Raw genomic sequence first — 261,705 nt, forward strand, 5'->3', positions numbered from 1 at the left:
GGAGGGGCAGGGGAAGAAAAGGTTTCGTTTTGTCCCTGTGCAGCTCTCCCTGCTTGATCTGGCGCAGGAGACCATCTCGCAGACACCTTTATTTCATCTTAAGGAGGGTTTTAGTGCGGATTTTTTCAAGGACGGGGGTGCGGCGTCACTGCCAGCGCTCAGCCAGCGCCGTGCCCCGGTGCAAGCAACAGGCGGCAGCAGGACATCCTTGCGCTGTGCCTGCGGCCCCGGTCCCAGAAAGCACCCGAGAGCCGGGGCAATGCCACCGCCGCTTGCCGGTGTCGCACCGCAGGGAGACGCGCTTTTTGGGCCACGAGTATCCGTGGCGAGGGTGATGCCAGGAATCCCATTTCCTCCCCTCTGCCAAAATGAGGCTGTCTACCTTATTTTTCTACCTGATTAATCATTACCAAAGGCCTTTAAGATCCTCTGATAAACTGTTCCTGAAGTCCAAAGTAATATTATTAACTATGAATCTTCTCCTATAAATAATTTCCAGAAGTAGATCAATGCTACAACTGAGTCAATGGATTCACTGGAATCATTTCTTCCTGTTACTCCTGGATTTTTTTTCCCTGTCGCCACTAATCAATTATGATGATAAAACTACCCTGGAACACCCCCAAAATAAAGATAAACAGTGTGTATTATCAGAGGCTGGGGATGTGCGCAGCATTGAAGATGCGTTACCTTCTCTGTGGCACATTTGTTTTCCCCTGCAGACAGTTAAGGGGAAAAAAAAAAGGAGGCAGAGTAAATGAATGGTCTGGATGTAACACAGCATTAATTCCCTGACCTTCTGCAGTGAGTGACTAAGAGTCTCAATCTCAATTATTCCTTTCATGATGGAATCTAAAATAGACACAGCAAGTCCTCACATTCTTGCTCAAAACCAAGAGAGGTGGAATGAGAGGAGCCAGCCCGATCAGTCGGTATGAAACCACATTCATTATCAGTTCCATGTCATTCAAAAAAATTGACTGCAGGAGAAAGCGAGAGCACCCAAGGAGAATTACTGTAAAACGTGCACTGGCAGTCTCTGTATAAATATATGCATATTCACTTAAAATTCACGAGTCTGGAGCTGAATCAGGGGTAGGAAAAACGAGTCGCTCCCTAGAGGGCATCAGCGCTATAAATTTCCAACAGGCAGATCAAAATTGATGAAAACACCCTGAAAGGCCGATAAGCAAAGAAACGCTTTGTGGGTGGTGGGGATCCTCGCAATTGTGCGACTTCACCCCCACTGAACCGGACAATCTGGGGGACCCCGTTATGAGATCTGGACACACCGTGCCACCCGGCGAGGCTCAAGGACGGGAGACCATATGTGATGAGGCCCAAGGAGGTAAAGGGACCCCACAGGGTGAATGGCTCTGCGGAGCACCTCTGTTGCACAGGTATGTCCCAAAGCATCTCATTCAGTGGCTGATCCAGTGGTGAGAACAGAGGGCTTTTCAGATTTGCCTGGCTGTCGGGAGCGCGGGGAGGACACGTCCCACCCTGTGCCCTCACCCGGAGGAGAGGCACCGCAGTGGCCGCTACTCTCCGTCTGGAGTATTTTGCCCCTTTAGCCGTCTAAGCCAGACGTTCCTCTGGCCAATGGTCCCATTTTGAAGTTTTGGCATTCCTGCACTTGTGGCAGTCTGGAAATGGCGAAAGCACTGACTTCTGGTGTTTCCCCACTGACTTCAGAGAGTTAACTAGTTTATTTACTTCTCTCCAGGTAATCACATAATTCTTATTGCTGATATGGCAAATTCTGTGACCATTAAGTTCACGTCAAAGGAGACACGAGCAAGAAAGCTTCCGTGGAGCTTTAGACTGTCTCAGCCCAGATCTTCCAGGGGTATAAAATTGTCACAGTTCCCCTGGCAGTGGGTATTGGCTAAAGACCAACTGCTCACGCCTGCACCTTTGAAGGTATTTTCCTGCAGCTGAAGAGTGAGGATAAAAATGCCCCAGACCCTCTCCACGTGAGGGACCGCGTTCTCAGCTGCTGTCGGCCCCGGCGCAGCGTCGCGGTACGGCACTGCCTAGGCAGGAGCCTTGCTCATGGAACACAGCGGCTATTCCCAAGGCTCCTTGGTTCCCCCATCCTGGAATTACCTTTAACGCAATTCACTGGCGTTCCAGCGGCAGATGTGAATCGGACTCCTCGGTTTTTCTTTCCGGCCAGGGCTTGGCAGAGCACGTGGGAAGGCTGCAGCAAGCCTGGGAGACAAGAAGCCATGTGCAGCCTCTGGCCGTATCTTAAATTCCAGCATTGTACGTCAGGAAGAAGCGTGCCTGGTAAATGTAGCTGTAACTACATTAAAACACCATAATTTAATTCTAACCACATCATTACGGAGGCGCAGATCAGATAAGCACGAAGCGCTCAGGAGAGACGAAGCCACGGCTGTGCCGGGCTCGCGGGAGCCGTGCCCCGCTGACACCCGGCCCAACCCCGCACACCGCCGCACCCGCGAGACCGAGCAGATCTCGGGCTTGGAGAGCATCGCCCTTCCTCCTGGTGGGACGTCGCACGCATTTAAACTGCAAACCCACCACCACCAAAGGCATCCTCCGCTCCCTCCCTCTGCTCCCACCCGCCGCCCGCCGGAACTGCCGCACCAAGCCGGGCAGATCCCTGCACCCCTCACCCCGGAGGGGGTTTTGATCCACATCATTGACCTTTACCAATCACACGCAGTCCGGCTCACGTGCGAGAGGCTTCGTCAGCGCCCTCGTGCCGGGGGCGATGGTGGCAGTGCTTGCTGAGCCCGGGCAGCGCTGGCAGCCCATCGCTGAGCTGCTGCCCCCTGACAGCCCACCGTGCTCTCCGGCCCTTCACCGCTGCCCTGGGATCTCCAGCATCCCAGCCCAGACCCCAGAGAGGGGATGTGAGTGAGGAGGAGTCGCTGGGCCCCCATGGCAGCCTCCTCTGGACCTGTCCATCCTCACACGCTGCCGCCCCAATGTCATCCTCCCTCAGGGCACCAGTACCTTGGCCAAAATCATGCCAGGCCACCACATCTGGCCACGGACCAAAAAACAACCTTTGAGTTATTACCGAGAAATGTCCTCCTTCCAGGGAGCGTTCTTTTCCCATATTTAAGAAATTCCTCATCTTTAAGCGTCCTCTCCCCTTAGATTTAAACCACCGATGCGCCGACTGTCAAGGTCCTGGATTCCTGGTCTGACCTTTGGGCAGCCATGAGATTAACTCTTTTGTTCCAAATCATCTTAAGCAGAGGTTAATGCTGAACTTGTGCTTGTGCCTGTGCTGAATCAGGGCTTTGCCGCCTCCCTGCTTTATTTATTTGGCTTTCTGCGATTGCTGAGCCGAGATGGCAAGGATCCTACCTTGAACCTCCCCCGGGACTTCTGGTGATAAAAAGCAAAGGCTGCAAACACTGTGGAGTCTGCTGCATTAGGAGAGTAGTTTCATGAAGATTCATGTCTTTCATATTGTTCTATGAAATTAAAGGGCAGAGGAAAATCACTTTCGAGGAAGTGAAGATCTACTGCAGCAATTTAGATGTAAACATAATTAAGCAACTGGTCCTGACATACTTGTCCCTTCTTGGCCAAAGTTCAACTGGAGTTTTCTTCAATGTTAAGATCAAGCTATGCGAATAATTTGAACAGGCTTCGTCGGGAAAGTCAGATCCAAAAGAGATTTGGGGTGACGAGATATATAAGAATGCTCTCCTCCGTCCTTCTGAGCCAGATCCAGATCTTTGGGTCCTTCATTCCTCTCCCCGCATCATCCACCTGCCACATGGCATCTTAATATTCACACTTCAACATGTGTAAAAGCCCGTGCAAGCCACAGCTGACGACACAGCAAACCTGGCTTTCAGACTCCAGACACCAAATCGAGAAATGCTGCCATCACCTGTGGAGCACTACCCTGGGATAAAGTCACTCTGCCACTTCGTGCTTATTCCAATTACTCTGATGGGTTAATTTCATACTGAAGGCTGTCGGCTGGATCGGGCATCGTCTCTCTCCCTCTAACTTAACGCCAGATGAAGTATCACGTGTCGTCCTGGAGGTGGCCACAGCCAGGTTAGGCCGGCGTAGATGCCCTGCCGTGCATTCTGGCTGAACACGACCGCCCTGAGATGACGTCCCCCCATCCCACCCGGAGGGGTGTGCCTTACGGCGTGACGGGGTGCAGAGCCTGGGCCCCGGCTACTACGCCCCAGGAGATGGAGATTTTGAAAACTTACCTTAAATCAGTTCAGCTGCAATTGTGGGAGCCAGGCTGAGAGCTCCCGGCCTTGGGTCAGAAACGCTACAGCCCTGTGCCTCAAAAAACCAAACCAGTACAAAATCCACTCTGCCCAGTTACGGTTCATTCGAAGCGCTGTGTACGCGTGAGTGTGTCTCGGCAGATGTTGTGCCAGATTAGGTGCAACCTTTTTCTTCCACAGCCTGGGCACGATTAACGCACACCCTAACTAATTCCTCCGGAACGGGACTGTGTATTTCTGCGATGCGGATGACGTCCCTCCTGCCCGCCGGCCCCGCAGCACGCGGAGCCCCCGCGAGGCGCTGGAGAATCAGCTTCAGGTCAGGTCTGCCGAACTGCTGAGGCGAAAGTGACTCAAACCCGGGTCAGCCGTGGGATTTTCTGCGCGAGCTTTTCTGAACCAGTTTAAACCTGGCTGGCGCAGGGTTAGCTGTACATTGAACTGACTGAAATAAGAACTGGGGGTTCAACACTTGGGTTTGGTAACTTGTTTTTGGACGGGCGCAACTATGAATGTGCAATTTGTAAGTGTAAATACACTTATGAACTGGTAATAGCTAAGTAAGATCAAGCTGCTCTTAAGCAGAGTTGGGAGTATCGAGCTTTGGCAGTGATATTTAGAGCTTTCCAGAGTCCCTGAGTGTGGAGTGGTTTTCTAAAATTGCCGGGTTTTTCTCTTTTGTTTTAGTTTAAAGTAAATGTGTAGTCTTTGAAGCTCCAAGGGAAGAACTTGAAAAATGTGACCTTTAGAGCTTTGATACTAGATGACAAATAAAAAGAATCCAAAGGACAATGCCTTTAAAACAAACGTGGCTATTACTTAGCGAGCAGAGAAAAGAAATAAGCATGACGTGTTTTGCTTGGAGGCCAAGATTGACAGCAGCCTCATGTTATCCTTAAGATGTTGCTGGGATAACGTGGTACTGGCACATCTCTGCTGTATGCGACGTTGCCTGCCCGATTTGGTGGGCCCAGGTGCTCTCTGGCTTCGGGGCTCGCCGGGCCGAGCCACCAGCCCTGCGCAGAGCCGAGGCCACAGCGGTTCCAGCAGAGCTGGTGCGAAGTCGCTTGAGGAGGCGGAGGCTAACGGCGCGGCGGCACTCCAGAAGGTGACATTTTCTAAGCTGGCGCTTGAGAGCGTTTCAGCCTCACCTTTCCAGATCAAAATCTCCGCGTCGTTGGGGAACCACACCTGGAGGTCCACCAGGATCCTCAGCAGCGACTTGTTACGCTATTTCTTATCAGGATGCTCTTTCAAGAAAAACTTGGAAAATTTGGGCAATACCTAGCTGGAGTGGACAGAGTATCCTGGACTTGTTCTTTCTGACTGAGGCCATTTTGGAGTAATACATCATTAAAGCTCTGTCGCTCTCATGATGTATTAGTGTAATGCATCATCAGAGCAGCATTGCTCCAGTGATGCATTGCTCGTCACATAGCGTTAGCCTCTCACCACCCGAACATCCACCACAAGAACGCGTTCAGGACAGCCAGTACATTTTAATTTATTATTTTCAAAAACTTTTGGAAACTTGCACTGTTTATTTTGAAACTCAGGTTTATTTCCTTTTGGGTACCCAGCTGGGACCAGAGGTGCCATTTTTGGGTCTCTGGAGAACAACTGCTGTTCCTGGAGAATACCCCACAGGCTTTACCGTGCCATGCTACTAAGGTGAAAACAATTTTTGGAACAAACTGAAGCCAACGGAAGCCCCCTAGGGTTTGTTCACGTGTTACATTGCGTATGGTGGCAGCTCGGGTGAGTTATGTCTGCAGTTTATCCAAAGAACAAAGGATTGCAGCCCCACAAACTTCCTCGGACCCCCGAGCTGCCAAAAGCAGGTTGAAGCCAAGATTTAGACAAAATTACAAGCCTAAGGTTAATTTATACCCGGATTCCCCGCCTAGACACCAGACTCCTCGTGCCGTGTTTCCCACACACCATCTCAAAGCCTTCGGTGGTACTTAGCTGGTGGGAAACGCTGTACACAAAGGACCGGGGAGGAGTTTGGTTTGCATTGCCTGAGCCCACGTGCCTCGGTTTTGATTTTTGAGCCCAGTGGGCTCCCGCTCAAGAATCCCAGCGTTGTTGTCTGGAATATCCCAACAGCCAGAGCTCGGATACAGCGGAATATTTAAGCTCACGACTGTCCACGTGAATAGGACAGAGGACTGAGAGAGCCTAGCGCCGTGTCTGAACGTCACCTCGTCCACACCAGCAGGTCTGCCCCGACCTGGGAGGTCCCCACCAGCCGCCAACGCCACCCGCCCAGCCTGACCCCCCCGCAGCCCCGCCGCAGCCCGGCGCAGGCAGCACGGGCAGGAGAGCCCCCGGGCAGAGGGGACACCGCGGATGGGAAGGGAGAGCATCACCCCAGTGCCTTCTCCCTCACCAGGGCTTTGCTCCTCTCCCCTCTTCCCCCGGTGCAGAGGCATCGCTGGAGCTCACACCCAGCGGTGGTGGGGCTGGTCCGGGGACGGCCCCGCGGAGCTGCACTCTGTTGTGCATCTGCTTTTAAAGACACCAAATAAGCACCATCCGCACGGGACTGACCCCCTGCCCGCTGCGGGTCTCTCTTTGGGAGCAAACCCTGGCGTGACGCTGTCTCGCTGGAGAGATCCTCCTTGCCTCCGCACGCTTCCAGGTGTCTGTGGGATTTCTCATAAAACCATCATCCAGGTAAACAGGCAACAACAAAGCTACTCAGCAGACTGCTTTAAATATAATCTGATGAAGAAATCCGACTTGAAAGATTAGTCACAGCAGCCCATCATGCTGTTTTGGAGACAAATTTCTGAACCTTTCCCTTCAAACGCACTCCTCCTGCGGTGCGTATCGCGCGTCGGTGCAGCTATCGGATCAGCAAAGTGCACAAAGTCTTTTGCCAGAAAAGAGTGAGGGGTGGCTTACTGGATTTGAGTCACCTCCTCGGTGCCCAGAGGGATAAATACAGCAAGACTAAATGTCTTCAAAAGCTAAAGACAGCGTTGTTTCCAAGTTCTTTGATTTTCAATCCATTTTGCTTTCATTTTAGCACAGTGCGTCCCTAAGACCCGTTGCAGACGGTGCCCCCCATCACACGGGGGGATGGACCAGAGTGAAAGGAGAAATGCAGGAACTGCCACCGCAGATGAGGACACCGACCCACAGGGCTCGCTGTCCCGTCTGGGGACCATGGCAGGACCGATTGCCCCAGCAGGCAGCGGCGGAGTAATGTTGTCCATAGAGGTCCAAAATTCCTTACCTTAGGGGAGAAAGCCCTGAAGCCTTAGTGCTCACATCCCTCTCAGGTCTCTGCCTTTGTTTTTTAACCCTGGTTGCAACTGTCCAAATACCCTGCTTCCCCTGAGACTTTCTCATCCTCCTCTGAAATTCCAGCCCAGCACAGGGAGTTACTGGAGACTGAAAAAAAGTGGGGATTTTGGCATATGCGTGCCAATCCATTTCTCTATGCATCGATTTTCCCACAGCCGGAGCACACAGCACACGTTGGCTGCAATGGTGCCGGTGGTGCCTGAGCTGATGGATGGTACCCAGCCTGCCGTAAGCCAGAAAGCCATCTGATAGGTAATGGACCCTTCAACATACCTTGAATATGTGGTGGATCAGAATGTGCTTGTGTGTGAGCACTTTGTATTCAGATTTACTGTATTGTCGCAACGGGGCTGAAGAAAAAGTTGTGTAAATACCACATGAAGGTGAGGAACTTGTAAGTGTCAGGAGACCTGAGGGAAGTCACATTTTACCTTGCTGACTCCCTTCCTTCCTCATTCCTCCAGTTCCCTGCAGCGGGGCTGCCCCTCAGCGTGCAGCCGAGCCGCTCGGGCGGCAAAGGGCTTCTGTACCACCACGAGGACCCCCGCGTGGCCCTGCCCTGTCGGGCATCCCCGCGTGACAGCCCCCGGCATCTGTTGGACACAGGTATGATTACAATCCCACCATTCATGCAAATCACTTGAAGGAGCAGGTGATGGGCAGCAGCAATTACCAAAGCTTTACCTCTTTTAAAGTCTTTTCTTTTTTAAAAATGCATGGAAGTTTTGAAAAACCTTTTACGGTTTCTACTTTCCCCTTTTTGCTCACCTTCCCGTATTGCTGCGGTTTACCGTAGATATAACATGGCTGGTTCGAGCCAATACCGAGCCAATGTTTAGCTGTTCCGTACCAACGACAACAAAATAAAATTAAAACCAACACAAACTTAGCTGAGAAAGTAATAAGACGGCAAACTCAATTACTGTTTCGTCTGGCATTATTGTAGCTTTGCTGCTCTTTGTCAGGGACTTCTTCCTGGCAAAATTGGAGAGATTATCTTGTCTGGATGTTATGAAGCAGCTAATCCCTTCCGCAAGTGGAGGAGAGCCAAATGCTTCACATTGGGCCAGTAGAGGTGTAAATACGGTGACAAAGTGCTGCCACCGGCTCCCTGCCTGACCCTGCCCTCGCCTCCAAGGGCAGCCTCTCGCCAGGGCTGTGCGCCGTCCACATCTTTGCGAGATACCAAGATTTCTCCAAGATAGCCCAAAAGATTTCCCTTTTCCCCACGGCCCCGGCACAGCCCTCGATGGCGAGCGCCAGCCGCACACCCTGCCCGCTTCACCCCCAGCCCGGTCACACCAGCAGTTTGACAAGACCGGCATAACTGCCGTTCAGACACAACCGGCACCATGATGGGGAGAGGGGCCGGGGCCGGCAGCAAGCGAGGAAGAGCTTGCCCAGCCCCGAAAAGGCGACTCGGGGTGAGGAATGTGGAGTGGGGGCCACTCGCGTGACCCACCAACGATAACCACAGCACGAACGGCTTTGGCAAGCGCAACTCAGCGCAGAGAGGGACAGCGAGGTGTTTGGGGACTGAGCCCCGGGCAGGGACGGGGAGAGGTGTTTGGGGACTGAGCCCCGGGCAGGGACGGGGAGAGGTGTTTGGGGACTGAGCCCCGGGCAGGGACGGGGCTTTGGCAGCGGGTGAGTAAATCCCCCTGGAGCCGGCGGATTTGGCGTGCTGTCTCCTCTGCTGTTTGTGGGGAGTAGGAGGGGAAAAGGTATTTTTAGAAAAGAGAAAGGCCGCTGTTCAATGTCACTGTGCTAAATGAGTTAGCTCCGTTCCAGCTCTGCCGGCGGCAGACGTCCCCGCCGGGCAGCGAGCGCGGCTGCTGGGAGCAAACTGCTGGTGGGAGGCAGGGGCTCCCCTCCGCCGGCACCCGGGAACGTCACCGGGACTGGAGCAACACCACTCTTCAGGGTAAGCTTCCCGGTGAAGAGCAGAGGTTCAGCCCTGCTGCGGTGGGACGGGAGGCGGAAGCCCTGCCGCTCCTGCACCGCGTTGCTGCCGACCGAGCAGACCCGTCCCTGCCGAAGGCGCGCTGCCGCCTTCCCCACGGCGTTGCCCTCATCCCAGCCCGGACCACGGCCACCGCAAAGGGCTCGTCCCCTGCGTTGCCATCAGTCTGCGCGAGGAAGGCGGCGGGGCGCGAGGACGAGGTGTGCCCCGCGAGCTCAGCGATCGGCCCCAGCGGACTGCAGCGGCTCCTTCTCCTCCTCCAGCAGAGCTGAGGATGAGGATGTTCCTGCCTTCCTCCACCCAACAGCTACAAGACACCCCGCGGCAGGGCATGGAGTAGAGACCGCAGAAAGCAACACTGGGGAAAAAGCCCACCCTTTACTCACTAGATGTTATATGGCATATAAAAAAAAACCCACCGGGGCCATTATTTCCAGTAAAGACAAAGTTTTATTTTCATGTAAGAATGGCTATTTTTTTGTCACTTCATGTCTAACGTATCCAGGGTAAGTTTGCCTTAAACAGAAATTCATAAAGGTCTAATCTTTAATCACACTGTCCATTAACCCAGAGCAACATATTTATGTAAACAGCACTGACGCAACCAACACCTTTCGGCTCAGTGAGAGATCTCTATTACAGCCCTGAGAAAAAGAAAATCACGAGCCCTCATACATCACCATCTCCGGGAGGAAGCCCGCTTGCCCTCCCTCCCCCATAATGATAACAGAGAGACAAAACAATCTCTCACCTGCCCGTCCACCCCCCGCGCCCCTCCGAAACCCAGAAGCTCAGGTAAAACGTATTTGCAAAGCCGGGGAAATGCAAAAGGTTGCTCGGCTGGAAAAACTGACCGGCCACGGCACGGCATGTATGGATGTGTCTGTGCGTATACACACATGTATATATTTAATGATAATTACTTCTTTTCAGCAGCGAGCAATGTGCCTGTTACAACCAAAAACGATTTTGCTATTTCAACGTCGGGAAATCTGCAAGTCAAAGGTGAGGGAACGACTGCACCGAGCAGCCAATATTAAAAAATCACAATCTGGCAGCCAGCAGCAGCCTGCGATTTCTGGGAGAGCTGGATTGCCAATCATTTTTATACCTCTGCGCTTTAAATAGCAATAATGTGTTGAATGTGAAATTGCCTGTGCTGATGTGGTTTGCTTCACGCTATTAAAATACAAGCATTGGGACACATATTACACATTTGTGATTCTTCTGAGACATTGTTGGGGGAGAAATACAAACTCCAGTAGAAATTTGGGGGAGGGGGGGACCCAGGAGGTGAAGGGGGAGGGAGAAGCGGACAATCAGGTCTCTGAAGGATCATAAGTATGCAAAAGGAAACAGGGAGAACACTGTTTAGCGCATCTGGATGTGCCCAGGAAATAACCAATTATTTTCAAGTCATTGGAGTACATTAAGCGAAGGAGACTATTTCCTACAACATTTATTCCCTACTCGATTTCCATTTGTTTTGCTCTGGTTTGGCCCATTCCAGATCAGGACTTGGCCCAGCACCTGAGCCCCGGGTTGGAGCTCGGCTGCTGCTGTGCTCTCCTACGGCATTTTTCTCTTTATGGGGACAAAACCGCTGGGAAAGGCACCTGCTGCCGTTGCACCCAGAGGCACAGAGCGGCGAAGCGATTCACCTGCGAGCCCGGCAGCACGGCCACGGGGGAGGTGAGGGCAGAAACCTGCTCCAGCACTTTCTTAGTGGAGATACCCTTTTTCTCCAGCAAGCCGACCAGCTTCCCGTGTTACGTGCTGGTTGGCATTAACCTCCCGAGGAGCCTCCGAAGGACCGGAGGTGCCGCCCGCACCGCAGCATCCCTCCATGCCAAGGCTGTTGCAGCTCTGTCTCCGTACAGGTAATTCCAGCTGGGTCCATGCGAGCGCTGCCATCTCACCACGCAGGCGCCCGCTTCCACGGAGCCGGTTAGCCGGTTCAGGAGTAAAACCGAAGGTAGGATGAAACACTCGATCCTGCACAGGTAACCTGTCTCCCAACTGAATTTGGGGTCCGTAGGACTTGTCCTACCTGTGCCTGACCCAGCACCAGGGAAGGGAGCAAAGACTCCTGCAGGACGCTGGGCAGCGGCTTAAAATTGTCCTCTCAGCATTTGGGTTGACCACCCAAATCCCACCCTCAAATCGTAGAACGGTTCCCATTACACACCCTCCCACGAGCCACCGGGCAGCTTTGCCAGGACTTTCCAAGACTGTCAGTAACGCTCCGGCAGCTTTGCCTGGGCAAGGACGCGGAGCGCTGGATTCTTACCAAACACGCTGCTGCGCATCTTCCTGGGAGCGTTTTTCCTCTCGAATCAGGTAGTCATTATGCACTCTGACAGCCACATAACTCTTTCTGGCTGAATAAATCACTTAATCTGCGATTTTACAGCCTTACTTATATACAACTATCCACATTTAATGCATATCTGTATAAAAAAGTACACAAGCCATCTCTGCACAAACAGCTGTACCCCTGTAAGAGGAAAAACCTATGATGTACGCACAGTGTTATTTCCCTCCATCTGAGAAGTTGTTGCGTGATTCATTAATCTCCACCCTGCTCTCTGCGCTCTACCAACTCCCCTCTTCTCTGTCAGCAGATAAAGAGCCATTTCTCAGCCACACCTTCCAGGTGCCAAACTTCTGCAAAAACCTTTCAAGAAGAGGGCATTCCTAGCTCACATGTGTAAAGACCATGGGTTGAGGGTGAATAAAATAAAAACCCCACACGCTTTAATAATCTCAGGATTAGTTTTGCTGGAGCATCATCCGGCGCCCTGGGCTGGGTGGCGGGAGCTGTACGGAGGAGCTGTGGGATGGGGGGTCCTGTCGTCAGGAGCTGTGGGATGGGGGGTCCTGCCATCGGGAGCTGCGGGATGGGGCAGGCGAGAGATGGGAGTGGGAGGTGGAGAACCGGGATGCACATTTTACAGACGGGGAACAAAGCAAAGAGATTTAAGGTCCTGTCATACTCGAGAGTTTTATTAGTCCATCTGCAGCAGATATAGGACTAGTTTTTTTATTAATATTTTTTAAGAGAATAGGCATACCGGTAAAGTCCTAGTAATAAAAGCTGCCAGAACGGAATAAAAACTGAAGTATCGCTGTTCATCATACTCATGGACCCCGTGCTCTTTAAACAAGGTCACACAAAACCAGTTATGGAACCCGTATTTCTCCAGCCCCTTCCCTGCCTGTGCACGGGGCCGGTACTGCTCAGCACAGCACAGCTCCTCTCCTCCCCGGCTGCTAACTCCGCTGGGGCTCGTCACCAGCAGCGTCTTCACCTTGAATGGCAACATCCTCCATCCGTCCTGCGGCACATCGCTGCCCGCCTGCTCGGGACGAGCGGCAGCACGGACGGACCTCAAACCCTGAGCGCACAACATAATCAAAACAAAAAGGCTGAGAAAATTAACTTTAAAATGTTAAATGAGAAGAACAAAGGCTTTAGACGCGAGCTGGAAGATGGTTTGTGCTCAGAGGAGAAAACAGCCCGGGCGGTTAGGTGCAAAGGTGCTGTGTTTACAGCGGTTGCGACGCAGAGGAGATGGCAAGTGAGATATTGATTTGATAAGCAGATGAGCCGAAATTCTGAACGCATTGGAGATGCTGATAGGAAAAAAAAAAGGAGGTAGATGGAGAGACAGGGGAACGCAAGAGAAACAGCTGTGTACACTGAGATGCATGAGATGTTATGGAAAATAGAAGGTCATCACGATCCATGAAATTCTCCAAAGAAATGGAGGAGTGGAGATCGCAGGGAGACAGCAGATGTTTTCATGCCAAGACAATGATGGAACCGTAATTACAGCGAGATAGAGCATCCTGCATAGTCACAGCAACAAAGAAACAAAGCAAAACCCCAAACCAGACACGCTTGATTGGCAACTGGAAGAGGCTACAAAAAAGTAATAAGCATTTAGCCCTTCTATTACACAGGAGTCAGACAAGTGGAGGAAAGAGAGCACCTCTTCAGCGCGGAGCAGGAACACTGCCCAAGAGGTCAAGCTGCCAACAAAAATCCATGTATTTATATGGGTCTCACACAGGATAAAGCCGGGGGCTCAGAAGTAGGTTTTTCTCCCCATTTTCAACAAGGGGGGCTCCGGGCACGTAAGGCCCGAGGCTGGGATGTTCAGCAGACAAGGAGCCACGCACTTTCTCACCGCTCCTGGGCAAACCCACCCCCGCTGCATTGCTCAAGGGCAAAACCCGAGGGAGCAGAGGGGCCAGGCACAGCGGGGGCCGGGAGCCCGCGCGCCCCGGGGCTCTCATCCCATGGCAGATGCTGCTGGCAAGCCTCCCAGGGGGCCAGAGGAGGACGAGCACGGTCTGAATCTGGGGTCGGGGCTTGTGTGCTTGGTAGCTCAGCTCTCCTTGGAAACTGCCAGCCCCGCGGTGCCGTGACAGCCCCGCGAGTGGCAGCGACAGCACTGGGACACCGAGGGGACGGTCACCTGCGAGACCTAGAGAAGCCAAAGCTCTTCAGCCGGGGGACCTCTGGGCATGTCCATCATGCGCCGTGAGCCCCCATCCCAGAGGTTTCAAAAGCATCACCGGGAACACGACAGCCCGGGTATCGAGTTTGCATTAAGCAAAAAAAAGGAGGAAAATTAGAAACTCACGGGGAGCAGAGCAGCATAGAGCACTACCAGAGGCAACAAGAGCCCTCAGATACGTGTGTCTGCACAAACATCACCACAGGTTCCCAGTTTCTGACTCAGATCTGCACAAGGGCCAGACTTCTTTTGCAAGACAATTTATCCTCCAGTTAGCCACACTCTGCGCCTCTTAACGCAAAGCTCAAGGTCTGTCCGAGCGGAGTACATGGCACCGGCTGCCTTTGGGAGGAGGAAGAAAAGGACATGGAAAGTGCCCTGGGATCACGCTATTTTTAGCAGGTGCCAAGATACACTTCCAAATTCAAAAGTGACCACTGTTCCAGTAAATATGCACCATGCGTTTACAACCCTGGGCTGAGGCTGCGGCCAGGACAAGCCAGCACGGCACCGCTGACTTCCTTTGCTCCACACAACTTTATACCGGCGATGCCTGAGCCTTCGCGTGTGTGACGGGTCTCTCGGGGACGGCTCTCCCTCTGCTTCCCCGGGGCAGCGGCGTGCCGACTCGCAGGCAGCATTGCCGCCCTGCCTGGCTCCCGGCGCTGCTCCCTCAGCACGGGGCTCAGGAAAACTGGGAGAGGCAGAACTTGGTCCCGGTGAGCCCTTACCTCCTTCTCCCTCTGTGCTGAGAACAGGTTTGAATTATCTTCGTTGGGTCTTAAAAAACAAGGTGGGATTACAGTTGTGATATATGACCTCCTTCGCCTACCAAAATGCTCCTGAAAGTGATGGTTTTGTCTATGTCAGACTAATGATATCCATTCAGATTGTGATCTGTCTCTAAAATACACATGGGCTTGGAAATATGAGAATAAGGTTTTACTTTATTGCTAATTAAACAAAATAAAAACACCTTCGCGCACTATATTTGCAGCATCTCTACAAGAACATTTTTTCCCGGCTCATTCGTACTTGTCAGGCTGTCGCCCCTTTTTAAAAAGCACACTGAACTGTGGTTTTCAGTAACCACATCTACAAGTCAATTTTTCAGTGTGAGCACAATGAGCTCACTTCATTTTTGGCTGGGGGGGGGGGAATTATCTGAGTTGAAAAAAAATAAAGTCTTGCTTCTGTGCAGTGGGGCAGCTCCGCGCGGAAAGGCACACCACAATCACAGAAAAAATCCCTAGCAAATTAGGGGTCAGGCTCTGCAAGTGAAAAGTAACACTTTTTCTTTATCATCTCAAGTCCAGACACTGTGTAAGGACAAATCAGCACAAGCAGAGATACAATCTGGACCTGCGAGCAGAGAGGAACATCCAAAGCATGTAAATCAAGGTCCTATAGACGCATCTTATGGCTCAAGATTATACGTCTTCCTTCAAGGACTGAGAGCCCGAATAGCGACGCTTCTCTTGCACTAGTCAAGCAAAAATAATTGAGGCTGGCTGATGGGCTCCCGGCGGCGCGGTGCTCCGATGATGCTCGAGTGCCATCTGCTGCTCTCCCCTCGCTCCCAGCGCCGCCGGGACGGGACGCGCACGGAGGGACACGCGTGGCTCACCCCAACTTCGCCTGGAGCTGAGCCATCCGTTTCCACGCTTGGTATTGGCACCCAATGCTGGTGGTCTCCTGGGGAAGGAACGGGACCCGGTGGGGGGGTGAAGGCGACAGGGCACGTACAAAAAAAAACCACCCCCAAGCCAACTTTTCTCCGCTGCGATTCTTTCCTCACTCGTTTGTGGTTGTTTTTCAGCCCTCAGCAAGTGTCTGGGGGCAGGACTGGGCCCCTGCAGCACAGAGATGATGAGGGGACCGGAGCATCTCTCTTACGAGGAAAGGCTGAGGGATGTGGGGCTGTTCGGTCTGGAGAAGACTGAGGGGGGATCTCATCAACGCTTATAAATCCTCAAAGGGCGGGTGCCGGGGGGGGGGGAACAGTCTCCTTTCAGTGGTGCCCGGTGACAGGACAAGAGGGAACGGGCACAAACGTGACCATAGGAAGTTCCACCTCAACCTGAGGAGGGACTTCTCTCCTGTGGGGGCGGCAGAGCACTGGCACAGCTGCCCAGAGAGGGGGGGAGTCTCCCCCTCTGGAGCCATTCCAAACCCACCTGGATGTGATCTGTGCCACTGCTGGAGGTGCCCCTGCTCTGGCGGGGGGTGGTGCTGGGGGAGCTCCAGAGGGCCCTTCCAGCCCCCACCAGTCTGGGATGCTGTGGGAACGTGATATAACCAAGAGATGCTTATGTTGCTATATGCTGCTACAAATAAAAGAACATTTCTTGAGAGGGCCAGAAAAGCAGTTTAGGTGCACTCAGAGAGAGAGACAAACACTCTCGACCCAGACAACGCACAGCAGAGAAGCCCAGATCCACAAATTACTTTGCAAGTGCTGTTTTCCAGAAATGAGGGCACCTCACTTGAAATGATATGAAACGTCTCATCAGCATTCTCGAATCCCAACTGAGGAGTTCAGGTACAAAAAAAGAACATCACACACACACACAAGACATAGTTACGAAGCTGGGACACGAAGTGCACAAACCAGTGAGTCCCTCTGATCCCACCTCCCTCTCCCAGGGGCAGGCTGAAGCCTCAGTGCCGTCACGGCTACAGCACAACTCCTGTCATCTCCTCCTGCTCTCCGCGGGGATGGAGAATACCGTCATAAACATCCAACCTCCTTTTTAGGCACCAAAACACACACCTAGGGATCTGCAGCAGCTCTTCTATGTTCTCGATTCAGCAAAAGGAGGAAAGCTTCTGGCACACGATCAACTCAGAAAAGGCACTATAGGGCTAGGGAAGGTCCAGGGCCGGGTCAAGGAGGACGTATGGTACCCACCAGCTCCCACGTAAGGAGCTAAATAGACCTCGGACTCTTCCACCTGGAGCAGAGACAGGTGAGAGAAACGAAGTCTATAAGCTCACAGGCAGTACAGACCAGACATAGCAAGGGCCATTACTCACCCTTCCGCGGGATCAGGATGATGGATTAGCCAGGGATGCTTTCAGGCACTTTAGAAAATAAACAGGAAGCACTTTTTTCACCCACACGTAATTAAGTTGTGGGAGATATTGCCACAGGATGTTGTGAAGGTCAGAAGGACAAATGGACTCAAAAATGCCATTACACAAATTCACCAGAGGTAGTTTATATGTCTATTAAGTGCAACACCGCGTGCAGCATTTGGCTTAGAAGTCCCTGCGCTGCTGGCAGCCGGAAACTGGGACCGTGTTGGGGCAAAACCGCTCTTTTATACCTGTTGCCCGAATTACCTGGACTGCTAGAGTGGGTGTGGGCCAGACAGACCTTCAGTCTCATCGTTGCGATGACCGGTCTCACACAGCAGAGCCCCATCACCCGCCACTTCTGCATTACAAGAACCCTTCACGTTTTCCCGGGCAAGAAGCCCGAGCCCCGACACTCTCCCCCAAGTGCCATCGTCCCTCCTGTTGCTCAATGCAGCCAGAATTTTTTCCTCTTGCTTTGCAGTGTTGCTGGTTTTTCTTTTGAAGGGGCTGGGGAAGGAGGGGGAGAGGAAGCAGAGGTGACTGAAGCCAAAACACAGTCCCTGAGGCAACAGAGTAAATGCAAGACACGTGTTCTTGAATTCTGGCTCAGCAGCCTCCGACAGGCAGGAGGGACAGTGCCGGGACAGCACCGGATAGATTTGTGTGACGTGGTAGAAGGAAAATAAAAATAAAGTTTGCATCTGGTTTTTATTATTTTTTTTTCTTTTTAGGAAAAAAACACTGCCAGAGAGGTTTCCGCCGCGGAAGGGCAGAGCCAGGCTCCCTGCCGCCCCACGAGCGGGCTGCACCCGCGGCGGCGAGAGGTGAGGAGCTGAACGGCTCCTGCGTCACTGCTCCGAGTGCCAGCGTCAGACAGGGGCACCATTATTCTCCATCTGCTCCAAAAACACCCTCTTCGCTCCTCCCCTCCTCCCTCACTAAGGAGCCTTTGAGTCGATGCGCCACAGGAAAATCATCTCAGGGCTTTGCCTCAGGACCGGCCCTGGTGCTCAGGGGGGCCTGGCAGGAAGGTGCCGCTTGCCGCGGGGACACGCTCCCAGGGCCGCCCGGGGCAGGAGGACGAGGGGCAGAGGCCGTGGGGCGAGGAAGCCTCGGAGGAAGCACCCCTCGTCCTAGGATGGCGCCCGAAGAGGGGAGGCCTGGGCGTCCGGGGGCTGCTTGGCGGGGGAATGCCGCAGCGTGGCTCGCGGCCCGCAGGAAGTTATAAATTAGGCATCTCCGGAGACCTCATTCATTTTACCCGTAATAAAATTACCACTTTTCAAAGGGGAAAGCCCCTTTGAATGGCTTCAGTCAAACCAACCCCACGGGACGGCTTAGCTCAGATCCGCGCGTGCTCAACCCCGGGTCTGCAGCCAAGAATTACACGGCCGCCGGTGTTACGGGCAGCGCAACCCCTTCAAAACCCAGCACAGCCCCGTTCCTGAGGTCTGACGGGGCACGAAGCACCACCACTGCCTCTCGCAAGGGAAGATGCAAATACAACTCACTTGTTTCAGCCTCCCCTGTTCCTTTTTTGACCTGTGCCTTTCCCCCTGCTCTTTTCCAAGCAGCCCATATTCAACTCCTCCCATCTCAGCAAAGCCATTCACCCTTGTCCGTGATGTAAAAAAAACCCAGAAAAGCCCCCCATGCCCTTGGGGTACTACTGAAGCTATTAATACATCTATACAGGCTGAGATTTATTTTAAAGAAAGAAGGATGCCTATTTGTTACTTGCCAACACCTCTTTATTTTTGTTAATCTCACCCTACAATGTTCTACTTACTACAGCTTAAAATAATAGGCAGCTTACAACAGAAATAAGGAACAGGGAATGATTCTACAAACAGGGAATGGTTCTATGAACGGGCTGTTTTTCCCTATTGCAGAGCCGGAGGAAAACACAGGACACAGAGCAGCCGCTGGCAGAGCTCCCCACACCAACCACCAGCAGTCACTGCAGGTTCCGGACGGACACAGCCCTCAAAGCCACGAAAAACACCAGCGTTGAGTTAAACTTTGTCACGAGCACTAAGTAACACATTCGTCCCCATGGGGGCAGACTAAGTCGTCCATGTACTTTAAGCTCCTAAGGAAAAAGCCCCACCACTTCCAAACGAACATGCTTTATTTTGAGTCTGATGACTGCGGACTGTATCTTGAAGCTCTCTGGAGTGTGGGAAGAGAGCTGAGGGTGACCCATTTGCTCCCAAACCTAGAACGCAGAGTCAGCATTCCCTTGGGATGGTGCTACCACCTTGGGGCTGTCAGTCTGAACTACAGTCACAGAATCACAGAAGGGTCCGGGTTGGAAGGGACCTCTGGAGATCACTTAGTCCAACCCCCCCCCGCCAGAGCAGGGGCACCTACAGCAAGTTGCACAGGACGGTGTCCAGGCATCTATGGGGCCTGATGGGATGGATGCACCCGTGAGTGCTGAGGTAGCTGGGGGAAGTCATTGCTGGGCCACTCTCCATCATCTTTGAAAGGTCCTGGAGAACAGGTGAGGTGCCTGAGGACTGGAGGAAAGCCAATGTCACCCCAGTCTTCAAAGAGGGCAAGAAGGATTACCCAGGAAACTACAGGCCGGTCAGCCTCACCTCCATCCCTGGAAAGATGATGGAACAGCTTGTTCTGGGTGTCATCTCAAAGCACCTGGAAGAAAAGGAGGTTATCAGAAGTAGTCAACACAGATTCACCAAGGGGAAGTCATGTCTGACTAATGTGATAGCCTTCTACGGTGGGGTGACTGGATGGGTGGATGAGGGGAGGGCAGTGGATGTTGTCTACCTTGACTTCGGCAAGGCTTTCCACACTGTCTCCCACATCATCCTCATAGGCAAGCTTAGGAAGTGTGGGTTAGATGAATGGCCAGCGGGGTGGATTGAGGACTGGCTTCCTCTTCCACTTCTGCATTTGGTGAGCAAAGCCTCCTGCACGGCAGCCGCCCTGCTCCCGCATCCCTCAGAGATGACAACAGCCCCAGTCCACCTGTTCAGCAAGGCTCCAGCACGGGGACTGGCTTCGGAGGAGAAAAAGCTCGTACACAACCAGTCAGAAAGCAGTGGTGTGAGGCAGAGAAGGGTTAAGGCAGTACCAGGCTGGGGAGGGACTGTCGCCTGCCCCACGCGGAGCTGTACCGTCTCTGGAAGCAGCTCCCCGCAGCGGAGCCCAGCCCAGCCCCTTCCACCCTTCCCTCACTTTATACTCCCACGCTCTGGCAAGGTCACAGCTGCAGAAAGCAGCGACGATTCTCTCCTCCTCACACAACCACCCACAGTTTGTAGCTCTCTGCCCCAAGGTGAATCTAGACCCTGGGGATAAAGCCTCCCTGGGCAAAGAAAAAGCCCCAGAGACAAATTTGGAAGAAACGCAAGCGAACTCCTCTGGGCACTGCGCTCACCTGCATCAGACTGACCCCGGAGCGCAGGGCTCTCTGTTCTCTCTTGACCGTTCATCTCCAGCCTGTCCACCCCACCAGATGCTGGCAGGAGAGCGCTATCAGGCAGCGCCGTAAGGCCGAAAGGCAAACCCTCCACAAGGGGCTGGCTCCTGCCCAACAGAACTGCTCTAATTAGGAGAGACCCCCCCTAGCAGGGCAGGTACCCAGCAAGGCACCGCTGGACCGCTCAAGTCACAGAGCTGAAGGACAGACAACCTCCTTCACAGCTGCACCACAGCTTCTTCCTCCTCTTGGCCAGAAACTCTGTCGAGGGAGAGAGGCATCTGGCAGGTGATTTGAAACAGCAAACTCCCACAGCCTGCCTGCAGCGGCCGCAGAGAGCTGCTGAGCACGCACAGCTCCCCATGGCTCCCAGGGGGCCAAGAAGGCCTTAACCACCCACTCTCCACCCGGGGCATCATCTCTGATGGGGAAAGCCAGCCCTCAGCAGGTACCAGAGGCTAGCAGGGATTGAGAAACCCTCTGAAATGAAACCGCCTTCCTGGGGCGAGAAGCACAAAGAAAGGGCGTTGTCAAACTCTGCTAACTTCCACCCTCGCTACTCCCCCCCCGAAAAATCCCCGAGTTTTATTTTTCACCTACCACCTGCCTAAGCAGCACTGAGTTGCAGTCTAGAGCACCTACAGGTCATGTGTATATTCTGCAATGAACCTTAAGTTTCATTGAACCTTAAGACTGGTATCAGGAACCCTGAACAGCGGTGTGTGCACACGTACACACCTACAGACCACAAAGGCAGTACTTTAACACCGTTTGTCCCGGGCAGTCCCAGCGCAGTCAGCCCATCCCACACCTTTGCTTCTTTTCCACGCGGAGAGCGTGAATACATCCTACTGACTTTCCCAGTCGCACGGTGTTCCAATACCAGGGGGTACGGGCAAACTGTTCACTGGGACGCCAATTCACATCATCACACGGGTCGGCTTGAACAAGAAACCTGTCAACATTTTAAAGAGGGGATTTTATAGCCTGCACAATAGAAACAGACTCCCAAGTTTCACTTTTCAACACTGAAGTGTGATAAAAGGGATGTCCCCGAGTTAATTAATTCCACAAATATACAGCAGTTTCAACAGCCTTGAGTACCAGTGCTCAGACTACAGCCTTCTAGTAATTCTTCATAAAAAGAAACCCAGTTTTCAGCCGGAAGTAAAAGGAACCCCAGGAGATCTGCATCGGTTTGAAAAGCCATCAGGATCTTATCTCACCTGCTTACCCCATCGAGCTCCCTTCCCAACCCTACATCGCAAGAGGTCAGGAAATGAAGGCTCTCAGTCATCAGTTTAAGACAGCTTAAAATTCGAGCTTTAATTGAAATGGAAAGAAACATTCCAAGAGGATATATGTTTTATAGATTTAACTGAGTTACCAAATTTAGTTTTCATTGGATGTTACTGCAAACATAAACATTAAATCATAAGCGCCGAATAGGAGAGAACTCAAAACAAGGATATAACCATATCGTATCAGAAGGGATTGGACCAAATGCTTTTGTAGGCAACTATCCATACGTGTGATGCACTGACATGTTAGCTTATAGGATGTAAGGACATCCTTGAATTCACCTGAAAAAACTTCTGAGGACTGACTACATCAACATTTTCCTGGCAAGTACCTTCTCTGCCAGCAATAAATCCCAGCTCAATACATATCTAAAATGATATACATTAGAGGGCATCTGTTTAAGAGTATTAAGTCAGCTTAAATTACTTGAGCAAAATTTTAAATAAGTGATAGAAATCTAAAAAGGAGCGAAAAAATAATTGAGAACACCACTGCAATATTAATGCCAAGTTGTTACATATTTTTTTTTTAAACAGATCTGTACAGCAACATAGCAGAGAATGCAGTGATCACAATTCAAACCAGACAGCAATCTAAGGGAATGCTAATCCTGTATACAGCAGAGCTGAAACACTTCCGACATTCAGATGCTCCAAATATGTCAGCTATCCTAACGCACTCCAAACCAGTTCTACCTACATAGGACATTTTGGTGTGAAAAAGTTTCTGTAAAGTTCCCTTTGTTTCCAGTGATTTTCTTGTACAAAATATTACAATGGTTTTTTTTATATATATTTACATACTTGCACAGCTAGAAAAATATAAACTACAATTGGGCTTGGCAATCAGTTCTTCTCTTTAAATATATGACATTTCTGAGCAAAAATTGTAGTGGTAACATATCCTGCACTTCAAGCATCTGCACAGAGAAACCTTCTTCCTTAAGCATATCAAGCCTAAAAACCATGACTGCAGTGAGACATGTGCCACAGCAAGTGCAACGAATGCAATTCATCTACCTCCTGGCATAAGGAAGACACAAGATGAATGTTGTTTGTGCAGGTTAGTGGCACAACATAGAGAAATCCATAACCGAACATTAAATTCCTTAATAACATTCATTAATTTCATAGGCAGCGCCTGTTAAAAAAGGACAACCGATATAATTTTAGGAAAAGCAGACACTAAGTTCATAGGGCATCGCACATCTTGAACGAAAATGCAACCGCAGTTAATGTTTCAGGGGCATTTGCCCGCTTCAGGCAAGCCCCAAGGTTTTAAGGTTTTTTTTTCATTCAACTTTCGAGTAGAGGCCAGGGAGGATTTTTTGCTTTAAAGCTACAGTATCTGTCATTATGGCTTTTAACACCCCGCCTTTCACTGGGATGAGGTATGTGTTTCTAGTGAAATGGTAACAGTTGAGCAAAACGAGTTTCAATGGACCACAAAACTCCGCACACTGGTGTAAACAGGTCTTCTTATGAGAGGTTGCCAAACCGAATTGTAACAGTGCAAAACAAGATATATTCTTTTGTTTTTCTCTGCAGAAAGAGTTGTCGAGGCATCTAGGGCATTGCTAGTAGTCAAGCCACTGCGCAAATCCTCTTTCCACCAGAGTTCTGTTTATTGACAGGACCTAAAAGGAGATAAAGGAAAAAAAAAAAAAGTAGAAGGGTGGAAAAAAAAAAAAAATCCACTAGCAAACGTCAGCAAGTTCCTAATTATCAACAAAAAATCTGCATAAACTCAAACAGCATTAAAAAAAATAGTATGTCAACATACACACCTCATCTCCCATCAAGTTCCAGAGCTGTATCAGTGGCAGACCTGTCGCGCTATCATAATTTGTGACCTGGAAACACAGAAAAACGTCGGTGTGCAGCAATTCTGGCCTGAGCCACGGAGGACGCAAGGCTAGCATCGTTCCCTGCCCGTCAGACACTTCATACTTAAACCTACGTGTCGGCTAGAGGAATCGCACCCACTGCCACCAGGCAGCTGGGACACGCTGCTGGCAAGTTGCTCCAGTCACTCAAACCCGAGCCCTTGCTAGAATCAGTGGTGCATTCGAGCACCGCCTTAAACCAAGGGAAGCTACGAGACTGAGCACCACAAATGCTGTCAGCTTCCCGTTCGTCCCAATTAACTTGCATGGACTGCTACAGCCACTATTCGAAGCCCTTCAAAAGAGGCAAGTGCCCCCTTCGCTGGGATCAGGGGCTGTGTGCCGAAGCCTTTGGGACACTGCCAGCAGCCTTCCTTCTCCCTCTGGCCGGCCAGCGGCTGGATCCCAACGTCAGCGTGGCCAAGACTGGCAGAGCAGTGCAGACCCAGCTGAATCCTTGGTCCGCTGGACAACAAGCCACTGTGTGCCCTGTAAAACCCCCCCAGGTGCCCTTCCTCCCTGCCCACACCAGTAACAAGAGGGAATACTCCACCCTTCCCGGCCAGACAGCCCTGAGCGGTGCCGGTGCTACACAAGGAAGTTCTCGGCACCAAGACTGCCCAACAAGAACCCTGCCCAGCAGCCGGGCGTACGGGCTCTGCCTTCGGTTTTGATTTTAGCACACACAGTACACTATGGGCAGAGGGGAGAACAGCAGCCGTCAGACCAGCAAGGAGGTTTTCCCAGACAGCTCTCGCGTACCTGCGCCACTAGGACTGCGCCTCTGGTCATCTCGCTAACAGCGGCGTCCGCTTCGGATGAAAAGTGATCCTCATCTTTGGAAAGAAAAGAGCAGCAGAAAACAAATGAGATATTCACAGGCTTTAAAGGCCAGAAGGGACTGCTAAGCTAACCTTGTCTGACCTCCCACATCAGTTCGGCCAGAGAATCCTCACCTACTGCTGCTGCAGGCATTCGCTGAAACTGGTCTATTAAGCTGGAGAGGACACGAGTATTACGCCTGTTGTGCTGCTGAGGGGAACGGATGAAGTGCCTTCTAAAGCCACCAGCTAAGTTAATGCCAACATAAGTGGCAGATGAATTAGGAGGCTTCAAAGACAGAAGAGTATACTTCTGCAGTACCTTTGAGCTGCCATTAGTATTTTGATCCTTAATAAACTAACCTCAGGACTTTACTGACCCCACAGAGGGCGACAGTGTAACCGGGAACTCAAAAGCACTGACGCTACGGGCTGGCCGGCACCTCGGCAGCGCCAAACGCTCTTCGCAGGCGCTGGCGGCTCAGCTCCCGCAGCCTGCGCCGCTTGCGTGGGCACTGCTGCTACTCCGCACTAACGCGGCGGGAAACCCTCCTGTCCCAGGCAACACAGGCCGTGCTCTAGACCGGACATAAGGGGTTTTCATTTTGGAGGAAAGTCGCTTATTTCCTACCGAATCGCTGCAAATAAAGTTTCTCCTTCGCGCTCCCCACTCCGAGACCATCTCCAGCAGCAAGTGACCTCCTCCCAACCCCACCAATACTGAAGGAGCCGATTACCTCAGGGAACACACCAACCACTGACTTCTGCTAGAAGCAGCTTAAACCTTGCCATCCCTCTACAGCCTTGGCAGGGCCTCTGCCTCCTGCGGTCCTGCCAGCCACAAACCCCAGCGGTGAAACCCGGCCTGACCCCGAGCTCCCACTGCCGCCCCTTCCGCGCCCAGAAGGGCGCCGGTACCGCACGCATCTCTAACACCCCTAGAAAAGAGGGGGTGGGAAAAAAAAGGCAAAACAGAAAGTACTTCTAGGCGGTGACTGCCATTCTTCCAGTGTTTGGAGGGTAGTCCTTTGAACACAGAACTATACACATCAGTCATTTCAACAGGAAAATGCCAGACACTTGTCTGGCAGACTAAAAACTAAGTTTGCGTTTACAGCTGCTCTATGACAGAAGGCGGCAGAGTAGTTACAGCTACTTCACCCATACCCTGCCAGTCCTGCCAACTCGCTGTGTAGGAGAGTAATTCATTCTCTCCTCCATGCAGGAAAAAAAAAAAATAAATGGACATTTATCTTCTTTCCCCTGGAGTCTGACAGGTTATGCCACGCTAGCGCATTTAGAAGAATAAAACACAATTTTTCCAGTCCTTGCTCTAGTCACATCAGCGGCTGCACTTGCAATAGGAGGGAGAAGGTTTAGACAGATCATTGCTTGTACGCAGTTGGCATCCATTTAAACCTGCAGGAGGAGCGCCAACAGTATGTCTCGAGAGCTCCATTACCTGGAAGCGGCACCACGTTGTCTAGTAAAACTTCTGCTCCTTGGAAAGGTAGTGATAAAAAATCAGACCTTAAAGAGAATCAATCAGAATAAGAACATAGCTTTAAGTTACTCCTGTACTCTTTAAGGCGACATTGATTAATCAATTCCTCTAACAGGAATTCAGTTTAAAATTGATGACAGTCAAAAAAAAACAAACAAAAAAACCCCACAAACCAGAAAAGAGACTGTTCTCCCAGCAATCTAAGCAGCAGCAATAAATTGCCTGATTAGCACGGCAAGTTGGACCGGGCTCCAAGCAAAAACCACCTCCATAACAGAGGCTGTACTGCTTTTCCCCCAGCTCTGGGGCACAATCGAGTATTTAATGGGCTTGCGTAAGAAAACCCTCATCCAATACAGCTCTCCCCACCAACAGGGCTGGGGCACAGACAGTCCAAATCTTATTCCTAGCTAATCAATTAACTACACTTTGGGGCCTCCTGAGGGCATCAGCTTCCACACTCAAGTGGCAGAAGTTGCAATTTCCTCTCACGTCCCCTTCAAAAAAGCCTTGCAAGAGCTTACTGTGCTCCCAAGGAATCCACACCCACTGCTGAGACAAACCCTTCTACCATTTCTCACTTCAGCTGTGGAAAAACCTATACGCAATTCAAACGATATGGACGCTGACGATGAAAATTCAAGCCATGGCCTCAGGCCATGGAAGAGGAGCTACAGACCTGATTTGTCTGAGCGTGTCAACCTTCACTTTGTCATATCCTCCGTAGTCCACATATCTGAGCTCCACTTCACTGGTTTCTTCAAAGTAGCTAATAACTTGAGCCCGTAACCATGCCCCATCCAGGCCTGGAGCCGCGCAGATAATACCAACTGCAAAACATAAGAGTACAGAGAAGAAAGGCTCGGTATAAGTGGATTTCCAGAAATCAGCACTTTAGGCATTAGTAGTGCTGCACAGTTATCTACTGAGAATCAACAGCATTTCTTATGCTGCTTCCATCTTCTTTCAACATCGCCCACAGCCCCATCAGACCAGGGCTGTGGCCGGGACACAGGAGAGGTGCCTTTTACTCTCCGGTCTGTCTGCCACTACCACGCTGTCCAGCTCCCTTCCAGCCTTTGGTCACTAACAGCGGGGTCTGTCTCTAGAAAGGAAAGTAAGCGCCAATAATCCCTTTCCACGTGATGCACCCTCCACCTTACACTGTGACAGTGACACTATGAAGATTTGGGAGCGGTTCCACACTTTGTCAGCAAAAATACACCAGATGCCAAGTTGATCAGAAATAACCCAAGACAGACTTTATCTCATTCTGAATTTCAACATGCAGGTAAGTGGCTGGGGAGGTACTCCAGGGGTGAGCAGGGTATGGAAGAGTAGAGCAACATCTGTACTCTGGCAGCGGCTTAAAAAAAGATAAAATGACAAGTGAGCTATCACACATTCTCACCCACTGGGAAGCTTCCCAAGCCTAACTCAGGGGCATCAAGCTTTCGCATGACCCTGGATTTCTCAGCTGAACAACTGATGAGCCACCAAGTTACTTGCCTTCTACTGGAGTTGGCAGGGTTGGAATTTCAGGCTGAGAATAGCAGGCATACATCTGCTGGTCGAGGCTACGCAGGACGTGGAAAGTGGGGTGTGTGTGCTGCTGTAGAAACATGTGTCCTGCATCGACTTGGTTCGCCACGACCACCTCTACAGTCACTCCATCTGGGAGGAACAGCTGTCATGCGGAGGGAAGAAATGTTCGTTAGTGCTCACTGCAACACGAGCCTCACTCCATGTTCCCCTAGCAGCTCCTGAGGCTCACAGCCACAGCTGGAAAAGCCCCGGCACTCCGGTATTTCATTTCCAAAGGCTGTTTGGACCAGGAGCTGAAAGCTACTCCCTGTTACTCCACGCTGCTCTAAAGGAAATCAGACTTGGGGCAGGGCCCATCTTGTACACAAAAGGGACGATCGGCATAGAGCGGCTGTAGGACTTATTTACCCAAGAGATCAGTGAGCAGAGTCAGAAGTGATACAGGTCAAGTCACGCTGCACTATCAACACAGCGCAACTTGCAAGGGTTCCCTGCCCACGGGGGTGTTTAAACACCAAGGTAGTCTTCACAAGGATTGTCCAAGTTTTGTCGCAGAGGCCTCACTTTCAGACTAATTTGCCCTGGCTGCTAGAGAGCCGCTGTGTCGGGCGGCTTGCGAGCATCACTGTGCTCGGAATACATTTAAAACACCTTTAATTCCCCAGCATAAATTCAATTATTCAGAACAAAGCCTGTCTTCACATCCACGAAGACAGTTGTGTGCACAGTTACTTTACAGATCCTCGATGCCCAGTGTGAGCAAAGAAGTGTTTTTAAGTATCCATACAGCAAGAGAAGCACAAAAACTCTTCTGGGAAACACTGACGTGAAAACTTTCTTTAAGGGTTATTAAATACCGTAAGGAAGTAAAACACTGAGAAGACCAGCTTTAGGATTTGGGGACGATACCAGTAATGGCAATGGATCGGTGTGGCATTTTGACCTGACGGCAAGTGGCCCGCAAGCAGAGGGGGCAGACAATCAACTCAGCTCGAGACTGAAGTGTTATTTCCTTTGGCAAACATCTCGTCTGTAGGTAAAAGCCTACCGGGCCAGATGTGCAACTCCATGAGATTCACCAGAGCCCGGTGAAACATTCTGCTACAGTCTGAGAGCAAGACAGACAGGCTTCGGGGCTTAGGACAACTGGTTAAGGCATCAGGAGCACAAGTAGTGTTCTCCCCCACCCTTCCAGTTGCAGGGAAAGGTAAGGAAAGATGAGGAAAGAAACAGGACAACCCAGCAGATCAATACCTGGCTCTGAGCCTGGTGTCGCTGGCAGAAGATTGGGGGTTTTGATTGTGGGTTGGTCTACATGACATGAGGCCTGCTGGCAACAGATGGGGTACACCTGCCTAAAGGGGGAAAAGGATCTTTGTGCAGGATTTAAGTCTCATCAAAAGAGCTTTAAACTAGATTTGAAGGGGGAAGAGAAAGCCAGGCTTGCTGGAGATAAGCCTGCAGGTGGCACGCCAATGTTTAAGGGACAGTGTGCTAGCGAGGTCCTTTGGTCTGCCATATCACTGGAGGAAGGGGATGGAGATCCACGCGACAGCAAAGACACAAGGGTTATTGACATGTTAGAAACCATGGAAGCGCCAGAGAACGGTCATGTAGGAATTAGGGCTTCCCACCCCAAAAAGGTGGCGAGCAGGACTGGGGCAGTGATTGTCTCCTTGTACTCGGCACTGGTGAGGCCCCACCTTGTGGTGAGAGGCCCAAAATTGAACACAGTACTCAAGAAGGACATTGAGGAACTGTAGCGTGTCCAGAGAAGGGCAACCGAGCTGGTGAAGGGTTTGGAACTCTCATGAGGATCAGTTGAGGGAACTGGGGTTCTTCAGCCTGGAGAAAAGGAGGCCGAGGGAGACCTTATTGCTCTCTACAACTACCTGATAGGAGGTTGTAGAGAGGTGGGGGTCAGTCTTTTCTCCCAAGTAACAAATGACAGGATGAGAGGAAACAGCCTCAAGTTGCCCTAGGAAAGGTTTAGATTGGATATTAGGAAAAATTTCTTCACTGAAAGAGTTATTAAACTTTGAAACAGGCTGCCCGGGGAAGCGGTGGAGTCACCATCCCTGGAGGTATTTCGAAGATGGGTAGATATGGCACTTAGGGACACGGTTTAGTGGTGGACTTGGCAGTGGTAGGTTAAGGGTTGGACTTGCGATCCTAAGGGTCTTTTACAACCTAAACAATTCCTACATTTCTCATGTCAGGCAGAACAGAAGCAGCAGTGGAAGAGCAGGCGGAGAGCTCCGGCCTGTGACGGTTACGTAAGCAAACGTCCGTTAGCTTATGTAAAGTCATTTACATAACAGATAACCACTCAGACTCAAACCAGGTTTGAAGGCCCCTGTGAGCCAGCCACAGGGCCACCACAGGCTGCTGCAGGGCCACCAGCCACAGCCTCCCACCCTGCACCAGCACGGCCAGCAAGCCGGGACCTACCCAGGCAGTCATAAGGAGGGAATGAAGCGTCAGTGGTGTTGGTGGAGGTAGAGCGTAGATGTTGGTGAGACACAGCTCTTTGAACTTCTTGCCAATCAGGCTCAATACTTTTTCTACTTGATGCGTGGAGCCTGGAAGACAAAAATCCGCAGAGTCTGTAGCGCAGATATGCTGAGGACACCCCCACCCCTGCCACATGAAGCAACATAGCTACCAGAAGCCGCCTGCGCTACATCAACAATTTCAGTTTTAATAGATTGGCCATGTAACCTGGTATCAGACCAACATGAGCAACTCGGACCGCCAGGCCCCAGTTTCAACAGCTTTAGCCTCCAGCATGAACCCAATTCACTGGCAGATATTTTTCAGCCACAATTAATCTAACACCTTCCACAGTCAAGAATGAATTTGCTGATACACATCCCATAGCTGCTCCTTCAAGCCTGAAGTGATCCTGCAAAAGGTGTTGGTTAATCTACAGGAGCCAAAGATGCTAAAATGCATTCTCCCCTCTAGAGCAGAGGGTTCACGTGCCAAGGCACAGCGACTTGGCATGCACCTCTACTGTAACAGCACCGAGCAGAAAAGTTTTGTAAAGCACTGGAGTCGCAAAGCCACTAAATCTGTTTAAATTCCTTGCCCATCTAATTAAGGCCCCCAAGCTACATATTAGACCATGAATAAAGAGACAGTCCACTTACCTTCGATGTGACAGACTTGGGAGTCATGGAAATAAGGTAGTGTTGAGACATAAATTTTGGCACCAGACGCTTGCCTCAAGAAGCTCATAAATCTTCCTTGTTTGCCGATCAAGCGGCCAACTAATTCCTTTACGAAAGGGACAAGAAAGCAGCAGTCAGGAAGAGAAATGTAGACCAAACAAGACACAGAGAACACTGCTATTTCATCCACATTCCCAGTTCCTGTAGCGTAGGGCCAGGCAGGACAAATATAAGGCCATGATGGACCAGCGCAGAGTTCAGCTGGTCTATGGTGAGTCAAGGTAGATAGAGGTCAGTAAGCACAGCTTATTCCGATAGATCCATCTTCATATCTTGTAGAATGACACAGAGACATGATGGGGCAACACCAGGGGTCTGGTAAAGGCTACTGTCTTCCAACAGTCAAGTAAAGTCACATCATCTCCCAGTTTCCAACCACTTTTTTTTTTTTTAAGCATGCTATAAGCATTTTTCATTCAAATACAAAATACTAAATTTTAGCAATTTTTATACAAGCTATTTAGATTAGAAAGGGAGTAGACAAATTCACAGGAGAGTAAAGCAGGCTATCACGCCCGTTAGGCTACAGAGCCCCTGGCCAGCTGTGCAGGGCGATGAAGAGGTGTCTGTGCAAGCCCTGGCACTTCTACCCTTCCACTGGCACCCACCTCCACTCACTGTCAGAGAGCAGAACAGAAGCGTTGGGCCCCAGTCAGTATGGGTAATCCTAGACAACGCAAAGTTACCTACTTTAAGAAAACGACAGCCTGTCTTCACTAACCACCGAAACGTATTTTTCTGCTGTAGAACTGCTTCCTCAGCCTGGGTTTTACTGATCCACTAAAATGCACGTTACACGACTTCACTGGGCTCACAGCACCCAAGCGCTCCAGGCAGCAGGCTTATCCTGCCGGGAGCTGCTGTCTCACGTTACTGGCTGTCAATATTTGGGGCTACTGAGAAGCATAGCATTGCTCTTGCAGTTCTGCAGGACAGCCACCAGTGATTTTGCACATACAAAGCAGGGAAGAAGGTATGAACATCATCCTAGAAAACACAATCTCTCTCTCAACCCAAAAGAAAGCTCACTATAAAGACAGAGACACAGCAGCTCCACAAATAGCTCAGATGAGCATCCAGCTTGTGAGGAAGGGTTTGGACAGGCAGTTGAAACGTAACCCTCCTACACAGTGGAAAGCAAAAAAAGAATTCATCACCTGCTCTTAATAACTGTGTACCCTCAAAGCCTTCTGAATGCTTTCAAAGCATCAGACTAACAGACTGGGGTGAAAGATAACAGGGAATATGAGTCCGACAGCCAACGTTACCCTGGGCGTAGCCCTGACATGCCTCTTGCTTACAGTTGTGTACTGGCTCTTCACTCCTGCCGAGTCCTAATGGGAGCTAAATGCTTAAATCCTCCTCGATTTGTTGTTGATCTCCCTGGGATGGCACTGAGCCAGTACCAGACTGGAAGAACCAGAAGTCGGCTATGCAGGGCAGGGCAGGATGCGCGAGCAGGCCAGCGGCTGGTTACCTTTGGGACCTCTATTTCCCAGATAACGAAGTCGGACTTGCTGGATTCTCCTCCTAGCTTAGAGTTCTGGCGAGTCACTGTCTTCCTCAGGGCACAGCCACTGTCCACAAAATCCACGTTATTTACATCCGAACCTACAAGACATGCACACGTGTCAGCACTCAGACAACCCACACAATCCCGCTACCAGACACAAGGCCATGAGAATACATCGTTTCATAGATGGGTTACACTGAGCTCCTCCTTTGCATTCAGTTGGGATGTTTCCGTGTCAGGTTCTCCAGTATTGCAGAAAGGGTTAAGTCCTGTCGCACATAGCCTACTGGAAGTTTCCCTTTATTCCTGCAGAAAAAACCTGTACACCTCTGGGAATGCGAGAGAAGGAGGCCCAAGTTCAGCAGGAGTCCTTCAAACATGGTGACACCTTACACAGCAGCAGAGACACTCAAAGTCAAGGCTACCAGCTGGACGAGAGCTATGCTAACATCAACACTGAGCTGCTGCACCAAGGTATTCTGCACTTTCCCCATGGTTTAAAGAGGGCTTTTCACAGGGAGTTCAGTGTGCAGGGAGGGACACACAACCTATCCATCTGCTCTTCGCACTGACATTACATTCCAGCCCCAACAGGGATTGGGGGTCCAGTGCCAGGCATGCCCCCTACTAGCTGTGGTAGGGGACTGCTCCTTGCCCAAACTTGTCATATGCTTGAAGAAACAAGGTGCCAGAGCCGAGCTGTGTTTTGTTCCCAAATCATCAGCCGATACCAGTAACATTTCTACTTGAGAAGAGGACAAACTCCAACAGCTTCCTCCTGGTCAGATCCCAGATACAGTCAGTGTAACACAAGGTTGATCCTTCTTCCAGATCAACGAGCAGAAGCATGAAGAGCCTCATGGGCTTACAAGTATTCAGACCATCCAGTGCAAGACCAAAGAGAAAAATAAACCCAACAGCTGCTTCACATTTGCAAAATCTTCACTAGTAACACAGCACAGATGCCTACAAAGTCAATGGCAAACACTGCAGATGCTTGCCTAGACAAGGACAAAGATTCAAGTTCTCACAGCCTGGGTCAGCTGTAGGAACTCTTACCCAACATAGCCACGTTATCAACTTTACCTGCTATACCCCCCTCTCCCTACCCTTCAGCTCTCAGTGCAGAGCTTTCAGCCCTTGTCACCACCAGGTTCCACAACACACTCATGTAGCTTCTTGTCACACCAGCATTCACAAGGCAAAAACATTTTCTTCCTATGGCTACTCCCACTAGTGAAAATGTTTTGTGGGTTTAATCCTTAATTGATAGCAAACTCAATCCCCATGTCTTACAACAAGCAGCGCTCCAACAACTGTGTAGCAATTACAAAAGACATCCTATCATTAAGGGCTGTTGGCACCACAGGGTCCTATAAAGGGTTTTAACATCCATCCCCAAGGTCACACGGGTTAACATTTGCTCAGACAGCTTTGTACTCTGCCAGGCACACATCATCCAGGATCTGCAAGGCAAAAGCAACACAGAGACAGATGGGGGAACTCCATGAACATCGCTCCCTGTTGGGATTTCTTGGCATGCACCTACCCTTCCGAACAAAAAGGCTTCGGGATAATTGGTCTGCAACCAACTGATTTTATCACAATTCATCAGAGCCCTTCCCTGGTTCATCCAGCAGCACCTCAGGAACTTGCCTTACAGCTTCCTCTCAGCAGCAGCCCATGAACACAGATAAGAACCCAGTGCTTACTAGAGGTTGCCTGGACTGAAGAAGCAGCCATTCATATTAGCAGGTCTCAAACCAGCAAGTTGTTCAAAGCCTGGCCTCCATCCAGACGTGGTCCATTTCACCGGGCTACTCAAGCACGTGCTTAGCTTTAGACAATAAGCTTTGGGCTGAAAGGGGACCAGCCCGTGCACCCCTTTGCAGTACACCCCGAGATAACCCAGCTAACACTGCGTCCTACAGGGACGGGAATTCCGAGAGCAAATGCATGCCCACCTGCACATGAGGGCTAAACATTCACCTACTGGGGAAGTTAAACATGAAGAGGATTTATCCGAATACATTCTGAAGCAGAAGGGTTACAGCACATAAAACGCTTGTTCACATTTTTGTAGAGGATTTTCAAATCCCTTACCTGCTGAGTGTTCTCCGTCCATCCCTGCTGCCCTGCTACACTCATGGTGCAAGTCTGGACCATCCTCTTTCAGTATCCCATTACTGTATGGCACTTTGCTGTCTCCAGGTAGCTTCAGAGTAGGAGATTTTTCACTTGGTACTGAGCTCTGCTCAGCAGACGTGTCTTGGGTTGCAGATATGCTCAGCGAGTCCGAATGCTGGCCTGATGTGATAGACAGCATTGTGTTTTGCAATGGGTCCTCCACACTCGTCCCACCTTCAGATGCGTATGTGCTGCACCCAGAGTCCTCCATAACCAAATGTGACCTTTCCAGTGACCCTCCACGGTTTTCCACAGGAGTCCGATCAGGTCCTTGGGACTCACTGCACATACGGCTCTTCATCCGACAGTCTCTTGTGTCGCCCTGAACTGGGCCAGTTAAACGGTCGTGTGTTAAACAGCTGGAACCTGTCACACACTGACCCCGTTCCTCGGTCTGCAGGGATGTCAGCACCGCAGCATCACTCTTTGCAGCAATGTTCTTATCCGCTCCTGTAGCTTCCTCCGCAAGCATCTGACCAGAGGAGACAATGCTTGCTGTCTCCAGAGGTCTCTCAACTTGGCTGGCAGCAGTCTGAGAGATCCAAGTGGACACGTCACTTGCAGAACCAGACAGCACTTCCTCAGTTGCTGCCAAAATGACCTTGGAAATGATCTGTATTGCTACTTGCTCGATTTTCTCAACTTCTTTGTCCAAACTTACTCCTCCAGTCTTCTCTCTTTCCAATTCATCTCCTTTTGGCTGTGTGTCCTCCTCCTGACACACAGGTACAGTAGTGGCAATTGACTCGGACATCTCTTCTTCCCTGGACTGCTCCAAACAGGCAGACTCCAAACTGTCTGGTAACACGCTCGCTGCAGAATCCTTGTGACTTGATACAACTTCAACTTCATTATTGAGAAAGGCTTCTGGGGTATTGGCTTCCTTCTCCAACCCCAAGCAAAGGGCTGTCACGGGGCCAGTATCCGATAGCACAATTTCTGGCATCTGGCTTTCCTTCGGGGGCTTAAACAAAGAATCATCTGACTGCTCTGCATTGCTGGTCTCCTCCGTGACTCCCAAAGGCTCTTGTGTCAGAGTCATTGATGCTGATCGCCACTGATCTGGCTTTGCGCTAGAGCTCGAACCCTGCGTAAGGCTCACCGCAGCACTGCCGTGACACTCTGTGCTCCTTGAGATCAGAGGGGGAGGAACACAAGCAGGGACGCCGCTTTCATCTCGAGATCCTACTGTTTCTAGTTTTTCACTGTCGTCCTCAAGGGTGCTGGGCTGAACCGTCGTTACTGACGGGTCTGGAAGGCCCCGTGAGAGATCTAGCCTCTCGGGAGTTTGACACAGCAGAGAGGGCGTCGTCGACCCTGCTGACAGCAGGGAGGTCGTGGCTTCATTCTCTGGGCATTCCTCTTCCGATGAGAGAGGCAGTCTTCGAGGAACACATGCTTCTGTTTTGGGTGATGAATCATCCTCTGGCACTTCTTCCTGCCGCTCTTCTTCAATTGCTATTGCTTGTTTGTCATGATAGCTTGCATGCTTTTTTCTGTGGGAATAGATCCACCAGCAGCCAACAAGCGCCAGCACTCCAGGTATGGCATACAGGGTGAAACTGCGGAAGCATAAAGCCATTTTGCAGAGCCTCAGCAACTGTATCTAGATGGAGAAACAGAGACCATGTTAAAATAGTCACAGGGAAGGTAACAGAAAGGCTAAAGTTTCATAAATGCCTCGAGGTCTATTAGCATGAAGAGGCTTGTTTTCCAGCCGCTCTTTAAACCCGCGTATCTGCTTCACCAGCAGACCACAGAACAAGATCCTTACCTAAGACTAGGGCTAGCCGGACACTTCTCACCACTATACTCATCAGTTTCACCTTACCTCACCGTTACACTCAAACCATTGCACCTTTGCAGGTGAGTACTGCACACAAGGACAGCATCCAGCACCCCATCTCTCCAGCATCAGCCCGGGTTCACAACGCAGCTGTGCCACACGCGTTTCCCAGGCACAGACCCGATGCGCTGCACCTCTCCCCTGTTCTCCGCTTGAAAGGCAGCATCGCGTTCCCGAGGGTTTCACAGGTTGACAACGCACACTTCTCTAAAACATAACAACTCGCTGCAGGTGAAGTGCTTCGCAAACGCTCTCACCCACGGCACCGCAGGCGGCTGGCGTGCGGGCACACCACACGACTCCACGGTTCGGTAGGAGCTGAACAGCACCACGCAGCTGCTCCATTTACCTCTCCGCACACAGCGTAGGAATTCCTAAACAAAGTGCGACTACAGCCTGATGAAGCACGTGCCTCCCGATAACCAGGAGTCGCTCTAAAAGGTTTCACAGCAGTGAAGATGGGAAATACGCTGTAACACCCTTACAACAGCAGTATTTGTCTAGCGAAAGCAGCCTCGAGAGAGACACTACAGCTAAGGAACTCTGCTCCAAAGTTTGTTCTACTTCTAAGTTTCCTACGTCGTCAGCTGCTGCTCCTCTGACTTTCTAGAGCTGGAACCTGTCTCTTCTGCTCCAGACTGTGTGTGTGAACCCTTCCCCACCCGGACACCGCTGAGACTCACGTCCTGGTCGTGCTCCGCTATTTACAAACCTCACCTGGGTTACCCGAGGCAGGGCTGACATGCCTTTCCTTTGCCTTAAGGAAAGCCTCCAGCTGGAACACGAAGCTCAACAGTCACCCACATCCCCAAAACAGCTTTGCTGCAAAGCACTTACAGTTTATGTTTTCACTGAGCAGGAATTAAAGCAGAGCACCACGTGTCTGACAATGCTTACACAGGACAGGCTTTTCTCCAAACAGACCTCAAGACTTTTGCCAACGAGCAATAAAAATAAAGATTGTTTTCAGGAGATAGCAAAGTCCTAGAAATGGGAACCACCCACTGGAAGAGAGTATTATCTAGTTCCTCTTTAGAAGCTTAATATTTCTTAGACAAGAGAAGACAATCAAGTCTGTCTCGCAACTATGCTTAGTCTGTCTCAACCGGAAAAAACCTTTTGTTATCAGAGCAAGTGTTCTGACCGCCGCTTCCAAACACAACCCTCCTCTGGGGCCTCGATTTTCGCAAGGACCTGATTACATCCTAGCTGAGGGACAAAAACATGCCTCCCTCAGGCTCCAGCTGAGCATCCAAGCCTCAGAGAATTTAATATTTACTCCAGATTTCTCACCTCCTCCAGCTACACCCTCCCACCCCACAGCAGCAAACACACACGGCTTTGTCCGAGCTCGGACGCCAGCCTTGCTCCCCTACTGTTCCCTGCAGAGTCCTAACGACTGAGGCAAGTAAATAAACGAATGGCAAAACCAGGGACTAGCAAGTTTCCTGCTCAATCCCAAATCAAAGGTTAGTTGCAGACAAGATTTAAGAAATCCAGTAACACCTCCAGTATATCACAAATGAGGTATTCACGCTGGTCTACATGGGAAACTTGAGTCTGCGTTCACTGGACATTCATATCTGGTATCTTCTAAATCAAAGTTAGGTCCAGCTGGCTTTATACAGTCAGGCAGCAGAGCTCACTGCTGAGGATAAACTTTCAGTTAATAGCAACATCAAAGATTTGGAATTAAAAGAAAACAACAAACCTATGCAATAATTTGGATGTTTGGTTTTTGGAACTTGGTAAATGGAGAGGGTGAAGCCTGTACATTCCCGAGACAAAAGGTTCACATTTATGCTCTACAGCACAATGGCACATTGTGAGCCACCGCAAGTGCTCATCTGCTGCCCGTTTAAGTTGCTTTAATTAATGCAGAACCACCCTACAAGCTGTCTCACAGGCGCACCACAAACTCAAATTAAAGTAGCTCACATAGTCCATTCCCAGCAAGCTTTCCTGATTAAACAGACAGCCCTATTATTACCCGATTCCCTATTAAGTTGCACCAACTGTACAAACAATAGTCCCACACAGTTCTGCAGCGCAGGAAGACAGGAGCAGGATGCTCCACAGAGGGACAGGCCCGTCCCTAAGCCTGGCAGACAACACAGTTCTAAGAGTAATTTTGAACATTAATATCATTTAAGACAAAAGATCTTCACTCTTCTGTGATATTTAGATCAGTGGGGACCGGTGGACTAGCTGACTGCTCCTTGCCAAGCTCATTTAATTCCATGTTTTTAATTTGACTAGTTTTAGCAAGAGTTGCATTATACTATCTGTAATCGTGTTAAATGGGAATTCCACATCCTTCCATCAACTAGGAAGGGATAAAAGGCAGTGGCTCCGCACAAGACGCCAGCAGACATCCCAAGGCACGGGGCTGGCTTAGGGGACAGCTGACACCAACAAACAACTCCTTACACCAACGTGACAGGAAGATTTTGGTGGCCTGACTTCGATATGCTGGTCACAACGTCGCCTTTTATGTGATGCCTAGAAGATGGCTGATTTTTAACCTGCTCGAGTCAGTAAGATGCAGCACGTACTTCTCTTTCCTTTCCTCCACAGGAGAGCTCCTAAAGCCCACATTTGTTTTCCAGCACATTTAAGAGCGACAAAACCCTCTCTCCGTTGCCAACTTGACAGCCAGTTCAGGACCGCAGGGGCAATGGGATCATTTAAACACATGGGGGGAAGAAAGCCTGGGATTTTCCTGCCAGCAGCAGAAGAGAAAATGGCAACTTGTCAAATCACATGGCTTTAGACGCTGCCAAACTGGAGGGAGCCTGGCCCGACAGTCCTCGCACTCCCCAGGCAGGAGGAGCCAGCTGGGGACGCCCGGCAGCTCCACAGGCTTTGGACCGGAGACGATCAGCTTGCAAAAGCCAGAGCGACGCGCTGGATGCCCCAGTGCCGCTTCCCAACGCGCAGGGCCCCGTGCAGTCCCGCACCAAAAATAGAGCTGAGCTAACGCGGAGCTCACACACTGTACGCGCTCGCCCCGCGCCACCCGCCACTTCCACTTCCTTCTGGCACGTCAGGAATCCGGTCTAAATGTCACACCTTATATCAAGGCACGGCCGGAGAGCTGCAGCTAGGGCGTGCTAAATAATCCCTGCAGTAGGTCAGGATGGGATTAAGACACCAAGGGGAGAGGTAGGGGTCAGTCAGATCTCCAAATCTGTATTCTGACTTGATTTATGGAAAACTCCTGGTAAAGATCAGGGAGATGAGGACAAGAATGAACGCACACGCTTGCCTACCTTAAAAAAAGCCAAGGACAGTCAACTTATTCTACTTGTTCGCAGGAGGGCCCGAGCAGTTTTAAGCCACCTTGTTTCTCTAGCCAGGACAAACAGCCCTTCAGTATACACAGCCTTATAAGGTTAGAAATGTTTGCAGCACGAGGTTCACAGAGAAGCCAGATAATTCATTCTCAAGGTCCGAGAGGAGAGTTCAGCAAGCACTCGCTCCAATTTTCAGCGTTTTCTACGCACAAGGAGGTCTGTTCTGGGGGCAAACTGCTTCAAGCCTCTACAAGAGGAGAGACAAGGACAACTCCCAAGTGACGGAGCCCCCAGGCTCTGCAGGGACATACCCTACGGTGCCACCAGTCCCTGCCTCCTCCGCTTCCCTCCTGCCCCAGCACTCGAGGGGTCACGCTTCCAGACCCCGAAAGCAGTGGGAATTGAGGCTGGAATTAAGGACCGTCTGAAGGATCACAGAGCAAACAAGCAGGCAGCTTAATTGGAAATGTAGCTTCAATAGCCAGGCCCCGATGCCTCCCTACAAACCCTATAGTTAGTGATACAGCACTCGGGAAATAAATACTATCTGGGTGAAAGAGAACTGGACAAGGCTGGCACAGTGAAAACTAAATGGGACCACGTGGGCTCTTAAAATTTTCCATGCTAAAAATAACTGGTAGCACATGCTCTGCCTTATAGGAGGCATAAGAACAGGAATTGACAGAAATCTGAAGAACTGGAGGCACTACCATTAAGGTTAATCAAAAGCAGCGTGGCCAGCAGGGCGAGGGGGCATTCTGCCCCTCTGCTGCGCTCTGCTCTGGGGAGACCCCCCCGTAGTGCCGCCTCCGGCTCAGGGGGTGCCAACAGTAGAAGGACACGGAGCTGTTGGAGCGGGGCCAGAGGAGGCCCCAGAGATGCTGGGAGGGCTGGAAAAGGTGGTGGTGGGGGTCAGCCTGGAGAAGAGAAGGCTCCGGGGAGACCTCGGAGCCCCTTCCAGTGCCTAAAGGGGCTCCAGGAGAGCTGGGGAGGGACTCTGGATCAGGGACAAGGTGATAGGACAAGGCAGAATGGTTCTAAACTGAGAGAGGGGAGATTTAGATTAGATATTGGGAAGAAATTCTCGGCGGTGCGGGCGGTGAGCCCCTGGCGCAGGGTGCCCCGAGGAGCTGTGGCTGCCCCATCCCCGGAGGTGTTCAAGGCCGGGTTGGACGGGGCTGGGAGCAACCTGGGCTGGGGGGAGGTGTCCCTGCCCAGGGCAGGGGGGTGGCACTGGATGCTCTTTAAGGTCCCTCCCAACCCAAACCATTCTGTGATTAAAACAAGAGGAATCACTTCACAGAAACAGACATAAAGACTCACTTGACCTGCCCTTGCATACAGCACGTTTTCACTGCAAACTGAATCAGCACGTGGCACTGCAATATCTAAATGGCAGCTTCTTTGTTTTTCATACGAAGGAGACAGGCAGTCCACAATGCAGGGACCACCCACCTGCCTCTTCCAGGTCGTGCTGGAAAGCCCCCTTGGAACCTAGTTCGAACCGGAGAGCAAGGAGGTTTTGTAGCCACAGGGGTTAGCATCACAGAGGCTGACCTTACAAGATGAATCTGAGAGATCGGTGGCCTCCCATGCCACTGGGCTGCAAGCCCTTGCATCACACCCTCCTCATCACCAGGGTATCATTCAGCCACAAGATTTTGCAGCCTTTCCTACACTCTTCTCCCAGGCCAGCCTGGTGTACCACCATTAAAACCAACATCACCAAGAGGTGAGAACTCAGAAAACATGACTCAGTAGCTACAAACATCCAAAGACAGGCAGGAGCCAGGCAAGCAAGATCTCAAACTGGATGTCACTTCTTTTAAAAATAAGTGAACAGCTACACCTCTCTACACTTAAATAATTAACAGCAAGTGTTCTGCAGCAATGTCTGCTGCAAACACCAGTACTAAAAGCCAAGAACAGCAAGAGATACCCCTTCAGCAATACCACCTTTCCACAGCCCAGTTAACACGGGCTACAGAGCTCAAGAAACAGGTTCCTCTGTGAATGAAAACTACTAATGAAGCCACTTAACCTTAAAATAATTAAGAACCAACAGTCCTATTTGCAGAGGGATAAATTACGACAGAAGTAAACAGCTGAAAAAGCTGGTTGTTGTAGAGCTGAACTAGAGCTCTGGAACGAGAGACATCACCAACACCAGGCTGCCTTCTATCTCCAAGTTAAAAACTGCTTTCAGTGTAATCAGCTTCACTGACGTTCCAACAAGAGCTCACTCCTCTCCTTTGCAGCCGAAGCTGCTACCCTGATGGCCCAAGGCTTTACTGGTACTTCACTTCACAGTTGCTGCTTCTGTGTATTTTCTCCCACTCAGGAGCCAGAGAGTGGCCCAGCACAGCTCCAGCAGCGGCACGTCTAGGCAAAGCGGACCCAAACCAGTTTCTGTTTACACACTCGAAAGCAGAGGTTTACGATAAAAGTATCAGTCTAGCCAAACCGTAGGGGTTTTTTTTACAGATGTTTTGGAAATCACCAAGAAGCTCTACATATGCAACCACCGACCGCCAGCAACCCTCACCACCCGCACTGCCTAATGGATTAACTGCTATGCAGTAAGTCACAGGTTACACTTTGTAATTAACATTAACCCTATCAGATTATCAAGCTCCTTACTGCACTTTATATCTTATTACCTTTCTGCTCCAATCGTTTCATTATTTATAGTTTCCTCAACCAAGCTCCTGTCTCCCTGTGAATCCTCTACGACAGAGGAAGGCAAGACCAATTTTTCACCGCTTTGCCAGAAAGGTATCTGAGATACAGAAGCAAGCTTCAGAAACTGCTTCTGCACCACTTTACCGATACCCCCTTTATATTTCTTGGCTACTCCTCAAAATTTGGTGGAGGAGAGTTTTTTTTGCCAGTTTTGGAGTCCACTCCAGAAACGGAGCCAGACCAAATTGTTCTGCCTCTTCAGGCTAGCCAAAAGAGTTTAGCACAGAAGCCAGAGGCCACACCACCCTTCTATTATCATCCTGCCCTAAACTGCAGAAAAAGTCCTCCGATGCAGGCTAACCCCCTCTGCGCACGGGTGTCCCTCACCAGGGAACGAACACCACTTCGCACAGCCAAGAGGGCAAGACATGAGTTGTGGGGATCCTTTCTGAGCAGCCACCTGCTCCACACACCCACCAGTCCAGATTCAACTTTTAAAAGCATTTTTCATAGAAGACTAAAGAGAATCAGTCCTCCATGGTACAGGCAAAGCAGCTTTTATTACCTTTATAGCCTACCGACACATTACAAAAAAATTTCCCCAAATCCAGATTTTATCATCTTTCCTTCTTTCTGCATTTTCACCCAGGTTGCAGAATACAGCAAATTATTTTCCAGAATTTCAGAAAAAATACACCCAATACTTAGCATTTTGTGTTTGCTTCTACACCAATGAAGCTAATCCAGCCCTTGCTGTGGGCAACGTAGCGCAGTGTCACTACAGGTGCAGCTTACAGATTACAATTTAAAAGCAGCCAGCTAAGCCAAGTGCCTGGCATCTATAACAATTTCCACACAAGAGGCATGCACAACACCCAGGAGAAGAGACTAAACCAAAGGCTTCCAATATACTCTGCACACAAGACAAAAAAAAAAAAAAAAAAAAAAAAAAGACTTGAATTTTCAAGGAGACAGAACAGAGAGGTTCACATCACAACACACTGATACCGCTGTGTGAGACAGCGAGAAGGGAGGCAGCGCCGAGACAAAACAGGTATCTGGAGAACAGCACCAAGACCTGCTCGCTGGGAGGGTTAGACCTTGATAAACAGCTTCTCAAAACAAAAGCTGGACTAGACTTAAACAGCAAAGTAAAAAGCCGCATTGCTCGGCTGGAAGCCTTGTGCCCTGAGCTTGCCTTGCCGAGAACGAGCCACAGCAGCGCCCAGAACACTGGTGGAGAAGGCGCTCTGTATTTCTCTACGCTTGGAAGCAAAGGTTTCACGAGGAGTCGTTTAGACTGAACAAGCAGGAAGATAACTTGTACGCATTACCAAGCCTGCTACAAGAAGTTACACAACATACTTGAGACCTAGACCTAATCAGAGAGAGACGTGTTTCACTTTGATCGGTAATTACAGTAGCACCTACAAGCCCTCGCCCAAATCACACTGGGGGCTGTCCTACACAGAAAGGCTTCCCCCAAAGACTGCCTCCTTTCCTCAGCTTTGGCAGTCCTTTTTTTTTTTTTTTTTAAAAAGCAGAGACAAGACAGATTAAGTGACTTTCCTACAGTCACACTGAGCTGGAGGAAACACAAGGAATAGAAAATCGGTACGCCAACTCGAGAGAAGAGAGCCCGTTCTCTTTACCTGGCAAACTGAACACTGTACTCCATTCAACTGGAAATATTTTAGGAAAGTGATGCACAAATTTCTTTCCTGCACCCCTGAACACCGAAAAAATCTACCTAACCCTGCATTTCAAGAAGAACTGGAATACAAGTCCAAGCTCATAACAGAGGCTCCTCTGGAAGGAAGGGGAAACTGCAGGGTCACAGCCCCAAGTTCTATGGGGTTACACACTCCAATTCTTATTCCAGAGACTTCAACTTCCCAATTCACAGATCCATCCCTATGCAAAGCTAATGCCCCCGGTACAAGAGACACATGCAGGTCATGAGCTTTTGCCAGGAACTGCTGCTATTTATACGCAGGAGTCAAAAATCAGCTGTAGCACATGGTACGTTTTTCATCCTCATTGCCAGGTGGCAGCAGAGGTCAAAGGCAATCAGGACCTCTTCAGGTCTACAAGCAGTGATTTGTTTGCTGAAGAATGATTTTAAAGGATCTTTTATGAAATATTCAACTCTGCTACTAGTAACACACAGGGCCCATAAATTCAGAGGCAGCTTCCAGCCAGGGTACAAAATGCAGGAGCAGTAAAGTTAAACAGAATCCAGCAGTGGACAATAAAAAAAAAAAAAAAAAAACACAAAAACACAAACCCAACCCACAACAGTAAAACAACTTAAGACAGATAATTTGCAAAGTTATCACCTTCATCAGTCCCCACAAGAAGCAAACTCAATATTTCCTGGAAATTAAGGCTGTTAAGTGCCTGCTGAATAAAACAGCTTCTTCCAAGTATCTGAAAGTGGCTGCCTGAAGTTAATCATCACTTCATGAAGTTTAACCAGCCATTTTCATTAAGCGTTTCACAGAAGCACTGTAGCTAGAGATGAGGATTTAAAAAAGGCTAGTCATTAGATCTGACACATTAAAAAAAAAAATCAAAAGTAATTAATGTTTTAATTAATGTTTTTTACTACTTCTAGACGTTGCTAAGGGCATCTGGGACACCAGCCCTGATCTTATTACAGTCTCCCTGGACACTAGAAATACCTTAAATAATTTTTTCACATCAGTTAAGTGCACAGGAAAGATGACAGCAATAGATCAGTGGGGTATGTTGCTTTTAAAGCATTATGCCCTTCAGATAACTCTACTACTGCAACAGTATACTTGCTCTGAAATACCCCCAAAGTCAGCCTGCAACGTTTTCAAAATGAACGCAAGAGTCTCAATGCAGCAATCAACTGCTTCTGGCTCTGCACAGCTTTGGCTGCAATCCTCAAACAAACTCCTGTCATAGTCAACTCCCGAGAGAATTTGCAGGAACTGGGAACACACGCACCGTGGTGGATCTGAACTGCAGGTACCTTCGTCTCGCACCCTGGGTGGCGAGGGGAATTCCTGTTGTCTAGTTGCAGGCACTGTGGAATGCCTAGGTCAAAGCCAAGGCTTTCTAGGCATTTGATGTTTTTCCGTATTAGTATCTCAAAGCGTCTCCAGAGATCTTTAAGAAGGAATCCAGTTCCTAGGACGGGTATCTAAACTCAGTGTGACCAAGGAGAGCACACCTAAGTAAGAAGCAGCCACCAGAGCACACAACGACTGGGTCCCCGCAGCACCGTCCGTGCAGACCCTCCAAACCTCACAATACCACCTGTGGCACATCTGAGCGCAAAGGGCCTGCAGCCCCGATGTACAAGACACTGTTACAGCCACGGTGAGAGTCACCTGCCTAAATCCCACCAGCACTGGTGTCCCATGAGAGCTTTTAAAAGTCCTTCAAGAGCTCAACGAAACACTGAAACAGAAGCTGAGGGACTGTCAGAGGAGCGGTACCAGGACAGCAGGCGATGCAGTAAGAAAGTGGGTTCTAGCAAGCTTCAAGCACAGCTCAAGTTCTACATGCTTCTTGCTCCTTTTAACTTACTAAAAGGTTGTAGCTTCCTTCAGTGCACTAGGCAGCACATGCAAGCAAACCAAGTAATCAAGAATGAAACCGTGCCATCGAGATACATGCAGAAAATCTGTACTATCCTTTTTCACAATCACAGGACCATTGAGATTACCAGACAACATGTACAGTAGCTCAGCAAATGCCTGCGCAGTATTTCACCCTTTCCACAGGAAGCTCGTTAAAGGGTGAGGTGGTTAAGTGACTTGAGCTGGTCGCACACCGCGACCCCCGGCAGAGCAGCAAGCTCACCTCAGTTGCTCCGACAGCTCTGGTCCATGTGCTACCAAGAAAAAGCCATACCTCCCTCACGAGTGGCGGGTGCCGCACTCCAGCATGCCGCGCGCTCTTCCTTGGCGGTACCGTGCACACACGCAGGGCTGTACCTCAGTAGATCATTCACAGGCACAAAGCAAACAGGAGAAAAGTAAAGTTACCATCTCCTGCTACTACTTTCCCCAGCAACGAGCCATTTCCTTTCACCTGAGACAAAGTCCACAGAGGCTCAGATAACGCTCAGCAGGTGCTAGCACAACCGCCGACCCGAGCACGGCAGCACATGACCCTGCAAACACAGAAAGCCAGAATTACTGCAGCCCCTTACGCTCTCGGAACAGACGGACTGTGGTCGAACGCAGCTTTTGTTGCCGTTTCCTACTATTACAGATAACTTCCATGAAAAGGATGCCCTTACTGGAGATGCCTATTCGTTTTGCGTCCCCTGCTTCGTGGTAGAGCTGACCAGACTGCGATAAAGAACTTTGCCAGACACAGATCAAGTTGCCCAATTCTGGAACGCAAGTAACTTAGATCTTGAAGGAGGGGGAAGAAGAAGAAGAAGAAGAAAAAAATAGTCAAACAAGGATTCTTCCAGGAGAGCAAGGCTACCGAAATTGTATTGCCGCTGAGGAAGCAATGCTTAATTCCTTTGCTCCTGATTACAGCCCACGCCGGCTCACGAGCAAGTAGAAGTCACTGCAGCACATGAGAAGTTCGCTAATGACAGTTTTTATGGGCTCTTACCGTAGCACAGGCAAGCCCTGCCGTACCAGGCACACGAGAGACAGACAGCACACGGCGCCCTTCGCCCTCCCGACCGGCCCCGCAGGGCCGACGCCGCCGCTCGGGGTCGTCTCTCGGCAGCCGCAGCGCCGTTCGCAGCGGGAATGAATCACTCCTCGGCCCGCGCGGCTCTTTCGCTCACCACCGCGCTTCGCTGATGCCGCGCGGCCAATAAGTAGTAAAAACAACACAGAAACGCGCCGAAAGACGCAGAACCGCCGCCAACCCCGCCGAGCCCGCCCGCGGCACCCCGAGCCCGCCGCAGCCCACCGGGGCCACACGGCGACCTCCGCTCCCCGGCGGGCACCGCCACAGCCCGCGGCCACCGCCGCGCCCGCGGGCAGCCCCGCACCCGGACCGGCAGCGCGGTACGGCCCCACCGAGGGCCGGGGTGACCTCCGGGCCGGGGGCCGAGCGCGGCGGCGCTGACCTTGGCCGTAGCCGGGCCACTGCAGGACCGCTCCCGTTGCGGCCGCGGCCTAAGGAGCAGCGACGGCGGCCCGCAAGGGAGGGCGGTGCGGCCGGTGCCCCCCGCGCCGCGCTGAGGAGGGGGGAGCCGGCCGGCTGACAGCCCGGGGCAGCGGGCCCCGCCGCTCCCCGAGGGGCCGGCCGACGGCCCGCTGCGGTACTTACGGAAGGTGCGGCGCGGCGCCGCCCTCCTCGCGCCGGTGACCCGGAGCAGGTCCCGGTGCCGCTGCCCGGTGCCCGCCCAGCCGCCCCCCGCCCGCGCCGAGCCCACGTGCAGCCCGGCCGGGCCGCCGGGCTGGGACATGCAGCGGCCGCCGCCGCCCCGCCCGCCCGCCACGCCCCTCTCGCCCGCCACGCCCCTCTCGCGAGACCGCCGCGTCCCGCCAGAGCCCGCCTCTCCCGGCGCGGCGCCTGCGCACTGCTCCGCTCCGCCCCGCCCCACCGCCCCGCCGCCATTACCTGAGGGGAAGGGTCTGGCGCGGCGCGGCTTGGTTGCTTTTGGGGCTGTGTTCGCTCTTGTTGCCAGAACTCGGGGGAGGGGGTTCAGTCTGATGCCGCTGCGGCGCCTCCTCTCCTCTCGTCCCTCCTCTCTGGGTACTCGCGGGGATTGGGTGTAGAGGACGCCCCGCTCCGCGTGAGGCGAGCGGAGAGGAGAGGTGCCGCTGAGGCCTGCTGAGGCCTGGTCAGCCCTGGCGGCGGCGGCTGGGCCGGCTCCTGTGGTGTGCCTCTTCCCCAGGCGGCAGGCTGGGCCCCCGCCAGCTGCTATAATGGAGGGTTTCCCCCATGCTGGCGCGGCGCGGCCCCGCCGCTCCCCCCCCGCCCCCCAGCCCGGCGGCCTGGCCAGCGCTTCCTGCCCCGTGGCCGCCGCCCGGTCGCGGCGCTTTGCCCCCGGGCTCCTGCGAGGTGGCGAGCTGCCTCCTCACTTTACTGGCAGGACCTGCTGCGGCTTCCGCTTCGGCCGGTCCTTGGGCATCTGATTCACCTCTTCAAAGGGCTAGGAACGGCCCGGTGCGTCTCTTTCCTTTCATGGTGCTTAAAGGCTGCATCCGAGCACCCTCATCCGCTCCAACTGCTCAACCCTGTTCCCTGCTGGGATCATCAGGCTCATCTCGGCCCCGGAGCCAAAGCTCTTGATTGTCTCCACAGCCAGACACTGCTAGCTTCAAACAAGTAAACAGAGGTGAATCTGTGCTTTATACAAAGCGTTATAAAAACGCTGCAAATGCTTAATTGATGACGAAACAGACAGTAAGCAAATGTATTACCTAGCAGCTACAGCAGTGTGGGATTGGAGCTGCTGTCTGCCAAGGCTGAACCAGAATGAGAAATGAAAATCTGTGTTCAGGCAAAGTTACTACTTAGCTGCAGTAGCACGAAGTTGGGATGAATGGGGACTTTTGTTTTCATTTTATTGTGAAACACTTGCAACACTTTTCCCTAGAGCTTTGTGTATGCTTAAAGAAAATAAGGTGTGTAAATGATTTCTGTGTCCCAAGGAATGTCTGAGGGTTTGGGGAGAGGATACACAGTAGAAAAGTGTGGCTTCTTGTTGCTGGTGCTGGAGCGGTCTTTGGGGCATAGGGGCCTATTTGACGGTAGCTTTCAGGACAGCTCTGGGCAAGTCACTCGGAGAAGACTGTGGGAAACGGTTGTAGTTATTCTAAGGAGCTTGGGAGTTTGCACACCAGACTGGTATGAAAGAGGAAAAGGATATGGGGTGTGGCTGGAGCAATCTGAGAAGCGGCCATGCCTTGGGAAAAATTCTGTGCCGACCTTTATGGGGATCATTGTTAATTTCTGTGTTAATAACACAGTAACACCCGGCAGGGGAGGAGTCTGGCCTTCACGCTGGGTCTGTGTGGGAAGAGCAGTTTGGGAGTGGTGTATCCTCTCTCCAAATAGTCCAGCACAGTTGCCTGGAAAGGCACAGGGGCACAGGAATCAGCTTTTTCTGGGTGCTTCTCCTTCCTGTGCAGCCTGGCACTGTGGTCGCTTCTGCTGCAAATCAGAGGGCACCTGCTGCATCAGGGCACTGGGGTGGCCCCTGCGGCACTGCTGTGCCTGCACATTCAGGATTTGGTTCTGTGTTGTGCTCAACAAAGAGGAAACTGTTCTTGGTTTGTCACTGGACCTGTCTTTATAGTAACAGAGATGGCTCTGGATTTCCCAACGGAACAACTTAGGCTGCTTTCAGGAAACGGAGAGGCAAAATCAGAGGGAAATAGGCCAGGGAGAGATGGCTCATGTAGGTGTGCTTTGGGGAGAGAAAAGGTAGCAGGGAACAGCAGAGCAAGGAGAAGTGAGAATATAAACCAGAGTAACTCCTGGTGGTAACCAGTGGGAACTGCAGCAGTGTAGGAAAGCATCCGTCTCCTTACAGCCTGTGTACCTGTGAAAGCCTGATCTTTCTTTTCATCTAGAAGTAATAGATTACTCCAAAATTAGTCTCCTACCTTATGCCATTAACCAAGTTTTTCATTCTGTAGAGCCTTTTCCACTCCTATGAGCTTGCCTGGCTGTGAAAAGCGTGCTCTACGCTATGTAATGATGCAGGAAATCTGTTGTAAACACCTCAACAGCAGGACACCAGGGTTGTTTTATTGGCCTGACTAACCAGGCTGGCGGGAGTTAAACTGGCTGGGTTGTTTATTTACATATGTGTGTAGCAAGGAGTTAGTACCTTAGAGGGTGTAAATGAGTAACTCAGAAATACCAGAATCATGTTTGAGCAGAATCGTCCTACCTAAATTACTAATTTGTGTGAGTATTTTTCTGTTAAAAGTTCCTGATTTGCCTCAATCTTTTTGTTTAGAGCAGCCAGAAATTAATAATATCTGCTCAGAAATTACTAATAAATACCTGCTTAAAGACTACAAATTGTGCCACACATGAAGCGGAAAAAATGCAACAATGCTAAGACTTTGCCCTTTTAATGTCTTTAATCTCAAGATCTCAGAAGTTTGTCTGTTAAGAATTCCACCAACTGACGGCCATCCTTGAATGTTACAGTTGGGCAATTCAGGTGTTTATGATGCCTGATTGTAAGATGTTAAGAGATTTATCGAAGGTCACAAAGACAGCCTGTGTCAGACACACATGGTGACCATAGACATTTTAAGTTCTTGGGACAAAACCGGTATGTTGCTCTGTGTGCAGCGCATAGCTGAGCTCTTACAGCAGTCAAAGTCCATATGCTTTACTACAGTGAAAAGAAAAATATATTCTATCGAGTAATAATAAAATTATACTGATGTCAAGTAAAACAAATACTGCTAACAGAATGATGAACTGCTTCTGTGTCTGACAAGTCACGTTCTTCTTACAGAAACTGAATTTCTTACAGTCTCTGAATTTTTCATGAGTGGGAAACAGCTTTCCAGCCTGCTAGTTCAATTTTCCTGATGATTTAAAAAGCAAACAAATGTTTCTAGCAAGAAAAATTTGCACTGTACAAAGTAAAAGGATTACTGAAAATGAGGAAAGAACAGTATGTCAGCATCCTCAAGGCCAATTTATTCTTGCCTTTTTTTATCTGTGCCTTTGTTGTAAATTACAGGTATACCCATTAACATCTCAAACAGAACTGGAAAATTAAGGCCAACAGAGGTGTACTTGGTGAATTGCGTTGCAGGGTGTTTGATCCAGTCCTCAGAGTGCCACAGCAGGTTCCTTGTGCTCAGCGCGAGCCTGGCTTCATCTCTTAACTGCTCTCTTCTGTTGCTTTTGTCAGCAGAAGGGGGTGCGTCGTGGTGCCAAACGCGGCAGTGCTGCCAGCGTCCCGCTCCTCAGCCGGGCAGAGCCCTCCTCACCCAACAGTAGGCAGGGAGCTCTGCTGGGTGAGAGGCTGGGTCGCTACTGGGAGCCGTGCCTGACTCCGTGCTGGACTTCCTCAGAGCAGCACAGCTCTGCACTGTAGCTGATGGAGGGAGTAGCAGTAATTTTTTGCTCTTTCAGAACGACGTGAGACCAGACCAGGAGTTAAAAACAAGGATGGGCCTGGCTGGGAGAGCAGAGGAGAGTCAGCCCTGGAGAAGAAGATCCAGTGCAGCCTTCAGAAGGACAGAGTACACAGAGCTGGTGATATCTCCTCCTCTTTCCATGAGCATCTCTTCACGTGAGTAACTTGACGCACAGCAGGATTCAGCAGCACAGAGGCAGCCTTTGCTCTTTGATCCCTACTGCACAGAGACTTAGATGCCAAGTGTTTTGGGCAAATGCAGAAATTCCTTCTCTTGTTTTGTTGCACTGCCTCAACCACCCCAGGGGCCTCATTGTGTTTGTATTGTGGGGCCTTTAAGCCTTTGTATATTTTGCATTGCTCTGAACCAGCCTCTTCTTTGGCTCAGAGCCGCTGTTTCTGCGCTGTCTCTGGCCCATGTTCAGTCACGCCTGTTTATGGACAGTTGGGTGGGTCGCTCTCACACTACGCAGAACTTTTCATTGCACCCTCTTTGCATGTGCTACCGCTGCTCAGAGAGCTGAAAGCCTCCTCTTTTACTTGCCCGATACTGTACTAAATGTGCTCCAGGCCTGTCAGAAATGAGAACGGCTGTCTCGTAGTGAGCTCCAGGAGGGGTGGGGACAGTTAGTAAAGGGAAAGGGAATCACCAAGAAAGGGGGGAACCTCCCACCCCATGGCTGATACTGCAGGGAGCTGGGGAGCACAGCCAGCAAGTGGAGGAACTTCATAGTAAGTAAATAAGGGCAAAGGGAATGGAGGCCAGAACAGATGAGGCCTGGCATCTTTCATCTTAAACATAAGTAGCCTCAGGAAGCAGAGTTGATAAGCTGGAGCTTGGAAAACTCACTCCCAGTCAGGCCTGTCCCTGAGCCATCTCTTCTGGACCCGTCTTCATTTACCCATGTCTTCACAGGCCGTGGAGGAGGCCCAGATGACCAGTTCTTCTTTGGTATATGCAATGTGTTTTATTGAGTGCCTGGATCTCCTGGGCAGACCTCATTCTCTAAGTACGCTAACTGGGGGTAGAAGCAGCAGAACAGATATTTCTAGTTTTTCTGAAGGACAGTATGCTATAAGAAAAAAAAACAAAATAAACCAAAACAATTTAATAGTTCAGTGGGATTTTCTTGAACATGTAGTTACTCATTGCTATTTATAGCACTATCATTTGAATATCCCTGAAGATGCAGTCATCAGACTTTTTTTTTACATTACTGCTTTGAAGAACAAACCCGTACATGTTTTAACAAGTCACATCATGGGAGATGTTATTCTATACTCTCCACCCACACAGCCCCGGGGATTTATTTTCATTTGAGAACTTGTTAAACATAGCAGCAGTCAACTGAAGAAACCAATGTTTCAAGACACAAAGGATTCACACCTATAAATCATGATTTTTAGAGGTGGGAAAGGAGCATTGTTGCTTTGAAATGGAACAGTCAGTAGCACTCTTCATAGCTACAAGAGGTTGGCTTTAGTTTTTAGTTCCATGACACTAAGTGACTAATCACGTTATATCTATTTAGGTTCATGTGTTCTCTGTCCACCGTTCCTACACAGCTGGGCCTAAGGCGAGGGTAGAAAAATAAAAAGCATTTGACAATGGCAGAAGTGACCAACTTGCAGTAGAATGCAAGCCTATGGTATGACAGATTTCACCCCATCTCATGCATGGGGGTGTTTGTGTCGCTGTAGCAGCAGTTAACCCATGACAGCGTGTGGTCACCTTCACAGATGGTGCAGGCTGTTCTGGGGTCAGCCGGCTGCAGCACAGACCCGGCCGTGCACGCTGCCCACCCTGGCAGCACCTCACTGCGGCAGACGGGGCAGCTATGTCCCTTGGCATCTGATGCATTTTCTTAAGCGAGCTGCTCGCAGCCCGAGATGAGGCTAATCCTAGCGGTGACGTTGACATTCAGAGGTATCGAATTAATCACAACATTTGTGCCATGCTTTCCCCTAGTGGCAGCATCCCACCAGCACTGGGAAAGGGCTTTTAATTTTTATGTATGTGCACGTTTTTGCAGTTTTACAGTGTGCTTAAGAAAGTCTCCTATTAAGGGAATTAGAAGTTTGGTATGAAACTTCTGGGATATCTAAAATATGAATACTGCGAAGAGTTTTTATTCCAAGTCAGAGGTATTTGGAAATATTTATGCCAGTCGGAGAGACAGCTTAATATTTAGGAATTAGCCACTCACATTATGGGTCAGTCTTATTGCCAGGGACTAACAACTCCACTTCTCTTCCCCCTTTTAAGTTTTGCTCTACTTAGCTCTAGAACAGGATTTATACCCCCACATCAAGAAAGTTCTGAATTTTTACTTGCTTTTTTTTTTTCCTTTGTAAAGTATTTTAGCAGCATCAGCTGGGCAGGGATTTTGAAGCTGTTTCCCAAGACAGAACTGCTTGCTCCAAGCGTGCAATTTTTTCCCTAAATATAGTTTTTCCAACTGCATAGACATAACTAAAATAAAATTATTTCTCCCTTCATTCCCTTACTGTGGCTACAGTGTATGTTGTGATCTCAAGTAGCAGGGAAGCTCAACTGTCCAAAAGAAGAACTTCAAAGATGTTTTTAGCAGCAGTGATTTAGTATGTGTTGTTCGAGACACATCTGTATCTCTCCCCACTATAGTCAGTGCTGCTATTTCCGATTTAGGATTAATGAACATTTCCTCTAAAGAAAATGTGCTCCCGAAATGTAACAATTCAGAAAGTGCTGCTCTTCCATTCACGCAATCCCTCCTGGCAGCAGGAGCAATGCTGCGAGTCACCTGGTCCGTATGCCCACATGTCTGTCTGTCAGTCTGTCTGTTTTCAACTGAGCAGGCCTATGGTGCGTTCAGTATGTAGGAACAATGAGATGTCTCAGAAGAAGTCAATGCAGTCACGCTTTAATGTGTTTTTACATCCTTGTACGATTCACAAAGCCAGGACATAAGTACTTACACATTTTTAATAGGAAAGTAATATATTCCCCTGAAAGAAAAATATATTTGATTAATCATTTGTCATAAAAGTTGCCTGACAGCTGAAACTTCAAGCTTCTAAGCTAGAAAAGCTCAAATAGACAAATTATACTGAAATGTTCTTTAAAGACCAAGCAGCTGTTTTATTAAAATATTAAATTTACATTTTAAAAAGAAATATTCTGATTTATTATTCAATTATGATAATCTTATTGAAGTGACATGGAATTCATGACAATGGGCTTTATTCTTTCCAAATTCTGTCCTCATTTATCCACAGGCAATCGGTTTTGCCATTATTTAGAACTGTGCAAGATCACACACACACAGAGAAGCACCATTCAGGAAGGACATATCCGAGACACTGGATTTCACCTCGATTCTAATTTTCCCCAGAGAAAGTGGGTTTTCAGGTCGGGGACTAGGGCTGGATTCAGCGCCTGCTGCAATGGGGCCCCTGGTTCAGACCCGAAGGACCCATCCAAATCTCACTGTCACAAGAAACAGAAGGATTTCAGAATACACCAACTTTGTCCCGCAGCACAAGTGAATGACCTTCAAACAACTCGGAGCAGGTTGAATTTACATTTTACTTCAAAAAAAAAAAAAAAAAAGGGGAAAGTACATACATGAGGGGAAAATGGGGTGAGCAACAATAATCTGAAACCAGGTTTCTACCATTTTTACCTACAGTTACCAACCGCGTTTGAGGCAGCAGGGCTCTTGCCAGCGGTCGCACACTTGCTTACAATATGAACAGGACTGTGGATCAAGAAAATTTTCAAAGTTGAGGCCCAAATGGAAATAGTAAGATATCATACACAGTGTAAGTTTATAGTACACAGCATTGTTTTTTTTTTAAATGACAGAACGCAACAGCAGGAAGGAGTAGTAGTAGTTAACAGTTACTAACACTAGAATAATCAAATTTGTATGTTATACATATACAGCAACTAACTGCTTTACAAAAAAAGCAAAATAATACAATATATTGTCACATGTATTTACAGTGTAGTAAATATACTTTTCTGTCAAATTTTACACAAAAACTATTTACAGGTGAATATACTGCATTTAAAAAAAAATTGCGGGACCAACACTAAAAGTGACTTTCTGTGGTAAGTTTGTTGCATAACAATAAGACGTGCTTCATTACATTTGAAAAAAAAATTAACCTTAATGAAACAGAAAAAGCCCTAAAACCTACAACCCAGTTAGGAATAGAGCACTGGAATGCTCCCAGGTGCTCAGTCCACAATACTTATTTGAAATGTTTCCTGTTCTTGGAAACCTCATGCACATTAAAGCAGAAACATTGGCATAATTAACAGGTAGGTTATGCACTATTCAAATACTACTGAATTATTTTTAAGTCAGGGAAAATACAAACACAAACAAAATGTTAATTTATCTTTACAGTACTTAACTGTAGTTAGTGCGTAATGGATAACGTGTTCTAAAACAGGGGTGTCAAACATACAGTCCCCATGATGTAGTTATATGGTCCACGTGTTAAAATCAGATTTTTCTGAATTTAGGTTTTCATTTCAAAGTACACAGACTCCACGGCTGCAGTAGCCCACGCAGCAGCGACTGCCCGGTAGTCTGCAGGCTGCCTGAAACAGCGACTCGAAGGTCGTAACTCTTTGCTCTGTCTCCTGCTCGTCAGCTCAGGCTTCAAACCCACATCGTCACCAGCACCGAACTGCTGCTCACTACGAGCATCAAGGGAGTAATGGGATGAGGAGAGAAGGGACACAGGCTGGACTGGGAACCAACAGTGGCGCTCAGAGGAACCAAACAGAGCAGGTGGAGAATAGGCAAAATACTCAAAACAGGAGAAGAGAACAAATAGAAGGGAGGATGCGAGAAAGAAAACCAAAAGGCAAAATAACAGCACTGGCTGTTGCAGGGAGCAGGCCAAGTGATGAATGTGACAGTAAGGCACTGAACGACTCATTACTAATACAAGTTTAATCATTAAAGAAAGGCTGTGTTTTCCCCCTTGATCTAAGCACAAGCTCCCCAGGTACTGGGAGATAACGTTCCTCTGTATGGGGCTGCACGTGACCCTCAATTAAACCTTGGCCCTCAACTGTAATTATACCCAAATCCGGCCCCCAGTATCTCACGCGTTTGACACCCCTGCTCTAAGAAAGTGTGGGTCCTCTCACCGAACCACGCAGTGAAAACATCAAATGACTCTCCCTCCTTCCAGGAAATAGAATCATTAAATTTTGACTGACTTTATGAAGATACCAGTTTTTTTCAGCTGGGACTGAGAGCCCGGAGTAGTTCCCGTTCTCACGTGGTAGGAAATTTTAATCACTGTCCGTTTTGAGTTCACATTATATGTATTTCAAATAACTCTAATTTAGGGACACTTTTTTTTTTATGCAGGCAATGCAAAATATTGGAAGAGTTGCTCTCAAATGCACCCAGTCCAAACAAAACTGATTTGGTAGTTCATCTGGAATTACTATTCCTGGTTAAAGAAAATCTGCTCGTAGGAGAAGCAGCTGAAAGCTGTGTTTTCTAACAGCACGTTACCTTTACAAGAGATTCTTCTTCCCTCCTACCTACAAATCTTCAGGCTTCTACAATTCATTGTCTTCAGCAAAACAGAAAGGGCTGGAATTCATTATAACTTCATTCAGTATAACCAAGTGCAAACTGGCAGTGACGCTGAAGGTGGCTCTTCGCAATTTGATGTATGAGATGAGAACGGTTTTAAATGAGTGACTCCCGAAGTTTTCCAGGCACAGCAGCTTCGGACACGGCACGGGTCACTGCTCTGTGCCTACAGGCAGTTCGAGCCATACAGTCAGGTCAGTAACCACATTTCTACTGCAGCTCTTACTTGACCAAGAGTAAAAAAATTTGGTTAATTGCACGAGTCTTCGTATTTTCCAACGTATCTATTTCAAGACTGCTAATTCTAAATTTTTCTCTTGTTTTGGCAATCTATTTGCATATTAAGTTTGTGTTCATAGTTTTTCCAGGACTGTAAACAAATTAAAGAGATTAAATTGTTATTTTATGAATCAATACAATAAAGGTATTTTTATTTACATAAATGTTACATTGTTACTGTGTGGATACATGTGAATTATGTGCTATATCAATAAAATCTGAACACTTAGTTGTACCATTCTCTAATAATTTAGCTGTGGAGTTTAATTTACTGAAAGCCACTAACAAAATTGCACTAGAGGATTTTATTTGATAGAGTGGATCTACTTTTTTTTTTTTCCTTTAAAGCCACTTACAGACTGTTAATTTCTAACATACAACAGGGATGTGAAAGGGGGAAGTTGAGACGTTCTGCAGCAGGAGATCTGCTCAGCCCTCAAGCGAGCGCCCGGGTGCCAGGCCCGTCTCTCAGCCTTGCTGCTCGCCGCCCAGCTCCTGCTCTGCGCGTGTTCAGCCGCAGCACTAGCGCCGCACCTTCACCCTCACCAACATAGCAGCATGTCCTCACAGTCGTCCATCGCTGACACACGACTGTAGCTGGCAAGTCTTTCACAGTGACAGCAATTTCAGTTTTGTGTAACCCCCACGCATGAACCCTTACGAACTAAAACCCTCTGGAAGTTCTGCAAGACACGTTTGCCTGCAGATGTCTGTACTGATACCAGGAATTGCACTGCAAATGTTCAGACGTAACCTGGATTTGACACAGTGTCAGTTATTTTTAAATTCATGTACCTTAAGCAAACATTACTGTTTTTATACCACTGCTTGGGCAGCACAAAAGCAGCTTTGCCAAACACCAGCTCCCCGTGCTGGAAATGAATTCATTCATTTTCCCCTCCATATCCCAACGGTTATCCTGCCAGGAATTTCTCGAAGGTGCATATTGTTGGGAAGGGCAAAACTAAAGTATATACTAAATGGAAGAAAGAAGCAATAAATTTTCAACACTGCTACAACAACAGCATAATAGTCAGTTCTCGATGATTTTCTTTCCACTATACAACCTTTTTAGTGCAGTTAAAGTACAGCAAAAAAAAAAAAAAAATTGCTTTGGAAAAAAAGCCAGTTTGTCCAGTCTGGTCCATATAAAGTCCAAGTATGTGAAGTTATGGTCTGGGGAATGACAGAGACTCATGCAGCCTCCTTGTCCTCTCAAATTTATTGCTAATCACTAGAAATTTAATCTAATCCACCACTTCTGGTTAAGCTCATTGTACTGTGGCTATCATAAGTTTCTTTTAAGTATGGTAAAAAAAAGTCCACAGCTAAAATCTTACAGGTTTGAATTAAAATCAGGATTAGAGTAACTTCCCCCGGCTCATAAAGCCACTACCTTGAAAAGTGCGCAAACAGGATTAAGGATTAACACTTTCCTTTAGAGAAGACACAAACAAGGCAGATAACAGAAGTAAGGTAGAACTGTCTACGGGAAATGGCTTTCGTGTTTGGACAAGATACGGTTCTGCAGTGTTAAAGAACTCCACACCTCCTTCGGCTACAAAGTCCGTCAGGATCTATGTGAGCGGTTCTGAAACACTGGCTTAAATCAAGAACAGAAGGAAAAGAAATGAAGGCATTAAATTTCAGGCAATGTTTCAAGAGTTGATCATCTGGCAACACAGCTGACAGGATGGGAACTTTAAAAATTAAGTGCAGCATCACAACCGGTGGGGGCCCTTCGCGAGAGGCCCGCGAATGTCAGTCAGTCTCCGAAAAAAAAAAAAAAAGATTAAAAAGAAATAGTCACACAATCTTTTTGATGCTGTGACGTTTGAAACTGCCAGCACTTCGCTGCTTTTGCACTTGGCTTGCAGAGCCGTGGCGCATCCTCCCGCTGTTGGAGTGTCCGGCGGTGGGCGAGAGCTCCACGTTCTCCTTGTCGATCCCTGGGGAAACACAAGGATGGAGGTTAACCTCACTGCTTTGCCCGTCCTCTAACTCAGCGCTTCAAGGAGGGCTTTTTCTGCAGGCACGCAGGGCAGCGCACCAGAGCCTGCACGGGACAACGGCAGGAAAAAACAATGGTGCCTTTGGGCCAGGGAGGTGTCAGAGAGTTCTGCCCGCCGGGCAGTGGGGCCGGGGAGCCGCAGGGGACCTGCCCATCTGGACAGAGAGGGGAGGTCGTGGTCCAAACACTACTGATTTCTGCCATGCTGACAAGTGGCGGGTCATTCAAAACAGCCTGTGGCAACACAAACCAGCAGCAGTGCTGCCTGCCTGGGAAAGCGCTGCAGAACATGGTCATGGTGTATTTAAAAAAAAACACAAATATTTGCCCCAGTAGGCAGGTAAGCACCACACAGCCGCTCGCTCATCGCACCCCGCCCCCAGTGGGGCAGGAGAGGAGAGGAAAAGCGGAAAGCAAGAAAACTTGGGTGTAGAGATTAAAAAAATGGCCTAGTAACTGAGGGATCAGTGGAAGAAGAAAAGAAGAAAAAAAGCAAAACCCAAATAAGTGATGCAAAGACAATCACTCAGCATCCCCGTGGGGCAGCCCAGTGCTCAGCCAGGTGCCAGGCGATGGCCAACCGCCCCAGTGCCTCTTTCCCCGACACCGCTGAGCATCACACTGCCCGGCACAGAACTGCCCCTGGTGAGCCGGGGTCACCCGCCCGGCTGGGCCCCTCCATACTCCACTGTAGTATGAAAAATAATGTTTTCAGGATCAGATGTATGACCCCGTGCTCAGTGAAAGCCGGACTTTGACCAGATAAAACACCTCCACATGCTAAAGTGCGATGCCCGCTCACACAGATCTATGCACTCACCTGCGCAGAGCTTATCACGTTTCGGCATGACTCGTTCAAATAATCTTTCTTCCCCCCCTAAAGTTGCAGATTGAATTTGATGTTAATCTGTCTCCAACAATAAAAGACAAAATACTTTGGCCTAGGGGCACTGCCTGATCCGTTTCCATCTACGCTACTTTCCTACAACTGTACGGAAATAGAGAGGGGTACGAACTGTTCACCCATTTCACCTGCTCAGCTCTTAAAACTGAACAGGAATTTTGTTTAATGTGGGAAGTAGCACACACAACCGTTCACAGGGCAGATGAAGGTTCCCCTCCATGCACAAAGCATTCGTACCAGTAGCTGTACCCACTGAAACATAAAATGAAAGTCTTCCAAGCCACAAAGCCCTTTCTGGCTCTTGCTTTGAGAGGACTGAGCAAATGAAAGAGTTTGACCCAAGTCTCTTCTGGCTTTTGCGTTCTCTAGGAGGAAGAACTGACAGAATATCAAATCTGTGGCTTTCTTCCAGCCAAAAATCAATGACTGCCATTAAAGAGGGGAGTGAGGAAGGTTCATTTCTGAACCTGCAGAATTCTGCTGCAACGGCAGAGGCTGATTCTTGCTACCAGAGAAGATTCATCTGTATTCAGGTACCTAAAACTGCCCTCAACACTGAATCTTGGCTCACAAATAAAGGGCAGTAAAACTACATAACGTACAAATCAATGTTTGGAGGAATCTCTCATGGCCGGGAGGAATAGAAGGCTCCACTGGCTTATTTTGCATGCAGCAGGAACTGATGCAGGCATCCACTTGAAGAGCTAAGTGTCAAAATGCGGACACCAACTATAATGAGTTAAACCCTGGCAAATTCATAGTTAAAAAAAGAATAATCAATTAACTTTTAACAAGGACAGCTGCAAAGTAAAATTACTGAACAGAAAATTGGTTCTGTTTTACCTCAAACCAGGACAACAACTAATGGAACAGTTTTCCAAGCAGGGCATTACCCGGACACACACACAGAGCTGAGCTGGAAATCTTTACAAGAACTGCTGTTGCCCAAGTTCAGCTCCACCAAGGGCAGGAGGCGGCTGACAGGACAGGAGGAGGATGAAGCCAGACAGGCTCTACCCCAAGTGCATGTACTTTTCTGAGAAGCTTTGGATGTTCTCTGCAGGACAAGGTAACTCTATTATGTTTTGCTAAAAGAATAACATCAAACAAACCTCAAAAATGAACTGGTTGAGTGTAAACTTCACGCTGACAGCACATAAAAGCTTTGGGTTATGAGCCGTGACTCTGACAGCTTTGGACACAGTGACTTGAAGATACAAAAGCAGAGACTTCTCTTTAATGCAGACATGCTTCCAATCAATTATTACTATTATGCTGATGCTACTGTGAGTTAATCGTTCCTACAGCAACATCTTAGTGCAGCTGTCACATTATTGCTGCAACGAAATGAGTATGTTTGATGTGCGTTCAGCAACACTCTCAACACTTACGGTACAAGTGCAGCATTGGAATGGATAGCGGGAAGGGTGTTTTTATGCAAGAGGCTAAAAGTATCATCGTCAGCAAAAATCAGGATTTCTGACAGTGAAAAACAAGGTTAGAACAAAATCCTACTTCTGTTAATGACATCTTCCACAGTTACGACCCATTCCTGTAAGAAATTGATTCTGATTGGCCTTAGCGAGAATAAAGCATACCCTCCGCATTTCACACACGTGTAGGGACAATTTCTAATCTCCAGCCAGAAGGTGGCTGCAGGCTACAGCGTCCTCCCTCTCCCCGCTGGGCTGAGCTTGCAAACCCACAGCCTACGACGAGGAAGCAATCCGCGGCTGTGAGCAAAAACCCGCTGCTGCTGCTTTTTCTTATTGCTCCGTACAGAAGCAGAAATCCCGTGGTGTTGAGTACCCACTTCTCTGAGCTGCCGTCTGCCACAGTTTAGTCCAAAGAACTCGTGCCTATTTTCTGGTGGCGTGTAACTGAAGGTAAAGCTGAGTTCCTGTGAATCTGCAGAGCTCACATGAAATAGTTCTTCATTTTAGCTTAATGCCTGCAGCAGAGTAATGTCACATGCCGTTCACTTCTCTATTACCAAATTTATCTTATTCCAAAGGATGTGATTGACTTTCTTTGCCTGCTCTATCATCAGATATTATTAGCATCACTCAAGAAAAGCAACAGCTTAGCACTTACACTGAAGCCATTCCCGTGTCAAAAGGATCAGTAAACCACTCCTCATGCCACAAGCCCAACCCTAAAGCAGATCAAGCAGTATTTCGTGCAAATATGATGAAAGTAGAGTGTACCTGGATGAGGAAGCTGCATGAAAACTGCCGATTTAGAGCAAGGCAGAGAAGCTTCACCGACACAGAATGAAAGAGAAAATGTAAGTGAATAATGTCCATGACAAGGGGAAGGGGAGGGGAAGGAGAAGAGACGGTGACAGACAAAACATTTATAAACAATGATCTCGCCTAGTTGTTTCCAGATGCAAGAAAAGAATTTTTCATGTATCTGCAACTTAACATATTTGTAACCATAATAAAAAACTCACTTGGCTGAAACTGTTTCTTTAACTCAGTGTGATGAAGTGCCTCAGCACTGCTACAGACTTGATTTTCTTGTTCAGTAGCTCTCAAATCAGAGTAAGTGCACAATAGATCTGCATCCCTTATTAGTCCCAGAGCTCCGCTGCTGTTTCAATAAATTCTGTGGCCCACCTTCATATTCTATAGTTCGTTCACCAATGATTTTTATCCTGGCAGGTACTGGGTCTTTCACTGCATCCTCCCTCACTCTTGTCTCCAGAGTGCAAACGTGCACAGCGATGACAACGCCATCACACCCCTCTAGGCGCAGCTGAGGAGGATGCAAAATTCACATATGCGGCTATGGAGCGGTATAAAGTGCCAAAAGACCGATTAAATTTCTAATACAATTAAACAGCTTAAAAAGCAAAGCACGTTTTATGCAAAGTTGCACTGGTTAACATGCCTGTTTAAACTAGTGAAATTGTGTTGATGAAAGCGGAGCAATGTAATAAACGTGGGATGAAGGAGCAAAATGAAAAGCTCTATGTCATGACCTGGTCCACCATTCGAGACAGCTGGAGATCCCCTGATCAAACCCCACATCTTCGTATACAAATTGCTAGAATGAAGTGAGAATGCTCACGGAAATAGGCAAGACACCAATAAATCATAGGAGATGATGGGAAAGTACTACCTCGATTAGACATTAAGCACGAGGCTTTCATAAAGTAGCAACCGCTTCAGGCTGTTTCACAGCAGCCGAAACACCTACTAGGGCTGATTCCTCACAAAGATGCCTCCAGCCTGGTTACACAAAAATGGAACCATTAGTGATCTTCTGGCCTTCATACCCGTCTTTGAAAATTTAATTTCCAAGCAAACCATGCACCAAGTGTCAAAAATGCATTAGTACAGACTCCTTAGTATCCTCAACAGGTTCACTGGTTCCCAGCTCCGTTTGTGGAGACAGGTTTTAACCAGCGGTGGGTAACAACCATCTGTTTGCAGAACACTTGAAAGAAATTTTTGATGAGCTGGATTAATTCCTTCCTCTTAGCTAACAATGGCAGGAGCAATAGGAAGTGAGGCGTAAGGAAGGCAGACGTTACCATAGCAAAATGTTTTTTTTTTCACTATTAGAGGGCCTAATCCTGCATCATCACTTCATCCTCGCAAAAAGAGCTGTTGGAGTTGCCACCGACGCTAAAATGGAAAGATGCTGCCCATAATATCCCTACTTTCACACTGATGGCACAGTCTGTTTTTTTTCCCTTTATCTTTCTTCCTGTTCTAATATTACAGATAATTCTTAGCTGTATATTAAACAAGAAAGTTTCTCTCGAACCACTTTCCTTTTCCATAACCTTGGCTGTTATCTGCACCTGGAGGCAATTAGGAGGTTTTTATACAGAAGTATTTCTATACACAGGACGAATCGCCTGACAATATACTACAGTGGCTGCATTATACATTCATAACACATAACGGACATTGTAAAACGTTAAGTAAAACAGCAGTCTCTAAAACATCTTCAAACTCAACTTTTTCCTGTTCTTATCATGGGATTCCGGGACGGCAGCAGCGTGTCCCTTTCAGGCCGACGGTCTCGTGCTCATTCTCGGGCAGGAACACAGAAGAAGGGAACGGCAACAACTGCCTCCTTTAGGCTACAAGTGCTATGAATAAAGGATCAGAGAGGGGGGTAACAACTATGGAAAGAGTGCTTCGCACCTTCTCTTCTCACTTGGGACATTATTTAGTGTAATAAATGACCCTGAATTGGCAGGAAACTGGAAAGCAAATCCTGTTTTGAGCCTATTTAGACTGAGAGGCACCTTGGAATAGAACTCTAGAACACAGCATTGGTATTTCAAGAAGGTGATCTCCCCAAATGTAAACAACTGAAGTTGGCTTCTCATACTGGAAAAAAGCAAGCTGCAATCCTTTTTACTGTGTGAAATAAGAGATCACAATTGCCAAATTACTCAAACACAGAGCACTGTCTCACCTCTCTGCACACCCTTGCCCCTGCAGGACTCACCGCACCGAACAAAAGCACACACGGCACCTGTGAGCCGAGCGATGCGCTGGAAGACCAGATTTCTCGCACAGAGCTATGTGCAGGTGAGCAGAGCTCACTGCAGGGCCAGCACAAACCAGTAAACAAGAGAGAGAAAAAACCCAAACCACTTCTGTAAATACTATATACCTAAATACAAGTGGGTTCCAGCCTTCCACCGAGGTTAGAAACAAAGCAGAAATAAGAGGTTGATTGACTTCAGTGTTCAGAACTGCAACAGTTAAATAATCATTTAAGAAATATCACACAGGATAATTTTTATGACAAAGAGGAGTAAAGAAATTCCTCAATATATGAGACACTAATCCGAAATCACTTCAGGAAGAGTCTTTGTGCAGATTTCTCTGACATAAATTCCATTTCCTTCCAATATTTAATTTCCTCTAGCTTATGCTTCATCGGCAGTACTGAATAGTTTTCACTCTCTTTTTCCATTTTTCATCCTGAAAACCTACATTGTTAAATTTAACCTCTGCATCTCCCTGTGCCTCCCCTCTCGCCAGGCCAGAAGGAATTTAGTGGTTTTACCCGTTTACTGCTTTTGGTGACTCTTCTTTTCTTGAACACCTCCATTTCACCACCAGCACATTCCTGGCAATACAGCGCTCTGGACTGACCCGGTATTCCACACGTGTCTACGTGAATACTTTTCTTCTTCCCGGCAGAGCGTGGCCTCTGTACGACGCTGCCTGTGTAAGCACTGACCTTAAATCCCTTGACACCGAGCCAGCCCAGACACGCTCTCCAACAGCGCAGTTCTGCATTATTTTTCCTAACACGCGCTACCTTGTAGCGCCCAGACATGTATTATTCTCCTTGCAAACACCACCGTATATTTGTATTTATTAATTTTCAAGGCTCCGCTGTTGCATATGTTCCACGTTAAGATGCAGCTGTTACTCGTTCTGAGGCACTCGATGCTGTTTCCTTCGTGTATAATGACTTGGAAGACAGCTTTTGTGCTGGACAAAATCCAGCATCCGAAATACCGCTGTAATAGCTTAGTAAACAGTTTAATATTCATTTGACTCAAGAACGCAATGATGTTTGGTGCATAAACACACCCGAAGAGACAACGAGGCTGAGTATTTGGCTACAAAAGCAGTGAATTCAATACATTTCCCTCACCTGCGCGGTACCAGAGCAGGTACTGACCTGGGGAGTGCTGGGAAGTCGCGAGCGAGGTCATGGAATTGGACAGGTTGAGGTTAGCAGTAATGCTGAGTTGGCTCTGCACGGCCGGGGGATATGGAGATGTGGGTGTCAGGAGAGATTCTTCGCTGGTTTCCTCATCAATTCCGGGCAAATACGTGTCAATCAAGGCATCAAGGAACTTCACTATGAGCTCAGCATAGTCTGGGATTTGTGTTTGCTGTGGGGGGTGGGGGGGGAAAAATAAATCAATTACAAAATTTGTTTCTTTTCTTTCTACTTTTCTGTCAGTATGAGCTTTGCCCCAGAACTCACTCCAATACCACACTGGTTTTGCCTGAAAGTCTTAAAAAGCATTTGATGGGAGTATGTGTAAAAACTGATTTGTGGTCTTTTCCAGACGAGTCTAAAAGCAGCCGTTAAGGACCGCTCGCGGGGGCCATTTCAGCAGCGCACGGAAGCACCGAGTCAGGAGTGAGGGGCCGTTTCCCACGAGGTGAGCTGCCGCGGCTGCCTGCAGCCAGGCTGTTATTAAAACCCTTGCCGTGCCCCGCAGCCGAACACCCGGCACGCTGCCGGCGCTGCTCCCCGAGCTCTCGTCGCGATGACTGGAGGGAGCACACGGCAGTACAGACGGGCAGCGCTCCATCTATTTGTGCTGCTGTAACAGAATTTATCCTTACGGAATTACCACTCTTACCACCTTAATCCCTTGCACTGTAAGACGCGCACAGTGAACGAAAGACTTGCTGAATCACCCTGTGCGTCCGAGGCCCTTCGAGAACCGGGGAGCAGTAAAAAGGCGCATTTACACACCTGACTGCTTTCACCCAACTTTGGGAATTTGACCTTCCTGAGTCTATCAAAACATGTGCCGTGGGCTCACACCCTGTTTGGCTACAGAAGTGAGCCTTATACCACTAACTTGCTCCTATAAATTCTATGTCTTGTCATTTATCTGCACACAGGCGCACCAATGTGCTTTGTACAGAAAATGAAGGCAAAACACTTGTGAACTTATATAAAGCGTACCGTTCTCACCTTAGAAAACGGGCCAGCAAACCTCCACAACCCGTTAAATCCAAAACCTACAACAACAAATTGAATGTTACCACAGAAGCACAGTTCTCCACTGACCAAGAACAACCAGAAATTACAAAAGCTCATCTCTTGGAATTACTTAGGCATGGAAATGAAATATTTTGATTTGGAGATGCAACACTAAATTTTGTCCGAACCATGTATAACAAATTATGTCATTTTGATATGTATATGAAATACATAAGTTGTAGAAACCTCAAAATCTCAGAACCGTCATACAAGAAAATCTTGATGACATTTTAAAAGGTGAATTTAACACGTGAATACGCATCTCAATTTAAAAATTACATCAACATTTAAGTTTCTCTCTGCTGTTGTCTGTTTCTTAAGGATCTTGCTGGAGTATTTTATTAAGAACCTTAAAAAAATATTTAGCTTTTAAGTGGTCAAGTGTCACATGAAAGCAGAGCTTGGGCACTGAAACCCAAACATTACTCCACGGAATTTACCAAGAATGAAATCAACCCCTAACTTACAAAGTTAACTGAAACCACATCATTTATCACCACCATTCATGTTTTGTATTTCTTCAAATTGGCTCATGGAAACAGAACACTGCGTTTCAACTTCTTTTTACTCATGTAGACAGTGTAATACTTTTAATATTTGGTGCACAACTGCGGCAAGCAGTTTTAATACTCATGTCAGTGGGGTGTTTTTAATATGCGAACTCTTATTTTTACTCGGATATATGAAGTTGGAGAAATTCCGCACAAGACTGACTATTCTATTAGGGCTGCAATAATACAGAAACACTTTCAGTAGTAAATCCAACTTAAAATACAGCAGTTTTCAAAAAAATGGAAAAATATTTACTCTGTAGATAGGAGGTTTGGTATTGGGGCGGAGACTCTTCATGGTAGACGACACTCTGAACAATCCCATGAATTGGATTCAACAAATTTGGATCCTGGCACAGCGATAAAAGGGTATTGATCTTGGAATCCAATAAATTATGCCTGAAGAAAACAGAAGCGGCTTATTTTTTGTTCATTAAATCTGCAGTTCCCAACTGACTTTAGCAAACAGCAGTTAGGGTGGGATTTTTAAAACCTCAGTGATTTCAGAAGTAGAAAACCATTCCTGGATCCGTTCAGTGAGGACTCTCACAACGCCCAACGCCTGCAAAAAATTGCCCTCACAATATAACCCGCTGAAGCACTTACCTAACACTTTAAATTGCAAATATTTTAATTATTTTCAACCAAAAAATTATTCACTGGATTCGTGTACATGTCAGAGCTGGAATTTCAAAGGAGTTTTTAAAATTTGTGGGGGGTACTGTCTCATTTGGGCTCCCTTGCAGAACTCGTGCGTGGGCCTTTTTTAATAGAAATGGCAGTTCCTCACCATTGGGGTTCCAGCAACTCACGGAACTCGTCTGTACTTTGAGCATTACTTTCCAACCGCGGCAGTATTTCTGAACCACGCACAGGCCGGCTTTAAAAGTCTACTCCTGTTAATTTCTGACAGTTTCCCTTACATATATTGACTCCAGGGAATACTACTTTTAACTGACATCTGAAGAAAAATATCCAAAGGGTATCTTGAATGACGCCTTAAATCAATTTGGACATGCACTTGGGGTACTAATTAAAAACCCCGAGTCTGACTGGGGTGAAAATAATATTTCAGAGACAGTATGTATTGACTTGTACAGAAAGGGACGCGCGCATACGAAAATGCAATTCGATTCTCGGCAGTGTGAAAGAAGCGAGGGAGCCGTGCGAAGTCACCCCACCAGAGAAATGGCAGCAATGACGCTGAAAGCTCTGGGAAGAAGCCGCTGGCTCTACAGACCGGCTCCCTCGCAACAGCGGAGCAGAGCGGAGCGGAGCTCGCCCACGCTCCGCCGACCTGCCGGGAAATCTGCGGCTGAAGAGTGCTTCTGAGGACCATCTGTAGCGGTGGTGGGTGACTGAGGGTGCCTGTTCTCGTAAGAACATTATACTCATTTAGCACAGGGAAAAAGGACAATTCTCAAACTGCTGTGGACATTTGTCTTGACGAGCCACGGACAGATCGCAGCTACGAACCTAAACTGAGTAAGTGCCCTGTCCGTGCTTGTCCTGTCCAGAGAGCTTTTAAAGGATGGGCCAAGCCCAGAGCCATCACAAACAGAGATTTAGATACTTACACAACGGGAAAGACCTTTGGGAAGACAACGCTGGCTTCTGCTAAATACTCATACAGAATCCGCTGGTCAAACTCATCAGTAGTGTACTTCACTAATGTCGCCTGTCATAATGTAAAGAATTAAATTAGCGTGCTTCAAATTTAATTGGAGTAGTCACAGGCTTTTGTTGTAGCTTAAGGTTTTATGATTTCTGCAGAAAGCAGTGCTACAAAGATTAATTTATGTCCTCTTTGGAAGTGGAATAAAGTTATTTTATGTATATGAGGGAAACAATAAAAACAGTTGGTAATAAACAGCTTCTAGTTTGGCAAAAAACATTTAGCCAGTCAGTTTTTGCCAAAACTGAGCAAGTGAGTCTTTTCGAATTATATCAGGGAAGGAAACTGTATTGGCAGATCTGAAGAAAGCACTATCATACTGTACCTATAGTACCAGTTAGGCAACTTCGAAACTGAATTATGCTGTGATTCCAACAGTTTTCACTACTAAACTTTTTAAGTAGAATATATAATATCATTTTATTATATAAAATTAGTTTGTGATAAAAATCTGGCAGGAAAAAGGGAAAACTGTTGGATATGTTCTGCAAAACAATACAGGATAGTGAAAATTCAGTATTTGATGTCAAAGAACATTTAAATAGATTTCAAAAAGCAATTTCTAGGAAGTTTGAAGAAGGGCAACAAAAGAATTGACTTGCGCAGCACAGTGATTCTGATCCATACGAATTTCGAAACACCGCTAGGAACAGGTATGGTTCTTTGGAAGATAAAAGAATATCAGGCAATAACAGACAATACACAGAAAGAGGGCTTACAAGAACTGTAAGCAGCAGTGCTTGAATTTTGGGGTCAGTTAGAACTTCTTCATCTAGGAGGACATTTGACTCAGAAACAGAGACTTTTCGAAGATGTGGGTGTTGCTGCGGTGATATTCGCTGGGTTTCTGCCAGATAAAAAAAGAACAACTCATCCAAAGCAAAATACACCCAAACCAAAATAGAATTCACTCTTGCACACCAAATTCAGTCATACGCAAACTTCAGAGTTCACCAGCCTTTTCGTAAAGTATAAAAGCAACAGCTATGCCGTAATACTAGCAGCGCTAGACCACTACATGGGATGTATTACCAAATGGTAAACAATAGCCCCAATTTCCTCTTTGGAGAAATACAGGCCCAGGGGTGGCAGGTACCGTACTGAGGGTCAGGCAGCAGGCTGACAGCAGATACAGCAGAAGAACCCTGGTCTTGCATTGCAATTGGGGATGGGGGCACGGGAAGCAGATGTGGGAGAAGATGAAGAGAGGCATTCTAGGCACCGGGTCACGTTCCATCTCCTGCAGAAATTTGCAGCTAGGGCTTATTAACTTACAAAAAGCCAAATTTTATTTATTTCATTTCACTCCTGTATGCAGTACTTTATAGCTGCCGCTCATCCTGTATCTGCAAACTGAGCAACTCTAATTCTGACCTCAGTTGCCAGTGATACGGAAGACTGCGCTCTCCAGAAGCTGCTGCTAAGAAAGATATTTCTCCCTTACCTTGCAGTAACCTAAGCAAATAAACACTGAATTTAGAAATAATCCTTTGTATTTATATACAAAGCATTCATAATTAGCATTATTCTTAAAATATTAGTCCTGTTTCTCACCCATTTCATAATCATTTTCGGCTACTCTCCTCATTTTGGGAGGCGTTGTGATTCCAGATTCCATGTCTTGCCTTTTAGGAGCCTTTGTGTCCGATATCAAATGGTCAAAACTTTTCCTTGTACCTAAAAACAATTTATCAGGAAATTAAAAACATTACACCTAAATCCATATGCTAAGTATTTCTGTTTTTCTGGCCAAGCTACTCTCCTATCTACAACATATTGACAGGAATCTGGGGACATTTTCACCATTTTCAGGGATGGTAGAAAAAATACGATCACACCATGCCGCTCTCCATCGCGGTTTCCAAAATGCTTCACCATACACATGAGGAAAGCATGCAACTTATTCAAATAGGTAAGCTGTGGGCATGCTATGGTTTCCTGGTCAACACATCACATCGAATAAACATGCCAAAATGTGATTACTGAAAAGGAAGCAGTAATAGGATTGTAATGAAAGAAACGTCCCTCTTCTTCCACATAGATCGGATAATGTAAGAGGGTAACCACAAGTTATGCAAAGCAACTCATCTTGTCTCTCTGATATTAAGACTTTGCTTGTAAACATGATGCACTGAGAAGCCATGGATAAAAATCAGATTGCTTCCAAAACATCTAAAATGTTTTGGGACCATCTTTTCTAGCACAAGACAGAGTATTCACTGTAGCGGCTGAGCTCCGGTAGCCAGCCGCTCCGCTCCGCTCCGCTCCGCTGAAAGGGGGCCGGTGGCGGAAAATTGGCACTATGAATCTTTGGTATCTGGAATATCTTTGTTTCTTCCTTTCAACACGCACATTCTGAGTGCCACTCTTGCTTCCCCCTCTTCGTGATCAGAAGAATTGAGTTAGTCCTCTTTAGCTATACAGGGTTCTCTATTCTATATTTTGTAGCAACTACATATATTCCTCTGAATCGGGAATAAGCACCTAACGTCAGAATAAATACAAGTATAATTTTTCTCCAGTAACGCTTCCTGGGGTATTCTGCAGACAAATTAGTAAATTAGTTATCTTAATAACCTAGAAGCTTTTTAGTGTTCGCTTGTGAAGGCTGCCCCATATCCAAACTCATGGATTTTCGTGTTCGAGGGCTTATCTGTCCCACTGTCGGGTAACTGGCAGCCAGATGTCTGTCTGACCCCTTTGGTGATGACCATGGTTGATTTTCCTTTAGTGTCCTGAAAGTGCAGAGAAATTAAATTAAGAAAATCTTTACAACTGTGCACATTTAGGCATAAATTTTTCAACTAGCCAAACTATCCTTTATTAAACCCATCTTCGCTAACAGCTCAACCTCCCAAAAACATATATTAAGAAATAGTAATTACTTTGCTTGCAAAAATGTCTGAGCTAGTGAAAACTAACAATCTGATATGCATGTAATGATCAAGAGAGAAAAAATAAAGCAATGAAAAGAACACAAGCAAATCAGCCTATGCGGCAAGATGAAAGACATTTCAATAACCGACTACTCCATACTGGATGCTAAAAAGACAGATACTGAGTAAAGCGCTCCCTATAAAGGGAAACTGGCTCTCCGCCTCACTTCCAGGCTGATTTCCAATCTCTGTGGCTGCTTATAGACGGGCTCTAAGGTGTCGAGATTTTCCAATGAGACGGACCAAGCGATTATTTAATACACGACTTGAAGCTCTTAAAAGGACAAACAAAACTTTCTTCTCAAGTATACATGAAAAATGAGGCGAAATTAGGTCTTGTGGAAAGGGGTTAGCAAAGAGTTTAAGAACCTCCAAAGCAGTTCAGCTCTGAAATAGCTTTATGGATCTCAAAATTAAACCTACAGGAGTTCAATACTCAAATTTCTCTGTGACTCTTGAACACAGTACCAGTAGCATATTGGTCTGGAACCAATAACAGAACATTAACTTTGCTTTACCAAGGTGGGTTTCAGTGTTCAGTATACCACAGGTTACCTTTAGATAACTTAACTAAAGTAAACAGTCATTGAAATTTGGATAACTTATCTAAAAGTTAGACAACCAACCTATAGCTAGTGTCACTGTGATGTATGGGATATGTATCCATAGGAACATTTTCCATTGAAACGTCTGTCAACAAGAGAGACTTCCTATGTTTTAGGCTGCAGCGACTTCGAACTTCCTCAGATACTGTCAGCAAAGCTAAAAATTCAAAGAAAGCTAACATAAGTTTCCCACAGTAGGAATACATTGAAGAATGTAAGCAATATTCCATTAATTTAATTTTTTTACTTAGTATAAAGATGACCACGGAGATGTAATTACATCTTATTGAAATGTACTGATTAAAAGTAGGTCATTCAAAAAGAATGATACTCCCCATCCAGTTACACGATTTGAACATTTGCCCTCACATGGTCACAATTTCTATTTCTGGACCACCAGAAATTTGCACGTTCTAAGGCACACACTTAAACCAAGAAAGCTTCAGCCTCCTGAAGTACTTCCGAAGTTGCACAGTAGGCCCTGTGCTGGCAAACCTTCCCTCCCCAGAAAGCCGTAACTGGCGCGCCCCAGCCTAGCCCAGACTCCTCCATCCCCAGTTACACCTTTCCTTTACGTTGGTACAATTTTATCAACCTAAAACCGTACGAATCCCCACAATAATTCATTCCTTTTCAGTTAGCACAAATTTAAGAGAATGCTTGTTGGTTTAACTTTACCTGCTAGGTAAGCCACGCTCTGGGTGTTCACCTCAAACTTGTCACAGTTCCTGTGTTTGTTAACCAGAGCTAGTAGTGTATGTAAAATCCGTACTGTTCTTGCTACAGTGGTAGGAGAAGGATGCCTGTACCCTAAGAAAGGAGGTTAAGAAACCAAGTATTTTATTTAATTTTAATGTGTATTTATGAAGCATTAATATTTTGAGAAGATTTTTAGATATTTTTCAGCACGGTCTCAGGAAACTTCATGCAAATGGTAAGGGCGCACAACACCAACCGAAATCACGTGTTCAAGACTAATGTTTTCTGTCCCTCCCTCCAAAAATCACATCATTTCAAGAGTCTGTGCATATATTATATCTATCGTCTCACAAATCATTCTTCTAAAAGAAACAGTGCGCCTGAACACAGGCAAACACGCAGAGAGAGACAGCGTAACAGGAGGAAGTAGTAAAGAACATGTCTATGGGAAACGTGGCAAAGTCCTTTAGTCAAAGAACATTTAATTCTGTATCTACTCCGTGATCCAAGTTACTTAAAATCCACCACCTATTTTTTCCCCTTTATCCTTGGACTTGTTTTTATTTCTGAATTAAGAGTGTTCATCTGAAATGAACAGCAAGATGCATTCTCACCTTTCAGGAGGTGTCCCACTAGTGCGAAGTTAAAGTTGGAGTTGAAATTTAGTCCAACAAAGTGATCCATCTGCTTGCAGTGCCACTCGAGTGGTCTCCTGATCTCCATAAACACCTCTTCTGGGCTCTGACCCCGAAAAAATAAAACACAGGAGTACCTCATCGAAAGTTACTCATCATACTGCAAGCTTTTTTTTTAAGCGACAAAACAGTAATTTTAAGAGTTTACACAACAATAGCAAACACACCCTTGATTAGAACACATCTATATATTTCTGTTCCAGTTTAGAACAAAATAAGAGCTTCGTGTCTACAGCTTAGTTTTACTGTTGCTACTGAGCACATGAAACAATTTCTAATGCAAATTTCAGTTTTAGATGCTTAACTACTGTCCCAGAGGTCAAGGACATTTTCTTCCTTTTTAACAGATCTATCTGCTTGCATACACTCAGGGTTAGTCACAGCTGGTTGCTCCCAGCGTACCTTGTCGTTGAACACTCGAAGGCTATCCAAGGTGTGCAGGTTCTGCTCGAGCAGCGCCGTACCTGCCGAGTAGAGGTTCACCTCGTCCAGCTGCAGCACTGCCATGGCGACCCAGAAGAGGGCCTTGTGCATAGGGGAGTCCTGCACGGAAAATGGAAGAGCCACAACGTCACTGTCAAGGCAGCGGCTGCAAGTCAAAGACACCTAAGGCTGACATGCGGGTTTGCACGCGCATCGCCGTCCCTCCTGCAGCACCCCTCCCGTCAGCACGGAGGGACGGACGAACCTCTTGTCTTAATGCACTTAACAGCTGAACAGTAGACAGCAAATGCTTCTCAAGCCTTTCACGCCCCCCTGAAGCCGTCCCTTCTCTCTCATATTCCCTCCCTCGCTCATGAAAACGTCAGACACAGATTGCCCTACACCAGGCTGAGCAGAAACGTGTCTTGTTATCAACTGGAGCGCACACGTCGAAAACGGATTGCAATTCTGCACCTAACTGCCCAGGCAATTTCTTCTCCAAATCAAAAAAGCATGCAGGAAGAATTGGCATTCAACAGATTCTCGGTCTCTTAAGCAGCAGATTTTTCTAGGAACAGGTTTTATTTACTAATAGTAAATATAGGTGGCTCTTCATTAACGGCATGCCCATTGGTACGCTGATCAAATAACAACCATGCAAGCAACACACAGATGGCGAACTGATACCGAATCAGGTAAGACTAACGTTTATTACAAGCCACCATCTAAAAAGCATATATCAGCAATCAGACATTTGAAAGCCAAGACTGAAAATCTTTCAGAAAGAATTACGACAGGCAGTGGCACGGCCTTCCGCTTGCGGAGCCTTTGCACAGGTCCCCCACGCAAATATCTGCCGTTTCCCACGTGGAGCGCTTGGAGCATGAGTCATAGCAGTGAAATGTGAACTTCAGATACCACAACACTTACTTATATTTTTGAGATTATAGCCATAATTGTAATTTTCATTTACCAAATAGGCGCTCTGTTTACTCTAAACCCCAGTTGTTTACCTTATTAAGAAGAGGCTGCAGCTTGGTGAGTGCTATGACTGTAGCTTCTATTAGAACTTGGCTATTGTAATTATCAGGGCCTTTCAAACAGCTCTCAAGTCCCTTTTTGTAGGAAAAAAAGGGTAATTAAAAATACAACCATAATTAGATTTTGCTTTGTAAAAAGAAGATCAAAGCTCTAAAGAATAATTGTTGCTGTCAATTAGTCTACAAAGCTTGAGCTCATTTTAAACCAATTCTCAAGGACTTTTACAAATGGAGATTTACACAGAAGTGACATACGTATTCCCGAAAGCAACTGCACAACGGGTATTAAAAAAGTAAGGGTGCAGGACAGGGTGCAAGAATTAGAGAATAGCTCTTTTACAATTCAGAAGCTCTTCAGTTAAAGTTTATGTCCATAAAACTCTAATAAAATGCTTACAGGAAACATTATTCAGCACGCTGTTACTTGCTATGGAGCACAACCTTCTTTAGAAAGTATGGAACGTCATTGCCAAGCCAGGCACTCTGTTTCAAAGTTTTCTTATACGAATGCCCTGCTCTTTACTGCATTTACTTAAAACACACCAGATTACTGACTTCCTTTAATAAAAGGAAGTTGTGAATCATGCACATGCAGCTAAATGCCTTAACGGAAAATTTCACTTTTATTTAAATACCGACTTCTGTATCAATCTCAGTGGCTCAAATTTTAAACCCAGTATTGAAAACTGTTGTTACTCTAGAAGTCGCAGCACCGATGAAACGTATTGCCACCAAATCAAATTAGGGTACGTGGGTCTATTACCTTGCTAAGAATTCGGATTATTTGTTTTATTTGTCCATGAGACACACGTTTACTTATACAGCCGAAGACAACAAGTGCTCTTGGCTGCAGGGACGGGTTATACTGGAATGCAAACCTGCGAAGAAACAGAGTACGCTATAGTAAACAAATATACAACAAACGGGCTGCGTAGCAAGCTGAGAATTCTCAATATACTACACAGGCAGGCAGGGGTTATGTTTGAGATCGCCGACATACTTTTGAGCTAGTTCTGTCCACTGGTCCAGCCACTTGCACGTCGGAATATCCCTCATACAAGCCTAAAAAGAATTATATGGTTGAATACATGTAACGTTAAGAAAAAGTCTTTTTCAAATTCAGAATGTGCAGTTATTTTAGTTCTCAGAATTCAGCTACTTAACTATTGATTATGTCACGGGAGGTACGCGCCACTACACCGCTTGCCTGCAGGCAGCGTAAGCAGTGCCATTTCCCCGTACGGATAATTTCTTTTGTGTTGAACGCATACCTCCATGATCTCCAACAAGGCTTCGGTAACGGTTTCCAACGAAGTCAGTGCAAAGGTCTCCCGCTCATAGGAACCAGGCGAAAACGACCGGTCTCGATAGCTGGATCGGAACGCTATGACTGCGGCCGATTTCACTTTGCTGATTCCAAACAGCAAATAAAATTTGGGCAGAGAGAACTCAGTCAAGCTCAGCCTTAAAACTTGCTTGGTCTCCTCTGTCGAATAAATTTTTTACATATTAGGTTTAAACCACTGAAATTCAATCCACATTTTAAAGACTCTGAGGCTCACCCTCCCACGAATACAAAAGCAGACAATCGTCCTACACGTCACTCCGCACATTCCGGCACCGTTTCCTTTGCTATTCTCCCCCAGTACACCACAGCACCTGTGCTCCGCCGCACAGACTGCTGGAATCAGCCTCCAGGAAGATGCATTCTAAAAACAGGTAGACAGAAACTTGTTTAAAGGTGCGGTTCTGTCAGACTTCTCACATGGATTCAGAAAATGGAAACCTGGAGGGTTCCTGCTGTGAAATACCAGCAGTGCTGTACGTTCAAACTGCAATCAAATTCTGCTTTTGGCTCTGGCACTAAGATGAAAAAAGCCACTTAAATCAGAAGAAAATGATGGCCCTGCTACTAGCACTGAATATTTTTGCAATTCTTAACTTTCAGTGCCTTTCAGTGTACTTCAAATTCCTTGTTTAAACAGGAAGGTTTGCCTTTCTCTCTGTGCGTCAAAGCGAAGCTTTTCTTTATACGTATAATGTATGTGTGTGTGTGTGTATTCACTCACTCAGTCTGTCGATATATATAGATATAAAATGAGCTTTCAGCTACTTTAAAAGAAAGACAAGATTACATAAACTTTTAATTTTTTTCTGCACAAAACCCAGCCCGGTTTTATACTGTACTTCTGTGGTAAGAAGCGACAGCTACATATTTGCTAATACCAATTATTTTAGGACTGCTAAAATACAGCAGTATGCAAAATACCTGTTTTAACAGTATAGGTTCACAATCCCTTATGTAATTGATATTTTTGTTACCACATTACATAACCACTCAAACGATGCACACGAGCCAGTTTTAGCACAGACATATTTTCTCCCTTCTCTGCACTAGAGGAACTTTCTGGCACTTACTTTCTTCTCTTTTTCTAAAACCCATTATACAAAAAATTTACATTATGCACCTGCTCTCAACCAGACATTAATTTTTTAATTCCACACTCATTTGTTGTAGATCATATCTCGTTCTGATCTGAACACAAGCTGAATTACAACAGGGTATTTTCAAACTCTCGGAACAGTTTAAAGAGAGCAGGACAACTCAAATATTTCTTAAACAACCCAAGGAGCAATCAGCTTAATTGAAAATCTGAAAAAAACCTTACCGCTAAAGTGAAGCTGTGAACAAGTGCAAAGAGAATGGATGATGTTGATGACGAGACCGTGAGTGGAAGCTCTGAGAGAAAGGGGACCAGTGGCCACCAACAGGGTGACGACATGGAAGAGGTAGGGGAGATGGGCGGCCACGTCCAGGGAGTTGTTGAAGGAGAGCATCAGCATGTAACGGGCGAGAATGGCAATATCATCCCACATCAGGTGCTGCTCCAGCGTGGGAGTGGGAGACAGACAAGTCTTGTCGATTATTTTACACATCCTCCCAATCACCTGAAAGACAACCACCACTTCGTTTCACTCAAACGAAGAGCACAGCTCAAAATTTCAGTAAAAACCACTGCAATTATTCTATTGCTTGGGACCTAATTTATCATGGTTTTGCCTGTACTGAGTTATCAGAAAGCATCTCAGTGTCACACTGTTATACAAGTTGAAATTACTATATAAAAGGAAATTAAGGCAAAGAGGGAACTCACTTTGCTTGAAACCAATTTCACGTTTCCAGAAGCAAGCGCAACAGCTGTGTCGGCCATAACCTCAGCTTTTATGGATCCTAAGCCCCCGGTGGCACTAGTTTTGATGAAACTGTCCAGCACTACATCAAGGAGGTCTGTTATCTATTAGAGAAAAAAAATTTCTTTTTTATCAGTCAGATTAACTTTATTTTTCCACAGTAAACCACCTTTTAAATAAGCAATCATTCATTTTTTCAGTTGAAGATGCATAACTACCACGAACCGAAGCATCAGTTTTAGTGATTTGTTATCCTTTTGGAAAATAGTCTACTGTAAATATTAGAAGTATAAAGATTAATTGTATCAGGTCGTACTCCAGAACTGTGAAGAAACGAGGATTTCATTTGTACGATTTTTATTTTATTTTCCATTTTAAAGTATAACTATACATAAAATGCTGAACCTAATACGAAGAAACTGGATTTGAAGCAGGGGGGAAAAACATAATTCCAAGAAATAAGCAGGGTCTCGTCTGTCACACACTGTGCTTAGAGCACTAGCCGCGCGTGAACACAGCTACAAGAAAAACACGTTTCTTCTCATGTACAAAAACAACAACAAGGACATTTAATATATGGAGGTAAGAATCAAATCTGTCAAAGTGCGCAGAGAACTCTAAGTGTAACACGCGGGCTAATGCTATTTCAGTATTGGTTCAAATTCAGCTGTCATTACATGATGAAAATTGTTTGAAATTCTGGGTCAGCTAAGCCAATGACAAAATTTCCAATGACTGTTGTGGAATATTTAATCTTTTAATTTTGTCTTCTCCATATTTACCTGTTAACAGACTTTCATACCGGACATCACAGTCATATTGCTCTTAATGTGATTTACGCTTTAAAGTTATATTGATTTTTTTTTTTTTCATTTTGCTTTTGTCTAGTCGGACCAAGCAAGAAAATGCACTCGTGCATCCACCTGACAGTGCTTCCGCACTCTCCAAGAGCAGCTTTGTGATGCTGGGCTGCATCAGTTTGGATGACAGTTAACAAAAATAAAAATAGTACAACAATGAGGAAGCTGATACAAAGCTTGTGAGCAAGCCCAGCCCCGGCAAGGAAAGCTGGTCTCGTTTGTCTCGACACCTCCTTCACGAGTGGCGTATACGTCAGCTTTATTTTTTTCATTTTCTTTACTTTGCGGGGAGGATGAAGACAGAACGTTAAGCTAATGATCAACAGGAGGACTGATATTCTATTAATTGCAGTCAAAATGGTTCTGTTTTAAAAGGGCAAACAGAAAAAGAAAAGAAAGAGTTCTTTCAATTCCACGTGCCCAAGGCACCTCTGAATGCCAGTGCTTTGTTCTTGCCATGCCGTACCCACATAGTCAGGGCGGCTGATGAAGTAATTACTACTAATACCAAAGATTTTAAATTTTAAATTCTCAGTGGGGGCCAGGAACATATTCCTACAAGTCAGAGTTCATCAATGGTTTTACAAAGTATTTTATAGAATGGAAACGGCAGAAGGACTTGCGTACTGCTCTGCATACAGCTAATGTACCTAGGTCACGTCGAGATTAATTTTATATTTATGCATTGACATTTAAGTGGTTAAAAACTCTATAATCTGCTTATAAACAAACCGCAATACATTATGCAGAATTTGTACCTGTCCAAGACTTCCCCATATCTTAGCTTGAATGGAAGGATACATCTGTTTTTCATTTATTGTCATTGTTATAAGCTTATCAAGAATAGCAGTGACTCGCTGGCGCTTGGCATCATCATTGTGTTTACAGAATCGGACCAGATTGGACAGCCAGGGAGTCATATACTCCAGACAAAGATGTTTCAGTTCAATACCTGAAATAAAAATTCACTTTGTAACACAGAATCAGCACTGGTCTCTATTTATAAGTAAATAATTATTTGTGAGCGCTTTTCCCTTCAGTCTTATTGTCTAAAATAATAACAGAGCCGAGCAAATAATACTGGGCAAACAGATAAGCTTCAAAAAGAAACATACTCCAATAATGACATCCAAGAAATGTCTGTAGGAATCTGGCAAGGAGATGTTGACATTTTAATGTCTTATTAAGAGATGTGACATAAAGATGTGTACATTCAGTATTCGGTAGGACTACTGAAGATAATTTCTTTTAATCTTGAGAATGCATTCTAAACAGCTTCCAACAGTAAAGCCAGAGCTGTATTATGTCTGGAAGAAAAGGATGACAAAAGTAGTGCAGCAGAACCAGATTTACAATTGAGAGAGAGAATCAATCTGAAAAGATTAATTCTGATACGACTAAAGAAGCCGGTAACTCTTCCATGTACATGTCTTCTAGAGTTCAAAACTTCACTACCATGGACCTCAAATTTTGATTTTTGTTCTGCAATATTCTCTACTTCTGGTGAATTAACAACAGCCGGATAGCCATCTATCCAAAGTACTCGCTGTACAAAAATATCGACAGTGATATGAAACGACCGATTCGTATTGTGATCTCTCTGAATGGACTTAATCCTTTAAACAAATGAGATGTCTAATAAAAATTGGTTTAACATTCATTTCAAATTTGAAAAGGCAGTTGCTTTTTTTGGTTTTGTTTTTTTTGTTTTGTTTTGTTTTAATTTATTTCATGAGAAAGGAAAGAGCACGTTCAAACGTACAAAGCGATGGTTTTGCTCCAACAGATGCCATTCCAGTCTGTGAAACTGCCTGGCTTCGGGGGATTACGCAGCTCGATTATTAAGAAACAGATATAAATGGATAATCTTGAAAACAGCTAAAACAGCCCTTCAGAAGCACTTGCAATTTAAACTTATTGTGACTCAGTAACATGAGGAAGCTTAATGGACTAAGCTAGACAGCTGCCAACTGAAATCTTTTCAAACTCATGGTTAGCATTAAGGAATACCAGCGTTACTTACTAGATTTGCTAAATCCAGAAATACACTCCTCCAAGAACTCTAAGGTAAGGTGTGGTTCGTTAGCTGCAAGAGTCTTACTAATAGATACAATAAATAGTGTGTTGTTGGCAGGAATACACAGACCTGAAGTTTCCAGTAACTGGCCCTCAATCTTTAAATTAAAGGTACAGGTTAAGGCACAGAGAAGATTATAGGCAGCAGACCTGTAACAAAGCAAGCAGTGTGACTTGTAATAGCTTTCTTGTACATTTTAAAATACACACATTACACCAAGGCATCACAGTAGTAGTACTGACATTTAAAAAGTCAAATCAATACTGCTCTCTAAGAGATTACATTTAAATCCTGAACTGTTTCCCTGCACCAGTTAAGATTCAGAGACAACAACATGTGCCTTGGAGAAATGAAAATTACTCCTCTACTTGCTTTAAACAATTTCTGGTGAGGTTAAAGAGTATGCTTGAAGGACTCTGTACTGGACGTCTCGGAGAGGCCCTCAGTTCCAGGAAATTCTGAATATTTCCCGGTGCCGGGAGAGACGGCCGAGGGCCGCCCCTGCACCAGCACCTGGCCCGAGGCAGGACCCGGGAGCCCGCTCGCGGTGGCACCGCTCCCAGCACCATGTACGCCAGACGGACCTAATGAACATACGTCGCAAAGCAGTATTTCTCCTTGTAAAGAGAAATTAAGCTTCCCATAGGCCTTCAGTTACCCTGACAGTAAGTATGTCTTTCTTCACCTATAGAAAACCCCAACTTAATATTAAAAAGTACATTTGATGGAGCTGTGGTGAAAGAAAAACTGTTTTGTTCAAGAGAGATTTGCTCACACTAAGAAAACCTTGGAAAGAATCCACGTTTTTGACTGACGTTCATATAAATTCAAAAGATCCGTACCGCAGACTGGGGTCTGAGCTTCCCAGGTTGAGCAGCGCTATGTTCAGTAGTGTTCCAGGGACATCCTTCGGGCGAATTTTAGTGTGCTGTGGGATGGAGTCGGGTTGTGACAGCTCCCACCGTGTCCGTATGTGAATAATGGACCTAACGATGGCTTCACACTCCTGATGCATGAAGGTGAGCGGCGTGCCTTGGTTGGCAATGGTTAAGGTAAACTGGTTCTCATCAACGAGACATATTTCCTCAATTTCAGAGGCATAGTATATATCATTCAAAAACACTGTTTGTCCCAGGACTCTTGTCCGTTCCGCTGACGTCACCTGCACAGCGGTTGACCCAACCTTAGAAAGAGAACAGAAAAACGGTTCAGCACCTAGTGCTAGCAATACAGAGGGAAAAGTCTGACATTTTTAATTTCATAAAGATAAGTGTATGAAATGTTATACTTCCTGACGAGGCATACTAAGAAGTTGCGATTTCTCCTCAAGACAGGAGAGGAGAATTAAGAGACCGTAAAATCATATTCAAATCCTTATAAAAATATAACAATTCACTAGGAACAGCATTGAAAGGACTTACTTTAATAGAAACTTTGGTGTCTTTATGAGCCAGTTTGAGAGCATTGTGAAATACTTTCAAGTCCTCCTCCAAGGCCAAGGTAGCCGCTGGGAGCTTCTGCTGGTCGTGTTCGATGTGCTCGGCCAGTTTCCCTGGCGAGTCTATGAAAATAAGCCTTTTGCTTCCTTTCAAACCTGTCAAGAGCCTTTCATGGTATTTGGTGTATTCTCTGACCCAAGAGTTACAGTTATAAATAAAAACTGCTGAGACATTTTCATAAGCAAAGCCTGGAAAAACTACAAACCATTTAGAAAGAAAGTCTGTTTTAAAGCGGTTACTGGGGCCAGCGTGTGTGAGGTCCACTACAATTTCATATGGCTTTGCATAGTATGGCTTCAGAGTTAGCAGCACGTGGTATATCAATAAATCTCCGTTGATCTGACCAGTCTTGAATCTGTAAGAAAACAAGACAGACGTTGTCGGGTTTGCATTTTAGACCCACATTACGAACGTTTGAGTGGTGTATTACACATATTCCTGCTGCACTAAACCAGACTGATCCTTCAGGTAGTTCTAAAACACCACCGATCCAAAGCAGCGGTGCTGGAGCGGCGGCTGCAGCCTGAAGGCATCTGCTGCTGCTGCTGTGTCCTGGCTCACACGCCAACCGAGTTCAGTGCCCGGTACGAAGAAGCTTGACTTCAGCCTGCAGTGCCACGCAACCTGGCACAGCCAAGGAGCCTCCAGACAGACAGGAGGTTTATTCAACTAAAAGGAAAAGTGAAATCCGTGCTGGAGAGCAACAGTGCATCAGTTGGATTACATGAAAAGACCTCAAAGTTTCTTTTAAAATAAAAGTAAAGTATAAGTGCCTCAAACTAACTTTTTAACCTCTCTAGAGATTCAAATTATATCTACTTTTATAGGTGGAATACTAGATGTATTTCAGAAGTCACAATTAAGACTAATTAAGTACCCACATACCAACTTTTTCAAAGGGTCTCACGCTCATTTCTTTTGCTATATACTGCAGCACCTGGTGGAACGTTTCTAGGAATGGTCAGTCCTCTGAGGATCTGTCTACAAAACAACTCTTTCCAAAAAAAGATTCAGATAATATATAAATATTAAGAACCTTTTATTCTTGTTTAACGGTTCTCTGAATTCTATGAGACTAGACAGCGATCTGCCTAAACCAAGTCTCCAGAGTTAGCACGGCAGACAGAATTCTACTCGGAAGAATTAATTAAAAATCAAACTCAACAGTAGCTCGTGAACACCTAAGGTACTTTTCCGTCTCTGTCACTGATTCAAGCTAGCACTAACCCAACTCTTTCAAGGCAAATCAACCGTCTACGGAAAGAGGTAATAAATACCGTAAGCACATACGCAGCTTTGAGTGTACCGGGACACCGCTCCCGGTAACACCCGAGGCAAAGCCCCTGCGCGTAGGGTAACTGCGGGGATCAGCTTCATAAGCGTAGAATATTTGTCTGCTGAAGAGATTTTTTTTTTCCCTTGTGCTACTTCCTGTTGTTCTGAGAGCTAATTTGGGTAAGTTGGTGTTTTTCCCCCCTAACGTGTCATGGTATAGTTGTTACAAAAAGGAAGTGTGTCATCTCTGTGGTTTTAGTTCTCCACTTAGAGTAAACGACATATAATTTCAGTTACAGATTTGCTTAAGAAACAGCAGCATTGTCTAAATCTACTTGCTTTACGTTAATGGTCCTTCACATCCTAAAAGCAAATACATGCACAAAGAAATTTCATTGTTAAAAGGACTAAACACCTGAAACACCAAATTTCTTTTGACTACATCTTGGCAAGGTAAGTACACGTTTTCCTTCTCCTCTTTTAAGTTCCACTTCAAAGTTTCTTAGATTTTGTAGAAAATTATACACAAAAGTATTTTTAAAGAAACTCAAGTAACCGAAAAATAGTAATGGTCTGTAAAAATATTATCTCCAACTGAATTAAGGAAGCTGATATAACTGTATTTTTAGTAATGTTAAAGGCTATTCATAATCAGACTCCAAAGATTTAACAGTGACAGTCGCTACTCAGCTCTGTTGCCCCTGTGCATTCCTGTGAGCTCATGGAAGACCCTAAGCCCGTGCTCATGGACGCCTAGGCAAAGGCTTGAACTAAAAAAAAGATAAATCAGTTCTTTAATGACCAGTTCCTTTGCTCTCGTGATTTTAAGCAAAGCCCTTAACACCACTAACACCGGACTCGCTGCGCTCCTGGCGGGAGCGGCAGAAGGACAGTAGCAGCTCCCGGACAGGAATGTTAACTGTTGGAGCATCTCTGTGGCGGCAAATGCATCTCGGTTCTGCATGCAGAAACTTTATGTGAAATGTTGTTGTGTTTCAAAAAAAAAAAAACCAAAAAAAGGCTTCACTGTTTTTGCTTTTTTTCCTTTTTAAAATACACTACAAGGCATCATCCAGGCAACATTTACCAGATAAAGCCAAATTCTACCTGGGCTGTAGCTGATTACTAAGATGGTTTCTAGTTCAAACTTAACAGATTCATCTCAGAATGAGGTTTAGTTTTACGTTATGGGTGAACTGCAAAGTAAAAGATACACATATCTTTTGCTGCTCCTTTGTCACATAAGGAGAGACGCCCATCGCCTGTTCCCTGGTTACACTCCAGGCGTATCACTGCTTTCGTTCTCCTGGAGGACTTGAGCAACACGAAGGGCTGCCGTTTGGATACCGCGAGATGGGCAAGTCCACCCCTTGGATTTTTGGAAGTGAATATATCAAGCTCTTTGGCAGGCACGCTAACTTTTGGCTATAATAAAAGAAACACTGTCTGGAACATTTCAAAGTTACCTGACCTTACAAACGTACAGCTACGCTTCGCTGCCTTTAAAGTAGAGCTTCAAGAACAAAGGTATTTATCAAAACAGCACTGGTACTTTCGGTCATTCTCTACAGTATTTATATTTGAACCAAATGTAGACTGTAACATTCAAAGGAAAAATTTTGTTCTGTTAATAGAGACGGTGACAGAGAGCCCTGGGGTGGGATAACAAGCCTTGAGCTCTGACGGCGTCCCCCACGCGCAGCCCGGCCCGAGCAGCAGCAGCACTGGAGCGCTTCACGGCTCGTCTGGTTTGTCACTATTATTTGAGGTCATTACCTCAGTACCAGACTGACCTAAGGATCGGTTTCCCGCCCTCCAGACAAATCCAACAGGTGCAAATTTGAATCCTACACAAATGTGAAACAGAACATACTAACGGCAGTATCATTTGCATAATTATCGCAGGCACTTTAAAGAAAATGTCACAATCTGTAACATGTTTGTCAGAAAAATGTGATAAGTACATTTGTGATAAATAGCCTTTTGAGCAACAAAGCAGAAAAATTAGAGAACCAAGATTTCCCTAGGCAGTCACGAAACGCTCCAGAGAGCTGTGCTGCGCTCCAGCCCGCCGGCACTCCCTTTCAGATGAACCTCCTTCACTTGAGCATCTTGACAAGCACGGTTCCACTTCCCGCATTCGGGGGAACACAGGAAAGTCAGAAGCAGTAACCTGTAAACTTTACCTGGGTTTCTCCTTTCTCTGTGCAAAAGCAGAAGTGACGAACTTACAGTCAGTGGTAGTGCGGGCAGCTTTAAAGAGGAGGAACTGCCACCGAGGAGGAACTACCACCCAGCCCGCCTCTGCACCAGTGGTTAGCAGGAAACACTTTCTCTCTTTGCTCCATGTACTTCTTTAACCTCCGTGTATTTTCTATAAACCTCAAACTGTCAGAAGTTTGAGACAACCTCTTCTTTCAGAATACCACATACTTGAACTCGTCCTCCTACATCCACTAAAACCGAGGTCAAGTTACACACTTTCTCACCAAAAAGGCTGCTGCCTGCTATTCCCCGAGAAGTCCGATTCGAGCCTCGAGAACTAGCAATAGCTAAACTAATACCGTAATTTGTATTTTTGCAGGTGACAAAATAGGAAGATGAAGACAAAGAGACACAGTAAGCCACACTTTGTCTTCCCTGCTGTGATAATCTTTTCTTTGTGTTTGCAAACAAGCGCAAACCATACCCGTTACCCCTGGGTACGTGAAACGTGGATTCCCATCAGCCAGAACCTAAGTGGAAGCCAGAACCTAACAGAAACCAATACAAATTCCCCTCTGAGCACCAATTTCAGCAGCAAAGCGACTACTTTTGAAATGCAGACTAATACCCTGCAATCCTTATCCTCCACAATGGCCCAAAACTCAACATCTTCCCCTGCCAGAAATGCCGTTTCTACCACTGGAGGACCAAGGAACACCAGCAAACCCAAGAGTACACTGACAAAAGAAACATGTGAAGACAATAAGTCTCTTATACTGATTTGTTTCATTATAATAGCAGTACTCGTGCTTATCTGCACCTTCTTGTTTCTGTCGACAGTCGTAATAGCAAACAAAATGTCCTATCTCAAAAAAACTCAGCAAGGAAAACGCAGGCCCAGGAGCAATGGCGATATTCTGGCGACCAACAGCTTATGGCCCACTGCGGCAGGAACGTGGCAGAGGATGCCTAAGGAGACAACGGGAACTGGACTGATAATGCAAGACTTAATAGCAGGGAGAGACGCTGCGATGCAAAGGAAAACCGGAGATGAAACTACTGAGAAACTCACTAAAGAAACAGATCACGAACAGGAAAACAACGAACCGTCAAAGTCACACAAACCCATTTTAACCAATTTTGTAGTTGAGATTTAATTCATGCTCAGGTAAAAACTCATCTTTTGCCTTTTTTACGTCATTAATATGAGTCAAATACTTAGCTTTCGAGTAACAACATGAATTTTAACACAGGAAAGCAGATCTCTGGGTTTTTGCTTTTACGATAGTGGGAACGCTGTAGCAACTTGTAGGCCTAGAAGGGAATAAGATTGTGTTAAATAACTTTTTATGAACAGCGACAAGACTGGTTTTAGTCCTTTGACCAGAAATCACGACCGAACGAGATAAAACGAAAGGCCAGAAGTTTGCCCGTTCTCAAGGATCATTAGGAGGACAAAGGAAAGGACTGTTAGTCTAATAAATACATCACACCGCGAGGTGCTGCGCAGGCACATCCAGGCTGCGACTTTAAGAAAACCATAACTCAATCACAACTTTGATGCAATTACTGAATTAGGAACTGGTCACTCTCAAAATGCCCTTTCAGGTTTTTCCATCAAGGACTTCCTAAACCAGCTTAATAGCTTTTGAACCAGATTGAGATTTGAATCGTATTTATGGTGTTTCGACTTTGTGTATGAATATATGATGTTTGTATGATATGTTACACTATGAGAACTATTTCACTTTGTTATCTCCAATAAACCACCAACATCAGCTTTTAAAGAACTTGACTTATGTGATACTATTTCTCTAACTCAAAATATTACTGAAAAAAAATCACAGAAAGCATTTTGGAATATTATATTCCTACAACATTTGCTGAAGGTCAGTGAAGGTCTTCTCTGACGACTACCTGTGATTTCTTGCGTCACAGAAACATCCGTACGGAAACACACTCCACTTTGTCCTGACACAACCAATTAGAACACGCCAAAAATTTCTTCAAGAACCACCACAACTTTTAGTTTCTTTATGCCCACAGAGACCCCATTTTTCCCATATTTGTGGGGAGATGTCTCTATCTGGTCTCACTGCAGCAGAGCTTTGTTATTTTAAGGCAACACAAGAAGTTCTTCACAAGCTACTTGGGCTTAAAGAAGATCTGCTGCACCATGGTTACAAGTGGTAAAACTGCACAGGGAGAAAGCTCTAAACATCCCGTGCATCTGTAGTAAACATTTTTGACACAAGAGATGGTGGTATGAGTTTGAAAGAATCAGGATGTAAGACTGAATCCTCCATTCACCTTCCATTGCGTCACCCGTACGCTTGGCTGGAGGGGCAGGTAAAGAAGCGACAGAAAAGCAAAGCGAAGACAGCGCTCAAGGGAGCCAGGAGAGCGCAGGATGTCACGAAAAATGCCCCTGCCTGTGTCAGAGGTGGTTTGCGTAGTGAGGAAGATAAAGTTGGAAGGAGTTTGCAAGCTGAGCCCAGAACTGGGAGTCTTTAGAAAATAAGTTCAGTGGAGACAGAAAAAAAAACACCCCAAAACACAACTACAGGGCAAATTCCAACGAATCTGCCATAAACCACATATTCAGACGTATCGGAGCTCAAAGGGAGGAGGTGCAACACAACACACAGGGAGAAGGGGAGGACAGGGCGCTGTGTCAGGCATTTTAAAACATGAGGAGAAAGGCCAGAAGAAGAATAAGGCCAAACGGTGACAGACGGGTGATGACAACCCAGGACTTGAGGAGATAACTGAGAACATGTCCCCTGGGTGACAGAAAGAGAGGGAAAGGGCAGGGTTGGGGGGTGCTGCGTTACAGTTACCTTCGCCTTCCCCAAAATGACCACAAGCGCGGGAGGCAACAGCAGAGGCTGTGCAAGTACTAAAAACCAGAATCTGAGATAGCAAACATGAGAATCTAACCTGGTGTAACACTGCTCCCAGGTCGGAAGGTAACGGAGCCCGAACAGGAGGATGAACCCCTCCGTTAGCCAGCCTGCCTGCAGCAACACAGCAAGCTGTGAGAGGCAGCAGATTAACGGGGTAAACCAGCAGTGTCATGAAAAAAGCAGGCAGAAAGGGAAAAGAATCACGATCATATTAGTGGAAGGAAGGAAGGAAGGAAGGGAGGAAGGGAGGGAGGGAGGAAAAACAGGAAGGAAAAAGAACTGTCATTGAGGTGGGAACTGTGGCAAAAGACAGGTGGAATTATGAAGGTTGAAGAGAATGGGGATGAGATGAAGGAATCAGACAAGAAACCTAGAGTATGGGATCAGGATTTGTGTTTGCTGCAGGAGCAGGAAGAGTCTGAAAAAGAGAACTAGTGTAACCAGAAGAGAGGGCCAACAGGAGAAGCAGGAGGAGATGAAGAAGCTGCAGAAGGATCTGGCGGTAGCTACTTGGCACTGGCAGAATACACTTGCAAAATGCCACGAGGACATATTTGTGCGGGTTTCCTTTTGCCAGGCAGCCTTTCTAGGCAAAAATGCTCAAGGAGACAAAAGAAAGTAGTTTGGGTTACATTAAATAGTATGCAGAGAGTGGGAAAAGGGCTGCCCAGAGAGCACAGCCCCCCATCAACAATGGCAGCAGGGACCAGAGATGTCCAGAGAGAAAAAAAACATGCGGGGGGGGGGGGGGGGGGGGGAGAAGAAGGGTGAACTCTGTAGTTATCTGCCTTTTAATGCAACTACACCAATGAAGATGCATAAGCAAGCCAGCATCCTGTAATCAGCCAGCCTCCGATGACTCACTGGAACGAACCGAAGGTTGTTTTTCCACCAATAATCATGACAGCACACCAAACCACCACTGAAATTCAATCAGTAAAATTCAAATCCAGTCCAAACTTGCACAATTTTTGACTCACACAGAAGTAACTGTAACTATTTTCCACAAAGACAGGCAGACAAGCATTCATGAATTTCTACACAATATGCACATAGAGGACGAAAGCCGCAAACCTTTAGATATTTGAATTTCATAAAAACTACAGAGCTGAAAAGTTTGCTGGTAAAGCATGCAAACTCTGCCATGAGGCTGTTAGCAATCTCCCGACTCTTGACACTTCCTGCAGCGAGTGTTGGTAAACTTCCTCTTGAGCTGCAGAAACCTACTTCAACGTGGAAGGAGCCATTTTCAGCCGCCTGACTTTCAGCGCTCAGCCTGTCTTCCTAAGGCTTCAAAGAAAAAAGTAAGACGGCGCTTGCTTGAGAGAAGATAAATGTGCAGGTAAGAATCAGCTGCAAGACGGAACGTCTTAATATTTGTATTATTGGGTTTGAAATGGAACCGCGTACAGCACTGTGTACGTCCTGACTTCAGGGTGTATTCAAAGCTCTTGTGAATGCCTGCATCTTAAAAGTATTAGGGCTTCAAACACACACTCTTTGCTGTTGTTCCTATGAACTACCATGAACTCTACACGTAAGTATTATTTGATCCTATTTTGAAGAGGGGGGAGCAGAATAAAAATTAAATTGAATCACTTTTACCTATTTTAAACCTTACAGAGTTTAGATCATAATGTTCTCAAGAAGCATTAATTTACTACTCAATAGGTGTTTACACTGTTACATCGGAAATTTAATTTTGCATATTTGTAAACCCACAGAGATTTACGCATATTAAAGTCCCAGAAACAGCTTCACATGACTGCCATTACAGTAACTGATAAATTAGCTCAAATTGCATGAAAGTAACTTCAGATAGAAAAATGCTATGCAGTGGATGTATTTTATATCATTTATTTCATATAGCGACACTCAGAGATCTCTAACTCTAAACAGTACAGGAAAAGAAAAAAGAAATATGTTTCATGCCAACAACTTGATTTTAACACAATCTCCTCCATTGCAAAAAGTGTTCCCCGTGCAGGAATTTATTTATGAAAACAGTTTAACATTAGAATGCTGTTCCATTACAGCATCAGTATTTGGAAACTTTTCAAAAATTATTACGCTCTGCCCTTAACTGCTGAAGAAAGGCAAGAACAGGAAATAAAAGTTTAAGAGAACTGCGAAGAGCCTTTTACTTAGGTCTCGGCTTATACCCATCAAAACAAGACAATTGTCTTTACTTGTGACAGTCCTGTTTGTCAACACTGCTGCGAGTGTTCCCAATCTCGTTCCAGGTCCATAACCGTTTACATGACTGATAAATGTTGTTATTTTGAAACACTGTTAGGACTTCTTTGCTGATGCCTTTTTCTGATAAGGCGAAAAAAGTTAATAATAACCAAGATGTTCTCTTCAAAAAAGTCTCTTAATTAGAATGATCATACATGTTGAAAATCTGCTTGTTGTTTGTAACGTCAGCAACAAACCTCCTGATTATGCAAAAGGGAACAAGCATGAAATTTTAAACATAATCTCCAATATTATTTTCACTACTGGAGTATTAAAATAAAGTTATCTTGTGTCAATAAAGTGCAACAATACAACAAACGCAGTTTTCAAGTGACTACGTTTGATTTCATTCCTGCTACAGGAGAGGACATATCTAAAGGGGCTGCAGGAAAATGGCCAACAACCAGCTAATCCTGGTGCTCTTCTGTGGGGAACTGTGGAAATCACTTTCTACAGCAATACCTCAAAACGTTTCCACGAACAAAAGAAACTCATACACCATTATCAGGAGTCCCAGAGCAGACAAAGCTCCTCTATATCCACTGCAAGCAACCGGGCTCCGTCCACACAAATCTGGAAGAGCACTGACTGTCACGACATCGCCTCAGTTCCCCAAAGCGTACGCAGAACCTAGCGATGGAAGCTGGATAGCAGCACTGCTAATTGGCATCATTTTGATTAGTATGATAATGGCTATTATTATAATTCTTCTCTGGAAATGCTGCAAGAGGCCAGTTCTAGTAGATTCAAATTGGGCAGGTCGTTCTCCATTTGCGGATGGAGACACACCAGATGTCTTTATGGACTCTGACCAGGCTACCAAACGTTCATCAGTGTTATTTATGTTGCCTTGGAAATGGAAACAAGACACAAACTCACAGCAGGATCCCGCTGCATCAGAGAACCCCTCCCGCTGCACCACCAGCAACGAGAACAGCCAGGCGGCTCCACCAGTGGCAGACTGCTCCGTAGACAGCGCTTCCAACACGGATCCAACTCCAGCCCTCCCCGTTTCCAACACGGATGGGTCTCCGGCTCTCCCCATTTCCAACACGGATGGGTTTCCAGCCCCCCTCATTTCCAACACGGATGGGGCTCCAGCTCTCCCCATTTCCAACACGGATGGGGCTCTGCCCCCCCCCGCTGAAGCAGTAAGCCCTGCACGCACCTCCTGTCCTCACCCAACGGCTTCACCCGACTTCCCAGATCTGCCCCCTCCACCTGACTGGCTCAGGGAACCGGCTGAGGACCACAGTTCGGATCACAGCAAGTACCAGGGATTTCCCTCAGAAACAGAGGAACAGTTGCCCCCGCCACCCGAGTCGCTTATTCAAGAGATCCACGCACCGCTGCCCCAGCAGCCGCAGCCAGGGGACCCTCTGCAGACCGCCAGAATTGATTTCCAGCACACTTCACATTTTTCTTAAATGAAGTATTCTTCAAATAACCGAAAAAAGGAGAAGTCGACGCAGGCGGAACAGTGAGACCACAGCACGGGCACTTCCCCAGCGTTTCTTAACTTCAGCTTTCACAAAAGGGAACCACCTGCTTCTGCCTGAAGGAAATAATTTCAAAATACAATATGGACTGTGCCCACTAGATACTGTTCCTAGTGAGTCCAGATTTTGGAGACTACAGAAAACACAGCAGACGCACAGACCTGTGTGTGCCCGTACAGACAGACCGTAACAGAGGTGTAGACGTGGAGCTTTCAAGAAACGGTACAGCTTTAGAGGTGCTCTGAGCTTCTCTAAATTGTTTGTCCTACTAGGCTGTATGAGAGGATGCAATGAATTCAAGTTAATTTTAATAAAGCTTTCTGATTCAAAGATGTTTTGGTCACTTAAAGCATACTTGCTTAGATACAAAGCTCTGAATTCAAACCAAAGTCCGTGTCCCTCGACACACACACGTGCCGCCTTTCACACACAGGCCATCTTCTGCACGTGATGGGGTAACAACGGATTCCAGGTGTCTGACACAAATCCTCCTAACAGCCATCGGCTGTTCTTCACTAATCGCAACGAGATTTCCTTCAGACCAAATATTGCCAAAAAGTTGAGTGTGAAGTGACTGGAGGTTTTACGCCAGTACTGATTGGTAAAGCAGAGAACGGTGCGAGTAACAGTTCATACAGTGGTCACTGAACAGCTGAAATGGCTCCAAACACTTGAAGAACAAGTACAAAAAGGCTTTCTTTTACCTAAATACTTTTGATTTTCATGGATAAAATAGAAAGAGTTTGCAGAACACCTGGGCAAATGATCAGCAGAACTCGTTGTGCACATTCACTAGTTCCTTCCTCTGAAGTAGTATTTTCAGAATGCACTCAATATTACTACTATAAACTTTAAAAATTCATTTAATGTTGCATGGATGTCAGATTCCTTTTACCTCAAGTGCTTTACACGTCCCTTTCTGGGCGCTGAGGACAAGCGCAGCTCACCGCACTGGCCAGAGCTGCGCGTTCCGATAAGCTAACTTTTGGGGGAGAAGTAGGAGGGTGGTCTTAGAGGTAAACTGATATTATTTTTTTATCAGTACTGAATGTTTAGATTTCTAGAAAGAAGCTGCTATACGCTGAAGCTACCCTGCCGGGACCGCTCCGCAAAACTGCAGTTTGTAGTTTTGTGTTCGCCTGGGGAGGGAATGTATCTGTGGATGTTGCACAGAGCACGTTCGCGCATATTCTAACAATAAACTCCAAAATTTTTAAATTACCACCAAAAATTAACATCCTAAATTATGCAAGTGCAATTCTAGGCGGCTGTGCATACAAGGGACATAGGAAAAGAGATTTACAAAGTTTTCTTACCGTTTATATAAGCTGTACGATTGTGCTTGCCTAAAGAATAGCACTCCAATTACCCAAAGACTTCTTTAAGGCTTGTTGCATTACGCCATGTTAAAATTAACAGCATTATAAAGTATACCCACTCTTACCATATTGCTTGGACAAATTCAGATATAGATTTCCTATAGGAATCTGTAAAATCCTACCAGCTGAGCTATATTATACCCTACAAAACAGTGATAGCCCGATCTGAGGAGCAGAAAACGGAAGATTTTAAAATGATGAAAAGATATTCTGCAGCGTAGCTTAAAAAAGCTTAAGATAGGAAGCCTAAATTAAGATTAACCTTTATTACAGGAGGAGAGGTTAATCGAAGGTAAAAAGGAACACAAGTTAACATGACTTTGTAAATAGGAACATTGAAATGGGATCACAGCTTAAGCTAGAATAGCCTCGGTGCCGTTTACGTAGGCAGTCTTACGTGTTATGTTGCGATGCATTAACAGAGCCTAAAATACAGACACGGAGAAGTTAACCGGTCCGAATTACAAAAGCCAACTATTGTAGTGAATATGCTTGCTGTGCAACGAACGGGAGCCAGCAGCAGGGCCAGCTCTGCAGTCTCCGTGTAGTCAGATCAGGTGCTGCGGAGCCCCAGCCAGCAGCAATACGATGCAGCTGAAGAGGGAAGCACAACCCCCCGGCAGCAACTGGAGCTACTCCCCAGAACGAGACGACCTCTAAGCTTCGATCTGCCACAGAAATGATGTGCTGATATCGCGGAAGAGATTACGGTAAGTTTGTGGGGTTTTTTGTTTTTCATCACAAAAACCTGCTACAAAATTAGAGACGGCAACAAGAGGGAAATGGTTAGTCGATGACAGATGCTTGCACCAGAAATTTGCTGCAGTGTCAGAGATTTCTTACTAACATTTATTCAGCTTTCAAACATGTGTTACCAGCTCTGAGAATGCAATTAGCAGTATAATAAGGAAAAATAACAATGTGCATGTTAGTATGAATGTGGAATTGGGGTTTCAAACTAAATTCGTAACAATTTAAGATGTATTTGAACCAATTCTACTTCAGCAAATAGCATGCGTGTACGGGGGGGACTGCTACATTACTGCAGAGATTTGTAAAGCAGATCCAGTTGACAGCCATTTTTTCATCCTGTATAAAAGAACACATTATTCCAAACATAATATAGGCTTGAAATCACTAAAAACAAGAAGCAGACATTGTATAACATTTGGAAGAGACTTGCATTTTCGGAAGAAAGCCCTCATTTGAGCTTGAGGGGGAAAGGGAGATGAAAAAACAAGTCTCATTCTGCCAGACAACATGACAGTCTGAAGGGATGCTTTGTAAAGTCTCTCTTGAACAATTCTAAAAAGGACCGTGCCACAAAGGGGTTTATTGATATTTTTACTTAATTTCTCCTGCAAGTGGTCGTTGCAAAGACAGCCCTTATAAAGAAATAAAATATATCGCATGGATTTAAAGGGTGTCATTTTGGTATATTTATTTTCAGGCAACGATGGAGTACCAGACACTGACTACATCTACCTGTCTGCTGGTCCTTCTGTTTTTCATGCCCACTGTTTTGGGTATCTGCCCTTCTAACTGTACATGCTCAGGAAACGACAGGAATGTGGACTGTTCAGGCAGAAACTTAACTATACTGCCACACGGACTTCAAGACAACATTACATATTTAAATCTGTCCTTTAACCAGTTCGTAGATCTCGATCATCAGCTAACGAGATTCACCAATTTGAGGACCCTTGATATTTCAAATAATTGGCTCAAGAATGTTCCTGCCCATCTGCCCAAGTCCTTATGGGAATTATACGCCATAAACAACAACATTAAAGTTCTTCAGAAGCTTGATACGGCTTACCAGTGGAATCTTAAAGTGCTCGATGTTTCCAGGAATATGGTGGAAAGAGCTGTTCTGATCAACAACACACTGAGCAGTCTCAAGTTTCTCAATCTCAGCAGCAACAAACTTTGGACAGTTCCAACCAACATGCCCTACAACATAGAGACGGTGGACCTATCCAGCAACTTCTTGTCCCAGATACTCCCGGGAACGCTGGTGAGACTACAGCACCTTACGAGCCTCTACCTGCACAACAACAAGTTCACCTACATTCCCGACAAAGCTTTCGACCAGCTCTTCCAGCTGCGAGTAGTAACCCTATACAACAACCCGTGGTCCTGCAGTGACAAACAAAATATCCCGTATCTGCTTAAATGGGTGCAGGGCACAGCTGCCAGCGTCATAGGGGCTCCCTGTGCTAACCAGTCCGGGCTCTGGATGAGTGCCACCCCGACCTCGGCGGCTCCCACCGCCACGGACTCCAGCCTCACGATGAAAGGAATGAAGGCAGCAGACAAAGCTCCTTCTCCAGTGGCAACGGAACCCACCAAAATGACAAAAATGCATAAACAATTTAAAGCTAAAGAAGTCACCAGCTTGGCCACCTTAAGCCAAACTGTCCTGTTGACGAGCACAGACCGACCGCTCCTCCTCTATCCGGAAGATCCCACCGCCAGGAAGGTCAGCTCCCAAGAAGCAGCAGCCACACACACCATCTACATCAAAGATTCCGCCGAGGCGAACTCAAGCCTGACTCGTTCAACAGGATCCCCCACCACCCCCATGACTTTAAGTATCACCAGTGGAATGCCAACAAACTACTCCAAAATGCCCCAAAGCACAACCGCGACCTTAAGGAAAGAGGAATCCACTACAAGTATTTTGAATACTCACGTGCCCTCCAAAGCAAGTATCTGTGAGATATATTTGGTTTATGTCGTAATGCTTAATGCAGTGGCAGCGTTTATTGGCTAAAGGCTTGTGTCTTGTGAAAATTATTGAGTTTATTCCTGTGATACACAGCCGGAGTTAAGACATCCAGGTCAAAGAAGGAAGCAAAGTACGAGAAACTCAAAGTTCTGACTCTGATCTAAAGAAAATAACAGTTCTTCATCAAAGAAGTGCACACTAATGTCTTGATACTAAGCTGCTACTTATTTTAATATGTCTTAATTGAGTAAAATTAACCTATGATTTTGTTTTTAAAATGTGCTTATTTTGTATTTAAATTTTTAATTTTACTTGCACAGAATAAACCATCAGAATTTTAAGTACTGGTTTTATGTATGATTCTGTCATTAAACAACTGGAAACAAACAGAAGGCCTGTATCATATCCGCATTGTCTTGCTTGACTTGCCGGTGAGCAATTCTTGTAATATAGCAGCACAGATTCTTTGTAAGTTATGACAACGTGCAAAAGGAAGGGAAAAAATAAAGGAACTAAACCTAGCTGTTTCACTAATCAGAAGTTATTCCTGAGAAAAATCGCTAGCATGTGTATCTATGTTTGCTTCATATGTATTAGGATATTTTAAATAAGAAGAACAACAGTTTTGAATTTAGGAATTAAATATGACAATGCCATGACGTCTGCTAAGAGCGTGTAAACCGAGAAGGCGGCGTGGTCCGCCTTCAGCATGGGAAAAGTGGCAGGGGCCGATATCTCTTTTTGCTCTTGACTTAGAGACTGCAGGCAAGTTATTTCTCACTTTCCATATTAAAAAAAAAAAAAAAAAAGATAAAAGCAGAAGAAAACACAAGATGTTCAATGCCATGACACTCTCCAACAACAAGGAGTTATCTACGTAAATTAACGGAATGGAACTCCTTGACTTTATTTCAAGTGACATCCAAAAATATGAGATGTTAATATATTATGCTTGAAAGAGTATCACAAATCAGCCAGAATATACCAAACTACTACTTTTTGATCAGTAAAATGAAATATCAGCCAATTTCTAACGCAAGCTATGTAACAAATCAATTAAGCAATTAGTTGTCAAGCTGTCATTGAAACAATCCTTGAATCTTGTGACTTGAAAAAAAATTCATTCAGTCCATGGCATTGAACATGCCCAAATCCTTGCTTTGTAAGGACGAGCATGAACGGTATTCTCCTTGACATCTGCACCACCAGTGAGTAGAAATAGTTGCACGCGTGGTTCTGTCCACTCTAGGAAAATAATTTAACTTATGTGGCAAAGGTACTTGATATACTACAGACGAAGTTTTGCAAACAGCATGAAATGAAAACTGAAGAACAAGATCATCGAAAAAGTATTATTCACTTAATATTACAAATCTTTATACAATGTTTTCCATTCATTTCAGGCCATTTAATTTCCAGTTATTGTAGCATGAAGGTGCTGCAAACCCCAGAAAACCTCACTGCTGAGACTGGAGTCCTCTACCTACTTCTCCTAGGTGTCAACGAGGGCTGTTGACCATTTGCAACCACTGGTATCAGCGAAATCACAACTTTCCAATTGCGAACAGTATTTATATAACCGGAAATGTGTTTTAATTTCTAACAGTAAATGTTACACAATGGATTTGTACAGTTATTTCATTGGCATTTAAGTAAAAATAAAGTTACGTTTGTATTGAACTGAATTAGTGACCGTGCTTCTTTTCAAATAAGCATAGTAATACCGCCGAGGAGATGATATTTTGTTACACAAACCCACTTCAAGCAGACATTTGGCTAAATCGTCATGTCTTATGGGGGGAAATTATGGTTAAATCAAATTATATTATTTCGATACTGACGTATCCCTAATATTGTTTATTAATAAGACAACAGCAACATAGGTCTACCCTTCCCCTTCCCACCCTTCAGAACTTGCAAACACCTGCGGCCTATCTCTATCCCCTAGAACAAGGCAGAGCTCTCTCCTCCCTCCCACAAAAAGACTCTCCATGTTTAATAGGACAGAAAACTGAAAAAAACCCAAAACAACAAAAAAAAAAAAAAAAAAAAAAGACTGACTTTTCATATACATTTTAGGTAGACAAGAACTAGTTATCCGAGTGAAAGTTTAGACAACCTAGACCATAAGCAATACGTGCACGGTACCTCCAACAGCCAGCCGGAGTGCCTCGGGACACAAAGTGGCTGCCGGCGGTTGGAAAGAGTTGACCATTTGCACAAGTTCCACAGATTTTCCCCAGGTTAAACAACCTGACACAAACTGATAAATTCCACTAACTAGGATCAGTATTAAAAAAATGTCGCTGCCTGCCGCTCTCTTTGGACAGACAACACGTTCGCTAGGTACTGACTGACTCTGGACCAGCAGAACCCACTTACCACGTTCAGAACGAGGCGTTTCCGAGAATTACTCCTTCCCACGGCCTCATCTCACACAGCCTACGGCAGCTCAGCCCGCGAGGCAGCACAGATCGCAAAATGAGGTGCTATGACTAAACCGCCTTGAGCTGAGGAAATTACATGAAATACTACACGTGTCTGTGCTGAAGAATTCAATACAGGATGCCAAATTCTACTGGATGCAAAAAACCCTTTAAATGCTCCAAGACTGTCTCACCTGTAATGGGACCATTCAGCAAACATCGACTCCATGAAAAATACTGTTTGCCAGAAGTTGTTTGGGGCAAATTGCAAGTGCCCACACCGAACGACTCGCTACCCAGACTCTGAAGTCTTACGCACGCTGGTAAAAGCCTGGAAGCGGAAACAGGGTTGCAGAGTTTCCCAAATGCACGTACAGGATTGGGAAGTTGGACACAAAACAACTCAGCCGGGTATGGAGGTGAGATGGCGCTCCCGACCCCCAGGGCTGTGCTCGCTGCCCAAACCTCGCCGGCGGGAGGTGCAAGCAAGAGGGCTGCTTAGCCAGACTGCCTTCAATAAAGCCGACTGAAATTTCGGTTTCCTTGTATTTTTCTGGAATACAAATGAGTCGATAACGGCGCAGCGAGTGGGCAGGCAATCGTGGGAGTCGCGCACTTGTCGCTTGGCAACAGCGCAGTCAAACTGAAATCAAACCCATGGGCACGGATGTGAGGACCACAGCATCCGCTTGTGCTGTTTTAAACATGCTGGTCATTCCGTCCATGACAAATACAAAATATTTTAAATAATCTCTTCTCAGAAAAATTATTTTTTTTTCCAAAATACCTTTTTGGCATTTCAGGACAATATTCAAAACACCCCAAAATGGCCTAGCACACCTTGTAGTAGAAATATCCTTGTTTTTGAAAGGTTAAAATCGCTGTAAGGATAGCTGCAGTCTGAAGCAATAACTCAGAGGTTTGCGTTCCTATTAATTAGTTTGAGATATCAGCTTTAAAACTTAATGGCAGTACTTCAGAATCAATAAGTATTGATTTATTGATCATTTTAGTAGCAGTGCAGGGATTAAAAACAGATGAGCAGTGGCTTCGGAAGACAGGTTGTTGCCCAGGAAACAAAATGCGAACAAAAATGACAGAAGGGATTAAATTTCACAGCACAAGAAGGATATAAACTGATCCAGATATATCAGTAAAATGACTCAACAATGCCCTAGCAACGAGATCTCAACCTACCAAAAAAAAAATCAGCCTGCCGCAAGCGCTCAAACATACTGGCAGCCCCGATCTAAACACTCCTTCCAAATTTCACAATTTTAAAAACAACACCCGGCTCAGAGCCACAAGGCAAACAGCCCGACGAGGCACCCGTGGCCCACGTCCCGCTCAGCAGAAGCATCGTCCGAGCATCGCCGCGGGGCCCGGCCCCACCGGCCAGGCGGGGGACCTGCCGCACGCCGGAACGCTCAACGACTCCGTAGCTCCTGAAGAGAGAGCAAGCAATAAAAAGGGCGGTAAAGGCATGCAATATTCCACCTAGCAGCAAGGCTGACGTCAAAGCATAACAATATTTTCATTAAGTACCCTGTACCTGGATAAAATGTACAGGGACCCGCCCCTTACCACCCCTTCACGCAACGCAGGAACGCTTATCCGACTTCTCCCACGATCGCTATGCTATTCTTCCTTTGAGGAACTGAGGTTTGTGTTCATTCAAAAATCCCCAGGACACAGTTTATAAAGCTATTTTCTTGAAAACAACTTTTCTGACTGTTAAACTGCCAGGTAACTCGGTTAGCGGCAGCCTGCTTTATTATTTATGTACTAGCTTCGTTAGCGCCTGTTACTGGCTTGGCCAGACTTGGAAAGGCTTCCTCTCAAACATCTGTGTACAAACGGATGTTGTACAAACTGCGTACAAACCCACTGAGCTGGCACCTTTTTCCAAAGAAAAAATCCTGAATCACACTCCGTAGGTACAGGTGCTAACGATCGCATACTTTCTCAGATAAGGAAGCACGCATAAAAAGTTGAATTATTCGCAAGTAAAGGGCATGAGGATAACAGCCATAAAATGTCATCATTCTCATCAATAGCCCTTATGCAAAATTATGAAAAGCAGATTCACCTGCCCTTGAGTAGATATTCTGCAGAATTTAGCCCCATAATGAACAGGCATTATCACTATTCTTTTAGCTTACAGTGTGCGTCACTCGTGACAAGCGGTAAGCAGTACCTACACCTACAAGCGAATGATACTGTCGCCCATTTCAATGTCAGATTATGTATCTTGTAAACATCTCACCAGCTGCGTTGTTGGATTCCTGGATGTGTATAATCAAGTTCCAGGGAGTGTTTAATCAATCTCCCCTCTCTCTGCAGGTATCACTGGCTGATTGTGTGAGGATTATGCATTTCTCTAGCTACATGTAGCCCCAAGAAACATTCATAGGTACCTTACACAGACTTTATACGGTAACTCTACTTAAGGCTTAAGCTCTCCTCCGCCGCCTTTTCATGTACTCTGCTGTGTGGAATTTGAGATGCAAACCCCCCAGTGCTGAAGGGACAGGGCCATTATGTATCGATAATACCTCTCCAAATGCCTGGAAAAACACGCCCCGATGCTGACTTTCCTCCTACCCACCAACATTCCAACAGCACACTTACAACACCACTGCGCCTTGGACCAGCTAACAGTAAAACGCCAAAGTTTCAAATACTGAAATAAGCACAAAATCACCACCAGGTCATTTCCATTTACAACAGATTTATATAAACAGTTTGCAGGCCTCAGCTCAAAATACTGAAGTAGTTGGTAGCATTTAAACAACAACTTATTTTTGCTGAGATCGCTTCCGCAGGAGCTCATTAGTAAGTCATAAGCACTATGCCTGTAAACTTCCTTACAGATACACCACTGCTATTAAGTCAGCCAGTTGTGGACAATTTCATTTTTCTACTATTAAAGAACAGGTAGGTAAGTGATGTAGGCCTAGCAAGCATGTGTTGCACATATTTGTATCAATTTATTTCCAAAAATTCTTTCTTTATGGATGAAATAACCATTTCTTGCTCTGCAAATGAAGAAAACACACGGCAGGTCAAGTCTTCGCAGAATACATAAAGATGCCTCAGATCGCTGCCAGACAGAGCAGACTTTTTGAAGATGGGTTATCACTATTCTTGGCATTTGTATGCCTAATTTCTCATCTGAACAGGACGGGATAACAATGTAGGCATTTTATTTTACTTGACATGAAATAAGACAGTGTCTAATGGAAAAAAAACAGAGGAGAAAAATGTGGCAAGCAAACAGAGAATTTTTTAAAGAGAATTCAAAAGACTACCTTCTCTTCTAACTTTGTGTATGGAAGGGGCTTAAACATCTGGGATCTTGCTTAGGAAAAAAAAAAAAAAAAAAAAAGGGGGTGCCGGGCTCCCTCGGGGATCGCTCCTCCTGCCCGCGAGCCCCGCAGGCTGCTGAACTCGGGGTACGCTCCAAGCAGAAGCACACGTGGGCGCCTCTGTGATCACACTGCCCCCGTCTTTAACTACAGCAAAATCCTCCCGACAGCAGCAACGGCACCTTCGATGGTGACCGATGCCTTTTGCCTAGCGCGTGAGTTCGGTTTAGCGCAGGTGCTTCAAAGAATCCTTTGCCGTACGGCTCCGAGTGCTGACAAAGGAAAACAATCCAGACCAGAGAGAAAAGCACCAGTGCACTTCTGCAGGGAACAAGTCAACGACCCTTTCTCATTAAGCTGCAACTAAGTCCTTCCTTGGAGCGTGCAGAAGACACCACGCTTCCTGAAGCAGACACTGACATGCCATCCTCCTACTCCAAATTAAACGATCAGGCATTCCCAGTTCCCTTCAAATATCTACTGGTGTCCACTACACATCTCACCTAAAGAAAGGGGGAAGAAATCTCATTTAAACAGACTCACTCATACCAAAATTAACCGTGCAAGGATACAAAAGCACTTTTAATATTAATATATTAATATTTTTGTTGTTGTATATTCAACATAGCTCATGAAAGATGTTGGGGGAACACCACCCCCCCAGTGCTTGCCTTAGAAAAGGACAAGGTTGAAGTATTCGTGAAAGTATATATTCTACTTTGCTTTTTATTCTAAAGAGAAGGTATTTTGTCCTGTGATATATACCTGCACAAGTTTCAGAGAAACAGTTTCTGAAATTACTTTGATGGAACAGAGGGGCGGATGGGAAATTCAGGTGGGAGTGGGGAGATAAAACGCCTCCAGCTGAGCCTTCTAACTTGCAGTAGTCTGACAACTTTTCAAGCTTACTCCGTTACAACAGTGAATAAGCACAACAACTGGAAGAAAAACTGAGTTTCCAAGCATCCATTTTTATTCCTGAATCTTCAGGATGATCAGTTTTCTCGTGACAGCAGTACAACTAGTTCAGAAGGGGTCTGAAAACAGTACATTACATAATCTTCAAAATTTTACTGACCTTGAGATACATAAAGTTATGCTGTCGAAAACAACCAACATGCTTTTTGAAAAACAGTTACTTAAGCTGACCCATGCTGTCCCTGAGTACATATCCTTTTTCAAGCCTATGCAGAAGTCAACTTTAGCAAAACTCATAATCCAAGGGCACGGAATTTTAAGTGCTCACAGTGAGTTAGTCCCCTACACAATACAGCAGTTAAAAATGTGTCCTTAGTTAAACTTTTGAAACTTTGCAGATTTAGTTTTGGGACTCTCTAGGAAAAGATGAGCTTATGAACAAATGGAAGACAGGCAACTAATTGCAGTTCCAGCACTGTATACACTCACTTCACTGTCAACTCCGTCCCCCCTCTGAATCTTTAGGACATCACTGGCGTTTTTCCTCCTGCCTGGCATAAATGCAAGGCTCAAACTTCAGATTCAATAAATCTGTTCCTCGTACAGAATTACACGAAACATTCTGATATCCCAGTGAAGTCACTCTACGAGTCATGTGCTGTTCAACGTCTTCTGAAAAGCAGAAAACTGCCTTAGATGCGAGATACGCAGATACGCGTTTCACTGACATAAAATGGGTCTGCTTTTGTTTCAACAACGACCACTAATGTTCCAACGGGAGCATTTCCAGAAGGTACTCCTCTTTGCAACCATTTTGTTGTAATATGTGAGAGAGAGATACAAACAATAACCTCATTTAATACTAGTGGATCACTGCTAGAAACTTGCACGGCCATTTATACTGCAAACTGACGTTTCAGCTGAGAGTTTATAAAGGCCCACTTCAGCCAACACAATAGGCTCAAAGGTGACTCAAAGACCTCACAGAGGGCAGAGAAGTGCAGTAGACAAAAAATGAGGACAGAAGGTAAGTGGTACTACTCATCTTGTTTCCTTCCACTCCATCCAGAGACTCAAGGGTGTTGAAAATGCAGAAAGGGAGTCAAGTTAAAGGAAGGCAATTTCCCAAGCAAAAGGAAAGCTAAAAGCTGGCTCAGATAAATGTTCTCTTATCTACATTCTATTTCAGAGCTATAAATCATTGGAAGGAGGTTCAGATAAATTTTGTTTTCTTACCTACCTCTACATAATGAGAGTTACCTTGTGTTATTCAGTGTTCCTTTGATTAGCACGAGCTGAGAGATTCATTAAGTGTCAAGCTGACACCAAGCACGGGCACTTTACTCTCCTTCACAGCAAAAGGTACCAGCCATGGCACGCTCTCCTCCTGCTTCCCCCTTGGACTGCCTTACACAGGAAGTCTTCCTAAGAGCTAGCAGCGAAGCAAGTGCTTGAGAACTTTCACAGCAACAAATTTACGAGAACGTAAGCATCTCCTCCCTACACTACCGGCTTGAAAGCAAGCGGTTTGTACTGGGTTTTTTAAAGCATGAAGAAGCCCTTTAGCATGCCTGTACAAAATTCCAGAAGAAGGAAACAGTTTTGAAATTTATTTTACCTTCCACATTGATACCGAACAGAAGTTTTGTTTGTTTGTTGCTCTGAAAATCAAAAACATAATAAAAGAAACGTGAACAGATATATTCATTTGTTGGATCTCTAATTGCATCCTGGCTAGGAAACCATATTTAAGCAGCAGAATTCAACTACCACGTTAGAGGTTATATTTGGAAAGGTTCTTCAAAGCTTGCTCATGATTTTAGCCTCCAACCTGAATTTGGAACAAGGTATGTTTATTATCCAGTGGTAAAACATTGAAGTCCTCCAATCACTAAAATCGTTCCCTAGTTGAAAATTTGGAAATTTTGAAAATTTCTGAGGGGATATGACAAAAGTCACATAGTATAAGAGAATACAAATTTTCTAGGAAAGTAAGTTTGTAACTCAATATACAGAATAAAGGGCACTACTGGAAACAATGAAAAACTATGAAAATTAATAAAATTAGGGATCTAAAATTTTAATTAATTGAAAAAACCTTACATGCCTGTTGGGTATGATTTTCAATAGAAATATGTAAATTCCAAGAATGCCTCGTTTGCAAATATGTATTGACTACTTATTTAAATTGTTGAATACAAAAGGAGATACTGCTGAAGTGGTTTCCTCTGCTTGTTTTCATGTTCTTATATGAACTCAAAGGGTCTGCAGAAGGTTCACCACTGATGACATCTCAGATCACGACAATACCATCAATGAAACTGCCACCAATTTACCGCGCGTAGCAGTGCCCCGACCAGCAAGGAGCACGCCCAGGACAGCACCACTGGCACCACCATGAAAAGCTCTCTTCCCAGCCTCACCCCAAGAAGCAGCTCAAGCAAGAGCTCCCCAGGGCCCACAGCCATTCCTCACCATGCCACGGATAAGCATGGCAGCAGCACGGGTACCAGGAGCAAGCACCCCGCTGGGGCAGCAGCCGCCCCACTGGCACGACAAACAGGCACCCCACCACCAAGAGAGGCACCAAGAAGAGCCAAAGCAACCACACGGACTCCACCAGCACTGGTGCCACAAGGAGCTCCACCAGCATGAACTCAGCTACCATCAGCAGCACCAGCAAAAACCATACCAGCAATAGCAGCAGAAGCAAAGCCAAGAGCCCCACTGGTACAAAATGCATCGGCAACAGTCCAACCATGAACATCATCACAGCACCCGTAAGCGCCACACTGAGTCAGGACTCTCGCTACCACCATCACTGCCGGTGAGACCTTCGCAGACACTGGCAGCACCATCACGCAGCCCGCCGGTGCCAAAACCAGCAGTGCCACCGCCGCCAGCCCACACCTCCCCGGCAGCACCACTCCCAAAAGCCAAGGCACCAACACCACGGCACAGAGGAAAGGTACAATGGCGCTCATCTTCTCCCTACAGTTCAGTCTTAGATCGCACTTGGTTGCGAGCACGACGGTTTTCTAGAGTCTCGGAATGACTTTTAGTATTAAGCGTAATTACTATGGAAACTGTTTTGACAGTGCTGTTCTCCATGGATTTTATAGGGCAGTTACTTAATAACTAGATTGAAATACCAAGTTTCAGTTATATCCTTACTCTAGTTCAGCTTTATGACCGCAGGCATTACTTTAAATAAAACAACTAGTTTATTTAATTTTGTTATGTTTTATTTTAAAGAAAGAAAGACAGTTGTAACTTATTTGACCATAAACTGACTAATCTTGAGCTTGGGATATTCTTCCTGGATTCTTCAGTACTGCAGCATATGTTACTCACTGTTATGAATCACTGTCTGTCAGAGTCGGGAAGACTTAAAACTTTCAAAATTTTGTCTTATTGGAAAAACACAGTCTTTTGCAAAGTTCAAATGTCAACATCTGCTTTTGTTCTTACTTTAGTGATATTTCCACAGACTCAATCATTTCCAAAAACGTGGTATTATTTTCACTTAGAACATACTGGTGAAACTGAAGCAACATCATGGTGTTGTCTACGTGTGAAACTTCTAAATGCCTGTATTACTCTCTAAAATGGGATACAGGGCCACTTGAGAGATTTTATCCCATGTTTTAGCTTGTTACTCATTTTATACTTCAGAAAATGAAGACACTAAAATCTCTGATAAAGGGTTAACAGTAATGTGGTGTGGATGTAGTTTACTTGAGACAGTGAAAAATTAATAAAATGTATTTAAAATTTTAGCTATTTTTCCACAGAAAACTACGTCAATTCTGATTTAGGAAACAACGCAATTCCAAAACACTGTCGCAAAAATGTGACAAATAAGCTATTTTCAGATTCTTGTTTGTTACAAAGTTGGTGTCCCTTTCTTATACACATTTGATACTTTTCATTTTACACGTTTCTTTCAGATAGAGAAGGTGAAAGACTCCTTACCGCCGAGCAATGTAGTAGAAAACAGGATTGCCAGCTTTTGATGTCCCAGCTTGGTAGAAAATATTCAACGTTTTCAGTGCCTTGAACTCCTCTTTTTCATGTACCTGATGCCTAAAAAGCAGTACATTGATATCAACTTTTCACAACAAAGAAAAAAACTTTTAAAATAAGAAAAAAAAAACCAACCCCCCTTTATTTGTATCTTTAAACAAAAGTATATAGTTCACACAAGCTTGAACCTTTCTTAAATCACAAATATTACTACATCTCTGGTTCTCAATTTAATTTTTGAAATTTAAAATCTATTGAGCAACCTAAAAGGTACGTGTAGACCCAGCTTTTTAAAATCCCTGTAAAAACAAAAGCTGGAGTCTTAATAACTACTTCTACTGCCTGCCATGCTGAAGTCGCCACCCACAACGGCTCCCCCTCCACGATAATCTCATTACCTTGTCATAAATTCTTCAAATTTGGAACTAGTGAGATTTAAACTGGACCAATGGGTATCTGCCACGGGTTTGTGCTCAGGAGGACCCAGATAGGCAAGAAGAGTCGCCATCTTGTCAAAAGGTCGTCTTCCAACAGCCTTGTGGTCCCTAGAAACAGAATATTACTTACAAGAAAAGTCCTCCTTTGCTCAGCAATGCTTATTTTTTTTCCCACTACCCTTCCTTACCTTGAACAGGCTGGACTTTCTCTTTTAAAATAAAATAAAAAAAAGGTGTTCAACAAAGAAATAAGAAAAATGTCTGTTACACACGGAACAATTCTTACAAAAGGTAAGACAGACTTTGACAGAAAACTTTGTACATGCACAAAAGGTTGCCAATGACGGGGGCAGCAAAGATGTTAGGTATGTTCCCAATAATGGCTTGTCAATCAGAAAAATGTTTCTAAAGGTAAGATTTGCAGCCACAATATTCTTCTCGGTAATAATAACAGAAGCATCTGAGCATATTCCCAAATATTCCTTTCCCATCAGCTCCTCCCCTCTTCGTAGCACTTCTGAAGCCTCACCTGTTGCTGGAAAGGTACTGGCCAATCTTCTCCTGATTGTTCCACAGCAGCCGGTGCAAAGCGAGCACATTGCCGTCACTGATGAAGGACAGGCTGTGATTGACCGTGTCGCTGGCGGGGCAGTCAGACGCGATATCAAGGAAAAACCTAGAGCAGAAAACCAGTAATTCCCATAAGCGCCCCAGGGAAATCTGCCCAGTGGACTCAGTGTAAATTAAAAGGTTCTAAGAACATTCTCCGTTTGCACTTTATACATGGGACAGACTCTTAGTGCACGTTTCCAAAGGGCCTACCTTCGTGCTGCGTCAAAATTGCTTTTTACAAAATCGTTAAAAGGCCGCATATGTTCTTCTTTTGTAAACAGGACATGGTTGGCAATACTCTGAAGTATCTAAACAATAAAAAGATGGTAAAGTTTAATAAATGAACTGCTATGGCAACCAGTGTAACTTCACTATCAGAAATAGTCATTTTAACCTGTTGTGAAAGCTCAAGGCAAAAAAAGCCAACAAGCCAAGTAATTCAAAATATGTTCCCTTTCAAAATATTTTCCTTTATGTGCTTTTAAATACTAGAAAATTACTTCCCTTATTTATGAACTTTATTCAGCTTTAGACAAGGAAAATAAATCGTCTTTCAAAATCACCATTTATTAAGCGTCACTATTTCTTCCAGAAGTTATACAGACAGGCAAAGGCAATAGCATATGCCTATTTAAAGAGAACTAGAATTTCTCAACATTTAACATAGATCATATGCACAAGCCACAGTATTTCTATGCCATCATTAAACCTTTTTTTTTTTTAATTTTAATTTTACAGGAAATAATACCAAATAAGACTAAAGATAGGAAAAATCACTTCCTTAGCGCTCGTATGAACTTAAGCAGTATCTGGCTGCCACTCTTCTCACTGTGCTAAAAGTAACATTGGTTTCTTTCTTTCTTTTTAAATAAGGTTAGAAGTTCAAGTGAGGAGCCAGAAGGCATTCCGTTATCTTATACAGTGTTTTGGCAAAATGTGTTTTTTCATACAGGCCGTTCCCCATACTTATGCTGCTGGGAGCTGTAACAGTAACATCATGACGTATAAACAGAGTAGAAACTGCACTTTAAATAAACCCGATGGTTGCTATAAAAAAGTACAAGTTCAACTAAATTTTCTCATACTAGTCAAAGAACAAACTAAATCAGGTAGAACACACAATATGGCCAAATAAAAACGTTACTGATTCACCTTTGACATCAGTTTCAATCCCCTTTCAATTCTTGGTGGAGGCTTTTTGTCTAGAATCCCTGCCTCGTACGGGGAGACGATCGCGGGATTGATGAACCGAAGGAACATCGCGCTTCCAACTGCTCCGATGCTGTTCTGAGGAAATCGCTGACTAACAACCTACGAAGTTGAGAATTATAAAGAATATTTTTGCATTAAAGGAAAGGGAAAGCAAGCTGAGAAAAGCCTTGTATGGTAATCCAACTTTAAGCATTCTTTCCACACCAACCGAGCCCAACGCATTTGAGTCGGGCGCTCTCGCGCCACAGGACCAGCAGGAACGAGAGGGAAACAAGAGTAATGGCGAGGGGGCTATCAGGCACTAGCTGGCTTTACTTCTGCTCTCGGGCAAACTCGCTCGCTCGCTCGCTAGGGTGAAGTCGCTGCAGCAGCTATTGGTCAAAGATAAGCAGATGCTTTGCAGAGGCGCTGACCCCCGACTCCGGGCCCCTGCGCTGACAGCAAAGCAGGCAAATGCCGTACGACCACACGCAGGTGGGCACCGTCCTCCCATCAGGTACAGATCATTCTTCTTAAACGAGTGGGTCTTTTACTCGACTATTGGTAATTTCACTACTGATCAAAGAGCCTCTCCAGCAGTAAGACTTATGCTGTAAAGTTTCGGGAGTAATTTTAAATTTGTGGGAAGGAGCTATTTGTAGAAGTACTCTTCAAAACCATCAGATCTCAACAGATTTGCCAAAGGAGGAAAGACAGAGTGTGCCAGAGCCGAGCGGCCAGCGTCCTTCTCCGCCTATACAGACACTGCCCAAAATCACTTTGCAGGAATTTGCTAGAACTGCAGTGGAAAATATTGTTCTTTGCTATCTAGAAAAAAAAAGTAATTCTGAAAATGTTGTACGAAAAAAAAAATCTCCTTTCTTTTCGGGAAATCCTCTATGTACTCCTAAGAAGACAGTCTATTCTCTGGATATCTTTCATTTGACTTTGAAAAGTTAGTTAAAGATAAAGCTCCCTAACAAAAACAAAGTTCTTAAATATGCTACATGTCGTTCTATAAAGATTCAATATCTTTATGTGTATTTTCTTATGAGCAACAACAGTTAATCCAAACAAGTCAGTCTGCCTTTTCACAGAATAAAATTAGCAAGCTTCGTATTTTAAGTTACATCGTTTAAAACCAATTATAAACAAACAAACCCGTTTTACTAAAATACTTCAAAATAGAACTCAAATCATGCTTCTTAAAACGGATAAAGCCATTAGTACATACATAATACTTCAATAATCACTTTGGTTCAGTAGCAACTTCATTCAGTTAACTTGGCATGCAATTACTGATAATATTTTCTTGTAAAATACTAGTTTGCACACAGATTTTGCATTTAAACATGATTACTCTTCTGCTCAGTTACAGCAAAAAATAAGGGAGCAATTAATAAAAGTCTAATTTTCCATTCGGCCTCTTGTTTTATTCACACTTTATATTTTGAGGTCACTGTCAAAGAAAAGGATAACTCTTAACTTTCAATGACACCACTCTATCACAGTCTATATAGCTCATCTCTTTAACACAGCCAGTTTCTTAAAATGGGAAGTCTGCTTTTCTCTGTAAATAAATACAAGTGCTAAATTGCATTGCTTAGTCACAAGGCAAACAAAAGGAAATGTATCAGAAACAAGTCATATAAGCCTCTTTTCTTTTCAGTAACCCATATATATTAATTGCTCTTCTCCCAGGATGCAAGCTGAATTCAAGTTATCTGCCAGAGCATTAAAACAACTAAACAGTCGGGTTTTCCCCAAAACTGAAGAAAACATTTTGCTTCCGCATTTTTTTTTAATTTGAAGATGGTGGCAAGGGTAGAAGAATCAGAGTATTAAATACTAAGCAGTAATGTTAAACATGTCTTTTGTTTACTCAAATAGGCACACAGAGAATATTTTAAATAGAACTTAATTCCAGTGTTAATTGAAATGAAAGCTATTTTGTGCCAGAATTAGTAGAATGATTTTACAGTGAGGTCAAATAGACTGAAGTGAAGATGTTTTGAACAAACAGCAAAAGGTTTCTGTTGTGCTTTGAAAGAAATGGCTAATAAAAAGGTCTCCAAACTTACTGATTTTTTGTTTTCCTTTTTTTCTTTTACGGTAGCTTTATTCAGTAGAGAGTGGCAAGTTGCCTACAGAACAGAGATGAGCACAAACAAGTCACAGCACCAACTACATACAGCAACAAAAAACCAATGTTGACTTGTACATAAATTACACAGTAAAATGTAACAAACGTAACCAACAGAAAATGAAATATATAAACTAAAGACTGATGATGGAGTTTTTATTCCACAATTTTATTACATTTTATTTACAAAGCACTAAATACAAAACAAGCAAATGTTGCGTTTCAATCATTTCTACTATTTCTGGCTAGATTAAAAGTCAAACCACATTAATGTGCTCATGATACACAATATTGGGCATTAAATGGTATATTCAGCTTTCAAATGTATTTCACCGTCCCCAAATAATTTTAATAGTAAAAATAGTAAAGTGTTATACCTTTGAAATACATATTGCTTTAAAAATAAATTTAGAGTTTTAGATCTTCCCAATGTTTCTCTGTGTGTCCTTCAATTTAGACCTGTGAATCATCACGGTTATTACTACTTTGACAGCTAAACACTGCCATAAAACACTCTGCAAGAAGGAAGAAAATGCCAGCAGGTCTACATTAATCTATCACAGATTTCCAACCAAGACATCTGACTTGATTGTGCTTATTTCTGCATTTCACTGAAGTGCAAAGGGACCCACCAAGAAGCGTCACATTCCCTCCTGCTTCCCAGCAGGATTTGGGCAAAGCTCCAGCACATCCCTTGTGCTCTGCTCCCCTCAGAGAGGGGACTCGGGGGCTCGGAGCTCACTCCTACATCCTTCATATCAGCTGTAAACGCAAAGCAGCATCGCGGAGAGGCCCTACCGCGAGCATCACCTGGAGCTGTATCGACAGAAAGCTAGCAACATTTAGCAGTCTGAGAGCAAGCATGCACCAACCCTTCAAATAATCTTTCGAGCATCACATAAACCGGAACCGGAAGCAAATTTCTACAACTTCAGAATGTGACAGAGTAAAAAAGAAAAAAAGTCAGGCTTTTGTATTTAAAGCAAGTAAAATTTCCACCTCTATTAAGAAAAACCACGTATGTTTGTGTGTTATTTACGAAAAAGACAGCACAATTTCTTTGTATGGGTTACTTTGACCAGGCTTGTTTGTGACCAGGTAACACTCCTGAACATACATTAACTGGAAATCACCTGGCTGTGTCACAGCAGCTATGCAGATGGTGTTTCCAGCTGACAACACTTACCGGGGTCTGGCTGCTCACCAACACCAGCCAGACTACACCCCAATGCCCGAGCAAATACACCCTTCCCATAATGTTGCTACATTGATTGCAATTAGCTACTAATCATTTACAGAGCACACCCAACATGTATGTTTTTGCACACAGACTTACTTTAAAAGTCTAAGTGCAAAATTTAGTCTCAGTTACTCTGACACCGTTGCTTGGGATGGAATACATTCACCTTCACAAAAAAGGAAGTTACCTTATAAAAATCACCTATTTGGTTCTTATGATAAAAATGGATTAATAACCCCACAAATTCAGATTGTAATTGTACTTTCTTTCAGATAAAGGCCAGACTCTTAAAAATCTCTGGAATTTGAAAGTACAGAATGAATTATCACACTATTTGTGATGAATAAACATTTGTACACAAAGATACCTCTTACTAGAAACAGTTAAAGTAGTAAATACTCAGTAAAAGCTGAGTATCAGTTCCTACCACTTGTATATTTGTCAGTAAATCAGCTCTTTCAGGAACAAATTACCCTTGTTACTAAAAAAATGTAAAGGCAAGAATAAAGTCAATAGACTCGAAAAGCTTCCCTAGAAGAATCTCTGGCGATGCCCACTGGTGAGTAAATTTTACTAATTCCATCTCATGCAGGAATTAAAAGTGGTTTGCGTAGAAATAACTTTTAACAGTGCATCACTGAAATGGAGGTAGAACTGATACATCCTAGTAACAGCGTATAAAAGCAATTCTAGGAAAAGATGTGGGACAATGTAACATCAATTAACGGAAGCAACAATTAAAGCTGTGTGAAACGTTTTCAATAACACTTAAATATACTCCCAGTCAACATCTGCAAGACTGTGACCATTTGAACTTGAAGGAAACCAACCTGCCCTCCTCATTTTGCATTAAAAACAAAACAAAAGAAAAAAACAACAAAAGAAACCCCCAAACCACCCCCCAAACTCAATACAACCACTACCAGAGAGAGAAACTGATGATTTTAGAAGCCACTTACACAAGCAGTTACAGCAAAACCAAAAGCGCATCATTTGCATGCCTAATTCATTCCAACCGCTCACAAACACCACCCAAGTTAAACAACAATCACAACATACAATTCATTGGTTTTCACTTCCGAGTTCTGAGAACTGCAGCAGTTGCTGTGTTTGTTATTAATACAGCATTCACCATAAAAATATGGTAGACTAGACTGATTAGAATTCTTTCTTATTACTCATAATTAGTCCATACATCTCAGAAAATCTATTTTCCTTGCTTTGCTTTAGAGCTGAGATTCAGACTCCATGGCTGAAAAGCCAATAGCTCTTCCAGAACCCTTAGCTGCGACCACAGCTCAAAGCCTCTGCCGTGCACACGTCTCCCGGGACGGCATTCTCCAGCGGGGCTGGGAACTGTCTTTCCTCTGAGCCCTGAGGGCAGCAGGAGTACCCCCCACTGGAGTTTTTAGCAGCAGGTAAATCCATGAGAAGCACAGAAAAAGCAAGAGAGAGACCCACAGCATCCTGGGCTCAGCAGCTGCTGCCAAGCTGCCCCAGAGAGCCGCAGAGAGGGGAGAGAGCTGAGGCCGTGGATGGAGGCCGGGGAACGCAGGTACGGGAGGCAGCCAGGAGGGTACCACTACGGTAGAACTTACTCTACGGAGGACAGTGCAGCGCTCAGGAAGGTTTCTCCTCTTTAAGGATCATTTAGAAGTGGTACCAGCAACAAGCAAGGAGAGGGTGGTCCCAGCTTGGTGACTTCCTGAGGTTTGGGTGACAGCACTAAAGTTTTAGCCACAAGTAAAATTCAGTCTTTGCAATCTGCCTCATTAAAAGAACTCTATATATACATTTAGCTGTCCTTTCCTGATTCTCCTCCTCCTATTTACCTGCTGAATTTTTCAATACTCCGTGTTTGCAAAATGCGTGGTCAGCCACTTAAAGTACAGCAGCCCCCCACGCACCACAGCGTACTGCAGGCAGCGGTACCCCCACCACGAGGTCTTGCCCGTGGCAGCTGGAAGAGATTTCACATCATAGACAAAAAACTATTCCTGATGGCATTCTACCTCTAAAGTATGAGAATTCCACCTATCATCCTCAAAAGCACAGAGCATCTGCAGCATCCCAGTTACAAGGCCAACGTTATTTACCAAATCACACGCCAGTGGACCTCCTTCCCAGCACAAGTTAACGGCTTTGCTCACAGCTCTCCACAGCACCCAGAGCCTCTGCTTTCGGAACATGGCACCGAGTGGGATCAGAATAAACCTGAACGATGCAGTGTCTTGACCTCACCCGCACATGATCCTCTTTAGGGAAGCACATATAACCACAAACAATTCTCTATCAAATACAGCCAACAACATTTTATACACCTATTTCCTCCCATTACACTCAGCTTCAATACTCATTTTGTAAAATTTAGGACTTGTAACTACTGTGGTCCCACTGAAGACCACACAGGTTTTTTCTTAGAATGATCTTACACCCTTTTTAACCTGCTCTTCTACCAAAGGCAGAAAGTATAAGATTGTGGCCACCTGTAATGGATGACTAAGTAATATCCCTGGAGCAATGACCTGAATAATACATTTCACAGCCAATTTTTGGAAAAAATTAATTCAGAGAAATGCTCTTGAAGAAATCACCTCTTTTTATGCAGAGAAAAACTACCTAGAATCAGTATCTGCACAAGCAGCTATTTTATTCACAAAGTGAATGTTTATCAAAGGTGTGATCCATAAGACTTAGATAATTAACTTCATTTCCGATTAATTGATCCTTTATAAAAAATAAAAAAGTACACTGTTTCTCTCTCTCAACCCAGCAGCGATTTTTTTTTACTTATTTTCTCCTTTTGCTGCCTTCCCTATAGATGGCCCATATGATAAACTGCTAAAAGCAAGTATAACCGTTACCTCCCCAGGTAATCTTTAGTCTCCCACAGAGATGCTAAAGCAGAGATTATTGCTGCCTTCTTAGGTCTGAGTTCCCAGCTGTGATTCAACTCCTTAAAAAAATAACGTTTAGTCACCTCCCGATTGCCAACCCAAGTCTTAAAACACCATTCGGTCCCCATGTTTAGATTCCTGTTACTGAACGTATGTCTTGAAACAGTCTTTAAGAAATGCCCACTATGCACCCACTCCTGGACCAAGCTCCAAATCGCCAGAATTATAAAAACAACCCCCAAAGTTCAGGGGCAGGCAACCATTGCAGGCATACCTGGTATAAGCAATGGCACACACTGCGAAGCTGGGGTGGGAACTCCGAAGAAGAATTAATGATTGCATGAAAAAATTTTTCTGTCATTTGCAAGAGACTCCGCTGGTTCTCTTCAAGGCTTTCCGCAGGCTCCAGCCTGAAACAGACCCACACACGTATGACCAGCAATCAAATAAATGATACTAGCTGTACTTATATGTTTGGCAGTAACCTTATTTCACAGGGAAAATAGAAATCTAACAGAAACAGTTATGATCTTTTACACAAAAGTTTCCATGAATATATTAAACCATGTAAGTCATAAATATAAGGTAATTTAAAACTCAGCAATAGACAGCTGTAAGTGGGATTCTCTCACACCATTCCATACAGAGACATGCGTATGTAATTCTAACTGATAATCGCATTATCAGTTTGATGATGGTTTCTTTGAAAGGAATTTTTGAGGTAGACGCAGATATTTGCGAGTTAAACGATTAATAAGAAGGCCTATCTTTTGGTAAGCTACTTCAGAGATGAATACTTAAAAGTTTTTCTAAGTGTCAGAGATAGCTGAAAGCAACAGAACAAGAACTACTAAATCCAAGTCTTGAAGTGATATACGAGAAATTAAAGCAAAAAAATTTACACACAACATGCACGCATTCCATCTTGCTTCCGTAGTTAATTCAATGACCTAAATCAGACGCTTTCTGGTACTACTGGAAATCCCCACATTAGTGGCCTACATAGAAGTACGAAGTAGCAAGTAGGAGAAGACGTCCTGCAAGAGCTCTCTGTCTTCCTTACTCTCTCAGGGTTTAGAGGACATGCAGCAAAACTCATCTCACTGTGCTGGGCAGCTCTGTACAGTTCTCCCTGGGCTGCAGATACCATTAATGTGTCTGGTAAAGTGAGGAGTGGAAAAGTATGAAAGTACGAGAAAAATATTTGCAATGACTGGGAATCATGTTTACAAATCAATACATTTGCTCCCCCCCTTGAATCTCAAACCTTGTTGGATCCACCTCAAAGCTAACATGCTGCCATTCAGAGGATGTGATCACAGTCCTTAGTAAAGGTTCCAAAAGCTTCTGCAAATACGTAGCACCATATACCTGTGTGGAAAGAAGATCGGAATAGGCAGCCAGATTAACATAGCAATTCACAGAAACACGCCACAATTCTGTAAGTGTTAGAAGAGTCGGAAAACATTTGGTTTGCTCTGGCATAAGCCAGATTTCTGTAAAATTGATGTTTCTGTATTATAGTCTCACTTCTAAAACTTAACTGTGATCAATTTCTACAAGTATTTTAATTAATTTCCAATTTAGAGAAAACTATAGGTCACTTTAATAACCGCAATAACCAGATGGGATTGTTTCTTAGAGCACACTGACTCAACTCTTCATCTCTGTTTGTACACAACTTTTTAAACTGAAATGGAAGCACAAACAGGACCTCAGAGTTTGTCTCCCCATCTTTAAACTGCTGGTTACAAAAAGACCATCAGGAACAGTCTTCAAGCTGGTACCGGTCCCAGAACCACTCATGTAACTACACTAGTCGGAAGGTTAAAGAGCCCTACTATGACTGAAGATTATTTAGGAAAGGACTTTAAGAAAACTAAACCTTTTACAAATATTAGCTGCATCAAGTAAGTTATGTTTTCTAAATAACTAATAATCTCTGTTGACATCTACAAATCTTGCAAACGTTGTTGTTACTGCCACGGGTTTTCATCTTTACAATGCAGAATATCCAGATAAGGCAAGATGAAATACTGCCCTGGAAACTTTCAAAGGACTAAACGCAAGCTTAAGCCTAACTGGTTGAGTCATGAAGTCCTGGCAAAAGGTTAGTTCCAGGAGGATTTGTATTTTTCAGTTGGGCCTGGGCATAAGATATCCACAAGATTTAGTTCATCAAGTGTTAAAACATTAAAAGCAAAACTCCCTAAACTTAACAGATGCAAGAGCTGAGACTAACTTAAACCAAGACCCAAAGGCAACTCTGTATTGTTTTCATTTAATCCAGTTACTCCCATGCTTAACACCACAGACTGGTAGATATTTATTTTTATATTACTAAACTTTTCCTGTTACTGAAGTGATCTGTAGCAGAGAGATAGATTAGATAATATACCTTAAAGCAGAAAGTCATTATTTTACTGGCTAAGCTGTTTCCTCGGAAGAGCGTCTGCATGGAATCTGCCAGTTCAACTTCCTTTGAAAACATATTCCAGAGTAGCTGGTAGAGCAAGTGTCGGGAATCAAAGAGTGTGACCAGGACACGAGCTAGCTCATCCTTAAAAGAAGCAATTAAATATTAATCTGACTAGCAGTGAGCCAAAGCAGCTACAAAAAAAAAAGAATTATGAAAAAAAACCACCAAGTAGTTTGTACTAATGCTTTAAACTTGCTATGGAGTCTTGCATGTAAATACCAAATTAAGCATACACAATCTCTCTTTAAATCTTTCCTATGCCATTGCTTGTCTAAAAATCTGCCTCTTGATATCCAGCCTACAAATTCATAATGGTTAGTCCTGACAGATCAGCAGTTACTCTGCTCTATAACAAAGCCCAATTCATCTTGCTAAAATCCAGAGGAGGAAACACAGTCCTGCTTGTCTGCATCACAGCACATACAATAACCAACCCAAACAGATACAGTTATTACAATAACTATACATAAAATTATTCCTAGACAGGAACTAAAAATTTACTACGTAAATGCAGTTTATAATCAAGATCTCTGACAATTAGATTCGGTACACTTTTCATGAATGTGCAAAGAAAGGCTAGCTATCACGAACGGTAGGTCTAATCTCTCTTTAGCAGACTGCTGTAACGCTTTTAGCGTTTGCACTAATTTCTATTTCAAGCCTTAATATTTTCAAAAATGTAGGAAATAAAATGCATGAATCGACTTACCCACTGAGAACAAGGCACCACATTGGCTAAAGCCATAGCAATAGGAAGCTCCCCCTGATCACCCATCATCGTAACCAACTCCACCAATCTCTCAAACCGATCTGCTAGCACTGTTTCTGCTAACGTATCAAATTCTGTTCCCTGCTGCAGAATTTTGGTGAGGACTTCCATAAACGTAGCTCTTGTTTGGAGGTCTTTATGATAGCCCAAGCCTGATTAAAGAAACCCAGAACTACTAAGGAAGATGTAAAAATAAATGAAATACCAATGTCTTCATTATGTATTCATTTATGCAAAGTTATCTCTAACTACTTTACCTATTGAGTGCATAAGACCACTGTCCACATTTGCATTGAGTAAATTTGACATGGCAAGAACAGTGCAGTGCCGCAGCGAAGCTAGTCTTCGAGACATTCCCCGTTTCCTGCCACCTGTTTGTGCACTTTCATCCTCAACTTCACTACAATCATTTAGAAGGTTCATAAACAGCGTGAAATATCTAAAGAAAAAGAAAAAGACTTAGGTAAGTAATACAGGTTCTGCAAAGGCAACCACCTAAACCAGACTTGCATACAGTAGCAAATAGACAATAAGCCTCACAAAACATCTCGCAACTGCCCCAAGTAACCTTTCTTGTAGCATAGTCCAAACTTTCAAATGTGTTGTAATAACCAGAAAGCACTGGCCTAAAATTTGTGTGCACATTTTCTCAAACCAAGCAAGCGAATTTCACAGGTGTGCCTTTACAAAAAGATGTCTTCAAAGAGATTTTAAGTTTCATGGATAAAATTAGAACATCAAAGCAAGATAATCCCTCCCATGAATAAAGCACACCTCTGCATTAAGCAGAAACAAAGTCAAATTTTATAACTATTTTCTAAATGAAAATGTTTCTATAAACCTAGGAGGCAGAGATTTGTGAAATGGGATAATTTGTGTTTGGACAATAATGTTATTTCTGCCAGAAAAAAACGCACAGATTGAAACAGAAGTTATATGGTGCATCTACTTAGAGTCATTGTATAGAAAAATAGTTAAAAATCACTATTTACTTAAGAAATAACTGAGATTTTGCTTCCATCAACTCAACACCATCGCCTTCTTCAGGCTGTAATGGAAGCCCAGCAAGAAGAGAGACCACTGCTTCCATACTCGCTTGGTCCAAATCTCTGAAAAATCAAGTTTTAAGAAGCTGTGAGTTAGTTCAGCAGAAGTAGTGTCTCCTTCCCCTTGATAATTTTCCCACCCAGTAACAAGACCCTTTTGCTTATATACCTAACCGCAGGTGAAAAGAATCTTTAAAAAAAAAAAAAAAGTTATTCTAGTAAAGTTCTGTCCAGAACATATTACTGCACTTTGTGATACAGGTTCATGCAGTGTATCTACTGAGGACAACTGCAAACCAAATTTGTCACTAAAAAAATAGTTAAGTATAAATTCAACACTACAATGTTTCAAATGCCACCAGGAACACCGTTAGCAACTCTAGCGACAGTTAATATTATTCTTTCTTACCTTGTCAAGCATTTCACATCCTCATCTGTTGCTTGATTAGATGTTCCCATAACCCAGTCTGTCAAATATTCCACCATTTTGTTCCTGTTACATATAGATATATTGCTTTAGATTTGTTTTTTTACTGTTTTTTTTTTTAAGCAACCCTTCCCCCAACCACACTAACTGCTGTCAGTATCACTGTTAACTATTACAAATTCAGTGTAATAACTACTTGAACCACCACTCACTGAAGATGACCTGAACTAATTTTATTATACCAAGTAATAACCAAGGCTGTATCATACACAAAATTTTTACATGTGTTTATTATCCCCACAATCAAAATAAAATTTTAATGCAGCACCAGGCTCTAAATTATTCTGCAAAGACAAGAGTACTAGCCCTATACGAGCAACAATGGTGTGAGATAGGTTTTGGTTTGGTTTTGGTTTTGTTTTAAACGTGTAACTAAACAAAGTTACAGTTGTCCACATTACACTATGCTAGAAGATGTATGATGCAATACTTACCTAAATTTCATTTCTTGGCAAAATGAAAGGTCATCTCTCCTCTCCATCATTACTTCTACTAACTGACATAGCTTCGTTTTTATTTGAATTGCATGCACCAAATTTCCAAGCACACGCACATACCTGAAGAAAAAAGTAGAAAGTTTGGTTAAATATGTCACACTACTCCACAGCACAAGGCCCCCAGGAACCTTTTCGGCTTCCTGCTGGAACCTACACGCTGGCTGACCCAGCAGACTCACGTAATGGCCTAGAAAGTGTTTGCACTACCTTCTTTAATTTTCCAAATGAGACCTTATGTCAGCTGAAGACCAGTACCAAATTTCTTCTGGCCAAAGAAGTTTTCTATTAGTATAAAATTGAACAGAAATTTGCCCTCCAGCTGGCTTTTAACCACTCGCACCACTGCACAGAAAAGGAACCAGGAATGCTTACAAGAATGGGGCCAAGCTATGGAACGGTTAGTTCTTTTTTTAAAAAAAAAAAGAAGTCACCCTCCATCAGCACACTTTATGCTACAGTATAAATGACCTCCATGATTACTGAAGTTGTCAGAACCATAAAGGAGGAGGATCATAAAATCAGTTGCTTCTTCTCCATGGATGCAAGCAGAAAAGATATAAACTAGAAGGGTCTACCTCACTTTTTAAATATACTACTTTGTATAGGAAGGTCAACACGATTTCTTACCTAACCAGATTTAGCATCATTGTCTCAATACTGGCTTGTCCAAGATGTTCTGAGCTCCCTTCTGTGTGATTGTCAAGCAAATTCTTCATTATAGCAATGGTTTGCTCTACAAATTGTGTGTTGGTCTCAGTTAACAAAACCTGCAGGAAGAAAATTGCCAGTCTTAACTCTTTACACTTTTACTCTTTACTCTTTACTCTTTTACAAAACCAAAAAAAAAGGTTATTTATCAAATATAGTGTAGCATTTCAAAAACCTAATGGACAAGCATTTTTCTAGTATCACCTAGACAAAAGAACTCCAATACATGTCAAGACTAAATATGTCAACACTACCAGCCACAATGATTCTGAGAACATTCTCACAGATTCTGTACTCAGAGCTCACTTAAAATTCAAGAACGTTTTCAATTACTTGATGTTAAATACAGCCTGGTATCACAAATACAGTAATTATTAACCCATGCTGTCATATACAATCACAACGCTTGCAGGTTTTTTGTACAAAACACGAACAGGTATTAATTTCAATTACCCATGTGAAAGACAGGACCGACATTTTTTATTAAGAAGCAAACGTGAAGGAATATATCAACACTTTACCTGTCCTTGAGAATCAAAAAACTTGCTGATGGTATTCTTCAGTTTGTTAAACAGCATTGGATAAAGTGCTGGACTCAACTCCAAACCCACCAGATCTTTAATATTAGTCCGTATCTGAAGTCCCACTTTCTCATGGTTACAGACCATCAGAGTCAATAATCGATCGATGAATTTGCTAACAGGAGTCTCTGCATTCCCCTCAGTGGACACCATGGATATCATGGAGCCCTTACGCTCGTTGACGGGGCCCATGGGGGGGCTGTAGGTGGCGAATCCTGCATTGCTACGATGCTGTAGGCACACTCCTCCCAGGGCACATAAGAACCCCGTCATGTTGATCCACTCCTGCAGAGAATCTGTGTCAGACAAGTCTATGGAGCCTCCCCCGCTAACGTGCGACATCCGCCTCTTAACAATTGTCTTATGAAGACTTTCAGCAACCTGAAAAAGAATGGCTGAAGATGAAATCTCTTCAATTAAACATAACTAACAGAGAGATCAGAATTCTAAAGTATTCTGTAACGTCCTACCAATTACAATTCCAGGCTCAAGAATTTTCTAAGATTCACCTTTTATAGTTTATTGTGATAGTACAAACAGAAATCTCTGCAGAGGCGCTGTTTTTAGAGAAGTTGAAAGAGCAAGGCTAGAAAGGACTGAAGGGGGTTGCCTAGACAATTCCCTGCTCTGCACCAGGATAAAGTATATTTAAATCATGATAGCCAGCAGTTTTTTTAAAAACTTCCAGTGAAAGGGATTTCATAATTTCTCTAGTAGTATTCCAGAGTTTTCATTATTCTTTTTTTTTTTCAATTTCTTTTTAATTTTTAAGCTCAGCCTCCGTCTCCCTTACAGCAATTTAAGTCAAATTACTTCTTGGCCTCTTTGTAAGCATAGTTGACAAATGATTACCATTATTTTTCTGGATACTTTAATGGAGCTTAAATCTGCCTACAAAACACATTTGCTAGACTAAAATTCAGTTCCTTAAAATAAATAAGCTTAAATAGTTATTTTGAATTTCTGAGGGTTGAACCGATGGAAAAATTCATAGTCACCTGCCCATCTTCCATTTTGGTCTTTGGATAGTTAAGGATTAGTTTTGTAGCTTGTTCCCATTTTGCATGTGTATCCTCCCAGGCCTAAAATAAGATATATCAAGATTTAACTTCAAAACTACTTGTAGCAACAGTATTTTCTTTTTTCAAAAAAAAATATGCATAAAAAGAATATATGAATTCAGAAGAAAGTTTACCTCTGTGTTGCCCGCAGTTGGATGTTCAATGCGTCTTAATAATGCCATCACTCTCTTCTGAAGAGCTGCTCTCCCTACAAAGGAGCACAGAATGTTTAATCAAGTTTTTTGAAAACGCACCTACATCAAATATGAGATCTTTGACAGTAATTATTAAATTAACAGAGGAACATAACCCTTTAAAGTGTTTAGAAGAGGATTCTTCTTGTTACATTCTAAAATCCTCATGAATTCAGTCACCCAAATTCTCTACTCTTTCTAGCAATTCTGATTAAGATATTTCAGCGAAAGCAGAAGTAGCAATCAAATCAAGAATCTCAACTGGTTTAAAGAACATACAAATAATAGTCTTATTATACAGGCAGAAAAGCATTTTGCAGATTCATTATTCTTACCTGTTGACATCATATTGCTAACAGATGCAAACTCCATGAAAGTATTGTAGTTTGGCAAAAAATTATGCACCGAGACTTCATCTACTCCACATCTGATATCTGCTTCCTCACAGAGGTGACGGAAACAGGACATTGCAACAAGGACTGCCTCAATATCCGGGCTCCACAAAAACATGTATAAGGCGACTTCCAATTTTGTTTGGGCTTGGCGACAAATCGGTGTTCCGCTGCATCCTGCTGTACTTTCCTTGGGAAGTGGAGAATTCCAAATTTGGTAATATTGCTTATGAATATGGCAATTTTATTAAAATTCAGCCTTATCCAAATTGTTCTTTCAAACCGCTTTTATTCCAGTAGGAATAAACAATCCTAAACAAGATCGGAGCTCTTACATGCTGCTGCACACAGTGGCGAAGAACCTGCTCCTTTCATAAGGATAACCACGTACTTAGGAAAAGTGTACATTAAAAACCAAAATGTAAGTCTTGGCTCATAAAAGATGTCCTAAATCCCTCTGCATTTTTTTCCTGCGGCTAGAACTGGTAGTAAAACTAGGCTTGAGAAACTTGTCTGTCAAAGGGCATACCTTGCTAAAACGCTTCATTTTATGATCCTTCATGGTACATTCAAACCACATACAATACTTTCAAAAGTGACGCTTTGGATTTCTTAACAATAGACTACTGTGTAGGGATGCTATGTGCAATCCTAAGAAAAAAATATTCACCATTTTAACTTGAAAAAGATGTGACTTTTTAAAGTCTGAAACATCACTATTAACCAGCATATTAGACACATACATTATGTAGGATACAGATGTCTTTTTCTCATCAGAAATAGTTAATTTTATTTTTTTAAATTACCCTCAAAGTAATTTAATTTCTACGTGCACATAGGGTTTTCTTCCCAAGTGTGAAAAGGAATTATTATCATATATTACTTACCATGGAAGAATTCCCTTTCCCTTTCCTGAGGGTAGCTCCTGGAGCACAGCGTATCATCTCTTCATGGTCAAGAGAAATTTGACTAGTTCCACCTCCAGAGACATCATAAAGGAAGAGAAAGTGGCAGGAACTCCTATCTGATTGCTATAAAGAGACGGATATGTAAAATAATAAACCAACTTATTTTTTAAAAAGGGTAAAAAGGACAGATTTCAGGAAGGCAAAAACCTCTTCAACATTTACACAGTACTTTTCACACCAGTGCTTTCAGGGCTTTATAAAAGTTACCCATATTAATGATATCTTAGAATGATATTTCCCCTTAAGCAACTGTCTGGAGAGTCATCTTCAAAATCCATCACCTTGAGGTAAGCACAAAATTATGCCTTTTCCTCCCTTTCTTAGAGTCTCCTTAAAGCCTGATAGGCTTCTTGGTTTTACCCCACAGAATAAATACTAACATAAATATCATTATAATTTAGGTGTAATTAAATCTAAAGAAGCCAAGCCAGGAGTACTGTGCATTTTATTCTATACATTTTATATGAGATCAGAAAAGGGGAACTGAGACTGTGAAGCCGAGCTCTAATAAAGACTATTATCTTTTTCTGATCCCAATATTAATGAATATCCTCTAAGCACTAAGATGAAAGAGATTTTTAATTACTTCTTAACTGGAATGAGAACAATAGTATTAAGCATACTCTACTTGAAGGACAGTTGATTTCCACTTAAGAGGCCAAATGTAAAAGTCTCGTTGAACAGAAAGCCAGAATTCCTACAGTCTTCAGCTGCAATACATGAGATTCTATTTTACAAATATACGTTAAACTGGAGATACCAAAGACAAAAGCTCACTACTCAGCATCAACACGGACAAAAAGTAGCGCCATCAGTAAGAGAGCTACCCAAGTTGAAAACAGAAGAAAAGAGTCACTTAAAGGTAAAAATCCTGTTGCTGAAAGAAGACTTTTTAATCATGCTATATAGTACACATAAGATATTATCCTTCTCATGTTAGCACAGCTACTTTCAGGTCAGATAGAAAAACCAGAAACCCTTTATTTTTTCTAGTAGATCTTTAATTCAAAAAGTAATATAGCGAGTCTGGTTTTAATTCCAGTAATTAGAGCATTACAATGTGTGTTTGGCTTGGAAAAAGTCTCTTGAGATTATTGGAAAGAAGCAAGTCAGAATTCTAGGACTCACATGAACATGAGATCCAAAAATAAATTCTTATTTCATCCATGAAGAAGTATATTTTATCATAGCTAACTTTCCCTTTTCCTCACCTTGTTGACTATTTCTCTTTGTATTACACAAACAGGTATCAGGCACCTGGTTTCTGCAAAACATACATTTTCCAGGGAAATAAGACAAACTGTGTAGCTAAAGTAGAAAAAAAATAATTCCTAAACCTAACTTCTGTTAACAATTCCAATCAGGGGTGCTTCACAAAGCACCGTCTCTCAGCAGAGAGAAATCAAAAAACAGGAAGTGTAGGTGTAGCTATTAAATCTCTTCCAATCATAAAAATAAACTGGTAAATAAAGGGAGTGACAAAACAGAGAGCAATTCGTTTTAATGATCCTAACAGATACATGTTAACATTTACTTACTTTGTTTTTCAGAAGAAATTTATTCCTACAGATGAGAATTTCTCGCAGCCACTTGAGGATTTCAGTACTGCTGAGCATCTGATGACTAGTTAGTTTCTTGCAGATATAAAAAAGCATTTGTGAACTGCAGCAAAATGGAATTCAGCATTAGCTTTACAATCTAGTGACAAAATTTTGAAGATATGACTATATCTTACACAGAAATAGGCAGTTAGCATGAATATCCTGTACATATACTAGCATCATCTTTTAACATGTGTAATAGATATCATACAGGTGTGTACGTTAAAAGACAAGCTCCCCTCTGACCCTTCCCACCACCCAGCTGGCCTTTTTAGTTCCCTAGAGGAAGTTAAGCGATTTGGGTACTTGTTAGAAGTCCAGACTCCAGGGCTGTCGGTTTGGAAGTCCTCCATTTATCCACAGAACAGATACAGCACAGACAGTGGCAGTACAAGTTTACCTACACTGCTCTGATAACGTGTCTCAACTCTGTTCTGGAAGGAACACATCTAGGGATGTTCCTTCTTCATATCCATTCAGGCCTCACTCTCTCTGTTAAAACTGCCAAAGGGTCCAAATTAGTGTCAATTTTAACGGGTTGTTCCCCCAGCCCGAGCAGACCACAAAATTATTTCTACTATCAGAAATTACAGCGATGAGGTTCAGTTCCAGCCCACCGAGGTAGGGCTCAGGCCCAAACCTATCCCGTACCAAGCCCCTGAGCCACGGTCAGCAGTCAGGCAGGCCAATTTGTTGATGCTGGTAAGAGTGTTCCTCCCAGACTGCCATCCCCTGTCTTCTAAAGCAAACATTTGTACCAATTCCCATTAGATCACCAAATATTTCTTTTTAAAAGTGTTTAGCTCATGCAATTCTTAGAAATCTGAGTTTACAGATTCCTATTTTTTGCTTTAGCATTTTGTGTAATTCTGACTTTTTTGGAACGTCATTTTCCTTAATATTCTCCAAGAAATCAACGGCAACAGCTGCTGTGAAGTTACAAAAAGCAAGACGACTTTCATGAATAAAAATTCTTTAAATACACAGGGAAGACAAATGGAGATCCCAGGGCAGAGCAAACAACCACCTTCTTGAGGTGAGGGCTTCAGAGTCAAGATTAGCAAATCCAAACTCCTAGAATTACTTAGCATTGTGCTCCCTCAGCCCCAAAAAGATAAAATAGAATTTAAACAAGTAGTAAACATTTGAATGAGGTGGAGAAGTCTCTAACGTTTCAAACTAATCATCATTTCTACACCTTAACATCAGGATGAAGAGAGTCTTTAAGAAAGCCAGCAAAATGTTATATTGTTGTTAAATCCGTATAGTATAGGGAAGATAAAATGTTGTTATGAACATATATAATAACTTTGACTGCAGATTCATGCCGATGTTGCATAGGTTTCCCCAAACTTTCACAGCTATTTCAAAAGAGAAGACAAATCAAAGCAGCTATTTCTCTAATTTACAAAAGTTAACTTACATACCTGATTTCCCAGAATGTTTCTATAGGTGCATCGGGGTTCCACAAGTCAATGCTGTCTAACTGGTGAAGAACTAGCAAGGCCTAAATTCAAAACAAAGTAGTTTCACTTAAAGGCAGAAATTTACAAAGCACATCAGCACAGGCAGAGAATTAGGTGCAATCACACAGTAATTAAAAAAACCAAAAGATATAAAAAGCATTTTATATAGAAGAACAGGAGTTCATTGTTAGTCTGTGTCAGAAGTATTTCATTTTAGTCTTTATTACGTATTTATATAAACCAAACCTAGAGGTTTTACCTTGTATTTTCACACAAATCCATACCAGACACACAGACACAATGTTTTTAGATGACAGGTTTCAGCTTTGACATTTACTTAGTGTCCAGCTGCAGAAAAAGTAATGCAACCAATCCTACGGATATAAACCTCGAGTGGCAACAACAAAAGTTCTGTAGTTCAAGCTCTTTGCCAAGGCGGGACATGCAAATACTTTGCTCTTTGTAACCATTCCCTGCACAAGCAAAAACTTGGATAAGAATAGGTCCTGGCCATATCCAAGAGCGTACTGGTGAGATATGGACAAAACTTTAATCTCTGCTTTTACTCTAGTCAATGAAGCACACACTCTACGGTGCGCTTTTTAGAACGGGAATCTAAAGAAGGCAGGATAATAAAAAGGGCACCATGGATTAAAAAAGAATAACACAAAGTTTCTGTTGCATTATGCACAAGGAGAAGCTGACGCCTGCTTTCACTGCACACGAAGTGCTCCGGAGACCCACCATGGTGAAAATCACCCGAATGTTACAACTGAACTGGCAAAGTCACAGAATCAGCAACTTTGCACGGAAAGGCTAAAAATCAGAAGTAACTTTGGTGATTTGTTAACTTCTTCAATCAAAGCTGGCGGGAAGATTTCAGTAGCCATAAGGTATCCTGTCCATCCCTCCCACCCGCACAACCTCCCATTCCCAACAGGACACAGGACCAGCCCCTGCGTTAGGTGTTTTTCTCACAGCCGTTCAGGAAACACAGAAAAGAAGGGGTAAGCTTAATGGTGCTCTCCACAAAGATGGAGCAGAGGAACTGTCAAACTTTCTCTCAACAACAGCAGGGACGACCAAGCCACATTAAGAGGCGCGAGAAACAGTACGGATCGCTTTGGGAAATTTTCGTATAGGCCTCTCCTGTAAAGCTTTCAGTGCAGGAGACATTTAGAAAAAGATCAATAGAGACCAAACCCTAAGACACAGAACTTCATAGCTAATCAGTACTTCAGAGCTCCGACAAAAGCCTTGATTTGTCTGCGTACTAATTATTTGGCATACAGAACAGTCACCCCTTACCTCCATGGCTTCTTGTGCTATATCTGGCATGCTGGACTGCGGAACAAGCTGGACAAGGCCTGTAATTAATTCAGCCGTGCTACCTTGCGTCTCGGGCCCTTGCTTCCTTGGATTCTAAATAGCAAAAAGGAAAGCAAGTTTAAGTTGTAAAACTTTTTCATGACTGGCCGTGTTACTGACCGCTACAGCGGCACTGCTGTAATTAAACCAGGTGGATTTCTGAACCTTTAAGAGAGTACCTCATTTATTTTTAAGCTCTGATACCCCTTGCATCTCACACCTTTGATAGAATCAAAATATTTTTAAATTAAACACTAAACAGACCTGAGAATAATGGAAGATCTAAGAGTGCATCTGTCTTTTCACTCATTGAAATGATGACTAATTCCCCCCTCCTTATTTTAATTTTCTTCTTGTTCTACTCCCCGAACCTCCCCCCACCCCCTTCGGTGTTACAGGGCTTTATTCTCCCTTTCATTCTGTTGCTCTGGTTCTGTAAAATTCCTTACGGTTTCTTTTTGGTTTTGTCTTTTTCCTTTGAAAGCACAGAAGCATTGTAACCAGAGAAAAGAACGAGTTGGGAAGTATCCTAGATGCCAAGTTTGTGGTTTCAATTTTTATTCAATTAGTAGTTTCAAAAGTCAATTTTACTATAAACGAACAGTATGATATACTCACACAAAGCAAAAGCTTTGGATCAGCATGGATCAGTTTTACCAAGGATAACAGCAAGAACTTGTAGCTTCTTGTTTCCAAATCAGTAGGTTTTTCTTTAAATTTAAGGCTTGTCATTTTCTCCTTAAATGTAAGACTCTGACGGAAGGAAAATATCACAGTTGTCAGTAACGTAGTCTACATAGTAGTAACTATTAAACATCTTATGAATTGTATTGCTTTTATAATCTATAATTCATGAAAAAGTTTAAAAGTATATAAAATTCACTCAAATACAGTCACGTAGCTTTCTACTTAAAAATCCCCTTTTACATATGCTTATGCTATCACTTTATTATATCTTTAAAGTTTCCTTAAGAATTGTTTTAGTGAGCTGTATGGAGACATAAGAAAAGTTTTCGCGTAAGACAAACTGTAGCAAAAGAAAAATGGAAAAAAGGACCAAAAAGCATTTACAGGGATTTTCTCTGGTCTGAGAAAGAAATAAAAATAAATGTTTCCAAGGAAGCTTGAATACATGAGAGGGTGGGGAACTTTTTCCAAAGCAAAATAGTCTCTTTATTTTCTGCCAGTGTCACAGTTCAGATGATAGCACTTTCATCTCTACAACCTCTGAAAAATGCACCTTTCAGTTTTTACAAGGTACACAGTCCATCACTTCATTAAAAAAAAAAAAAAAAACAAACATCTAGCTTCTTCAGAAAAATCAGTAAATTACTTCTGTACCAGCAACTTCCTCATGTGAAATGGAGGACATTTTAAGATACGTATTGAGAGTTCACATAAGGTGTTCTGGTTGGACTCCAGAGTGAACGATATCATATTCTATCTGTTCACACAACAGCATCCGGGTAGCAGTATGAGCAATACATTTAACGAACAGTCAGACAGTGTTGGCTGTGAAGTAAGTGCATACGGATGCTACCGGTTGTAAGGAATTAAAAAATTGAGTTTATGCTTCAATCCTACAGCGTGCACAACCCTTCAAAGTGAAGCACGCTGTTGCATTGCAATCAACTGCAGTTTCTTCATCTCAACAGAAATAATTTGAATGCATACTGAAGTCTGTGAAAAATACTATATATATATGTATGTGTGTGGTTATATGCATAAACACACATACACACAAATTTAAATACATATATATAAAAAATGTGAACTTGCGTTTGTTAACTGGTCTCCAGTGCATCCAAAGACAAAAGATTTTCATCTTTCTCCAAGTAAGTTTACAGAATTTATATTTTCATTAATTTTAATCTTCTATCAGCAGGGATTAAATTAGTATTTTTGCTTACAGCTACCAAAATAGTTACAAGACAGCAACTAGGACAAAAAAAAATGCCATTGTGGGTATTCAACAAAAGAGAGAATACAACTCTCTTTAGAAACTCAGCTTTTTAAACTATTTTGTCTATTTTTTTTCATTTTCACTAAACTTACAAGTTTTGAACAATAACAACAAAAAACCTAGCTTGAAATCACCCTCAAGATAACTGAAAAAGAGATACGGCATTGTATAATTAAATTCTACAAGAAATTCGAACCTCACGCTATTTTGCTGAATAGTTAGTGTGGAAATATACAGAATAAAATCTACCACATAAAAAAAAGCATCTGGTCAATAAATCAATACCACAGTGGCAGGGGAAACTAATTCTGTGCTGAAGCTTAGTTTGCTACAGTTAAGGGAATTCTGAGAAGAGGCACATGGCAAAAGAAGCTGATTCGTTTCTGTGAAGCAATTTATTTACTTCACATAATCAAAACTAAAGACTATCAATAAACAAAGACAGGGACATGACTGCTCTCTGCAAATGTATCAAGGGGATAAACACCAGTTCGAAGCTAACAGACAACACTGGAACGAGAACAAACGGGGATAAGTTAGACATAAATAAGTTTAGGCTGGAAATTAGAAAACGGTTCTAACCATCAGAGCGGGGAGATTCTGGAAGAGCATCGTGATGGAAAAATAGGGGGCAGAAAGAAAAGAACAGAACCAACAAAAAGCCTTTCCTTCTAGGAAGGCGCTCAACTGGTTGTGAAAGGGATCGCCTCGCAACCGCCAAGCAGTGCTGAAGGGGTCTCCTCCAGTCCTGCGTTCTCGGGTAAAACACGCTACCTGTTCCCCAGGTGGAGCGACTGCAGTGGTAACTATGCACAGAAAAGTCAGAGCAAGGAAAGGCTTTTCTGCGGTAGTTACAATGGGTCATACTTACAGCAACAGAGGCCCACTGCCATGCAAAACAGGGCCTGGTTGGCATCTGACCGTGTGAGCGACAGCCGCCAATAAGAACGGAAAATAAGAAGCAGAAGACAAAGCACCACCAATCAATGTCAGAGTTGCCAGTACAACACCCCTGCTATTTTCTCAACAGATGAATATATACACATAAAAAGCAAGTCAAACATGTCGTGGCTTTCAACTAAAGGTATTTTGATCATTTGCTTTCATTTGAGAAGCCCAATAGGAATATTTTCATGTATCATTTTAGGCGTTCTAAAACAACCAACCGACTTCACTTGTTGGAACTTGTTGCTCACGGAAGTCCTAAATGTGAAGTTCAAAGGAAAGGCAACACAACTGCATGTGAACTTACAAAAAAAGTCTGGACAGACTACGAATTTGAATTTACTCAATATTTTTTCTAAGACAATCAAAAACATTGACTTTTTTTCATAATGGTTGAAAAATCTTTTATTTTGTTGCTGTCACCAAGACCAAACAGTCAACTTGCTCAACGGAAAGCAAGCAAGACAAATGGAAAGAAGAAATACTCATGCTGACCATGGTAAAAGCATTGCAGTTTTCAGAAATTATCTTCACATACAGAATGCTTTTGGTTTCCAGATTAAACAAGAATGGATGTATTACTTAGCCATTCACACAACAAGAAAGCTCAGAACGAACAGCTAGCCACAGAGGACAGTTCCAGAAGAAGTATTTCTATGTTGCCAGCTTAAAAGCAGCATGAAAACTGAGAAACATGCATCAATAACTGGCTAGAAACAGTCAACACAGCAACATCTGCAAAGTTTACAGAGCATATATGGCTCTCTGTTGCTTTTTAGATTGCAATAGTCTTCCCTCCTCTAGTTTCCAGTCTAAAGTTAATGAATAAAAAAGCTGGAGTGGAATGGGGACGCGGGAAAAGCAACAGGTTTAGGTTTAACAGCTTCTTTAGAAGCCTTACCGGAGTCATGCGAATTGCTGGATGTGCCCCACAGCCTTGAATAGCTTTGTGAAGTGTCTCGCTGAACATGCTGCGAAGCTCCATGGAATGGCAGTACACAGCGTCGATCTTGGGCCACCAGTCCAACGCAGACTAGAGTGAAAACACAGAAATGCTCAAATGGTAAACTGGTGATATATGAGCTAGGTTATGATTTACTGTATATCTCAACGTTACAAAAGCTGTAGTATAACGACCCTTTACACAACAGTACTTTACACAGCGTTACTGATACATTAATTTTGCATTCTCACTAGAAAACTCATAATATTTAAATGAGCTGTAACAGAAGCAATACTTCCAACTTAGCTGCTTACTATATTACTCTTCTTTCTGACCAAGCACAAACTCTGAAACCAGGAATGCAGGTAAATTTAAGAACACTGAATGCTATTAAATAATACTTAAAAAAAAACGATGTTCACTCAATTCATCCTGACACACTAAACAAAATCAAAAATTGGTATTTTAAGTGCTTGATAATAACTGAAAAGTTGTATTACTCCACCACAGATACACCACCACATCTACAGTAGCATTTCCTCCCCTGTTTGTCAAAGTGCTTAATACTTTTTTTGGTTTTAAATATAGTGTTTTCATTACAATGTTGGGATAAATAAAATAGAAAATGTTATGTAAATTAAGTAAGGCTGGTTGCTCAACACTGACTGATTCTATTTTCATACTGATCGGGAAAGTATTTCTGAACAGTATAAATATTAAAGTCGTATTTTAGTGACTTAAAGTACAATAGCACATTGAAGATAAACAATTGCACAAACTTTCAAAACATTTTTGGCACTCAGCATTTACTACAATTTTACACTATTTATATTCCTACTGGATGAAATCCCTGAGCAAAGCACGAGGCCAGCTCCTCCCCTAAGTTCCCACATCCATATACCGCAAGTAGAAGAAGGTGGTGTAACTATGAATGTCCTGAGGGTGTTTTTCATGTATCAATAAAAGCAGTACCTATTATAAAACCAGAGAACATAAGATCCATTTGCCATCCTACATTAGAGGTACTAAGAGATATTTGTATTGAAATTTTACATTGAAACACAAGCTCTCATACTGGGAATCCAACTGGTGGACAGCACGAACCAAGACTTCTATGTCCTTCCTTATTAGCAAGCAACTCTTGCTGCACAGATACAGGCAACAAGATTTGGTCTACTATTCAAATTGTATTTAATAAGCTGATATTGATCTGAATAGAAGCCACAGCTTGCTGGGCTGATTAAACACTTTCAGAACTTACATTTGTGATTATTCGGTGGAGTGAATTTACCAGTACATAATGAAATGTTGATGGGGAATTCTGTGCCAAGCAGATCTACAATAAAAACACATAAGAGCCACTTAGGAACACCTTTTTCCTTTGCCATCTTTTTTATCACACTGAATAACACACTGAAGCCTTTTTATTAAATTGACAAAGCTGTCAAATCTAAACATGAGAAAGTCTAACCAGCTAAGAAAAGATTTATAAAAACATGCAGAGTCTTATTACTAAGGGATATTTATACAGTTGAATTTATTTATGAGCTTCCAGCTGCTGTTAGCATATCTTTTATAATTGACAGGTCATCAATAGCACATGGAGAATGACTTACCAGTAAGCAGTGTTCTCACCTTAAAGTGTTGGTTGTTATGAGGGTTTATGCGGAAGCAGGAAACTAAGCAGTCAATCATAAGGTCTACATCTGCATTTTGATTGCCTCTTGAAAAAGGTTTGCTTGGATTAAACAGCAAATTCTATAGATTTTAAAAAAATACAAATATATATATCAGATACCAAGAACATTCTTGTCTACTTTCAATACAAAACTTTCCACTGAAAATCACTATGGTATTCAGTTAAGGAGAAATTCAATGTTTATTTCAGTATTTTAAAATCCAAATTTCTTCATTGCAACTAGGAAACAGACATTTTTACCTTAAGATCTACTACCATGGACTGCACTAGTAGGAAAATGACGGAATTATCTTCCCAGTTGATGTAGGTAGATGCTTTGCACAGTTTAACACAAGCAATAGCAGCACTTTCAGTCAGCTGTCTGCTCCCACTGTGGCCTGCAAGTGCTTTCCTGAGATTGTCCAGGAAGAGTTTCTGCAGAATTCAAATCAGGAATAGTTATAACCACAGCTTTGGTAATCTGCGGTCAGAGTTTTTAGATGCTTAAATATTAGAAACAAACAACACTGCATTTTCTGATCAGAAATCATGGATATTGGGATTCCAAAAAACAACTTGATGCAGCATTCTGGAGAAACATTCTCTTTATTAAAGCCATTAATCTGGAAAAATCTAGGGCAATCGGAATGGCACAAAGATAGATGGTTGTCTACTCATAATGTTTGCAGCCACATCAAACTCAACATCCGCTACAGGTACTGTGGTTATGGAACATGCAGGGGACACAGCGCAGAAACCTAGATCGGTACAATATCAGCCAGCGAGAAGCAATGCTAACTTTACTACTGGTGGAGGCAGGGGAAATCACAAGACCAGGATTCAAATCTCCAGGAGATGTAACAGTTCTGAAATAACATTGTTCGGGGCATACTATCTGTATGAATTATTGATAGTGAAAGAACACTATTCAGTGAGAACTTAAAAAGGGTGCAGAAATTTACATATGGAATTGTAATGTGCTTTTTAGGCAGGAAAGATAAAATACAATACACCTGAAATATAGAATAGCCAAAGACAAGCATCCTCTAGACATCAGAACCAGAATTCAGATACTTTTCTTCTCTTACCTTGTTCATTTTCGTTTCCTCTACTACATCCTTTGCTATATCTTGGATTATTTCTGGACACAGGACCAGGAGAATGATTTGCAGTGGCCAAACTGCTGCTTTACGTTTTGTGCTTTCAGCAAAACCATCCACTAAGTCAAACAACTTCTCTGCACAATCTGCATAAAATATAACCCCAAGTTCAATACCAAATTTAATTATGAAAAGTTAAAGAATAGGTATAAAAGAGCAGAGGGATAGCTCCAACTACACAGAAAAAAGTTCTGTTTTGCACATTACTGTGGATAACTGGTCTCAACCCAGTTAAAGACATGGTGTACTTAAATATATAATTTTTCCTCTTTTTGACTAGACACAAATACAGGTCACATTCTCTTAAGTTTTCTTTCCTGTGTCAAGATGAAAAAACATATATTTAAAGAGTTTCCACATTTTGGGTTTTATTTCTTTGTGTTGTGAACCACAAAACGTATCTCTTTAAAAGGTAAGTCAGGAGAGAAAAGAGACAGCAATATATCCTTGCCTGCCCTGACAAAGTTTGACAGAAATTTCTTATTTGCAGGCTGCACAAGAAGCAAAGAGGGCACAAAATGCAAGTGAATGTGGAGATGTCTGAGAAACTAACTTTTGAACACACTGTCATTTGTTACGCCTTACCAGCCATGTCAGTCTGTGGTGTTTGATACAGCTTTGTGAATTCATCAGGATAGTTTTCCACCCAGTTCCAAAATGCCTGCAGGTAATGCAAAACATCTTTACATTCCAAAGCTTAAAAATACTTTTTTTCTGAATTATGTACTTAAATGAAGAGAGATTTTACTCTTACTTCTAATCACTCGACATTTCTTACGAAACATATGCATCGAAGGGACGCAACAACATATATTTTATAGTAAATTACTGAATTGCAACTATTCCTAAATTAGATAAAGTCTGCAAATAAGCAATGAAACAGAAAATAAATATTAAAATACTTACCTTTTCAAGACTGTTGATAACAGCTAACTGAGCTACTTTCTTAAGGGCTTTAAACTTGAATACAGTCTCTGTAAAGGTAAAACATTTCTGCATTTAGAAAAGAAACTTGGTTCTAAAAAGCAACACAGATTATAAAAGAAATTTGAAATGCCAAGCAATTTTTAAACCAATGCCTTCATGGTACTTAAGTATTTTTAAATATTTTTGTTAATATATGACTATTTGGAGTAAAAAACAGCAGTAAACAGCTATACGTATCAATACCATTGTGTCATCTCTAACTAGGCATATTTAGGTAAAAATATTTCAAAACACAGGCTCAAATCATACCTTGCAAGAGTCGTTTTAGTTTTGAACAATCCACACTGATGTACTGTAAAAGTTCAATATCATGAACATCAGCATTATCTTCTGAACAAACAGTCAGTTCCTGTAATCTAAAAATATGCAAAGTAAACTAACATCTCAATCCGATTACGTCAGATAGGTACGAACACATACCTATGATTCTAGACATCTGAATGGCAGGGGAATATTATATGATCTCCTCAGATAAACTTTGCCAGGTTTAGAAATGAAAGACAGACCTTGCATGGTTAGGAGTTAATATTAGATTCATATTCCATACTCACACCGAAAATGGATCTAGAAATACTACTGATGAGACTTAGAAGAAACCAATACCATCCGGTGATAGTCTGTTTATGCCCAAGACTTGCCTAAATCCTTCTGTTATCTACTATATTGTAGCAGTAATCTTGTAACCTTTTCATCTAAACATTAAAATTCATGGAATCATGATACTTTTAGACCAGGGCTCCTTAACAGCAAGTCTTGCCCCAGCTAATTTCTCAAGAGTAAAGCAATGGTAATGAGTATCGCTGAAGTGAGCCACAACCACTCCTTGTAAGCTAAAGAGGGTCCATGTTTTTCTGGCCTAAAGAAATAGGATGAAGTTTAATCACGCCATTTTAAACACAATGGCACCTTTTCACACTTTTGTATTAGATGATTTACTGAACATCTCGTCAGATACTAAGCCACTAATAACTAAATCATATGTTCTCACAAGCTAAAGATCACCATGTTTCGTTCCAAAGCTACAGATGTGTTTTAGACATGGAATGTGATTTCTAGTACTATACACAAAAGCAGTTCTTCATTTCTTCAGCGCCAGGGAAACTTAACAGCCCTCGCTGGGAATGGGAAGGTCCCCGCTGCTGTGCTTTTCGTGCCAAAAATCCCTCAGCTGCTGTACGAGGCCTAGAAATATGCCTAAACAGGAAGCCCAGGTCAAGAGATCAGCAATGCGGACTGTCGGCAAGCTGACCCCTGTGGAGATCAGCAACACTGGTCAAATATTTAACTATTTATGCACAGGCCATCTTGCAGCGAAAAACAGGTTGGCAAAAAGCACTATCTTCCAGCTCAAATGGATGGTAAGAAGGGCTTTGGAGCTTGAGAACTAAACCGTGCTACAGACATATAAATAGATATAGATGCATGGGCTAAATTCAAAGACTGTCAAAAAATATCAACTGAAAAATACTTCCTATAAAAGGAGCAAAAGAAATTGTTTCCATTTCTATAAGCAACAAAACATAATCAACCTATTGAGTAAAACCACATCCTTCATGCTAGCTGCCAAGTCTATGTTCCAGAAACAGAAGTTATTGAAGGCTCTGTTTTTAAAATACATAAAACTTCAAATCATTAAATAATTTTCGACTGAGTTCCAAAATGCAAATATTTTCAAGAATGTTGGAATGGAATTGTTTTTACATTATAAGGAATATATAAATCTTTGTTTCAATTAAATTGGCACACTCGTTGCTACGTGACCACATAAGGCTGCCCAAGGCTCCACTTTCAATAAATCAAGAATTATGTTAGCTCTTATCACACATTGTTACAGCTAAGCTACTTCAAGCAACTTTCAAAAAACATCAAAGTATTTCAGTAATAGAAAGCTTAATACACAACTAGTGGACTGGCAAATGCTGAAACATCAGGAAGACCTGGAACAGGGCAAAAAGAGCAAAGAATAGATGAAAAACCTTGGGCCTGTCTCTTTTCTCACTTAGAACAGAAAAAAAACCCAGTTATTTTTACAGTAAATGTGCTGTGAAACTCAAGTCAGACAGAAGACAAATGGGTCTTTTCCAACAACTAACAAACAGTCCAGCTGGTTTGTCCCATTCAGGCTTAAGATAGATTTAACATAAAAGCCTTCAAGCAGGAAAAAATAGGAAGGAAAACAGCCTTGGGGCTCCAACAGAGCTGCGGACAATCAACAAGCTGTAGACAATTTTGCATTCTAAATTGGTAAGTAAATGGATGCACCCCAATATCTTCAGCACCCTTTTTTTTTCCAAAACACCTTGCACCCGCAAGAACTTAGACAACTTATGCAGCTGAGTTATCATTACTTTCACTCTAGAACAGCACTTGACTTGTACTTAAGAAAGCAGATTAAAAAAGCCATAACTGCAGCTCACAGAAAGCATGCTGGCAGCAACCTAGAATGGGTATGAAACAGGTTCGGTTTGTAACCTGAAACCTGAAATTTTGAAAGGTAGAGGGAGTTTCACTTAAGAACTATATTGTTAAATATCATTTAAACAGTTAACTTTTCTGAAATTAGGAAGACTACAATTCATGACAGATGTTCTATACACCAGTATTTAGTAGATCTTCTAATACACTGTCAGGCTACTGAAAAACACCTACCTGGTGGAAATGCGGCTGAACACAGCATTAAAGTTATTGCAGCTAAGAGAAAAAAGAACCCCAGAGGCAGAATTTCGCAGTTCAGCTGCATGCTGGTTCCCTTCACGGTAAGTGTGGATGAAGTGGCAGATTTCTGGCAGCAACTGTTTTACCAGCATGGTCTCGTCTAGTCGCATGGTGTCCTTTGGTTGCTAAAAATAAACATTCAGTATTTCATGAAGTTCCATTTTGCAGGTTTGGAGGCAAAAAAATGGAGCATCTGCCACTAGTAGGCACAGGACATGAATCTGCAGGCTACCACTGACCACAGTGTAAGTAGTCTGCATGGAAAAAGGCTTCTTTCCATTTGAACAATACTCCATATCATTCAAAGCATCTTACATTTTCAGTTATGTCTCCAAAATATGTAGGACACCACGTTGATCAACGTCATCAAGTATCAAGCAAAAGATCACACTGGTTTTTGTAGTAAAACACATCCCTGTTTTGATGAATGCACCCTATTGATCTGTGTAAAATATTAGCAGTAGAGCATTAAATATGCTGGCTTTGAATGGAAGCTCAAAGGGCAAAGACCCACCCATACTTCTCTTCTGGGTAGCTTTCTAACCACTATATTTTGACAGCAAATATTTTATATAACAAAATGAACCGAAAAAGAGGTGCTTCTCCCTTGCTCTTGCCTGGGATTGCTCTATATGAGTCAAAAATGGCTTAACTTTCCTGCAAAAGAAAAATCTCATTTTTGCCAGTTTGCACAGTATGAGACATAAGGAAACTATTTACAAAAGAATTCAAAGTGAAACTTTGCTCTACTAAGAGCAAGTTTTAACAGAAGGGTCAGCATTAAAGCTTTCTAAAATTCTACCAATGAATTTACCATGGGGAATTGGGAAGTTTCAGAGACTCCCACTTAGTTGACCTGAGTCCTGTTGCCATGAGAACTTGATGAAACATTGAGCAAGAACAGCAAGCAAGAAATACGTCTGAAGATATCATAGAACACAACACTCTTTGTATAGAACTTTGGCTCAGTCTTATTAAACATATACTGGCTCAACTTGCTCTCATTTGAATTGACAAAGCAAGAAGTACACAGCACAATTTTAGGCTGTTCAAATATCACCATCTATCAGGAAAAAGCCACTAACATTTCAAATGATATGCATATACGAAATATTTAAAAAGAATTATTTTCCGAAGCTAAAATAGGTTTTTTGACTCACTGCATCAAAGACACAAAAAGTGCCAAAAAGAGGTATTTACCTCAGCTGTAAAAGCTGAAAATTATTCTGGAAAATGTATTTACCTGGATCTTTTGTGAATTTAGAAGAATCCACAATTATTCAGACTGTTTTAGCACTGTAATATAAGCTATGCCGCTTCACAATTCTAACCATAATAAGGTCATTACCTTATAAAGAAAGAACCTTCAAAAACTGTTGCAGGGAAACAGCAAAGAGCTTAGATGATTTCATGACATTCATCCAGGAATACAGCTTTAAAAAAAAAATTCCTTTCTTGTTAAAGGAATAAACCATTGCAAATTTTGCTCACAGAGAAGTTTGGCTTTGCAATTATACAGTTTAGCACAGTAAGTTGTACAACCGTTTACATCCCAAAGGTCCCAGCAAACTGCCTTGCAGCACAGCTTTGACTGGAAAGCTCAGGACCGGGCTCCCAGTGGAAGTTTGGACATGGTTAGCTAATGTAATCTAGGAAACACCTGCAAAAGTAATCTTTAGAATAGCGATAGCAGAGTTTCTGCTGTATGTACAAGTACATGAAAAAACTATCTCACCAAATGAAAGACTTAAGAAATTGAAAGAAAAATCAACACCGTACGCAGAAAACTTACTAGCATAAAACTTAAAATACTGAATTAAAACTTAATAATACTGAATTATCTGCTACTTTTAATGTGATTTTACCATCACATTACTTTTTTGGGTTAAATAGTGGGATGAAAGTTTTTTCATGCACCTATGCAAAAAGTACTGAGCAGAAGACGCCACAAGCACTCAAAGCTTATAAAAATCTAGCAAAACTTCATAACCACATCTAGTTCTTCATTTGGGTTCATTTTTTTCCCTACTCCAGTTGACACATGTCCGAGAGTACAGTTGTCTGCAGTTCTTCTTAACAAATTATTAAAAGAAAAACATTACTTATAACTCCGCAAACTAGTGGAGTAGTGGGAAGGACAAATTCAAAAGTTTACTTTAATCTACTTAGCTGAAAAAAAATCACTAATTTTAGGCAAGGAAAAAGCACCCCACGAATCCTTAATTTATCAATTATATCAACTACTTGCATTTATAGGAAGGTTTAGGATTTTTCAAATGGCATTAATCCTACTTCCCTCTAAATGGGATGAGTTTTAACTTTAGTACCAGTAATAATAGACACACAAGCATTTGACTTGTGGTCTCTAACTCATTTGATTCCAACTTAGCAATTGCTTATGCAAGCCTACTCACCCCTGCCAGACATTTTTCCAGTGTATCCAAGATAATCAGCTGAGATAGATATAAATTCTTTTCAGCAGTTTCTCCAAATATTCTCTAAAAGTAGAAAGGATACGGATTCATCTGAGACACAGAAATTTGACTTGTAACACATTAAAGTTATGTAGCAAAGTGGCACAGTAAGTTATGGCTCCTTTACTGCTCTGGTTTTGAGTTTAGAAGTAAAGTCAGCAAAAATTAGATTAAAATAGGAATTAAAACCCTATTGCTGAAGAAATATCTTTGTCCAGTCTGCAATGCCAAATTGAATAAGGAACAAACAGTAACCGCAATGTAAGACTGGAGGTACACTGCAGCCCCGTACCTTCATCGGGCCTATAATTTATACAGAAATGAAGGTTATACCTTTTCAGAAACTATTTTGGTATCAATTACTGCTGACTCTTTTCCAATTATGTATTTCATTGCCAACTTCTTAATAAAACTGATGTTAAAACAAATCCATATCGACAAGCTTATGAGAGCGTTGCAAAATTTAGCACAGACCACAGGAAGAAACACATGAGCCCCTCCAAAGAGATGCCACACTTCAGGCACAGGACGAAGGCAGAATTATATTTGAAGCCACGGGAGAGGTTAGCTCAACTAAGTCTAAGTTTCAGCACAGTGCAAGACTTTTTTCTAAACGTAAGGCCATTACGACGGTCTATTGGTCTGCTTTGTTTCAGCTATAGAAAAAAATCCTTCAAAAATATTGCTGATCTATACAGTAGCTCCGTCTATCAAACATAAAAAATGTTAAGTCTTGCTCCTCAGTGCACAGCAAATGTTGACTTTTTTTACTGACATTTTTAGCTAAGTATTTTCTCTTAAGATCTCTATATCATCATATACAGAAACTTGTTTTAACTGTATAGTTTTCTCATTTATCAGACAATCATCTTGCACACCAACACATTCCTTCACGCCTATGGAGTATAATTAAAATAAATTCTCTCTCAAATGGGATTACAGGTAGCTGTAAGCAACCTATTTTCTGATTTCATCAACCCTTTGGTAGAGTTTTAACAGCTGCACATATCTATACAACTGACAGCCAAAAGAGCTCACTGCAAACTATCTTACTAAAGCCATAAAAAAAAAGTAGTGCTAGAGTTTGGGCAGTTCTGTTACCTGTTTGTGGAGATTCCACATGATCATAAATCACACAGCTTCAAAACTCAATGAACTAAGCTTTTCTCATGACAAATCCAAAACCAGACCTTCATGAAAAAAAAGATATCAAACTGCATCTTCCTCCTCATAAAGGATTCCTAAACTTTCCATTTACCCAACTTGATGGTAATAGCTATTTTTCTAGAGTCAACGCACTGGACATCCACATTCATTTTTTTTCTTTCTAGGTTTCTCTTCTCTTTGGTTCCACCAAGATCTATTTTAAAAGACGGGTTTAGTAATGCGGATGAGTCAAATATTTTGATGGATTTCAGGAATCATTTTATGGTTCCTTTGGAGGCTGAACAAAAACCAGTATGCAGAAGGAAACCATCTACTAAGACACTTGGCTCTAAAGATTCCTCTGTGGGAACTTGCAGAAAAATCACCTTGAATCTCATCCCTTCCCACCACTGTACTGCCCTCAAGTATCAACACGAAATGTTTTAATGAGAGGCGGTGATCCACATCAAACAGTGAATGGAAGAGATGTGTATCACTCCCACACATTCATCATTCACTTTTCTTACTGACTAGCAAGGTACCCCTTTGGAGGTGTGAGTCTATAGTGGCAGTATTAGACAAGAGATTGTTTTCAAAGATTTTTCTTACAAGGTTCTGACTGACATTGTTAAAATATATTTTTTTTTTCTCTTTACACACACAGATGTTAAAACATCCAAACAGCCTGGAAAATTCAAATAGCCTAAGTTTTAAATCCTTTTCCCTTGTTTTTCCCTTCTTCCTCTCCCAAAATGACTCCTGGCAGGATAGATGAGGGGAGAAAAACCACCTCCTAGTGCTGCTGCCCCACAGCTCCTTTGCCCTGCTGTGTTCCTCCTCTAGAGACTCTGCTGGCACTGCTTCCCGAGCAAACTGAAGCACCTTTCCATGCAATGGGAAACATCCTCCCACACTTCCCAACAAGCAGCACATTCTACTGGTATCTGACCATTGATCAGCAACCCTGTGTAGTATCAGGTACCTTCGTGCACCCACTCCTCAGCACGCCCCGCACCATCCCAGCTCCAGACCGTTCCCACAGCTAACGGAAGGTCCCCCTTCATCACCACCTTCCTTTAGGTCTCTCTGCCGCAACTATCTCATCGCCTTCACAGGTAACACAGCTCAGTGCTGTTGCGAACTTCAGCACATGAGGAGGAAAAGAAGTGTAAAAGGCAAGCAACAATTTGACTAAATTTCAAGTGACTCTCTGCAGATTGTATATTGTGAATAAATAACCATTTTGAAAAATCACCCAACAATCCAAAATTAGAAAACTCACCATGTTATTAACATTTTTTAAGATATTAGTGAGACCACTGATGACCAGGGAAAACTTGTACTTGGAAATGTTTATGAGACATTCCTTGTTGTGCTCCGTACTGACTTTGGTGTGGGTATTCTGCTGGCCGGCCTTTATTGGAAGCTACAAAAAGAGACAAACATCGTAAGCTTTTTTACATTGAAAGTTACATCCTTAAAGATGGATTAAAAATTTTTGAGGCACCAGAAACAACCTTGAAAAACATTTTACAAGAGACAATCACAAACACATTATTTCATTTTCCCTACATTCATCTTTCTATTAGTTATCTATGAAAATACTGAAGTTCACCTATTCCTTTTTCTGAATTGAAACTAAACCTCTATTTTGTGATAGTCTACAAACCAAGTGTCAACACAATCAAAAGGAGCAGAAAAATATAAGACAGAATTCTGAGAAGAAAAGTTTCTTTATTTCAAAAATTAGCTCATTAAATACCAGAAATCTTCAAAAGGCCAACACCTGCAAGAAAAAACTGCATCTTGAAACCTGAGAGGAGGTAATATCACAGCGGTTCACAAAGCAGGTTAGTTGGAAGTCGGTGACAACAGCGGCTCTATGTGCGTCCTCTACTCCTCCGCAGGACAGAGCTGGCCAAGAGGTACAAGCGAAGCCCAGGAGGAACCACCACCGACAGCCCCCGCAGCCCCTGAGCTCCTTGGGGTCCCCTCTCAACCACCCCCCTGGCCGGCCGGGCGATGAAGCCTCAGATCAAACATGCCCCAAGCACTCGCCAGCCAAGCACCACTTGCGAGCCCACCTCACTGCCCTTGCCCACCAGCCAGCAGTAAAAGCTAGACTTGAAACGCATCTCTTCCAGGAAAGATAAGACTCAGAGGGACTGCACAAGGCGGAGATGTTTCTCCTGCTACACACACACTAGGCACTTTGTTTCATGCTGTACCCAAATTCCTTGAGCGTCACAACCGAGTTGCTTGCCGAGCATACACACCGTGCCCTGCAGGCTGCTCACTGGAGCTGCCCCGTTACCAACCACCCCGTGGAAATGTGAAAAGTGATTCTTGGAAAAATCCATTTTACTGTGGATTTACATTTTTAAAAAGCAAACAAATGTGGGAACAAAAGAGGAAATTACTATTATCACCGCTTTTTATAATTCACATGTGCCATTTGTATTTTAAAGCCTGACCTAGGAATTCACTATCTATAGAAACTTAAATTGCTACTACAAGTTTTAACCAGTTTTGACTAGAATTCTCAATAAACGTGTATTCTGAAAGACACTGATAGATCAAAGTAAATGTCACAATGTAATATTTCACATTAGAAAGGGTACCTTTAAAAAAAAGAAGAAAAAAAAAAAAGATAATTTAAGAGAGATTGAAGGAAGAATTCCAAGGAATTACAATCAGCTTTACAGCTGCAAAATGCTTAAAGAGCGACCTTCCAGGCTGGGGGCCCCTGCAGATGTGGTGAGGGTGCTTTCCATACCGTCATCCAGTTAAACTGCTGTCGGGAGTCACGAACGTCTCTGCCAGCCATTTAACATTACTACCCTTGTGGATAAAAGTTTAAAGGCCCATATTTAAAATGCTAGATGAAACATATTAAAGAACCCCAAACTTGGAACATTTTTTTCAACAGTTTTGACTGCATCATTAAATGCATTCCACTCAACACTGACATCTTCCATTTCTAGGGAAATTGACCTCTTTCCTTCACTATCTATTTTCATGCCCGAGTGTAATTTCCTCTCCATATAAACTGTGGTTTGGTTTGGGGTTTAAGTACCAGTTCTGTCAGTACCACAGACGAGGATCACAATGGAGATGGGCTGCTTTTTCCCAAGAGAATGGTCGATGCCAAATTAAAAAAATGACTGAACTGCCACAGCAGATGACAGCAGAGAGGCAGCAGCACGGACAGGTCCATGAGGAACGCTTGCTGCCTGTTCAGGCAGTGGCTGAGGGGTCTCCGGCACCCAGTGCTGCATCCAGGGAACCTCCCTAAGGGCCCTCCCCAGCGAGGCCTACGGCTTTTCTCCTGCACAACCTCCTACAGCAACAAGTTCCACAGGGCAATCAAGGCAGTTTCCTTTTAACATTGTAATTCTCTTGCAAGTGTTCAGATTGTAATTGCAATTCATTCAATTCAAGTGTTCAGATTGTCTCACTGCAATTACTGAGACGTGGTGGGACAGCTCACATGACTGGAACACTGTCATGGCTGGCTATGTTCTCTTTAGGAAAGACAGGCCAGCGAGGGAGGTGGTGGAGTCGCTCTTTATGTGAGAGAGCAACTGGAATGTATCCCGCTCTCCCTGGGAGCAGACGAAGAGCGAGTTGAGAGCTCGTGGGTCAGGATTAAGGGGCAGGGTAACATGAGAGACACTGTTGTGGGTGTCTGTTACAGGCCACCTGATCAAGATGGGGAAGTTGATGAGGCCTTCTACAGACAGGTGAGAATCACCTCACAATCGCAGGCCTCGGTTCTCATGGGGGACTTCAACTACCCTGATATCTGCTGGGAAAGCCACACAGCTGGGCACGTACAGTCCAGGAGGTTCCTCCAGTGCATTGATGATAACTTTTTGACTCGGGTAGTGGAGGAGCCCATCAGGAGAGGTGTACTACTCAACCTAGTACTGACTAACAAAGAGGAACCGATGGAGGATGTTAAGGTTGGGGGCAGACTGGGCTGCAGCAATCATGAGAAGACAGAGTTCAGGATTACATGCAGTATGCACAAAACGACATGTAGGATTGAAACCTTGGACTTCAGGAGGGCTAACTTTGATCTCTTCAAGAAACTGATTGGACAAATCCCATGGGAGAGGGCTCTAGAGGGTAGGGGGGCTCAAGAGAGTTGGCTGATATTTAAGTATCACTTCCTCCAAGCTCAGGATCGGTACATCCCTAAAAGTAAGAAATCAGACAAGGGAAGCAGGAGACCTGCATGGCTGAGCAGGGACCTTCTGAAAAAGCTCAAATGGAAGAAGGAAGTTTACAGCATGTGGAAGAAGGGAAGAGTAAAGAATGCCATCAGAGTATGCAGGGATGAAACAAGGAAAGCCAAGGCCACCTCAGAATTAAATCTGGCAAGGGATGTCAAGGTCAACGGGAAGTGTTTCTTTACTAACATAGGAGGCAAAAGGAAAACTAGGGAAAATGTGGGCCTGCTGTTGAACAAGACAGGTGCCGTAGTGACAGATGACGCAGAGAAGGCGGAGTTGCTGAATGCCGCTTTTGCTTCTGTCTTTACTGCTCAGGCTGGCCCTTGGGAGTCCCAGACTTTGTGGGTAACAGAGAAAGTCTGGAGGAAGCAAGACTTTCCCTTGGTTGAGGAGGAACAGTTAGAGAACAATTATGTAAACTGGATGTCCACAAGTCCATGGGCCCTGATGGGACGTGCTGAGGTAGCTGGGGGAAGTCATTGCTGGGCCACTCTCCATCATCTTTGAAAGGTCCTGGAGAACAGGTGAGGTGCTTGAGGACTGGAGGAAAGCCAATGTCACTCCAGTCTTCAAAAAGGGCAAGAAGGATGATCCGGGAACTACAGGCCAGTCAGCCTCATCTCTATCCCTGGAAAGATGATGGAACAGCTCATTCTGGGCATCATCTCCAAGCATCTGGAGGAAAAGAAGGTTATTAGAAGCAGTCAACATGGATTCACCAAGGGGAAGTCACGTCTGACTAATCTGATAGCCTTCTACGGTGGCGTGACTGGATGGGTAGATGAGGGGACAGCTGTGGATGTTGTCTTCCTTGACTTTAGCAAGGCTTTCGACACTGTCTCCCACATCATCGTCACAGGTAAGCTTAGGAAGCATGGATTAGATGAATGGACAGTGATGTGGATTGAACAGTGGCTGACAGATACAGCTCAGAGAGTTGTGATTAGTGGCCCAGAGTCTAGTTGGAGGTCAGTAACAAGTGGTGTTCCTCAGGGGTCAGTACTGGGTCCAGTCCTGTTCAATATATTCATCAATGACCTGAATGAAGAGAGTGTACCCTCAGCAAGTTTGCTGATGACAAAAAACTGGGAAGGGTGGCTGCCACACTGGAAGGCTGTGCTGCCATTCAGCGTGACCTGGACAGGCTGGAGAATTGAGCAGAGAGAAACCTTATGAAGTTCTACAAGGTCAAGTGTAGGGTACTGCATCTGGGGAGGAATAACCCCCTGCACCAGTACAGGTTGGGGGCTGACCTGCTTGAGAGCAGCTCTGTGGAAAGGGACCTGGGAGTCCTGGTGGACAACAGGATGAGCATGGGCCAGCAATGTGCCCTGGTGGCCCAGAAGGCCAATGGCATCCTGGGGTGCATCAAGCAGAGTGTGGACAGCAGGTTGAGGGAGGTTATCCTCCCCCTCCAGTCTGCCCTGGGGAGGCCACATCTGGAGCACTGTGTCCAGTTCTGGGCTCCCCAGGTCAAGGAGGACAGGGAACTGCTGGAGAGGGTCCAGCAAAGGGCTACAAAGATGATGAGGGGACCAGAGCATCTCTCTAATGAGGAAAGGCTGAGAGACTTGGGGCTTTGCAGTCTGGAGAAAAGACGACTGAAGGGGGATCTTATCAACGCTTATCAATACTCGAAGGGAGGGTGCCAGGGGATGGGAACAGTCTCTTTTCAGTGGTGCCCAGCGACAGGACAAGAGGGAACGGGCACAAACTTGACCATAGGAAGTTCCATCTAAACATGAGGAGGGACTTCTTCCCTGTGAGGGTGGCAGAGCACTGGCACAGGCTGCCCAGAGAGGGGGGGGAGTCTCCCCCTCTGGAGCCATTCCAAACCCACGTGGATGTGATCTGTGCCACTGCTGGAGATGCCCCTGCTCTGGCGGGGGGTGGACTGGGTGAGCTCCAGAGGGCCCTTCCAACCCCCACCAGTCTGTGATTCTGTAATGCTTTAAAACACTGTGATGCATTTCAAGATGCTCATTTTACAACTGGAAAAAGCAGAACAAACAGCATTTATGACTCAAGCTTTGTTTTCATTGTTAGATGTTATTTTTACAATACATTTTCAGAAGTCACTACTGGAACATAGATACATTTAATTAAAACTTTCCTCATTACTAGTACTTTTTATTTGAATTTTAATGTCCCTGTGCTGACAACAGCAGAAAAGCTCAATACCACTTAGTGATAAAACACTTCAGAAGTGCCTCTCAAAGAAATTGTGTCATAGATCTAGTGCTGTACACTTCCATGCTGGAGAAACTTCACGTTACACGCTTCTGGAGCTTCCTGCCACAACAACCACTGCAACAAGGTCACCTAGAAGTAAAATTGCTTTTTATACTACCATTTGAAATAGGAAACTATATAAAAAAGAAATATTAGCAGTGTTGGGTTGTTGTTTTTTATTTCTCAGCTGTTTCCTTTGTGCAATCTGACACTGACGTCCCCTAACAGAATGCAGCACCAGTGTTGAGTGATCAAAACAGAACTATTTAACTTCTGTACAAATATTCATCAATCTAAACACTACAAGGCAAAAAAAAAAAGGAAAAAAGTTAAAAAGTTGAAATTTTACTTTCATTGCCTCTAATTTTATTTTAGAAAAAAGAAAGTCTGACACAAATGGTTTCCTGTATAGCTTTTATTTGAATTAGAAACAGAAATTAAAGCACAAAGCTTAACTATAACTGGAGCTTCCAACTATGAACACCTGTACCATTTTGAACTCATCCCAGTTTAGGGAAGGGATAGTCCACTCCTCTAATTCAGCTATTTTCACCACAGAAATAGGAAGTAATCTTCAACAACCTTATAACTACACTGGTGCACATACAGCCCGCACTGAGGCATGCTGCCATGCACCTTCCCTCTCTCATCCCGGTTGACTACATCTCATTAAGGTGTCTAATAAGCTACAGAGGACAGGGAACAATGGCATTCTGGGCTATAATTTGCCTTATTTTATGCAGTGGACAGACAGAATAGGTAGATGAAACCTGCTATCTTTCCAACTATCAAATTTTAAACCTTTTAGGACCTATTAAAAAAGAGCATTGCTGCAAAAGACAAGGAAAAGCCAGTAAGTAGCTGAGCCTGCCAGGTGCAATAACGCAGTGCAAGACCCAGTGTATCCGGAATTCAGGATACGAGTCATCTCGCGTATCAGGTACTGCTGAAACAACAGGAAAAGCAAATCTCTAAGATGCAGAATCAAACTATCTACCAGCTTACACCAGCCCTGCAAGCTCCCTAGTTGTTGAAACACGCTGCCTATGCAGTCAAAAGATGTAAGTCAAACTTTGTTTCTAGAATTGCATTTCTGACTTTAATTTAGGAAGTGCTGCTGACCGATCTACAGCTTCTCCCAAATCCGCTACGACACAATTCTGAAATGGAACAATTCTCACAAGGTTTACTAAATGCAAAGAGATAACAAAGCACTATTAGTGGGATAAAAAGCAACATAGATTATAAGAGATTATTATTTTCTTTATATTTCCAAAAGGCATGCAGTAACAGATAAACCTTAGAAATGGAGATCTGAACCACATACCCTCAACAAGATAGGATTGTTAAAACTAATCCAGCTGAATTAGTGCCTATTAAAAGATATATTTTAAACCGATATTTATTACCCAAAAGAGGCAAATTCCTCTCTCAACTTGCCAAAGTAAAATTACATTCTTCCATCTTCATGAAAAATGTAAATTAAATCACTAATCACAAATATTATTCAAAAATAATATTATTTAAGAAAAAAATGCGACTGGACCAACTCACAGATATACAGAATCATAGCACATGGTCAGCTGCTAGCATCTTAGAAAAGAGTACTAAAACAGGGCTTCAAAAGCTTTTTCAACACTCAAGTTTGGCATCTGAAAACTTACTGCCCCTATGCATTGATAGGGAATAAGTTATTAACCCTTCTAGACTGGTGTCTGGCAGCCACAAGTCACCTGGTCAATCTTCTGTCTACAGTGATATCCACAATGTCTGCCATACCGCTGAAGAGAGAAAACACAAAGGTTCTCCTATGCCTACTCACCCTTACCTATCTGTTTCTGGAGATAAAAGCGCTTTAGTCTCTTCAGACTTGTGAGACAATAACTCTGCCAATTTAAATATTTTTTTTCAAAAAGCAAGTAGTTGGCTATTCCAGAGGAAAAAAGAAAAAAAGATTTAGTGTGCATTTTTAATAAGTCATCTTTACGGTCAAATTATAAAAACTCACTTTGAAACTTTAAAGTAAGTGCTCCCAGAGAACTGCAAAGCTGTTTAAACAGTGGAAAGCACTGTGGTATCTGACAGCATGGAAGACTGCTGTATCAGTTTAGAGACGGATGTACTTTTATTCATAAATTTTCAGTTAAGGAATCCTTCTTTGATCATAAGATGTTAATTATTAAGAAAAATCGGTGTTCTCCATGTCTGTAGAAGAGCTATTATCACCTGTTTCAAGTATCCTCTAATCTGACAGGATAAGGTAAATCTTTTGCTAAACATACAGGGACATTGATTTGAAACCAACACCACTACAGGCTTGAAGGTCTGCAGGATATTGCACTCAGTATGTTGAGAAAGGCTAACATTAAGCCATGGATTTTTCGTTATCACCTGTAATTAATGACCACTGAGTTTAATCATCTATAATTAGATGATTAATTAGATGATTACTAAATACATTAAAAGACTCTATTTATTTCTTATTTTCAGATGTTATGGAACAAGTGTAAGTGCTTCATCACTTCAAACAAAGTCACTATTTCAACTTCTTTGTGCAAGATACAACTTTGCAGAACACTAGGAATTCAAAATCTGTCAGATAAACCTAGTCTGCCACGGGATTCACAATGACAGCCGTTGAAACGACCATCCTGAACAAAATCCCTGGTGCTATCCTTAACAGCACAGAAATCTACCTAGCTTTTCCCTTTCAAATAATTTCTTGGCATTTATTCAGTGACTGTAACACAGAGATGTACTGGTGAGAGACAGAAAATATACACAGCACCACTCTTCCTGAGCATCAGTACTGTCAGAACCAGATACAAATCTCTTTAAAAATCAACAGGCATCTTCCTCCCACCTATAAACATGCACTGCATCACCATCTAAAACAGCATTATTTAGTGAAAGAACCTCACAACTGAGCCCTTCAGAAGAACACGGAACTCTGAAAATATTTTATATATCTTGCTCCAAAAAAACAGTATTTTCAAAAGGTTAACTAGAAGTTGGTACTGTGAACAAACGTGTATTTACCTGTACCGTTAACACAAACTGCTGTGTTAAATAAGGATCATCAACTCATCTCGATGCTTTTCAGCAGTTCATTAATGGAGCCAGGTAACATCTGCTGCACGTGGGCCACCCCTTTATCTATTCTTTAGGACACCATCTGTGTGCAGCATAGCACTTCATTTTGAAATACGTTACACACACTGTTTTAGAGAAATAAGATCAAAGCTGCTTCAGGTTTATGTTAGAGAAAGATGAAATAGCACACTTTGTGGTTAAGAGCAGTGTTAAAGTCTGTCTCAGTTCTGAGCTCCTGTGGAAATCCATTTCCGACAGTGCAGTTGTGGAAGAAAGTTCCATCTTCTGCACAGACCAGCCTTATCTTGCGGCAAAAATACCATTTCACTTGGGGAGCACGGTCAGCAGAACTCATGTGAAATACTTTAAAATACATCTTATTCCTACTAGGAATTTCCTAACAAGCCAAGATGAAAAACAGCAATGAAAAACACAAAGCTGGTACTTGCAGCCAGTGCTTTTTCAGGTCTCTGATTCTGTATAGATTTCAAATGCCACAGAGGGAATCAACATGAGTAGGGAATATTTGGTTTAATTTAATGACTTTTAATGAAAGTAAGGACGGAACATTCCTACTGGCTCTCAATTTTTACAGAAGCTTTCTTAACTGAAAGCAATCATATCTCATAAACTACAAACCAGGAGCCTAAACCATAATCCACATAACGAAGGGCTTCTCTCTTTAAAGCATATCGTAATCACTTAAGTCACCACAAGTTTATACAGGATTAATATCTTCTATTACATCTGATAGTTTTAAAACAGCCTAGATTTAAATGCTTTAGGCAGTAAGGCTTCTCTGACTATGCTTAGAACTATTTCACTACTGTAGCAGCCTTCCCATCATTTCAGTTTGTAACACACTTAAAAATGCTATAAAAATACAGTACATAAAATTGTAAGTGAACATTTCCATAGGAAAAAAGGGATAATTTTCTTTTACAAAGACCTGATTATGTCTGAAACCACAGAGAATTTTACTAAAACATAGCCTAGCCTCTTTGTGCTACCACAACCTACACTGATCATCGAAAGTTTTGAAAAACACAGTAACAAGTCCTACACGCAAAATCAGTCAAGAGATTTCACATGTGCTATACAAGAAATGTGATCTAGCCTCCCATGTACAATCAATAGCTTCTTTCTGCACCAGCTGAAACCTTCACGCAGCCTTCAAGGGTAGCTCAAAGAAGAGTGCATTGCAGCAGTTGTAGTCTCAGAAGCGAGCACAGCTGGGCAAGACTGGCAGGATAGTTGAAAAATTTATTCAGTGAGCCAGTCATTGGTTAATTCATAAAACTATGCTTGCCAGTCATTTTAGGCCCACAGAACTGTACGCACAAAAGCAGATTTTAGTTAAAGCAGCATTTATAACAATAAACAAGAATAGGCAAGAACAGACTGGTTTGCACTGATTTTTCTTGTTTTCAATACAGATTAGCATTCTCTCAGTTTGTTGTTTCATCTGTCTTAAAATGAATTCAAGCACTCAGCAAATGAATGAAAAGACTCTCTACGTCTATAAATTCTGGTGAAAGATGGTTACATTTTCCTCCTTTGTAAAGGAAGGAAGAAACCCTGAAAAATTTTGTCTTCTCCCCCGCAGAAAGAAAGAACAACTCACAACAAACATGAGCTGCCCTTCCTTATTCAAACATACCGATGATATAATAAGTAGTGGCTCCCTCAGTGCTGAATCAAGACATCCTGCATTTAGACAGGCAGACAGAGTATGCAAAAACTCAAAAATGCATTATCACCACTAAAATAATGTGCATATATTCAGTATATTTTTATGAAGTATAAACTTGATGCTTAAATGAGCAGCCTAAAATGTAACAAGTAGATAACTTAATAACCACACGACTACCCAATAATGACACAAGCGTAAGGAGTTACAAGAAGCACATAAATATCACCATTGATCGGCAATGCATTTAGCAGTAGTGATGGTGTCACAATAATCTGGCATTTGGGTATTCAGTTAAGAGCAGTCACCTTTCCACCATGAAGATCACTATCAGACTAGGCAAGGCAGAGGAAATGATGTATTAAGAGCAAATAAGTAAAATTGAGAAGCCTGAGTTTAAATTAATAAATGAGAGAGACAATGCCTCACAAAAAAAGTAGAGATTAATGTTTCACCCTTGCTTCAGTTTCATTCACTTGATGATACAATATTAAAAAAAAACTGCACCAGTTAAACAAAAATATGCAATAAACTAATCAAAATTTAGTAAATAGCACCTATCATACAAGCTACACTATGACTGCAACAGTCAATACCATATTTGATGCATATTATCCCTGCAACTCCAATATTTTGGCATCTAAAAAATCAGAACAGCTTTTTTTCCTATCAGCAGAGGATTCCTCCCATACATCTATTTGTAATTATCCCATAAAACGTACAGAAAAGTAATTCTGTTTAAAAAGCTGAAGTTCTTAACTCCTAACAGATGTTGGCAAGCCCAATTCCACAATATACATAACAAAGCAAATGACAAAGCCTAGGGCCTTTTAACACCAGTACACAAAGAAACATTTTCTTGCATTATTGGGAGCATAATCAGTACCATGCTTTTTAAGCTTATGGAAAAAATGATCTATGACTCAAGATAACGGGGTAGGGGGGGAGGGATAAGTTAACTATGCAAATACACCTAAAATGTATTGGAAAAATCTGCACCATTTTAATGTCAAAAGACAAAGTTTGATATTTTCCTTTTTAAAATAAACTTCATTTGCAGCAGCTTTAATACAAATGAAGAAAAGAGTGGCTTAGTTTTAGTCAACCAGGCTACAATCTTTCTGCAGGTCATTAAGAGCCAAGCATCACTGAGAGGGAAATATGATTATAAGGCAGTTGAAGCAAATTCCATCTATAGAACCAGTTTAATGTTTCTGATAGATGTTACACTGAACAGCGTCTCAGAGAGCTGTGTCTTGTGTGACACAAAGGCTGTACTCACAGTACAGCAAAATGAGACAGACAACACAGAAACTGATCATTCAGCCTGAAGTGAGCTCACGCTGACACGTCAGGAAAGCATCTTGGGAGTAAAAACGCAGAGTCTAAGCGCTAAGCTTAGCCCCACTGAGAAAGTCACGCCACCTAATCCCAGTAAGCAGTTTCTGCCTGTGGATCAGAGAAATACAGAGTCGAAGGCAAACAAATCCCTCTTCCTTCCATTCAGAAAAATCCTTCTCCAAACTAGCACTGACTTTTTGTAGAGAGAAGTAAGTATCTACCGCTATAGCAACATTGGCTAGAGAAGCCCTTCATGCCATACAGTCGTGCTCCCAGTGATGCAGATGAGATTTCCCACTGACAGCCACTGCGATGTTACAGGGAACAAGGTGGAATTGCCTGAGCAGTTTCATGTAGTCCTCCTTATAATCATTCTTGAGGCTTTACCTCCTTTCTGACGAAGAAGACGGTGTAAAGCAAATAAATAAATTTCACGGCAATGCCTACAAAGAGCAGACACACTTTTGGAAGATGTGGAGGAGCGGAGGCGAGGAGGAACCAGGCATCGCAGCCCTGCTGCCCGTACAGAAGCGACCGATCCGCCACTGCACCTCCAGCAGACCGGCACAGGGAGGCCCCTCCACCACCGACACCTGGGTCCCCCCGCCGGGAATCGGCGGCCTCAGGGGTGATAGACCGGCGGGCAGCCCCCGGCCCCACCCCGCCCGCCACAATGGGCGCAGCCGACCGCCGCCCCCGGCCGGGGCTCGGCCAGACCCGCCGCCGAGCCGGGCACCGGAGGACCAGCTCCCTCAGCCCCCCCGGCGCGGCCGGGAAACCGGCGGCGAGGGAGAAGGCAGGAGGCAGCGCTCCCACCCGCCGCCCCCGCCCCGGGGAGCGGGGCAGCCTCCCCCGCCGCTCGCCCCCTCCTCGCCCGCGGCCCCCCCGGCCCGCCGAGGCCCGGCACCTCCGGGAGCGGCCCACGCCAGCCCTCCCCGCGCCGCCCCTGCTCCCCCGCCGGCCCCGGCCCAGCGCCCGCCACCCCTCCTCACAGCCGCCCCCGCTACCTGCTCGTCGAAGCGGTTCACCACGGCCTGCACCCACTCCACCGGCTTGTGGGCCGCCATGTCCCCCCGCCTGCCCGGCCAGGGAGGGGGGCGGATCCCCGCAGGGAGGGCGGCAGGAGAGGTGCCGGGCGAGGGGAGGGTCTCCGTATCCCTGGCGCGCTCCGGGGCCCTCAGCTCCCCGCAGCCATCAGCGCCCAGGGCCCGCCATGACACCACACCGGAAGCGGGAGCGCAGGCCACCCCCGCCCGCCCGAGCAGCAGCGCCGCGGCCGCCGCGCCAGGGGGAGCGCCGAGACACGGGCGGCGGCGGGCGGCGCCTGCGCGGCGGCGGGGACGCACTGCGCCTGCGCAGTGGCGGGGCGGGGCTGAGCTGCGCCTGCGCTCCCCCGCCCCCCGCCCGGCCCGCGCCTGCGCCGCAGAAGGCCAAGCGGGGAATGGGCGGGTGGCGCATGCGCCGTCCACAGGGGGCGGGGCTTTATGAGGGCCGGGGAGCGGCCCTAAGCCCGGCGCTGCCGCGTCCGCTGCGCGGCATCGGCCTCTTCGGCTCCGGGGCTACTGGGCCGGCAGCTCGACGGGTGTGCCGCGGAGAGCGGCGGGGCCGAGCGGAGCCCGCGCAGCCGGTGTGAGGAGCCGGCCGGAGGCCGCCACCTGCTGCCGGTCCGCCGGTTCTCAAGTGGGTGCGGGGTCGGTCGGCTCGCGGAGGAGCTGCCCGGTCTCCGGCTGTGCCCACGGTGAAGCGAGGGAGGGCCGGACCGGGCGGTTCGTTGCCTCTCCCGAGGGAAGTAACGGCGGCCGCAGGCGAGGCCGGGCCGGCTGTGCCTGCAGAGCCGGGGGGAGGAAGGCAAAAACCCCTCCCAGGTTAAAAAAAAACTGAAATAGCGTAAACGGCCCCTCAAAATAGAAGGTTGTTTTAAACGTCTCCCTTGGAATTACTTATTCAATAAATTTAAATTTCTGTCCTTTAACATCAGATTATAAGGGAATGTTTTGCCTCTCTGAACTTGCGGTGTGTGTTTTACACGATTTACACCTTCTCTTGGCAGAAAGACGAGACAGTTGGCAGATGCTTACTGCGTTCGAATTGCAGTGGCCATTTCAAAGCCACTGTGCCTGACGGAGATTGTCTACGATTTGGGTATTATACACAGACTGGAATCTATAGCTCTGTTTTACCTTTTAAATAAAAAAAAAAAAAAAAGTTATTCCTTCATAAATTAGTTTATTTCCTTTTACCGGCTTCTGTTACATCCCAAGGCTTCACTGCAGAACTCTCGCAGTACCTAAAAGTACGTAATGTAGCACACAAAAATTCTTCCCCAGCCTAGTTCAACGGTACCCAGCCGATTGTTTACTCTGTGACTCAGAAAAGTAGGATACGCGGATAACAAGATAAATAAACACCCACTTCCAGTTTCCTTCTTGGGAATGTTAATTTGTTTTCCTTCTGGGTCGACAGAAGCACAAAATAATGTCCTTTCATGCCAGAGTCAAGTTAAACTTCTGACAATATAAACAAAGATGCAACTTGAGGTAAGACCTCTTGAACACAGGATTTAAAATTGACAAATACATAGTGAAGAACTGGAGAATAAATGGACTTTCTCTCTGTCCCTCCACCCAGCAGGGGCCTTGAGTTGGCTTGGAGACTCTTGCTATTATCGTAACACATAGTAATTATTACCAGCAATAGCAATATGAAATATATTCTGAGGTATATATTCTTTCCCTGTAAATAACGAACAATTAAATTCCTGTAATGCAGATATACAGTACAAACAAGTCCATTGTATTCTAGCAACAAATTCAGGAACTTAGTTCGTAGCGAATATTTGAAGAGGCAGATGTTTTACAAAAACATGAAAATCAATTGCAAATATTTTATTTAAGAAAAAAACAATTAATTGATTGAAGAATAAATAGCAGTTTTCTGTCTGCACACTTTGTGGTACCATCTTTCAGGAAATGCAAAAAGCATTCTGATTTATACAAATTGTGAAGTCTAATATCGGGCAGTTAAGTGCACTGAATTTTGTATTATTCATTTGCTGTGTACAATAAACTCGCTGTGGTGTAAAGGCTATTGATTCCTTTGCATTAGAGTGCATTATAATGGTCAGCATTAATATGTTTCAAAAAGATTTTTAAGACTAAATGTTGTCTTATGTTCTAGAAAAGACCTCTAATGTACTCATATCCAAATCAAACCTACATGATATGTGTATATATTTGCCTAATTATCAAAATCTGAGCTGAGTTGGATGGCGAGTGAAGCTGGTCCCTGGAACCTTTTCTGATCGTATTTGTATGTCTGAGCACAAAAAAAGGCTCAGCCAATAACCGCATCAGCAAAGGAGTAGTTTGCAGCACCGCAGCATTTGTCGTTCTCCCCAACGTTCCCCTTGCAGAGGTAAATGGTTACTCTGAACTCTGGAAAACAGGATGAGGCTCGGGGTCTGCCCTCCAAGACTTGCGGCTCCTACGGGCTTTCTCCCCGGCACGGGCACACAGGGTATCCGGGAGCAGGGCCAGGACCGGCGCCCCTGAGATCACCAGGTCTGGTTCACGCCACTGCGCACCCAGAAATTGTTTGGACTGCCAGAAGAGGCTTTGTCACAAAGAGTGTAAAAGCAGAAATGAACACGAAACACCCAACAGATTCAGTGGAGCAAAGATCTTACCTAGAATCTTTATTGACTCCTGATTAAGCAGACCCCTGCGGGCTAGGTCTCACCCCTCTCACGTTCCGTAGCCCCTCCAAGGTCCCTGGCTGGCAGAGGAGGAGGACCGGTAGCATTTGGCAGAGGGGCAGTGACAATCTGCTGGAAATGATAACACCCTTGGCCAGCTCGGCTCTCTCTGGAAGGGGCATCACAGGTTGAAACATCATCCTTAAAACCAGTCTAAAACAGTCTGGTATGAGGTCGTTGGCCACAGACACGCGCTCTCTGCCAATGCTGTCCTGCCAGGAGATGGGAACGCGGCTCATCCTTGACTGGCACCTGCCCCGGGAGGGACTGCGTGAACACTCCCTCCTCCGCGTGCGGGCACAGTCTACCAGCTTCATCTCATCCTCGCCTTCCTCACTGGCTTGCACTAAGCTGGCTCGTTCTGCTGACGGCAGACAAGAGGCCGTGCCTCGGAACAATTACCCATTTTTCCCAGTGGGTCCATTGCTGTGCTGAGACAGTGCCTATCCAGCACAGCAGGGCGAGCAGAGCACGCCCTCCGCTGACATGCCTTTCAAATTCCCGGCAGCGGCGGTTCTGGGATTGCTGGAGCCCGAACCACTCCTGCCGGGCCCTTCCGCTATGAATTTGTCAAACCTCCTTTTTCAACTGTTTATACATTTGACCTCTAAGCATTCCACAGCAATCAGGCAGGAATAACATCCACTTAAGGCAATACAGCCACAATCTTCGTAGGGATCTCTACATTCTGCCAAAATCTAAACAATAATAATTCGTGCAGGGGGCAGGAAAGGGCTTCAGCTTACTGATATGCTTATGAGAAACATGTCTCCAAAAGCCAGAACAAAATCAGGGGGGATAAGATTAGCTGAGAGAGAAGCAACTTGGGAACTCTTGACTTAGGTAGAAAAAGACAGGCTATTTCTTCCCTTCAAAATTGAATAAACAAAACAAACAGTGCTTCTTCCTGTTTCTCATAGTTTTTTTCCCAAAGCAAATCTGCCCCTTAAAAGCAAACACAACTTGCTGTAATATTCCTGAATTTTAGACAGGGGGAAACTTCAGAGGTCGAACGGTGATGTTGGAAATTCTCATAGTGTTTCCCCCAAACTCTCTAGAAAATTCCAGCCAGTATTTGGTCAAGATCGTTCTTTCCCAATGCTCTCTGCTTCCTTTTAATTGCTTCCTCTTCTTCCTAGATTCAATACAAAGTGCCCTGAGAACCGCTATCCCACAAGTGAGCCGCTGTCCTAGAAAAAAACACAGTGTCTCTGCTATTCATTTGGGTGCTAGACCCTGGCTCTCGGATCCATGAAAACACACGTTTTGTCCTCCAACAGGCAGACGCGTCACAGTTTATAACTGCTAGTTAGATATTATTTGAAGCTAATAATTCCAAGTTCCTCAGCTCCAGATAACTTCTGAGTCATGGTACTATTTCCTTCGCAGCTCTTGCCAATCTCATGCTGCTTGGTTATTTTGGTGGATTTTTTTAAGACATTTTAGCAAGAGCTTCTTAATGCACTTCCTTAAGCTTCTATGCAAACTAAAGTAAGAAATTACAGCCTAAGGTATCCACAAATTCTTGCCAGGCTTTACTGTGAATGCCAATGGTTCTTCCTCACTAAAAATTTCCCGTTGCGGCTGTCAGAAGCGGCACCAGCGGTAGGAGTCACACGTAAGAGGAAAGTCCCTGCTATGTCTCTATCCCCTCTCAGCGTAGATGTAGACCTACTAAAACCTGAAGAGCCAAGCCAATAAAAGTACGAGTTGGAAATTTATCTGTGCGTGACCATGAAATTTCCAGACACTGATGTTTCTAGTCAAGGCAGAAAATGCCACTTGAATCACTTCCTTGGAGGTATTCTGGCACTTCTGCTTTTTGCCCGAGTAACAGGATGGGGAACCAGATAGGAAAGTCGAGGCACGCAGAGAAAACGACCTGACCAGATCCGTAGTAAAATCCACACTAATTCTCAACTCACTCGCTTTGTCCTTTAATCCAGAGTAAAGGCACTGATACTATGTCGTTATATAGCATCATTCAACAACACAACTTTCAATAAAATTCCCTTTAAAGCTAGAAGCCCTTAAGCATTTTCTTTCCTTCTGATATGTTTTACCCTTTAAGATCCAGTTAATTTCTAGATATTGCCTACAATTTACTCAGGAGAGCTGGGCCTCTTTTTTATTACGCCTGAACTGGCTCTTGGAGGTGAAACTTCTCTTGGCTTCTTGCCAGAGAATATGGATTTTCCCCCCTCCCACATCTTTATTTTTTGCTTTTCTCTACTTTATATTTTCATGTCAAATTATTTATTAGCCTATCTTTTTTTTTTTTTTTCTCCTACTCACTGAAGTCTGTTTCATACTTTGATTTCTCCTCTTCGTTCCTCCCATCCCACTTTCCCATTTTCACCAGCATTTGCCAAACACTCCGGCGGTGGCTCAAATATGCGAAGGGATACTTTTTAATTTCTGTTTATCGGCTTTGGTCCAGAAACCTACCGCCGCTTACATTCCTCTGTCAGGCACACGTTCGGTTTCAGTCCCTGACAGACAGGGGGTCATCCCGGAGGACACGTCCCAAATCTGGAACCGGCGTCAAAAGCCTTTTCCTGCTGTTCTGCCGTGGCGCTGAACCAGCTACGGCCGTACCTGCGGGAGGGAGGGAGGCAGGAGGGGATCTGCCCGGGTTTGGGTAGGAGGGGACACACCGCCCCAGAGCTGCGCACCCCGAGCGATGGGCTGTGACCCCGCACGGCGCCGCCGCCGCCCCGTCCCGCCGCCCCACGGCCGCGGGGGCTCCGCCGCTCCGCCGCTCCGTCCGTTAGAGGGCGGGAGAGGCCGCCGAAAGCCCCGCGGCTGCGGCGCGCTGCGGGGGGGGGTGAAAGAGCCCCGTTATCCCAGTCAATACTCCAAGGGAGGGGGCCGGGGGGTGGGAACGGTCTCCTTTCAGTGGTGCCCGGTGACAGGACAAGAGGGAACGGGCACAAACGTGACCGTGGGAAGACCCATCTCAGCCTGAGGAGGGACTTCTCTCCTGTGCGGGCGGCAGAGCACTGGCACAGCTGCCCAGAGAGGGGGGGAGTCTCCCCCTCTGGAGCCATTCCAGACCCGCCTGGACGTGTCCTGTGCCACTGCTGGAGGTGCCCCTGCTCTGGCGGGGGGTGGCACTGGGGGGGCTCCGGAGGGCCCTTCCCGCCCCCACCAGTCTGGGATGCTGTGACTCGGGCGATTCTTTTTCATTTGCTAAATGACTGCCGGCTTTGTGTTCTTTCCATGACATGTACCACACGGACTCACCTGACGTGTGCTGGACAGAGTTCAAAATGGGAAGAAACTTTTTCTCAAGGATTAAGCCATGGATTTTCTTTTGCGTTCTCTGCTTCCTCCCCGGCTGCAATAGGATCTGTTAAACATGAGAGGAGCAAGCAAACGGTCTGACTACGTTAACAGTAATCACAGAATGATGGATTATACTTTAGAGAAATTAGAGATTCCATACAAAATATTCACACAGGAACTTTTATCCTGGAAAGTCTAATCAGCAAAGGATAATTAAAATTCTAGCACATTGATTCACACAATTTCTAAATGCAAATACTTCTGTTTCAGCAGAAATCTCATTTGGATGCAGAGCACCAGGAGTTTAATCGCTGATACTTGGTCTGACACAAAGAAACGGTCCATTATCAAGATGTCAAAAGAGTTCAAATATTCTAAAGGAACTTAATGGAACACAGTATTTTCTGAAACTGAGGCTTATGCCGTGCGCTGGAAATGGATAAAGACGTATTAAGTTGGTGTCTGCTATTTTGCCTTAGAGGTATAAACAAGCTCGTTGTCAAATCCTGGTTGAAGTTTGTTTGATCACAATCTCTCCCGGTGTATGTGTTTATGTTCTAAAAACTTCAGAGGAATGAGGTCATTTTTTGTATCTACATTTTTCTTCCCCTCGCAAGCAATGCCTTTCCCACGTATTACAGTCATTTGCAGAGATTAAGTTACATAAATATTATAAAGCAGTATTTTAATTGTTCTGGATGACTAATCAGCTCGGCCTAGATTATCACATTGCCCCGAAGGATAATTCAAGCTTATCGCTTCCTCTCCCTGAAATTCTGTTTCCTTACTCATTTGTCACACAACAGGGGTCAAAATGAGGAGAGATTTCAGAGGAGAGGAAGACCAGATAGACCTTGTGACTTCAGAACTGACTAATACCTTCTGGCTTCTTTCCTGTGTGATCCCACATAAAGGGCGGGAGTTTTAGGCACAGGCAGGGAGCTGGAGGTCTGGAGTGCCACTGGGATGAGACCAGGAGAGGCAAAAATGGGGCCAGAGCTGCAGGCCAGCCAGGAACCGCCCGTGCTCTTTCACCGGAAGGTGTTTTCATTAGATTCGGTCTTCCAGGGGAAGTGATTGTGCTTTACTTCCTAATGGCACTGAAACACTTCAGCACTGTTTTTCTCCTTCATAACAAGTCAGGAACATTGCAGATACCGCAGCTCTGTTACCGGGAAGGTGCAGATTAAATCCCCATTAACTCCCTGTAGTGGATGCTACTATAAATAACACAAACTTTTACCTCCTGCTCTTGGTTGTGCTGTGATTAATTGGTTTTTTTTTACGTTTTTAATCTTTATCTGTACCTCATATTGCTGTGTTTTACTGCAATGTGGGAGAGCTGCCCCTCGCCAAAGCTTTGGGGGGCTGTAGCATATGGGCATCTGGGCGTAACGGCCAAGGACACCCGTTACGCGTGTTGTTACTGTGTCTGTGGCTTGGGGCCTTTCGGCTGCTTGCACAGGCTGCTCCCCCGGGAAAGCAGCCGCGGTTCTCCTGCCTGCGAGTTTCAGTTTGGGGCTCTGCCTCTCTTTCATTGGGAAACACTCAACGGCACGTGTTCCTTCTTATCTGTTTCGTTTTTTCCCAGCAGCCTTTTGCTTTTGCTGTCCACCACTCTCTTGTTGTTTGTGAGTGTCCCCAAGGACATCTTATGCTCCATTCCCATTTGGGGCTGAATTCTCCGAATTCTGCAGCAATGCACCAGGTCTGATTACCTGAAGGCAGATTGTAAGATATGGCAGAACTCACATAAAGAGTTTTTCTGACCGTTGCTCTTGCCACAGCATCCAGCGTCCTTCCAGCCCTGCCCAGAAACCCGATACTCCTACAAGTTTAGTAAATTCACCCACTGACTCACCCAAGGCACGTTCCTATTCTCAAGCGTTATGTGTGTATCCACCTGAGAACATCCCCCTTAAATCTGCCAGCATTGTTGTCTGATGCCTTTTAAGCAAAACCCGTTCCATTTGCACCCCTTCTCTCTCTCGGTAGCAAAGCCACCTCACCTCCTACAGGTACGTCCTCCAGCAGCGTGGTGCACCCGGGAACGCGTACTCTCGTCGCCCATTCACTCTCCTGCCAGCTTGATTACGGTCGCCGCCTACTCTGCATTCTGCAGCGCGTAACCTGCGCAGCGTTTCCGCTGTAAGCGATGCTCCTTCTGGGTAACGCCTTATCCTTACTCCACCAGGCAGGATTCTCGGTAAAACCGTATTATATCTGCTCGAGTGCGTGTCTTCATAGAGCTCTCTAGTGCCTCGTGATCGGCTGTGCCAAAGGCTACTCACACCCACACAAACCTACCCAACGGGTCACAGATGAATGCCCATCACTCTGTGATGGGTCACGCAACTGTGAAATTAAAACCAGTCTCAATGTGCTCAGGGACACAATAAAAGTCTGGGCCTGATACTTTTTTTCCCGTGGCACTACAGAAAGCCCTGTGTAATTTCCATTAAGCTCAGTGGAATTATTTCTCAGTTAGATCGGCTGATTTTAAATTATAATCACACAGCATCAGAGACGGGATTTGGGTCCGGTAGCATCAGCATATCGATAAAGTACGTCTTTAGTTGGCGCGCCCAAGGTCTAAGCCCCACGGACACAACAGCATTCACACCGCACTCCTGCTCGACCCAGTTGTGACCAAGGGGCTGCTGTCAGGAACTGGGATTTACTTACACAGCCGTGAGTCAATGGTTTAGCAAAGGTCTGCGTAAATTCACAGTTGGTGGATCCGTACTGTTATTTTAACTTTAAACACAGATACTTTTGCAGCACACGGAAATGCCACTGCCCATTCACCAAAGATGGCCTTTTTTCCCTCCTCTTTCTTCTTAAGCGATGCGGTGCACAAGTGGGACTGAAGAGGGAAAGTGTCTGATGGAAAGATAAGTCTTTAAGAAGTGGGAGAATCTCAAGACCGGAATTTAGTTTTCTGCTTCTTAAACAACCTTTTTGTAAGCCCCACGGTAGCCCGTATGAATTTATGAATATAAAGACTCTTTGCTACTGAACAGTTTTTACCAACTGCTGCTCTATTTCCTTCCCATGAGTCATGCTATTAGCTTATGCTGCCCCATTTAATTTCAACGGCTGCTTAAGCCCACACAAGATTTTCTAAAATAAAATGTAAAAAAAGCTTATTTGAAATAGACGTCAAGCGCTTTGAACGGGTGGTGTATGGCACTGCCCTGCGGAGACAACACACGCTGCTTTGCTGGGCTTCCAAATAACGCTGAGCAGCACGGAGCCCTCAGCTGCGGTGTCTTAGAGCCGCTGTTAAATGGAGCTGAAAATTGGGCATGAAGCTTACCTATGGCAGGAAAGTAACAGTACTACTGCAGATTTGAAAACCCCTAAGGAGAAACATAAGGAAGGTGAATTTTAACCCCATGGAAATTAATTAGACCTAAGGGTCATCTTTACCTGGGTGATGGAGAGACAGACGGATAGATAGATAGACAGATAGGGATTTGTCAGATTGACAGATTCTTGCGAAGCAACCAGCAGTTCTATTTTTGCTACTGTCGGTGAAGCATTGCTATATTTGGCACTGCGCAATGCTTTTGTCGATGGCAAATCGGGACCTGACTGGCACTAATGTCGAGACCTCAGTCTCAAGTAGTAACGCACCGCCTGCCTGCTGCCGCAGAGGGGAGTCTTACCCGCACTCTGGGAAGCAGCGCGGAGGCCTAAGGTATCACTTTCTGTCATCTTTTCCTTTGTATCGCTAAAGCCGCAAACCAAAAGGGACGGTTGTAAGGATCCACTGGACATGTTGAGGGGTGTTTCTTGTTTCTGAGAACAGTGGGCATCTCATTATTTTTGACCCTTAAAGCAACAGTGCACCGGGCGCTGTGAAGGACCCCAGAGCCGTGGCCCTCTTGTGAGCACCGCGTTTACATCAGAACTGTCCTGACGAACTCTCCACTGGTATCCAAACATAGGTCCAGTCTTTCCTTTTTTTTTTTTTTTTAATTGTCTGGCCAGATGGGCAAGGAAAATGTTGGTGAATCAAACTGCTGGCCACTAGTAGCTATTCTTGCCCTAAACTTGACCCTGACTGATTAGGGATCTGGGCAGTCATTAACCCATTTGTGCAAGGCACTCTGTAACCCATCTGGCATTTTTGCAATCTTTTTTTCATTACGGGTGTAATCTTGCAGTACTGCAGGTCCACGGATTTCCTCAATATCATCATGTGACTTAAAAGCAGCAATGAAACAAAAACATCACCTCTGCCTTACTTGCAGTTGTAACAGGGATTGAGAAACAGGAATAAAGCATTCCAAAGCTGCAAAGGGCAGGGAAAAATGCCAAGTGCTTTCGAGAGTATGTAGTATGACAGGAAAGGCCAGCTCCAAAGGAAGGGAGAGAGAAGGCAAGAGGGAAAATACTTCCTCGCTCAGTAAGAAAAGAAAGGAAAGGAAAAGAAAAGGTTACACCTGTGAAACACACGAGCTTCCCCCAGCTTAATCCTGTAATGGAATTGCACTTAAAATATTTTGCTGTATTAGACTGGCAGAATCGAAGTGGTCAATTCATCTTTTCCTTCCATATAAAGAAATAGTTCCACTGCTATAAAAGTCTATTTCTATTCTGAAAAGCAAAAATATTATGCAGTTTTGTGCACTTTTGCAGTTGTATAGCTGTATCTTTATCAGAACTTTCACTGGCACATTGATCTAAGTTAAAAAAAATATATTACATCCTTTCTTGACACAGTCATGGTAGTACAACCTTCAAATATAGACCAAAAGGGCACTGATTGAGCTGTCTTGTGAGATAGAAGGCTTTATCACACTAGCGTGGAAGGGATTCTAATTGCAGTTTGAAGATTAGAAGCTGCACAGACATAAATTGAGCATGAGTAAGGCTGCCCAGCCTCCACGTGGCGGCTTTATCGCTCTTACACCGGCGTTGAGTAACACAGCTCTTTACTATACGATGTGCTGTTTGCGTTGCAGTAGCTTGTAAGGACTCCCACCGAAACCTAGATCCCTTTATATTAGGTGCTGTACAAATACAGATTACAAAGAAATCCCTTCCTTGCAGCCTTAAAAGATGAAACAGGCAAAAGTCAAGGAGGCACACGGGAGCCCGGGAAGCCGGTGGGGCTGACTCAGTGGCGGTGCGGCACGGCAGTACCACAGCCGCCAGCACAGCGTCAGTCTGGCTCCCAGATCAGCGCTTGTCCTGCGAGGAAACTCTCTCTTCACCAGATCCTCAGAGAAGAGCTGAGCTGTCTCTAGAAGGACGTAGGCTCAGAGCTTAGCAGCACTAGCGAGGATAAACACTAATTAGTAGCTTCTAATTTGGGCACTGTAGCAAGAAAAAGTGAGCTTACCCATTTTTTATGTACTACTATAGCAATGGAAGGTACTATACCACCAAACCCCACCCTGATATTACCGTATTGATTGACACCACTGCCTTGTGTATTCCTACGAACGCTGCTATCAGCCTTCTAATTGCGCTGTAAACCGTGTTTGGTGGCACAGGATGTTTGTACCGCGTGACGTTCCCTCGGGGCCTGATGAGGCACCATCACACGATGCCACAGCAGCACGTCCCGCGTGGGTCCTACCACTCCACCTGCGGCAGCAACTGCTCCTCCGAAGCCCTGGTTGTTGTTGGCAGTGAAGCAGCAGCGCGTGACGGAGTCCCCTCCTCCTGCAGGGGATACTCTTCTGCACATCCACAGCTGATGCTTTGCCATGTCTTGAGTGACGCTGGGCCCGTCGCACAGCACAGGGTTTGCCTGACTAAACGGGGAGACAGAGAGGTCTCAGCTGAGAAGGGAAGATGTGGGGAGACGAGGCGGCTGCCCAGACAGACCACCTCCCAGAATGGCCACAGCCACATCCCCGCTGTCCCTACCCAGCAGGGGAGCCCGGAGCCAGCCTGGCTTTCAGAAACTTGGGCATTAGCGAAGAAGACAGACGAAACACGGTCCCCTTCCATCTGCATTACCCCGGTCAGCAACGCGCGGCGCTGACGCTCACAGCTGGCCCCATGCAGGGCGTTTTTGCAGGAACGGTACCGATGTTTGCTGCCTTCATGGGAGAGTTACTGTTTGACGAGTGCTTTTTGGTGCAGCAGTGTCCCCCACATGCAGACTGTGGCCTGAAGTGAAGCACCAGCTAAGGAGATCGACTGAGAGCACCCGGAACCCGGGTAATTAGCACCCTGTGTGTGAAGGTCCTGCCTCAGCCTCCGTAGGGGTAAAAGGACAGTCCCTAGGCTGAAGTTCTGGACTCCGGCTCTGCAGGAGTTTTCGTTCTTCCATAGGCTATTCCATACAAACTTTGGTAAATCCTTGATCTTCAGTCTGGATATGTGTATTCGTCTATAAAACAATGCTAATAATGACCAGTAGACAAAGCCATGTGAGCTTTAAATCTTTAATGTAATAATTTTCTGTTTGCAGGAGTACAAAGTGTTACTGCCATCACAGCACAGGATGTCTGACTCAAAAGTAGCATTTCTAGCCCAAATTCTATAATGCGTATTTTTAACATACAGTGTGTTACCAAATTCGGATATGTACTTCCTGTCTGGGTACAGGCTTAAATTTCAGCTCTTGCAAGAATACTCTCTCTTCCCTGTGTCTTTATTTAACGGCAGCCTTTTCCTGTTCAGAACTCCAGTGACCGGACCATTCCCCGCGTGGAAGAGGTGGCGTGCGGCTGCTGTGAGACAAAATGTTCAGCCGCAATTACATTTGTCCTGCAGCCGACCAGTCCGTCTGTGGGGCTGAGCACGTACATCTCATTCCCCCTGTTTATGGTCATCCAAACGGCATCTGGCAAAAAGGTAAATTATGCTCCCCCCAAACCCTGCTTTGCCTTAGCGAGGAACCCATTGCTATTGCCAAGGCTTATTTATCAAAAATTTTCTGTACAATCTGTGACTTCGAGAGAGATATAATGAGTGTATAACTAGAAATCTCGTCAGTCTCTTTCAGGAAACATTTATAAACAGTACAAAATAGACCCAAGTTAAACTTGAACTCACACTTGTGCACATACTGCCCACTACACCGCCTGTGCAAGATTATTATTATATACCAACTTGTGTATTTTCAGTTCTAATGGCAACACTGTGCTGTTACTTTCTGTGCTACGGAGGCTGTTGGAATAATGGAGCACATAATTACATCCAGCCGCTCTTTACTACTCAAATTACAAAACCGGATTTCTGTGCCAGACCTTCAGGAAGTAAGACACGGAAGGAACCTCACAAATAGCCTGCAATTACATTAATGCAGAGAGCAGGTCCTCCCCTTAAAAGCTCTCCGATTCACTGGGGTGACCCTGCCTGGCTGATGGCAGAGCCAGACACGACGCTTCAGTGGAGAAAAAAGTAATGCGAGGAGGTAAATGACAACAGCCACAGCCCTGGCGCCTCTGTATCCAGGTCTGTTTAGACATAGATATGACGAAACAAAGCCCGCGGCGTGGGGCAGTTAAACGGAATAGCTGTGTTTGTATTGCTATAGCTTATTCCTTTAATTTACAGGAATGGGCTGTGCTCACAATAAGGTGCTGTTACGTGATTACAGCTCTGCTTGCAGTACGAGTCTGCAGTGTTTTAACTATGTCGACTTCCCAGATTGCTTTACTTACAATCACAGAAAACCGCCTGCAGACTAGCGCTCGGATTTGCACGGATCCAACTCAGCTGCCAAACGACACCGCTCAACTGCCACAATACAGAAATTTGGATAAAGCGAACCGAAATCTGGTGGGGAAGGCAGAACTGAAGAAGGTGACGTTACTGGAAGGCTCAACACGGCTAGCTTTTCTGTACGTTACTACGTGTCTTTAGGAGTGGTATGACCACAGGCCGACTTTTCCCGGCCAAGAGCTCCTTCGGCAGCCTGCAGAATGCAATGTTTGCAAGAAAGGATAAAAAACGTACTGTGAGAAGGAAGCTCTGTTAACCCATTCCTATGAAAGGAACTAAATAAAGCTTTTCTAAACGCTGTTTCTACTGCTGGTTATTCATGGACCTTTGCTCATTTGCTTGAAATCTTTGCTGCTTATATCTCTAGCCTTCCTTTTTCTTGAGCTTTTAAACATTGCCCCAGTTCTTCAATATACCTCTCCTTATGTTTTTCTCTTCAGACTGCAAAGACACCAAGAGATTGCACTGTTGGCCATTCCTGCTACTGTGAAAATGAGTAACAATCTCTTGCAAAAAAGTTACAGTAATATACCGGGGTCATGTCTGGTAATAAACTCTCCCAAATCATTGCCAGGTTTCATACAAAATCTTGTTTTTCTAATCTCAACCAATTCCTGTTTCCCTAACCTGTTTTTCCTTCTTCTTCCCCTGCCATGCTTCGCTTCAAGATTGTAAGTGTCTATCAGTAATGTGAGTTCTGAGCCCGTGCTATAACCAATATCACCAATATACTCACTTTTACTCAAATGTCACTAGTTACCTTTAGTAACCCCACCTGTATTTTAGTCTGAATATTTCTGCCTGGAGAAGTTCTGCCCCCTGAGCTGCAGATGCGTTTGCGGGAATTTTCCCAAAAGCAATGGGAGGTATACAGGTTTCCTAAGAACAAATTTGGGGTTAGAGCCTTACTTTTGTTTGCCTTAATATCTGTCTTTGCACTACTATTTATTCAAGTTCGTATTCTAGTATTTACTTTAAGACTCCTTTACACCACTCTTACCCTATAGTCGCCGGGCAAACACAGGCGCACATTCTCAGTGTAACGCCAAAGGCTGCATTGCCAATAAGCAAGTTCCCATTTTCTCCCCTCGCTCTTATACCTGTTTCCAACATTTTAACAACCTGTCAAAAATGGGGACAAGAAGAGATCTTAAGAAATTATTTTGTCCAACGTCCAGCTTCAAAGAACCAAAATTTCTCTCAAATTCTTCATCTTTGCTGTAGCCCTGTGCATAGGTTCCCTGTAGCAACAGGCCTGGACACCAACCACCCAAATATTTTCAAGCTCAGTCCCACATCAGCTCAGGCCCATCTCTGACCCGTAAGCAAACACTCTTTATCTATAAGCAACCTGGTCTTTCCCAACTCAGCCGCAGCAGGAATGCAGCCTTCTCTGTTTCCAGGCAGAAGCTGTCAGCCGCAACCATGTAATGCCCCAACAGGCTGACTTTTTCTGTTCTTATTTTATTGATCTGCTTTACAGAATGTATGCAGTTTAACCCTTCAATTTTTCCTGTTTAACTCAACTTGCTTTTCTATAAATTGAATTTACAAACAATTTATTGAAATTTACAATGACACCCTTCAGGCAATTGATTTTCCCTCTGTTTGTGTCATCCTGCCAGTCCAATGCCAAAACACAGATTTCCTAAAAAGCAAAAAATATTCTTCCTATTGTAAACATGTTTAGAAGTTTGTTACTGACTACATCCTACCTTAGCATAAATCACTGGACGTTTCTGCCTTGGATCAGATATTTAAGAAAAAAAAAAAAGAAAAAGGAAGGCTATTTCATCTTTACACAAAAGCGTATGGGGTTGGAACGATTCAGAATATTCCCTGCTGTCTTGTTATCTGTTACACTCCGAGCTGGCCAGGACACAGCCCGCATTCTGACTTGTTACATGACTGCTTTGACATTCCTCTGGTCTCACATCAGCTTCCCAATCCCGTCCCTTTTCGGCTAACGCACGATGGCATCAGGCAGAAGAGAGCACACATCCCCTTAGCCCTTGCAGAGGCAGCACTCCTGCTTTGAAAGGCGCAGCTTGTCACCCGCGGGAACACTCAGCTCTTAGAGCTGTATGTACCGAACGCTCCCGGGTGCTTTCCCTTGAGGACAACGCTCGCTGCTGAGGGACCCGGAGGAGAACAGTCTCTGCCTCAGGGCCGGCCCCAAGCACAAGCCAGCGCTGAAGAGAGGGCTGCAGGGACACGCTCCGCTTCCCCAGCGCCCGAGTTGCCTCTGCCCAGGCTTCTCTCTTCTTCTATGATTCTGTGATTCTCCCCTCCAGCCGGCTCTGTCTGGAATCTTTGACTGCGCCGTACTTATCAGGAGTGAGGAACGAGCAGGAGGACAGAAGAATGAGCAGTCCAAGAAAGGTTATGTTGAATCTGGCAGATGGAGCTTGTTGCAGACCAGAACATCAGCTGGATATATCCTCCTCCTCCGTAGAGACATGAAATGAATGCTCTCACAAAGTGGCTCTGTCACCTGACAGCACTGCTGAGCTGAGAGCTGTTGGGCCAGCGCTGCCGGCCAGACCCTGGTGCCCTGAAGGTGAAAGTCAAATTAGGAATCTTGCACCTTGGGCAAGGAAGGGGGAGCAGGTTTGCAAACCAAACAAAAAATGGAGGGGACTGAAGCAGAGCTCTCAGCAGCCAAACGAGAGCTGCGCCGCGTCTGCCGGGGGGCTGCAGCTGTGCCAGCAAAGGCAATGGGGCCGAGAGGCATCGTCTCAAACAGCTTCTGGGCTGCCTGCCTGGGCTGCTGTGCGGTGGGAGGAGATGGCAGGAGAGAAGAGGCCTATGCTGAAGCTTTGAATCTCTTTTATGTGAATTCCGCAGGAACCAGGCCAGGACCGGACCTTTGCATTGGCAGGAATTTGTGTTGAGGAGTGTCTCTGCGTTCAGTCAAATGGCACATAGTGATTGCTGAAGGGCACTGTCCCCGTCCTTGCCCTGCATGAGTACCAGGATGTCACCAGGCCTGATTTTCTGTTGTTTAACACCTCTGTCTTCATTTATATTATTCCCTCATGGCACATTTTGATTGGATGTAGGAGGCTTCTAAATCTACAGCGTACGAAAGAAATTGATCCACAAAATAATTCGGTATTCAATTGTAGTATTTTGGAGTTCTCATAAGACTTAGCGTCTCTGTCTCAGAGCGCTCTGTTACCACTCCTGAACTGAGTTGGTTGTATTTACGTTTGGTTTAAGTCTGGGCTTAATAATATAACCAAATTCACCTGGGAAGCAGGTAGCAAAGATAAGAAGAGAAGCTAGCGCTTCTGATTCTACATGCCATGCTTTGGCTACGAGGCCATGTATCCTCTCTGATTTTAATGAACCAATTAGAATGTTTTTGACCCCGTTTATAATGAGAGATTGGTGTTGTGCACCATTGTAAATAATCAGATATAATTACAGAGCAGAGTGAGGGAATTGAAGCCAAAGGAATACAAAATACAGCTCAGTAACATTTTTCACCGCACAGCGGCAGAGAATGTCATTTCAAATCCCAGGGAAACTCTGCGGACTGCGCACCGCCGCCCGCCAGGCACCCCGCTCCCCCTGCGAGGAGCCTGAACGCCTGCAAACAAACTCAAGTTATCGCAGCTGCGTTCAGAGAAAACACCGGCTGAAGAGGGACACATAAAACGAGTATGTTTTAGAAAGGCTTTTTTAAAGAAGTGAAAGGTCAGTGACAGTTGAGATTATGCCGATGTATATTAGGGTGAGGATACAGCGAACTCAAGGGAGGCTGCCTTGCCTTCTCTGTAACGCCGGGACCCTTTCCTACTCTCCTTGTTTAGGACGGTTCAAGTTCAAAACTCTCAGCATGACCTTCAGCTCTCTGAGATAACAGCTCTTGTAACTTCAGTGGGTAAATTTAGCGCAGATGTTTCTGAAAGCAGCTGCCTTAGGAGGTACCCACGGCTAGCTTACAAAGAACGAATGGTTTTGAGCCTAAAAGGAACAAACCCAAACCTCTGTCTCCCTTATTCTAGTGCAACTACTCATCACAAAAGCGCTGAATTCACCACACATACTAAGGCATCTGCTCTATTTATTATACTCAAAGATGTGGTCCAAAAATTATAAAATCCCAAAGAGACCAAAAGAATGCAGAGAAAAAATGACTGTAGTCTATCTCTGATATTCCATCTGTGCAACTTTTCCACAGCATACTCTCTTAGCGGACCTTTACAGATTAACCCCTTAGGTACCAGACATGCATCAATTTATGACCATCTACAGAAAACTATTTCTAGTTTTCACAATAAGTAATAGTGAATAAGCTACAGAGCAATGGGGGAGAAGGGGACAGAGAAATGACAGCTCCGAATTCCAATAAGGGAGGCAGTCTCGTCTAATCCATGAGGTGCCTGTGGGAAAACCAGAAGATTTGGCTCATGATGACCCTGAGAAAGTGGCCCCATCTCCCTGCTTCCCCTCCCAACCGTTGTTTGTCTTGTCTATTTAGACTGCAAACTCTTCAGGGCCAGAAGTCCCATACGAAGCTGCTGAACTATGCCAATATTACTTGTGGTCACCAGGCAAATAACAACACGTACATGAAATGAAGTAACAGCTGAAACTGTGCCAATCACAGCAGCGTTTCACAGCAAGGAATACACCATAGTAAGGGTGGCAGGGAGAGACTGAGAGGGGCAAAGACTCCTTAAGTGTTTAAAAAAAAATACTTTCAGTATATGAAATTGCAAAGCCTCGTACACAAGGTCTCATACACTCCGAACACTTTCTTGCAGGGCTGGGGTGTCGCTTTCTTCATATGTCAAGTTTTTTTAACCCTTCATTTTATGGGGCTGTCGCTTGGACCACCGTCACCTTCTGCTGAACCTTAGCGCTATTTGATAAGTGCTTGGAAAGTTCATTGACCCACTATTTTGGCCTAAAGCTTTTCAAAGAGAAAAAGGATTTTTTTTCACCCAATTCCCATAGTAATTCAGTAAGCGCTGAGCACACAACTCTCAGTGCTTTTGAAAATATCTTTTTGTTAGAGTCGGAACCTTGTTACGTTCTCTCACAAGTCAATAATCCATCCTTCTTTAAATTTTTCCTCTTAAGGAAGATTACCACTAAGGCCTGCACATGCTGAGCACAAGGCACCTTCCTCTCACAGCCACGTAAGGGCTCGTTACAGTCCGAGCTCCTGAACTCTGCTGGGGACAGAGATGGGACCTGGCAGTGACAATTGCTGCAAGAAAGGCCAAACGGAAAGCCATGTAGGATAGACTGCAGGTCTCCCAGTGTAGGTCTGGAACTACAGGGTGACCCTTCCGTCAATGTTGCAGTTGGCAGATGCAGTCGCCAGTGATATCTGTAGTGGGTTTTACCTACTCACCCCCTCAAGGGAGAGGTTCAAGCTTTCCCTGCCTCCACGGGCCCCCGGAATCATCGGTCAGCCGGTGCTGAGTTTTCCAGTGTGCACTGTGGCAATAACAGCAGCTAATCCATTTTTGGACTCTGACGGAATTTTCTTCTCTCTGGCCAACACAACTTCCCTGCTGCTCACCATTCTCTTCACTGCAGTCCCTTTTTCTCTTCAACCTCTCTTTTTTTTGCCCTCTCTTTCTTTCTTCCATTCTGCTTTTTCCTTTCACCTTCTCTTTTGCCTCCACAGACTCATGCTGAACTTTCTCCATCCCAAGGAGGCTACTCAAAACAAACAGGAGCTTGTGAATTATTAACAGTGTAGACTATAAATAGCGTAATTTTTAATGATAGCCAGACCACCGAGATGCACGCACTATGGCACAGATCTACCTTGCTACCTTGCTCTTAGCGTGACTGGCCTTAATTGCTACCTTACCTATCATCTGTGAATGACAGCTGTGAAGAGGGAGGTCATAACCTGTGGGCCTGAAAAGGCACCGTGGACTTTTATAGTACTTTGCTATGTATTTTACACTTACTGTGCTGGTCTGACTTCCAGAGGTCTGTCTGTACAACCCAAACAGCCACAACTAACAGAAACCAATAGCCTCGGTGGTCCCTGAAGAGAATAACCTCGTTGGGATGGCTTGCGCAAGCTCAATGGGGAACTGCACAATGAGCAGGACGCGGACAGAAACTGTGATCTAAATTCACTGCTGATCTGTGCTAGAAACCGTAACGAACAGCCTTTCAGTGGTGGAAGCCTTCCAGCAGGAAGCCATAGCCATGGAAATGAAGCGCAGCAAGCACACTGCCGAGAGTCTTGCAAGTAGCCAGAAGACAGGAAACGTGTGAGGCAAACGCCTAGGCTCATTTTACGAACCCCAGATGATGTTACGAAGGGATACAAAGAGAAAACAGCACCAAAACCAATTTCTATAAAAGCAGCACGGTCCCTTATTTGGGATACACAATGATTTCAGGTGGCCTTCCTAGTCCAGACTAGTGAAGGACTGAGTCAAAAAGACTTCAACAAAGCTGATTAAGAAACATACAATCACAAATCCGTTAAAAAAAATCAGAGAAGAAAAAGCAAATGAAATGAGTACAACTAGATTCACCATGTCAGGATACAAGAATGTGAAATAAGCAGAACCTGGTGCCTCAGCAGCCTGGGGAACAGCTCTGTAACCTGGATCTTGGAAAGCATTTCCAAGACAGGCAGACAACAGAAGTCCTTTCATCTGTGAAAGCTTATTGCAGTGTGTAAAGTCTTGACGGAGAAAGATGGCACCGAGTTTATTAGCTTCCCAGCTGAACAGCACTGTGCAGACTTGGCAGCTGCATCCATAAAGGAAGATAATGGAAAACACATAAATCAGCCTTGAGTCATTCGCGCAGCCCTGCAGGCCCTCGCGGCATGTGACTGTGTGGGGTATGCAGCCTGGTGCCACCCTTGATTCCACAGCTATGCCTCAGCAGCACAGCACAGTAAAAAGCATCCAAAAAATCATCCAGTTTGGTTCACTTACAAGGAAAATAAATGTGACAAGGGTGCCGAGAAAGGAAAGTGTGGATTCTTCATCTCCTCACATTTTGACTGAGTTTTAGAAAGATACATTTTACTGACCAGGATGGTTGAGTCGGCGGCTTGCAGACAGCACCCAGCTTTCCCCCTCTCCTACTCCGGCTTCAGACACGAGGCAACGGCCCTTCCAGCCAGGCATGAAAATAGAAGGTGCAGGTAATGTCTCCAGGACAGCCTGTGACACCAAACAATTTCTAATAAGCTTGCAAAAACCTGGGAATTTACATATCATAATTTTCCTTGGTGTCCACAACACACAAAACGTGGACTGGGAAGTTCAAAGACTGGCATTTGGACTCCAGTGTTGTAAAGGCTGAACAACAGGATAACTGCTAGAAATCCTCACTGTTTGAAGGGGCATTAAATTAGATTAAATTATATTCCCCTGTTATACAAAGACCAGACTAAATGAGCTAATCATCTCTTCTGGCCCTCAAATCTATTACATTAATAAGCGGAAAGCACACTGAGGAAGAAACAACTGTTGGAGCAGTACTTGCAGAAATACAGAGACTTAAAGAAATAATAAATTGCCAAATGCTTTGCTTCTTAAAAAAAAAACAAACAAAAAACTAGCAAAGAAGTCAGCGACATGGTGACACTCCTACAAAGCTGCATAACTCAACTGCTATCTTTCCCTGGCTGTAACAGCCCCCCAAGGTAAGCAAACAGAACCCAGCCTTATTCTGGCTGTACGTGAGGCTCAGACCCTCGAGAAATCTTTCAAAGTGAGTCATCTCAGCTGTGAGGCGGCCTGGTTCAAACATTCACAGCTTATGAGTAACTCCAAACCAGGAATTCACAATATTCACTGGCTACAAATCTGCCTTGTTATAAAAAGGGGGTGAGGGACTGGGTGAAGATAGCTGCTCAGGGCTTTTCCATCTGCAGGCAGCAGAAGACTGATAGAACAGGAACAGGATTATGCTGCTAAAAAGTACCGTGTCAAATTAGTGCTATGATGTGCTAAGAGAGTTTATACAAACCAGTGTTAATCCACGCTAGTGTTTGGACCATCAAAAATGTTCAAAAATTCTTCCTGCTCCTTTCTTTGACATTGTCTCACTACATGATCTCAAAAAATGCTTTGCTGGCCTTGCTTACATAGGGGTAATTTCTGGATGTTGCTACAGCGGAATAGCTCATCCATACAGCCATTTCAGTGCATCAACCAGCCAGGTCGCTACTTTGGAATGCAATCATAGTTAATTATCCTGCTATGTGCTTTTCTGAAGTCCAAAGAGAGAGCAAGGAAGCCTAGAAGAGGGGGAGAACCTAGGTAATGCAAAATGCAAAAGGAGAAAGAAAGAGGAAAAGGAAGAGAAGGTTATAGGGCAATACACAGACGTGGATGGAAAATCACGCAGGGAATGAGGTGGCCTCAGGGTCTCTCTCAAAGTTGTTTATGGACAACTCCATTAATTTTAACTGTAAATTCAAAATTTTATCATAAACCAGATCTTGCTGGATTTGGATGCTGAACTGTACACGTTTAGAAAGAAACATCAAAGAGTAGGAAACTCCCAAGGGTTTTCCAGCCCCCAGTTAGGGAAGATGAAATCAAGTGCACACATCACTGTCCTACACACATTCCACAACACAGTCGCATCGGCTTTTGCATATTTTTTGGTTTACGTGTTGCCTCGTAGTTCCACGGTCAAACAGACATCAAGGATGTCACAACCTGTCTTAAAAGATACTGGAGACAATCTCTATCTACCTCACTGGGGCAGGAACGTTAACTGCTGCTGGGTGGGCCTTTAAGCAATGCAAAGAACATTTCTTATCCCATTTGAGGACTCGGCAGTTTATCAACACAACCTCACATCCCCACAACAGTGGATATAAAAAGTCTTTTAATTGCAATATTGAGGGGGTCACTATGGTTCTTCTCTGCACTGTGAACCCTCATGTTTTGAGGTAGACAGGTTACTACAGATTTAATCCCTTAGTATAGTTAAAACATGACTCAGCTTTTGGCATAGCTGGGATTGGAAGATGTCGCTGAAACGGGCTGTAACTGCAGACCCCGCCAGGACGGCACTGCAGCCCAAGTCTTGCTACCGCGTTGCCGAGAACCGTTTTTCCCCCCAGACGCAAAAGGAACAGGGTGTATTTTAATATGTCCCAGAGGCTGTTTTGCAGCAAAGGCTGTATTCCTCTCAAACCGTGTGCTTTGACCATCTCCAGGGAACACAATGCTGCGTTTTGCGGGGCGGATGGGGCCAAGCTCCACAGGGCCGGGAGAGCTGCAGCGATGGGGCAAGCCAAGAGGTGCCCGGCCAGAGCAGGCAGGAAGGACAAGGCCCGGGGGCACTGATGCACCGAGCGTCCTGAGGCCCCGGGGACACCGAGGGTCCTTAGGCCCCAGGGGTACCGAGGCCCCGGGGGTACCGAGGCCCAGGGGACACCAAGGCCCCGAGGGACACTGAGTCCTGGGGGTACCGAGGCCCGGGGGACACCGAGGCCCCAGGGGTACCGAGGCCCGGGGGATACCAAGGCCCCGAGGGACACCGAGTCCTGGGGGTACCAAGGCCCGGGGGACACCAAGGCTCCGGGGGTACCGAGGTCTGGGGTCACCGAGCCAGCACTCTGCAACGCAGTGAAGGGGCAAAACCGAGACCACCAGCACGGCCGAAGAGTAGAAATGGAATTATGGTCTACGGCGCAGCAGGGCATGCTGGAGGAAGGGTAAGGTGCGACGAGGGACTCCCCGGGCAGGCGCCGCCCCCCCCTCCGGCCCGAGGCCCCGCCAGCCGGCGGGAGGAGCGAGGGAGGGCGGGCGCGTCCCCCGCCCGCCCCGCGCTACACCCCGCGCCGCCGCCGCCATTTTGTCCCAGTCCCTGCGTCTCCGGCGAGCGGCGGTCGCTCTCGCTCCGTTGCAGGTCCCGAGCCGGTCCGAAGGGCGGCCCCGTAGATGGCCAGCTTTCCCCTGAGTGTTAACGAGAAGCTCATCGGTGAGGGGCGGGCGCGGCCGGGGGAGCGGGGCCGGCGCGGCCGGGGCCTGGGGCGGCCGGGCCCTTCGGGAGGGCGGGAGCGGGCAACGCCGTCCGTGGCGGGGTCCGGCGGCGCCGGGAGCGGGGCTGGTTCGGCGCCGGCCCCGCCGGGGCGGTGGAGGTGCCGCTGTCCCGCCCGCGGGTCCTTCAGGGCCGGCGGCCGCGGCCGGGGCGGTGGAGCGGGAGCAGGGCATAGGGGCCGCCGCCATGGCGCGGGGCTGCTGACTGGTGCCTGTGGTTTTGCTGATTGATTGATCTTTTTTTTTGCTAAAGGAGGGCGGGCAAGCGTGCTCACGTCTTTTCTTTGAGGGTAAAAGAAAATATAAAATTAATTACTGGGTATCTTATTTGCTGAACTCTGCAGTGTTAGGTCAAGTTGGAGCGTAGTTCTATCTCTAGAGCTATAGTTAGAATAATTGAAGTAATAGCTGGTTTCAGTAAATTTTTAATTTATTTGAGGTCTGCTTCTGATACCAAGATGTGATATTGCTTACGTGACAGCCGGGACGTTTTACACTAAGCTGTTTCAATCCCTTTTGCAGCTGAGGCTTCCTCTCTTGATTGGTTTTGCAGTGACGAAAGACCCCTTCCCCGATTACTTTGACTGCTATGAAATAAAAGCAAAATAATTAACTTATTGCCTGGTTCCCTTGTAACCTTTTAGAATATGCTATCTTTTTTTTTTTTTTTTAAATGGAATTTCCTCTTTGTTTTCTTTTTAGCACGATCGCGCACTGTAGGAGAACTCTTAGCCCCAACTTCTCCTTTTGACAAGAAGTGTGGACGTGAAAACTGGACTGTGGCGTTTGCTCCCGATGGATCGTACTTTGCTTGGTCACAAGGACACCGCATAGTGAAGCTGGTCCCCTGGTCTCAGTGCCTTCATAACTTGTAAGACAAAACCGTATGGCTTTTAATTCACCTCAAAACCTTTAAAATGTCAAAACAGGAGATAACTTTGAATAGATTAAAACGCACATATTGGGTTTTTTAAAAGACTTTAAAGTCTTTGGGAAAAACGAATTCTTTAAAGTAACAGCTACTGCTTTGTATCTTCTTCTGTGGCCAGCGAGAGAAACAACTGTATTGCAACCTCACAAAGGCTACAGAGGAGTGATTTATTGATTGATTCAGATGGTCTAAAAATAAGAGGAAGTTAGAATGAAAAGGAAATTTAAAGACTTGGTAGATCTGGACTTTTAAATTTCCTATCGGAGAACTATTTGGTTTTACCTTTTATGAATGTACTTAAAGGCAAACCTCTTTCCTTATTGTTCTTACTAGAATTCAAATTAAGTTCCAAAAGACACACTTTATTTTCATTTCCAGGTTGCATTTTAATGAAGTTAAGTAACCAGCAGCTGCATTTTTGTAGCTGGCTACATTTCTCCTCTCAGCAAATCCTGCCTTCTCCCCTCCCCCCCCCTTTCCCCCCCCCCCCCCCCTCTTTCTGGTCGTGGGTTAATTGGTTTTCCTATGCTGGCCTTAGTGTCTCTTCCCAGCATTTAACATGTGTAAGTGAATTGCAGGGAACTTCTTGCTTATTTAGCAGAAAGTCTTAGGAATTTTGTACCTCATTTTTCTCTAAATGCTTTAAAAATGTTGTTTTTCACCGTGGGTTAAGTTAATATATTGCTCTCTACAGAGGTAAAAATGTGTACAAAAGTATTAGTATTATATTGTGTGAGAAGTTTCCAGGTGTTAATAACTTTTGACAGTTATAAGAAAAAGCTGCTTTTATAATTTGAAAACAAAAATGCATCATTATAGGCCTCCAAAATGTATGTTATGGCAACTTACAGATTTCATCACATCTTAAAGACCTTTTGTTCTATTTATTTTTCAAGATACCTTATGCTGTTTTCTTGTGTTTTCTGTTTGTTTTGCAGCTTGTTGCATGGCACAAAGAATGTTGCAAACTCTGTCAGTACAAGACTTACGAGGCAGAATAGCGACAGTGGTCAGAAAAATAAGCCTTGTGAACATATAATAGACTGTGGCGATATTGTCTGGAGCCTTGCTTTTGGGTCTTCAGTGCCTGAGAAGCAGAGCCGCTGTGTCAATATAGAATGGCACCGTTTCAAATTTGGGCAAGACCAGCTTCTACTTGCAACAGGCTTGAACAATGGGCGCATCAAGATATGGGATGTATATACAGGTAGAGTATGTGAGAGGGAGTTGGCACTTCATCGTCACTTTATGCAGTAGTAACATTTTTAATACACAGAATGAATTGCTTACAGAATTTCAATTGGGAACTGGACCTTGGATACAAATTAAGTAACCTAAAAAAAACATGAACTCCTGCCACTAGAAATGTTCAAATGCTGCTAGAGGAAGGAACAGACTCAGGTCTTGCTTTGAGATGCAAGTGATGAAGGGTGAAGCCTTGTTGCTGCAAAATTGTTAAGTATGTGATTGACTTTGTGCATATTGGTTGTTTACTGTAAAATGTTCCACTGGATTGTAGTTTTAAAATACTTTCAAAGGATACTTTCAAAACATGAAGTTGCTCTCTGTTCTTGAGTATGAGAAAGGATTGTGTTGATGATGACCTTTTATTTTTTTTTTTTTAAGTAAATAATTCTTCAGAAGATAAGAGATTGAATCTGAAATGAAGGAATCTCAATTTAGTTGGTAGCACAGCTGCTAGGTCTCATCTTTAAAACAATGAAACTAATGACTATTAAGTAATTTGTTGTTATCTTGTAAATTTGAGCTTAGAACAGAGATGTCTTATCAAAAGACAAGTCTTGCCTTACTTCTGAGGCATATGGTTTTAGTGTGTAGATTTACAAGCTTTTCAGTAAATTGCCTCTCGATACAGATGAGTCTGAAAGGATATCCACGGTTCTTGCTGCTGGGAGAATTTCTACAAAGAAAATTTGGCTTTATGTGTTGTGACTTTGTATTTGTATCCATAAAGCATTTGATGTGAATGAAACTAGAGTCCTTCATTTTAAATTGTGGTGTTTTCATGTAACAGGAAAACTCCTCCTTAACCTGATGGACCATACTGAAGTCGTTAGAGATTTAACTTTTGCCCCAGATGGCAGTCTGATTTTAGTGTCAGCATCCAGAGACAAAACACTGAGAGTGTGGGACCTGAAAGATGACGGTATGCATTTTAAGTTTATCTGCTGTAACACATAGGAGAAATATGCATGTACTCTCTTCTTTTATTGCTATAAACTCAGGCCAGCATTTCTTAAAAAATTAATTTTGTTCTATGAGTCACTCGCTGTGTATGCTCTCTTGAAATTCTTTGTCTATATGTACCCTAAAGGTATAAGCTGGTATGGATTAAGTTAAGAGAGTGCATGAAGGGACCCTTTTTGAATAGGGACACAGTATTTAGAGGCTGCATGACAGCCTGTGTAGAATGACTCTGCAAGCTGTTGTTTGGAAAAACAGTATAAAATTTTATAAAGGAAGAACTAATTTGGAAAAGCTTTTCAATTTGAATTTGTAATATTCTTACAGCAATGTCTTTCTTTTTAGGAAATATGATGAAAGTGTTGAGAGGACATCAAAACTGGGTGTATGGTTGTGCATTCTCTCCAGACTCTTCTATTCTCTGTTCTGTTGGAGCTAGTAAAGCAGTATGTGTCAGAGTTTCTTGTTCATTAAGTCTACTGAATTGTGTGCATAATCATTTTAAATCTAAGTAACATTAAGCTTGTGCTCGGTGTCATGAACTTCTAATGTTTTATGATGATGTAAAAGTGCATGAAATAAAACTAGCAAATGGTGCATTGAGACACTGATTTATGAATTGAGCTTGCACTGCTTTTAGTTGAAGAAACTGTAAGCATTCTTTGAGAAACAGTTCTACACATCTGCACGTGTTCGTAGTATAAAACCAAAGAAGACTAAAGCTTCCGGTATTAAAAGATACCTAGATTAATGCATAAAACTATTTTGCTGTTGATTTTATCCTTTCTATTTCTTGCTCAATGAAAAGGACTTTTCAAAGTCTGAGCCAGTCATGGTATCTCCCGCTGAACAAAACTGTTTCTGCATGTTTTCCAATACAAATGGCACTCGTGTCTAAAAGATCTAGAACGAAGAACAGCATACTGGTTTTGTTTTCATCCGTATTCTAATGCCCTACTAGAGAACTGAAAGCAGTGCAGGTAGAGCACATACGCCATAAGCTGCTTTTCTTGGCACTGAAGAATTAGGATAAAACTGAAAGGGGAATTCAGTCCGGTTACAGGGGCTTTGTAGGTAGCTTACTGAAGCCTAGTGATGCTGAGTAAAAAGCACAATTCAGTCATTGAATTCCACTTCATATGGATAACTGTTCAAATGCATTTAATACTTTAAATTATCAGTGCAGATTTGGTAGAGAATAGTTGAGGTCGAGGTTTTGTTTTTTCTTTAAATAGAGCAGATGTGGATGTATACATTGATATCTTTAGGCTGTGTGTTTTCCATAAGCTTCTTGCTTTCCCTGTCACAGGTGGTGGCAGCAATATTGGTGTGATTGAGGTTAAGCTGGCACCACTCACAGGAGCACAATGGTGTTAGCTGGGCAGAAAGAGTGGCATCTCTGGCTACCAGGCTGGGGGCGAACTTTACCATAGGACGAAGTAACCTTGCATTCGACTGCAAGGTGTACTGTACGTACGCAGGTGCTGGTTGATGTCCACTTTCTGCTTTCTTTCTTTCTTTTTTTTTTTTTTTTTTAATAATTTTCACAGCAGTGAAACACACTGACTCCTAAAACTTAGTTTCCAGTTTTATGGAATGTTGGGGTCTCCTTAGAGAAATTGGTCAACATGTTTATAACTGATTGTACAATGGTTCAGTTTTAGGAAGTATGTGAGGCACTAAGGCTATGTTTGCTTTGGTCAAACATATAAACTTATCCAAGATGTCAGTATTTAATCTGTGCAGTAAAACCGAGTCGGGGAAAAAACAAGGACTCTAATGAGCTCTTTTAGGGACATAACATCTTATGCTAAAGACTTACCTTTACTGTAAAATTACACTGCACTACATAGATCGTTCCTATTAAGTAATTCTGCACAGTCGTTATTTTGATTATATATAATGTACAACTGCATGTAAAATCCCAGAATATTATAATCTTTTATCAATTTTTATAATACAATATGCAATTAGCCTGGTAAATTGTAATATTAATGTCTTTTTTACTGTTGACTTGATATAAAATGCATAAATTCTTTCTAATAATGTGGTTAGACTTCCCTATTGTTTTGCCAAAGACATAACTTTTGGCTGTGAAAATTCTTTTTGCTTGCAGTATCTGTTTCTCTTCCTAGGCTGACGTTGGTGATCCAAGCCAATTGTAAACAAGTGATCTTAAACTCAAAGGGATGCCACTGGAGTAACAATATGTTAACCTTACATTTTCTGTCTGTATATTTCTTAAAATTTTGGTAGTTACTGAAAAGAGGGGACTGTAGAGTTTAACCCTATTTATTTCTGCATATTTTAATAAAATAGTCTTGTAATACATGAATTTCAGTAAGCTACATGGTTAAATTGTGTTGCCTTTATCTTATATTTTGGCTTATTTTGTTAATAACATTTAACAAACTTGAGTTAGAACTTGCATGTCTGCTTTCATTATTTTTTAAAAAACCTTGATTTTAATCTGAGTATGACACTGAGCATATTTCTTAATTGTAGTAATTCATAATGCCTGATTTTAATATAATCTTAAATAAGACTAGCAGCTATACTTAAAAAAAAAAAAAGTAAATGCTTTATTGCATCTCCGAGCAGAGCTATAACATTAGCTTATTTAATTGCAGGTTTTTCTCTGGGACATGGATAAATACTCCATGATACGGAAACTTGAAGGACATCACAATGATGTTGTAGCTTGTGAGTTTTCTCCTGATGGAGCTTTACTGGCTACTGCATCTTATGATACTCGAGTCTATGTCTGGGATCCACATCTTGGAGTTATTCTTATGGAATTTGGGTAAGTAAAGTAGTCAAATCTAGAAACTTTCTCCTATAGTGAAGGTGACTACTGAAAATTAATGGGTTTATGTATTTAACTGGTAATTAGACTTGGGAAGAATCTTAGCAGCAGCTAATGGAAATCCTAAAGTTGCAGAGCAGTGGAGATTATTCTTCTGTCTGAGAAAAAGAATTTAAAGCACTGATATTTTAACATGTACTAATTTAAGCATTTTCAACAAAGCTGAAGTGTTCGGTGCTACAAAAATTACAGTAGTTCAGTCACCACTCCTGATTTCATAGTTAAATGTTCAATCCACTTTTTCTTCCTCAGCTTTGCTAGTCCTGGCTGAAGGAAACACTTCATAGTTCTTAAAGTTTATGCTGTTAGCTAAGTGTCTTTCTATCTCCAGGCATCTGTTTCCCCCTCCTACTCCAATATTTGCTGGAGGTGCAAATGACCGATGGGTCAGATCAGTATCTTTTAGTCACGATGGACTACATATTGCAAGCCTTGCTGATGATAAGTAAGTATGAGGAAAGGTTTGTTAGACTCCTCTAATTCTTCCCGTGAACTTTTAAAATACTAAGTCAGCTTCTTTTTTTAACTAAGAAATGACTTCTGATGGTCTTGCTAAAAGTAGATGAGTTGTTTGGTATATGTTAATGTTCATTCTGAATGTAGAAATAGTTGTGTACAGTGTAGATGACCTGAATAACGTAGGTGACTACAGCTGAAAACAGAGGTTTAAACAGTGGAAAAATGTCAATGGAGTTAATAATGTGGGTAAGTCTTTTGTATAGTAGTAGATTCTAAAGTAAAAAGAAAAGTATTCTGTGATCTCATGTTTAACTTCTGCTAAGACTCAAATAATAATTGGAAGAACTATATTTTAAGAATACGAAGAATGCTTTCTCAAGATGACAGCAAGGTATTAAAACTACCTTCAGGAGGGTTTTGTGTTTTTTTTTTTTTTTTTTTTAATTAAGATAAGCATTGTTGGGATTTCCTAGCATATATGACACGAGAGATTGTCTAAATCTGTAGTTCAGGTTATTGCTTTCTGCTGTCAAAGGCAATCTTTTCTCTTAACTGGTAGGGTTAAAATGGTTGAAGAAGTACAGTTCAAGGTATATATCAGGAATGAAGAAGTCTCAGCATTTCAGGCCAAATCTGAAGCACCTTGTATCCATATTAAAACGTTTATAAAAGTTCTCTGAGCTCTGCTTCAGACTAATTTCTTGTGCAGCTTCAGAGAAAATATCAGGCAGCACTAAATGTCTACTCTGATAACTTACTACTTTGTTTTTCCCTTTTCAGAATGGTCAGATTCTGGAGAATCGATGAAGAATACCCTGTACAAGTTGCACCTCTGAACAATGGGCTCTGCTGTACATTTTCTACTGATGGCAGTGTTCTAGCTGCAGGGCAAGTATATACTTGGTTTTTTCCTCCACCTAAAATATTAAGGTAACAAAAGGTTGAAAACAGTGGCCAAGTGTTCTAAAGATTTTCCACAGTGACTTGCAACTTGACGCTCCTGACTTGGTTTTGGTGCTATTAGTTTAAACATGCCTGGAATAACAGTAAAATCAAGAAGCTGATAAACTCATTTCTTATCTTTGAGAATAAATAAAAGACAGACCCACAAACATGTGGATTGGAAAAAGACCATTAGATAATGAAGGTCAGTTACTCTGTTTCAGGGTATACTCAGTAGCTCTTGGAAGATCTGCTCGGGCCTGTTGCACAGGTAATCAGCCAGTTGCTTACTGTGCTGCTATAGCTTAAAAGAAGAACTGGCATCTAGTGTAGACGAGCCTGGAAGAGCTAGAACTAAGCAACGGGAAGTTCAGAGTGCATTCCCCCTAACTAGCAGTGTATGTGGGAATTGGTACTAAGTTGAAATCATTCAGGTGGCATAATTCTGGTGGGGTTTTTTTTGTTTTCGTGTGTGTGTGTGTGTGTAGGACACAGGATGGCAGCGTGTACTTCTGGGCAACACCAAGACAAGTTTCCAGTCTCCAACATCTATGTCGCATGGCGATTCGAAGAGTCATGCCCACTAGCCAAGTCAAGAACTTGCCTATCCCATCAAAAGTGGTGGAGTTCCTTTGTTACCAGATTTGAATTTCACAAAATTTAAAAAAAAAAAAAAAAAATCAAACTGGTAGGTGGCCCAGCTGCTGAAACTGGCTAAACACTTTAAAGAATCCTCAAACTTTACAGCCTTTAAGCTTAAAACTCTACAGGTTTTCAAGAGCTATTTAAAGTGATAACCTAAATACTATTTTGTCAAAATGCCTGACAGGTAAATTTTTAATATTTATAGAAAACACAATAGAAGTATTCCTGGTGTTCTCAATTTTCTAAAATATAACTGTGAAAACATGTACATATATAGACATAAGCTGCTACATGTTATCAGTGTACCTTTAAAAATTGCTTTTATGATTTTTAATGTGTATCATGTATATATTGCTTTGGTAGAGCCATCAGATGCACCTGTGCTGTAAAGTGAAAGTATAGCTGTTATTCTGGGGCACTGATTTAGAAAAAATACTGACTTAAGGAAGCTTAACGACTCTGTATGTATGTACCTTGGTTGGGCTTCAGGAAACTGATCCACAGATCAGAATTCGTGCTAGTTTGTTTCACGAAGAGGTACAGCTGGGCTTTTTAGAGCAATGTATGGTGAAGGGAGGTAGATCGAGGTAAGGGTTGGAGTATATCTAATGTAAACCCAGGAACGGTGCCTGCACGTCACCTAAAGAAGGCCTTAAGTTCTCTAGCAGCAAACCAGGTTAAATTTCAGTACTGGGCAGTGTTAAAGAAATAGTTCCTTGCATTTCTGAAAATCTGACTACTGTATTATTGCCTGATACTTTGTCTGTAATGAGAGAAATTTACAGACTCAGTTTACTATTCTTTAACCCTATAATATCTCTTCGGGGGTGATTATTGGTTAATGGCCAAAGATAAGCAAAATACTTGGTTTTGCCTTCTGTTATTTATCTGTACCTGCAGATATAAAGAATGTATGCATTGCATAAAATGCCTGATTATATATATTTTTTTGTTGCATTTTTTTATTAAAAACTTCTATAAAAGTTTCCTGATACCACATCTGGTGACTGATTTATCAACCACTATCTGCATGCGGCAGTTCTAGTGCGACTCTGCTACTGCAGGACTCTACAGCGAGATCTTCAGACCTTTTATATGGGCAAAGGTCAGAAGAATCATGATGTCAGTGTTCCCCTGCTCCTGCATGGTGCAGAATGTAGGGAACGGAGTTCTGACTGCAACACACATCCACGGCCGCCGCAGGCTGTAAAACTGCACACCCTGAACACAGCTCCTTGCTCCCTTGCTGTCCCAGAGTAGTGTTGTGGTGAGCCCCTTCCTTGTCGTATCGAGTGTTACACAATTCAGACCATGTAGCAGGTAGGGATTTTGCAAGCTGCAATCAGGAGACCCAAATTCTTTTCCTTGCAGAGCCAATGGCTTGTTACAGATTAACCGCACTACACCACTGCCAACTACCCCAGTCCCTGCGTGGAATCACCGCAGATCCTCTGCCCGCGCAGAATCTTTTGCTTTGTGATGAGAAGTAACTCCTGTAACCGGGCTCCGAGCCCCAGGGGAGCAGCTGGCACAAGGTCGATCTGGGCAAGGGCAGATGCTGAATCATCAATAAATGTCCAGTGCAGTTAAAATTGTGATCACGACATGGAGCTTTGCAGCCATTGGTAACTCACGTCCTTTGCATTAACCCGAGCTTGCCACGTGGCAAATCGTAGACTGATGTGAGCAGGGAAGGAAGATGTGCAACTCCTGCTTACCTGTCCAAAACGGAAGGGAGGTTCCACCCAACCCCATTTGATCGAGTAATGCATTTTTCTACTTTCTGTGTGGACAATGCTAAATCCCTTCCTGGCTTCCACCAGCTTAACTGTTATATAAAATAAACGCAATGAAATCAATCCTTTTGTTCTCAGGCATGCCATTAGCATTTTAAGAGCCTACAATGCCTTGGAACCGCAAAGGCACTTGTCTACTTCAACGTCCTGGTCTCACCGAAAGATGTGATTTCTGAGCACATCCTTGTTTTCTTGGGTGAAGTACAAAAAGCCTACGACAAGAAGTCTTACTGGGGACAGCCCAGCAGGCCTTAGCCTGAAAAGACTGATGCGCTCTGTCTCTGTTGCTACACCTGTGCAGCATCAGATTCCGGGAAAGAGTAGTAATGTGGTATTTCAGTCTATTTTCAATGTAACATTTTATTTGCACATATGCAAAAGAGTAGAGACACTTGCCAATAGCAGGGAAGCAATCTTCCCTTCTCGACGGCTCGGCCCAGACACCCAAGCCTACTGTCCAGGAAGATTTCCCCGAACACTGTTTCCAAACACCATAAATCAACTTTGCACTTTCCAGGGAGTACTACAGAACAAAGCCAATGGGACAGACCTTCCTCAGGAATTAAAACCCAGCTTTCAAGGAAACAGAAAGTGTACATGTGGCCGTGCTATTTAATGACTCACTCACTTGGCACAATATTTTCTATCAAAATATTGCCCCTAATTCAAGCAAGTGCTTCCCTCTTTTTGTTTGTTCTAAATATACGTATCATTAAGACAAGGCTTCTCATATACTGTCCTGCTGAAGGAAGAACCGGTGAGTTCTCTACCCCCCAGAACATCTCAACTTGAATGCACATACGAGTGAAGAAGAGCAATCAAGCATGAAATTTTCTGCCAGTGATCTTGCTAATTTATAAACACGTGCTCCCTCTGAATGTGGAGTCACTCAGACGGGCTCGAGCGCTGCGTGCTCCATCCTGCGCTCTCTGCTGGGAGGTTCGTCCCGAGGCAGCAGTAGCCCTTCCCATCACAGACCCCACACCGAGAGGCAAGTGGTCACCAGTATTTCTGTATCAGCAAAGATGAAGCAGATGGATGCAGAGAGCTGTGGGTTTAAAGTATGTACTTAACAGCTCTGCCCGATGAAGGAAATAATTATTCTACAACCTTGGAACAACCTGCAGGAAGTTTGCTGGGGCCATTACCATTGCGCGTACAGTCTGCAGTGAAGGGAATAAACTGCGCCTCTGGAATGTTGTTAAGACGGGGGGAAGTGGTTTGTAGCTGAAGGTACGCTTTGCTGTTGTGCTGTCAGCAGCCCGGCCCACTCAAAAACAGCTCATAAAGAGAAAAACTGAACTGAGCAAAGCAGCACCTTCGTGTTGTGGATGTGCTGTGTGGCTGCGGCTGAGCAGAACGGGGGTCAGATCTCTTCGCAGCCATCTGGAAACGTGCTCTGCGTGGTGAGTATTTCTGTGGTGAGCGTCATTAATGGCTGCAAACCCTTTTGCAGTCCTCTACAGAAGCGCGCTTTGGGTTTGAAAGTCAACCAAGTTGGCAGGAACCGAGTCGAGGGAGCTGGAGGCAAAGCTGGTGCCGCGGCGCGCCGACACGCTGCTGGCGTTGTGCAGCCATGGCGAGCGCCGCCTCGCCAGGGCAGGCAGCACAGGCAGTCAACAGGAAAAAGGGATGATGCAACACCTTGCAAAATTTCCTGACAGGAGCAGAAATAACAAGCAAAGGAAGACAGAAAGACACAAATAAATAACTGAGACTCACTGGGTCAGAAGCTCTTTTCAAAAGGAAAGCGCGGTCATGACACAAAACCAACAGACAGAGGTAGTCCAAGTGGGCAGGAGGAAAGTGGAAATTTCTAATTCACTGAGGAGGAGTTTGGCCATTTACTCTGCGGCCGGGCACTGGTATTAGAAAGGTTGAGTGGGTTTGGGGGTTTATTGTTACTGTTTATTAATCCCATGCAGCAACACACAACAGCTGTTTCTGTCGGGTGCAGGATGTTGGACCACATGGAGTACTTACTGATCTGCTCCGTTCCTCTGTGCCTGAGCACAGTAAAGCCTCAGCATCACCGTGATACGTGGCTCTCTTCTGGGACGCCTACGCCTCGAGCCCTGAGTTGGCAGACTCCGGTGTCCCCGAGCTGAAGGGAAGGCCCAGATCTGGTTCCAAACACAGGTTTGGCTCATTTGCGGTTGCTGATCCTGCGGAAGCACCTCTGAAACACAGGCAAGAGCGGTGGCTCTGCTGCCGTACGCACTGCGCAGAGTTGTAGGAAAATTAAGAAAGGGTGATCAAGAGTCTAAGATGATCCAGAATAAATTTCCTTTCATAAATGTTGCCAACTTTGAGAGGTTTGGGTTTTTTTTTTCAAGCTGTATGGTCTCTGGAGTTCTTCCCCACCCCGTGTTCATATCACACCTAACACGTGTGGGTCTTCTACAACCGGAGCTTCTTGTGGCTGCCACACGTACAGACAAGAAAATAACTGAAATATTGTAATCCTGTTTGTTTTCTCTGTAAACAAAAGGCACACTGGTAGAGGCTGGCCCGCTACTGACCCCGTTTTGTATTTACCTGTCCTTCGTCTGCAGCACACAGTTGTTAGTGCTTTTCATTTCGCCATGCTTGGCAGCACAGCGTTCAAGGCTGAGCTGTTAGGATGCGGTCTGTGCTACCGAACAGATGCTTACAGAGCTTTCTCGAAAGGCATTGAAGTACCATATGAGTGTGGCAGCTGGAAACACACATGGTTACACACCTCCCCGAACCGAGCTGAAAGCCGGGTTTGCCAAGTGCGCATTTATGCAATATCACCCGTCCAGTCCCAGAATTCGCAAGTGTGACTTAAACACGAAGTCTTATAGGAGAGGCTTTTTGAAGGGTCATCTCAGGTTGCATTCACTAAAAGCTGTGATTTATGGAAGCGGAGGAAGAAAACAGCCTCCCTGCCCCCCCCCCTTCCCCAACTCCAAACACTGTGTCCCAAAAGGAAACCTCCTCCTCCATGGAGTCTCAGCCTGCGTCTCCCAGCTCGGTCTGCATCTGTTCTCCTGTTTGTTCTAACCTTTTTCCCAGGACATAAACGATAATTTTAGACTAAGCACACAAGCTTACCTCGTTAGTAAGGGTATTTATAATCATTTAAAACGTTTACAAGCCTCTGCCTGCTATGGTGGGATACCACGAGTTGAGGCTTACAACTGATTCATCCCCAACACGCTCCGGCAGTTTCCCGTTCCGACCAGTGGACCAACCTGAGCCCATCAATAAGGACGGACGCACGGCTTCTCCCGGAGACAGAGAAATAACTTGTCACAGCGCAGCGGCTGCTCCGCAGGGCAACCAGGGAGAGGGACGCGGCATCCCAAGGAGCTTAGCTGGGGCTTAACCGCTCGATGCAGACATGCGAAATGTTAGAGACGCTTATGTCCGCACTTCGCAGCCGCAGGAAGGAGGGGTACCCCCGAGGATTTTTCGAGACTGTCGCTACGTGACTATCTCAAGCTGCCCCTGAGGCCCGTGGTAGTGCATGGGGGAAGACGCACCTCATCAGCTGAGACTAACGGAAAGAGGAGCTGTGTGGCATTGTGACTCGGGGACACTAAACCCGGTTGAGACGTGCCGTGACAGATGAGTTACAAAGCTGCTGTTGTTCCTTGTAGCACCACAAGACTCAGGGGCCTTTGGGCAATAACCCGCTACGCTTTGCAGAGAGATGTTTAGTACTCTTCTGGGAGTCTAACAGGAAAAGGCTTATTTTTGATCGGTGCATATTTATCCTCCCTTTCGTTTGCGCACAGCGGCACTTTCTGACAGGCCCGGATGCCTGAGCAGCACAAACGTTGAGAACTGAAGCTGCTCATATCACTTGATATTAACATTTGCAGAAACACAAGAAAGCCATGAATGACTTATAGGCGGAGGAGCTGTGGCAGCCGTCCCAGGCCAGGGAACCGCGGGGCAGCAGCGCGCGGCCAGCCGAAGGGGGAGAAGCACCCGAGGAGAAGCAGCATACTCGTGTAGGACACAGAACAGAATATTCCCCAGGAAACCCCTTCCCCAAAGAAGGCTGGGAGGAAGGAACTGAAGGATTAAAGGTGTAGGGAAGGAGTTTTCTCAGGCTTGGTGGCAATTAAACCCATCCCAGGCTGACATCAATTCCCTCCCAGCTGTTCTTCAGTAACAGCTGTCAACCTGTTACAAGGAGGAGAAGAAAGTAAAAAAAGGCAAAGGGACAAAAAAAAAAAGGTAATCTGTACTACAACTAAAGGCCCTGTGCCCCCTTCCAGCGAGCGCTGAGCCCGGCGGTCTCTGCGGGGGGGAGCCCCGGTCGGCGCAGCGCCGGCAGAGAGGTGCTGCGACAGCCCAGACCTCAACGAGCAGCTGTGACCGAGAGTGACCACGGAGGGGAAGCGGGAAGGAGCATCTCAGACAAAGTGCTCCGCTCATTTCCAGAGTAAACCCCATCTTCTGCTGCCCCGAAAAAGTCTGGGCTTTAAGTGCCAAAGTCTCTTCCGCGTGGGCACTGAAATGATCAGGTTGGATCCTCATGGTGTGAAGACCACGCAGCGAAGCAGATTTCCACCTGAAAATCCAGTTCTACGTAGCTTCCCGCTACCTCCGTCCCCACAGGGCCGTCCTGCCTGGCCCTCAGCCGAGGCGCAGGGGGAAGGAATGCCTGAAGATGCAGGGACAGTTCGCAAACTGGTCCCCAGTGCCCGCCTGCCCTGGGAGCCCCGGGGACAGACGAGCTTCTGCCTACAAAAGCCGGTCTGCCATGGCTGGCGGAGACTCTGCCTCAGGGAGAAGCAAGTCCTGGGGAAAACTGGAGCTTCAGGCAGAAGGAAGTTATTTCTCTCAGAAATAACTCAGAAAATAGTAATTATTTTTGCACATTCATATGCAGCATTTTAGTTGAATCACGTCGAAAGAATAACACTGCTAAGTATTTTGTGTGATTTATTTTTTTAATACTGAATGAGGTCTTCCATTGGAACAGTTTAGAAACAGGGCAGATGAATCCCATGACCTCTTTTCCTTACGTATTACAATATTCTCCCAAAGGACAGAGGTTATGTAAGATCCCATGGGAAATCTGGTAAAGGTGTCAGGCAGAAACTTTTTATCAAGTAATTATTTCAGACTAGAACCACCTAAGAAAGGTAAATGGGTTTCACGCGGGATGCTGGCTTCTGCAGGATCATTTTCTTTTATAAACACCACTCGACACAGCACACAAATCCAACTGCAATAAGCTGTTTCAGAACAGCTTTAATTATCAATATATTAGAACAAAAAGAAAGCCAGTGTAAACTTCAGATAAGTAATCAGTAACTTTGTTTAAGTCAAGTCGTTATACCAATATTAGTTATCAGCAAGGTTATGACTTGTATAACTAGTTGAATTCCAGAGAGACGTTCTGGGGCAGATATTATTTATTTCTAACGTGAGATCAGAGGATCCTGAGTGCTCGCTTTTACTCCAGATGGCTGAGTTCTTTGTTGCATCAAGGAGAAAAAAATTTATTTAGGAGCTCTTATCTTAGCGTTGCTAGTCGGGTTCCATGGCACAAGGCATGATCCCATCTCTCTCTAACCTCGCTTCTGAGTCTACACAGACGTTAAAGAGCGCTCAGTTTGCCCCCCCCCCTCCTCCCCCCCACTAGATGAAGAATTTTTTCTCATTTAATTGGAGAGTACTTCACACTTCTTTGGGTGTCTAAGTGACAACACAACTTTAGCCTACCTCTGTGCCATTAAGGATGGCTTTTCACTCGCATCAAACCCAACTCCAGTTCCTGCCTGCCCAGTTCTGTGTACGTGGGAAGAAGATACTGTCAGTAGAAAAACCTGCAGGTGAAGTCGTCTCTTCGCAGCCCTTTGTACGTGTGTAACTGCCTTCCCTGGTGTTTCTAAACTCCACACAGGACGGCAGTTACTTTCTAATGGCAGCTAAGGAAGACAGAAGCACGAGACCGGGTGTAGGTGTGAGGCTGTGGGGTATTTCTGCTGTCTAATGCACAGAACTGAAGGCAAAATGAGTCCTAAGCACACCTCCTCTCTGCCCTGCCTTCCAGCGACGCGGGTTTCATGCCACAGCCGGACACAGAGTGCTTAATTCAATAAAGCTCTGCAATCTCCTGTAATGGCTCCTCCCTGAACTGCTGCTGAGCGTCTTGGTGGGGAAAACGAATCATAACTGAATGTCACTGCGCAGGCACAGATCTGGGGGAGAACAGTCATTCAGGAGCTGGGTTAACATCTTTCACAAGCTGTCCCCAAAGTCAGCATTTTCCAGCAGAAGCTGCTAAAGTCGGCCCACCACAGGCACGAGGGAAGAGTGGATAACATCCCGGGAGATGCTTTGTCTACGCTGTAAGTGCAGATACGGGGCAGGTGGTGATTGTCCTAACGCTGGGGCACCTGTTTCACATTTGATCTCTGGGAGAGAAGAGGGGATCTGCTCTCCGGCTACCCGAGTAGCTGTCAAGAAGTTACGAAAACTGAACTCTGAAAAAAAAAAAACAAAAGAAGATTTGTTGCTATAACGCATGAAGTGAGATTCCTGTAAAGGAGTGCATTTTTGCGTTATGGATTATTTAAAACCTGCAGTAACTAATATTTTAAAGCTGTGGTGGTTTCAAAATCTAAACTGAATTGGGAAAGACCCAAGGGCTGTTTACATTCAGGGCTGGGACTGCCCAAATGAATTATTATGTTGGGTTTCAAATGCACTTTCTAAAAAAGTATGTAAAATAAATGCATTTTTCAGTCTGTCCTCTGAACTGGCAAAGCTGTAAGCATGATCTTCAACGTGGCAAAAATCACAGGGACTTGGTATGGGTAAAATGCATACACAATTTAAAAAAAAAAAACTCAGAAAGGTGACCAAGCCTTGGATGACGTTTAGGCACTGGCGCTGAGTTCCGTTGGTACATAGGAGCTGTGTAATGCTGAAAAAGTGCAGGAGAGCTGAGGCAAAAAGTAGCGTTGCATTGCTGGTGCTCAGAAATTTCGGAAATCGCAAAGTACAAAGGGAGAGTTATTGATGAACTGTTACTTTGGAAAGAAACTCTGACTGAGGGCTGCACTGGCAATGGGTAGACCTGGCCCGAGTCCCGCTGAAATGAATAGTATTAGTCATGCAAGTGTGCCCTGCGGATCCCATCCATCATCGTGAATAAATGTGCATTATACTGCTGTAAATTATGATATGCTGTGCAGAACTGTGGTCACACTGCAAGGTACAAACCGGCGCTTTCAAGGAGGCATATTAGAAATGATAATCAGAAACAGGAGTTTAGGGGTATTTAGAGCGGGAGAGGAAAGCTGTCACTGTCTGTTTCTGAAAGACAGCCGCAGGAAGCTTTTCCTTCCTTCCCACCCCTTTAAAATCTGAACTGCCATTTATCTGTGCTTTCTCCCATCTATAATCTTTCTAAATCTTGTACACTCTGCAGAAAAACAGGGTCTCTTTGGCATGCAGCTGGTCCCGACCTTGAATTCACCCTTAATCTCTTGAAAGCGTAAGGGCAGAAATAGCTGCTCTGATGGATATAATTCAATTTAAAAGCATCACTCACTAAGACTGCATTTTTATTACTCAGATCAGAAGTTCACTGCAGATAAGGTTAATTGGAGAAATAGCCATGCAATCCAACAGAAGCGTTGAGTTCCTTTTTATTTTGTCAATAAACGTCAGAGTTTAAGAGATAGATGGCTAAACACTAATTCAGCAACTAGACTAGCAACACATCCTTTAAGGGTGAATTATAAAAGAAAATTATATATATATGATGTCATTTACTGCTCTATTAGAACAAGCGATTTTTTTCTGGTTCTTTTCTGTTACCTCCTGCTCCAAAAGACACGCACCTCTTTGGGAATACCCTCTTAATCCGCTTTCAAATTTTATAACATCAGTTGCAAAAAAGCATCTTGTACCAGAATGAATACCAGGATGGAAAAAATAAATTGAAATTATATGGAAAAAATGTATTGATACATGCTATTAGCAATGTAAATTCACAAATTCGCATCTTCCTGTGCACCTGCACAGGAGCCATTAGGGTATGTTTTGATGGTACTATTAATTATTGACTACCTCCTCGTGGTCACAGCAGAAGAAACACGTCCAGAGGAAAGATTTTAAAAAGAAATATTGCTTCATCTTAATTGCATCAGGGGAAAGAAAAAAAAAAATTCAAGGTCCACTGCAGATAACAGTAGTGGGAAGACTTAGTTTGGGAAGAACTTTGATCCTGATGTGGCATGTCACAAGACTGAGGTATCTGTTTGCTGCTGTCCCAGCCCAGAGAGCTGTTCTGGTTTTTGTTAGGCCATTGGCATTTCTGAAATGAGGACCTCTCCAGGAACGGGGGCAGCTGCGAAACTACCCCATGCCTACAGACCTTGGCAACACGTCTGCAAAACGGCAAGACATCCGAGAAGGGCTAAGGGCCACCTGGCACCAAGGGGAGGTTTCTAATGTGCCGAGTGATTTTCTTGACACTGATTCCAAAGGTGTTGTTCATTCAGTCATAGAATCATAGAATGGTTTGGGTTGGAAGGGGCCTTAAAGACCATCTAGTTCCAACCCCCGGCCCTGGGCAGGGACGCCTCCCACTAGACCAAGTTGCTCAAAGCCTCGTCCAAGCTGGCCTTAGTCCTATCGATCAAGTGAAGCAGCTACAATTAGCACGCGCAGGAGAACAAACAAAAATTAGGTGTGTGGCATATTTTTTTCTGTTGTTGCTATAAATCAGGACTAAATCTGGTCTGCAGTTTGCTAAAGCCATTTCTCTGATCTCAGTGCTATCATAGATGAGTTTGATCTACTGCCCAGAGGACCCTCTCCTGACTATACTCCAACACATCACGAATGAAAATCCAGCTAAACAGAGTATGTCATGACAGGAATCTGATCAACGAATGGCCAGATCCTAATGAGCCATATTCATAGCGAAGAAAGACTTGCAATAAAGAAAGGGAACTTTGATACTTTGGTTGTGCCATAACATGGACTGATGCGGGGATGAGTGCCTCCATCCATGTGTGTCTGTGTGTAATTCAAACGTGGTGCTGCCCAGCTGACCACCAAGACTTTTTCCTGAGCCTGGGAAAAGCTCGGTACTTGTGCCATAATTGGCACAATAATCATGTTTCTGGAGAGGTGGCAACTGTGTGGGCATTTACTGTGGTGTCCCAGGGGAAGGTGCAAAGGCCGCGTGGCTTCAGAAGGTTTATTTACTGTGTCCACTGGCTCATGAGCCGTTAGAGAGGCTGGAAGCAGACTGACCTGCTTACAGGTTTGTGTTTGGTGAAGAGCTGCCAGGACGGCATTCAGCCAAGCGTTGCATCTTCTGATGTCACCCTCTTGTGATAAAGACTTGAGCCACTAAATAGCAGAAAACGACCTGCCCTGGCTGAATACTCACTGCTGCAGTGGCACAGGCACTGCACAGACAGCCTGGTAATTGCCAGGGAAGGGTCTCTTTGCAGCTAATCTGCATAATCAGACCTGGAGGGCTTGATTTAAACAAAACTGCTACTGTCTGCAGAATGGTATGGGAGCCAGATCATGAGCTCTTTTGGCAACAGGCCCCAAAAGAAATGAATTCAACATGTCCATCTGTGTGGATGTAGAACTTCTTAAGTTGCCCTTTTCCAATGGAGTTCTTTGCCCACAAAAGCTAAGCCAGCACCAGCCCCCAGATTCCCCCCCACAGAGATCCTTATATTCAGCTGGGAGGACGTTTTGTGCAATGTGATGTGTAGAGAATGGTTTCCTCTTTTTAGTATCAGTTCTGTCTAGTAATTCATAAGAAATGTGGTGTTAAGGGTTTTTTTAGTTTAGTTTATTTTTTGAATCTATAATAGATCTTGGCTTCAACACCAGATGTTATTAACCCCTTATTATTCAGAAATAAAGCAGTACTTTGAGTGACCAATTATCTCAAATCATACTTTAATCAAATTGTAAGTCAGTAGCATATACGGAGAAATGAAAGGATAATCGCATTCAGAATGTTTACGGAAATGTTCAAATTATCTTCATTTGTGCAATACAGGAGCATCCAAGCCTTTACTAAACGAGTCTTTCGAGTCCAAAAAACCTCCCAAGTTAAACAGATAAGAGACAAAGCTGTGAACAGAAAACAATCCTTCTCTTATAGATAATCCTTCTCTTATAGATAAACAAATGAGGCACAAAAAGGGAGTCCAAGGAAAACCGTGGCCAACCTCAGGACTTCATTTTCGTCCCTGATGTGGTAAGACAGTACCTTTGGCACATGCCTATCTCGCATCTCAGAACAAATATCAAATGTAAATACAGTTCTTCAAAGTCAGTCTACGGGGATCGCGCCAGAGATTTCACTTCATTCACCACAGATGTAGCTTTGCTGCTGCCTTGATTTGCTCTGCTCTTTCAAAACACTGGACCTGTGATTTTACATCAAGTATCGATGCTCTAAAAGCTCAATTTCCAGAGCAAAACAAACTGAGCTGAATCTCATCTGAAAGCAAAAGAAGCAAAATTTTGTTATATTTCTAGAGAAGTGTTTGAGAACATGATAACTGTTTCTACACCAAAATCAAGAGGTACCGAGGTACCCGGATCAAGTCATTTTTAAGGCCATATGCTCTTTAAAGATTTTTAAAGATTTTAAAGCATTTTATACTGACCCTCATACTCCAGCTGAGTGGGGCTGGCAGCCCCGCACCCGGCTCCGACCCTGTGCGTGTCCTGATGAGTTTTCACTTTCACGTGTGACCTTGGCTGAGACCTGTTCAGCTTCTGAAAAGCTGGGGTCGGTTTCACTTGGTGCTGTATTCATTTACCAGTAAAAAAAAAAAAAAAAAAGGCAAGAGGAAGGAAGGAGAAGAACCAACCCCTTGGAAAAAAAAAAAAAAAAATCCGGTTAGAAATTGTTATGATCAATTTGTGAGAATTCATCTCCCCCCAGAGCAGAGCCCTTCCTGGGTCTGCAGTGCTCTCTGCTGGGTGCCACACGCTATTGCTCACCTGGTGGGAATGGAAACAGCCTCTGGGATGGAACCTGCGGGCGCTGCACTGTCCCGGCACGTCCCCGCGCTCCGAGTGCCGCAGAAAAGGTGAACTCCGCGTCGTCACCCTTCAAGGTGCCACCTGCTCTGTAACCGCAGCAATCGCAAACGAGAGAAATGCGGCCAAGAATACCGCACGCTGGTGATAGCAAACGCCTGCTATCCCCCAGCTGGTGTGCTTGCTGTCATCTGCCGCGGGGCCACGTCCTGGAGCCGCAGTCCTGACTCCTGCAAGCTTTACTCACTGGAGTAAAACTTAACTTTTCAGCAGTTGCAATGGTTATAATAGCGGCTTTCTTCCAAAGGTGGTGTGAGGCCGTACTGACAGCAAAGGGATTCTCGTACAGACCGGCTGAAGGGGCAAAGATCTCCGTCTCAGGCGGTGTGAGGGCACGTGGGGAAGGGAGGACTGGGGGAGTACGAGAGGGTGCAGCCAACTCCTGTCCCAGGGGCTTTTCAGTAACTCCAGAGCTGTTAACAGCAATGTTGTTGCAGGGCCCCATGGTTCCCTTGTACGGCCACTGTCTTTAGCCATCATCTGAGGCAGCGCAGCTCTGGACGGAGCCCGGGACGTCAGCTGCAGAAGCAGTTCTCCAAGCAAGCGTGCTCGCTCACCTCCGCAGGCTCCTGGGAGAAGGCCCTGATGCTCCCCGGTGACCTCCCCGTGGCTATGCACAAAGGTAGAGAGGCTCTGAGGTCAGAGCGGAGAAAGCAGCTCTTTAGCAGGCAATAAAACCACGAAGGCGGTTTGCGCAGGGATTAGCGGTTTGGCAGGGTTTGGGTTCGGAGGTACAGCCCCTGCAGCAGCTCCGCTCGGCATCACGACAGCCACCTGCGTCCTGCAGCAGGGAGGGTTTGGCAGCTTTAGAGCATGAAAATGAGCCGTGTGGGATTTTCTGTCCCGTCAGCGTCCTGGGTAAGCTGTGAGCTGCTTGTGCGCATTGTACGCAACAGCATGGAGGATGAAAGAGTTCTGCCGAGGGCTGGAGACACACCTCTGATTTCTTTTGTTTCCCCTGCTTTGCTTTGGAAAGAACCGAGGCACGAAACAAAAGCAGTCCCAGAAAACCGAATAAATGTCAGACTCCAGTGCTGTCTTTTCCTGAATACACCCCTCTGTCAGCTCTTCAGCTTCTCACCCCTTCTGAGACCAAAGGTCAGTTGGGCCACGTGTGAACTGCTGCCCTGGGAGAGGAAGAGGAAGGAAATCACACATCACGCACAGCTTTCCAGGCCTTTCTCGGCACACCGTGCGTGTGAATCACCGCAGCGGGACGGCAGCCTGATGGTGACGAGCGACTGGCATCTATCAAAACTTGGTTTCCTCTTTCAAAGCCGCTCACTCGACATCTGCAAGCAGGATTTTTTATGGGCCCGCGAACAATCGTGCTTTTGTTTGGTGGGGCTGTATTGGAAGAGTCCTTTTGCTGGAAAGTGTCAGGAGGGTTCCAGCTGAAGCTGCCTATTTTCATCACTTCTGGGAAAGACCAGTCTGGCTCCCAGCCTAAGGAAGAGTGGAAAAACTGCTCTTCCAGCAAATATTGAGGAATTTCTGAAATTGTCCCAAACACAATGAAGCCATCATTCATCACTTTACAGGCTTCCAGCTTCATAACGACTTTGTTCTTCTGTCACATATAGATGACATCTTGTTAAAGAATTGAGGGTTTGTTGCGACTTTAACATCGCAATGTTCTGGTTTGCTCACCATCCCCAACCCATCCCTTACACTGCTGTAAAGTTAACAGTTCCTCTTCCAGCCAGGAACAGGGGGGAAGGGTGTTTACTTCTATCAAAAAGAGTCAAGAGATTTTTATTTTTTTTAGTAACCGGCAACGTCACCGCTTCTTTCACATTTTATCTGAAGCAAACCAGGCACTACGGCGCTACCCTGACCCCATCTAATGCTGAAATATCTCTGACCATAGATGCGATCAGGACTGGGTAAACGTCCCCCAACAGTACAGCATGGCAGAAGGTCAGCGAGGAGAGCAGAAAAACATCTTTTTGTTCAGAACTATCTCATCTCCACAGCCCTCGTGCTCCTCAGAGGCACTGCCCTCCAACAGCGCCCCAGCAGCCTGTCTTTGCTGGTACTGCAAAGTACTTCAGTCAGCTTATAACTCCCAGAGGCATAAAATGGAAGAATTATTCTCATTCATCAGGAGGACTATATTTTCAGTATTTTTTTTTTTTCATAATAGGGCGGCATGGATGTGAACAGCTGCTCTCCAAACTTCCAGGCGTGGGGCTACTGCGTTACAGCTCTGGTAAGCCAGGAGTGATAGCAAACCCTGGCAGCGCGAGGAGGCAAGTGTACACCAGGCACGGGAGGAATGCAGCGTCTCCTGCAATACCTGCCTCAATAAGGCTGTGTTTTGCCCAACGGTTATCACACTCACACATGGAGGCAAAGAGCCTCTTCCTCGTTGACAAAGCAGCCTCAGACCTGCAACATCACACCCATCATTTATCTTTTAGAAGTCTCCTTAAGGAAGTGCATTTAGGAAGGGCTATAACCAGGCGGCACTCATGGTCACGGAAGGAATAGCGGGTGTGAAATCACGTCCCTAGCCCACATGCAACCCAAGGACTATTTTTAGGAAGAAGCCTAAACCGGAAGTTTAACAGTGGGTCTTTTAGGACTTGTTTCTGTTATAAAGACAGTTAAGTGAGCGCTGCCTGAGTTTATGCAGTCACGTGAAATACCTGAGGGTTCCAAAGAGACCTTTCCCGTGGAGTATCGAGGCTAAAATTAGCCAGGGCATGGGAAAATGTTTAGGAAAATGCATGAGAGTGGTATTTACAGAGGGAGGGGACCCTGGGTGACTCCTGTGACATTGCACTGTGAGTCACGGCCAACGGTGCTGAGCGCCTACCGTGCCCTTCATATTCTTACGTTTTACTTACTTCTGCATGCAGTATGAGTGTCATGGCCTCGCTCATAAGGCATCCAGGCATCACCTACTCCTACATCATGATACCTCCGGGAGGCAGAGGAGTTCCGGAGTACGTTTGAAACACAGAGGGGCTGGGGAACTTACCCAGAAACACACACGAAGTCTGTGTCACATCAGAGATGTGAACGTAGTTTTCCTGTGTCTTTGGTTAATGCTTGCATTATGGAGGTGTGGATTCCTTCTTCAAAAACAAAAGAAACAGGGCTGGCTGCTCGTAACAAGAAGCCAGAATTTCAACAATGCCTTATTTCTTAGCAAATGTGCTGATTATTTGGTAACCCTTGATTTATTAATTGAGAAACAGAATGAATGAGACTTGTTAAACTACTTAATTTACTAGTAAAATTTTAAGATCTACGTAAGACAACGCGCTCTGATTTTCCTTGGCTTTTTAATTGAGGCCCAATATTGGTCATTGCCATTTTTTTTTGAGTTATAACTTTTGTTTCTTTACTTATGCTCAGGACTCGCTTGCAGGGCCAGAGGGACCTAGTGAGGCTGCTGGGGGTCAGTTTCTTTAAATAAAAAAGTAATCCAGATCAGTGCGGGATTACAGGGCACCAAATCTCCTCATGGCTAAGCAGGGTCAGTGTTCTTGGATGGCAAAACTGCCCCGAAGTTTTAGTTTGCGATGAACTACCTGGCCTCGTCGGCTGCTGGGTTCCCCTCCCAGCAACGAGCTTGACGAGTGCTATTTTGCTTTTCACTGACTCGTGCCCCCGGTCCAGCTGAAAGGGTGGGCTCCACACACCCCCAGGGTTCCAGCGGTCACAGCTCAGCGCCTCCTTAGCTCCGGAGTATGGATGCAGCCCCACGTGCTGAGCCCTACAGAAAACCTGTCTTTTTCTTGGGTGCTAAAAGGTCATTTGAGCACACAGGAAAATCCAGCCCAATGATGTTGGTTGGCATCATTACTTTCCTTGCTGCTGTTTGGATTCAACAGTGTTTCTGGTCACAGTGGCCAATTTTCGGTGTCGTGGCAAAAGATTAGATCTTATCTGTGTTCAAAGAAATCGTAAGGGAATTCTCAATGTGTACACAAGGCCAAATCCAGAGTTATGCTGAGCCAGTGACTTCCATGGGGAGCCAAATCTCTTTTTGAAATTGCCTCAACACACATACATAAACACATCTGATTTTAGGGTCTCTGTGTTAGGATGCTTTGTCATCATAAACCACTTTTCCTGTGTTTGTTTGTTTTTCCCCATTTATTTTTACCTGCTACAAAATCATCACTAGCAGCAGGAGCTATGTTAATTGTCTCCATGCTTCTGACAGAAGTAGGAACATTTTGCTTAGACTGAGGCTCAGCAGAGGCACCGGTCGAGCAAAGTGTTCAGAGCTCATTTATCCTTACATCGGGATTCCCCACCATGGACACAGAGGGTGGTACATCACAGGATCCCACGGGCTGCCACAGATCCCCTACCTCCCCCCAGAAAGGAGGGATGCCGAAGGTGACTGGGGGGTCTCTCTGCAAGACAAGTGTCCATTGTTGTTGCTGAATCACACATCTGTCTGCTAGAAATAGACTTCTGATCAACCCCCTGAGCCGTAAGCGAGCTTACAGCTGGCCGCCAGCCCGAAATGACTTCAAAGCTCTGAGCTGGGCCCAAGGGGTCCAACATCCTCTTCCTCCGAACTCGCACAACACCTGTGCTTCAGCAACAGCCGCCGCCAGGAGCTCCTTTTCCTGACCAGAGATGCTGAGACCTACATATCAGGGGCTGAAGGCAAAGCTGTGCCAAGAACATCAAAGTCAACTTCTATTGGCAACTGTACCTTTGAGGAAAGTGGGATGTTGCTTATGCAGGACATTAGCAATGATTTTAGAATAGCTGCGTTTAAAAAAATAACAACTTCAACAACAGGAAACAAAGAAGGGAAAGATCTGAAACCAAAGTTCTCCAACAGAGAATACGTTACAGCATGGGACTCCAGTGATAAGACTCAAACCACTAAAACAGCCACCTGAAAAAATATTTCACCAGGACATGAGAGTGAGTAACTCTTAGAGATTGTTACTGTGTAGTGGAGATGGTTTGAGGTCACCCCAAACAGTTGCCTCCATATTTCAGCCGTCAGTAGGGGTGGAGTGGGTAGGTGGGGGGCAGGTACCATTCCCTTCAGCATGACTGATCCAGATCACCTGGAATGCACCTTATTTCATCGTGCCCACAACAGGAGAAACTCTACATTCTCACAAGCAGTGCTGAGAAGAAAGTAGATTTGAAAATTATTTATGCAAGACCACTACTGATTTACTCCACCTTCTTAAGCACCTGGAGTCTCTTGCTCCTGAGGTTGTTATAATATATATACACACACAAAAGTATACATACATCTGTTTTATAAATAAACACACTCGCAGTGCAAATGTTTTGGGGCGAGAACCATTTTCTTGTTCTAGATCTGTCCCTAACTACATTCCCGTATTCCCTAGTGACTCAAACAGTGGGGCGGCAGTCCCTGGCTGAGGTCCAAGGGCCAGAACATTAATAAATACATGGCATGATGAAGGAAAGAATATTTAGGTTCAAAAAGAATAGGTCCACAGGAGACGCAAGAGGCTTCAGTAAGCGGAGTGACTGGGTGCAGGGAGAGCAGCTCGCGTTTGCCCACACTGGAAGCATTTCTTCTGCATGAAACAGCGTGTGGACGCAGGGGGACGGGGGACAGGGAGCAGAAAAGGGCTGACTCAGCCTATTTATGCTGCTGTTATTCCCGGGGCTGCAAGAGGGCTGCTCTCGAGTCACATACATTTGAAGCCAGGAGGTCTTTTCTCCGTCCTGCACGTGGCGCAGTTAAAGCACAGAGGGGAATCCCCAGGTTGTAGTTCAGAGTATTCACGGACGGGGGTAAAGAAAACACAGACTATACGGGGGAGGAAGAAATACCCCCCCCGACCCTCCGCCCCGCGGGTGCGCACACGCACGGGAGCGCTCCGCGGCCGCCCGAGTCCCTCTCCCGAAGGGCCCCCGACCCCCGGACCAGCGGCGCGGCAGCTTCATCCCCTGAAAACAGCTCTCTCCCGGCACAATCGCCTTGTTTGCGTTTCCTGCCATTGTCCGCAGCTGCCGCCCGCGGCGCGGGGGAGGCGGGGGTCCCGCCGCCGGGGCAGCCCCTCCCCGCCGGGCTGCAGAGGGCACCAGAGCACCGGGGAGAACCCCCCGCCGCGGCCCCGGCAAACGGCCTCTCGGCCGGGGGTGGGCGGGGGACAGAGTCGTCGTCGTCGCCGTCGTCGTCGCTGTCGTCGTCGCCCCCCCGCCCGCTCAGCGGTTGTGTTCGGGGATGCCCCGAATCCCGTTACGAAACGCGGCCGCCGGGGACCATCTGGCACCGCCGCCGCCGCCGGAGCGCCTGCGGTACCGCGGGCCGGGAGGGGGATTTACAGCCCTGGGGGCCGCGGGTCAGAAACGGCAGCAATAAGCACGTTGGCCCAACCGGCCCAGTTTCTGACTTAAGTAATTTCCCGGACTGAGAGAAAATGCGGAATTGCACAATGTTATTGAGTGGCCGTTTTGTCACTGTTGTGTCACCCCGAGGCACGGGGGATGTCACTGAAAGCCGCGTATGGTGTTTATCTCGGGGAGGGCAGAGGAAGGCTCGGCACCGCCGGTGAGCGCTCCCGCCGCGCCCGGGGCGGCGGGACGGGGCGTGCAGGGGTGAGCCCGCAGCGGGGGCTGTCACCGCCACCGCAACGCCAGCTCCGAGGGGTGCGTGACCCACCCCAGCTCCGACACGCTGCTCTCCCCGGGTTTGCCATCGCAATGAACAAAAGCTCTCATGAAATTTGCAGAGGTGTAAAAGGGGTTTAGGGGCTCATACTCACTGCTTTTCGGAATACATCCTCCGGTCCCGGTGAAAGTGGGACATCGTCCTGACTGCTCTCCTTACCTGTGCATCTGAATGCATTCGGAAGCCAAATAATCCGCCCGAGAAGGATTTTCTCAGGACACATCACAGTAACTCTTCTGACGATTCACCACACAGCTAACTTGTTTCTCTCCTGATCGACCAGTGCTCATTCCAGCCGGGAACTAAGCGGTTGGTGTGAGGGAAATCAGCCCTGTAGCGCGGCTGAGAGTTTGAGGCGTGAGCATACTCTTTAGCTTCTGATAAATTCAGTGAGTCTGTATCTCTCCCTGGCTTACTGGAGGATGCTCTTCATGCAATACAGGGAGAACGGGTTGAAGAACCATGTCTGGGTTTGGTGGAAAGAGCAATAGTTTAGAGACAAGTCAACTGGGAGCCTTTTCAAGACTTCAAGAGATGCTGGATCAAGCCCATAGGGAAGAGGAAATAAGCACTACTCTTATCTGCAACATCATTGCTGCATGTTTAGCAGCCTCCATAGATAGCTAGCATCTGTTCTGCAACTCTTCTTACAGAAGTGTTTATATGTTTTTATCCCGGCATCTTTAAATAGCTGTATTGTACGTGAAAATTGTTGAATCTTTTACTGCAAATTCCAAGTGGAGACAGGTAAAACCTCAGCCCTGAACATCCCAAGCATGTCAATATTTCAAATTTTCATCTGAGTTTAGCAGACAAGATCCTTCATTTCCAGTGACAGAAAAGAATTGCATTTTCCCTATGACCTCATCATGTACTCCCTTTGTGACATCACTGCAGAATATTTATCTAAGTAACTTGATAAGCTTCTCAGGGTTGGGTTGTTTGTTTTGTTGGTTTTTTTTTTTTTTTCACTTTTAAATCAGTAAGAGCTCCATTGTTGCTACAGATAAGCAGCCATTTTGGGTTATTTGAGTGCAAACTGCAGATAAGATGACTGTCTCCTGGAGGCTTTTGTTGTCCCTTTTTGCTAGTGGCTTTTTGTTTCTCCCCCTCTTTATATGAAAGTTCTCTGAGTTTGTTCTGTGGGGGGGGGAAAGTACAGTGATCACAACTGCTTCCACAAGTGATTGTGGAATTTGTACTGCCCTTGGGATTCCCAGCCTGAATTCGCACCCTCTCTTCCGTGTGTGAGCTGGCACATCCCCCTCCTGCAACAATTCAGTCCGTCCCCAGCACTCCTGCAGAGAGGGTTGAAGGCTGGGCAGATTCTGAAATGGCTAATGCTTCTCCATTAAAGATGCCTGTGACACAGAATCTGGCACTCGGGTTCCTTACGCGATGAAAATGGATCCAACTCTGTATCAGCCCTGGAAAACACTGATGCTGTGAGCTTACGGCAAGATACATGGGAAGAGAGTCTTTCCCCTTCGATGTGCTGAAGAAAATATATAGACAGTCTAGGATTTGGCAAAGGTAAAAGGTATTCTGTTTCAGTTATAAGAATGGAATAGTACTGGAAGCTGGAGAGAAAGTTTTAGCCAGAAATCCAGGATTCAGCCAGCAGGTTCTGATTCCTGATTCAGCTGTGTCGAAGTCATTGCACCTCCTCACCTCCCTGCTCTCTGAAATGCAGGCTGATACTTATTTACCTGCCCTGACACGGGATCAGCTGAGTCGGTAAGCGCTAGCAGAGTGCCAACGGCCACTGTTTCTAGAGCTTAAAACTTTCAGCTGAATCATATATACCACAGCCCAGGTCAGGGGGATTTGATGTGCGTCCAGTCACTTGGGTTTTTTTCCCCCTTTGCCAAATAATTTAAAATCACAAAAGCTGACGTACAAACAATTATTTCTATGTGCACATAAAGCTTGTGTCGGAGTTGTAGCATGCTACGCTGGTTTTCATCTATGTTTTCACAGCTCTTAGGAGCAGAAGGGAGCTGTTCTGACCATCCAGCCCAGGTCAGAGCCTTCTCCCGCGATACCCTGACTACATTCCTGTTCTTTGCTGTCACGGTCCCAGGTAATAATCAGAAGGGAGTGCCCGCAGTCATGTGGGGGATGGGCCAGTCCAGTCCATTTCCTCATTTTCACGGTCAGTAATTCTTTATATTCCTTCACACACAGAGCCTTTCCCAGGCTGCCAGACGAAACTGTTGCAGTCCACTTCCAGCTCTGCTGGTAACACACAGCTTCAGACAGACAACTGACCTTCCTTCCTTCCTTTCCTGGGCCCTGTGAGGCTTTGAACAGCACTTGTCTCTAAAGTCAGCTTAGGGCCTATCCTATTAGGACCTCTGAAGAGCTCCTCTAAATAGGACTCATCATGATAAATTACACCTAATTAAATAATCAACCTTTTCAAAAACCTTGTGAAAGAGATAGTTAGGTAAGTTTTATCAGCCCCAGTTTACAAGGAGATCACAAGATTACCTATGAGATATGCCCAAAGCTACATATCACGCACAACCAGAAGGCAGACGGGACCGCATTCCTCTGTTAATGCCATGCTGTAATCTCCAGAGCGCACTGCCTCCAAGCCCAGCCTTTATCATCAGCGCCTCGTTCTCTTGAACGAGTTCTGTCTTTCCTTCACCTTTCTATATTATAGATGTCGCTTCTTTAAAACATGCTGGAAGAGGCAGTCCTAGTACTTGAACTGCACTTGACTGTGAGGGGTCCATCCTTGTCTACAGGCAACTGCAACGCTCACTAAACACACCCTGCGCCTCGGCAGTTCTCACGGGGAGTGCCGCGACAAATCGGACTGACCTCCAACTGCAAACTCTCCCAGCATCCCCCCGATTCACACAGTTTCATTGGGCATTGAAGATAATCAACTACAGTGGTTTGTAAGCCTCTGATTTGGTAATTCTCATCATTTGCTGAGCTTTTTTTTCTTTCCCCCACAGATGCAAGTGCGCAGGGCTCCATGCCGTTATTTTTCAGTCTGTTTTTCCATACTGCTTTTGCCATACTGCTTCATCCCCACCACCACACCTGCCATCAAGGAAACACCTAATATAGTGGTGTATCTTCTGTTGCCTGTAATATTTTAACTTAATTCATCAGCGCATCTGTGTTTCCTGACAACTGGGTAAAGAAAATGTATCTTCTAGAAGGGTGGTGTTAAAGGAGGTTGAGGTCGTGGACTGCTCAGGCGGTGTCCCCTGATAACACACAAGTTAGATAGCATATTTCATCTCTCCAAAGGAAAAAAAAATACAGGCTGTCTTAACATGTTTGTAACTGTGGCCTCATCCTAGAAAACAGATACCCTGGGGAAAAAGACCTAGCTGGTAGCTACTATTTCTGCATCTCCTGGTATTCTTATACTACTTCTTGTTGTGGTATCTTTTTGATTTCTCTGCATGTATATACACCTTTTTATATACATACCCTTGAAGCACCTATTAAAAATAAAGGGTTAAATAAAATTACTCTGTGCAGCAGATGCGCATTGCGATGACTTTGCTAAGTGTTATTGTTCTCCATTATTCACAAGCTCCTACCAGTCTGCTCTCAGCAGGAATGCCCTATGTAGGATTAAAGGAAGCAACAAAACGAGAACAAAAGTCAGGTTTCCCTGGCAGCACGGTTCATGTGCCTTTCAAATGTGTTGCTTCATCTGTCTCACAGAATAGCGATAGGCCCTGCAGAACAGAAAAATAAATTATGCCTTAATTAAACACTTTTTTTTTTTTCTGCTTTTTTTGTGTTCCCATTCTAACTGTATCCATAAAAAGTCCACAACGCATAACTTTGCTTTTTCTCCCCCACTGTAATTCCCAACTGCCTCTCTGGGAGCAAAGCCACTCTGTCGGGGGATGTTGGCTCGTGCTGACTGCGAGAGCCTGGGTAACCCCATTCAAGGCACAAGCAGAAGAGGCGACAGCCGTTCATTTCCAGGTTACCCCTGAATGGTGGTGTGGCCTAATATGATTAGTTGGGCTGCCTGTGCGCAACCTTTCAGGTGCGTAAAATAGTTCTGTGAGCAAAAGCAATTTGGATTTTGTGGTTAACTGCATGCTCCAAACAAAGCGTAGGACATCATTGCTGAGAACTTTTCTTTGGTGTCTGTCTAATCAGTAATGAGTTCACGCTACAGCTGGCTCTTTCATCGTAAGATTATCTTCCCCAAACAGGTAGGGATTTAATTATCTCTAATATCTCCACCCTCCTATGAAATTTGCTTGAAATCAATAAATACTTTATTAGGGAGTCACACGGGCTGCCTTGATCTACCCAGTATTTCCGTAAGGACTGGCAGTACCATGCGGAACAGAAGTTCGTGTGCCCCCGCGCCATGTTCTGGTGCACAGCGCACCTCTTACCCGTACGTCTCACGCACTCAGTCAGTCAGTGGTTTGGACTGAGAACCGACTGTGTAATGACTAATGTAATCAGAAGCCAATCTTGATTAGTCCCTCTACACATCACTGGATGCAAAAAAAAAGCGCATTAAGTCCGGACTGCTAAAAGCTAGGTTGAAATGCTGTGACCACATCAGAGTAACAACAATTAACAAGGCTAAACGTCTCCTGTCGCAGCCCATTCCCAGCCCTCCCTACACTGCTGTACTGAGCAGAGCAGCCTGTTTGTTTTTCTAGCACAAGCTGACCTTCTGCGCAGTCAATATCTAAAACACATTGTCTGAGAAGAGGGAGCTCACAACATGGAGTTATGCAATTATATGAGTGCACCCAAGCGTTTAGCAATGCAGACTGCATCCATTCCTGCTGACTAGTTGTGATTTTCAGATACATCGGAGCCGGCGTGTCTTGAAATGTGAATTCTTTGCAGATGGCTGTATCTGCTCAGCATGGAGCTGTAGGCAGAACTCCACTATGATATTCCGAACAGCTCTCCCATTGTGTAGCTCTGGGGCATGTGAGAGAGGGAAAGATGTGAACAGAAAGACATTTGCAGCTCCGGTTCTGCTGTTTTCCAGATGGGCCAAGGCTGATAAGTGGAGCTGGGCAAATTTCTAACAACCCTCCTGACCGTGAAACTTTCCCAGTTTGAAGGGTATGGAGGGGTCAGGACGTAGAGCAAGTACCGGGAGCATTGACTGGGCTAAAATTCCTAGTGTCACCGCATAGGTGAACAGCACGTGCTATTTTGAAGACATCTAGGACAGCCAGCAACTGCTGAAATTCTACAGACATCAGTTTTAAACAGAAATACAGAACTGAAAAGGACCATAAGGGTTCTTTCATAGCTTGAACACCAACATAAAATTATTAGCAAGTCTAACATCCTGACTGTCCTTCGTGGAAAAACTTGAATGCTTGTGGTTTTGATGTTTCAGATTTCCTATTTTAAATGTGAATAGTTTAGGGTAAATTATGGTGTTTGTGCTTTGAGGAGGGCTTTTTTGTTTCATGTTTTGGTAAAAGATAGGCAATACTATGGAACCATGCTTCTGAAATTGGAGGAGTTTGCCAATCTCAGAGATGGCGCAGAACTACAGAGCTAACAGGCTGAAACTGAGAAGAGGTTCATGGATGGACGGGAGCCGGAGACACTCTGTTTCAAGTATCTATGACTGCAATCCCATCAAAGAAGAAACAACATGAAGTGCTTAGATCTAGTGTTATAAGTTCTGACTTCATTTAGGTCAACGAATATGTGGAGTAACTCCACTAAACCAATTGAATTATTTTTTTTTATTATGTAATGGGCAAAATCTGACCTTTTGAAAAGGATTCTGGGAAGCACAGATGTGAATGACATCTACCCTTTTCATCCTTGTAATTTTAAATCCTAAGTGCTCTGTATGGTTTAAGTAGACGTGTCGGACAGAGGAAACATTATCATTTCTACTTCATGGGGGAGGCAGAGAGATTAGATGATTTGCCCATGGCTATACTTTCTGAAACAGCCAGGAACTGAACCAGACCGGTCCAGTCTCAATGTCTCAACCACAGGGTCATCATTCCCTTCCTTGAAATGGTTTCTGAAATCATGGTTGGAAGCCAAAGTAGTGGAGACTTGTACTCCCAATAAACCACAAGCTACACTTATGGGCTCTCTCCTTGCACTTCCTAAATAAAGTTTCAGAATATTTCTCTTAGTTCCTCAGGGCATAGAAACATATTCTGGCTTGAAGAGGAGACAGATTTACCAAGATGAATCTGTTGGTTTTGAAAGTCCTTTTCAATTTTTATTGAACAGGACTTTCCCATGGGAAAGAAGCACAACATGCTGCTTTGTGCCAGCATCTATCTCCTTTCCTTATAACTACGATTTCATTCATAGGGAAGAGGGGGATTGATTTGAGCAAAGAACAAACAGAGCACTGCATTGAATGGTGGAAACATGAGCGCCTGAGATGTGAGAGACACCGTGCCAATCCACTGGTTCTTTAGCCCAGGGAGGTGACCTGTTGGATTCCTTGTACTCTGCCACTTTCCTCTCAGGGCTTAGTGTTATGCATTGGGCTACTGCAGCTGTACCGGTAAGTTATATAGGAGGAGGGCTGCTGCAAATACCTTGCATTAGCCTAATGCAAGTGACCAGAAACTGCAAAGGCTGCCAAGTCCAAATCTTGTGTGGCGTGTTAGGAAATATATTGGCTATAAAAAGAGTTGAGAATAAAAACAAGGAAGGAAGCAGGAGAGGCATGCGGACCGCTGTTGTAGCACTGGTGACACTCTACTTCAGTCAGAAACAAATTCCTCCCTGTTTTTTTAGATAGCTTTGCAAGGAGGATGTGTTAGTATTACTTCCTGACACTGGGGGTTTGTTATCGGTGCATATGACGAGAGCCAGTGTTCCAGAGAGGCAAAGGTCTGTGTAAACTGGTTGTCATCCCCAAGCACAGACAGATCCAACTGCCCAACTGCCTCTTCATGATGATCAAGCTAAGACTAAAAGTTCTCTCACTCTTTTCCTTCAGGTGAGTGTCCAAGCTCCTGTAGGACATACCACATGGGAGAAATGGAAAAGCATTATTTTCTTAAGATAATTATTTTCTATGATATTTTACAAATTTTTCCCTTCAAAGAGATTTGCCTCTCTCCTGTTAGTATGCTCAGAAAATAGAGTGACATCAGTTTCAGGACCTGCGGTTAGAATTCCTGACTTCTCAGTCAGAAGCTGTGAATCATCTGCTGTTCAGTGGTGCGCAGGTCATTCAGCCATGTGGCTTCTGCTCAGAACCTGACCGTAAGCTCAGTGAAGTCAAGGGGAGTTTCTCCCCTGGTTTGAATTTGGCTTTCAACTGGACAGCTACTTACAGACACCCTGAAAAATATCAGCGCCCTATGGAAGTATGAAGTCTTCTGTATTAGCTTTTGTGACTCACTCTTCTAATGAAAATAACTTGGAATTTAGGGTGCACAGGGATCATTCCAGTGGCAAAAGCTGGGTTTCTTCCACCTTCCTTCCATGAATGGCATGAGACAATCCAGAGTGACAAAACGTACTACAACGAGCTCTGACTTAGCAAAATACTTATGCCTGTGCTGGTTTGTGTTCCTTTCCAAGGCAGCACCTGACAGTGTGCTTAGGCAAAGCCTCTGCAGTAGCAATTAATATCAGATACTAACTTGACTTTAATTTAAATGTTTCTGTCATATTGACTGCTGTAGCATTTAAGTATGGACTGAAAATTAACTCTATGCTTATGCAATGTCCTGAATAAAACCACTTTCCTGCGCTGAGACCTCTGTCCTTATTGCGATCGAGCGCTCAGGTCTCGTCGGGCTATATTCCCCATCAGAAAACAATGGGGACGTTCACCTTGGGAACTGCAGAAGCGGGCAGTCGCCAGGGCCAGCTGCCTGTTTCTCAGCTGGCTGAATTCTTCGATTTTGCAGTGAGAGCAGAGGTAAAGAAACATGTGAGCTGCTGGATCAGGAAAAACTAAGCTCAAATATGAGGGAAAGTGGCAACGGTTTACTTTGTCCTTTCCTGTACTTTTGTCTGCCATAAATGCAAAGGGCTTCCTATTTGGTGCTGTGGGGTGAGAGCCAGAATTTTTAAAACTCTGGCTCAGCTCCTGCTAGCATTCATGCTCTGCTTATCTCGCTTCCGGCGCAAACCATTTCCAGAGATGGTGTTATTGAGAAAGTTGACGATTGTGATGGAAGCCAAGAAGGAAGAGTTAGCAGAAAACCAAGAGGCTGAATTCAAAGACTGACAAGACCTGGCCGTGAGCATTCTCTCTCCAGACATTATCGGCAAGATTAGAGTGTGCGTTTGTGCAGAACTGGGGCAGCTGAGCCCTACCACACGAGCAGCTACTGACAGAAATAGGGTAGTGAAACAGGCTGTGTTTTCTAGCACTTTCTTTCTAAGGAGAGTTTTCTAAAACCAGAGCAATGCCATCCCCCCAGGTATCTGTACGAGACTCGGCAGCAGGCTATGCTCTTCTCTGCCAGGAAGCAGGCGGAAGAGCAGGACTGAGTACTGAGGCTGCAGTGGGACCGCAGAGTGCCCACACCAGACCAAAGCTGTAGAACGAAGCTCAAGAATAAAAGCTTGATCACTGCAAAACGAGAATCAGTTCAGAGCTGGATTTCTAAATCACATTGTTATGTACATGCCCTGATTCAGCAAGACACAGAAGCGTATCTCCAAGCTTGACTTCAACACAACAACTTGTGTTTAAAAATCTTTGCTGAGTCAGGGCCAGTATCAGGAGCTATAACGTAGCGCCGTGCACCTCAGTTTTACAGCCCAGGATTTCAGATTGTCTGGACCTTAACCATCCAGCCTCCCCAGAATGTTCCATAGCACTGAAACAGGACCATGAAGCACTTAAAATGATCAATCATAAATATAACTGACTAACAGTGTCTGCTAGTGCCTGTTGCAGGAAAAGTTTAGTAAAAGTGTGAGCACAAACAGCTCAAACGCGTGACACCAAAGGGATCAGCCTTCTGGGTGTATGGTTTTAAATTGCCGCTCTTTGTCTGAAATGGTCTATTGTACAAGACTTTATTCCCACTATTATGATTACATGTTTAGGAATATCATACATTATAACCACAGAACCAAAATAGAGAGCGTTTCTACCACGGTATGTTTTCAAAATGAGAAACTTAAGTCAAATGTTAGTGTAAAAATTATGCCTATTGGATTTTAGAAAGACTTTTACTGTGTCTGAGTAGACTGCAGAATATGTGCTTCACTGTTTTCTGTAACATCATCAGAAGGAGGTTTATCTGCATGTACATTTGTGCTTGGTGAGTAGTTTGGGCAGCAACTATCTGCTGTGTGAGAAGTTAAGGCTATGCATGAAACCCTGGCTCCTTACTGGCAGAGGGAAATGTTTCCATTTAAAGGGAGTTTTGCATAGTCTTCACAGAAAGTTTAGGCTATGTTACTACTTCTTGTGCTCATGCTAATGTATGCTATTAGCTGGTTAATTCATGGATGCACTAAATAGCTTCAATACAGTATGACTACCATAATCCACAGTCTGACTACCATAATCCACAGTCTGAACTGTATGCAGAGTTCAAGCATGGATTTGGATAGTACATAGCCGTAAAGGTAACTTTCAAAAGGAAAAAAAAAGTTATAAATATTTGTTTGCTGAGAACAGCTGTACAGAAACAGCCTAAAGGTATTTTAAGCATCTCTTCTTACTTCTTTTTCACCTGACAAACTCCTGTTTGACCAAAATTGTTCGCTATTTATAAACATACCATCAAGTGAAGGCCCTTGGTACAAATGGCCAGTGACTGTCCACACCCTCACGGGAAGGGAGTATCATTCTGTGGATATGAACAGTACCTTATTGGCCTCTCTTCATGCTACCACAGTCACAGCAACACAAAATTTGCAACTCCCAAGGGCTTACAAATCAAGACAGAAACCTACTTTATGTCAAGAATTTGGCCTACAAGTCATCACAGAATAAAGGGGTGATTCTTTTCTTTGCCTTCCACTTAAGAGATAAGATGGCAGATCCTTCCTGCTGCTTTTGTTTTCATTTTAGTCTGACTTGCCCTCTCCCTCCAGGCTTTGTTTTAAAAAAATGCAATGGTCCAGTGGATGCTCTGTCACAGTTTCTTTGTGCCCTTCAATATTTTCCTCTTAAACCTGAATCTCAATCCATTGGCTACCTTGAGACCTGACACAGTTTTATACAGCATGGTACACAGAACCCTTGCTCCCCAGGGACTGTCGCTGACTTCAGCTGAGCCCGGCGCACAGTTTATATTGCAGCGTTGGGTCTATGGCTACTAGTCTGCCATACAGAATGAAAGGAAGGGGTTACGTTTTTTAGCTAGTTCTGAAAAATAGGGTGTCACTGTGTGCCAGAATTAAAATGAAAATGAATCCAGACTGCAGTACTTCAGGACATACAGTATTTTCTATAGATCTCCCTTTGCCTCTTCCCTTCAAAATCACCCTCTGACTTTCACATATATTACAAGTATTATACTGTGATATAGAATTCTAATTAAGAATAGTTAAGTAATGTCATGAAATCTGCTAGACCAGAAACTAAGATTCTCCCTTTTAGTATGTTTATCTACCAAACAACTTAGCGCTACAGTAATCATTGTGAACAAAGAAAAAAAGCCAGACCCTAATCAGCACGCAGCAGGGATGGGTCATGAACACATTTATCTTTCTTCTCACAAGCCTCCCCTGGATAAAGGAAATGCCCTAATACTCAAGGCATCTTGGACACCAGATGGCTGATTATTAGACATTTTATGAAGAGGAAGGAAGTAAAGAGAAACAGCCTGAATTTTCATGGTTCTATAGGGACAGGGGAAAGGAAGGCGGAATGAGGACCTAATCCAAAACTTACTGACTGGGAAGACACTGATTTCAAAGGAATTTGAATCAGAAGGAACAAAGGATCTGTGTTTGCCTTTCCTTCTGCAGATTAATTTTCAACTCATCAAGAACTAGAATGATTGATAGGTGAATAAAATATCCTTTCTATTATCATCACTGTAATGACTTGCAGCTGAGCCAGTTTTTTGCAGGGGACAGGTTTGAGTTTCTAAATAGTCATAGTAACATTGCAAGTTTCCTTTAGACTACCCACAGGCTTTCCATAAATCCAGTCTCCAAGAGCTGACTCAGTAGAGCAGGAGCAGGCTGTGAGGCAAGGAGGAACACCAGAACGCACGGGCAGTTGCTTGCGGAATTCCACCTCCTATGAAGGAACTCAACAGGCAATGCCAATCAGGTGCATTAGGGCTGATGCTCCTCTAACAGAATTTGGCCCAGCCTGTTTTACAGCATCTCAACTTTTAGAAGGCCGTGAAGCCGGCTCCTTCCATTTTTAGCTACTGCGCGGTTCTTGCCTCTCTGCTAAAACAGAGATGTTAGTCTACCCAGGCGCTCCCCGGAGACGAGTACGTAACTGAGAGCTACAAGGCGTGCACAAGAATGCTTAAGGGAAAGAGACTTCACGGGTGTTTCACAAGTGGAAGATGGCAATAGCCGTCCCACCATGCGCAATGGAGGGACACAGCTACATCAGATGTGCAGATGAATCTTGGGAAGAATGCGGACGTTGGATCTAGTGGTCTTTGTGGTCCTGCTCCTCCCATGGAAAGGGATGTGGATTGTCCAGCAGGCCCTGCTGATCCCAGGACAGACAGCCTTCTTGCTGGGTACGTGATGAGAGACATAATGAACTGCTTGAGAAATGTATGGGGCCACCCCACTTCTGAGGCATTGCACATGCAGATGTGGAAGAAGGGTTGCAGAACTGGAAGTGAGGCCTCCCAGTATACAAACTGGTGGTAAAATCTCTCTCCACACAGAAGAGGCTGCGTCAGGAAAAGTTTGGGGTTTATTTTTTTCCTTTTGCCAGCGAAACTGGCATCGAGTCAGAGTTCTGCTGACAGAAGTACGGCACACAGGGGTGTGAGGAATTTTTTCTCATTTTGCTAATCAACATAACTACATTGCCAAAACACTGAGTGCAGGACAAACCTTACGCAGGGCGTGCGCAGCAGAATCTGGACTCGTGTCCTTTCTGTAGGCCTGTCACATCAAAGGAATCCAGGAGCACGGGGTATAATGTGAACAGATGATTAACCCGTCCAACTCCTTTCCCTTTATTTAAGACAACAACTAGAAAGGGCTTGGGGGAGTGAAGCTAATAGCCAGGTGGGATAACAGCTCTGAAAAATGTAATGATGGACCTTGAGCCTTTTTTCACACAGATGAAAGAGGGGCTGTTGTGATGCCGTTCAGTACCGTGCTAATGACAGAGGTAGCGGCAAAAACAACTAAAACCTTCAGCCGTGTTTCAGACTCGGGGCTGTAATCTCCTTATGCAATACACTTGACAAAGCTCTCTTGTGGAATACGATCCTGCTTTTTCCACCACAGTGTATGCCCCCTCCCTCGCCAGACTGTGGGTTACTGGGCTTTATTTATTTATTATTTTTACTCTTATAACATTTAACCAAATAAACTGGTTATTTTGCTGCAGATGAAACAAACATGAGGAAGCTCTGCTTGCAGGGATGGCTATGCCTGTCTGAGGGGAAGAGCAGCAGCTCACCTGCTGCAGTGTTTTCAGAGGTAAAGCTGCCTAATTATTTTTTATTATCCCCGTGTTGTTTTGTTAACCAAATATTTGTCTTTTTGCCTCGCACACATCTAATGCCAATATACAAATTGCACAAGGGGATTATGCCAGCATGAGTCAATCTTGGGTGTGTTTATCCTCGGAGAGACATAAGCCTCTGTTTCTAGAGGCGGGTGTTTCTTATCCTTGTTAGACCTATGAATATCTTTCGCCAACAAAATTTGTCACTTTTCACTGTTGGCACGTCTGCTGCTAGAACAAATCCCGCAGACTGGCAGGCCTCCAAGTGGGGTGGGGGCTAAGTCCTCCGTGACTGTCATTATTTAGTATTTACATTACAGCAGTGCTTAGAGGCTTCTAGCTGAGATTCAGGCGTTGCCGTGCAAGCAGAGAGTAAAAGACGCTTCCTGCCCCAAACAGTTTATAGTCTAAACAGAAGACACTGGTGATAAATAGCAGAGAAAAGGCAGCATTATTGCAACACAGCTAATGCTAAAGCAAGCCTGCAAAATACACGAGATTTTTCTAAAAATAAATGTTTTTATTTTAAAAAAAGTTTTTAATTTGCTTTATAAACTATTAGAATTTGTATATCCAAGCTTTCTTAAAGCTAGAAAGTTTTTGGTTGCTGTAACAGCTGCAATTCTTGCTTACTCACATGACTTCAAGAGGTGAAGTCTTATAAGATGGACACACCGCTCCAATGATCCTCCTTTCAGTCCCATTTCAAATTTGGTTTCTGTTCACCTGTCTACAGAAAACACTGAGTGCAGCTACACAGCTAGTTTCTTGTGCCCTCCATTTGCGGAGCAAGAGAAAATTATTTTTAAGAATAACAGTAATATTTAATTTTCACATCTCTTCCTCCGTTATTCTCAGCATACAGTTCAGTTTCCTCTATCTATCCCTGTCTCAGTGGTATATACTACTGTCAAACTTGTGGATTTTGTGTTCCATCCCTTGCTTTTGACCTTGCCATTTTAACCAGCAGAGAGTCCTATTAAATTCCTGGGTTCTCTGATGACAGGTGGTACAAAAGAAGGAAAAATAAGCAGACAGAAAGGAGTGGGTGTTTTGCCTGCCCAAGGTGGCCTCTGCTGTAATTTGTGCACGAAGCTCACCAAACGGGCAGCTGGGCAGGAAAAGGTCTGTGGAAGAAGTGGACCTACACTAAAAATTTTTTAAAAGGTGTATGTAGGCCAAACCTTAAGCCAGTATGAACTGGTTTGGCACAGTTGCAGGCAATAAAGATATTTAAACTGGGGAAAATGGTGAGGATTGTCCCATGACCACAATCTCACCATCTTCACTTTCTCTGTATAACCTAAAGAGAATATCCAGCAGCATGTCTAAAAATAGGAGTTAAGTTTCTCAACTCCACAGCAGACAAGCATGCCAGAACTACTGTGTATTATTGTGCTGCGCCGCGATGAGAAAGGAATACTCTTACTGTCTGTGTAGGAGGAAGCCTTTGAGGGGAAAATCATGGATAATAAAGGCCTCTTTTATCTGAAACACCTAACATTTCAGCTCATCAAATCCCAACACTGCATTTTCTTAAAACAGGTTTCTATTATGTGTTAAATACATCAAATAGAGTAATTCAGTCTCATCATCTAAATTCAGTGTTGTGATAGCTGAATGAAATTGGGGCAAGCTAGCTAAAAAGGTAATAGAAGCTTTTCATAAAAGCAGCATGTGAAATGCATCAGTGGCTTGCTTTCTTCAGGAAAAAAAAAGAAAGAAAAAGGAAAAGAAGAAAAAGAAAAAGAAAAAGAAAAAGAAAAAGAAAAAGAAAAAGAAAAAGAAAAAGAAAAAGAAAAAGAAAAAGAAAAAGAAAAAGAAAAAGAAAAAGAAAAAGAAAAAGAAAAAGAAAAAGAAAAAGAAAAAGAAAAAGAAAAAAAAAGGAAAAGGAAAAAGAAAAAGGTCTTCGCTTTTCTCTGGTGAGCTTATGCTGCTGAGCTGAAGACCCTTGATATGGTCTATAGGGCAGGACTTCCTACAGGCAATTAACAAGATTAGGACTTTATTGTGGCAGTTAGCAAAGGAAAATTCTTGGCCCAGAGATCTTGGCCTGTGTGGGCAAGAGATATGGGGGGCAGTGGGGAAGAGAAATCCTTTCAGTTCTTAGGTCAGTGGCTTAGCCAAGGACTTGACAGTTTTCTCTGATCCAGTCTAGGCATTCCACATTTTATTGTTGTTTTCAAAACTAGTGTTTCTTTTTGATATGCAAAAAAGGCCACTGTACACTTCACATAGGAATGAAGTACACACTATGTTTGTGGTTCCCCTGATTCAAGAAAAAAGTGGTTGTTTTCCTCTACAGAATGCAGTTCTTATCTCTACCACACAGATTCTGTACAGTCAAGTAAAAGTCCTAAAAGTCCATCAATAAATGTATAATATATGGCATGAAAAATGTTACTTCCCCGCATCTCTGGGCAAAACAGCTCATTCAATGTGTTTATATGGTCCTTCTGGCACTGCACAACCACTGTATTTCTCTTTTCAAAACCTCTGACAAAGTCTCTTTATCCCCCTTTTCCTATAGACAGAGAGCTGTGATTCCAGACAACTTAAAGTATCAAGATTACACACGAAGTTTGTGGTGAAAGAGCAACCTGAATTTAGTAGCTAATCGACATGCTTTCCTCCCACTTCTTTTTGTATCCTTGTTTTCAAGGCAAAGACCGTGAAAAAAGTCACAACAGGATCAACATGGTAGAATTCTAAATTCTCTGTGCAAGACACAAGATGCTGGGAAATACTGCTTACTAGGCACAAATGCTAATGAAGTTGGAATCATTTTTTTTCCCCCCATTCTGAGCTGCATTCTCCAATACACATTCTCAATACAGACCTCATATGAAACACAACATGTTTAAGGAATTAAATAAAGACCCTAACATAGATGTGTGTGACAGCTGAATAGAACCTGTGTCCCATCATAAGAACAGTATATGGGGATGCTCTGTCACGACTGGTTTTAAGGGTCTGGAAAAGGGGATACACTCCCTTTGAAATCCTGCTGGCCTCATCCATGAAATCACAGAAATTACACTCCCTCCCCACCCTGTGTTCAGAGATGTCTGCTCCTGGTATCTCAGCATCACATCTGTTCAGTGGTCACCCTGGATGACGCAGGCTGCAACTCTGTGGGACACCCAAGGTTGTGGCCCTGTGCTAACACAGCCCTGGGTTCATCTTGGCGTAAGAAAATGGTTCCCCTGTGGGTCAGTGTGTGCAGCTCTGCCTCTTCCCTCAGCCTTGCTACTGGAGTCAAAGCAGCTAGCTAGAACGCGAGCAGCTCCCTTGCGTGTAATCTGCTTCCAGAGAGGAGCACTCAGAGATTACCCGTTTTCTCCTGTGAATGCGACAGCCTCACGAACATACGAGCCAGCGCGCAATGCTGAGCAGGGACATGAATGCATGGCGCGTATGGAGTGTTTAGTCAGCACATTTTTCCATGCAGGCCCGGAGGGCAGTCTTGTACGCTGGGACTGGAATGCTGCCCACTTATGGTAGCCAGTTAATGAGGCCGGCACTCCCAACGCGGTACACAAACACTTCCACAGAATGCCAACGATCTTGTGATGCACAGCCCACAATTTTCCTAGTTTGCTTTCTTATGCAATGCACTCGGTTTCTTGGCTGTTAGCAAATGGATGTTCTTGGGTGGGTATACGGTGAATATCTATAGGAATAATATCCCTGTCAATAATGTTTCCTAGTTCCACGGTCACCCGTATTTGACGTGTCAGACCGTCAAAGTTCTACAAAATAAAATCTCCAATGCTAAACTTCCAGTGCACCTAAGAGAACAGGGATAAAGGCTTTTTCACAAGGTCAGAAATAGGAAGGTAATAAGCAAAATAAGTTACTTTCCCAAAACCGCAGGACTCATCAGATGGCAAACTAATTAAATCCCAATCCAGCAAAGTCCTTAGTGCATACGAAATTTACAGCATGTGAATAATAACAATGAAATCAAATACTTAACCTGACCCACATTCTTAAGAAAATTACTAAGCAGCATGTGCCACACTACTTGGTGCAAATGCACACAAACTAATGTGGATACCAGTATCCATCTAACTATGAGAAAAACAGCTCAGTATCAGCTGATTTGCCCTGCTGCGCTACCTCATGTCCTGTATTCGTACTGTTTGCCCTTTTTATTTTGCATAAAACTCTATTGCCACATGTGGCTCAGATGTCATTGTAGCTTTTAAAACCTGGTGTCAATCTAGTCCAAATTAAGGAGGCTACCTTCTGCTGTCGGCAAGATGCAACAAAATTGCCTTTCTGGATCACTCAGGTCAGATGAACAGACCTAATTTTTCTAATTGGGAGATGCGCAGTTCCTGCACGGACGGCTCAGCTCTGTGCGAGCCCATCAGACAGTTAGGATATGCAACCAAATGCACCTGTAACGCAGTTACCTGTGACATTTTTCTAGTGTTTTTCTATTGTGAAAGCTGGAACCACAATAGTTCCAAGAGGCCATCATAAAGTTCCCTCCTACTCATGATATGAATGAACCCACATGACTATTGCACTCAAATGTTTATATTCGCTAAAAGATGTTTATAATAATGCCCACTTCATCTACTAGACCTGCACTTATTCTTTACTAAGCAAACGTTTATGTCAAATAAGGCATGTACCTGATTGATTTACAGAACATTTAGGAAAGGCTATTTTAGGAAAACTCTCTATGGCCTTAGTGACTTGTTCATAGCTAGTGCTCGGTTTGTGCTGGTGCAATGGCACAGCTGTCACAGCGTCAGAGAGTAACTGCCCACACCACAGGCTCCAGCCCCAACGGCTGTGGCTTTGCCATGGCTACAGCAGACCCCTGTCCAGAAACGCACACGAGGCTTCTGTGGGACAGTGCTGAAAACGCACAACGCCATTTTGATGCTGCTTTTAACCTCCGGATCTTCAGGTCCTCGTGGCATTTAATGTCTGCTGCCATACAGACGGACCCATCTCAGCACTCCTTCCAGCACCAAGAGGCGCGAGGGGCTCGGCTGGGCCCCTCGCCCCCTGTGAGGGGCTGCTCCCGCCGGCTGCGCCCTCACACCTCTGGGGGGATTGGCCAGGCCCAGCGCTGCCCCTGACCCTTTTTCCTTCAGTGCAGGGGCACCAGGGGCTCCTCTAGGTTGAGCTGCAAGTCCCAACATGCCTGTGGGAGGGCTGAGGCGGGCTGAGAGGGTGGTGAGAGGCTGAGGCGGCAGTAGAGATACTGAGGTGGGCAGTGTGGGGCTGAGGCGGGTGCTGGGGGGCTGAGGAGAGCAGAGGGAGGCACTGAGGCGGGCAGTGAGGGGCTGAGGGAGGCACTGAGGCGGGCAGTGAGGGGCTGAGGGAAGCACTAAGGGGCCGAGGGGGGCACTGGGGGGGCCAAGGGGTGCACTGGGGGGCTGAGGCAGGTGCTGAGGGGGGCAGTGAGGGGCTGAGGAGAGCAGAAGGAGGCGCTGGGGCAGTCAGTGAGGGGCTGAGGGAAGCACTGAGGGGCCGAGGGGGGCACTGGGGGGGCCGAGGGGGGCACTGGGGGGCTGAGGCAGGTGCTGAGGGGGGCGGTGAGGGGCTGAGGAGAGCAGAAGGAGGCGCTGGGGCAGTCAGTGAGGGGCTGAGGGAAGCACTGAGGGGCCGAGGGGGGCACTGGGGGGGCCAAGGGGGGCACTGGGGGGGCTGAGGCAGGTGCTGAGGGGGGCGGTGAGGGGCTGAGGAGAGCAGAAGGAGGCGCTGGGGCAGTCAGTGAGGGGCTGAGGTGGGCACTGAGGGGCTGAGGCGGGCGCTGAGGGGCTGGGGCGGGCGCTGAGGGGCTGGGGCGGGCGCTGAGGGGCTGGGGCGGGCGCTGAGAGACTGAAGCGGCGGGGCGGAGCAGTAGCCGCCGCCTGGGCGGGCCGGCCGCGCCCGCGGTGCCTCGCCGGCGTGCATGTTAATGCGCGGTAATTGCCCGGGGAGGAGAGGCGGGGCGGAGCGAACCGCCGGTTGCCCGCCCTCCCCCCGCCGCCGCCGCTGCCTCTCCTCCCCGGCCTCCCTGATGCCGAGGAATGGATAGAGCGGCTGCCCTGCGAGCCGCCGGCATGCTGGAGAGGAAGGAGCGGAGCGGCGGCGAGGCGGCCGGCGGCGTTGCGGGGCCCCGGGCGGTGGCGGCGGCGGCGCGGGGCTTGCCGGCCGTGCGGAGCACGCTGCAGCAGTGCGGGCTGCTGCAGGACCTCATCGACATCTCGCTGTCCAACCTGCGCGGGCTCCGCACGAAGTGCGCCGCGTCCAACGACCTCACCCAGCAGGAGATCCGCACCCTGGAGGTACGGGGCTCGGCAGCCGCGGCGGGGCCGGAGGGGAGCCCCGCTCCCTGTTCCTCACAGCTGGGGGCCGAGGCCTGCCCCTCACGGGGGCCGCCGGGGCCTGCCCCCTCCTCCGGCGCCCTTTCCCCTTAGCACCGGGGGCCGCGCGCCCTCACGGGTGTCTCAGCCGTGGTGGGGAGGGAGCCCCGGGTAGAGGGGAGTGGGGGGGTGTACGTGGGGAGGAAGAAGGGAAGGAGCCCCCCAGCCCGGTTGCAGCCGGGTCAGCAGGGGGCCGGTCCCCGCCCCAGCCGGGCCGTGGGGCCGGGCCGGCCGTGGCAGGGCCCCCCCCACGCAGCCCTCCGCCGCGCGTGGTGCTGCGGGAGAGGTGAGGGCGCGCCCGGGGAGCGAGCGGGGGAGGACAGGTGCGGGGGAGCCGCCGGGCAGGCCCGGGGGTGCCGCCTCCCGGGGCGGGCGTGGGGCGCCGCGGGCTGTCAGGCAGGTTCGCGGGCAGTGGGGGCCGTGCCCCGCCGCCCCCCGCCCCGCTGCGCGGCCCTGGGGCCTGTAGCTGGGCTGCGGTGTCACTGGAGGTGGATGCGATGTGAGGTGCGGACCGGAGGTGACTTGAGGCTCCCCAGCAGAAGGTGGGTCGCCACATCGTGTGTCCTGGGAAGCTGGATAGACTCACGCTTTCCCTAAGGTCTTCGGTGTTTGCTTCTGATGGTTCCTGCCCGCTGCTCCAGGCCTGTCTCTATCCCGAGCTCGGTTTCTCTGATCTAATCTGATCCTCCTTTTCACTCCGTCGATGTGGCTAACAAACAGCATCACGGTCTGGGTTGGAGATGTTTTGCTATTTAGAAAGATTATAAGAAACTCTCTAAGCACAAAACATGTGCTGTTATGCTTTCGAAGAAGGGCTGAATCTGTACATGAATCTGCGTAAGTATTTAGAAAGGGAATATAGATTTATTTCTGGTTTGTTTGTTTGACCTTTAGATACTTAAATAACATTTTGTTTTACCTTGTGTGCAGTTAGTGTTGCTCTAAGCAAAATACCCCCCTGCCCCACACTCTCTTCTTTGATGGAAGTTTCGTGTAAAGGCTAATGGCTAATTAATAATGGTCCTTTTCTCTAGTCTGATACTGGAGGCTGTGGAGCTAGAGCATTGGCCTTTAGGAAGAACAGTCCTTACAACAGTGTAAATGTAACAAATGTATATGCTGCAAAATCCATCACATGAGAAATGAAGGTTGGGGAAAAAAAATGTGTAACAATAGGTGGTAGGTAGCTTTTGGCACAACCTCTTGGAAATCTATCTTTCTTTCTTTTTTTTTCCCCTGCCTTTTTTTTTTTTTGTGTGGTTTTTTTTTCTGTTTGTTTTGTCTTGTGTGCTGTTTTGTTTTGTTTTTTTTTTTTTTTATTCTTTTTTTTTATTTCAAATTTGTAGCACTCTCTTTCCTCCTGCCACTTCCAAATAACGTTCAAAAGGCTATTCTTTATAAAACAATATTTGTATGGGCTTTTGGCAACCCTACTGACAGCCTTTTTATTGTTCAAACAGTGTCAATCAGCATCATTTTGGAAAATGATTGTCAGTATTTTGGTGGTGGACCTGTTCTAAAAAGAAACCTTTATTCACAAAGGATAAAGGCCTGCTATCATCTTCAGGTTCTTCTTAAAACAACAAAAGCTGTTTCTAGCAATAGTTGTCGAGTGTGTGCATGCATCCTTCTTAAACAGTTATCTGCTTAAACAAATGGGTGCCACATTCACTGGTGATCATAAAATTTATGATCAGAAAAAATCTTAGCTGAAGACATTCTCTTTGATGCATGGTCCAATATATGATTTCTCTGGGAATTCAACCAAGTACTGGATCACTGCCAACATGTGAAGCCGTGGGCATGGATATAGACTCCGTGCCCTTTGCTCTGTTCTGTTGCCTGTACCAAAATACATGTTGTCAAGCATAGCCTGAGTCTTGTGCTTTACTCTCTGTGCCAGTCTGCAGTGGGTTTGTCTACAGCCACAGAGCAGAGAAGCAGACTGTAGGAGAGGAGGAGGATGGTCTGTATTTGCTTCCCTAAGTTGTAATTTCTCATGGTGTACCAGAGGGTGGTGGGCTGCGGTGTTGTCTCAAGTACCAGGTGGCATGCCTGTGGCATTACGTGGTGTAATTATTGTGCCTTGGTTAATGTGTTAGAAATGCATGTGTGGTCCTATGTATTTGCCTGTCAGATCGCATCAGTAGAGGCAGGTGCTCTGATACTGCAGAGAGCCAGTGTTACTGATGGTTTGACTCTGGTGTGCAGCTCTGTGCACACTGTAGGCAACTCCTCAAGAGTCAGTAGTTTAACTAGAAGCTAGGATCTTGATCTCCCATACCTGCTGTGGTTTTCTGGGTGGCCTTAACAAGCTGCCGAATGGCTCTGTGGATTATGATTAGTGATATGGGCCTGCAAGCCTCACCTCTGCTTTGGATTTGAATCTACATGTGTCTTCTGTTCTTGTGCAGAAACACATTTTAATGGATAAAGAACTATGAAAACTTAGCTGCATCAGTATAACTGGTAAACTGTGTAGCAAGGCCACAAGGAAATGATAAAACATGAGATAGATAAAAGTGGCAAATTGGAAGCAGGAAGTACTAGTTTGGGAAGGGAGGGGACTTGACTCTGGAAGTTGAAGAAGTAGCTCCTGAGGCCAAATGTGAGGCTGCACATGTGTGACTTGAAGACAATGCAGTATACTAAGTCAAAAATCAGTTTATTGATTTCACTTTTTTTTTTTTTTATTCAAAGGGATGAAAATGCGGGGAAGCTTCCATAATACAATTTTCATATAGCTCATACACCTCTTAAAGACCTGTAATGTCTAGTTTTGGTGTCAAAACAGTGACCTTAACAGGTAAAGGGATATCTCCTTGGATACAATCTCCTATATGAGTGAGCTGCAGGCGTTCAGACCACCCATACATGGGGGTGAATGCTGTCAGGTGGATGTGGCTGTCTAAACACTATATAACCAGCGCAGGTCAGACAGCAGTGCATGCTTATTGCCATTTCTAATCCCAAGGTTAGCACAGCCCTGAAGTAAAGTTCTGAAAGTAGTTGTAATGTAAATGGAATCAATAGCCTAAAACACCAGTGCGAATTCATCTAAATGCTTGTGTTATTTTATTTTTTACACTAGACATACTAGCTTAGTCCTTTGGGCACCACTTCCTTTTGTGCCTGTTCACAACTTGGACAGCTGTCATGTGTACCACATGATTCATAATGTGTGTGGGTTTCAAAGCCAAGAACATCAGCCTAACTACAGGTATTTGAATGCATGCTTATGTCCCTCCCAATTTACTGAGATGCTTTAAGTCCTTCCTCATTCTTCTTGTGTATGAGGTCTTCTCAAAGTAAAGCACATGGTAGATAAGGATTTCAAACTGGGACTTTGACAGGTAAAGATAAGCACTCATGGTAGCTCAAATTGAGTGCACAAACTTTCTGTAATACAGAAAGAAGGGGGGGGGGGCTATGCGAATTGCTTGCAAATAACATGTTGAGTGTAGATGTGTTACATGAGCTGACCCTGTTTCACACGTAGGAAGGCCGTTTCTTAGAAGGGCTGGGAGTTTCCCTGTAGTGGAAAGTAGATGGTGTTAGTTTGGTTATTAGCAGAGTAGGTTTTCTGATGCCACAAGGTCTTATATTTTTTTTTTTAATTTTTGTATGTTCTGCTGTATAAGTGCTCAAGAGTTTTTCTTTTTAACTAACACTTTGGTATATAGCTTGCTTTCAGTTCTGTCCTAGCGGGTTTACTCACTTCTCAAGTCGACTACAAAACTGAAATGGAAAAAACCTGTGATTTTAACCCATATCTAAGAGAACAAAAAATGTCTTGCCATGTGGTGAGCATCCAGTGTTGCTCCAAGCATCCTTGGAAAGGAACAACTTGGACAGTCTTTAACTATGTCTCTATACTAATCCCTTGTATGACTCTTACATTGGTTTTGAAAAGTTAAAAGCATGTTATTTTTAGCTGTATTTCTTTGTAAAAGTGATAGCTCCCTGGAATGATTTCTCTGGTTAGAAAGGTGATAATGGGACTAGATGTGACATCTGTAGTGGAGCACATGAAACACTGCAGCTCAAACCAGTCTGTTGGAGGTGAAGAGAATACAGTCCTAGGTGCTGGCTGCAGGGAAGGTTCTTTCAGTTTCTCAGTCTCTTCTGCTGGAAACAGCGTAGCTGGTTCAGTAAACTGGCACACCTCCCCCCGCCCCCCCTTTTAACTGCAGCAAAGATGAGGCAGGTCCAGGCTGAACTAAGACCTAGAGTGTATTTAGATTGCAGATGTATTTTCTTTATACCTTGGTTCTTGCATCATAAGAGCTAACTACAGTGTTTCTGGCATGGAAGCTGCCTCCAAACTGGTTATGGTGAGAGTGTTAGGGTGGGGCGGTAGCATGCATTGCTGAGATCTGCCTGCTCTTTAAGAAAAACTGTCCTCGTTGCTCTTTGGCTGGACTAAGTCTGTGATAGAGACGCTCTTGGCCCCATGTGCAAGGATCACTTTGACCTGTTCCTCAGGAGTGTCTTCTGTTCAGCACCTCCAGAAAATATAACACCAGATCAGAAAGCATGACTCCAGCTGTGCTGTGTCACAAATAAGTCTACTACTCCACAAATCAGTCTTTCATATTGGCCGAATGATACCTGTGGATTAAATGTGTTTGAACTTGCTGTGGCATTATCTCGATTCATTTGGCAATTTGTCTAGAAAAGGCTTATCTCTTACCAAGCAATCTCTAAGCAGAAACAAATGCTTTGAAAATGGGGTGAGGCATGAGAGGAGAGCAAGAGGAATTATAATCGTCCAAACTTGCAGACTGGAAGTTGGGCATGTGGTATGCATAAGGAAGACTGTGTGTTTGTAAACTGGAAGTAGTGGGAGTAGTGAATTTTTCAGGCCAAACTGCAACCTGTAGCCACATGTTTATGAGTCTTGTTCAATTGAAAATACTTCCTTTTCCAGCAGATCTTATGTAAGAGAAGAAGAAAGTCTTATTTCATCTCACTTTTTGCATATATGCAACACATTTGTTTCTCTTGAAGGTGTTGTCTTTTTGTAGGACTCTTTCTTTTTTCCTAAATTTGTGGGCTTGTTTGTATAAGATAGGCTTCAACAGAGCTTCTGTTTGACTTGGAAGGAGGGAGAGACATATTAAGTCTGTAACATCATCTTTTTTTTGTGATTTAGCTCATCTCTTAGCATTGATATTGCATCAATGTTGATGCAACAAGCCAGCAGCAGTGTTTTAACTTACTTGGAGTTTTCAGGACAAGCTCTGAGGAGTAGGTCGTCATCAAGATGACGATGTGACAAGGGCTTCTCTTCACTTTTCTGTCAAGGGCTCTATGTACTTCTTGCCTTGGGTTGGATTCTACGATGCACTGGTTGGCTAGCAAGAAAGGAAGTATCAGAACAAGGCTTTGTGCTACCTTTGTCTTTCTAAAACTGCTTGCATGGTCACTGAATTATGTTAAAACAGAATTATTCCTGCTCATCCTCATGCAGAGTCAGCTTGTAGACCCTTTTCAGCAACTGAACTCCAATAAAAAAGTTCAGCAGAGCCTGGAGCTGACACCTCTGTATGTACGTGCCTACACACACTGACAGGAACCCACAGTCTGTCGTGCCAGACAAGCCTCAGTCTCCGCATACGATTTCTGATGTTTATTGCATGTTCAGATCTGATCAGTGGAGTAGCCCGACTTGAACCTCAGCTGCATGTAGCTAAACTTACGGATGTAACCAAGCTTGCAGGTACCACCTGAGCACAACTTGGTCTGCTACTCAAGTTCAAATGCCAGCTATTAACTGCATTTTAAACAAGGAAAATCCCAATTAGTGTTACAGCTGCATACTAGTGACAAATTTGTAGCTATGAGTCAGCATGGTGGTACACAAATTTATCACCTGTTTTTGTTAATAAATAGGAACGCTTAATGAAAGAAGTCATGTGACACCAAATTATTTAGGGAACAGTTATGCTTAAAATTATATTTTCAGCATAGACCATGTTATCTTTCAGATGCTTGAGGGATAAACCCTTGCATTCCTTTAAGGCTAAAATTTTTATCCTTATTTTCAGCCCATGGGGATTTTTTTTTTTTTTTAACAAAAATGAAAATTGTAATGAAAGCAACCCTGGCTATCTCTCACTGTTTTGGGGGTCGGAGAATTTATTGGCTAGATTACTGCTGCGGTGAAAGGCACAGAATGATGTATAGATGACACCACCCAGGCATACTGACTCAGAAATCTCTTAGAGACTTCCCTCCTTGCTCATTTCTCTCCCGTGGAGTAATCCCACACAGTCGATGCTACCAGCAACACAGTGTTGCCAGAGCTAGCAAATTGAGGGAACAGAGGTTCTTTGAGTCTGGAAACACACTTGTTCCAAAAGAAGTGGATAGTTCTTCCAAGACATCATTTGTGAGCAGTTGTGCATAGAAGTGTCATGGGCACTCCTGTTTCTTGATGGGAGTCTAAACCTAATCAAAGACTAGCTCAACATGATTAATAAGCAGTTTGGTAATCTGGCTTGGTTTGGACTGCAGCTATTCCTTATCGGCATAGCGAGGGCAGGTTGTGGGTTTTAGTCCATTCCCCCAGAATCTGGGACGGGATCAGTCCTAAGTTAAACTAGAGAAACTGTCCTGCTGGTAAGGTGGGAGGACAACTGAGAACCACCAAAGTATACAGGTGGTCAGATATGTATTTTGCCTTAAACCAGAGCTGCACAGAGCTCCTGTGCCACCTACAGATCTGAGGCACATCTCAGCCCAGCTGTGCTCCCACTGTACACACTCCAAGGAACATGAAGTAATCGTTGGTGCAGCTGTAGTGTTCACTTGAACCTGTGCTAGTTGGCAGTTGCCTGTTCTGTGTCTGAGCTCACTGTCTATGAAGTAAACCTGCTTTTTTGCACGAGCTGATTAAACTGAACCCTGGAGCATTCCTGAGGTGGAAACTCAAACCTTAGTTTAGGCCCTAATCTCTCTGGGCATGTGTGTATTGTGGCCCAGTCTGATAATAGATTACTTTTGTTCATCTTTCTCTAAGAGCAGCACGTACATCTTAGTCTGAGCTACTGGGGCTGTAGGCAGATAGAAGATGCAAATCTCATTGGAGGTATGCACCTGAGCTCAGGACTGTTCAACTAGCAACATGAGCTGTACAGCGATGCTTTAAATTGCTGTTGAAATTAATGTGGTTATGCAAGCGCGCAGGAGATGAGGAGCTGGCTAGTGTTTTTGCTTCCAAGAAGTAAGTGGTGTGGTTTGGGTTTTTTTTGTGTGTTTTTTGGGTCGTTTTGTTTGTTTGTTTTAAAGTGGTGTTGGGGAAGAGATACTAGATGGAAATAGCTTGCAACTGGCTGCAGGAGTGTACAAGCTTAGCCTAGCAGAGGGATTGTGATGTTCAGCATAGTAGGCAAAGCACATGATAGCACAAAGATATTAGTGTTGGTGTGGAAAAAACTAAAACAGAACTCAAAGCCAGACTATTTACTTGCCTTGGCTCTGTTTGAGCTGTTTCAGGTGTTATTCAGAATATAATTAAAAATAACTAAAATTACTCGTCTTCTACAAAGTAGCGCCACAATGGCAGGTAAAAGCAGCCAGCTTTTCAATAGAACTCTCCCTACCTAAATATGGGCTGTGAATTTTGCAGCTTGACTAGCAACACTTTTGGTCAGCCAAAAGTGATTCGGGGAAGGGGGTGTAACAGATGGTGCACACAGAATGTGTGCTTAGATGGCTGTGACTCAAATAGACTTTCCATGCCTTAGTGAATGAGAGGGGGGAAAAAGAGAGAGAGCTTCCTGTTGTGGTTTTTTTTTTTTAGCAGTGATTTTCCTGAAAGGAGAAAACAAGGAGTTTCATGTGTTTCTTCTGGTATCCTTGCAGAGGTGATTAGAGGGACTGTGTTGAGAGCTGGGACTGAACCTTGTTGCAGGCCCATGAGTCCTTGTCATTGCCTTGATCATTTTTATTTTTTTTGTCTGTGAGTGTGTTGTCTCCTGAACCCTCCCTTAGACAGAGATAAAGGATGCCCTGGCCCACCACGGTGCAAAACAATCCACTGACCAGGATGTCCTAGTTTTAATTTTCAGTAGGGAGAGCGTGTCTTGATGTTCTATGTTTTAAAGGACTAATTCCAAGTCTGCTGAGACCCACCAGTGGGGCTATGCCGTGTTTGAATGTGTCTGCAGGGAAACACTAGATTGCCCTCAGTTAGGGCAGTGACTGTCCAGAAAGTGGTTGAACAGTAGTTACTCTTTTAATGTCAGTGTAAATGGAATTACAAATATCCTCTGCAGAACCTCTCTAAATATTTGCTGGTATAACTCTGAGAACAGTTGCAATGAAGCTGATTCATGTTCATTAGCCGTTCCCTGTGTGCTTTCAAGGTTCTGCAGGCAGAATTGGACCCACTGCCTCCATCTTGCTTTTGGAACTTTTAAATTTGGATTTAAAGTTGAAATATAGCTGTCTTTTCTCTCAGGAATGTGTTCTAACATGAACAGAGCCCAGGTCTCTGTCATTCCTTTTCTACCTAGAAAGAAAATCTAATTTGTACTGTGTGCATCTTGGGGAAGCAGAGAAGAATCACAGAACGCTTAATGAGTAGAATAAGGAATCGTGCTTTGATCAGGGGCTACAGAGTGCCTCTGATATGATTATTAGTTATCCCAAATGGAAGAGGTCTAATAGCAGAAGCTGTGAGATCCACTTTAGAGCGGTGTTTAACATGATACAGGGGAATCTTGCCGGGATGCAGCAGATCCAGGTTCTGATCTGGTCTGATCTGACATTGCTCACCGTTTTCAGAATGCAGCCAGGAGCCTTGGGTCTGGCTCCCTGAAAATCTTCAGAAGCCTTATGCAAGTAAGTTTAACAGTGCTGGCAAGCACTTTCCTGCCCAGTTCTACTCTCCTTACAAGCTTCTAAAACATGGGTTTGTTGATTTATCAAAGAACTTTCACTTCTGTTTGAAGCAATCTAAATTTAGAAAGGAAGTCTTGAGTTTCTCATTGCTGCTGTGTGTGTGGGCTATTGTTGAGGCTTGCAGATTCCAGTGTGAGGTTTTATTTTTAGTTGTTGAAGATGCTGAGTAAACTGGAAAGAAGAAATAATTAATATGTTTTCCAGATTGAGAACTTCAACCAGGCATCACCACTAAAAGATACTAGGTAGGGGAAGTAAATGGATTGGTCAGTAAGTACAGTTGCTGGAAGATGTGTGTCAGTGCCCCTCGGGCTGCCTCATAGTGCTCTAGGAGAACCTCTCCCCACCTGTTGCCCTGGCCATCCTTAAAGCATGGAGAATTTTCTAGCAACAATTCTCATCTTCCAGAGCATTGTTTTCTTCTTTTTGCCTTTAGAGTAAGTTGGAGGACAGTTGTGTAGCTCCACTGAAATAAGCAGAAGTAGTAGGGTTTTGTTGCTTAAAGCTTCCTGACTTTTTTAGACATCTCCCTCTTAAAAACTGTTCTTCATCTGCCAAGCAAAACATTTCAGTTTACGGGCCTTTTGTCTTTCTGACCAAAACTGAAACTTTCCATAAAGTAAAACATTTCTTATGAACACTTTTAACCTTAACTCTCCCACAATTTCTACAGAGACAATTCTGAGTGCCTCAAACCAGGACTGGCTAGTGGTATTGGACTGTCATAGTGCATGTGCAGATCAGATGCAGCATTCTGATGCACCCCACCATTTTAGTGAATTCTGGAGGCTATGCCCTTGTCTATTCTCCCTGTTTTAAGGAAACAACTGACTAAAATACACAAGTATTGCTATCAGGAGACTGATCCATTTGGGGAGATTTGCATAGGCCTTCAACTTGCTCCCTTTGGAAAAAGAAAGGTTTATTTTTTTTTCCTTTTGCCTTTGAAACACAAAGGTGTCGGTAAGCTCTCTAGAAGAGGAAGGAGGTCATAGTGTTGAAGTAAGCCGAGGTGAGTACAAACACCAAAGACTCTTAGCATTTGCTCACACAACTAAGCTTGGAGAAACCCCAGAGCAGATATCAAAGGACTTGTCAACCCCATTTGTATTAAGCTAGGATATTGTGTGTGTTAAAACTGGTTTGGTCTTGCTTTGTGGATCAAGCATATTTGTAGAACCACTGGCTGGCTGCTGCAGGCCTGAATTAAGGGCTGTTGTATTGGTGACATTTCATTTGGGTATAATGAGGCAGAGTTTCTGTGGGACACCTCTCAGTGCACCCTAAATTCCTGGGCCATTTGCAGTCATGGCTAGTGACTTGAGTGGAGTCTGTGGAAACTAAGGTTTGGAGGGAGAAAGGAGAGCTGCTGTAAGCCCACGTTGTTAACTACTTCACTGAAACACTGTCTGGATTTGTGCTGAGACTGCATTTGTAGGAAATACAGTCCTACTTTTGGGGAAGATGTTTTTTAATAATGATTTTGAGCGCACCTCAGTAGCAGTAATTACCTATTTGCATCTAACTAAATGAGCCTTATCAGTTATCATCTGCCAATTGATAACTGGGGGCATAGCTAAATTAGCGAGAGCTAGCTGAGTACTTATACTAGGGTGACACTAATGTTTAGTTTTTGATTCTTATGGAAACTAAATGTACAACACCATTCTGCTGCCAAGGCATGCTCCGGTTCCACTGATGTGTTCTTTCCTCATTTTTTTCTACTGTGTTATTCAAATTGCCTCAGTTGCCAAGAATAACTAGTTTGTGGTCTGAGGCAAAGAACTTTGAAGTTAATGGACACCTCACAACGTAAGATTTCAAATTGAAGGTAGTAGCATCAATCCTTTCATATGAGTGAGAAATGAGTACTTTGGCAGCAGCAATGCAATGGTGATGCAGCACTGCTCGTAGTTGAAGTCTGCTGCGGTGTTTGAGTGCTCCTTGCAGCTCCTCGCTGTAGTCGAGTTGAACTGCCTTTGCCATGTTTCTTAATGAAAGGGCAGATCCTGCCTGTAGCATTTTACTAATAGATTTTTCAGTGTCCTTTTGAACTGTTGTGCCAAAAAGGGTGAGCTGAGAGAGACTTAACATCTGGCTTCAAGGCACCCAGTTTTTCCTGGCAGCAGAGGGAAGAGAATGCAGAGCTGACAACTACAAGATATTCCTTCTTAAAGCTGCATGCAGAAATTACTTTGATTGTTGCTGTGGTAGTCAACTGTGATGCAGTGGAGCAACTAGGAGTTATTTGGAACAGGGGGGTGAGGAACACTGAGGAGAGGAAGCATCAGCCAGTGCTGGTGGCTCAGGTGTCTCTGAGGTGGCATTCCCGGTGCTGCAGGAATTGAGCAGTAAGATCTCTGAAACATGCTGACCACCCACTGTTGCGGATGCTCTTGCCCAGAGAGTTTCAGGGTTAACACAGTGGCCTTTGGGAAGAGAAGGGATGTAAAATGCCTGTTACCTGTCTAGCGCTGGGGGCCAGGTTTTTTTTAACCCCTCACCTCACTGACTTCAACACCTGATTAAGACAGATGAAGTTCTGACCAAAATGCTGTCTCTTCCTTGCAGAGATAAAGGCAGATGTGCCCATGATGTGTGAGCCTGAACTCTGTGGCAACAGAGACCTAACTGCCTGAGATACGTTTCAGGGCATTGTTCTCATTGTTAGAGACTACTGCTGTGCATCAGGAGAGCTTTAAGCAGGCTACTGGGGAGCTCACAGAATCGCCCATTCTCATTTCTGGCTACCTTTGTTATGCTGGTTTAGCCAGGATGAGCTAAATCCTTCTACTAGGGTTAACCTGCATCCTCTTTCCAGTTCTCTTAACACAAAATGTTTCTGGTTCTTAGTCTTTCCCAGGCAGGGCTCCACTATGTACCTTCAGCTTAGGGAATCCTGCTTGTGCCTGCAGCAGGGGCATCATACCCTTTGACTGTCTCTACCCTGCAGTGTCTTTCCAGCCGCCCAGCTTTCTGCCTTATCACAAGGCTCTGTCCTCTGGCTTAAGCCTTGTGGACAGCCTCTCTGAGGCCCCACAGCAATAGCCCGACTCAGTAATTTTGCACAGTTCTGGCTTGATCTTTCCTGCAGCTGTAAAACCAAGGTGCAGGGGGAAGGGGAAACACATGAGGAAAGGCATGATCTGTTCCCTTCCCCTCCCCATCACTCCTCATGGATCCTCTACATAAACAGGCTGGCTCAGCCCTTTCTGTCTTCCTGTATTCCTGACAAGATGAGCCTGGTGTGAGGTCTCTTCCATACCAGGCATGGCCCCTTTATACTGCAAATAAAGTCTCCATGTTCAAACCGTATTTTGCGGGGTGTGTTAGCAGCATGGTCTTCATCAGCTTTCCTGACAAAGCCTCTGTGGTGTGGGAGCAGTATCGGCAAGCACTACAAGTCTCTGCATTGCTAGAATTCTTTAGAGTTCTAAATGCTGAGCCTTCAGCCCCTTAATGCAAGTAGCTGTGGCTCTGGGATTTAACTGGCCTCAAACTTTGAGGCAGAGGACATGGGGACAATTGGGGAGCCACCCTGACGGGTGAGGGACTTTGAATTTTATCAGTAAGAAAGGCTCATTTCTCTGGGAAAATGAGAGTTTTTTCTCTAAGTATTCCTATTACCACCCACCTCTTTTTGCAGTATTGGCATATTAAGTAGTCCAAAGCGCCTTCTGTTCACGGGAGGATGTAGTATGGTCTCCATACTGCTGTGCAGATGGTTGCTAAGTTGTCTAAGGATAAGACTTTCTAAAGTGCATGACCTTCCTGTCCTTAAATGATAGGCATTCTGGGAAAGGTACTTTACAAGTTAACCTGCACAGCAGCAGTTGTGAGAACCACCAAGGAGAGAGTTGAGTTTTGCAATGTTTATTTTCAAAGTGTGAGATGGTCTAACAATTTCCTCCTTAACAAAAACCAGCGTGCACCCAATCCTGGTGTAACTGCCTGCAAATAGATTGCAGCCTCTGTGAGATCAGTGTGGATAACATGGCATAGCTTTGCTTTGATCTTATGTAGCTGCACCAGAATCTCGCTTAATTATTTTGAAAGCCTGTCTCTGAGCAATAGATTCTCTTACCCCACCTGGGATAGACAAGCTCAGAGACTACGCTGAACTTTCATTTCTGCAATTAGTGGAAGAATTACTGTTGTCTGTCTTCTTCTGAGGTCGCAAAACAATGCGGAGACCTTTCACAGCTTAAAATCTGAGGCTGAGTGAGAGAGAGGCAGAAAGAGGCAGGTTGATCCAGTGATTAGTGTTCCTGGTCAGGAGGGATGGTTCACTTCTCATAAGTTTTCCAAGTCACTTGGGCAATTGCTGGGGTACAGGAAGGTTTTGTTTTGTTTTTGTAAAATGAGAACAATGGCGCTTAATACTCAGAGCACCCCTTGTTCACCCATCGTGCCGGTGACGCAACACACACTTTCACTCAAGAGGGTTCAAATCCTTTTCATGTAAGGATTTAATGTAGATTCATGTGAAATAGGACCTATTTGCTTCAGCTAAGGGTCTGATCCCAAAGCAGGAAGCATTTCCTGTTTGGTTTCTGATAATTTGGGGATCACAGTGCCCCTGCCATTGCAGTTTCATGTGAAGCAGCTAACTCCCAAGTGAATGAGTGTGAGTGGAAAAATATCTTTCCTTAATGACTGTTGTCCACTTGAAAGGCTGTCTTCCAAATCTGTCTAGAAATGATGTGGTTGGCTGCCTGCCAAATTTTGATTCTTTTTTTTAAATATCTTCTAAGGTTGATTTAATCTCCACTGTTGTTTATGCCTTTGCTGTTGGGGAATGGGGAAGGTAGTTAGCAATATATCCTCAAAATAAAGCTGTTTCCAGGTGCTGGCAATTTGGGCTATAAATATGTATTTGTGGCTGAGGTCTGGCATGAACTCTGTATGAGGAAGGGATGATGTATTTTGGGTATTGCATCCTTTAATGTGGGCTTATATGGGCAAGAGCTATTCTTCTGGGTATCTGCATCGTTAACTTTTTAAAAAGTACTGAGGATTATATTGGACCAGTTTCCACTCAACTTTCTGCACTCAGCCCAATCCCTATGTTTACCATAACTTTGTTCTGCTACTCAAAAAAATCAGCTCAGTTTTACTGTCCCCAGTGGCAGGAACCCAACCCGGAGGTGTGTATCAATTTATCCCAGCCAGAAATAAGCATGACTTCTAGGCCAGGTTATTTGTCTCTTCTGAAACTCCACAGCATGACTGCTGCTGCCTGGCTGTCCAAGTTTGACCTATTTGTAGAATAGGATTTAGGCCCTGCATTGTGACATACCAGTAGTGCAGTCTGCAATAGTCTGTAACATGCTACAGTTTGTATTGATTAAGACTATAACATCACTCTTTAATGGCAGCTGAGACATCTAAGCAGTGAAACTTGTGCAGTTATGAGAAGGAGGGGCACATCTTTTAGGAGATGAGCCTTGATTCTACTCTGGGCTGCCCTTCAGCTGGTAGAAAAGTGCCTTATTTTTTGGGGGGGGGCTACTGTGGATTTATACTTAACTCCCTGATGTTATGTACGTGTCTGCTCTTAGGTGTGAGGTAAGAAATAGAACTCCGTTGTTCCTCAAAGGCTGAAAGGCATGGAGAACATCTGCTGTCAGCTGTGTTCCTTTATCTTACAGCACATATGATTTGCAGCAAGGTGTTTATTATGTTCCTGTAATGTATTTTTCAACTATTCTTTAATCCATAGGACATATCTTTCACAGTACAGCAGATACACAGCTTTAAAACTAATGGCCTTGCAAAGTTTTATAGTATTGGCGACCAAGTACTGTGCTCATTAATGGCTTGATTGCTACCAACAGTCTTCTATACAGTCTTTATAAAAAAGACTGCTGTTTATATGACTTGTGCAGTTCCTAAGTTTACCTGCTGTCTGCTGCTCATTCCTAAAAGATGCAGTTAAACACTTTCTAACATGGTTGCCTAAGAGATTAGGTATTGAGTCTACAGGTGCCCAAATGCCACTCATGAGGACAGCCAGTACTCTTGCTGTCACTTCAGATGCCCAAAGGCAGAATGCAGGAATGACCTCCAGAACAGCCAGCATCAGACGGGTGGAGATCACCACAGCTCAATACAGATAAAGGTACCTTTTTCTAAATTATTTTCTCATGTTCTGATGAGCTTCTGCTTGCCATCTGCCCTTTACACAGTTGTCATATCGTTATCTGTTCTTTCAGAGACAATTTAATTAGATCTTCTTTCAGTAGGTTTTAATCAAGTGTTATGGGGTTGCTGGTAAATTATTTACAGCCGTATCGCTTCATGGAACACTTGGTCTGCTAAAGGTATCACGTAAGTGACATATCTGTAGTAAAGAGTACAGCTGGCTTTAACTTAGGACCCTGCTTGTATTCCTTGGGGTTATCCAGTTGACATTAGATGAATGTCGGGTTATGCGAGCCCACTTTTCTTTACAACGGTAGAATGTGACTGTGCTGAAAACAAAGGAGTTGAAGCAGTTTAAAACTAGGGTAAGAGCTGAATTTAGCTCTAGTCTCTGCTGGCTCAGTTCTTTTATAAGTGCTTTTCAAGGTTGAATACCTTAAACAGTGTGGCCTTGACCCTCACTTGAAGAAGCTTCAGCTATTTAAACAGAAGTGCTGTTGTACTGTCCTCAGACTTAGTCTCATGTAAAGTGAGTGTTTTTTGAATGGGCAAGGTAGTAAAAAAACAACACTTAAATTGCAAAAAATAATAAACTGAGAAAGTGGATATTTTTAGAATACAGAAGGATTCTTTCTCTGCGTTATTTCACCTGTCCCTTAAGGTGGTGGAAATTTAACAGCTCTAAGATACCCTTTCTTTCATCTTGTTGGATGCTTGTTTCAGCAAGATTACTTTTTTTCCAGTTCAGCTCACATTCTTTGTGAGAAAGCCCCAGCATGGGAGGATACCAGCCTGCCTCCACTCAAGCTTACCTGTAAGTTCACAGCAACAACTGTCTTCCGTTCATTGTTTACATAGCTTCTGAAGTAAAATGCAGTTTGAAGTTATATAATCAGTGTTACAGAACTGTCATGTATGGAAACCTTATTCCAGGTATTATTTATGCTTGTTTGATATTTACAATGAGCATAAGCTTGGGTGTGTTTTTGGCACTTAGTGTTCAGGCTGTAGATGCAACTTGGGCTCCATTCATTATTGGAAAACTGCTAAGTGCTTTTGAAGACGAGTTTGTCTTTCTGGTTTTTGTAAAATTCCTTCCAGTGTATGGAAGTATGGAAAGGAATAGTTTTGCAGGTTCTTGGTGGTATCTTGCTTCACTTAATGGATTCATAGTGCTGAGGTAGAGAAGTACAGCTCCGCTGAAGCTTTGTGATCTGATCCAGAACAGTGGACAGTAATAGGCCTTCCTTTTGAAGCACAAATCTCAACTGAGTGTATTGAGAAAGCATATTTGATGCACAATGGAAGGTCATATCTGACATCAGGCCAGTGACTTTACCCTGATTTTATTTTTCCCATACACATGGTAAAGAAACAAATTCTGGCTTGACTTACCCTGTGCATCTGATCTATAAAAGTTGATGCAAAAATTGTCCAGAGTTTGTAGTTGCACAACCAAGTACAAAATTTGATGTAGCTATCCTGCACAATATTTAAAACTGGACTTAAAGGGGAATATAATGATTGTCAAGAGTCCTGTTTCCAGCTATTCTGCCATTGCTGGTCTCCAGCCTGTAAAAAAACCCCAAAACTTTAATCATTTATACAAAAAGTGTCCTGTGCTTAAAAGGCCAATGCTTCCAGATCAAAAATTGCAACACTACTTGTCCACACCACTGCACAAGGACAAAGAACTGTTACCAAGATTACAAGACATGTGAGAAGGGCTTATAACTTACGTTTCTGTTATCCCATATGGGGCTAATACCACAGTAAATTGGCATAATACCTTGACAGTGATAGCATACCATCAGAGCTATTTCACCTTTCAAAGCCTGTATCTTGCTCTTGACCCTCCTCTGGTGCCTTGTTCCTCTCTTTGTATATGAGCTTTGCTGCTCCAGCTCTTTCAGCCCATTCATAGCATCCAGAACCAACTCTTACTTGTGTTTCTTCCTTTTGAGTCATACACATGGCAAGGAATTTCTTGCACGATGCTCTCGTCCATGCCCCCCTAACATGCACTACTGCTACCCGTGACCTAAATAATATTCACTGTATAAAGATTTCATTTGTTCACACCTAGCTTTAAAATCTCTGCCACTGAAATGATTACAGGAATGCTTTAGAGCCCAATTACTCTTAAGGTCTTTCTCTGCATTTTTAAGTGCTTGAACTTTTTTCTGAGGCTGATAATAAACTATTAATATAGTTAGGAATCAAGAACAGCATGTAGGAAAGTGACTCTACCATTACCCAGGCCATGCATTTTTTCAGTGGGTAAGTGCAGATGTTTGACTTTAGGACTTTAGGAAATGATGTTCAGGGAGATGCTGGAAACCCCCCAAGAGACCAACAGACAATTTAGCAGGTCATTGTATCTCATTGGAGATCATCATTTGTCATGAGCCTTTTGTGAAGGAAAAGACTAATTTACAATCTTATTGTGTAGATATACTGGATGTGTCAGCATGTTTTGAAAGGCTCCTCAGCATGAACAATTGGGGTGAGAAGTTGTGTACTCTACAGTTCCCCCCCTGCAATAAGAGGGAAGACTGCCTACACTCAACCCATGCTCTTTCATCTCTCCTCATTCTCCAGAATGACCAAAGCCAAGAAGGGAGTTTTTTAACGTTTGTAAGTGAAAGCTGGGCACATTACAGTTTCAGTGGAAAGGAACTGAAAGCAGTCTGCCTATTCACAGGCACCTAGCCACAGTTTTTCTAACCTCTCTTGGCAGGTAGCTAGGGCAGACACATTTCAGAGAAAATGCTTATAGTCCTGGTGTTATTTAGTATTTGTGAGAAAGGACAATGTGGAAGTTGGGATAAGAAGGGACTTAGTGCAATAAAAATGCAGTTGTAATTCTCAGGTTGGAATGGCTATTACAGATGGCCTGGTTACGAGACAAATGGAGCCTTAGCATTGCTTATCTGGAGCGGATATCTGAAGCAAACTCCCAACAGGTTATCTGCTAGTTTCAAGGTTCAAACTCAAGTGAAACTATATAGTAGTTGGATTTATAGCCTGGTCCCTTCCTTTCAGCTGCTGTGTAACCCAAAAGTCTTTTCCTCTCTCTTTCTCCCATTGCTGTGTTTGTTGGTTTCATATATACCATCACTGGTCTGTAGCTTTGTGCAGCTACTAGAAGAGCATTTGCCTTTGCAGCAGAAGGCAGGTTGCTCAGGGTGGCTGAAAGTGTTCCCCTCCCGCAGACTTGGCTATTATTTATGCAACATGATCTAACCCAGAGTGGCTGGGAGCCGATGGTCCAGAGTTCATTTCCAGTTATTATTGTAGTACAGAGTCAGTCTGGTTAGAGGTACTAATTTCCAGCACAGAGCATATACCCTTTGAAAGCATAAACAAACTGTAGGTCAATTTTGCTTAGCTTCATACACAAGTGTTTCAGCTAAACAGGAAGAACAAGCTAGAGTTGAAGCACTGCAAGAAGATGGTTCAACAGTCATCCATACTAAACTAAGGTCCCTTCCAGTAGAAGAGGTATACAAGGAGCACTGAGCTCTAAAACAGCAGCAGAAGCTTCCCCTTTCAGTCTCTAGAGATGTATTGCGTACAGTTCTTAAGCTTTGCCTCAGTATGTGCTTGAACTCCGGAGCTGGGGCATAGCTGAGTCAAACATACGCAGAATTACCTTGCATAGGTTGGGGGTCAGACTTCAGTGGCCCTAGCAGATGTGGCTATTCTGACTTTAATGGCCTGAGCAATTACATCTGCTGTCACAACCCTCTTGTGGTATGTGAGTGTAGCTACCCTGGAGTTCGGTAATCCTAGCTACCACTAACAGAGCTAGTAATCTTAACTGCAATGCTTTTTTTATTATTATTATTATCTAGGATACTACTAGAAATCCTTCATAGACAAGATCACCCGAGGCCCTGGCTTTGAAGGCATGCAAGTTCAGAAGTTGTTGGCATGGCCTCCTAGACTGAAGATTAAAGAGGCTGAACTAGGTCAATCACTACCCTCAAAGTATGAACTTCTAGCATTGAACTTCTACAAACACAGTATGTGGTGTTTGTACAGTCCCAACAACAGTAATCCGATTGCGACTATAGCCGACAGGGGAGCACTGAGTTAGTAAGGGTGCTTGGCTACTAGCAATAAAGCCTCCCTCAACTGTACTTTGCCACATGTTAATACAGCATTTTTTTACATTTGAGGCTGAAAAGATGCTTTGTACAGCTCAGTATCTGTACTTGGAGATGAGACTACTTTATGTTAATTCACTTTCATGTCCTTGTTCCAGCTAGTAATCTGTATGCTGCCCTGGGAAACAGGAGGTCAGGCAGCTGAAACAAACCAGTGTCATAGGCTGTTAAATTCAAAGGCAAAGTTTAATAGGGCAGCACAGCCTGAGTGGGGAGGGGTTCCCTCCGAGCTGGACAAACAGGTCACACAGGTTTCCAGACGCTTTGTCCCATGCCAGCAGAGCACCAAGGCTTTAAGGAGCTGGATGCTCTCAGGTAGGAGCTGCACCAATACTTTGTAAAATCAAAGTTTAGCAGAGTTGAGGCTCCATCAATTACCAGATTGTTTAAGCTTTGTTTAGCAAGAGTCCATCAGAATAGTCACTAATTTAAGTTCTTTACAATTAGTTAAATTCCTCCTACAAAGCATCACTGATGTCATTTAATTCATAGTTTCTAACCCAAGTTTAACAGCTTCACTTTGGTTCTTGCTATAGTCTTTCCTTTAGAGAGACACCAGCTTGGATATCACAATCCAGCCATTTCTGCCCTATTTAGGGAACAGAAGTCACATCCTGCTTTGCCTCTGTCGAGGTGACTCCTACTCTTCCTGTTGCCTCACTGTTGGTGTCCCTGCAGAATAGCAGGGGGAGTAGGAAGGAAGGAGAACTAGTCCAGTACAAAACCTCATTCAACACACAGTCAAAGAAACCCAGCAACTGAACAGCAATTTTAGAGCAGAGTGAAACAGTACAGCTTATGCACATAGCTCACCTCAGTAACTTCAAAACAAAATCAGGAAAAAGGCAATAAATAAAGCCTTTCTGCAACGCCATTCTTCTGCTTCATAGCATTTCCCCACATTTCATGTTAAACCCGAACTTCTTCAACTAGTCCTTCATTCTCATTACAACAACACTGACTCCTTCAGTGGGAGGGTCCTGGGGTTTCAGAGAGGATTTTCTACCTGTAATCCCCTGCAGGGAAGTCCCTCCTGTGTTTTGGGTTGATTGGCTACCCAGAATGCTGTTGTTCTTTGTTCCTAATTGCATAGAAATGAACTTATTGGGCCGTGTTAAATCTCACTAGTCTTTAGCTTTCTGCAAACATTAAAGTGAATGCACTAGGAGTGTCAGTGCTACACTAGGAAATCAGGAGTGTTTTGGAGAGGAAGTGATTCTTCAGCTGAGGATACCTCAGGCATAATTGGAATTTATGGGTTCATTGTACTGTAGCCTAATTGTGAGATGTGCTTACTCCTCATGTTGCATGAGAATTGGTTTGTGGATACTTGCCTGATGGGAGGCATGCCTTGGACCTCATGCACTAGGCTCTCTGTTCCCTTATGTTGTCTTCCCACTTGTCAAGTCAACTCCACTTCACAGAAGTTTGCCTGAGACTGTAACGTTTCTGATTTTGGGACAGCAGAAAGGCTGACCTGGGGACACATGGGACTGCAGAAAGAGAGGGAATTGGAAAGATAAGCTGTGCGGATTTACACGTGTGTTTTCTGAGAAGGAAAGAGAGCTGACCAGGGAAGCACACTCAGTATGATTCCTACTTGCTAATGACATACCCAGCCCTAGAGGAAAGGTAAAGAAAACTCATACAATCTGTTGACTCCATTTTATTTTTGAATTGTTTTAGGATTCTTTTCTAGAACTGAGATGTGGGTGACCTGGTTTCTACTTGGCAGCTGAATCTCAGTTATGCTTGCACAGATTTTTCATTCCTATATTTTGTGCCTCAGTGCATTGTACATAGTGCTCCAGAAGCATTCTCTAAAATTGATGAGCAAACTGAAAATCTCTGATCCCCACTGCATGGAAGAACGTACCAAAGTTTTTCTTTTTCCTCTTAAAATCTGAAATAAGGAAGCTTGCTTTATAGGCTCAAAGCATTTTGAAGAGAGTGGGTTTTAGTGTATTTTGTTCTTTTGGGGATTGCCAAAAATGCAATCTCATAGCAGCTTGTTAAAATAAAGCTGTTTTGCTGTTTTAAAATACACTTTCAGAGAATGTGGCAAGTTGCCACATTCCAGTTAGGCAATTTCCTACAGTTGACATATTTCATTTTTTTTTTAAAAAGCGTGTGGTTTTCTCAGTGATCTCCCTCCTCCAATTTCACTGCAAGAAGAAAAGGAAAAAAAAAAAAAACCCACCAAAGAACACAAAACAAAACCTCAAACCCCCACAACACAGCCCCCATGCCCCCATGTTTGTATTAATACTTATACACTTGAAGAGAGTATTCTTTGGGAAACCATGGAAGGCCAATGTCTGTCAGTGGCATGCTTGTGTGTTTTGATTCATTGTGTAGTGTAAAGATATTCAGATTGTATAAACATCTGATGTTTTAGAAACAAATGTTAATATGGAGTGGAATAATTGATATCAAGTATGGTATAAATAAAAAAAGACTTTCTTTTAACACTTTTTTGTTTGTTTCTGAACGGGTTACATGTTTAGCATCCTTTTATAGTGTGGAGCCCAAGGTTTTTATAGCTGCATACCTCTTAGTTGCTCTGGAGAAATGTGTTACTGGTGTATGACATGCTAGTATAAAAAAGTGCATGATGAAAGCGCATGAAAGAAGCGTACAGCAGTGGAGAATCTATTCCCAGGACCTGAAATCTGTCCAGCCATGTGATGCTAAATTATTCTTTGACTTAACAAGTGTTGTCAATACAAACATCTTTACATAAAGAAATAAAAGTTTTATATGCATGTTTTTTTATCTTTTCCCCTCTTTTGTATGGTTCCTTATCTCTTCCCCTCCAAGGACATTCAGATGCATTCAGAGAGTCCAATGCTTTTTGCTGAGAAGTTTCAGTGGAAATAGTGCTGGTAGCAGTAGCTTGGAGCAAACTCCACTTGTCTCATCGTGAGAACAGAACATGGAGCCTTGGCACTGGTGACTAATGTACATGGCAAACTTGAATTTTTAAGAACTGTGGCTTTTTTGGAAATAGTATTTTCCTTCATGGGGGTAGATTTGCCTTTTTTTACTGCAGCAGACCTCAAAAGCAACTCAGTAATGGAATTTTGGGGAATCAAAAATTCATTGTCATCAAAAAAATACATATTTCAGTTTGTGATAGGGGAATGAACAGGCAGTTGTTCACTCTCATAAAGCAGCACTGCTGTGTCTGATGACGCTGTGGTAGCCTTTAAGGTAGTGAGGCTCACTTAAAACACCATATTCTTTCTCGCTGAAACAAGAGGGTAGCAGTAACTGCCTTGCTGAGTTCAGGGAGTGGATGTGTGTCCTGCAAAAACAGGTTTTGGCAGACGCATTTAAAAACTGAGTAACTGATTTAAGAACTTCTGCTGAGTAATCAAAAAGGAAGAAAAGCAGGCAAGCCCTCAAGGTAGTGAGTAATGCTATGGCGTCCTATTTTGGGGTGACTGTGCACAGTACTCTCTCCCTTTCCCTTATCAACTGAAGAAAATGATTGGCAGTGGCAATGTTGTAGAGACAAAATTCAACATGCAGTGTTTTGTGCAGGCAGGCTATGGAAATGGACTCTAGAACATGAAACACTAGGCTGAGGACCAGCTTGGGCAATTGAACTGCTTGTATTGAGCTACCAAATGCCAAGCACAAGGCTCTAATGTCAACTGTGCTGTTGGGGTAACAGACAACACAAACAGGACCTAATCCAGCATTCTGAGAAATCAGTGAGGCTGGGAAATCAGTTTGAGGTAACTGTAGTATTCTTTGAATCGGTTCACAGCTGGAAAGCTAATAATATTCTGCTGCTCATTATTTGCACTTTCAAGAATATACTGTAAACAGTCTAGTTGAATTTATGAAGTCCCTTTGCCAAAACACAAAAAAGAAATAAGACTATGAAGAAAGAATGGAAGTGGAAAGTTTTTTGTTTTAAGGTGTTTTGGATTCAGAAGCTGGATACTAAAGAAAGACTGCTGATGCTTCGGGAATCCTGCTGTTTTGTTTACTCATCATGTGATGGCTGAGCAGATGTAAGTTCTGTATCTGTGGAGATCCTCAGAACAGCTGAGCTTTGGAAGGAGAGCTGATTTGCTCTATTTTCAAACTACCATTTGAACCAAACATTAGGAAAGCTGTATGTGGGCACTGACTTTGTGCCTATGAGACAGGCAAGAAGTGATCTGCAGCACTGCTGGATCCATCAAACATTTGTAGGCCTTCACTGAGTTTCTGGCATTGTTACTCTGGAGGAGTGCTGTAGGAAGAATTACTCCCAGCAGTGTTTTAGTTCACACCTAGCAGGAGGTGTAGGAGAGTACCAGTGGCGTTTAGTCTTCCATTGTATAGGTGTGGCATTGCAGTTTTCAAAAGCATCCTAGGGAAGTTAATATTTTCAGCAATGCCTAACTTGTTCATGTTCCTTTTGGAAAGATCAAGATGAAATACTGTAAATGAAAGGAGTCTGGAAAAACCACTAGTGATCTTTGTATAATGATGAGGAGTTGGTTGGCTGCAGTAAAAAAAAAAAAAAATAATCTCAAAGCTTAAGGAATGAATTTGTATCCAGCACTGAGAACTGTCAGTTTGCAGGCAGAAAAATACAACATAGAATCCCTTTGTCTTTCCCCTGCTCCCTAGGAGGGGAGTATTTCCATTACAAAATAGTATAAAGGCTTGTTACAATGGCTCTTTATTTTCTCATAAGCAGTCCTGGTTTTTTCTCATTTCTGGTCGCTGTCACTCAGTGGAGTCCCTCCTCTGATGCAGTCATCTGAACAAGAGATTGAGCACAAATCCTGAACCCCAGAGGCTGCTGAGCTTATTCTCCTGTGGATAATCAGAGAAGATGCATTAAGACAAAAGGGGTATAAGCTAAGCACATGTAATTTGAAAGAGATGATGATGAAGAATTTTGAAGAATGTTTCCTAAGGAGACTACATAGCATGAAAAATGAAAGATGTGAAAAATTGCAAAGCTCAGCAGATGAGTGGATTGAAGGAGAACAAGTGTATAAATCACTTTGTAAAAATGTTGCTCCAAGCTAATGCTCTGGGATTGTGTTCTGAATCCTAGAGGAGGTCTGGGTAGAAGTTATGGCAAATACGAGAACTTTCCTGCTCCAAGGGTCTTTTTCCAGTCCCCAGTGGGAATGCAAAGTCAGGCTCGGACTTTTCACGAATTCTGTGCAAAATAATTTTTGGACACGTATGCAAAATTCTTAAATTCCGATCCTGAACTGGCACATTGTCTTTCATTATACATTTAATACAGAAGAGAAGTCGTCTTAACTGTATTTTGTAATTAGAAAAATATGTTTTGAGAACTCTGATTTGTTTCCATAGAACACTTTGAAAATGAGAAATTTACCTGAATCACTTTCATGGAAAAGTCTTGGCTTTGACAAACTGTTTGTGAAAATACAGTTCTCAAGCAACCAAAAAAATCCCACCTCCTTTTCTGACTAGGCACAGAGACAAGTGTGCTGCGTAGAGTTTCTGTGGAAAGTCACAAAAGTAATGGATATTGGATCTGGCTTAAAGATACTAAACTTGGAGCTTGTTGTCTTTGTACGTGTGTGTGATCATTTTTCAAGTGTTGATTAAAATCTTTCTAGGCTGTGTTATGATGCCAAATAGCTGTTGCAATACTGTCTGTTGTATGGCCAATCGTTGCTTATCAGTCTCCTGTGTATTTTTCCTCATACAACTATTACTAGGTCAGCAAGTCTATTTTCCTTTGCTTTCTAAGTGGGCTCAACATGGTTTAGATGAAAGTCTCAGAGTCACAAAGAAAAAATGTTTTGTGGGGTGGGAATCTGGATTCAGGTGTCTTCACTCGAAATACTATATTTGTACTTAAAGTAATGGTTGAAACCCCATGTGGTTGCTATAGGCAAATCTTAAGCAGAAAGACAGAGCCCTAAAGAGATTTTTGGAAAAACAAAATGTGAGCAGTGAGCCATGGCAGCTTTCTCACGCAGTGTCTGTGAAAAGAGAAATGTGACCCCAGTCCTTGCCAAAATAGCTCCATTCTTTCTAGCGGAAAGCTAATAATTTGGAGCATTTCACAGAATAAGGTTTCTTAGCTAAGATTTCCCAGGACGAAGAGACATAATGTCTTCAGCTCTAAGACCTGCAACCTGCTCCTACATAGACTTAAACTTTTTCTGTATAAACCTCTTCCTCTAAGTGCAGCCCAGCAGCAGTTTGGGGAAGTGTGTGTGTCAGAGGGAGGAGGGGAAGGTGGGACTCTTGAAGTGCTCAAATAATTGAGTCAAACGAGCAGAGGATTTGATTTTGTTGTGTTTTGTTTCTTTCCCTTGGTCTGCTAATAAGTTCAAGTGCTGCAGAGAACAAGCTGCTAATCTGTCTCCTTCCCCAGCCAGTACCTGAGGGAATGGAAGAGGCAGGAGGTTTGTGAATGTATTTTGTTATACATAGAAATATTAATTACATTATTATAGAAATCTGTAAGATGAAAGAGAGATGGTTGGGAAGGCAAGAGGAGGAGAAATGTGAGAAACCTTTGGGATTAGGGACAGCATCCTGGGCAGTAAACTGCTTCATTAAAGGAGCTCAGTTCCTTCAGAGCCAGCACTGGGAACTTTCAGGCTGGAGATGCAAGGTGTTGCCCTTGGTCCCTCGCTGTCTCTGATGAGAGCTGTGGGTGCTCAGTACCTGGCAGGATGAGGCTTGCAATGAAGAGGAAAGGGAAGTGCAAGAATATGACGGGGGCTTAGAATTAGTCATGCCCTTCCTGACCTTGCTGAAGGAAATGTCTGGCTTTATATTTTTTGCTGTAAACTCTACTTTATTTGTGCTGCAAGTTTACACATACACAGGTTGTCGGTTTCTTTATTCCCACCTCTTGAGAGTTCTTTTACGGATGTGTGACAATGATTAGTGCCATCATAAAAATAATGGAGGATATTATCTTTAAAGGCATTTTAAGTTTTGAATTTTGCAGAGATCCATGGGTTGTATAGCACAACCCCTATCCCCAAAACATGACCTGGTGTTTCTTCTCCAGATTATGAACTTTTTGTAATCTTTCTCCCTGTCACTGCTTTCTGGCTGCTATCAATTGTAAAACCGGCAGGGAATTTGGGGTAGTTGGTTTTTTATGGGAGGAGAGATACAGTGGATTTGCCAAGACACTGAACAATTATAGGGAGAAGCATAGTATTAGTATTACCTTTGGGCTGCATTCATCTCTGTATAACTTTATGGGCTACAGCAGATGAGTTGGACAAGTAATTGTTTACCTGCGCTACTTTAAGAAGCCTGTGTTGTATTAGGCTCTGAGCACCCCATAAACTCCTCCCTTTTCCCTAGCTAGGTCAACTAGGGTAGCACTGTGTACGCGCTAACAAACCAGGAACTGAGCCTTGAAGACTATAAGATGCGGAACCATCAAAGTATGTAAGCTCCTAAATCGCTATCGAAGCCTGCAGGGAGTCTGGACTGCAGTGGTTTGTTTAGGAGCATGCAAGAGATAGGAAGGAGAGGAAGGATCTGAGCCTAGGTTTCCCCAACTGTCAAGATTTTTGCTTGGGGCAGGGAGATGAAAGTCTTTGATTTCTTGAGGCTCTCCAGATTTCTTTCAGTGCTGTTATGATGCAGGTCATTGTCTCAGCCAATGTAGAATCCCTGGAAGGGATCTCAGGAGATCCTTTTTGCTGTCTTGCCAAAGGCATGAGTAGCTCTGCTAGTCCATTTCTGACAAATGCTTGTTAATTTATTGTTAAAGACCTTGGTTGAGGGCCAAGGCTCTGTTGAACGAGGCTTTGGGAAGCCTTAGCTGTTGAGGACCAGGTTCCGGACTGATGGTGATACTCTTCCAGATGGTCATCCAGTTGGTTTGAGCTTATTGAGATTTGGCTGCATGTGAACAGGTACAGGATCTGGGGACCCTGTAGAAGGAATCAAACGAGTGAGAGCAGGAGGTGTGCTGTGCTTGGACAGAAGTATTCTTCATAGCAAGGTAAATCCATGAGCGTGCTAAATAGCATGTGCACTAATTTTGTGAGTGGATGGGAAACCTTAACGGGTCTGTAGGCCAGTTTGGGGTAATGATGTCATTCAGTATGCGCTTTGTGCAGAAGAAAGCATTAGTCTTCCTGTGCTCCATATAGAAATACAGTTAGGCCTAATGAAGCATGGCTGAGCTAAAGAAGCTAGATGGGTGCTGGAGAGAAGCGTGAGCTGAGAGGCGGTTGAGCTGCAGATCTGATGTGGCAGCAGCAGGGTTGTGCTCAACGAATGGTAAGTACAGTTCTTAGTCTTGCAGAGCACTCTCAGTTATTCTGTTGCAGTTGCATGTCCTCAGGTTAAAAAGGAAGGGGGAGGGCTTTCATTTTTAGTGTGCAGTGGGTGTGAAATCTTTGATATTTAGGCAGAGGACTGTTCCTGCAGCTGCATTAGGCTTGGATGCCTCCCTGGGATGAAATCTTTGAAGAGAATCATGTTATCAGGCACACGGAACCACTTGATTGTGCAGTTTCATCCTCCCACTCCTGCTCTTAGCTCAGGAGGCTTCAACTGAGTGTTTACAGCTCTCAGTCCCTGGGACTGTGAAAAAGAAAGGAGGGGAGAGAAAAGGGGGTGGTATGTGGCCTCCAAGTGACCCAGAAATGATGCTGTCTGCATCATCTGACAAAGCAGAAATAACATACTGCAGTGTTTGGGCAGTGGCTATTGTGTCAGCCCCAGGCACGACTGAAGGTTCAAAGGAAAATCCATCCATCTGGTGTTCCATCTCTCCCTATCCCTCTACCTCTGTGTGCTTTTATTTACTAATTTCTCTTAAGGTGTTGGTTTTTTTTTTTTTCCCCTCCCCCAGAGCACGCCTTGTCTGTACATTTTTCTGCTGGCTTGTGCTGGCTCCTGTTTTGCAGGGTTTGTTTAGCGATGCGTTGAAAAACTATTTCCTTTTCTTTTATAAGCAAAACCAAAAGTCCTTAAGTCAGCCCAGACACCCAGGTTCTGCAGAAGCAGCAGGTTGTTGGTAGTTTCTTGTGGAAGCCGCTGCAGGTAAGGCTGGCATCAAAACTCCATGCGTAGACCCTCAGCTGACGTGAGCCAGCACAGCTTCCTCACCCTGGCATGGGGCAGCCTGCAGAGTGGCACCCCCAGAGTGCAGCTGTCACTCACAGCGCTTGTTCCCATCCGTGTTGTCGTTCTGATTTCCTCTGCTTTTTGGAGGCTCCATCACAGTTAATGCTGCCATGATCTAGTGGTTAGATCAGAGGACTGAAAGTTAGGTCTTTCGTAACCTGTTTTTAGAACTGTTCCTTGGCTTTGTGCAAATTATTTTTAATCCGTTTTCCTCTTTCTTATTTTTAATAAGGTGCTACCGCATGGAGTCTTATGAGTGTATTAATGTTCATAAGCTGGTTTTGGCATTCAAAGCAGTGGCACTGTTCTACAAGCTGTCTTTTTCAGAGGGAACTGTGGTCCAGCATAGCAGTAGCCTACATACCCAGTTCCTTTGCTTGCACTTGCATAATCAATGGAGAGGTGGATAGGAAACAGACCCAAGGAAGTGACTACTCTGGCTACTGTTTTAGGAGAGCCAGAACTAGAAGCCAGGCCTCACGTCTTGGACAGGAGTCCTGCTCACTCTGACACGCTTCTGTGCTGAATGAGCCAGCTGGGTTCAAGTTAAGTGAATGTGAATTCCACAGACTGCAGGTCAGTGTCTGACATGTATGTGAGCTCCTTTTCTCAGATACCATCTCAAATAAACAAATGAATCTGGTACCAGATATTCCTTTGTAATGTTTTATCTGCTAGCTTGGCCTTACTCATATATGGCTGGTGAAGATAATGTCAAAATATCATCCTTTAGTGGATTCAGTTCTGTTTTTGAGGGCAAAGCCATGTAGGTGAGAAACTGGGTGACCTCATTTTTTATGATACAAATAATTCCTTCAAATGTTTTTCACATCTTGTCTTCTCATTTTGGGTTGTGCATTTTGCTCCTGTTCAGCTCTTGCCTTGAAAATAGCTGTTTGAATTCCATGCTGGATTCAAGGTAGCTTTGAAGTTTGTGAGATTTATGTAAGACACTCCAGCTGAATCCTGCATCATCTGAGTGTTCCTAATGAAAGCACAGATGGGACGGATGGTTTTCTGTGTGGTCGAACGAAATGTTCTATGAACAGGCTTGGATGAGTTTTCGCTGCAAAATGAGCATATGTCATGTTAAAAGGGTATGGACCCACTCCCTTCATTTCACCAGGCAGATACCAGTCAAAACCAGGCATTGGTTTAGTTCTCCCTATACTGGAAAGGGAACAGTCCACATTGTTTTAAAGTATCTTTAGACCTATATGGGCAACAAACTAATCCTCTGAACACAGAGGGGAAATGAGAATTTCTGAGACTTCAGTTGGTGCTTAGTGATGCTCTGATCAGATGAGGATAACGATTCAGATAGCCAGGGGGCATTCAAATGAGTCAGCTGCTTAAAGCAAGTTCACAGAAGGAACAGCACAGTGTTGAGTTGTGGTGTACAAGAGTTGCAAGGACAGTTGATTTGTTGTTAGTTGAAGGGTACTGCTTTGTTTGAATCAGAACTGTTTAGGATGGCTGACTGAACAGCGGGCCTCGCAGGCATGCATGAAGTGCCTTGCCCTGTGTCTGCAGATCCCTGACAGAGCTGAGACTAGAAGCTCTGTCTTGTGATGCTCCATCTTTCTGCTCCTGGCTCCGTGCACAGCCTGTGGGACAGACCAGGGGAACCTCAGCTCTATTTCTGCATAAAAATTCTTTGGCCTTATTCTTGTCTCCTCTTGTCGGGTGCTTTGTCCTGGTGCGTTTCTTTGCGTCTCCTCTGGCCCCAGATAAGTGTTCAGGCTCAACAGTACTCTGATCACAAACCACGGTTGCCTTCATTACTGCAGACCAGGGAAGGGTCTGCTCTGGACACACTTAGCATTGCTGCGTTTCAGTCCTAACTGGAGAAACCAACCAGCATTTCTACTACCTTGGTGTTTGCTACTTTCCACCAATTCGGTACTCCTTCCCTTTTACACTGGTATCCAGGTGACTTAACAGTTACCCTCACTGCTGGGCTGTACTTCGGATTAGGAGCAAGCCACTGTGTGTGCCTTGCACCGGCGAGATCAGGAGGTGTGTTGCGGTGTGCTGGCCATCTGCCCAGGGGCCTTCTGAGCTCTTGTTTAGATCATAGGTTCTTCCCCGCTCTCAGCTTCCATACCTCAAAGCAAGCAGCCTTGCATACAGAATAGCTTGCTCTATAAAAATGAAATCCTAGTTCTTTCCTTTGCGTGGATCAACTCAGTTGCACCTTTTTTCTTTTTTAACTCAGATGACTTTGAAAAAAGTGTCCTGAAGTACACTCACATTGCTGCTGGTCTCTGAATGGTTGCTGAGATCTTTATCGGTTTCTCACATGATTGCCAAGCATGACTTCAGAGACAAATTTGGCAAGTCAGATTCTGACCTTTTTATGTTCTCTTCATTGCTCAGGTTGCTCAAGAATTTTTTTGGTCTGACTTAGCGTTTGTCTATGTAATGGCATTGGGGAAAATAGGTAAGAGTCAGCTAAAGGTGTGAAGTGAATCCACTTTTACTGGATGCCTTAAAATGACTCATTTTACTTTCCTCAGTGTCCCATGCAGATAAACTCTGAGATCAGAAGTTTTGTCTTCTGTTTCAGGAGGTAGAAATGCAGAACCTCCCTCACCATATGAGATACTGATCCAGCTAGTGCAGTGTCCTGCTACAGCAGCAGCGGTTGTCTGATGCTTCAGAGAGCGCACCCTTGCCCGCTGGGTCCTGTTCTTGGCAGGAGGTTAATAGAGGAGTTCCTTCCTGATTAATTCCTGTCTGAAGGAAGATAGATGTTTTGCATTTCTCTTAGCCACATGTAAGAGCTGGGTCGTACATTGATCTGATCCTTTATAAACTGCAGCCACTGACTTGTTAAATTGCAAGGCAGTAAGTGGTTCTAGGCTCGGAAGTATTGGTGTAAGCTCATATTTATTGACTCTTCAAGTGCTGCCAAACTCCATGAGGTTTCATCTCCTGGGACAGGAGAAATATGATTTGTTTTTGAACATGTGCTTGATTTGTTGATGAAATAATGACAATTGTTTGGTTTGGGTATTGCAAAAACCCCTCCTCTAAACTTTGCATATGTTTCAAGTCATCAGGAAAAGTTGTAGACATCAGTGAGCAGAAAATTATAAGTTTTGTGAAAATGTGAAAACGTGACATTTGGTTGTGAAATGTGTGACTGAATCAAACTTGGTCTCAAAATGTTGATATTCTGAAGGAATCTTGTCTGGCTCTGGTGTAGCAGAGTCCCTCTCCTGTCCCCAGGTTGTTTAATATATAATTTCCATTCTGTGCCTCAATGTCCCTTTTTTGTGAATTTAAAGTAATTATTCTTGCTGCATTTATAGGGTATTCCAAGGTAATGTGGATTAAAAGCATGAGAATAAGCTAGGGAAGACTTCAGAAAAGTGCAAACTCTTCTAGCCTCTGCCCCTTTCTCCCTGTTTATTTGGATCAATTGCACTGAATTCAGACTAACTGGTTTTTGGCCAAGTGCAGAAGCTGCAACAGGTTTAATGTGCTTGCCTTTTAATGACTTCTGGAATAAGGTTCTACCTTTCTAAACATGAATAATGCATAATTGACAAGTAGCTGAGAGACAGTTGACCCCCAAATGCATGAAACTTAATTTCTCTGCTTAGAGACCACAGCTAGTAACATTCCCTGACAAATGAAGTTAGAATGTGATTTCTGATCAATTAACCAGAGGTCAGAAATATTTGGGCTGCAGTTTGATTACTGAATTCTTCCAACTCATGCTTGTAATATCTCCTTGCTTGCCAAGGACTCCTGAATTTTGCACCCTGATGTCAGTGAACTAGTTTTACAGATGCCATCGCTTTCTTGTGCCATGTCCACAGAAGTGCAACTGAAGAACTTGTGTGTGTTTGGGTTTTGTTCATAGCTGTTTAAACTCCCCACAGTTGGCTTGAGGTCATGGATACGGGCAAACTTGTATCTCAAGAGATCTGCTGTTTATTTTGTATCAATAAATCAAAAAGTACAAGCTTGGCATTTTTTTTCTTAAACATCTTGGACCTGATTCTTACATATGCTGTAAAGGGATATTCGTTTTAAAAGTGCTCTAAGGAAGAGAGAAACGTGCATCCAGGGCCATACCTTGCAACATGTGCTATTCTGGAGCCAATGAGAAAGAACTGGGTGTCCTGGCCATCAGCTACACCAGACAGCGAGAAGGAGGGCTCTAATGGAGCACACCCTGTAAACAGCGATTTACTCCAGCTGCTCCATATCCTGTCTCTGTTCTTGTTCTTTCCCATCTCTGTGGGTTTAAGGCAGTTGGAGTATCACGGCTTCTGTTGTGGGGTTTGCCATTTGTGATGAGTAGGATGTGCTGTTTGGCAAGCAGACAGTGAATAGCTTACTATTGGCTTTATCTCTCAGTCTAGTTTGTGGTTGGAGACCTGCATGTTGTTTGTGGGTTTTTATGTGCGTCACTGAACCCAGAAGTTTTATTATATTCTCAGAAAAGGGTTTTGCAACAGCTCAACTATTAAAGCCAAACCATGTAGTTTAGTTAAAAGTCTGGGCAGGAAATAACAAAATGAAATTCATCCTAGGGGAGAAGCGTGGTTCATGTAGGGTGGGAAGAGAATGCAAATATACTATTTATAGGACTAGGGGAAAACAAATTTGGACTTGAAGAGTAAATGTGAAGGAGTTACCATGGGAAAACCAGCCGTGGCAATCTAAGATACTCAGATCTGAGCTGTCAGACTACTTTTCCATTTTTGAGAATTATATTTTTGTTATATCCCCTGAAGAAGAAAAGATTGACATTGAAATCTGTGCTGCATAGAGTACCTTCCAGCAGTATCCTTTTAGAAGTTTATGCTATGGATGAGACTTGTCAAGTGAAAGTATTTGAACCCGTATTTTTTTAAGCAGTACAAAAATAGTTGAAGACAGCGCCTGCTCCAGGGAGTTTATGCAGTACAAGCAGGCAGAGCCATATGCAGGATGGAAAAGGAGACAGATTATTTAATTTGCTCAGTCAGACAGCAGGCCAGTGGCAGAGGTAGGAGTGGAGTCCAGCTCCCTAGAGCCAAGGTCCATTCTCTTACTCATTAAATGT

The 261,705-nt window shown here is 44.4% G+C and overlaps 5 protein-coding genes across 8 annotated transcripts; 3 read left to right on the forward strand and 2 right to left on the reverse strand.

Annotated features, from left to right (window-relative positions):
* Positions 1-21,877: 21,877 nt before the first annotated feature.
* Positions 21,878-47,742, reverse strand: AKAP1 (A-kinase anchoring protein 1). The gene is made up of 11 exons (XM_082493135.1): positions 47,672-47,742; positions 34,484-36,173; positions 32,345-32,478; positions 30,787-30,913; positions 30,086-30,216; positions 27,599-27,776; positions 26,769-26,919; positions 26,048-26,115; positions 24,527-24,600; positions 23,666-23,731; positions 21,878-23,515 (listed from the first exon to the last, which is right to left on the reverse strand). Exons 2-11 carry the CDS (start codon positions 36,147-36,149, stop codon positions 23,456-23,458), a joined length of 2,655 nt encoding a protein of 884 aa, XP_082349261.1. The 5' UTR covers positions 36,150-36,173; positions 47,672-47,742; the 3' UTR covers positions 21,878-23,455.
* An 11,408-nt stretch (positions 47,743-59,150) lies between these two features.
* On the reverse strand, positions 59,151-158,076 carry NF1 (neurofibromin 1; the record flags this gene model as incomplete). Of its 4 annotated transcripts, XM_082492857.1 has the most annotated exons (60): positions 59,151-59,304; positions 62,478-62,528; positions 65,938-66,154; positions 66,976-67,022; positions 67,852-67,994; positions 69,173-69,273; positions 69,990-70,117; positions 70,825-70,947; positions 71,848-72,005; positions 72,833-72,968; positions 73,490-73,621; positions 74,125-74,251; positions 74,608-74,748; positions 75,642-75,743; positions 76,432-76,546; positions 76,669-76,730; positions 76,940-77,154; positions 78,338-78,617; positions 78,824-78,964; positions 80,479-80,672; positions 81,744-81,946; positions 82,640-82,980; positions 83,219-83,651; positions 108,217-108,327; positions 108,666-108,812; positions 109,234-109,380; positions 109,527-109,624; positions 110,469-110,627; positions 112,589-112,651; positions 117,062-117,197; positions 118,055-118,158; positions 119,186-119,347; positions 119,976-120,187; positions 120,293-120,474; positions 121,028-121,144; positions 121,491-121,574; positions 122,003-122,125; positions 122,693-122,832; positions 123,295-123,735; positions 124,353-124,436; positions 124,550-124,623; positions 124,945-125,191; positions 125,889-126,032; positions 127,508-127,631; positions 128,998-129,077; positions 130,345-130,458; positions 131,023-131,157; positions 133,239-133,283; positions 134,214-134,345; positions 135,517-135,591; positions 135,891-136,013; positions 136,195-136,368; positions 137,022-137,179; positions 137,679-137,754; positions 138,000-138,067; positions 138,330-138,436; positions 140,730-140,920; positions 143,210-143,293; positions 145,698-145,841; positions 158,017-158,076. In XM_082492857.1, 60 exons carry the CDS (start codon positions 158,074-158,076, stop codon positions 59,162-59,164), a joined length of 8,598 nt encoding a protein of 2,865 aa, XP_082348983.1. In that variant the 3' UTR covers positions 59,151-59,161. The 4 variants fall into 4 exon arrangements, with proteins under 4 accessions (XP_082348983.1, XP_082348985.1, XP_082348984.1 ...); XM_082492859.1 differs by lacking the exons at positions 62,478-62,528; positions 133,239-133,283; XM_082492858.1 differs by lacking the exons at positions 62,478-62,528; positions 133,239-133,283 and having other exon boundaries at positions 122,693-122,854; positions 123,290-123,735.
* EVI2A (ecotropic viral integration site 2A) lies at positions 84,860-88,551 on the forward strand. Its single transcript, XM_082493291.1, has 2 exons — positions 84,860-85,024; positions 87,156-88,551. Exon 2 carries the CDS (start codon positions 87,172-87,174, stop codon positions 87,931-87,933), a length of 762 nt encoding a protein of 253 aa, XP_082349417.1. The 5' UTR covers positions 84,860-85,024; positions 87,156-87,171; the 3' UTR covers positions 87,934-88,551.
* Positions 96,255-97,677, forward strand: OMG (oligodendrocyte myelin glycoprotein; the record flags this gene model as incomplete). Its single annotated transcript, XM_082493069.1, has 1 exon — positions 96,255-97,677. The coding sequence occupies one exon, from the start codon at positions 96,255-96,257 to the stop codon at positions 97,572-97,574; it is 1,320 nt and encodes a 439-aa protein (XP_082349195.1). The 3' UTR covers positions 97,575-97,677.
* A 23,510-nt stretch (positions 158,077-181,586) lies between the features above and the next one.
* Positions 181,587-190,787, forward strand: WSB1 (WD repeat and SOCS box containing 1). Its single transcript, XM_082493022.1, has 9 exons — positions 181,587-181,694; positions 182,456-182,624; positions 183,623-183,891; positions 184,720-184,851; positions 185,235-185,335; positions 187,520-187,692; positions 188,087-188,200; positions 188,995-189,102; positions 189,645-190,787. The coding sequence occupies exons 1-9, from the start codon at positions 181,655-181,657 to the stop codon at positions 189,802-189,804; spliced, it is 1,266 nt and encodes a 421-aa protein (XP_082349148.1). The 5' UTR covers positions 181,587-181,654; the 3' UTR covers positions 189,805-190,787.
* The last annotated feature ends 70,918 nt before the right edge of the window (positions 190,788-261,705 follow it).

Source organism: Vanellus vanellus (genome assembly GCF_965231255.1).
Source record: "Vanellus vanellus genome assembly, chromosome: 19".
In the NCBI taxonomy this organism is placed as follows: Eukaryota; Metazoa; Chordata; class Aves; order Charadriiformes; family Charadriidae; genus Vanellus; species Vanellus vanellus.

Bases quoted from the DNA above. Each gene is read 5' to 3' on its own strand.
- AKAP1 (XM_082493135.1), bottom strand. From the start codon at position 36,149: ATGGCTTTATGCTTCCGCAGTTTCACCCTGTATGCCATACCTGGAGTG. The intron at 26,116-26,768 runs GTCTGTAGCTCC...ATTCTCTTTAAG, and splicing joins GACACGCTCAGACAAATCAG to GTCTGATTTTTTATCACTAC. The intron at 23,516-23,665 runs GTGTGTATGTTG...ATCTCCTTTTAG, and splicing joins GGAACTTGATGGGAGATGAG to GTCCTGTCAATAAACAGAAC.
- WSB1 (XM_082493022.1), top strand. From the start codon at position 181,655: ATGGCCAGCTTTCCCCTGAGTGTTAACGAGAAGCTCATCG. The intron at 181,695-182,455 runs GTGAGGGGCGGG...TTTTCTTTTTAG, and splicing joins TGTTAACGAGAAGCTCATCG to CACGATCGCGCACTGTAGGA. The intron at 182,625-183,622 runs GTAAGACAAAAC...TTTGTTTTGCAG, and splicing joins TCTCAGTGCCTTCATAACTT to CTTGTTGCATGGCACAAAGA.
- EVI2A (XM_082493291.1), top strand. From the start codon at position 87,172: ATGAAGACAAAGAGACACAGTAAGCCACACTTTGTCTTCCCTGCTGTG.